The sequence below is a fragment of the Scomber japonicus genome, chromosome 16 (genome assembly GCF_027409825.1).
Source record: "Scomber japonicus isolate fScoJap1 chromosome 16, fScoJap1.pri, whole genome shotgun sequence".
Taxonomy (NCBI): Eukaryota; Metazoa; Chordata; class Actinopteri; order Scombriformes; family Scombridae; genus Scomber; species Scomber japonicus.
In genome coordinates this window covers 10771227-10981803 of record NC_070593.1, presented here as the reverse complement: position 1 = coordinate 10981803, position 210577 = coordinate 10771227, and the positions used below count along the sequence as shown (strand labels likewise).

Below are 210577 nucleotides of genomic sequence, written 5' to 3'. Positions count from 1 at the left end.
TGTGGTTTTCCTCTTATATCAAAGGATTTCTGTGCTCTTCATTTTATCTGAGCTAGTGGAGTTGTCATCTGTTACACAGATTTGATGGTATATCAAAAGATGCTGTCTTCTTTTATCATTATCCTTGTTAAAATGTTCGCTGATAACAATTTTATCCACTCTAAATGACAGAATATTTTAATAACTGTCGCCCCATGTCTCCTGCTTATATACCAAAGCTCTTCTTGTCACAGACTCTGTTTCTCCTCTTCTTCTCCATTCCTTTCATCTACACATTGCGGAGGAGGTTGCTGTGTGTGTGTTTTAACTTCCAGATAAGTTGACTGATCAGCTACCTTGTCTGTCGCTTCCCAGCTAGCATGGATGGTTTGTGGGTGGTTTTAGAAATATATTAATGTGAGCCACGGTTTTTTTCGCAGTCCCTCACAGATGTGCGTCTTTTCACAGGTGCTTGTTGTTCCCAAGCTTTGTGTGTACAACTTTCGTTAGATGTGCTGTGTGTGTCTATGGGTGTGCGTTCATGTGTGATATTAATCTGGGTTTTTTATTCATTTCTCACATAGGTGAGAAAGAACAGAAAGTGCCTAGCAACAAAATCCCATTGGGATACATTGGGAGTGTCCTGATGTAATGGAGTAATGACTGGTTGTGGTGGTTTAGTGCAGACAGATGTAGGCTGGATCAGCGGGCTGAGTCACAGACTGCATACTCACAACGTCCTGTTTCATTCCTGTTCATGTCAGTTCTATTCATATCTGTGTTTGGCATTAAATACATACGCTCTTGTTACCAAAGTGAAAGCAACAAATAACACATTATTTTTAGATTTAAATCCATCAGGGCACTGTGACAAAGACAAGGAAATAAGAAAATGTTCAGCTATGTGATGTTTGATTATAAAATTAGGTCAGGATCTAGCAAAATAACCTATGATGTCTATGTTTATTTATGTGATTACATAATGTAATGTAGTAACGTCATTGGTATGGCATCTAAACGCAAAGAAAGATTATTGTTATTGCGAAAAGGTGCACTCCATAATTTATGTACTTCCCTCAGATCCCCAACCGTATCCAAGCTCGCTGTTTATTTTTTAAAACTCCAGTTTCTAATTATGAGAGTTGAACACAGTAAGGTGTAGACTGGAGTGAGTGAACACAGAGTCGATGAAAATTGAAAGGGCACTTTTTTTCTACTAACCTACGACACTACTTTTATAGGACCACAACTTTCCTGTGTATCTCCGGAGGCGGCTTTTGATAGTCTGAGAAAATAAACCTTGATGATGTTATTCGGGATTATCTCAGTTTGGGCTTGGAGAGTGGAAATTTTCATCTCACAAACTGGGAGTGTGGAGTCTGAAAGACCTGGGCGTTTACCAGGTGAGATGAGTCTAACAAAAGATACGTTTGAGCTGCATTCATACAACTAATGTGAAGCACTTTGTAACTTCTAGTTTTGAGAGGTGCTATATAAATAAAAGAGTTTTTCTGAGCTTGACCTACAGGGACTATAATTTAGGATATCTCAGACACTGTGCTCTAATTAAAGAATAAAAAGTCTCTCACAAGTTCCCTGACTTTGAAGAACAGCAACACTGAAAATGTGGAGAGCCCATTTAAAATATATGTTTAATTTCACTGATTTAGAATAATCAGGACAATGTGGTTCTGTTGTTGTAGTACATATAACCAAATCTTTGGGTTGCTTTAAATATCTATATCTCTATTGATAGAAAGATAGAAAAACACCTATAGTAAACAACATATTTTCTCAGTTTCCTAAATGAGGAATTAGAAATGCAACAAAAATGATCTCAAATAATATCTCAAGTTCACCATAATTGAATATTTATGAATGCTACACCAGCACAGACATGCAGGACAGTTGCAATAGTTGCTACCAGCAGTGCCCTCAATAACAGAGTTATGTAACAGCAAAGTAACAGAGATGGGAACCTTGAACTTAAATGGACTCACACACACCTTTGGGAAGTCAAGACAACTCCCAGATATTGTGTTCAACTCTGTCTGACAGCTACTGTGTGCAAGTGTGTGCATGAGTAAGTCTTTTGTTTTGTTGCTTGAGTTTGAGGTGAGGATGTAATAAAAGGCAAGCAGAGATGCACAAAAAGAGAAGCCAAAATACAATTTGAAATGCTTATGTTTTATTTTTGGCTTACTATCATATGTAATTATGAATTTCATCAGACCCACACCATAACTCTGTTTGTGTGTGTCTGGCTATTTGTCTGGATGTGTGTGTGTGTGTGTGTGTGTGTTGGTGTATGGGTGTGTCTGTAAGCTGTGTATCAGGCCACCAACTGCTTTAGGACTTCTCACATTTATGCTTTCTAATTGATTCATAGTGTGATTTATGTAGCTCTCTGCACCCACATGTGCTTGCTCGCCCTTAGTTGTGCAATACACAAGCAAGCACAAACTCCTGCACTTGCACACACACACACACTCACAAGCTCAGTGTTACTGGATTACTCATCGCTGCAACACAAAGCACTATTGTATTTTGTATATGGCACTTTTAGTGACAGAGTCATTCACATTTCCCAGCAGCATATGTGTGACTGTGTGTGTGTGTGTGTGTGTGTGTGTGTGGGTGGTCGTCTCATATTCCATGTAACACTGCCGGCTGCTAAAAATGAAGACGTGACAGGGAAAGTGTGAGTGTGATACTCACGATCAGTGGGTGTGTGTGTGTTTGGGGAAGTAAGGGGGAGGGCACACATTCCTCATACATACATTCCTCGCTTGGCTTTACCATTAAGTGAACTTGTCCAGTGAACATAGTTTTTTTCAACTTTTGATATATACACTTGTATTGTATCATAAATTCCATTGTGCAACAGAGAGAGGTATGTGAGTTCATACAGCATCAGCACAGGGCACAGTGAGCTGCTTTTGACTGTATTTTGTTATTGGGTGTTTTCTCTGCATCCAGAGAGAGAAATAGAGAGAGTGTGAATCTGAGGAGTCATGAAAGGGAAATTCAAGATAAAGACTGGGAGTGCGGAGATACTTCAAAGTTCTTTTGAAAGCAGTTCACCTGTTTTTGTATATTGTGGTTTGTGGCAAACCAAAAAGTTGGCTACCATTAAAGGGGAACGATTAGATTTGGTTGACTACTAGACAGTTTTTACTAAAGCTGATGTGAAGCATAGGTGGGAAATATGGACTAAATGGAACATGCCAGAAAGTTCATATCATGTCCTCATTGCGGGAAGTGTTTTTTTTTTTGTGTTTCTTAGAACAACATTCAAAGTTTACTCACAGTTAAAGGAGAATTCCAGTTATTTTTGTAACTGTTTTCATCATTTCATCATCAGTTATGTCGTTTAGTCATCAGTTATGAGAACAGTTTCCACACTAACATCAGAGGTCTGGGAACATGGCGACATCACAACAACGCTGGCTTTTTATTATCACACTGTCACAGGTTTAGATACCATTTAAGTTATTGTTTCCTGTTCTTTCCTGGATAGATACAGTAATATGGAGTGATGAACAATAATACTGAAATATCTTTTAGCCCTACTGACTCCCCTCCTCTTTTATAGCATGCACCCACTCTAACATGACCTGAAAATTAAAAACAACTCACACGGTAGTTGGATGTGTTTCTCTAAATAAAACCCATGCGCAGAAGAGAGCTAAAATCAAAAGCACCAGTGTTGGGAATCGAACCCAACCCACAATGGTGTGATTCATACATGAGTGTGTGGGAGGTGGACTGTGCCCGGTGGCCTCTTCTAACCACCTTTAACCACTCCGAGATCCACCCTGGGAAAGAGCCGGACGGAGAGAATTGAAAGGAGGGAGGAAAAAAGAGAGAAGATTAGTGAGACAGGGATGAGGAGCTGGATACTTTGATTCACAGATCTCCCATCGTCCTCTGCTGCTCATTGACTGGCTCCATTGTGGCTGTGGTAAAGCGTGCTGATTGGTCGGTCGGGGCTGAATGTCACTGCTTCTCGTCCGTGAACTCTGGAATTTGTGTGTGTTTGTGTGCATTTGTGTGCGATGAGTTAATAGCTATCCATTGAGTGGTTGATTGTGTTCTGTTGTCCACACTGGCTCTCTTTGTGCGGACTCTACAGACACACACACACACACACACACACACACACACACACACACACACACACACACACACACACTGAATCTGAATTTGAACCAGGCATTTCTCCAGTGGAAGGGCACTTGCCAAGTGAGGGAGATAAATAGAAAGAAAGAAAGAAGGAAATAAAGAAAGAAAGAAAGAAAGTAGTAACTAACTAGCTAACAGTACCATTCATAGTCATGGTGGCGTGGTTTCTCCTGGCCCTGGTTCGAGACATGAATGGGTCTAAAGCTAAAAATATTTTATTGCGTCTTTTTATGCTTCTTTTAGTCTCCTGCTTTTTTCATTACTTCTCTCCTCTGTTGTGTTCTCTCACACTAGAAGCAGATGAAGCCTGCGTTGCATTAACACGCATTTAATAGTATTTCTGGGTTTATTGAGTCAGACTTGTGGTAGCAGTTTTTCAAGGTGTAAATGTGTGTGAGTAACCCTTTGGATAAATAAAGATTGGAAAACAGAGGATAGCAGGCAACTTTCAAAAAAGGTCATGAGACAAATCCAAATCTGTGACATCATACTGTATGTAGACAGTCTGTGCCTTTGAGGCAGTGGGATGCCCTGGCCTGCAACATCCTGAGCTGTATAACAGACAGGCTGCCTAAATGACAGAGGCAAAGGACTGCTTTTATTGGTCAGTGTGGGTAGACCATGCGTCTCACTCCCCACCACAGATGGAGAGAGACCGAGGGAGGAAGAAGCACAAAAATATGAAGAAATAGAGTGATATAGAGCAAAAGGGAGGAGTGAAGGGACATGAAAGAAAGGCGTCAGAGTGATAGACTGACAGTAATTCAGCAAAACTCACAGAGAGAGGGAAGTGGAAAGACAGACGTGGGTAAATTATTTGATCCAACCTTGGGAATTTGCTTTACCACGGAAATACCTCCAGTGCAGCATGGGAAACAGGGGAAGAGACTATTTCAGGCTCTGCTCCTGTTTGTTATGCCAGCCAGCATCTCGGGACAGAATGAGAAGGCGAAGGTTTTTCTAGAGCTGTAAGTACATTAACATCTGAGGTGGGAGGAGATGACGAGGAGGAGGTGGAGGGGGCTCTCGTGGGGAGGGGAGGAGGACGACCCGACTTGCACTAGTGTGCCTTCTCTTGTGTGTTTTTTTTCTCTTCCTCTCTCAGTTTAATTTAAATCCATTCAAGAAGCTTTATTGGAAAGATAAGATCGTTCTGACATTGCCAAGGCTTAAGTGCATCTCTGTCTCTCTCTCTCTCTCTCTCTCTCTCTCTCTGGTTGGACGGAGGAGGAAGTAGGCTGGCGGTGAGAGAGGAATGACAGCCTTTATCTCGGTCAGTAAACACAAGCCTAGGGAGTCCCTACATTGTTTATACCGTGTCTTTAACTCCCCACTCCCATGCATACACACTTAGAGGACACTGTAACACAATCGCTCTGATTTGCTCAAACACAAATACACACACTCACACACACACACACACACACACACACACACACACACACACACTAACACGGCATATGTGGATACGCAGGCCCGCACACACAAAACCTTAAACTGAAACACTTGTACTCATGATGGATGTATGCATGTATGTAAAATCACACTGAGAAGCTGTGGTTGGACAAAGCTGTGGTGTGTGTTTGTGTCTAAATATGTGTGTGTGTGTGTGTGTGTGTGGTGGATTCTTGGCAGCCAGTATACGGTGAACTGGTCAGATCCCAGCACACTCAAGCTTCCCTCCTGCCTGCCAGTCTGACCACTAGTGGCTGTGTGTGTGTGTGTGTGTGTGTGTGTTTAACTGCTCTGCAACACAGTGAAGATCAGTACAACTTAATCTTCCCTGAAACCAGAGATAATTTCATCCAAATCCTTCCTCACCAACAAGATCAGCTCTGTGTTTTTCTGTCATAGTTGCTCATTTGGTTATTTAATGACAGTAATGGAATATAACTTATATGGCATGCATGCATTTCTTTGCATAAATGCATTTCCAGACCTGCTTGAAGAGGCCAATGCTAAAGCTTTAGCAATCCCTCACTTGTAGAGCTGCTGCTGTTGCTTTGTCTTTATTACCTTCCGTACCTTATTTTCATAGTGCTTCTGTTTTATGAAGCAGTCCGCAGTTTTGTGTCAGGAGGGAAAGATTAGTGATGAAAGAGTGAACTGAAGGATGCCCTTACAATGGCTGTAACCTTAAACCTATGCAGCATACATGTCATGATTGATAATTCACAAAGAAGACCTCAGTGTTTTTTTTTTGTTTTTGTGGCCATTGAGTTCCTGCAAGGAGGTTTTATTATTGGGTAGCTGGAGCTGATGCTATGAACTTGTAACCAAAAGATTTTGACTTTGACTCTGGTTTGAGAAAGGCAGGCAGAGGAAGTCTGGGAGAGAAAAAAGAAGTAAGCATAGAGTAAACAGGTCATGTTTCCTTTACAACAACACATTGAATATGAGTAACTCTAGTGGAGTTGCTCTTTTGCCAACAACAGAATTCAGCTGTTTCTTTTTATAACAACAAAGCAAAGTAGCAAAAAAACCCAGCAGACACCAAGTAGATTCCCAATTGTGTAACTTTTCCTTTGCTTTGATCAGCGCGTGTGTGTATGGCATTCGGTTTGCTTGCCATCACTTTCCCCCGATTGTGAGCGCTACACCTTTGTGGTTACCATGGTTACAGACACTGCTGGATCCCCACTGCGAGACAGAAACGCACAGACACCAGACGGATGAGAGTAACTTCGGGCTGGTAGTTCGATTGAGCCGTGCTGATCGGTGAGCACAAAGAAACCCTGAGACAAACTGACTTCTTCTCCTCTTTTGATGTGTTGGAGAGACTTCAGAGATATTTTCCCCCTGTCTCTAGTTAGTTAAAACAAGGCTATAATTTAGATAAAATCTTACCAATCATGCAAAACATTTTTCCGACTATAAGTGGATTCAGTTTAAAAATTATACGGCTTTGGCATGACCAGTCGCATGATTCAGTTACATTACACCAGAGCCCAGAAAAGTCTTCGGACATCCTGAAATACTGTCTTTAAAAAAAAAAAAAACCTTCCAGAAATGTCGTACCTGTTGCTGTTCATGTACTTAAGCTTTCTGTTCTGCCGCTATGGATACCAATTTAAACCTAAGTGAATTTCTTTAATTCCCCTTTTCAGATGAAAGGATGAAATATGAGCAACATTTGTTGACAGTTAAAAACAATAACAGCTTGTCTTTTTTTCCCCCCCTCATGGATGTGTGTTTTTTTTTACATTGAGGAAGCCTGTTTATTCACTTAGGTCCAGCTGTTGGGAAGGAGGCATTTCAGCATTTTGTTTTTCTTTGTGACCTTTTACTTAAAGTTCCCTTGACAGTTGGAGGGAAACGTAGCTTCTCTCTCCCATCCTCCCAGCTATTTTGCTTTTTCTGTAAGCAGCCCTGTAAGCAAGTGGAAGGACAAAGGATAGGTACAATTCACAGATTTTTACTTGTTTTACAAAAAAAAAACCCAAGACAAAACAGTTTCATCTCAGTCTTTTTAGTATCCTTTTGCTTTCTCTTGTTCATGACTGTATTCTGTATCTCCTTCATCTGTCTTCTGATCTGATCAGTCAACCCTGAAATCATTCTCTTTCTTCACCCCCCCCCCCCCTCCCCACCCCCCCACGTATCTTTTTCCTCTCACTCCTCATCTGTCCAGGGTCCAGGTACGTACAGGTCCCGCAGGGGGTAAACAGCAGACACATTACAGTCACTGTCTTTGATCAAAAGTGAATGGCTGGATTTGTGTGTGTGTGTGTGTGTGTGTGTGTGTGTGTGTGTTTGTGTGTGTTTGTGTGTGTGTTAAATATTTGTTCATATACAATAGGGAATGAACATGCTGCAGTACATTTCTGCATCCATAGATAGATAAGCTATAAATACCATGCTCTCGCTGTTACTCTGGAGATTTTTCTCCTTTGTATATTATTAGTATATATTGTGAAAGATTACGTGTGTGTGTGTGTGTGTGTGTGTGTGTGTGTGTGTGTGTGTGTGTGTGTGTGTGTGTGTGTGTGTGTGTGTGTGTGTGTGTGTGTGTGTGTGTGTGTGTGTGTGTGTGTGTGTGTGTGTGTGTGTGTGTCAGTGCCCCATGCCTGGGAGAGCTGAGATGTGGTAGTTTGATATCATTGGCGCTCTTTCATCAGTGAGGTGATTCTCCTGCTATGTGTTTGAACTGCAGTGAATCAAAGACAGCTTGTTGTACAGCTGCAGCTGTGACCACCTCACCTGCACACTGATGGGCCTTTCTTTCTTTCTTTCTTTCTTTCTTTCTTTCTTTCTTTCTTTCTCTCTCTCTCTACCTTCCTTCCTTCCTACTTCCCCCGTCTTTCTTTCTTTCTTTCTTTCTTTCTCTCTCTTTCTACCTTCCTTCCTTTCTACTGCCCCGTCTTTCTTTCTTTCTTTCTTTCTTTCTTTCTTTCTTTCTTTCTTTCTTTCTTTCTTTCTTTCTTTCTTTCTTTCTTTCTTTCTTTCTTTCTTCTTTTCTTTTTTTCTGTCTGTCTCTCTTTCCTTGTGTCTTTCTGCCTGTCTGTCTGCCTGTCTGTCCGTCGGCTTTTGTTCATGTGTTTAGTCTTTTTTCCCTTATGGTGCAAGATTTTGGGCTTCAAGTCCAGCTAAAGTAAAAATAGAACAATTTCATCTGTTACCAGCCAGTGTCTAACTCTCTACTCTTAATAGTTACTACAGCTGTTATTAAACAAATGAGAGTTTTGTACATCCCTGAATGGAAATTGTTAAAGGAATGCATAGCCACAAATGTTGTATGTTACCCAAGCCAACAGCATGACTGTAGGGTTATTGGTCTTTTGGTCAGTCCACCACTTGTGGTTCAGACTGAAATGTCTCAGCTATTGAATTGCTGTGGATGTCATGGAATTTGATATAGAGGATGAAGCCTACTGACATTGGTGATCACCTTTCCTCGCAACACCAACAAGCCAAAGTTTTCATTTATTCTGTGAAGGATATAAAACATTTATCAGGTAAATTTGCACAAAAAGAGTACAGACATTCATGGTTTCCAGACAATGTATCCTAATGACCTAATTACTTATCCCCTGACTTTTCCTCTTGCACCCCCGCAAGGTTTGAATTTGTGATTTTTAGTGAAATAACTATTTGATGGATTGCCATGAAACTTGTTACAGACATTCATATTTCCCTTAGGATGAATCGTAATAACTTTGGTGAGACATTAACTTTTCCTCTAGCGCAGTCATCTTTCAAATTTTTGTACAATACTATGGTTTTATGACCAAGTACCACCAAAACTAATAACTCGTAACCTCAAGTGCTCAGTAGCAAATGTTAGCATGCTAAAAGGCTAAACTAAGATGATGAACATAGTAAAAGTTGTTGTTAATTACTAGATTGTTGTTGGAATGCAAAAACGAATCTATTTTCTTGAGTATACTTGAAGAATTTATTTTAACAGAAAGTCATGCATCTTGATTTCTAAAGATGATTTATGTCTTCCTGTTATTCCTCCCCAATGTGCCAAACCTTTCCTGCCACACACAGAGCGTCAACAATACATTTCATAGACACAAAAGATACAAAAGCAAAACATCTTTCTGTTGGGATTTTATATTCTACTTATGACTCTGCTCATTCATGAATGAGAAGACAGTAAAGATAGATTGTAAAGTTATGTTTAGATGTCACCGTGAGGGCAGAACGACAACATACTATAAAGTAAAATTAGAATACTAATACAATCCCACGCTCTAGCTTCCCCAGTCTGTCCTCTTTGATTGCATCCTGATTAAAGACTGACTTTTTAAAGTGTTCATCTCATAAACACAGTGACAGGACCAACATCATGTTGACTACGTTGATGTGGCCCGTGTGTGCAATTACACTGTAATTTCATCATAGTAACGTTGTGATTAAACAGTGATTTACTGGTTTATTTGTGGCAACATTGTATTGAGTTTCACAATAGAAAAGCAACACAATCCCAGTGACAGGCTGCGTGGGCCAGGAGCTCATGGGAACCAGAGTGGCTTTTAGTGTTTGGGTCCTCAGGGTCGCCTGGGACTGTGTTGTTGTTGTTGATAAATGCAGTCCCACAGTTCTCGGGCCAAAACATACACACACACACACACACACACACACACACACACACACACACACACACACACACACACACACACTGATAAACAATTCTGGTTGTGCTCACAAATAAACACACACATAGGAAAGTCACATACCGTTATTCGCTGATGAAAATCTAATATCATCATAATGTAAACTTTGAGAAAAAAAATAGAAGAAACACACAGACGTTAAAGTTCAGAGACATGGATCAAAGCCAAGAAACACAAAACAAATAGAGTCCATTACATATTTCCTTGATTCTAATCTTCTCTTATTTTTTTTCTCGCTGGCAGTACTGTACTTTGACAATCAGCTTGCAACACGGCATAAATCCAGAAAACCCCTCATCACCGGTTGCATACGTCTACCAGTTATGACCAGTAGAAGTATAATAAATGATTACAATATTCCTCCTTTCCTATCATTTAAATCATCTTGCAACCCCCTAGGTTTGTGCTTCTTATCCTGATTTTAAAAAAAAATGTAATTATGAAAACAATCATCCGTCACATGATACAATAGTTCAGTTAAGTGTCCACTTGTTTCTGTTGTACCCTGAAAGTATATGGAGATCATATAACACATTTTCTGGCATGGGTTCATGGAAAGGGGCAAAGGAGGTGAAGATAGGGGTTGAGTGCTATAAGATTCACCCTCTGGCAAGGCAGGCTTTTCAGAGCAAGAGATCGGGTCTGTGACAGTGGAGGAAGGCATCTAAGGTATCCTTCATTTAGGCTCAATGAGGGGAGTGTGGGCTACTTTACCCCCAGGCGTCAGGGCTTATAATACAGGCAGTACACCTCAGAACACCACCAGCATTGCCCTCAAGATGCCCTCCTCCCCTTCCTCCTCCTCCTCCTATGGATGCAACATACACCTACAGCATATTAATCACACACTAAAGCACTGTCAAAAGGTTTTCTCATAAGTCATGTTGTAATGGGTTGCCCTCAAAGTCTCCTGTCTTTGTTTTCGCTGGTCTTCAGGAATCCAAAATCCACCGTTTTGTCATGATGAAAAGGGGATAATGATGGATTGCAAATTAGAAGGGGTAAAAAAAGAAGCCCATTCTCTAAACTGAATTCTAGAGACAACCATTTGAGGTGAAGAGATAAAAGAGACTAATGTTTACTTTCTTCTGGCTATTTCTGTCACACTCTGACACACTGTCTCTCTCTCTCTCTCTCTCTCTCTCTCTCTCTCTCTCTCTCTCTCTCCCTCTCTCTCCCTCTCTCTCTCTCTCCCTCTCTCTCTCTGGCTTGGTCTTTCGTCCACGTGGATGTGTGGCCGGCATCTTTGACTGTGAGAATTGTACATGTTTCTAAGGAAAGGTGTTTCCAAAGTGGAGTTTTTTTCTCTCCTCTCAAAATGTCAAAGTCTCTCTCCCTTCCTCTCTGTCTCTCTAAGCATAATGGACTTCTTCAATCCCACTCTTTTAAGTCAGAATATCTCCTCTGCTAAAACCCAGAGCCTTAATCCCAAACAGTACAGCGTGTCATTGGGAAAAGACGTTTGAGGGGATGGGAGGCTTTTAAATACGCGTATGAATGACTGATGCTTTTGAAATGAGCAAGTTTTTCCCAAAAGTGGATACAATCTCTGGACTTAACTTGACACAAAGGCTTAAGGCTTTTTGAATAGATCATTATAACAAGAAGCTCTTCTCTTGACTTTATAATGAGGCTTTTCGGGAAGCTGCTCTTTTCTTGCAGACCGAGGGGTGGAGACAGGGCGAGGATCGAAGCCAATTTCCCAGAGGTTTACTGACTCCTGACTTCAAAGGCCAAAACAGTCACACTGTCACTAATGCTGCAGCAGCCAAAATCCTTCAGGATCAAACGTGTGTGTTTGTGTATGTGCATTCTCAGTGGTGGGGGAATTACACCTCTAGGCTATTGATGTGAAAGTGCTACTTAAGTCAAAATGGCCCGTATACAATTGAATCAGTAACTATTGCTTGTGTATCCTTGTTCTCTGAGAAGTTAAATTGTAGAGATGAGTGTACAGAATGATTATTTAGCATATTTGGGTACAATTGGTTATGTAAGACCAGTTTCATCTGCCTCAAATGCAGATTGGATGGTTAAATAGAGGAAACACTCTTTTATTTGTCTTCTTCTGGAAATAAAAATTCCATTTGAATCTGAGTTGACTTCAAAGCATTGAAATATGGTGTAGTTTTTAAACTTTTTATCCATGAATAGTTTGCAAAGCATGCCCACTCTGCTTGGCAATTCCCTGCCTGAAATTGTGTTAATATTGACAGTTTGGTACTTGAACTTTTGCTGTTGTGTGGGTGGTTTGTGTGGGTGTATTAGAAGCTTTCTTGCACTGAGGCTGTGCTTGTGTAGGTGTCAGTGTGTGCATTTTGTTTGTGACATAATGTATTGTGCCGTACATAATGTGTCTGTGTGTGTGTGTGAGTCTGCAAACATGTGTGTGTGTGTAACAGCAAACAGATGTGAGACACGTACATGGAAGACTTGGCAGTGTAATGGCAAGATGACTGTGTGTCTGCCTTCCCTGTCTGCTTGGAGCTCGCTAACTCTGACTGGAAAATCTGGCATCATAGCGCTCACTGCCTCACTCACATTTACATTCATAGTATTTACTGGCAGCTAATGGTAAAAAGAAAGACACCTGACCGCCTACTTGACATATAGCATTTACTGCCTTCTCAACTTTTATGGGAATATCCACACACACACATGCATGCTGGAGTTCTGAGATATGAGCCAATGACACATCCCAGCAGTACACGGCATGCCGTCATACCAAATGCACGAGGGATCAGAGACAGACCAAGACTTGTGTCGGGATTTGTTGGAGAGATGTGTGTATGTGTGTGTGAGCTACTACTTACAGTACGTGTGTGTGTGTGTGTGTGTGTGTATTACACTCCAGATAAGGGAGCGAACAAGGGTTTAACTCTTGGCCTTCATCTGACCTACCTTGCACAGCCACACACTGCACAACAATTCATTCTTTATATTCATCGCGGACTGAAGAAGCCAGAAAATATTAGGTTTATGAAACTGGAACCAGATAATTTGAGTGTTTTCTTCTTAAAAATGAGTCATAGCGATTCATTGATTATCAAAATAGATGGTGATTCATTTTCAGTTCAATTAACTAATGTATTAATCCACCAATTGTTGCGGTGCTATTAGATAAGAATAGATTTATCACCATCATTTACATGTGATGAACAGGGCTTGTTGGTTGTATCGCTCGAGATGGTTGGTGAGTTGTAGAGGTCTAGAACTCACTCCCATTGGAGCTTTTTAAAAAGCAACAAGTTTTTCCCTTGTCTGCACGATACTGCAGTTCCTCCTAGTCTTTGTGTTGTTTTTTTCTTTTTTATGGGTCTTCTTGCAACACTACGTCTGCCTTGAAAAGATGCTACATGGATAAACTATTTCAAGACTTTGAGTTCTCGACACGGTCTCTTTTTAGTCTGTAATTGACATCACCATTGGCAGTGTGTGTGCGTGCATGTGACTTGCCAGGCAATTGGTCAGTGTGTTAGCATGATCAAATATGACAGTAGTCAGTGTGATGGTCCAGGCTTGCAGCCAGTTAGAGCCACAGTGACAGCACAGCTTTCCTACTCGGTCTTTGAACTGCTTCTATGCTGCTATAATGAGGGAATGTTCTTTTCTAAGCCTAACCTAAGGGAAGTGTGTGTGTGTGTGTGTGTGTGTGTGTGTGTGTGTGTGTGTGTGTGTGTGTGTGTGTGTGTGTGTGTGTGTGTGTGTGTGTGTGTGCATGTGTGCATGTGTGCATGTGTACAATGGTGAGTCATACATGTTATGGCCATTGTCTTTGTACTCTTGACATGCTGGCCTATAACCAAAGGTCTTGTTGTTTTCCTCAGCCGCCAGGTGACAAAAACAAGCCAGGAGGAAAGTGTGTCTGTTTGTGTGCGTGCGTGCGCATGCTTGTGCACACACACACACACACACACACACACACACACACACACACACACACACACACACAATCCTCATGCACAGAGCTCATATGAGATCACCATGTTCATTCTACTTTGTAAGCTTTGGCCTACAAGACAGTCTTGATTGTCAAGAAACTCAGTGTGTGTACTTGTGCATGTGTCTGTGTGTGTGTGTGTGTGATGACAGCAGAGACAGGTAGCCCCCCTCCTCAGCTCTCTGTTAAGTCCTAGTTTGACATTATTGGAGTCTAATAAGCCATACTAGAGTCAGCTCATGTAGTAAATCTTTGCCATTGTGTTGCCATATTACAAACAGATGTGCGCACACATACAGTAGGTACACGTAAATACAGCCTGCAGATGTATTTAGAGGCCAGAAAAAACACGTGGTCTCTTTCTGTCTTCATGTGTTTACTTTGAATCTTTTGGTGAAACCAAACCTAGTTTTATAACTTGGTTGGACAAACAAACTCTTTCTGCTATGTTTTATTATATTATATTCAGGTCTTTTTGGCTGCTGCTCATTCACATACTTTTTTTTCATAGTCTTTTTTTATTCCCTTTTGTTCAGACTAACTTTACTTTCACTGCCCTCCTTTTCTCTTCTTGTATTTTACCTGTTGCTGCTTGCTTTAAACCACTGTTTCCCCCACCTGTTTTACTGGGGAACCAGCTAATATTCAACTCTTGTGTCCTTTTGTCATCTTTCATGTCTTCCTTTTACTAATCTGTAGTGGGTGGCCAGGAGCGCTTTCCACAAAGTTGGCAAAGTCTGCATAAGTCCTTAGTAATAACTTGCTTGATTCAAACAAGTGATTCACTAAATCAAATGTGTGCTTGTGCTAGTCACACTGCGGGATGAACAATGTCAAGTAAGGCAAATGAACTTCAACACGTTATGCTGCAACTTCCGAAAGTGCTCTGGTGAAGGGGGCACTTCATCAATTTATCAGAAAACCAAAGCAGACCCCTCTAGTCACCTACCACAGCCTTACAATGTGCACTGCCTGTTTTGGTTGTGTGATAAACTGATCAAGTGCACCCCTTCACCAGAGCACATAGTGAACCGGTTACTGTCTGCGTATCACCTGCCTGCGACGTGGCTATCACAGATTACATGGCCTGGATACTACAGGCAGGAATTCAGTAATGCGAGGTGGCCTTTGAGTATTCCCGTTATCAGCAGCACCTTGTCCCAGTGCTGGTTAAAATTTAAACAGTTACTGTCATCATGCTGGACCATGCCCTAATGGTACAGCTCATCAAGACTTAAGCCAAGTTCCTGTGTCTTACTTGCCACATGCTGATTAAAGTGAAGGGGGTCAGCCCTGAAGGAAGCCCCTCCAATCTAACTAATTAAGCTAGTTTGTGTGGAGCAACCCATTCTGGTATTGTGATGAGTAAATTTCCACTAAGTAAAAAATCATATTGTAACTAGGCCATGTCTGAACTTACAAAGACCTGGTGAAAAGCCCTCCTGGCCACATGATGCACGGTGACTCACCTCAGTTTTAATAATTATCCAATTACAGCACAGCTCTGAGCTCTGATTAAAAAATCTCTGTTGCTATGCATGTTTTTTTGCATTCTTTCATAGATACAAATATTTGCGTTCACGTATGCGTTATTCCAGATGTTGACTCCATGTACAGTGAAAGAGAGCTGCTTCTCATTAGGAAAGTCTAGAACTAAACCTCGGGCTCAGCAGCAGCGCCACAGTCATATGCTCGACTAAACCCACATCCGAGCCGGAGTATGTATACTGTTGGCATACACTGAGGGTTTATGGATAAGTGAATGAAAACCCTGGTTTGTGCACTGATGTCTCAGACACATGAGATGAAATGTCAAGGATGCAAAAGAGAGTGCACAAAGGCCAAGAGGAGAGAAACAGGAGGATATATAGATAAGTATTTCTCTTGTAAAGTCCCTAAGGGGATGTGATTTGCAGAGTGGATAAAACTAAAGAAGTGTTGATTAAGAGATGAAAGATGAAGAATGAGGTGGACTGAGTGTGCTTATGGGGAGGAAGATTATTATTAGAGGTGATAGGCAGATCCTGGAGGGCTAAAGGGAAAGAACAAGAGCGAGACTTTTGGGGGTGCCAGCTCATGGTGATGCAGAGTGGAAGGTGTGAACATGGCCCTGTTTCTCTTGATAAGGTTGTCTGTGACGCATTGAGAGACACACACATACACACACATACACACCCTGAGATGAAAAGGCAGCCGGACATTTGACCGTGAGCAGTGACTGGGGTCACATGCACAAACACAACTCCAAGAATAGACTCTAAACACAAGGGAAGAAAATAACCCAGTAACAGAGGATGTGGCAGCATGTGAGAGAGAGAGTACGTAAAAGAAAGATCGATCTACATGTTTTTTCTGAGTATTTATGCAAGTGTTTGTTAATATATCCACTTGTATCTTTAATTGGGCTCATAAATGAGCTGTTACTTTTTTCAAGTCTTTTATCCGTCGCTTGAATAAATCCCATAAGTTAGTTAAAATCCATTAAATCTTCTAGTAATCTCTTCACTGTTGTTCCTACTGCATACACTAATTTTCCGTCTGTTGAGTTTGTGTGCTACCACAAGTTTAATAGACGAGAGGGGGGAGAGTTGAGGGAGAGGTGAGGGGAGTCCAGTTTTATAGTCTTGTTTGTATGTTGGGTTGTAAATACCCCCCTAACAGGCTTAAAGTGACAGCTGATTCCTCAGACTGTCATGGCTGGTCATACTGAAACTAGTGTACAGTAAAACATATAGATATAGAACAAATATGTTTTAGTTTTGGTCATCAATAAAGAGTTGAGACTCACAGTGGTTCTCTGGCTAGTTTATGAATGGCTCTAACATAGAGAAATGCAACAAGAGCCTTAATATTACATGGCACAGAGTTACTGTAGGATCCTATAGGTACACAGAATCCACTAACAGTAGGGATAAATTAGAGGACTGCTGGAATGATTTATTCCAAATTTGCCGTCCCCAGTGGACATCATGGAAATCCTGATTATAGGGTTGGTTGGGGCCAATAGTGAGTAAAAATTGGTAGTGTGAGGGACTTAGAAATTCATTTCAACCACTGCTCAACTCATGCACTAATCTGAACTGCAGTTTTTGAGTTTTGATCTTCAGCTTTTTATCAAAAGAAAAGTCATTATTTGGACAAGAGCTGATACACTAATTAATTGGTATCCATTTTGATAATGCATTTGATAATGTAATACAGTTTTCAATCAACAATGCTTAACATTCCCCTTTTCCAGCTTTTCAAATAGGATGTGCTGCTTTTTGTGGTTTTATTACAAATTATATATCTTTTAGTCTCGAATTGTTGGTTGAACGAAACGAAAAAAAGTTTGTTCATCATTGTGATATTTATTTTCAATATTTTCCGATTTTCTAAATAGTATTCATGATAAATTGAGCAAAGAAAACAGTTGCGACCCTAATAGATGATGATATTAGTCTGCTTTAGCTCAAATTGATATGAGATGTTGAGGTTGGAGAAGAGATGGAGAACATCTGAGATAGGCTGCACCTCAAGGTCCTGATTTAGATGTGGTTTTGTGTGTGTGTCCATGTTCAAAGCGGCAAGATAAGGAGGGGTGAGTCAGTGGTGGTTCGGAACACGATGACTCTCCTCGCAGTCTCCGTGACGATGGGCCATGGCGACAGGGGTTTGCGGTTAGAAACCCTAATCTGCTCCTCATATGACCCTCTGATGGACAGGGACAGCAGTCAACACACACACACACCCACACACACACACCCACACACACACACACACACCCACACCCACACACACACACACACACACACACACACACACACACACACACACATGCACACACAGATGGCCCTCAGACTAGTTAGTCTGGTTTCACCTCTCCAGTCTAAACATGCTCTTATATGGATTTCTGTTAAAATCTGCAGACTTCTGCTCTTTCATAAACACGTAGTCCCGCTGTCTACATGTAACTGCCCAGTGAGCACAAACATGTCTAGAAGATGTCTTTAGGGAAGCACGATGAATGTTTTTTATACGTCATCTCTAGACATTGTATATGTTGTATGTCAGAGATGAGACGTGTTTAAGAGGCTACTTTTACATGTCTCCGGGAAAGCCACAATGAAAGGTTTTTGTGGACGTTAAATATATGACTAGTTAGAGATGCTTGAAATGTGAACTCTGGACTAGAGCCCGACCAATCCTGGATTTTTGAGGTCAATGCCAAAAAGAAAAAAAAAAAATCCAATATTGACATATCAGCCGATATTCTGTATAACATACGTTTTGCAATAATCCCTCAAATATCAAATACTTGTGACAAAGATATGAAATGAAGGCAGGATATTTTACAGTTTAATAATAAACTTTATTGACCAAAATGACATCAGTGCACTGAAACAGTAAACTTAACTGGGAATGTAATTATTATAAATACCATAATTAACCCCCCCACCCCTCCCCACACACAAAATAGAACAAATTCAATTCAAGAATTTAAAAATACATAAAATGTTGCCTATATAGCTTTAAAAAATAAGAAATATTGGCATACATGGGACAACATCTGGGATAGGCCAATACTGGCTGACAGATATGTTGGTCAGGCTCTACTCTGTACATCTGTAAGACTTTTTAAGACTATTTTTATACACCATACTTTTTTTCCTGATGTCTCTGCTCAATGTATGACCTCCTAAATCTAAAACCCCTCCCCCCAAATCTGATTCATTTAAAAAAATAGAAATGTCCTGGTTTTACTATTACACCAAAATATTAGTTGGTGTGGGTTTTTGATGTCTGATCAAAAGTCAGAAACCCTTTTAAAGATGTAGGCACTCAAGTCCTCTCACCATTAATATGTAATATGTCTGCAGAAATGCTGATACCTAAATCATTCACTGAAGAAAAATACATTCCAAGCTCTCCATCATTAAAAACACTGAATTTATTGGAAAGCTGCTTGATTTTGTTTTATTGAACCACTGCAGGAGAAATATACAGTTGCATCCATACAATTTTTATAAACATAACGAAAGCTGCTTGAGAGCATGTAATAATAATAAAACAGAAATGTTTGATATTAATAATAACTTATTGGTGCATGAAATCAGACAGAAACAAATGCAAGGAAAGAAAACCAACTTTTTACCTCCTGCCTCTGAAGGCTTATTTATGTGGTTTGCATCATTGATTTGGGCCTTTATTACTATGCTGCTTCAGTAATTAATGATACATAAGTAGATAAAATGACTGTAAATCATCTGACAGAAAAAAAACAGAAAATCTTAGTATGACATGTACCACTTGTGATTCTCCCTCTTTGTCTCCTCTTCTATGTCTCATTCAGCCACGCTTTGGTCTGTGTTTGTGGACAAACACTATGCTTTCATTTCACAGCCTGTCAACTAGCACCTGCCTACTAGACAACTACCACTGTGCATCTAGACTTGTGGCACCACAGATGCCTCCCACAATCAACTGTTTGTGGGCCAATTCATCATCTTGTCAGTTTACTGCTGACTCCCGTGGTTGCATTGTGGTTTTCGGGTGTATGTTGGGTTTTGTTGTTGTTTTGCTTCACAATGTAATACATGTTATCCCCGAAGCAGGTGTGTGTGTGTGTGTGGCTGTTTGAGAAGACTTGCTGTTTGCACTTCTCAATGAGTAATGTCTGTTAAGAGTAAAAGCACTTTGGTATTTGAGGAATGTTTGTGACCAGGATTTTCCGGAACAAGTCATTCAGTTCTGACCAGCAGTGGGTCTGAGACTTGGTCTGGTTCTGGCTCCATGTCGTCTAGTTTTGGTCTACTTCTTTTTTCCTTTTTGGGCTTTAAGTGTGCCTGAATACTCACCACCTCATAATGAATTCTTTTACCCCTTATATTAGTCATATTGATTTTAGCTATTTTTGCAGTACTTGAGCCAAAATAAATCTTTACTACTAAAATTATCTTGACAGTTACTGGTACACGTCATTCCTACTATACCCTATTTATAAGATAGCAAATTGCAGTGGCGAACCGAGGCTCTGGACCCAGGGCTTTCAATAGGACCGCATGTCGCAATAAAAAAACCAAACATAGCAATAAATATAATAGCCAAAGCCCTTTCACATGGATATTTAGCATATTAAAGATTTCTCTGCCCTTACTGGCTTCACAACACACAAAGGTTAGTCTGTAAAACCAGTCATACAAAGCTGACTATTGCAACATCACTAAATTTAAATGTGACATGTAAACGACTGTAGGCCTGTACTGTTTCATATATTTGTTTAGCTGGAGTGAAAGTAAAATATCTAGAATAATCATTATCTACTGTCCAACAACTAATCCATTGTCTTTGTGTTTGTTGACATATTTGAATATCAATGCCAGAAGCAAAGACTGATATGCCATACAGACAAAGTGAATGTAGATATCAGATGACTCATACTGACCAGCCAACACCTCCTGAGGTGAAATGGGGAAAAAAAAGATACACGCTCCGGATAAGCCATGCTCAACTATTTTTCACTGGCCTTAATTATGACATTTATTGTTATTTTATGTCCATGGCAATACAACTAGAGATACAAATTGTAGGTTTACAGTATACTCATTACAACTTGCACAGAACACTGTGATTATAAATTTTAAAAAATGATGAATTGAGTGAATTTCTTATTGAAATGTCTATTTTTGAACACAGCAATATCCAACATAAATTCCAACATAGCAAAAATTAAGACACAAAGCTGAACAACTGTCTACCTAAAATCAGAGGTTTGGTTTTAACTACACAAATGCTTAATGTTTGGAGTTTATATAGAGTATATATTTTCCAAATCCTATTAAATTAAATATACTGCAGTGTTAATTTTGCCCAGATTAAGGCAGAAAGTAAATTCATGTTTCTCATTAAGTAGATAAATGGAACTGGGAGTTACTGGGTTTGAGAGTTACTGTTTGTTGTTGTGCTGTCATTTCTGTTTTTTCTCTTGCTCACTTGCTGACTGGGTCGATTATCCACTAAGTATTTGTGAATGCTGCCTTAACAGTCATACATTCTTATATGATTATGTATCCATCATGAGCAAACAATGTGTGGATGTTTTTCTACTTTACAATAGCAAAGCACTGATTTCTACATTGAGGAACCAGCTGATTTGTCACCTCGGCAGGGTCAGTCATATGTCAGATGCCATAAATATATTTAAACTGAGTCTTATAAATTCCAGTAGCAATATTCTTAGTGCATCCCTAGTTTATTTAATCAATTTGGTTTACTGATTTTGACCCCTGCTTTTCTAAACACTCAACCTGCTCCTCTCCACTTGATTTCCTAAGGCGAGTGTGCGATTTTGGATGTGCGTGTGTTCATCTGTCTGGTTGGTGTAAGCTGGTTGCCTTTGGGTCTTGGTTGTAGGTGGGAGCAGGAATAAACAGTTGACTGGCTGAATCCAGGTCAGCTGTCTTTGCACATTACATTTGATTCATTTGTGTGTCCTTTGTCCTCTGTGGCTGTGTGAGCATGTGTGTATCCGATTTGTGCATCCTCATGTGTGTTAGCAGAACGCAACCAAAAGCATGACATCACCCAAAATGTGCTTTTTAAATTAGTGGCAATGCAGAGACCAGGTCATTGTGAGCTTCAGGCAAGGCAGAGAGGACAGTGTGTGTAGGTGTATGTTTGTGTGTGTGTGTGTGTAGGTGCATGTGTGCTTGCACATGTATTCACGTGTGTGTGTTTGTTTGTGCATGTGTTAGAGAGGTGTATTTGACTTTGTATGTTCGCAGCTGCAACTCTGTGTGTGTATTATTGTGTGTATGTGTAGTGCATGTTTGGATGTTTTGAAGCTGATGCCAACTTTCATCATCATCGTTTCATTGCCTACAGTGATACTGTGTATTCACAGCATGTTTTTTTCTGCTCTCTGCAGTGGAACAGCGGGATCTCTCTCTCTCTCTCTCTCTCTCTCTCTCTCTCTCTCTCTCTCTCTCTCTCTTTCTCTTTCTCTTTCTCTTTCTCTTTCTCTTTCTCTCTCTCTCTCTCTCTCTCTCTCTCTTTCTCTCTCTCTCTTTCTCTCTCTGTGTCTCTGTCTGTCTGTCTGTGTGTGCGCGTGTGTGTGTGCGTGTGTGTTTGTGTGTGTGTTCTGTTCTTTCGTCTCGTGCGTGTGTATGTGATCAAGACTGTGTGTTAACCTTATAAGGCCAAGCTGTTTAACCAGGAAACATTTAAAGATAAGAAAAGATATGAGTCACCCTTTTCCCTCATCCACTCAGGAGTGCAAAAACATCCTCTTCTCTGCCCTCAACACCTTTCCTAAGGGGATATATATATATACATATATTGTGTGTGTATGTGTGTTACTGTCTTGTTTCTGATGAGGTGCTCAACTATTCACACAGCCTCTTTCCCAAGAGATGTGAGGAGCATTGGGGGAACAATTGGTACAGCAGAGAAAGTGTAGCTCTGTGGAGGTACGCTTGTGCCATCTCAGTCTTAACAGCAGGAGGATGTTATAGAAAAGAGGAGAAAAGTATAAAGTTAAGGAGGGATGGATATACTGGGGGATAAAAAGAAAGTTAAAGGCAGAAATAATGGACCAGGTGAAAATGAGAATAAGAGGGTCTTTGCTGCTTTGGGAGTGTTACTGTAAGGTACTTAAAAGTTGGCAAACAGCCTCAACTTTATCCACAATTTTTCCATCTATGAAACCCAAAACACATTACTCTTCTATTTTTCTTCTTTTTTTTTGTTATGATTATCCCTTTAGCCCAGTTTGCTCCGTTTTCCATTAACAAAGAGAACAACAGTTGCAGAGTTTAGTGACAGGGCGAAAGGGCATGCAATAGATCAATAGCCTTATGCACTTACACTTTTTACAATTCAAATATTTTATGTTTTTCAATGCTTGAATGCTAGTTAGAATATCACAGTGACAACCCTAGTGTGCAATATGAAGGTATGTTGACACTAAAGCTTAGCCTAGCTTTGCTCAAGTATCAAGTCTGTTGCCTCTAATGGTTTTTCCTCATGGTGTAGTATATAGCTGATCATGCTCAGCACTTGTAACACTAAGAGTACTTTACAGTTTGGTCTGTCACTAAAACATTTGTAACACCCTGGTTTTCAGAGTTCAGCCATTTTATTTGACTTTTGTTGCCTGGTAGGGAACAGTAATAGTAAACAGATTAATCACCTTCTGTCATAATGTCACAATGAATACCAGGCATGTAAATATAAATGAATACTCTCTTTGTCCAATGTTTCCTGTCTGTATTTACAGTAAAAATGCCTCCACTTTTATAGAACTGTCCCTATAGGCCTGGACCTGCCCGCATGCAGCTTAGTCCTATTCAGCCCTGACTGCTCCTGGCCCATAAAGACCAGTGTCATTAATCTGGGCTTATCAAGCCTGCAGACGTGGTTTAGTTTCATCAATTACAGCTGTATGTGTGTATATGTGTATGTGTGACTCCACAGTGCACAGATTTGAGCTAAGCAGCCTGGGTCTCATCCAGACAATAAGTTTGGCAGACATAACGAGAGAGACCCTCTCTGCCAGATGCGCGCACACACACACACACACACACACACACACACACACACACACACACACGCACACACACACACACAGTCAAGTCTTACAGTTTGGATAATGAACATATGCTCTTCACATATTTGTCTGCTTCTCTCTTATGACAGCCCTAACTTTATTATGCTAAATGTGTGTGTGTGCGTGTGTGTGTGTGTGTGTGTGTGTGTGTGTGTGTGTGTGTGTGTGTGTGTGTGTGTGTCTTGGGCTATTTAATTTTTACTATGGATTATGAATGGAATGTGAGGCAATTGATTTCTAAGGATCTGTGTACAGAGCTATTTGGTCAAAAAGCCCATGAGTAAATATGTAAAAAAGAAAAAGTATTTGATCGAAACTAGAGGATGAATCTATGTGCATGTGTGGTCTGTGTCCTTGTCTATACATGTTTGTACATGCATATATGCCTGTGTATCTGTGTGCTTTATGCTATTATCTCAGGGATATTCCATAAATGTATAAAAATGGTTATTTTGCATTCTATTGTTTGTAAAATCTGAAAAACAGATGAGGGCATAAACAGATAACTTAGCCATTCCTAAATCCTTAATTGTTAGATATCTCCTCTGATTCTTCTCCTGCTTTAGTTTTGGCTTCTGCACAGATGTCTGGTTTTCAGAGCAGCTCCCTACTTGTCTCTGCAATCCAGACCCCCAAAAACTCCAGCTCTCCTCCTAAAGAAAGACTTATTGCCTTACATGTTTGGCTTGGGCAGTAGAAACCCGCCCGCTGTCTTTTTAACTATCATATATTTAACTTGTTGCATTTTAAGGTATTCTTGCTTAAGCAGACTACAGAGAGAGGGGAAAGTGGAAGAAAGATGGAAGAGAGGGAGGGGATAGGATGCAACCAAAAAAAAAAGTAGGATTCAAAGCCAGAGTTTAGTTTTTTTGGATGGTCTGATCACTAGCCAGGCCACCCTTTTCCCTTTTCTTTCTCATACGGACTTTATTGAAGCTGTAGCTGATGCAGAAAATGATGATTATTGAAGTATGGCCTGGACTTGACAGAGACAGAGCTCTCTGCCAAAGTATCTTTCTATCTGTCCTCTCGTCTGTCTGTCTGCCAGAAAATGACAGAAAGAGAGTTGATTGATGCACATCTGATGGAGAAATAGAATAAGTTTATCTCTGTTGTCAAGATAATATAAGTGTGTAGTGTGTGTGTGTGTGTGTGTGCGTGCGTGTGTGCATGCAAACAGGAATTTCGAAGTCAGAGTAAATAATTCATGTGGGGATTACAGGGAGAAGCTGAGAATTGGGTCAGAACTGCAGTTAGTTCGACATTTGTAAAGATTGGAGGGAGAGGGGAAAAGTGAGAGAAAAACTGAATAAAACAGTGAAAGATGAATACAAGAATGAAAAGAACAACAAAATGGTCATTTTAAACAATTGCTTTGTAAAATGCTTATATATAGAAATTGCATATTTATTATCCAGAGCATGGTCTCACTGCATTTGTGTGTGTTTCATTGTTTTTGTGTGTGTGTGTGTGTGTGTCAGTGTGTCTCTGTGTGTGTGTGTGTGCGTGCGTGCGTGCTTCTCAGTTGTGTGTTGCAGAGAAATGTTGTGTGAAGCCTAGTAATCCCTCTTTTGTAGCTACTGTGGCCTCCCTATTGTAGGGTAGAAGTCAATACCCAGTATGTATGTGCATGGCATAGCAACACAGAAGCTCTCTCTCTCTCTCTCTCTCTCTCTCTCTCCCTCTCTTCCTCCTGTGTGTGTGTGTGTGTGTGTGTGTGTGTGTGTGTGTGTGTGTGTGTGTTTGTGTACAGTAGTGGGAAGGCTAGTGTAGACCTGCCCTCCTTTCCTGAGGGTATGTTAAGGGTTCCTATTTGTGCCTTCTCCTTCAAAAAGAGCCACTTCCCCTTGGAGGCCCCTTGGCCCCTTGCTGTGTACCCACTGACACATACACACACATGCACAGCAATACAACATGCATGTATTAGCGAAGGCAAAGTCTTTCTGTGCACGTTTGCTGATGCTCACACACACACACACGCACATACACACACATGCACACATGCACAAACATACTTTTGGGGGCTGGATTGGAGGTTGTGACAGAAGTGGCCTCCAGTGATTTAGTGCTTCCTGGCGAAGGTCAGGTTGAAGGAAAGACTTCTTCAGGGAGAGGACAAGTGTGTCAATTTGTAGTTTTGCTATTGAAATAGAACATAGATCTAAATGTCAGTTGGAAAAATACATGAATTACGTGCTATCTAAAGTTTATTTTTGTTTGTTTTCATTGGCTTGTCGTAACTGAAAGCGGATACAGTATCTCCACGCATTCTCAGCTAACTTGCGCAAAAATTGTGTCAGCAGAGAATAAAAAAAACTTCACTTGGCTGGCACTAAGTCAGGGCAAGGCTTGAAAACACTGCGTGTGTGTGTGATTACCCTACAATAATAGTCTATTTCTATAACTGTCTGTCCAGATTTAAAGTGTAGCTTGCCAGGAAGTGTAATTTCCTGCTCAAGAGACTGATTCAGCAGCATCCAGCTGTTGCCTGTGTGTTTGTGTGTGTTTGTGTAGAGAGAAAGGAGAGAGAAAGCGAGACAGAAAGACGAGGTGACCGCCTGTTTTTTCCATACAACTTCTTAATAGTTGTTTTTCCAGGTGCCACAAATCCCCCTCCCCACCTTGCCAGCCACTCTCCCCCACCCACAAACCGACCAATCATTCCTCCCCCTCTCCCCAGTTGCTCTTTTTCGCACTTTTAAGTAGGAAACTCCGGCTCCATAACTCCCCCAAGAACACACCACATATCATATGTCCTCAGTCTAAGTCTTAAGTTGTTTAAATCTTTTAATGTTGGTCTTTCTTCCCGTGGTCTTTCTGAAAATCCTGCATCCCACAGGTATGCAGTCTGTCTGTGTGTCTGTGTTGAAATTAATTATTTGAGCACAAAACCTTGGCTGGCTTGGTTTTATGGATTCAAATTTACATAGATCAGATAAATATTACATTTGTATTTTTGAACTTTAGATATCCTCTTAAATTTATGTAAGATAGGTTTCTGTATTAGGATTAGGCTAGGGGTTAGTTTGCATGCATTCGGTTGTGGCTGTAGCAGTGCCATCTCACAGCGGTATTACAGTTAGTCAGTATATATGTATGTATATACAGTGCATATGGGCATGTATGTGTGGGAAGACACAGCTCTGAGGAATGTTTTGGCCCTCTAGAGCAGGAGGGAAAACAGTGAGAAAGAGAAAAAGAAATATAGGTCATCTGAAGACTGAAACTGAGGCACGAAGGCATCTAAAACTAATTGATAGAAAGGGTGAGACTGACATGAAGGCATCTAAAACTAATTGATAGAGGTTGAAAGTCTTAGATAAAGACAGACGAAGATAAAAGAGAGAGCACGGGCGATGCGAAGAAAGACTGAAAGTACTTCACCCCCACATGTTGAATTATTTTCACTCTTTTACATGGCCTTTAAATAATTCTACCAATCGGTCTTGCTTGCAATTTTACTGTGCACTGTGTACCCGGTCAGGCTCTGTTAATCTGTGGTATGTGGCATACTACTGCTATTTCCATATTGCTTGAGTTATTTCAGTGTGCAGAACCGGCTCTTTAATACAAACAAAACAAACCTCTCACAAATGGAGGTCGGTCTGCACTCAAATTTTTTTTGTTTCGAAAAAGGTTAAATCCAAATGTTTTTAAGTAAGAGAGTCTGCCAGCTTTCACTTGTGCAAGTGTAACATTTTAGGGGGGTGAGTAAATCCAATAGCCAGATGTTACCCCCTGTATTGAGTACTTTGTTTGCTTAACCTAATAATTAAGTTAAAGAGAGCATCTCACATACTGTACAAAGTTTAGGACTCTTAATGTTCTTTGCAGTACATTTTATATATATAGTACCAGTCAAAAGTTTGGACACACTTTCTCATTCATTGGAATAGGAAGTTGTGTCCAAACTTTTGACTAGAAAAAGCAGGAATGGAAATGTGAAAGCAACAGGTGTTTTTTAATTCTGACATACATGCCTCTATTTTACTGAGTTTTGATTTCTCAGCAGGCTCAGAGAAAACTCTTTGTAGCTCTGCTGTGACGAAAGAGGCAGTTGTCTTTTTTCTGCTTAGCTGTTTCAACCCTACATGCTTCCATGTCTCCTTTTCTTCCCTCCTTTTGATCTGTGTGTGTGCCTGTGTGTGTGTGTATTTGAGGTTGATGGTGCAAGGAGTGAGATGTGGTTTTACAAGTTTTTTTGATGACAAAGTGGATACATTTTCAAATCAGCTGTTGATCTGCACAATAACTGGAATGTGTCTTGCACTCATATCTATGAAAACATGCACAATTATCCACTTCTTCAAAACTGGTTAATGATTGTTAATGATTTACTTTCTCTTCCTCTGTTTTCCCTTTCCCTCTTTCTCACCCTGTCCCCTCCCTCTTGCCCCCCTATGCAGACTTGCAGGTGGTGTCCTCCTGCCAGGAACCAACTCTCCCTCTGACACATGGATGACAGCGGGAGACGGAAGGGGTGACAGAGAATACGGCAGTGACAGAGATCCAGACACACACACAGACAGAGAAACAGGCAGCCGGCCATCTGTGGATGATCCCCTGCTATTCCGCAGCTGTGTTGGAGTCAGTGAATGGTTCTAAGTACCGTTCAGGACTTAAAAAACCGCAGAGGAAGATAAGTGTGTTCATCCTACATCTGATTGCCCGGGGGATGAGCCCTGGCTGGAGCAATGTTAAGGCCTCACTGGCCTTGGATTAGGCCCCTGGGGCTGCTTCTGTGGAGGGATGGGTGATACCCCAGCTGGATCTTCCGCTGTCACCATTGACCAAGGCTGTCATTAGTGGCTAATGAGCTGCTGCTAGAAAGGAAGCAGAGAAGGTGCCTGTGGAGAGAGAAGGAACCTTACAGCTGTTATTTAGAGGCCCACAGATTTCAGACAGAATTATTTGCCTCTGCAAGCGAGTTGAATCTTTTAAAGCTGTTTTCGGTGCAGGAATGAAAGGACATCGACATTCGAAGTTATTGTTATAGGAATATCTTTTCAGGTGCTGATTGCCAGTTTTTTATAGAATTGAAAATTGGCACCATTCAGTTTCTTTATGGGCCAAGAAATACTTTTTCTCAGCAAGATGATTCGTTACTTGGATGTAAACAGTTTTTCTCTTTCAACTGGTGGATTTTCAACAAAACATTAAAACCCATGAGATTTTTTTTGTTGAAGCTACATTGTCTCTTTGATACTTTAATATTTTTTGACCTTCATATGCCCTGACGGACTTTTTTTGAACATTGGTCACCATGGCAGCAGCCTATCGTGTAGTGGTGAGCAGTGTGAGCTGCTACAACAGTGTAGTAGTGGACCGGCGCACTCACTCCCATGCTGTGCACTACTGCTCGGGGCCATGTGGGGCACTGTCCCAGGGACTAGACTGTACTGTTGCACATCATGGAACCTGCTCCGAGCTGCTTGTTTCACCTGACCCTGCATACATTGACTCCAACAACTCACCCATACACACCAGGAACATTATCTCCCAGCAGCTTCCCAACCATGGTAAAATGAGTGTAACCATGGATACTAGTTATAATGGTGGTATTGCTCTTGAGAGGGCAGGCAGCAGTGGTAATTTGTCTTTAGGGGAGGACAGCCCCACGTGGAAAGGTAAAAAGGCCCCTACTTGGGGAGGATCAACTGGAAACCTGAGCTGCTCTAGCAGTCTGAAGGACATAACTGAAGAGGCCATCAACCTAGCCAGCGGTAAGCTCAAAGAGTTTTCTTTTGATAAGCTCCGCCTGTCCTCCTCCAGCCATGTCACCTTCCGGAAAGGTCGTAAGGTCCGTCCTGACTCTTTCAGTCGTCGCTCCACTGATCTGGAGATCATCTATGGCCACTTCAGCTCCAACATCACCACTAATGGAACAGCTAATGGCATGACAAATGGCACAGCTACTTCTAATGATGAGAACCTGCCACCTTTTGTGCTAGGAAAAGGGGCAGGGACGGAGGAGACAAAGCTAAAAGGCAATTCAGGCACATTATCATCCATCACAAAAGTGGGTGGTGGTTCAACCAACAGCCTGGCCAGCATCAGCAGTGGGTCACTGGACCAAAGTCTGAGCACAATGGCCTCCTTGTACCGCAACACCCTGGGAGATGAAAACCTGATTGCCCGTCTGCTGGAGAAGACGTGTGCAGAGGTGGGCTCTGGGGGTGCAGGTGGGGAGGACATCCGTGCCTGCCTTGATATCTTACTTAAATGCTCTGAAGACCTAAAAAAATGCACTGACATCATCAAGCAGTGTATCAGACGCAAAGCTGGTGGAGGGCCTGAGGATGGAGGGGCCAGTCCTGACAGTGTATACCGGGCCATGATGGCCCGACTCAGCTCGTATCTGAAGAGACTTCCTCTGGAGCTGGAGGGGATTGGAAGCTTGGGAGGTGGTGGGCAAGGTGCACCTGGAAGTGGGCATAGTGATCTGGCTGAGCTGCTAAACAGTCTTCATGCCCTCCAGCAGGGTCCATTCTCTCCAATATTTGGCAATGAGCAACCTCCTCGCTATGAGGATGTGGTGCATTCACCTCCCATCCCAAAGACTGTTACTCACTCTGCATCTTCTGCTCCCTCCTCTGTTTCATCTTCCTCATCTTCTTTGAAGTCAGACTCCAACCATACAAAACCAGTCCTAAACTCCTCTTCCAGAGCCACCCCCCTCACCAATGGACTACAGCATCCACATCCTTCTATCACACAACACACACTCTCTCCTCCATCTGTCATCTGCTCTCAATCCAGCCCCTCTCCAACACACTCTCCGTCCCCTCACCATACATCCCCGACCCCTCCATACACACACACTCCACCAGCATCCCCTATGGAGGCTCTCTATATTGAGGAGGAGGAGACAGATGTGGGAAAGACACCAGAGCAAATAACACATCATACAAACACTCAAACCATAGGGGTGACCACCTCCCAGAACAAAAATGGGACTGTGTTAAGTCAACACATGCACCTATCCCAACCACACACACTCCATAACTCTTCAAATAGTTTGTCAACCAGCACTGGCCACAGCCCCTCTTGGCTTCCCTCCGCCCCATTAGCAGTCTCAGCACCCAAAGTTGTCACACAGAGGAATGATGACATTGACAAGCTTCTGTTGGATTTGGAGAATCTTTCTCAGAGTATGAGCCACCCCAGAAACACTGATCCTCCACTTCCAGCCAAGACCAGGAAGAGAGAGGGTCAGGGGATCACCTCCAGTGAATCTCTTACTCAGTCCAAAATGGCTCAGTTCCAAATCCAAAAGCCAGCCAGCCACCTAGCCATGAATGGTCCTACCACCAGGGCTGCCCAGGGTCTCACTACATCCCAGGGAGAGAGCAATGATGCTGTGGTGGGAGAGGAGGAGGATGGGGCTCTGCTGCTGAGAATCCTGGAGAGCATTGAGAGTTTTGCGCAGGAGCTGGTGGATTCTGGGGCAGGGAGCACAGGTAGTGCTGAGAGGAACAGTGGGAAGGAGCGGGAGGTGATGAGGCTGTTGCAGGACACGCTGGCCTCCACTGGCAGGCCTGACACCCCTGTTGAGAGCATGAACACACCAGCTGCGCCCACTGCTCCATCAATTCACATAACCACAGCCCCAGCTGTACCACCAAAACACTCTCTTGCACATACACCTGCAGCTTCACCTGTTCCAACATCTGTATCTACAGTAACTGAAAATGTGGCCATGGCTACATCTGAACCTGCACCTAAACCTACACTCGATACTGCCCCCAAACCTCTGCCTACACCTATACCTGAACTGACAACTGAGGTTACAGATAAAGTTACAGAAGAAGACTCTACAGGTGAGGCTGAACCAGAATCCATCCCTGCACCTGTAACACCTGTACCTGCAAGCTTGCATTCCTCCACACACTCAGCTGAACCTACACCTGTGGCTGCACCTGAGGCTCCAACTCCTGTTGCCATCTCAACCACAAACGCCATAAGGGATGCTGCTGTTACTGTTGCTGACCCTGCTGCTGTGAGAGACATGGGTTCAACGCTCCTCATCCAGCAGACTCCAGAGGTGATCAGGGTAAGTGACAGACAGACCTTACAATTAAAAATGCTGTCAAATGGACAAACTAATGTGACAGAGGCAGAGATGGACATTTACTAACCCTTTTTCTGTAGTCAGTTGTTGCATTTAAAGCTCATAGACATTCTAAGGACTTACTGTAAAGTACATCTGAGACTTTAGTGAATATAGTTATTTGTTGTGTCTGGTGGGAAAAAAACAGTAATTGCTACATCCAACTTTCTCTGGCTAAAATAGTAGTTTATTGCTCTGACATGTCACTTCTGTTTTGTGGCGTATGGCACGATACATATCCATTGCAAATCAGTAGTCTAAGGTAAAGTGGGAATCTATTCTCTATTAGTGGCTCAGTTTTGGAAGAAATTACATGCAGCTTTGATTTAATTAACTGTTTTCACTGCAGAATTGTAAGGATGTTTAGAATTAGGATCATTATAATGTATTGTAATATATGGCATCATCTAAATATATTTTGATGCCATAATTCTGTATGTGTAATATTTAGAGGCATAGAAAAATGACTTACTGACACACAGAGACAAAGAGAAAGACTGATTGAGCATTAGCATTAGACTGAGAATAGATGATTTGAAAGACTGCCTCTATTTCCTTTGATACGTGTCATTTTGAATGCCGGGCGAGGATTTTATCACTTTGACACAACTGGGTTGATGCCACTGTAACTGATGGGCCGTGATAAATAGTGTTCATTAACCGCAATGAATACCCTGATACAATCTCCCTATCTGGGCTTGAATAAGAAGGCTGGCGCTCTGAATCATGGAACAGAGCGGTTCATTGTGTTAGGAGTGGCTCTTTGATTACTTTTTGTAGTTTATAACTTGTGTTTTGTACTGCAAATGTGTTTATGTCTGCACGTGTGTGTGTTGGCTCTCCTTTCTTCCCTGGGAAATATTTAAAGGTAATTGAGGGTTGTGCCACAAAAGGAGAGAGAGGGTAAGGGAATTGGAGCGTGTGCCTCTCTCTCAGTGTGTGTGTGTGTTTGTGTGAGTTGGTGTACAAAAGGTACTGATACTGCAGTGAATAAACTCAGAACTTATCTCTTATCTCTGATGTGGGTGTTCAACACCACATTGTGGATTCAATATCGACACAGAGTATTGAATCAGTGTCGTCTGTTTTTCCTTTCTTTCTGCCTCACTGCCTCACTGCCTTCTGATCTTTTTCTTTTTTGGCTCTTATTAATTTGCTTATTTTTCCTGCTCTTCCTCCATCCTTCCTTCTCCTCACCACTCTCCCGCCACTGTTGGTGTGTGTTTATTTACTGAGCTGTGTAACCTTATGCCCTGCTGATATGTAGGGCACCTATTTATGAGGTTACCATGGTAGCTGCCACAGTCAGAACAGAACAGCCAGCACCCGAACACATCATTAGACGATCTCATTTCTCCTCCATCCTCTGTCTGACTATCTATCCGTATTTCTTCTCCTTTTTTGTTCTGCTTCTCTGCCTCCACATCCCTTGTAGTCTTCTGTCATCCTTGCATTTGTCACTCTTTCTTTCCCATCGTTTCCTTCTTTCCTGTATGTGGGTGCTTTTTTTTCCTTTTCAGAATCAGGATCATCTTTATTGGCCAAGAACGTTTACACATATAAGTAATTTGACTCCAGTTTAGTGGCTCTCAATGGACAATTAAAGAATAACAAAAACCTTCAGAAATATATACATGAAATGACCAGCTGTTCCTGTGAACTGTAAATTCAATAGAAATAGTGAAAAGAAGTAAAAAGTGCAAGGAGTGATTAAATAAATATTAAATGGTTAAAAAAAATGATGTTGCTTTAAATACATATTTTTTGTTTTAATGTCTTTCACCCATGGTCAAGGAGTTGGTCTACGTTGACCACCACTTCTGGTCCTGTCCTTTGATTGGCCGCTGTGTTATTTTGGGAGCACTGAATAACAGTTGTTGCTGTGTAGAGGGCAAAGTAGCCCAATGAGAGGTGCTGATTGGAGCTCAGCAGGAGGGGGTGTGGGGAGGTGGGGTTGGAGGTGAAGGGGGGTGGGGTGGGGGGTGCGAGGTGGGGTAGGATGTGTGAAGCGTCTGCTGGCACACTGAGTGTTAACGGTATCGTTACCCTCCAAACCTCTCCACCCATGGCAGAACTAGGTGTGAGGGAGACCTAAATCTGTCCACCCCTCTGTACTATGGCATCCCGCTAACAGACTCACTGTCGCCACAGTGTAAATGGACCTGCATAAGTGCATATATGTGATTGTGTGGGTTTGTGCACGTGGGTTGTGTGTGTATCCAGGATTTCATGTACTGTATGTGTGTGCATTTATGTGTTCGCTTATGCATACAGATGTATTCATATGAATCCCATTTGGTAATTTATGCATGTTTAATGGAGCATGTGTGTATGAGTGTATTTGTTGGCCCGAGGTAAGTTGACCTAGTGCTACTGTGGGTCACAGCTCAGTTTGGGAATAGCTCCCTGACACCCAATACTGGCTCTGGCACTCTGGGAATTATGCTAATATTCCTCAGCACCAACCCCGCCCCCTGCCTCAGTTGCACATTAAACTGCCAATCAAACTGTAAACAAGGCAAGCCCTTTCAAACACAAGTGAGAAAACGACCCTGCGCTCTTATACAGCACCACTTAGACACTCCACCTTGGAGATTTGTAGCTGTGTTTCGCTTGGCACTGCTTTGGCTTTGATGGGAAGTTTTGCTAAGCCCTCTGGGATGATATTGGTCCCAGGCAGTAGCATCCTCAACTGTGTGTGCGTGTGTCCACGTGTTTATTGTTGATTCTGCTGCTGACAGAGTAATACAGGGCTTTCTGCACCTGTCAGAGCAGACCCATTAATCTCCATGGAGACAAGGAAGCCAGCTGATATAAATCAGAGGCAAGGCCATAGCAGTGAAACTCAGCAGGGGGACATGGTAGCAGTGATGCTGAGAGTGGAAATCTGTTACACGGTGCAATATTTGTGGTACTTCAGGTCAATGGCCTTCCAGTGGCGGATACTCTTTCTTCCTCATCCTTCTCTTTTTTTGGGAAATATAAGAAGAGATATCTGAGAGCATGTTTTGGGGTGGGGGTGGGTAGGGGTTCAATACAGCCAATGGTGACATGATTTACAGACACACAAACACTCCTGGCTGTATCCAGAGCTGCCATTCTGATGGCTTAATTAACCCACTGCTGATTTGAGTGTTTTGCCAACTGCTATAGATGTTTGGCCATGGTAGAGTTGCACTGGTCAGTTTAACCTTATTCAAGGGTGGAAGGTTTCCCCCAGGAAATAGGTGGGGAGGTGACAGAGCTTTACTCTTTGGTATTTTATATTAGGTTGTATTATCGTAATAGTGACATCCGCTGCTGTAATATTTATAATGGCTAACTTGTAACTGGTAAAAAGTCTGTTAATGAATGACGCTTTACACTGAAATTAGGGAATTGCATGACAAAGACCCTTGCTAAAGTGTGTGTTAATTGACTTGTTTTGCCAGAAAACATACAAGCCAATATACAGGGTGTGTTACAAAAGCAAGTGAATAGACAAATCTGTGGAAATTTAATGATTGAATACACCTCAGTGATCTATATGATCAGTGATCTTTTGCTCAGGTTGTTGATGTCCCGTATCTTTGTTCGATACACAATACACAGATGCAATGTGATTAAAATCTTTGATAACCACTGAGTACGTAGAACAAACCTGATTAATATATCTCATCGATTGCTTTTATAATGATTTTTTTTTAATTGTAAAGAGACCTTGTGGACACCCTGTACTTTGCTTTCTCCAAGCAATAAATGCAACAAATAAAGCGGCAGACACAAACTTACATTTTTCATTGGCAGCGTCAAGTCTAATTAAAACTTGCATTTGCCAGCAACCTGTCCAAAGAAAATCATATCTTAAAGCATACCTAATGGCATACCTAATAAAAGTAAGATTAGCTTGTGGATGTACGTGTGTTTCACAGTCACACATCTAAACACATTCAATCTGAAAATAACAGTCATCTTCTGTTAGTCACAAGCTTCATTAAGGCATTCAGGATTTAAGTGCCACTCAAGGGCAATTCAGTATATTTCAATGTGTTGCTAAGAGAGGGATGAGTGTTCTTCTTTCTGGCTTTTCCTGTCCATATTTTTTAACCAGATGAGGGAAGTGAACTGTTGATCTTTAAGACAGAATCCTGCTACTTCTTGGCACGGGGAACCTTGACAAAAGACAAACGGATAAAGAAAAGCATGGAGATAGGAGGCAAATAACAGGAAGACAGGAAAACAGAATGTCTGTTGGAGACAGCAGGGAAGAAGAAGTTTTTTTTGTTGCTTGAGAAGCTGATGAAGAAAAAAGAGGAATTCATGCAGAGCTAGAGAAGAAGAGGAACGGTTGTTTAAAAAAAGAAAAGAAGAACGGAGAGTGACAAAGAGAGAAAAAGAGAATCATGGTGCTGGGGGAGGGTGATTGGGAAAGCTGGGCGGGGGGTTGCAGTGTACAGTTGTTGACTCTGGGTCGGTGGAGGATGACATCATTTCTCGGCTGCTTCCACAGGAAATAAGGTCACAGCAGGAACCTCGGCCAACCGGGGAAAGACGCCCGTTTCAAGCTAGGTGCACAAGCACACAGATGAATGCATTCATTTATAAGTGCACGCACACAAGCATGCACGGACGCACGCACACACACACACACACACACACACACACACACAAACACACATACAATGCAGCAATGCAGACAGGGACCTGTGTTGCTATGTGTGAGATGAGTTTTCCAATACAGCTCATACCATCCAAGGTTAGTTTGAACAATGGAATATTCACCTCCCAGCCCTTTAAAACACACAAACACACACACACACACACACACACACACACACACACACACACACACACACACATAGACATAGACACACTCACAAACTCACACACTCTCTCTCTAACACACACACACACACACACAGAGAGAGAGAGAGAGTGGAGATCATTAAGTTTACACATTTGGCTGGGTCATATTCGCACACACACACACACACACACACACACACACACACACACACACACACACACACACGAACACAGTGCTTTTAAGCAAGTGACATCATGATTCACCACTCCCAGTGCAAGCTGGGATAGCATCCAACTGCTGTTCCCAGTTCAGTGCACTCTCCTGGTGTGTGTACGCTTGCACAGATGCACACACATATGCAAGTCTGACTTTTATCCAAGTCACTTTTTCATCAGAAAATCAGTTTTAACTTAGTGGGAGGCTTTGCTGCGTAACTGTGTTGGCCTCCCTCTGTGTCGCCATGGAAACCACCACAACATGTTTACAAGCAGTAGGAAGATGGTGGGACTCCCCTTCCCCAGAATACCCCAGTTATGCAGTCTGATTGGCTGAGGGGGGCTTCCTCAGAGAATCATGGCATCAGGGGAGATCAAACGGAGACAATTTTTTTCTGTTAAGTTTTATTTCAGTTTAGTGTGTTGTTGTGGGTGTAGCTGGTTGTGCTATGCTTATGTGCATGTTTCCGTGTGAGAGAGTTGTCTTAACTTGGTGGTTTGCCAATGTTCCAGAACATAATGACTCAGGAGAAGCTTGGGTGTCACCCAGACCCCCACCTAACACCCTCCATTCTCCCTGTCTGACCCTGCCCTCCCTCTCCCTTTGAACTCGCCCTTCAGCCAGCTCCACCCAACCTGGCCGGGTGGTTTCCTCCAGATTATTGCCTTGAAGCTAAGAAACTCTCATCAGTTTATCATGAGAAGTGTGTCAAGATTTTTTTTTTCTCTCAAAATGTATGCCAGTGTGAATTCCAGATGAAGGTCCAGATGCTTTTTATATTGGCTTACATCAGTTTGTTTTTCTTACATTATAATCTCTATAATACCTCACTAGTGACAAATTTGTACTTTTGTTCTAGTTGTTGGTATGTTAATGATACATTGAGCTGCGGTTTCCTCTTTGGTGATCCATAAGCATGTGGTTTTCATCATACAAACCCCACACTCTATCAGCTAAGGTGATGTCAGGAGACTAAGCCTTGAATAAGATGAGATGCCGGAGCTGACTACAGCACAGGACATCAAAGGCAGCAGAAGCCAACATCCTCCGTCAGATCCAGAATCACCTGCCAGGCTTGACAGTTAGATAGTTCAGACATGGTAACAAGCAGGGAGCTGCTACCCTCTAGTGACTGTCAGTCCCTACTGTATTATGGGGTTACTGTGTCAGCTTGCAGGCTAACCTCACTCCTGTTGTTTGATATGAAGAGGATCTATAGCTCCATCTGCAGGAGGATCTGTGAACTAACAGCAGTGTTTCAGGTTTTAAATCAGTTTTCTTGCCAAAGTAGATTTCCACATGCTTGTGTGTTTTATGCTCTACTTTAATTGCTTTTTTCAAGAAAGTACATGACTGAAAACTGCCCTGTTTTGCAACAGTGACACAACCTGCCATGATTGTGACATTATGATGAAATGACCCCTTGTAGGATGGTAGGAAAGGGTGATGAAAAAAATGGTTCTTTGATTGAGGAAATAAGAAGTATTGTATATAGGTAGTTGTTGTATATCGTTCATCTTGACTTGTGTTTGATAAAATGCGGCATTTCTCTCTCCTAACATTCCTGTCTATCTTTACTCTTCTATTTGAAAAATGAGAGGACACAGGTGCTGATCTGCTCTGCCATTGGCTGCGTGGAGTCTCTTACTGCACTTTAGTGACAGCTCTCTCACTGCAGTTCCGGTTTGAGGGCCATCACTATTGCTGATGTGGGATTAGCTCACTTACTCTAAATCCTATGATAGCCATGGGAAGGTAATGCAAAACTTGCCCTCATAGCAATGTGTATAAATATAAAACAGCAGGCTGGCCTATGAAGGCTTGGACTTTGTTGTTATTTAACATTGCTTGTTGACACGCTGCTGTTCCTGCCGAGGGAAGTGATTCAGCAGGCAGTTTTTTGTATGATGTAGTTGGGCAGTCCTTCTTTAAATAAGCAGGGACGTGACACCATAAGTGAAAAATTCCATAAATCTTGTCATGGCAGTCGGCCATTGATCCTGTGATTATGTTGGCAGTGCCAGTGCTTTAAATTTCAGGTCTATTTTATGTGTTTTTATGTGATGCATTTGTTCAGAATGACATACTGTGGCAGTGCATGTAGACTAGAGACTGGCAGGCTGGTATTGGGTTAGCGGTGTTGGTGTTTGTGTTGGAAAATATGCAACAACAAATTGCAAAGCAGTGAACTACAAAAATGTTTTGGTTGATTTTACTTTTAAGTTAAATTTCAATTCAGATATCCATATCAATTCAAATATATAGTGGATGGATATAGTTGTATTTTCAAGTTTGACCAAAACATTGGACTGATAGCTGCTTTGTATTTAAATTTGTGATGTTTTTTATTACGGGACAGCTTCTGCTTCCCTTCAGACCTCCACAGCAGCTGTATCTTTAACTGTTCCCAGGTTGTACTCCTCTGTTTCGGATGTGAGGTAGACCGTGGCCTGCACTGATTCACTTCATCTATCACGGAAGCAGCACTTGAACTCTGTTCTTTCCCTGCAGTTAAGAAAGGGAGGGAGGTTCCCAAGGCAACTTAGTGTTCGTGTGTGTCCATATGTGTGCGTGTCCTTCTTGAGAGGAAGTGAGACTGGGAATAATGAATAGAGCAGTGATGTGAACTGCGTTTCCTGCTGTTGGCACGGTAACCCTGGGAGCATTCCACCCGCCACTCAATCCAGGGAAAGGGTTATCACCATGGAGATGGCATTTGGCATGCCTGGTCTAAAGTGAGTGTGAGTCTATAATCACAGAGTTGGGGAGGAGGAGTCGCTTATTTCATGTGTTATCAGGTTTATATCAAGTTGAAACTTTATTTGTCTCAGTGGGCAGTTGGTTTTACTGCAAGCAATAAAAATAACATTAAATAAAAATATGAGGTTGACATTCATAACAATGCACACTTGCCAATGTAGTAATTATTACGGTAATCCTCTCACAAAAAAATCTGATTTGTGAACTTCTTTGACTTGAACTGGAAATTACATAATTCTACTTGTTTTAAAGGTCAGAAAGCTTTGATTGTGAATGTAGCAATATAAACACAAATTTAACTCGTCCCTCAACCTCTTTTCTGTCCATAATCTGATCAGCAGTTATGGTAAGGCTACTCTATATTGACTAATTCAAGTCTAAGAGTATGTCTCTAACCAACCCCAAGTGCTGTCGTTGGGATTTCACCTGGTAAGCATCAAACCAAATCCATTTAATATCTAGGATTCAATATCTAGGACATCAAAAACATCAAAATTTAATTTAGCCCCTTACAACAAAACGTTACATATGACTTAGAATGAACAAACTGTTTTTAAGGCTTGGTCGACTAGGTGCATGAAACCTTTTTAATTACTTTCTTTCTCACCAAATGTTTGTTTGTTTGGAAATGGACCAGAAAAGAAAAGAACAATAATGCTTTGGTAGAACAAACCATAGCTGTAGACACTCAAGTTCAAGACCTTCCATATATCAACAAACACCACTCATATGTGCACAATGGTGTTAAAACCATCACCATCAAAACTTGTAGCTTATTTCTTCCTGATGGAAGGCAGCCACATCCTTCATTTTAAATCCTCACCCTCTCTCACCGCAATCTGAAATAATCAGCTGTTAAAAGAATAAACCATTTACAATATGTTTTTTACTTTCAGTTTACTATTTGTTTTGCATTTTATTTAGTACTGTCATTGTGATTTATTCTTTGCGTCATTCACTTTCTCTTGATATTGGTCTTGTGAAGTGAAAAAAAGTGAAAAAACATAGAAATACAAAACCTTTTTTTCAACATGGTTATAGATCTACATATCTATATATAATCTGATGAAACTTGATAATTCAAACATAATTAATAGTAACAGATGTGGTTAATGTGACTGAGCAGTCCAATTAAATCACTGGTAATATCTCTTCAAGGTTATCCACAAAATCTACCAAATTGTATTTTAGTATCCTTCCTGACATTATGCATGCGTGCGTGTTGTCAGTGTGCATGCATGTATATGTTTGTGAAGTCTGCCCAGTGCCTGAAGCAGAAATAAACATGAAATCAGTTGCTATATTTACACAGATAAATTTACACACAGCAGACAGCCAATTTCATAGGGCAGTTGTGTGTGAGTGTGTGTGTATGTGTGTTTAGGAAGTTGTTATGTTCACACTATTCAACTTTCCCCGAAAGACTGGAAGAAGCAGTTCCTGTTAACTAGATCCATTGAGACATACACAAACACACGCCCACAAACACTCACACAAATGATATACCATGACAAATTAGACACATGTATCATTGCTCATGTGCTAATTAAACCCTTTAGGAGTGCATGTGTGTATGTCCACTGTGTATTTAACAGTTGGATAAAAGCAGCAGTTGTTGTTGGACAGCTGATCCTCCTCTTTGCTCCCCCTGGTCTTCCCTTCATGCATATTTTTGATTAACGCCGTTGAGGCTGCTGACTCACCTGCTGCTGTAGCAGTGGGGTTGGATCAGGTCTTTACGGTGGGCGGAGGAAATCACACAACACTCCACACACATACACACACCTGTTGCTCAGCTCGCCCTTCAACTTCCATCAGCCCTTCTGTTCTCCCTTTACTATTTCTCTCAGCCTCTCTCACTTCCTCCTCTCTCTTGAACGCAGCATCTTAAATGAATGCTAATGCTAATTTTGAGGGAGATAAGCATGTTGTTTAAATGATGTGATCACTGACATCAGAATCATCCATCTGTCGTTATTGGATAACATGCTGTGTCCAATCAGCATTTACGTTATTATTATTATTATTATTATTATTATTATTATTATTCATTAATATACACATATTCACACTTAATTTAACTATATGAATTTTAGATGACAATAAGATGAATAAAAATGTATAACAGTAGGTTTTTGTTTTTATCAAATGTTAGTCCGTGTAATCAAAGACCCTTTGTCTACATTTGGATCATGTCTTGCTTAACAATGCACCTAAGTGATTTAGTACTGCACTTTTATAAAGTTTGGAAGAAAAAAGGAATCGTCAAAATTGAAGCAGCATAGGCCAAGATTTCCTGACTTTTAGCCACGAGTATAGATTAGTCTTAAAAGTGTTGCATACTACATTTCTCATAATGCAATTCAGCAGCATTTTCCATTAGACTTTCACTGCCTTGTAAATGCCCACATCGTTCAAGCTCCACATCCCCACTTGGTAATGTAAACTCTAAATTTGCAGTCTCCAAGCCCAAGTTCGACATAACTTACCCATATGACATCACTATGACATCATCAGGGTCATTTCAGATTTGACAGGGGTCACTCCAGGGCAACAGTAAGAGTTATACAACTGTTTTCATAGACTTAGTAGCACTAAGTAGTGAGAAGTAATGTGATCTTCATGCATTACATATAATCTGTCAAATAACTGTAGGGGACTAAGTGAAAGGGCTTCACATTTGGCAGTAAAACGTTTTGTATTTTTTCTAATATGTCACCTACAGTTGAATTGATTTTCATCAAGAATAACACAACACAGCTATTATAGTCAGCCACCTGGCATTTAAAAGCATCTATATACTACATTATTGTTTTCATACTGTAGATAATTTAACATTTGAATTCCAGGTAATTATAATCATATTGATGTCTCATGTAGCAAAAATAAACAAATAAATGAAGCCATCATGCAGAATTGACCCACACGTTACTACTGACCTTATATATCCCGCCCAGTGTCCAACTTTCATGTGACCTGAGCAGACTGCAGCTACATTCTCACACATTTTAGTGGAACATCTCAGAATCTTTTAAGAGCTGCCTCCAGCTTGTCTCTGGCAATTGACCCTTCTCACACTTTTCACAGCTTGGTAAATTACTAGTTTTATTCATTTTGGTGCAATGTCAGCTTAGGTGGCACATGTTTGAAATGGTGGCGTGAAGTTTAACACTGGTTTAAGTGGCAGGTTTTAGGACCAAGCGGAGAAACTTCAAGAGGGCAGGGTTACACTGACTGTCAGTCAGACAGGAAAAGAGCACACAGCTGCCCAATGGCATCTGTTCTGGCTCCCTTTACACACACAAACACTCACACTTACATGCACATACACACACACACACATACACACACATGTATCTCTTTATACAGAGATTTATGATATCACATGTGCATCGCTGCAGTTGATGAGATGCTGCAGAGGAAGTTGAAAAGTGGTGGAAGGAACCTAAAAGGAGGGAGAGGGAGGAGTGGGGTGCTCAATATAAAATGAGGGGCTGATGAGAAGACAGTTGTGCACTCCACAGATTTGTTGATAGACACTAGATACTGATTGTATAATGTTTCCCTCTGCAGCATCGGAGGTGAGAAGTGTCCAGAAAGATGACAATGTGTGAGAGAGAGAGTGTGTGGGAGATTGGTATGTGACCTTGGCTTCAGTACAAAGTCCAGTTGTTCCAAAGAATGCAGTAGGGCGTACAGGGAGCTGAGAGGAGTTACCCTAAAAACGCAAGGGGACTCATTTATTTGTGTGGAAAGTCACTCACATACACACAGGCACATTCTGAACTTTTCTCCATGTCCAGTGTGCAAGATCGCTCTGTTCGTCATCTGTTACTCACACACCATGTTGGCATGGAGGAAGAGACATTACATAGTGATGAAATACACACTGATACATGGGTCACAAGGACAGAATGAGCAAGGAATGCAAATGATGAGACATCCTGGAAACATGTTAGAAAGATAAGAGTAGTAACATTTTTTATACAGCAACAAAAAAACCCAAGAAAAGACTGTATGAATTGCTGAGTTGCTTTTGTGGAAAAAACAAACAATTCCAGTTTTAGTATTTTTATGTTTTTGTGTTTCAAACGTAAGATTTCCATGGCACCTTAAGCACTTAGATTTATGACTCCAGGAATTAGAAAATCACTTTCCTCTGTTACTGAAAAGGTTTCACCCAAGATCAATCATGTCTTTCTTCTTAAATGGACCAAACACAGTATATCCTCCTGTTTAAGGAGTTATCATAGTCATAGAGCCCAGTATAGCACTAGAGGGCACTATACTCTCCTTGTCCACTGCTTTGAAACACACGCATCTGTGTGTACTGTGCCAATAGATTCTGAGAAAGTGACGGTTTTCTTTTCTTTGACAGTCAGCGGCAAGCATTGATATATATGGTACAGAATGTGTAAACGGTTACAGGAAGACATTTGTTGTAGTGTCCTAGTGTTGGAGGGATATTAGCTGAACAAGTTTAAAATAGGTTATGCCTGTCTGTCCTGAGGGGATGCCCTGTTGCTCTCTCAGTGCTTTATCAGGCTTCAGATTGGTGTTGCTTGGCACTGAAGAAATGCTGGCCTGACCTGGCATAGCTGGGATAGAGGGCGGACTTTGGGCGCCTGGCAGATAGGGGATGTTGTTTTGGCAATTTATACACTAATCTATTTATAGTCACTATTAATCAGCCATCACCACCTAGGCTAATTTAACAGGGGTGTATTCATCTTTATGTTTTTACTTCCAAGCATGGTTTAAGAATTCAACCACCACTACTGTATTTATTTTGCATTTACTTATCACAATACTGAGTGTGTTCTGTTTGTTCTTCAGTATTAGACACTTACTTGATTAATTGATGAGAAGTTATTTTGATATCTGATTTATCATTTAGTAATTGTTTTAAGGAAAAGGCTAAACATTTCTTCTTTTAAGTTTCTCAAATGTTTAAAAAAAAAGATTTGCTATAATTTAGGGTTTCTGGGCTTTAACTCATAAAACAAGCTATTTGGAGGCATCTCCTTGGGCTTCAGGAAACTGGGATTGGCATGATTAATTATTTAACTCTGTAATCATATTAAAGGTCATCATTTGCTGCAGCTATATTGGACTGTTGTTATTAGCATTTTTCATTTTGCTTTCTGATATTTTATAGACTAATTGCTTATATGATTCCTCATTAAAAATGATCAGTAATGATACTAATCATTTTTTTCAGCCTTTAATAAAGAGTGAGTCTTGATAAGTGAGTCTTGATTAGTGAGTCTTGATTAGGGCTGTGAGCTAATGAAGTCTGTGAGCTAGTCTAGTGGGATTACTGTATGTCAACAGATATAACAGCAGGTGCTATGCCCGCTGATTCATTTCTCCATCCCGAATTATCTCCATGAAAATATTTCAGCTTACATCTCCCATCCACTCACATGGAAGCACTGACCTAAGCTTCCTGTCTGCAGTAAAATTATTTTAATCAGAGTCACTTTCTGTTGTAACTTCCCACAAGCTAACTTTAGTCAAAGGCAGGGGCTGAGGAGGGTTCAGGTCCTGCAAAACACTACACACAGATATGCAACATGGCAGCAGCCCTCCCCTCCCCACCTCCCACCCTAATGCTCAGGACAGCCGGTTTGCTGTGCATGTGTGCGTGTGTGTGTTGCCAGACTCTGGCATGGGTCATGTTTCTCAGTGCAGTTTGTCAGAGCCCAGCTTGGAGCAGCAGGCACCAGTGAGACTACATCAAACACATGGAGACAGGGGGGACACCGCAGGTTTTCTACCCCAGAAGCTGCTGTTTGGTTCTGCCATAAAAACTGCTGGGTGCCATGGTTATACCTCCCGGTCTGCACATTAGCACGGAAGTCTTAAGGAACATCTCTTTGCATAGACATACTGCTGGATTACTGTGGTACGGGACACAGCTTTGGGAGCCTGTGAATACAAGTGGAGTCTGGAGGAGAGAGATTTTGTGAGATTTTTGTGTGATTGCCAAAGAACATTTTGCGTGAAATCACACTCATGCGGGATATTCCTCCACTTTCCTGAGGTGTTTGACCTTTTTTTGGTGACTGGATATCTGAGTTGTTAAGTGGACTTCTTTATTGCAGTCCAGTCTTTTTCTTTTCACTGGTTATTTGGTTGCTGGACGGTGCTGGTCCATCTGTAGCCACCGTGTCAGTGGCCGTGTCTGGTGGGGGGTTGCATGTCTCGGCCCCCACCATGATGATCAAGGAGACGTCATTACGCCGGGACCCTGACTTGAGGGGAGAGCTGGCCTTTTTGGCCAGGGGGTGTGACTTTGTCCTCCCATCACGCTTCAAGAAGAGACTCAAGTCCTTCCAGCAGCAACAGGTCAGTCAGTGCAACGAGCAGGATGGACTGGGTTCAAGTTTGAACGTGAACACAAAATGCAAACTCATGAGAAATATGACAAAGTTAACACAGATGCAAAACACAGTCAATATATGTAATTGTCTCTTAATGATTATCTCTTTCCTTGTTTCTCTCTGTTACACACATGAACAAGCATGGATGCATCATATATGAAATGCACACACATGCAGTAAATGCATCCTGTTGCCCTCATACACACAGAGTGACATGCCAGGGACGACAAACTATTCTGAAGCAGATACCAGCAGGGTATTAATAGGGCAGGAGGTGCAGGAATAGAGTGATAGAATGAACGCTGTGAAGGAGAGTGGGAGGGGGAGAACCGCTACAGCTGTCCAGCTCAATACACACAGTATGGAGGCCTCACACACCAAACACAGCCGGCACCAGGGAGTTCCTGCTGGACCACACTGAAGAGTTTTGATTTAAGCTGTGCTAATTGAATGGTGGTTTTTATTGTCATGACATCTCGCTTTGTTGTTGTTACTACTGTAAGTTATTGTCTTGTGAAATAGATAATAGAATAGATTGATAGTAACATGAGGAAAAAGATGTGCTGGAACTGTCTGAAGCATTTTTCCTTTTCATCTGTCCTGCTTTCCTTTGGTTTACTAAAAGAAAGCAATAAAAAATTCTTTGAAATAAAATAAAACAATCAACAGATATTTTAAAGCTCTACAATGTCCAACCAATTCCACCTAAACTAGGACAACTGATGTTTTCTCATACATTTCCAGCATATAATGCAGCATGTCACTTTTTTGCAATTAAGAGTGCTGTCAAATTTGGTTTATTTTCTTTTATTAATGGGCATATATACAAAGAATAAGGTTTTTGAACGCTGGAAGGGCTTCAAACCATCATAAATACAGTTACATAAATACAGTGTTTATTTAATTTAATGTGGCTGAGATGAGGATAAATTAAGCTTGACTGCAGAACTGCATAGGCTTGATTGCTACAGGCTTGTGTCACCTGAGGCAGTACTCTTTCCAGTAGTTTAAAGCAGCCTTCAGCACTGACTGCTTTGTACCTGCCTGCCTGACTTACTAACCCATTGTAAAACAAGTCCCTTGTTGTTTGCACTGTATGTATGACTCACAGGGAGTTTCCACCACATCCCTTACACAGGTCCTTTATCCTTATAAAGTCAAGTTTGGTCTTTTCTGCACCGCTAGTTACTTAATTAGTATCCTACCCTTAAACTGAGTATGGAGTTAGGGGAAAAAAGTTTTACATTTTGATTAAGTCAAAAATCATGTAGTAATGTAAGTGTGCTGCCATTTTTACAATGTATTGCAATAGTGTATCTCTGATTTGTAACAGTAGGTTAGTTGTAGTGGTTGACATCAAATATAGCTTGACTTTGGTATTTCAGTCATCAGCATGTTGTCTGTGTGAGATGTTGCAGGATTTTCTTTATCTTTCTTTTTAAATGATGGTTGAAAAGAATTGCAAATATGATGTGTAAAGTAATCACCCTCAAGCCTGCCTGTCCATTCCCATACATGATCTCTCTTCTCTATTTTCAGGTCCAGTCCAAATCAGAGAAGAAACCAGGCACACCCCCACCAGCCCCTGCCCCGATCACAGCTACGCCTGCCCCCACACCACGCTCACCCAGCCCTCCTCCGGCTCCGGTGATAGTCACCCCTCCTCCCCCTGCCATCAACATTCCCAGGTTCTACTACCCCCATGGGCTCCCTGCCCTGGGCCTGCCCACCAACCACGATGCAGCAATTGCTGCCATCGAGACGGCCTTCACTGAGTTTGAGGAGGAGAAGGCTGACATATATGAAATGGGCAAGATCGCAAAGGTCAGCAGTTTAACAAGTGACATTTTTATTCTTCTTTAAAAGGTTTTAAATGAAGGAATTGTCAGTAAAAAGACAAATTAAAAGGTCAGCATCAACATTCACTTTCAGGAATATGTGAGATCAACATAAATATTATAAGTCTCAAGTTGATATGACTACACTGCTTAATTCCTAAAGGTTTTTTGAATCCAGAGATCATTGCACAAACAATGACCTGCTTGATACAGTGTTGTTTTATGCTGCCACTCCCTTCTAAGCAGTGTGATCACTGATTCCAGGAAAACATGCAGTGTAGTACAGTAGTTTTTCAGAGTAATGTAATGGTATTGTTAATTATGTTTCAGGCATGCAGTTGTCCACTTTACTGGAAGGCCCCAATGTTCTACGCAGCAGGTGGTGAGAGGACTGGCTTCGTCTCTGTTCACTCCTTCATCGCAACATGGAGGAAGTAAGACAGAAGTCGTGTTGATGCAATTCTTTTTCATAAAATAACTGATCAGGTTATGATATTAACCATTTCCCACCAAAACCCTCTTCTCTCCTCTCCTCCAGGTTGTTGCACAGTTGCCACGATGACGCGTCAAGATTTATTTCCTTGCTAGCCAAACCTGGTTGTAAATTCTTGGAGCAGGAGGACTTCATTCCTCTACTGCAGGTACATGGCATATTAAGACCAGTCAACACCACAGGCCATTTGTGGTTGGTCGCATGTATAACTTAATCTGGTGAAAAGCTTAGACATGGAGGAAGGGCTGTATAGGAAGGTGGCACGCAGAATCAAATGTGATTACAAACATTTATGCAAACATCTCCATGCACCCTCTGTATATTTTCCTACCAATGTGCCTAAATTATGTTTTTTCTGTTTTTTCCTGTTTTGTATATGTGTGTTTAGGACATAGTGGATACACACCCTGGGCTCACATTTCTGAAGGATGCACCTGAATTCCATTCCCGCTACATCACAACGGTAAATAGCAAAAAAGAAATAAATAAATATAGAAACATGAAATCTAAACCAACAGCAGCTCAAAGTTTTTGCTTGGTATTTTTTCAGGAGAACTTCTTTTGTGACTTTAAAGTCCTGTGTGTGACAGGTTGCCATGGTAGGCCGTTGTTAGTATCATGGTAATATCAATACCACTTAGTCCCAACACACCGCTTCATGCAAAATCATATGAGAGTAAAGCATGAAAAACAATCAGCAGCCTAGATTAAACATTAGTCAGTGTTGCACATTATTAATGTTGTTATGCACACTTGATGTATTATACGACACATGCACACAAGAACTAATTAAACTAATAATAAAATGGTTAACAAAGTATGATTTACTGTATTTATCGTATTGCAAAATGACATAACATTATACACAGTGCATTAAAGCATTAAATTAATAAAAGCAAGAATTCACAGGAGTTTGCCATGAACACAACTAATATTTGTAGGGAAATGCATTGTGGCAATGCTAATAAGGTTGTGCAAAACGACAAGTGTGACAAATAAGGATTAGAATCAAGATGTTCAGTATTTAATATCACCTCTCAATCAACTCCTCCTACGTTGTCAGCAAAACTGCTTCCTTGCACATCTAGTAACCTTAGCAGACTCTCGGTGCATGCGTGCGTGTGTGTGTGTGCGTGTGTGTGTGAGAATATGTGGACCGGGACAGCTGCAACACATGTCTCAGAAGTTAAGGGTTTGCAGCATAGAAGTACAGAGATGCAGAGAAAGGCCAGCGTCCAGTGACATCACGGAAACACTGATGCCCCCTATAGCTGGCTGCAGCAGAAGCCCTGGCCCTCGGCATGCCCTTATTAAGACACTTCCTTCAGTTTAGGCCAGCTGACCCGCTACTGTATGAGACATTAGTAGCCCTGGGAGGTCCATGTACCAGGAAGTAAGTGCTAATCCGCTCTTTACTAAGCCGCAGGGTTGTGTTTCAGGGACAGAGAGCCTGGACCCTTATGTTTCCATTGTCCTGTCTCACTAAAGTTATGAATGGGGACAAAAATATCAGTTGTGGATGTACTGTTGGTCTCTTATTGCAAGGTGAGGAATATGTTTAAGTCAGGATGACAGGGCTTGTATGGATTTCATTAGAGTTTCAGCTGAAAGTCCATCTAGTCTGACAACTCCCAGTGGCTACATTCAGTTTCAGATGTTGACTTCCATTTCCCTCTGCCATCTTTCACCTAACTCTGCAAAAGTCATATGTTAATCAAATCTTAATTACCTTAAGATTTTATATTTTTTACCCATGATTAAACTTTTACCTTTATTACAAATTTTTCTCGAATTTGTCTTTTTTTCTTTTCTTCTTTTTTGTATTTATTTTACTTGATCATGTGGTTTGCGTTTTGGTCTTGTGTTTTGCGTTTCACTGCTGTGCAATCAATTGCCCTTTGGGGACAAATAAAGTAACAGATTGATTGAAAATAGTAGAGACACATGCAGTAGAGACAAATATTAACATAATTCTCTGCTGCATTATCAGTGGAGACCTGCCATGCAATTCTCTACATGTATAACTTGCATTTAGACTTCATGCTTGACTCCAAGTGTCTACTGTGATCATCATTGGCTCTCTCTCTCTGCTAATTAAAACCATTGAATACTGTTTCTATGCCAGGTGATCCAACGGATATTCTACGTGGTGAACCGCTCATGGACGGGCCGTATCTCCATGATCGAGCTGCGCAGGAGCAACTTCCTGCAGACGCTGGCCCTGCTGGAAGAGGAGGACGATATCAACCAGATCACAGATTACTTCTCCTACGAACACTTCTATGTCATCTACTGCAAGTTCTGGGAGCTGGACACCGACCATGACCTCTACATTGACCCCAAAGACCTGTCGAGATATAATGACCATGGTAACTTGAATTAATAGGGGTTATCACAAAGTAAATCACGCCTGAAGACAAGAATTGTCATTTCAGAGTGAAAATAAAAAATATTAAATTTATGGTTGATGACATTAAGATGGTCATTTTCCTGGTACTATTTATTAAATATGGTTTGGATGCCAGTGAAGACCCAGAATCAGAAGCAGACTGTCTTTGGATTTGGCACATTTAATTGCTTAGTTTCCATTTTGTTTGGACCCCACTAGCTAGTGCAAAAAACAGCTGTTTGTCCCAGGCTCAACACATTCATGCTGCCTGATGTGAAATGCATTACACTGCTAACTGTGTTATATTCCCATGTAGCCAAAATTTAATTCCCTGACTCAGTACTTACGCAAATCACTGTATGCACAAAGGTTTAAAACAGTATCCATTTGTTTCTGTGTGTTTGAACAAAATCACATTTGCTTATTTTTCTTATTCTCTCCTCTGACAGCATCTTCAAACAGAATCATCGAGAGATTGTTTTCAGGGGCCGTTACTCGGTAAGTGGAAACACACATGTAAACAAACACAGAACAGCTGATTATTTCACTGTAATAACAGTACTGAATGTCTCTGCCTCTCTTGTTTCCAGGGGTAACGCTGTGCAGAGGGAAGGCAGGATGAGTTATGCTGAGTTTGTGTGGTTCCTCATATCAGAGGAAGACAAGAAAAATCCCACCAGGTAATAGACTATATAGTCTCTTGGGACTATGTGATTGCATTTTTAGCCTATGTTTCTGTCTGTGTGCAGTGTGTGACTCTGTTGTCATTTCTCTCTCCAGTATAGAGTACTGGTTCCGCTGCATGGATGTTGATGGTGATGGCGTCCTGTCCATGTTTGAGTTGGAGTATTTCTATGAAGAACAGTGTGAGAGAATGGAGCGGATGGGCATCGAACCTCTGCCTTTTCAGGATCTGCTCTGCCAGATGCTTGACCTGGTAAAACCTGATAACTCAGGTTAGCTCACTCTCCCTTCTTATTATCATGTTATCTTTCATTTATCTTCCTTTTAAAGCCACACGCTGCCATTTTCCATTAATCTCACTTCCTTTATTTTACACATGGATGTGCTTGTGTTGTTTTCTCCAGGTAAGATAACACTGGGTGATTTGAAGCGCTGCCGGATGGCTCACATATTCTTTGACACTTTCTTCAACCTGGAGAAATACCTGGACCATGAACAAAGAGATCCATTTGCTGTGCAAAAGGTGTGAATCTGCATTTCTTCTATGCAATACTAAGCTACTGTGCGGGAGCTGGAAGTTTGAAAGGGTGTCAATACTTGTAAAATACTGATGTTTGTGGTATGCATATGGTGTTCCAGGACATTGACAGTGAAGGTCCAGAGCCATCTGACTGGGATAAATATGCCTCAGAGGAGTATGAGATACTGGTGGCAGAGGAGACTGCAAATGAGCAGCTACACGAGGGGTATGTCACAGACTTCCTGCACATATGTGCATTTTCTAGTATAGAAATCCTGGCATTCCATTATTTAAATTGGTTTCCTTGCAGTTTAACATTCATTAAGAAGCTTCCAAAATTACCAAAGGCACTTCTCTTGGTACCTAAAAATTTGTTTGACTGGTAATTATAATGTAATAGTATAGTATTATACATACTGTGTGCGGCAGTAGTTAACCTGTCTCTTTTGTTCCCAGGTCATTTGATGACGACTATGAATCTGAGGAGCTTCAAGTCTCTGGAGAGATTGGGAATAAAATGGAAAAACTGGTCATATCAGACCTGTCAGCATAAAATTGCTTTCCTGAATTTCCTGGGCCTCTCTTTCTGGAAAACAGACTAAGTGATAAAGGGGCTTTTGGGATGGATGCATTGAAAAAACAAATGGATATAAAGACAGACAGAGAAAAGGACTCTGGCATCTGTCTTAGGATGACTCTTGAGTCTCCTCTGAATGGACTCATGAGTTTTTGTGTGTGTGTGACCGTAAACCAGCACTGTTCTATGTCTGGTGCAATAAGGTATCTGTATTCATGCAGAAAGCAATGTCACTGCCTCCCACTCTTCACTTCATCTGAGACAACGAAAGCAACAATGGAAGGAGAATGGTTCAATAAGCTCTAAAAGGAATCAAGAAAAAAAGTCACTATGAAATGAATGTAATTGCCATTGTGAAATCTCTGCTGACAATCCTGCCAGAAGACAATCATCTGAATATGCAGCAACAAGTGTTGCTGTGCTGAAGGTAGATAGTCAGGTAGACTGTCGGTGACACGAACAGACTCCTAATTGGAGAGATAGAAACATTATTATAGTTATAGGCACTGCCATTGAAAACTCACAACAGTCAGCTGCTCAGTTATGAGACACATAGACACTGCCATCAGAAATCTGTTGCTTGTGCAGCTTATCACTGTGTTCCTTGTAAAGGAAGTTGTTAAACCTCTTATCCCCTTCAGTGAAGAACAGTTTGGATGATGGTAACAGCACCTCACTGTGGTCAGTCTGTGCTACTTCATGCCATTACTGTCATGAAGCAGAGCCACTGTGCATAATGGCTGGCTAACCTTTCCATAAAGCAGTGCAGTTCACAGCACAGCCTGAGCTGCTCTATTCTTAGTGTGGCATTATCAGTGCTCCACCTTTGGAGTCCCTCTGCAATCATCTCTAAACCCTGTAAAAAGTCTACATGGACTGTAATGTTCCAGCCATTCACCTCAGTGAGTTAATTCCCCATCAGGTCACAGTGAGAGATGTGCACATAAAATTATTCATGGTCACAGACATATCAAACTCTCTGGTAGAGTTGCCCACACATTTCCATCTCATCTGATGTAACATTTGTAATAACACATTAGTTGTGCGTAAGAAACCGACAACTCACTGTATGTTTTTCACATCTTTTTTGGTAATATTACTTTGCTCTGTTGTTGTCGTTTATGATAAAAATTGCAATTTTTCTGCTTAGAAATCTCATTGTCACATAGCATTTGTCTATGAAGCGTTCTAATTTCCATTCGCCCTGTAACACACATACAGTATAAAAAAGCCACCACTAAAGATGCATCATAAAGGATCTGTTCACCCAAATTATGCAAAAACACATTTTTTTCACACCAGAAGTAGTATTTAGCCTTGAAGATAGTTGTGATTATAACAATATCAGGTTCAGTGATAGTGATGCTACCTACATTGAATGATTACATTTTAAAATGTAACCACAACCTCTACTAAACCTGTTAGTCAGAATAATCCACCCACTGTGAATAGCTTTCATTAGAACCACTTTCTACTGAAGAAAGTATCCCTCACAAATCTCTTGAAGTCTGTTGTTCTTGGTTTTAGAAATGCAATAGTATTGAGTACAACAAATGAAATTGCATTTGCCTTCATTGTGTGTGTGGAGCATTAGTGTGGATGCAGAAATCCCAAAGATGGCTGTTTTAAAACCTGAGTATAAAGTATTTGCATGGATAGATACCACTAAAGGTGAGTGAGAGCTTTTTTTTCTTTTTAATTTTGGGTGAACTGACCCTTTAACTCCATTATTGACTGTGTTTTACTCACAGTGACAGGTGCATGTGTTTACATTGCCCTTACTGTAATAAGTAGAGCTGTGTGTTTGCTTATAAATCACTGATAGAGGAGTGTGTTTTTGGAGTGGAGCTCTCAGTTTGAGGCTGTTTATACGTCATAGTTGACCCCATGGGGATGGTGTTCTTGGGGTCAGTGTGTGTGTGTGTGTGTGCGCGCGCGCTTATATAACCCTTGAATTAGGAATGGGACAGCTCTTGTCCTCAATGGGTTCAAATTCACTGGCATATACCTCCTGTACTGGCACCTACTGTACACAGACACATAAAAACACCCATACAAACACCACTTGCTATTGAAAGGGAGAACAAGAGCTAGTGGATGGGATAAGGCCATAATGACTTTGAGTTTTCCCTTTTTTGCTTCATAGCCATTGTAAATGTGCCTGACTGTATATTAAACTATATTATTATAATAATAACGTAATGATAAGCCATTATAGATATAACGGCTCTCATTTTCAATGTATTTTGATGGTTTGTATTGCTGTGCCACTGTGTGGCTCGGGATAGGGGGGTAAATTATGTTAGACGTGTGTATGTTTGTGTGTAAAATGCGTGGTGGCTTTCGTCAGAAGCGGGTGAAATCCTCTGGAGGACTGACCTGAAGCTCCGCCAACCTGACAATCACAAAATTATGTGTCATACACAGTAGAAACTCCTGATGTTTCACTGCTGTGGTCACACACACACACTCTCAAGGAGACTGGTTCATCCAGACAGTATTTAAGAAGAATTGATGAAGGCTTTTCGATGTCTCCGATTGAGAAACTTTCTGGCTCTATGCAAAGTGTCCTGGTGCTCATACATGCAGCATCAGGCAAGGAGAGAAGCCATGCAGAACTTTTACCCTAAAATTATGCCTCTACTGTGAGTGGTAGAGGAAAAACTTTTACTTTGATGTACTCTCTCTGTGCAGAGTAGGCTGACGTGTTAAAATACTGATGGTTATTGTATTGGCATGATTTTCTTTCTTTTTTCTTTTCTTTCCTCTCCTCTTTATTCTTTCTCTCATCCTCTGTTATTTGTTGCTTTTGTCTGAAGTTCAAATAAAGATGTTTCAGAATATTAATCCTCCTTGAAATGTATTTACCGTTATCCACTATTACCTCAGACGCACACATGTACGTCATCATTCCCTCCTTATGTACACACTGTACTATAAGTGTGTTTGTCTGCACTCATTAGAGTGTACTTTAATGACTTGGGAACTGCTGTGTCCTGCCTTCTAACATGTTTACTTTTTCAGTGCATGTATTAAAAATATGAATTTGTATCAGCTTCAAGTAAAACTTCAATCATAAAAACCACCCCCCACCCTCCACTGTTCTTAAAACAAGTTCACTTTGGAAATTTACACTGGACACTGTGATGTAATTGGGGTTTTGGGAGTTTGTTTTCTCTTTTAAGTGGAGGAAAGCATTTGATGGCAGTTCATTTCATTGAGGGTTCTCAGACCCACATGGCTGGGACTGTGCCTGGCACACATGACGTGAGCAACTGTGTACTGAGTCAGTGTTCACTGGCGTCACTGTTGTCATGGGAAACGGAGACCAAAACAGGAAGTATCTGGTGAGTGTGTTGGTTGTTCTTTTGGCATGAAACACTTTCACTAGATTCCCACAGCCAACAATGCCAAGGACTATGGCATCTATTACCATGTCTAATAGATGCCATAGTTTATTGCATGCATGTTTTACAATTCATAACTTGAGACTTTCCAAGTGGACCCTCCCTGGTGCTTTAGTTGAAGGGCATTCTGGTACTGCCTATTACATCAGTCAGTTAATGAGCTATGTATGAGTACCTCATCCTTCATCTCTCATTTCTTCATCCAGCTTGCCACACACTATCTCTCCCACGCTTTCTACCAATAAACCCAACGGGCAGTGGTCTGGATGTGGCACAAGAAGGTCATTATCACTAATATTATGTTAAAACTAGGAGCTAAAACCTCGGCCTTCTAAAATTATCAATTGCTTCTCCAGCAGTACTAAATACCATTAAAGTTCTGAGTCATTTTATTCACGCTGTAGTTCTACATTTGAGAGTCTGATTGATGACATTTGGATTGCTTAATGATAAATTAATAGTTTTGGAGCGAGGGCATTAAATGTCCTGGTTCCTACACTTGCTGCCAGTGCAGATTCATACATCATACATCATACATGTTCATTTGTTTATGAGTATAAGGTCACTGTTTTTCAAATCTGTCTTAAAACAATAGTCAGGTGTGGCTATGGTTCAGTAAGTAGAGCGGCCGTCCTCCAATTGGAAGATTGGCAGTTCGACTCCTCTAGTCCACGTGTCCTTGGGCAAGACACTTAACCCCAAATTGCTCCCGTTGCTGTGCCAACGGTGTGTGTGAATGTGAATGAATGGTTAAAATTCCCCATGACGAGCAGGTTACCCTCCGTGGTAGCTCCTGCCATCAATGTATGAATGTATGAATGTGTGAATGGGTGAATGAGTTGTAATGTAAAGCACTTTGAGTGGTTGTAAAGACTAGAAAGGCTATGTAAGTGCAGTCCATTTACCAGTCTATACCAAATGAACATTGACACGTTTTCCTTGCCATAATAATTTTTCTTGTTCATACTGGTCATTAAGAGATGCCTGCATAATGCACTGTCAAAGTCACGACCCTCCTTCTGTACAAACATTTATTTAAAGTTTATTTAATGCTAATCTGAAGCTTCAGCCATCCAAATTTGTTAAATCAAGTGGATTTTTTTAACAGTTTAGTGACAAATTCCCTCTGTTTGTTATGATCCTTCTACTACAGCTGGCCAGGAAAACACAGTCCGTCGAGACTCAGAGGGAATGTTTTACTAAAATAACTGCAACTCTGCAAGATATCAACTTTATTTGACTAACTCAGATAAACTTTAAGTGCAGTTTTTCTCAAAATGGATGGGCCGTGGTTTTTATCCACCATCACTTACATTGTAAGCATATTTGGAGGGGCTCTCCTAATGTTCAGTGAAAAGTGAGCAAAAGTGTCCATACGGTCACCTGACTGTTGTTTTAAGAAAGAATTGTTAACCTATCCTTTAAAACATAACAATGTTTCTTTGGAATGTAATTCTTGGAAAACCCAGGGTGACTGTAGGCTGCAGTTTCTACAGGGGGGTTATTGTTCTGAGTACAAGGATTGTCCTGAGAATGGTGTAATAGTTGGCAAGTCACCATGTTGTGATTTGTACATGAGAAGTTTGCCTCCCATCTAAGGTCAGATTTGACTGATCATTGTTTGAAATGTCACTTTGCTTGTTTTCCACAAATGTCAGGGACAAAGCAATTAGGCTAACCGATCGCAGTCCCACTTCCTTGAGTCACCAACATTCCACTGCCATTATTGCCAGCACCCACCACCCTATGGTGGTGTGACCTGGCCAGCGCGACGTCACCGGCTCTGATGTCATGACTGGAAGGTGCTCTTTAAGTAGGAACACATGACATGACTGGTAGAGCTGGAACAAACACAGATCTCTTCTGAACATGGAGCTTTAGATAAAGCTGACTTGAAAAGAGCGAAGAAGCAACTGGAACCAATTCATCTCATCAAAGGGAGGCAGAGGGAGACAGAGAGATGTGTTTGGGCAGCCTTGAATCAGGCGGAGTGTCGTGCTTGTTCCAGACATACCAGTGATACCAGAGGCATGAGCTTTGGTTAAAGCTGCCTGGAAAAATCCTGAAAAGAGCGAGGAAACAACTGGAAATAATTCATCTTATCAAAGAGAGACACAGAGATGTCCGTGGGCACAAAAGTATTTGGAATCAGGTTTCCTGCTTGTTCCAGACATACCAGAGATACCACATACTGAATATGCCAAATGAAATACAAAATACCATTACCAAACATTTAAAGCCACTGTGCGTAACATTTTTATGAGCATTCCTCAAATTTATTCTGATGGCATATGTTTTTGTTTGTAGAAAAATGAAGCAATCCTAAAAGACAGTGGTGCATTCACAGTTTTTCTTTGCCCCTTAATCTCACTGTCTGCACTATCTTTGATATGATACTGCCACCAGATGGCCCCAAAGTCAGAAGATTTCAAATCCTGTACATTTTAATCAAAAATAACATTATACAAACATATTTATCACCATTTTTGTTTAGCAGATTTTACAGAAAGTGTCTATATGTGACCCCTTTATTCATATGAGGGTGTACCTTGCAACTATCTGTCACTAATTGGCATACAGTGACACAACAGTAATTGAATTTGTGTAAACGCATGTGTGTATGTAAGCTTTTAAATTTGCTGTGTGAGGTAAGTATTACCTCAAAGATCCTCTGCTGTGCCAAAATGAGTCTGAAACTTTCCATGGAAAGGGATGACTACATTGGCCAGGTTGTATTGCCAGCTGATATCAGGGAAATGCAGTAAAAAAAACATATGGGTTATACAAAAAGTATCAGGCATGTCTTGGATTGCCAGTTTAGAGTCATGCAAATGTAATAAATCTTTTTGTTTGAATTCTAACATTATGTGTTTGCACAGAGGCACAAAAAAGGAAAAAAGATTTTGTTTATGCGACTCATTTAGTTATTAATACTGAAGTGATCATTTGTAATTATGTGTTTTTATGGCTTTACTTTGTAAGAAACACAACAGCTGCTGTTATCCAGCTTCTTTAGTTGTATTTAGGGTTTCCATACACATGTGCGGACACATATAAGTGCCCATCCCTCCATATGACGTGCACACACACACACACACACACACACACACACACACACACAGATTACAGAAATAGGTGAAGTGTTTGATGGTCCAGGCAGCTGCTTTACAGAACTCAAGAAAAAGAGAGAAAGAAGTGGGTGAAGGGGTAGAGAGATTGACAAAGAGACAAAGACAGAGAGAGAGACAGCGAGAGAGAGAGGGAGACAGAAAGAGAGGCATGTCTGCTCTTGTTGGTTAGCAAAGCTTTGGGCTGACTCCTTTGAACTCATGATGAGCCAAATTCCATCCTCACAGCTATGGGAGGAAGTACCTCACATGCACAAATGCACATACACATCATCCAGCTCCTCTCAGCTGCCAGACGCCCGTTATCATCTGTCACCTGGCATCTTAGACCTGCATGTCAGCGAACATACTGTGTGCACACGCATGCACATGTAGACAAAACATACACACATAAATGCATACACAAAGACACATGCATGCATATGAGAGCAGACCAAGGGCATAATTAACAACTAAAAAACCACAATGAAGAGATGGCAGTCATCCAACAATCTCCCGCTTTCACTCCTTCGCTTTCTCCCTGTTATAAGAATATACAGTACATACTATCATATGGCTGGACACATTCCACTTACTTCAAAGACCTCGAGTGAACTGAGTGTGCATGATTACAGGGAGGGCTTATTTTAAAGAGCCTCAGAAAGAGAAAAAAATCAGAGAGGGAGAGACATGAAGAAAAAAGGGGGGAGAGCGAGAAAGCAGCTGGGTTGGTGGTAAACATCTGGTGGTTGTGGAGGCCTGGCCCTGACATACAGGGCCAAATCTGCTCCCTTTAGTCTTTCCTCATTCACTCTCTTCCACTGATCTAATCTACTGTAATGCGACTGGTTGTCTTGAAAGGTCCAATACGTCACTCAAGGTTGCCCGACATTGGCTTTGAGGCAGATTTATTTGGCTCAATATATTTGTTCATTTGTTTTAATTGATAGACAGTTGGTACATTACTCCCAAATGTACACTGTAAAAAACGTGGGAACATCAGTCCTTGTTGCACAATTTACATCTCACTTGTTTAAACGTTTCGAAGCCCTTCCCAAACTCATCTGCTTCTGTTTATCTACATTTTTCCTTTGTGTTTTTATACAGATTCAATAGGGGACAATAATGTTGACAGCAATGACTTTAATAAAGATTCACCTTATTGATGTATTATGTAAAACATTTCCATAAAAACTGTGCATCTGGTGATGTGATGTAATAGAGAGCATCAGAACAGGTACTAAATGGACCATGAGGCGAAATAGTTTTGTCAGCTATAAATAATGTGTGGCATTCTCTTAATGGCTTGCACATAAAAAGGCAAACTTTTCATAGGTAAATAGACTCTGATTTAAGATTAAATGGCAGAAAGTTGCTGCAATCAATCATTTTCCAGCAAGGTATAGGTGGTCTTCTTGATACATCAACAAAAGCAGGAATTCCCAAAATGTGTACGACATCGTCTATATACAAATATTCTCCCATTGGTTATAAAACCCGAATTTTGGACCTTGAATGGGTATGAAAGGGTTATGACAATTAAGTAATTTTTAAAATAGGAACATATGATATACAGTGTGTTTCCAATTTTGTGCGCTGTTTTTGAAAACTGAGTGAAATTCAGTAATCTTTCATCTCAACAAACTTTAAACATAATTGAAACAGTTTTTCAACAGATGCATGTCAAGACTTCACATGAGTATTCATTTAAACAACAGCAGCAAACAACCCTCAAACAGTTTAAATGTGATCGTGGTAATATTCAGTCATAGCTAAACAAGTATCTCATTGGCATTGGATGGTTGGGAGAACAATGCTGTGAATTTTGTCTAGTGACGATGCCAAAATGCTGTCACACATGATGGAGATCTGTCCATTAAAGCAATCGAGATGTCTCAACTGATACAGATCTTGTTTTGCGATTTCTATGGCCGTAATTATCGCCTTAATATCTCTGGTGTTCTTGACTAGAGCTGCCGATGACGAAAATCAATCATCAGTGAGCAGGACAGGATTACATTGACTGGATTTTTGGATCAATGTGATCAAGTACCTATCTTTCTTGTAAAGTTGAACCTAAGGATTCTAGCCACCTCATACACCTGCAGGTCATTTATTGATATCTACTGAGTCATTGTTGGTGAAGTGAAATTACTATTACACACCGAATAAAGCATAGCACAAACTATTTTATTGAAAATAATAGCTGATTAAAAAAATTAATTAAAAGAGAATTTTGAGAAATAAAAGTACACATACTGAGATACAATACTTTATCACCTGCCCCAGATTATATCACAAATGTGTGTATAGCTTTCAGATACAACCACCTGTACTATGTCTAATTATGAACAAAGGACAAAAAATAATTAGACAATTAAACCTGATACAGTTTCTATATTTTGGAAGTAAATGTTTGTTTCAAAGGTACCAAAATGCATTTGATTTTCTGCAGTTAGGGAGGCTCCACAGTCTGTCTGTGCCCACTGTACAGCCTATAACAATATATAACATAGCTGTCTCTTTGGTGGGAGAGCATGGTATTTATGCTTACTGTATCAATTGAGGATGATTAGTGTTTATTGAATTGAACTGTTGAACTGAATTCCTCACAGGCACAGTGTTGTAGTCCAGGACCTTTTTTTTACTGGCTTAGAATTACACCAGTGGCTGTTTTCTTAGTGCAGTTGCTGGAATGTGTGTGTGTGTGTGTGTGTGTGTGTGTGTGTGTGTGTGTGTTTGCCAGCAGAGAGAAATCTAGAACTCAGGGGCAATGAGTGTATTTGGCTGAGTCTACTTGCTTGAAAATACAGCAAAGAAGGTTGATTACTGTCTGAGACAAACACATGCACGAGCAACAGAACCCTGTTGTTAATTTAACAGCTTGTTTTGCAGTCGGTGCAGTTATGCTAATGTAAAACAAAACAATCATCTGAAAAAGAGCGACAACAGAATGCAAGGATTCACTGTTATGCTGCTAACTTCTGGATGAAGTTCCCTTTAACAACTCTACACAGTTAGAGTCCAGTATGAATTTAATCTTTTATAAGAGGAAAGAAAATGCTTGATGTTGAGTTTTTCTTAATCATATAACATCAGATCTGTAATTTAACTCCCATTTTGTTTTAAAGCTTGATGAAGGAAGAATAGTAGCCGCATTCATCAAATGGTGGCTGTGGGGGGGTTGTAATGAAACCATTCAAATTATGTGTTTGGCACTGAGACACTTGGCAAGTTAATGCTCTGATCCTGACATTAACTTGTCAGTGTTAATGCCTTAATTTCAAGCATCAGCACGCCCAAACATTCTCCTCCACAGATAACAGTACTCTGTGTATACATACAACTGGGCTGTAATGCATGCGATTAAAATACAGTCTCTTTAGTATATCTTGCTCTGTGCTGCAGTATAAGTGATACCTTTTAATCACACTTTAAACACATATCTGTACCAAATTAACAACAGATTTGTCTCGATTCTCTCTCTCTGTGTTTTTTGGATTTTTGTTTTGTTTTTGTTTTTGCTATAAATCAGGTCACTTTTATATATTGGACCTGATGTAACCCTTGGACCAGTCAGCTGAGGGATGCCAGGTTTCATTGCAGCCACCAGAGGGACTTTGGCCTGTTGTCTAAGTTGTTTTGGAGACAAAGGTACAGAGCTTTGACCCACTTGACTTTTTTTTTGTGCATGGATTGTTTATGCAAGAATCAATTATATACCATAATTAGTCTCTGCTGCCTTTATTCACCATATATGAATGTTAATTTCGCATTTTTTTTTGTAAGAGTGTATAAAATGGGTTTATTTGGCTTTAAGTTGCTAAGTGACCGATGGGAGTGGGGTGAAACAGAGTAATTACCTTTTAGATTCAGGTTTGAAAATATTCCATGTGAAGACAAATGTCAACCAAACTCATCTGTATTGAACTTTTCTTTTATTACAGAGCAGGTCACACACCTTTTCAGCCTGACATAACCCTTGAAATCCTTAAAACACCACTGATCATAAACGGGATCATAAATAGTTTAGAAATGGGGGAACCACCTTTATCAATTGGTCGTCTTTACTGCTTGCAAAAAAAAAAACTCCTCTGCTTTAAAAGACAAAGTTCTTCAGGAATGAATAGCATCTGTCACAAAGGTGAGGGCTGAATAAGCTCTCCCCTCTGTTTTGGCTTTTGTAATGCGCAGCGTCTATTACGGTAAAAGGAGGCGGGCTCTGACCTCCATGTGCGTCGCATTTTGATTGACATGGCGGAGTCTCCCAGTACGCGTCGAGCCGCGCCAGCAGACAGGCAAGACCCGACCCTGGGAATAAAAAAACGCGCAGTCCCGTCTGTTTGAAGATTATTTTATTGCAGCGAGGTGAGTTGTTTTTAAGCCTTCTTTAATCCACCCTGTAAAGAACGAGAATGGAGGACGATGGAGTCGATGTTGAAAAAGTTTTATAAGTGCGTGTCTGTATCTCCCTGTTTGTGTATGTGTGTGTGTGTGAGAGAGAGATACAGAGAGAGTTTGGAGAGCTGAGCGCTGACGCCGGCAGTCTGGGCCACTTGGCCAGCGCAAAGGAAAAAGGAAAACTGCTCGACTGCTGTGTAGAGGGGGTGAATCGAAACTTTTGGGCATTTTCCTCCCCGTATATTTTTTGAAACAACAAGGGAAAAAAGCAAAACAGCTGCGATTGTCACGGTTAGCTCTCACAGTTTTAGTCAATGTGTCGGGGCTGAGTCTGCTCTTTTTTTTTTGTGGTCCCCGATTTCACCAGTTTTCACGAAAGAATGTGTTTTTGTCTCCGAGGACTTCAGATGGAGTGAGTGCGCAACAGGAGAAAACCTTTTCTCTTGTGCTTATTTCTACAACAAATCGCAGCTGTTGCGTCGCGACTTGGTTTCTGGAAATAGTCGGATGCGCTGTAACTGCCCCAAATCAGGAAATGAGCACTTTTATAGTTGGAAAATAACTTGGAATGGAAGATGCTGAGGCAGTCAGATTTGACAGAGGGAGTTGCGAAATCATTGAATTGGCTCCATAGGGGGTTTTAATGCATTGGATAACTGTTTTAGTAAATGGTGAAGGGTTTGCGTTATAACCACTTTTCATAGAGTTTTGCGCCCTTGCAGAATGCAGGAAAAAAAAGGCTTTGGAGCAGAAAAAAATCTCAACTCCAGCATATCCTAGCATTCCTTCCAGCCAGTCTCTCTCTCTCTCTCTCTCTCTCTCTCTCTCTCTCTCTCTCTCTCTCTCTCTCTCTCTCTCTCTCTCTCTCTCTCTCTCCCTCAGAAACGACTACGTGTCTGTTTGTGCAGAGAAGACAGATCTCTCTCTCAGCCTCTCTGAAGCAGACGTGGAAATCAAACATTGGTCTCCTCCTGGTTGAAACGATCGATTATATGACTTCCACGTACTGAGTACACCGAATAAAAAAAAAAACATAGCCCTTTCACTCATCAGAGAAGGGATGTGGCATCAGCAAGAAGTTGGAAAATCTTAAGATGCAGAAGATGACTTGTGATCCTCATTTTTTTGGTTCTTGTGAGTCAGTTGGAAATAAATAAATACCAGGACTCAGTGGTTAATTGTCATGTTGTCATGATAAGCGGTGGGGGTTATAATTGGGATGTGATGTCCCCCTGCTGTGGGCTCTGGATCCAGTGGGCACGTTGGAGAATACAGGCTAGGGGGAAAAAATAACACATCACACACACGCTTACTTTTTTCAGGGGAGAGAGAAAGAGAAGGAGAAATCCGATCCTAAATACATGACGTCAGATGACATTCCTTTGGTGAAAGGCTGATGTGGCCATGCTTTTTTTTCTGCGAAAAACTGATATCCAACTTTTTTTTTGGTGTGTGTGTGTGTGTGTGTGTGTGTGTGTGTGTGTGTGTGTGTGTGTGTGTGTGTGTGTGTGTGTGTGTGTGTGTGTGTGTGTGGTGGGGATGAAGGGGGGAAAGGTGTGTTTAGGTTTAGGTGGTCTGCTCAGGAATTCTCCCTGTGGTGCATGAATGGGCAATTTATTTTTGCTTTCACAAGTCAGAGGCATCAAAAAGCCTGAACATCCAAAATTTAGTATATGGACAGTTAGGAAAGTGTGTACACCAGGAAGTGATGCTTTAATTAGGCTGGAGCCCTGTTACTGATTTGATGCTTTTTACAAAAACAGTTTTTAGTGAATTAATCTTTGAAAGTTTATAGATCAATTTTGTGTAGTTGTTCTAAAATGTCCAAAATCTGACCCTAAATCAGATTTGGGAATGCTCTGCACTGCGGCCCCAGAATGTGTCTTTGTGTTTCTTTTATCTCCAAGTGCTCAGCCAATCACCAACCTGAGTCAAACAGTCCATATTTTCAAAGCAGTAAGTGTGTTTTTGCATGGGTTTAGTGCTACACCCATATCCTTTATTAACAAGATGAATAAGGTTTGTATCACAGTGTAGTGTTCTCTGAAAGTTAAGCCTCTTTGGCTTCAACATTTATACACAATAAGAATGTAAACATAGCTCGTAGGCCGGTTTGAAAAGTTATGAAAGCGCTCCCTTGTTGTATGCTGAACTCGCTGAATAAATAGGAATAGTTCAATTTCATTTCAATGGTTTTAAATTAAAGGGTTTTTTTTATTTCTTTTTGTATATTCTGTCTCTTGTGTGGTTGGTTTTTGTGGAGAGCTGGAAATGTGTTTCTAGAGGATGTACAACAGCATAATGCAAGCAGGGATTTGTGCTCACTCTGATGCAATTGCAAGCAAGTGATCTTTCCCCCCGGTTTTAGTATGTCATTTGAAAAAATCCCCTTTTCTGCCTGTAATAAAAAAGAAAAAAAGAATTGTGACTTAAAAATCGAGTACACTGTCATTATATAACAGAGCTGAAAGGACAGTGTTTAGACTGGAGTCTGGTTGAAGGAGAGTAGCCATTGTCGCTTTGGTCTTACTCTGCTTTTCACATGTAAAAGTAAAGGGGTTAAATAATGCTTTATATAAGTTAACAACCTGTGTAGTGTAACCACATAGCTTTGACCACACAGGTGATAGTGTGTGATTGCCCACATGTGGGCTAGATGATACTTTCCAGGTACATGCATGTTTCAGGGCAGCTTAATGAGTGCCAGCAAGTCAAAACTCATCATTTGAAGGTTCATTTTACTGGGATTTGTGCCAAATTGAGACTTACCTGTTTTTTCTTTTTCCAGAAAAGAAACCATATGAATGACTTACAGTAACCTAGGTTTGATTGACTGTGTGTGTGTCTGTGTGTGTGTATGTGTGTTTTAGTGGCAAGTGTAAGACAGTTTGCCTTTAATATTCTAAGACTGGTTATTCTAAGCTCAATGAGGAAGTTGTTCCCATGTTTCATGAAGACTCGTGATGCCAAGAGCATCTGTCTTTGTCTAACCTCAGGCAAAATCTGGGTTCTCTTCTCTCCACCTGCACCAGTATGTGGTTCGCTGTTGGCCCAATAAAATCTTCAGGTAGGTTGAAATGGGGTCACGAAAAGGGCAGGATGATGCTAGCCATTGTGTGTGTGTGTGTGTGTGCATGTGTCTGACTGGTAACCTAGAACATGTTATCCAAGGAGTAGTGTTACTGAACAGTACTTGTGTGTCAGGAACAGAAACTGTAGTGGCTATAGAGTTACGCATACAAGACAATGCAAGCCTGGGAAGTGTGTGTGAGCATGTGAAAGAGAGGCGAAGAACAAGAGAGGAGCTTCATATAGACCTCCTCACTATTTGCTTCCTGTTAGGTTGCTTTTCCAGAGATTAGCCTATTTATGTGTTGATGTGATGTCTTGCAAATTGTAAATGCCACTGCCACTCCTTTTGTGCTTTTGATTGTAGATGTTTGATTGCAGTAGATGTTTGATTGCAGTAGCTGTTATGCCATTAATTGGTTGTTTTCTATCATTTAAAGTGATGATCTAGCTAATAAAACACGTGCACGTGCCCTTGAAGCTTTAGAAGTAAATAAGGAGATGAAGCAGGCTATGCAGATGGAAGTTTACCTCTCATTTATCATCTGCAATGTTCACCATGTCTGCAAATATTCAGCCATAATTGCCATTTACACAGGCTACATACTCATTATGACCTTTAAAATGTTACAATTGGGCCTAATCAGCAGTCCATATTTGAAATATTTCCTCCTATAAATCTGTGTTCCTCTGCTATGCACAGTGCTACACAGTGTCAGCAGTTTGTTAAAAAAAAAAAGAAGAAAAAAGCCTGCTATCAGTTGTGCCATCTGTTTCTCCAAATGCAACAGGTGTACTTCCCAGAAAGAAGTTACTGTTACTGTAGTGAACAATCCGCTTCCTGCTACCTGTGAAGGGTATTTAGCTTACTGGTTTAGCTTACTGGTGGGTTGGATGCGTGGAGGCGTTCCTGTTCTGTGAGGTCAAGGGGTTGACACCTGGAGTACAAGAGGAGAGTTTCTGCACTTTTCTTGTCTCAGTGATGTAAAGCACATACGTGGGCTCTCCCTGTGGTGAAGAAGCCTTGAAATGTGCCTATGCTGTGGCTGCTGGGACAGATGTTTGAGTGCAGAGAAGCTTCAGAGAGTCTAAACTTATATTTCCCAATGTAATATTCTTCTATTAATAACACATACGCTTTTTCAACCTCATAGAAATCTTCATGCTATATATGAATTATTATAGTTTTCTTTTGGCGCTGATTTGGAGCTGCACTTCCTTTTACTCACAGTAAACTTTTTTTCTACTTAAAACCACACACATTGTAGTGTTGACCCGGCCACACATGGTTTACAGTAACAACACACTTGGATAATATAGTAGATTGTGTTTTGTTCGTTCCAGGTCATTTTTATACACATGAGTGAATGAGCTATCTTGCATTAAGAGTTACAGTTGTGTCCAGTTTCATTTTAATTAAAATGTATTCACCCATGACGTGACATTTTAGTAAAACAAAACCCAGTGCCATGTAAGCATAGGGCTGCTTGTAGGTGTAAGTCCACCCTCCCCCACCCTCCCCCACCCCCCAAAACAAATGTCGTCCTTTCTCATGACAGCTGTTGCTTGATGCTTTCACTTTCCATTTCCCAGCTTTTCTTTCTGTCTGTCTTACTGGTGTGGTTATCTCTCTCACATTCTCTCTCTCTGTCTCACTGTTTCTTGGTGTCTTTCTCTCCCATATGAACGCTGGCTTTTTGTTGAAGTATCCCAGCATCTCATGTTTGCTTGGCACAGAGCTGTAATGTTTACCCTCCTCCTCCCTTTCTTTTTGCCTCCCTTCCTCTCTCCCTCCCTTCCTCCCTCCTTCTCTGCCTCTCTCATTCTCCAGAGCCCTGTCTCCCTTTTTTTTGTCTCCCTTGATAATTTCCTGCATTGTTGACAGTTGATTTAGAAGAAGATAAAAGAAGCCTTTCAACTTCTCTACTCCTCGCCTCCCTCCTCCCCTCCTCTTTCCTATTGCCCTCTTCTCTTCTCTTCTCTCCTCTCCTCTCCTCTCCTCTCCTTCTTGTGTTGTGGGTTTCAGTCCAAAAAAGATGAAAAAATGATCCATAAAAGCACAGACAGTTCAAGAAATGTGATGCCAACTGTGACAGACTGTAAAATGCAAAACTCTGTAAGGAATGTCATTGAAAGTCATTGAAGTTTTCTGCTGTTCTAAACCTTTTAGGGTTTCACAACAAGCAATTCAGAAAGTCATCTTTAAGGAAACTGTTGGTATGACAGAAGACTAAAATTGCTAGTTTTTTGAACAAATTAATATATATTACGATGTGATTTATAATATTAATCATGGTAATGTGGTATGCATAGCATTTTGGAATTAAACCCTTCATTTTGGCATTAATAATGCAAGGTGAGGCAATTCTTAAAGATTTGCCGCTTTTCCTTATTTTACATCATATTAAACTGAATAAATTTGTGTTTTGGACTGTTGGATGGACAAAAAAGCAATATGAAGAATGGGCATTTTCTTTTAAGCCCAGTTATAAAAAAAACATTTCAGAGAATAAATAATTGATGAATTAAGAATAGTCTTAACGGGAATCAATAACAAAATAATTGCTAATTGCAGCCCCACAGCAACTAACACAGACAAAATACCAGCCATAGACAACAGTGAACAAGTTTAGACTTAACATAGGTTAGACAGTGCCAAATATCATTCAGGAGCATTTGTGATTTGCAGTACTTCTTCTTAAGTTTCATTTTGAGACAGCAAAACAAATACTCATCAAGAGGGCAACATATGAAAAAATAAATAAAAAAATTAAAACGTGTGTGTGTGTGTGTGTGTGTGTGTGTGTGTGTGTGTGTGTGTGTGGGGAGGGGGGGGGTTCATAATATAAGATCTGCAGTACTAGTAATAGTAGTATTGTATGAGACAGTATAACTGTGAGGGGATACAGTAGACCCTTGGCACAAATATCAGGAATATTTGGGTGGCTTTGTTGCATTTCAGCACACAATATTGCTGGCATATGATGCAACGTGCGGCTCTACCAAAAGTTTTCACTTCTGTAGTTGATGGTTTGAGTCATTTCATCTTTGCTGTCATTTCAAAGGTCGTGACAGCAGTTGTATGGCTGCTGCGGAGACATTGGAGAGAGAAAAACAGAGAGAGAGAGAGAGAGAGAGAGAGAGAGGCAGTGGCATTGCAGGAAGCATGCAGATGATGAAATACAACAATTATGACAAAGAGCTAAAATGTTTGGAATCCAGAAATTTTGGCTGTCAAGTTTCTGATCACTCAGTGAAGTTTTGTGGATACATGCATGCAGAAAAAGCTTAAGTTATCCAAATGAGTTACGTAGCGCTCGGCTGCCCTGCTCCGCTCATGCCCCTGCACAGTTCCTCGGGGGTATCAACCATAAAAATAGCATGTTGAAAAGCTGTCGATTTGCTGTGTGTCTGTGTATGTGTCTGTGTGCGTGCGTGGTCAGCTGGCCAAAGGGATCAAGCGTGCACCTGTACACACACAGGGCACTGACTTAACACACATGCATGAAACATACACACACAGAGTTAACTTTACGTGCCTACATTAGCATGCCAGGCGTGTTGGTGTTGCTAGTTGGCAGGCCCATGGAAAGTTCCGCCAGTCGTTAATGGCTGTTTTTATGCCTGACTGTGAGCGTTTTGAGTGTGTATCTCAAGTGTCTAGAGTCTGCTGTGGACTGGGGTTTGTGTGTGTGCATGTGTGTGTGTGTGTGTATGTGTGTGTTGGAGTGTGGGGACTGGAACTCTAACTAGTTATTTCTGGCATTATTATATAGCTAGAATTGGAACTGGAGCTTGTCACATGCACACATTTTGAAGAATGCTTGTTTTTGGCTTGTGGATGTAAAGTGTGTGTGTGTGTGTGTGCGTGTGTGCATGTGTGCATGTGCATGTTTTACACATTGTCATATGTTGGCGGGTATGCAGTACCAGAGTTGTGGGTTCTGCTCGAGGAGGAAGTAGGTGTTTTTTAATGCAAAGCCACATGTTTTATTGCTTTCCCTTGTTAAACCACCCACCACCCTCCTCCTCCTTCCTCCAGGGCATGCAGACACACTTCGACCCCTCCCTCGCCTCCTCTCAGTATGTCTTTCCCCACCCACTGCCACATACCTGTCATTTCTCGTTCTTCTCCTTCTGCCACTTCCACAATACTCCCAATAAATTTGATGTACTTCATACCCTCTAGCATGATTAGGTAGCTTTCAATAACGTTCTTCATCCTCAAAAATGGATAGAAATGGATGCTTCCTTAAGAATTTGCGTTAGACACAGCTATGCAAACCTCAGCATTTTCACCTCCTGCTTTTCACCACCGCTTATTGTGTTTCAAGTTAGCCAAACACAACATATTTTTCTGTTGACTATAATATAATGAGTAATTCTTGTGCTGCTTGGCTAAGACTTCAATCAAATTCCCACTTTATGCTCAGTACAGATTGATGACATCACCTGTACAGTGAGAAAAGCTGAGAAAGTTGTTCTCTTAACATTACTGCAGCACAGCATCTGCCTGTCATTGCAGATCTCATCAATTTGGATAAACATCATTCACTTTTGAGAAAAGTGTGGACAGAAGACCAAAAAAAGAGTAAAAGATGTATTTTAAAATGTAGTTGGCTTAGTGTGCCTACAGTCCCCTATTTTCCTTAACTTCTCCCCTCCCTGCCCTCAAGCCGGACCCCCCACAAATCACTAAAACATCCTACACACACACACACACACACACACACACACACACACACACACACACACACATACATACATACATACGCATGCATGCGGGCAGAAACACACAACCACATCCCTGAACTAGTGTGTGAAATCCTGAGGCTGATTGAGAAAGAGGAATGTGACCTTGTGACCTCAGGCTGTGGGGAGGGGTGTTATAAGTGTGTGTGTGTGTGTTTGAGTGTGTGTGTTTGATGTTAGGGAACAAGTGATTGTATGTACACTTTCTATTGGTTTGCATTTCCCAAGAAGTGTCATCTCTTAACTTTTCATCCCATTTCATTTTTCTTGTGATGGATTAAAAACATCGCTGCCTATTCTGTCGACATGCAAACACTCACATGCACATTCATAAACACAACTATGAGTTAGTCATAGAATTAAGACATTGTAAAAAACAATTATTCAGGCTTTACTTGCATGTTTGTGCATTTAAAGGATGAGTGTGTGTGTGTGTGTGTGTGTGTGTGTGTGCGCATATCTCTCAGACTCAGATGTTGTCTTGTCTGCGGGAGAGGAGACAGGTTTATCATGTAGGTGTGACTAAATAGTCTTTTTCTCAGCAACACACACACACACACACACACACGCACACGCACACACACACCACCCACTGAGCAAGCTTTTTCATGGCCCATAAAACTGCTGATCTGAATGTCTCTTGGTGGTTTGTCTGCGTCTACATGTTCGACCATCCGAGAATGTGTGTTTGTGCATCCGTCTGTATCTGTGTGTGTGTGTGTCCGTGAGAGAGCGAGAGAGAGAGAGAGAGAGAGAAGGGGGGAGTAGAATTCACTTCTTGACTTGGCATAGCTGTCTTAATTAAGACTCATGGCATGCAGCCCTGATGGAGCGCAGCATTAGTGGCAGAGACATGCTGTGTGTTCAGGCCTGGACGGCAGCAGGTCCACTGGCAGTGAATGTGGGCTTATTGTCTGGACACTGTGGTTGTCCTCCTTCACTCCACTTTGCTATAGCTGCTTGTAATGTAGAGCTGATTATGATGATTGCAGGTCATTGCATTGAAATATGTGGTGATGCGGAGGGTGTCAAGCCAGAGAGATGTTAAGCTGGCCTTGACGGAAAACTTGGAGCAGAGGAAAAATAATAAAAGTCGACTTTGAACAAATATCTCTCCGTAACAATGATGTTACTTTCTCTGAATTGAAGTGTCACCTATAGTAGATGCTTGTAATGTAACTGTAAAATGAAGGAGGAAGGAATGTGAGCATGTTTTAGGAGTAAATTATTGCCTAAATAAAACTCTCCTTGTTACTTTGACCCCACTTACATTATAAAAAACAACAACATTACAACATTTCTGATTTGTTTTTGGCTGGCACACAAATACAAGTCTTTATTTGTCCTGTAAAAAGCATTTTCAGAAATACTACCCAAATTTCTGTGCACTTTGCAATGGATATGCAGTACCTGTGTGGTATTTTATGTTTTCCTGTCACTGTCAGGCTGCTGCTAAATATAACAATGCTCAAGACAACTTTTTTTTTGCTGTAATCCATCAAAATGGTCTCAATGGCCACATCCTCCATATTTCTATATATTCTGTCCGCTTTCTAAACAAACTGAAATGTACATGCACAATACACATTTAAACATAGATTATGTCCAGTGTTTGCCCCCTGAGTCACTTTCTGTGGTATCAGTTTGGGTTTTGGGGTTTGACTCCAGGGACCCATTATCTGAGATGTTTATTGTGGATTGTATAGTTAAAGCCCCACAAAAGTTTTACTTTTTTAAACTCTGTGTAACCAAAAGCCAAATCATACAGTAGATATGCTGAATATGCATATGAAATTGTTCTTCACGGCAAACTATACAATGAGTAATCTTCAGAGCTGTGGTGTTTTGGTGTGGAGTCCAGACTCAGCTGTGAGTTTACTGGCTGGAGTGCAAGACTGTAAAGTATTGACTGCTGCCTGCCAGGCCATACAATGCATTGTGTGCATGTGTGTTTATATATGTGCGTGCATGCTTGTTTTTGTGTATTGGAGTTCAAGCCTGCCTGTGCACCCAATTGGTGTGTGTTTATGTGGGTGCGTGCACGCGCCTTAGTCTGTGTGCCGATGTGCGCAGTGAGGAGGAAGTGGCTGTGTTTGTTTAAACTAAGCACGCTCAGCCATGTGGGACAATTTAGCGGGAATGAGAACCCTGAACCCCCCCCCCCCACCCCTCAGTCTTCCCTTCACCAAGCCTATACTGCTCTCCTCCCCCACCCGACCCCAAAACCTTCTGAATGGGCGGCTGTCTTTTGATGGCTGAGGGGTTGTTTGGGAAGTAAGGCTAGTCGTGGTGGGGGTGAGGGTAGAAGAAGAAGAAGGAGGGAGACAGGTTAAAGCTGGAAGTGGAACAGAAGGGGAGTAGAGGAAGAGGAGGAAGGCAGGGAGAGGTCGGGTAAATAGAATTCAAAGTGTAACTAATGTTCATTGGCCACTGGTCCTTTCTCATGAAAACCATGCAACCACGTAAGTCATACGCAACACACTCACTGCCTTATCTGAGCCGCCACTTGAAAAGGATCCAGTTCTGCGGGCAAAGCATCATATTTACGCTAAAGGGCTGCATTACATGGAACAAAGTACATTACACAGTAATAAAGGCAAGACTGAGAGGAGATGGTGGATGAGGACATATAGATGAGAGATGAATAAGCATGAGTTGAGGATGGAGAGCTAATGCAGAGCTGGTACTCTATAATGTCATGCTAACATAATATTGTCATGTCTGGGATGTAAATGAATGTAGGGCTTGCTGAACGCCCACAGTGTGCACCATTTTGCACTCGTGTATGTGTGTGAGAAAGAGAGAGAACAAGATGAAGAGAGACTATTTGAACCTGAGTTGAGTTCATATCTCCATGGTGACAAGAGGAAAAAGGACTTTGAAATAACGTATTTCTGAAATGGACACATCAGTGTGTGTGTGTGTGTGTGTATATATATAAAATCAATGGCTCCATAACTGTCAAGCTTTTCTCCATATCTCCAGCATATGTTTTCTGCTTTCTATCTTTCTTTCTACCTGTCTGATCAATAGTGTGTGTGCATATTTGTCTGCCTGACAGTTTTAGTTTACATTTGTTTGACATCTTAAATAATACACATAAGTTGTCCAGCACAACCTTGATTTTTGAATTTTTATTATAAATTTAATTACATTAGCTTGCACAACACACATACACCTGGAGGTATATACATCTATATGACAATTGGAGTCAATACGTTAAAGTATCAACAATGGAATTGATGGTCCTGTACATGTATGTATGTATGTATGTATGTATGCATGCCTGCATGCATACATACATATATACAAAAAACTGGGCTTGGGGCTGAAGATATTCAAGGCTTTCTGAATGCTAAACAATGACTTTAATGTTTTAAGAATGTAGACTTCAAACTGGATGACCCTATGTTACATAATTAGTAAGTTCACTGTGCCAAGCCGCCTGTCATACTACCTACTCACCAGTCAGCCCATTTCAGCTTTTAGTCTGCCTGCTTGTGGACTAGCCTCCTTGTGTGTGGCCAGGCTGAGCCTTGGAGATCCAAGGTGTTAGGGAGGGGTTTGCTGTGAGCCCTCCTCAGGCTCTGTGCTCCTTTCTGGGCTGCAGTGCGCTCAGCACTCAGCCTCTATGGATCTGATGGAGAAAAGTCTGAACTGTGGTGGGGAGAGTGAGAGAGACAGAGAGAGGGACTGGGAGGAGGGGAGAAAAGGACAAAAGGAGAAGAAAAAAAAAAATCTGGAAGCACTGCCATGAAGAAGAGTGAGTCATGTTCATGTGCCTGTGGGAGAATAACCACTTCCTCTGTATTAAACACACACAAACACCAAACAAAATACAGAATTTTCTTAAGGCAGTATGGAGGGGATAATGAAGATGAAGGTGTTGCCAGTACCAGCCTTTAACATTTAAGAGACTTTGATGAGGCTGATAGAAGTAATTAAGACAATGACTCAGTTATAATGATGATGATTAGGGCAGACTGGCTGGGTTTGTGTTTGTGCCGGTCTGCAAACTATTTTGTTGTGTGTGTGTGTGTGGTCACCAGTTTGTGAAACTAGGCCTTGAACATCTGTAAGTCAAAGGAGCTCTCATTTAGGGAAAAGGGGTCTGGAAGTCCTGGCTGATGTAATTGGTGGAAACATAAGTGTTCTGACTGGGATAAACTGTATCACAAAATCACTTTGTCTCCCTGTGTTTGACTCTTTGCGTTGCCTCTGTTTATTCGCTGAATCCCACACAATGACCTACCTATTATTTCACTCCAATATTTTCTCTCTTACGCTTGCCTTTTTTTCTCATAGAGAGAGTATAGATCTCCTCTCCTCTCCTCTGGAGTTACGTCGCTGCTACATGGCTACGTGGCAAGCATTGGACTGTCAGGGCCTCTACTGTGGGTTTACTGCCTGCTGGCCCCTTGCCCAACCACACACACACACACACACACACACACACACAAACACACACATGGCCAGCCCACAGCTGTACAGCGGCAGGAGGGAGGGCTTGCTGGCAGATGCACACATCTGCTGGAGCTAGCCGTGCTAATGTGAAGCTAACGGCTAACACAGAGCTGATTGTAAATGCTCTGCCTTCATGAATAGCCAGGGAAAAAAAGTGGAGAGCATGTTTTAAACTTGCTTCGCTTGACTCTTAATTTGCTGGACTCATTCAATTTTCCCTCTGTCTCTCTCACTCACACACACACACACTCGCTCGCTGCCTGCTGTCTGTGGTATGACAGGCAGGACTAATGTTTGTTCTGGAGCAATAACACAATTAGGATTCCATACATTTCTCTCTTCACACACATTCAACCTCCGGCCCTTTCCCCTCCCCTCCCCATTTCTCCCTTCTCCCCTTTCCTCCTGCATTCTCTCCTTCCCCTCGTTCTCCTTCCTCTCCTCCTGTTTCCATCCTGCCCTCCCTGCTCTCTCCGTTAACAGATTGCCATCATTTCCACCCTGCGCAGACAGGCAACAGATAATATTAATTTGATAACGGCAGATTGCTTTGTTTTTCATAAAGGCTACAGGCTTGTGTCAGTCACATGTGTGTTGGGTGTATGAAAGTGTACTTTATTTTTGGCACAGTTCTCCTTTATGGTCAACTTCCGCTTAGGGTTTGATGCAGGTGATCTTCCACCATATACCAATTAACCTTTCTCTCTGTGTCTCTCACACACACATATACACACACACACACTGGAAGTACTCTCCCACAGCTCCTGACCTGAGTGTAAAATAGCCATTTCCTCTTCATTTTGTTCACAAGGAAAACTGATGCCTCACCTACCCCTCCCTCTCTTCCTCACCCATTCTCAACTTCTCTCCTCTCTCGCCTTTCTTTCTCCTTTTTTTTCTCTGCACTCCCTCTACTGTCTCCTCACCTTTCTTTCTCCCTGACCCTATTTTGTGTTCCGCTGTGTGTTGAGGGTGTTGTCCTGATCCTGTGTGTATGTATGTATGTCTGTGTGTGTGTGTGTGTATGTGTGTGTGCGCAGTTATGTAACTTTTGTCTCTCCCTGGGAATGGGCCGCTGTTTCTTTGAGCTCCGCTTTTACTTCCTCCCGCCCACTGCCCCGGCAACAGCCTATAAGGCCGCCGATGGTTTTCCTGTCAGCCAGTTGGAGAGGGTAGCTGTGTTTTGACAGGGCAGTGGAATGTGAGGAAGGCGGGGTCTTTCCAGGAAGTGGATGGCAATAGAGTCAGATCCTGGAGTCTTTGGCTGAGCTGCTTGGCTCCCTGGAAAAGACTGAATGTTGATATACTTGTGTTTTTTTTATTTTTTTTGTGCATGGAAACAAGCTGATCGAAGTTGTTTGAATTCTTTTTGTATGTGTTTGTTAGAACCTTATGTTATTTTTCAGCAAAAGTAAAGAGGAGTTTAGGAACTAGGTCTTTCTTATTTAAAGCTATCTACAGTTGGACATTGTGGATGTTGACGAAGAAAAAGATGGATGGACAACTAAGTATGACTTGCATCTTTAAAAGGCTCAGTAGGAGAGAGGAGGAGGGTGGAAGGAGAAGGAAGAAAGGGAGTCACTGGGTCATCTGTTTTTGGCCTGTGTTCCTGGAAACCAGGCATGATGAGAGGATTGGATGGGTGGGTAGATGGATGGATGGGAGGATGATGGGAGAAAGGCTTTGCACAGGGTGCTCATTTTGTGTGTGCAGGGAGAGGGATGAAGGTGGGGGGTAGAGAGTAGTGCTGAGCCTGTCGTTTAGCAGGGCTGAGTCCTGACTTGTCGGTGCTCCGGCTGCACACAACGATCTGCAGAATGCCTGGTATTTAAAGGGAAACAGGAAAAAATAGACAAGAGGAAAAGAAGAGAGGAAAAATTCAAGAGAAGAATAGTTCTGAAAGGAGTAATTCAGGGAAAAAGTTAATACACAAAGTTCTTGGATTAATTAAATGCAGCATGACAGTTTCATCAGACACTGACATAAAGATAAAGGGTGTTCCTGCATTTCGGAGGACTAACTGCAGACTGTTAATAGCTCCTCATCTGCCTCGAGTTATGTGCAAGATGCAGGCAACCGACCGCAGTATAACCTTGGAGACACATTTGCATTCTGTAAAAGTGGAGAAATGTTCATTCATGCAGGGAATGTGGGACGTGGCAATGATAAAACTTCCAAAAGTGTTAAATTGTTGCGATATGGATAGCTGTCGCCAGAGTTTGAAGAAAAGATTTGCTGGAAAAGAAGTGCTGCTAGTTCAAATCTCAGACTGTTTTGGGGGAAATTGTCACCTGGGTTCAATTTGCATTAATCCCAGGTATTGGACATGTATATTCCTGGTATGGCGGATTTGCCAAGTGATGCAACTGATCATCCTGCACCCAGACATTCACTTTGTGTCTTGCAGAAATGTCCTTAAGCAAAACAATGAACATGTAATTGATAGTTCCTTGTAGGTTTCCCATGACAAGAGTGCCAACTAAATGTGCACTAAACTTTCACAATAACAGGTGTTGCGCAAATATAAGCAGTGTTACCTGGGACAGAGCAAATTTTACTTTCATTTATTCTACCTTGTCGGATTGAGTTGTTAAGGAGACCAGTGTGTTTATGCTGAAATTATGATATGATTTATTAATACTGCTGGGAAAAAAAACAATGCTGATTCAGGCTCACACCTGGCAGGGGTATTTGTGTTGTGGCACCAAGATAATATGGCATTTAAAATTTTAAAGGAGACTTTGTTTAAAATGAAATGAAAAAGCAGCTGGTTGGTTGAAGCTTTTGTTCACCATCAGATGTGGTTCCTTGAGGTACTTAATCTCTTCTGTTTGGAGGTAAAAAGGTGCCCTAAAGGTCTCAGTTCACGGAGTTTGTAGAAGAGCTTGTTCATACATGGTTTGCAAGTGGAACGTGTGTGTGTGCTTGCATGTGTCGATTGCATTCCACTCCACCCGTTCAGAGTTCTTCTTTCGTGGATGACATATCATTACTGCAATTATAGGGCAAGAGGACCATACACATACACACAGAGGCGTGCACACATAAAGGCAGCCCACAAATGTATGTGCAAGCATTTGCGAGCCAAATGTATACAGGTAAATTGAAGAACAAGCTGAAACTTGGATTTTTATTTAAGACACTTTGCCTCTGTTCCCCTCTTTCAGCCTCTCCTGCATCTCTCTCAATGCATACCCTCTCTCTGTCTCTGTCTTGCACACACTGCCTGCATATGTGCAGAAAGCCGCTGGCCGACGTGGGAACCTCAAGAGGTTCCATCTTTTATAAATCCCCTCTCTGTCTTTCCCAAATGTGTGTGTGTGTGTGTACGTGTGTGTGTACGTGTGTGTGTTCACACTCTCTTCAGAGTAAGCACAAGCACAGCATTCCTCTTTGCCCCTCTCTCCACCCTTATTCCCTCCCTCCTTCTTTTCTGCATCTCCCCCTCTCCATCACCCCCCCTTCTGGTATAAAGCTACTCAGTCAATTTCTCTCTGTTTGTGTGTGTGTGTGTGTGTGTGTGTGTGTGTGTGTGTGTGTGGATTAGAAAGGGGGTGAGTGTGAGAGAGATAGAGAGAGAGCAGGTCTCTCCTAAACTGAATACCTTTTGTAAAAGGAGCTGGGGTTGAATGGGAGTGGTGTTGGTGGCAGTTTCCCACCATATTTAGAAGCCACCCCCTCCCTCTTTCTCCAAACACACACACATACAATACCAACGTGTGTGTGTGTGTGTGTGTGTGTGTGTGTGTGTGTGTGTGTGTGTGTGTGTCAATATAATGATATATTAAATAACATATCATATAATATATATTAAAGATGTCTGCTGATTAGATGGGTTTGAAAGGTCTTGAATCCATCTCAGTTATGTTTGGCACATACTGTGTGTGTGTGTGTGTACTGCAGTGAATAGATAGTCATTCAGTTCTAAACCCTGACACCTGAGAACATTCCTCACTGCTTAACACACCCAGTATGAGGAGGAGGATACCTATACCTTTTTAACTCTTATTATCTCTCTCTCCCACTCTGACCCTGCATTTACATGGATATTACAATTCAGGTACACTGATGGCTTTTTAAGGTTTCTACCAGTGTATTTTGATACATGAAATGAAAGTATGGTCTGTGTCTATTGAACTAACTGAGATCCAGTCTGCAAGAATTAAATTCAATACTCGTGACTGTTATATAACAGAATTTCAGAGAACACTACCTAAGTTCCAATTAAGTTCAGTTTCACTTTCAATTCTCCCTCTTGCTCGCACTTGTTTCGTTTTTTTTATTAGATCAGCCACAGGTACAATAAGATTCCTATTCCTGATTGAGACATTGACGTCAGGCAGTTACAGATCTGCATTCAGCCTACATCTCAGAGTAGGGTTAAATGATGATAACATGATAGGTGTTAGTATGTAGCTGCTGACTAGGACAGGAAACACTAGTTTCATTTCTTCACCACAGTTGACTAAAAGGACAGTCATGTCATCTGCACTGACATAATATGTCCTTCCTGCATATCACTCTGTGTGTGTTTGTGTAATTAGTGAGCACCACTATCTTTTCCAAGTCAGTCTAACACATTCCTCACATGAAGTGGCTGTTACTGGCCATCTTGAAGATTAGGCCTGTATAGCTGTTTTCTCACATGAACTCTGGAAAATGTTTGGAGAGTCAGGTTGCCCTTTCAGACATGTGGCACACATCAGAATACTGTCTGTTTCAGACGTATTCTCACATACTGGAAATACTTTGTTTGGTTTAGGCAAGGGTTTGTCATGATACCAAAATTGACTTTGATACAGTACCTGCCTGAATATCTTGATACTGCTACTGAACTAATATCACGGCAAAAACCTGAAACAACTGGAAAAGAAGTAAAATAATGTATTAGTACAATGAACTTAAAATTCTTAGTTTTTTTATTAATTAAAAAAATTCTTGGAAGTGCCAATACTAATAAAATGGGGTATAGTACCAATTTTAACAGCAGGGTTATTGCAATACCTTTCTAGTATTGGTACCGTTCAATACTTGCAAAGATTAGCACCGAGGTTAAGCATGAAGGAGGGAAGACATTATGTAAAAAATATGCAATGTCACATAGCCGGTCGGTAATTTGGTCATAAACAACCTAGTCTCATTCAGCATTGACCCTTACCAACAGAAGTACCTGAATCTTGTCATCTTTTCAGTTGGACATTTTTGTTGCGTCTTTGTGTAAATTACCCTTCTTCTTCACCCGCAGATGTTTGTATTCTCCAAAAAAATTACATGGGATCAGTCGTACATTGCAGGGACTTTGCACCAGGGAAATGGCAGCATAGAGTCTGTTAAATGTGCAGTCCAACTGATTTGGACATTTACGTTCTCTGATGCACCTCCTCCGGGTAATGTCCATATAACTTCAGGGTTGCAGTGCATGAGCGACAGAGGCTTAAGGCTCTCAAAGTTCAACCTGAGTTTTATAGATTTCCATCATCTTCACTGCCTGTCCCTTGATAACAGCACTCTGAGAACAGAAGGATCACATCTGAAATCAATGATTATCTTTTTTGTGACACATTCACTTTAGTCAGCCTGAGTCATGTATTACCCCCTCTAAAAAGACTGGCCAAAAGCAAAGCCAGTAACGAATGTCCAGTGTATTGTGGACACAGGATGCAAAATGCCAAAGATATCGATCAAGTTCAGCCAGATAACTGGGGTTGCATTGTGTGGAAGGCTTATATTAAAGTCAACAAAAATTAATCCGTATTATTCTTACTCATATCTAAGTGAACAGAAGGTCAAAGGGAGTTAGAATAATGTCATCTTAAAGGCAGAAAAATTGAAAGGCTTCAAGAGAAAAATGGCTATGATTAGTCAAAATATTAATTCCTGAAGTGGTATTGCATTTATTTCTGCTGAAGTTAATCAAGTTTTATGTTGTTTTTTTTAACTCAAACCTTTCTTGCAACAGTAGAGCTGACAAATCCTCTTGCAACAGAGGAAAAATACTAAGAGTCATTCTGATGTATTGAATCAGCATTGCTCTGCCCTAAATGACATGACGCCGGACATGACTGACTTTAATCTCCCCCAGTAGGCATTAACAAGCAAAGCAGATGGTAGGAAATAAATCTATGTCTAATTAGCTAATATTAGCCATATATTAGCCTTATAGTGTTCTATATTGTCCGTTTTATTTTTCTTTAAATCAGGGTAAGGTTTAGAGTTTACAACAAAATGTTCTGTGTTTCGAGCTTAGATTCGAATCAGTTCTCATCGTTCTCGTAGACTTTTCGTTTTTATAAATAAAATGCTGAAAAGAAGAAGTGCAAGTCGGAGTAGTCTGCTGTCTGCACATAGGATCATTTGAATTTTTATGTACGCATTGGTTATATTTCTGCTAAATATGAAAAACTCCAAGAGCGTCCAAAACTGCATGTATGTGTGTGTTTGTATTTATATGGCAGTGTGAATGATGAGAGGGAGAGGTATGAAGGAGTCAACTGGAAGTAAGTCAGACAGTCTGTTAGGTGGTTGTGAATATCCATTATGCTCCATCACGATGGACAAACAGGAGTCATTGGGCGTGTGTGTGTATCTGAATGACTGTATGAGTAATGACTGTCGTGTTATGAGGTCAGTGCTGCCACGGAATATCTGGGGCTTCTGTGTGTGTGTACGTTACATCTTGGTGTGTGTTTTTTGCTCTATGCATCTTTTATGTTTGGGAGGCAGTTTCCATGCTTACACAGGGCTTCCTGTCTAATGACACAGACACGTGTGCATGCATGTGCACACACACACACACACACACACACACACACACACACACACACACACACACACACACACACACACACACACATACACATACACCCAGACAAGTGGGTGATTGTTTTCTGGATTCAACATGGAATTTCTCAATTTAACATTTTATCCCTGCTGGGAATCGACACCTTATTCCTCCCACATTCCACTGGGGAACGGAAACCAATCCGTGTGTGTGGATGTGCGCGTGTGTGTGCATGTGGATGCGAGTGTGTGTGCCTGTGCGTGTGTGCATGGTGTTGTTTGAAGCTGTCAACAGCAGCATCCATCTTCTAATGATTCCACTGAAGAACAAAGGCTATTATTCATTCATTACATTAAATTTCCAGATATATGCATTAGACCCTGTTGGGAATGTGTACAACACTCCACAGAAAACAGCTGCATAACAAAAAAGTGAATTTACATTTTGCCTGGGTTTTATTTCCCTTACCAGGAAATAGTCACAAAATCAGCAAAATCAGATGTCAGTAGACAAATGGTTGCTTTTTCCCCCTTAAAGTCGCTTCTGCACTATGCAATTTCACACATCACTTGCTCCAAATTGCAGTGAAAGGTTAGGCAGTTAAATTTAGAGGTTGTCAGGGCCAAGAAATTATATAACAAGACATCAGTAAGCTGAACACAACACATTTGTGTTCCTCCACTAGGGTCTTTTATTATTGCTTTAAAGGAATATTGACTTTTTTTTGGTTTATGCTACAGCCAAGAGATGGTTAATCTAGCTTAATTTGAAGATTAACGATAGCCTAGATGTGACAGAAAATAAAAAAATATTCCTTAACATAAATTCCTGTTAAACAGCAACTTTGCGTTTTCATCCTTTGTTTTATTTTTGTATGAATTCAAAAAATTATATGTATTATGTAGCAAGTTAAGTGAGCTTTAAAGGTGCTTTATGTTTGAACAGTGCTAGGCCAGCTTTATGCTAAGGTAAGCTAACCATCCCCTGGCTCCAGATGTGATGTTGATCTTGTCATCTAAATCATGGCATGATGCCTAACAAGCAAATTTCTAAAACTGTCCAACAATTCTTTTTAAATGGTATTTAATTATAAAATGTGGATTATTGAGTTCAGAATCCTTACTTCCTTTAAGAACATTTCCTTCCTATAAGCAAGGAAACTATAAAATAATAAAGGGTTATTATGTCACTGTGTAGCACATGAACGCATATTGGTGCAACACTTTAAATCTCTCAGTGCAGTTAGCATCATGGTCAATGGGCAGATCACTCCTTAATCTCTCCCCTCTCAGTTTCAATCTGGGTGATGGATGCACCACTATGTTGGTTTGTTTAGCTAATGGTTCATGTGTTTTCTAGGTGCATTTCATTTGATATGTATGCTAATTGTATGCTTATGTGACTGAGGTTAGTAAAAGACTTATCTTAGTATTTTAGCTAAGCAGTGGTATTACCTTAACTAACTTAACTCGGAGCCTGTTAACTAATGTAATATAATATACAGTTTTTGATGTGGTGACCAGGCAGACAGCAGGGCACCAGACAAATTGGACTAACTTGCAGCCTAGGTGATTTTATTACAGCAGAGATTGCTTCTATATAGGTAGGGGTTAGTTATCTAGCAGCTTATCAATGCATACTTAATAATCAATAACGAATGCACATAAATCAGTCAGTATCCCCTGAAGTGTGTGTTTCATTTGGTAGAGGCATTTCTTTGTCAAAGGTCATATAACATATAGTATGTTGGGTTTTAGTGTGCTTCTCCAAGCATCTATTATAGGCTTCAATAGCACTGGCACCAAGAAGAGTATTAACCTTCGTGTCGTCCTCCCGGGTCAAATTGACCCCGTCTGTTTTGACTGTTCCTTCCTTTCCTTCTTCCCTTCCTCCCTCCCTCCCTCCTTCCTTCTCTCTTTCTTTCCTCCCCCTACCTTCCTTCCTTCCTTCTTTCCTCTATCCTTCTTTCCTTCATTCCTCCCTTCCTCTTTTCCTTTTTCCCTCCCTCCCTCCCTCCCTCCCTCCCTCCTACCTTCCTTCCGTCTTTCCTCCCTCTGTCCTACCTTCCTTCCTTTCCTCCCTTCCTTCCTCCTGTCCCTCCTTCCTTCCTCCCTCCTTTCCTTCCTTCTTCCTTCCTTCTGCCCTCCTTCCTTTCCTCCCTCCTTTTCTTCCTCCTTTCCTTCCTTCTTCCTCCCTTCCATCCTTGACTCGAGGACAACAGGAGGGTTAAATTGATGGTATTGTGACATAATGACCCTTCCTTCTTTTATAGTTTCCTTGTCCATACCATACCCAACATCAGAATTCATTAAACATCATTACTTTTTTGGCTTACCGTTGGAATCTCATTTCTTCTTATGATTCAGATTCATGTGAACTCAAGGATATTTTATCACAAATTTCTTCCGAAGATGAGGGGAGTGGTTATTTTGAGAACACAGTGTTATTGGAAGAGATCTCTTGGTCTGTTCCCCTTGTTCACTTTCTATTCATCATGAAAGCCGATCCTTCATTTACTTATTCCCTCCTCTGTTCCTCCTTCCTTTCTCCTCTGTCTCGCCTCTTCTCTTTTTCCTGGCAGTACTGAGAGTGGTGTTACCATCTGTCTGTGATGTGTCCGGGACTCAGTTCATGTGTGTGTGCTCAAGTCAGGATGGCCAGGCAGAGCTGGAAACGGGGCTAAGTTGGAGAAAGGGGCAGAGTTTTGAGAAACAAAATGTATAATTGAATGGATAGATAGAGTGAAAAAAGCCATGCGGACAGGGTGGCGTGATTGTGTGTGTTTATGTTGCAACAGTATGAGCCACAGCTGTGCAATCTACTAACCCTTTCAAAGACCTTGTCAGTGCAAGAAGACGACCAGCTGAAAGAAAAGACACACAATGACGCACAGCTGTTTTCAGAGGAACGCTGTGTGTGTGTGTGTGTGTGTGTGTGTATGTCAGAGACATATATCATATTTCTTTTATTTACTTGCATGAAAAGAAAATCCCTTATGGATAATGTATGTGTGTTGTGTGTATGCTAATAGCACCTTATAGGCATTCATCATTGACTCCTAAGCAATGATTTCACTTACCAGCATTGAATTGAAACACCTACAGCACACACACACACACACACACACACACACACACACACACACACACACACACACACACATAGTAGAACCCCATCCAGTGTATGTATTGCTTCCGACATATGGGAGCCTCAGTGGTTGAGTTGTGTGTTTATCTATGTGGTTTACACTGTGTGTGTATGTAAGCATATACATTTTCACTGTTAAAGTTCGGGTGAGCAGCTTGGTTAAAACCCTGATGAGGACCACGTGCAGAGGCGACACATGCTGTTTTAATTTTTTAATGTTTTTTTATTTCCCTAATTATTATACTTTTTGGTTCTACTGCAAGCAAATAATTAGTATGCAAGCATATTACACCTGATTTAGTTATCTGTGTCACTTTCTAAAGAGCAAACACAAGACCTCAAAAGGCTTCCTATTCTTGCTGTGTGATTGTATGATTTTATGGAGTACTATTCTGCTGTGTGCTGTATTTACAAAGCCAACAGCAGGTGCAGTTATCCCCATTCATGTGTCAAACTAAGGAACATTCATCCAATATTTCTTTTTTTATTAATCCTGCAAACAGGATATTCACTATAATCCCTCGTGTATTTTAAGATTATTGTTGATGATGAAGCTTTGAATTAACCTATCACTCTGTTCTCCTCTGCCTCTTTAATCCTTTCCCTTTTTTTTGTTAACATGATATGACTTGCATTTTTTTCCGAAGCTGATATGCATTTACAAAGTCAGTAAAAGGTGTAATTGTCATGAGAGGGAAAAGGCAAAACATTTGCAAAGGTCTGATGTTAATCTGTTAAAAAACACAGGAATAATGTAATGTCTGTGTCTTTGCATCTGTCTATTTGTCCTCTTCCTGTGCTGAAGTTTATCTTTTCTTACCTTTGCAAGAAAGGTAAGAAAAGATAAACCTTTGTTTGCAGGTCCAATCATCTATCTCGCCATCTCTCTCTTGTTTCTTCTCATGCTTGTGTGCACCTTTGTTAGAATAAACCCTTCTTCTTCTCTCTCTCTGGCTCATTCTAGTATGTGTTATTCCAGTATATGTACGGCTCTGTTATGTTTCATGTACACCTATGTTATTGGGAAATATATATGGTCTAAATCATGATTAAAACAACATGACTGCAGTAAACCCGATGGAAATAGTAAAATTTAATAAAAGCGCCTCACCAATTTTTAAAAGGTTTTCACGCTCACTTGAAGTGGAAAATTGTTTTGTGGATGAGGAAATTGCACGATAAACAGTGGAAACTAGGGCTGAATGATATGCAAGAAAAAAAAAATCATATTGCGATTATTTTTCACAGATATTGCCATTGTGATATGAGTCACCATTTTAGTGGAAACAGTAATTTTTGCGTTTAATTTTCACACAAATCATTTAAAAATGATGATGTGATTTTTGCTGGGATCTGTTACCAAACAAGAATGTTCCCATATGTCTGAAAATATGATTTGTAGACTGGAGCATCTCTGTAGCACCACACAATGTGTTCTTGCTGTGACGCATTTTACTTTTATCAAAAAATTGCAGCTCCTGCCATTTTGCAGTTTTGATAATATGTTGATTAATTGTTCAGCCCTGGTGGAAACACATCAGTAGGCTGGCATAATACAGATTTGACACAATGTAGCCTTATAATTTACTGTTAAGGGAATGGTTTGAAAATTTGGGGAATACACTTAGGCTTCAGTTCGCGTTCTTGTGTAGCGTTAGAGAGAGCTAATAATACCACTCTCATACCTATCCATCAGCAGCTTGTTAGCTTATGTTTGACTAGCTTATTTTATTAAACTGAAAACTGGGGGAAACAGTTAACCTTTTAGTTTTTGTACCGATTAAACAGATGAAGTTGTTGGTTTGTACCAGGCTAGTGGTTTTTCCCTTGTTTCCAGTGTTCATGCTAAGGCTAAGCTAACCAGCTGCTGGCTCCAGCTTCATATTTACAGCACTAGTATTAGAATTTCATCAATCTTCTCATCTGACTTGTGGCAATGAAGTGAATAAGTGTTTTACCCAAAAGGTAGAAAAAAAATGTTTTCATGGGTGATGTTAAAAATCTGTCACATATTAGCAAATGTTGTTACCTTTGTCTTTTATACATAAAAGAAGTTGAAATAGGACAGTCAACAGCTGACAGTGAAGATCAACAGAATGTTCCGCTGGTGTTTTTTTTTCTTTTAAATATTTAGGAATCGTGTTGGATTGCTTCAAACCAGTAAAGGAAAATACACCTGTGTATGTGTGTATGTGTGTGTGTGTGTGTGTGTGTGTGTGTGTGTGTGTGTATGCGTGTGCGTCATAGGCTACTTTCAGAGACAAATAACTTAAGATCAGTTATTTGGGAACAGCTTTTTGGGGACAAAGGTTGTGTCCTCAATTGGAAGAAAGCTGATTTTTGGGTCAGCAGTAAAGGGGTTAGGCTTAGGCAAGTGGCTATTGTTAGGGTTAGAGTAAGTCTCCAGGAAATGAATGTAAGTCAATGTAAAATCCCCAAAATGACTGAAGACTGTGTGTTTGTGTGTAACTTATGTGTAACAATACTCATGCCATTTGTTTCTCATTCATTCTCTCTCTGTATTTTTCCAGGTAGGGCAGTTCAGTGAATTTCTCCATGAATGTACGTCACAATGATGATGACAGACCAGATTCCACTGGACTTGGCTCCGCCCCCCCTCCTGAACGGAGAGGTCCCGCTCATGCCTCACATGGTTAACGGTGACGCAGCACAGCAGGTAAACAGTCACCAACACAAACTCACACACACACACAGACGTACATGTATTCAATTAAACTTGCAGAATGACCACGCAAATACAGTCACCTCTATTGCATCAAGTTTCAACATTCCTATGGTACCTCACACACACACACACACACACACACACACATACATCATCTAACCAGAGACACGCAAACATACCCATCAGTCATCCAGCCACTTCTCTTTGTTGTCATTTGTTACACAGTTCATGGGTTCTTGCCACATGTAATGGACAACTGCCAAGTTGCTACAGTAAAGCACTTGTCATTTAGCAGGAAAAAGGATACACACAGATTTATACACATGCATCATTCAGAGCTGTGGACTTTTTTTAAGCAGTGAGTAACCGGCTGACTGGTTCCATTGATGGATCCCAGGCCTTAGCTTGAATTACTTTGGAGAAGGATGCAACAGCTCCTCTATAAGTGACGTACTGATCTTATCAGATGCTGAAGAGCCAACTGGATCGCCTTCAAAGTGCAAAACCCCACCCGAGCTCAGCACATTCAAAAGGAAGCGATCAACATAGTTAAAAGCATCACAGTTAATTGACCTGAGTCTAATCCCACTGTCACAGATACATTTTTAACACCGTGTGCTTTTGGTAGATTGGGGATGATGATGTTTATGTATGGTCCCCTGCCCATGCCCTCACAGCCCAGAGGAAGCGTGGTGGGAGTGTTTTGGCTGCAACACATAACAGTTAGGAAGGGTTTTGGCTGTAACACACAGCAGTTATGGAGCTCTTTTTATTGTAACACCCTACAGTTTAAACTCGGTTCCCAGTGTGGAATCAGCGATCTAGACCGATGATTATATAGATTTGACTCTGCGTATGTGTGTTCATGTTTGTGTCTTTGTTTGTTTCTTGGTCTGTTTTACACTGTGTGTGTGTGTGTGTGTGTGTGTGTGTGTGTCTGCTTTCTTTTACCCTTTCAGTGTCTGTGTTGAGTCTGTGTACATACTTCTGTGTTTGTGTTTGTCTGCTTGCTTGTCTATCAGCTTTCCTGTCTATCTGTCTCTACCTGCCTACACCTGTTTATGTGTGTTTATCTGTGTGTCTGTGTTCCTTTGGTGCATGCAAGCAAAAATATTAGATACGGGTGCAACAATATATCAGTCAATGATATTTTGCGTTAAATAAATGGTATAACAGAGCTAATAGATGGTTCAAAATCTGATATGCCAGTGTCACACCTTGCCAGATGACATTGTGTTGTGTTCCAGCAAAAGTTGAGACAGGTTTTTATTCTTGTTAGATGATCTAGTTGGGACCCTGCTGTGTCAGTGCAGTGGTTCCATTCAAATAAATAAGTGGCCTCCTTTGTTATGCAGCTGTGTTGTCTGTCTGAAGCAGGTGATGACTTGGGATGCTAAAAACAACTGAAATATGAAATAAACAGTTATGTTAAATTGTTTTGTAAAAATTCTCAATGTCCCTGTAGACAAATGGAGTGAACATAATGCCAAATACTGTTGTGCAATGTCATATTGTGAAATAGAAACCCCAGAGGTTCAGTTCAAAAGTTGACTCTCTGGAAACTATGCCTCCCAAAATGTATTCATTGTTTTTGTTTACGCTCTGTCCATTAAATGTCAGGGAGCAAAATTAAACTACATTAACTTTGTGAACTGTTACAATAGTCAAAGACTTTCTGCAAATATTGACATTTAGAGTTTATGAAATGAAAAAGATGTCCTTTGTCCTCTGCTAGATTAAAATCTATTTTTCAGAAGATGCTAGAACAACTGTTTGTAGTCTGGCCAACTAAGATGTTGATCCTGCCAAAATCAGACTTTTGCACTTTATTTGACTTGACAAAACATTTTTGTTCATACATGAGTGAGGAAATTCTCATCTATGAATAGTTATGCTTAAATTCATTTTTATGTATATACAAATCTTATATAACCTACATTTAAAAACACACTGTTTGCAGATTGTTTGGGTAAGATGATGCCATATGCCATGGTTTATTTTAATGTAATTAAAGCTTCAGTGATCATGCCATCAAAGGTAACAAATATGCTACATTACTATTTTAATACTATGATCTGGTCTTGTATAGATTAATACATAAGACATACATACACGCACACATTTCACACACACCCACCACATGGTCTGATATGGGGGTTTTCTCAGTCCTTGGGAAACATGGGTCGCCCTGTACTATGCTGGGGTTCCCATAGCAACAGCAGCCGCTGCAGCAGACAGGAAGTGTGAGTGTGTATGTGTGTGTGTGTGTGTGAGTGAGTGTCTGAGGCAGAGGAGCGGGTTAGTGCTGAGATGGGAGAGCATGCAGACACTACAGGAGGAAAGCAGGATATGAGGATTTTACGACAGCACACCTGTAGAGCATAGACAGGGCTGTGCTTGTGTCTGCATGCATGTGTGTGTGAATTCATGCGTATGTGTGCAATGGAGGGTCACCTGTTTCATGTCTACAGCCACGTGTACACTCTCAACAATCTGTATGCGGAGAATATGACGGTAAGGAGCACACACACTCTCTTCAGACACATGCAGTTGAAACACTGCAAATAAAACATTGTGATATGTTTTGGCTTGATGTGTATGTGCTCACCTGTCTTCTTATTTTATTGTGATATGTGAATCACTCCAGTGTATTGATGTGTGCATATTGTGCTGGTTTCAGTGGTTTTCTGCCAGTCATTGTGGTGAAAACAGAAAGGCTTTTCTCTAATCAGGGTGTGTGAGACAGCAGCAAAGTCTCACCAATAGCTGAACACCTCATTTATATGTGTGAACTCTCTGTGTCCGCCCTACTCTTGGATCCTATGGTTATTGTGTGTTATGTCACATCTGCAAGTCTATTAGCTGCCCAGTAGGTTTGTCTTGTTCTGCGATTGTTGGAAGATGGATGTATGATTATGGTATTATATGTGACTTTTTCCCATTAATACCATCTGATCTTCATCAATCTGATCTGTGCTTGCTAATATGTGATTGTTTTGTATTTGTGTATACACAGGTGATCCTGGTGCAGGTGAACCCGGGGGAGACGTTTACCATCCGGGCAGAGGACGGCTCACTGCAATGCATCCAGGGTCAGTCCCTTCATATATTATTATATTATTATATTATTATATTAATATTGGCTGGTCTACTCTGATGTGAGCCAATGTATTTCCAGAGTATCCCATCATATTGATTAAATGCTGGCTTTCATGGTTACATGACATGGACTAATAATGCAGTCACATAATGAAAAGACAAGAACCAAAGAATTTTTATTTGAATAAAGTTTGTGCAAAAATATTTGAAATTTGACAAGGAAATGGCAAACATATTAACCACGGCCATCTTCCTGAATACATCTATTGGCAGAGGGTCTGACTCTTTCACTCTACCCATTAAAGGAGTATACCAATGTTTCTTGATGTTCAAATTTTGAACAGGAACACTCACTGCACTTGACATTGCTAAAGGGAATATCAAAGCTAGCTTTGATTTTTCTTTAAAGTCATAACATGCTTGTGTGGTGATGCAAGTGACAGAAAAGATCTTTGGAAGTGTATTTCCAAGTTTGCACAATGGTGCATGTGTGCTATTGCCGGAAGACTGCAAAATAAATAGTAAAATAGTATTTGGATGCAAGCCAGACAAGTTTTCCGCTTTTTGTTAAAAGCAAGAAACTACCAAATTATCCTTTTAATGACATCCATTATCACTACTGTTTTTCGGGTTTTTCCGACAATATAGCCTGGGAATGCAAACTGTGTCTCAAATCAAGGATTTTGAATCTTTCCACCAACAAACAAATATACAAAATTGTCAGTGCATTCTTTCAGCCCCATTATCACACAATAGTAATGTGACATTTTAACATCAGACATTATGGTAGCTGTGATTAATTATTCAATTAATTTTGAATTATTACTGTTTTTACTGTATTTATACTAAGATTTGCATGTGCCGTATAAACTTCTTTTACTTGCATAAACCTTGTGTGAGAAAGTTCCGGGATGTTATTAAAAGTGAAACGGTGTGGTCCGACCTTCAACTTTTAGTTATGCCGTGCAATTCCCATCCTCCCGCGTAGATTGATGGGCAGACAAAACTCCTCCAGGAAGAGACAGTGATAAGGGATGCACAAAGAGCCAACTGTTGTACAGTGGTCACAGAGTGTTCTTTAACATTCAGTGATGGGCGTAGCTGTAAAATCTGAATTTTTGACTTCACTCTGTCTCACTGCCTAACTCAGACATTGATTCCTATATGCATATGAAGTTGCAATCAAACTCTGAAAGACATTCCCTCTTTGCAAAATCAATATTTACTAAATTTCCATAACAAGCCTCTAAACAAATGTTTGCCTTTCAAAAATAGCAAAAAAAGAACAAACTACAGTTTTGAAAATTATCAGAAGTAATGTTGACGCTTGATTTACATGCAAAAACTCCAGAATAGTTCTTTATTGTAGTCTTTTAATGCAGCAGTAAGGGTGAGGAAAAGGAAGTGGAAGGGAAATGCTTGCATCTAAGCGTGTTATCTCCAAATTAAAAAACCCTAGTTGAAAGCACAGTCCACTCAGTGACAGATTGGGACAGAGCGGGCAGCCATGCTCTCACCCTCTGGCCGCATCTGATATCAGTACATGAAAAGACTGGAAATGTAAGCCACTTAGGGGCTCTCAAAGACGGAAGGAGGTGGCAGCAACACGGGAATTCCCCCAACTCTTGTGGAATAGCGTCTCACTTTGATGATGTCAGCAGAGTAAGCTGTTACTCAGAAACTTTGAAAGGGCGTCTTTGTTTTTCTCTCAGTCTCTCTCTCACTCTGTCTCTCTTTTCCTCTGTCACTCTTTCTTTGCCTGTGTGAAGGTTTTCTTTGAGAGAGTGCAGTTTTGGCCCAGACACTGATCCCTCCCCCCACTGGAAAAAACCCCACCACCACCCCGTATTCTATGTTCTAACTAATTACAGCCCGCCTCTTTTTCTCCGCCCGCCGTGTAATTCAATTTTTCCCTGAAATCAGACGGCTCACCCTGGGCAGACCTCTGAGGCACAGATAATGCCAGATAGATATAGTACACGATAGGATGATAGGGTGGATGGATGCAAATGTGCAGATACAGTTGACGGAGAAATTTCTAGATATGGATGAGTGACTGGCTGATTAGATGAATGGAAAGATGGTAAAGGACAGATGAAAGGATGGTTTAATGTGTACAGTGAAAAGATGAATGAGTAACCAGGCACTGATTTGCAAAAACACACAGTACTGATGTAGTTGGGGTCTAATGGTTGTGTGTTTGTTTGTGTGGGTGCACTTGTGCACTTGCATGCAAAATTCAGCATCAAAGGCATAGTTTGTATCTGAGTGTGCTGTTTTGGTGCCTTTACTGCCGTCAACGAGAGTTAATTGGATGGGGGGCTAGGGGTTTGGGGTCATGTTTGAATGCACATATTAATGTCGAGGGCCACACGCACACACACATACAAACTCTTGCTCTTTCTTTCTGTCTGTTTCTGGAGAAGGTCACTGGGTTTAATGAGAGGTGGAGTGTGGCAGTCTTTTTTGAAGGCAAACTGAGTCGCTCTTTAGACAGAGACTTGGTGTGATTACTGAGACCTCAGAGATGCGTGTTTGCGCATGCTTGTGTGTGTGTGTGTGTGTGTGTGTGTTTGTGTGTGTGTGTGTGTGTGTGTGTGTGTGTGTGTTTGCACTCCGGCGTACTTATGTGCAAGTGTGTTTGACAGAGAGCGAGATTACAGAGACCTCAGGGCACAACCAGGAACCAGCTTTTATATAAAGTAACCTCTGTTTAGCTGGTGCACTGCGGTGCATGCATGCAAACATGCACACACGTGCACACTCAGACACAGATGCTCCGCCAAGGCAGAACCAGCCGAGAGACGTCGACACAGCAGCCAAAAGAGATTCTTTCATATGAACCTTCAGCCTCCCTTCTGCTCTTCTCTTTCTTCCCCTTTTCCTCCCACTTGTGCTTTCGTCCTACTGTCTCCCTCTTCTTTCCTTTTTTCCTCTCTTCCTCATCTGCCTGTTTGTATCTTTAAAGCAAAACTTGAGCAGAAGAGAAGCTATTGTATTTGCTGGATTAATGTTAAATACTGCTCATTAGCCACGCCACCGCTAAATGCTATTGGCTGAATTATGCTCTTTTGTTTGGACTAAAACTTAACGTGAATTTTATTAAGCTCAACAAATTCCATAACCTCAGGGCCCGTAAAATGCTTTCAGTTCTGTGCTGTGCACAATCTAATAATTCATGTTTGCTCTTAAATAGAAAACCTTTTGGGGGTAATTTCAGATTGGTGCTACTTCAGTGATGTGCTTTATCTGCTTGTCTTAATTGCTGCTTTCTTCCTCTGTTAGTCTCTGTGTTTGCATCTATGTCTCTCTCTGTGTGTTTCTTTATGCCATCTAAAATCTTTTCCTGTATCTGTCTGTTTATTAGCGCGTGTATGCGTGTGTGTGTGCATGTGTGCATGTGTTTGTCTGCATGTCTCCATCCACTGTTTAAACAGACTGACCCCTCAGTGCTCCAGGGGTCAGCTTCAACTGACCCCCCCACCACCACCCCCACTGCCACTCACCCACTCCCACCCAGTCTCTCACCGTCTCATTGTGCTGGTCTCATGTATACACTCTTCTCCCTCCTTTCCCCTCCCCCACTCCCCTTTCTCTCTCCCTCCCCCACTAAGACCATTCCCCTGAGCTTTCCCACACTCACATCAAAGGACAAGACTCTAGAGGGTGTGTTAGAGCACCCTGCTCTGGAATGTGAGTGTGTTAATATGTGTGTGTGTGTGTGTGCGTGTATTTGTGTGTGTGTGTGTGTTTTACAAGGCTGTGTTGGTTTACTGTGTTGTTTGCTCTTTGTTGGACTTTTATGAGGAATGATGAGGCCAGGGGGTGAAGAGCAAGACTTTCTGCCCAGCCAGGGACGATGTGACATCATGAGGCCTGGGTGGCAGCAGCTACACCTCTCCTGCAGTGTACATACTTTCCGGCCTTTGTTGGGTTTAAGCATAGTCAACAGCTGATTGGTTTGGTTATTAAAAGATAATGCATCCTCTTGTGGACATCCCGGAGGTGCTCAGTTCATTGGCCACAACGTATGTCATCAGTTAGTCTTATCTCATGGCATTAAGATCTTTACCTGTAGATAACGTTGGCCGTTATTTACATACTCGCTGCATTTATGATAATCACATCTTGTTTGACATATGTGTCTGCTAGAATCAAGTCTTTTCATTGCCATTCAAAACACAAGACTACAAAGTAAGTCCAGTTGTGTTTGATGTGTTACGACCAGTTGTTTTAAAATCTCCCTTGTGACCAAATTTCTTTTCCCTCTTGTTCCTTCACATGGATTGAACTTGAATGCAGAGTTGGACACTCAAAGTCTGTTTTCACATTCATCTACTGAAGGGGGAAAGTTTCTCTGTGGCCACTTTCAATCTCAGTTTAAGATGAGTGACTTGGAAACAGTGAATGATATTTGCATTTGCATCGATTCTGAATATTTCAGTGAGGGAGAACTGGTCGATAATTGACCTGTTTTAGTGGAAAAACCAAATTAGACATGAGTGATTTTTCTAAGCAGATTGTTTTATATGACCAAGATTCTGGCTTTATATCTGAAGCTGGCTGTAGTGCAGAAAGGTTACAGATTTGACCTGGGTAATATGCAGAATGTAACTTGTTTTTGAAGATAAAATTCTAATAGCAGAATCACGACGTATGCTGCCGTTGTCATAACCTTGTCTTCTTATTATTCGTGTGTTTATTTCTCCTTGTTAATATATACCTATGTGCGCGTGTGCGTGAGCAGTCCTGTGGAGATTAGAGGGAAATTTAATTGGCTGCAGATGAGTAATATCAAACCAAACAACTCCTTTATCAAATCAAAATTAAACAGACAAAATAGTTTATTGAGGCTGTTTTCTTATAGATAATTAACCTAATTACAAATTTTAAAAAATTCAATTATTGAATTTAATTAATTACCAAAGGGTGTTTGAACTATCTGCTTTTCCTGCGCAGCCTCGTCTCTGTCTATGAATGTAGAGTCTATGAATGGAAAAGTCTGTACAGCTGCATTACTGCAGTGACATAATGGGAAATGGTCAGCTGCAGTACAAGTTGCCCAGGCCATTTTTCTGACAAACAACAGTTATGGTGGACACTGTCAGTGTAACCTCTGTGATGTGGTCTCTGCACCAGCTGTGTGCACATGCTTCTTTGCGTGTATGTGTCATCTGGACAGAGCAGAGTGTGAATCATGTCAAGGTCTGTGTTGCATTTAACCAGCAGATGTGAGCTGTTTGTTTGCCCTCCCTCTTTGTGTCTCCCTCATTTTTTACTATCTGTCCCTCTGTGGGTGCACCCTGATTCTGATTCATATCTTTTGCTCCTCAAATAAATCAATCCAGTCCACTATCATTAAGGATGTGTCCGTTACCTTATTTATGCTTGACTAGGAAGTCTTTTATTGGACCAATGAAAATGCGTTAGTGCTCGGATGCTGCAGCTGATCTGATATAGCAGGCATCATTGAGACCACATCACCACAACACTGCAGTTCTGTCAAATTACTGATATACTGATGACAGACTAGACAGAATAGCAATACCCTTTCAATATAATTCTATTTTTTTAGATTTTGATTGAATGATTTTAGATTTCTTTTTTGACTGATGATGCTGACTTATGGAATATATGTTTGTTTTTGTAGCGTACCACAAAAATATCGTTTTTTGTTGTTGTCATTACTAACTGTGTTCTTACAGCAAAAACACATTTTAATAGTCTATTGCCAGTATTTCTGTTCTGTGACCATGGTGCTATCAGTCACAGTCAGCCAGACATTATAGTTCAAATGTCCTGTTTTTTCCAAAATGGACAATAAATTGTTTTTGCACATTATGAAACATCATCATAATCTGTAGTACTAAATAATTAAATTACAAGTGGGAAAAAAGGCAAATAATTAATGGGAAATTCTTGTCAGTTAGCTGTATTGTAGTCACTTTAGATAATGCATTACTGGATAGGATGTCTCATTTCACTAATGTGTGTTTCCAGTTCTTTCTCCCTTGCATATCTGTCTTGAAATGTTCAATATAGAAAAATGCTTGACTCATGGAGGAAAGGACAGGAATAGTTGAATTGGGTTGTAACCTGTGTTTTCCTCCCTCTTAAGTGTTTTCTACCAGGAGGGGGGCCTCTATATCTCTATCATTTAGTCTCTGTCTCCATATCTCTATTTTTGTCTCACTCTGTTTGTCTCCGCTGGGTGGACGATGCTGATATTCCTCTTGCAGGCTTCACTCCATCACTACAGAAGCATGCTGAGGTTCTCTTTCTCCAGCCTTCTGCCTGAGTGTGCACTTCTACACTCCAAATCTTTTGATGTAAATGGAAATAGCTGGTTGAGAGAAATATGGTGGAAAGTCTCGCAGCCTGTGTTTATACCAAGCCAGATGGCTCTAAACAAGCTGAGGGAGAAGACACAAATACACTTTTCTCAGAAAGGCTTAATTTAGAGCAGTGTTTCGGATGGTCCCATAGTTGCTTGTAACCAGAGGTGGTTGTTTTATGACATTTTTCAAAGCTGTGATGGAATTGAAATCCTACCCGTATTCCACAGTGTGACAATCAATCAGAGCAGGGTTGAAAATGACAAGACAGTGTCTGATGTCTGTATTCCAGTTGACCTGTCAGCTGAATGATTTACGGTGTATGTATTGAATTTGAAAGTTAGTCTTTTTTTGGTAAAATTGATTTATATTCTTCAGCCTAAAATTGTTGAAAAGTTAATGCAAAATATATCTGTATATGGCAGTTGGTTTTAGCCCCAGGCATAATGAATCCCATGACCAATTTAATATGCATTGCATATTAATGTGATGCTTTATTTGTTTGCAGAGTTTGTGTCTGTGTGGCCTTTTCAGACATCTTTATGTTTACCTTTGCATTGCTAATGTTATACTTAAACTGGTCAATCATATCAAAAATATCATACTAGTTGTATAATAGTTATAATAGATTTTATTTACATCTACAAACCAGCTCCTGACAAGCCAACCTTTACATTAAGGTTGTCTTTCAGACTGGGAAACTATATCCAAAAAATTGGCTGTAGTGAGTGTTAAAGGACAGGTTCACAGTTTTTAAGTCTGTCCTAACACAAAAAATTAATGCCTAAATGAAGATACACACACACACTTTTTCTCACCGTCATCATTTATTTTGTTCATACTGACCATTTAGAAATCCCTTCATAAGTAAGTGATGGGGAACAAAATCCACAGCACTCCGTCTGTGCAAAAAAGTATCTTAAAGTTTACTTGAAGCTAATTATATGACTTCAGCCATCCAAATTAGTAAAAAAAATCAAAATCAACATCTTCCAAAGTAACTGTGATTTTAGTGCCAAATTCCTTCTTTTTGTTACTTCCATTGCAGCTGAAGAGGAAAACACTGTCTATCTTGACACTAAGAGGGCCCTTTTCTCTGATATTAGCCTAATATTATCTTCAGAAAAACTTTTAAATTATTTTATTGAATTTTTAAGATAAAGACTGTGGATATTGCCCCCCTGTCACTTACATTGTAAGCGCATTGAAGGGGATCTTATAATGCTTGTATATGCTTTGTATTGCGCTGGAAAAAAGGGAATGGGATGGAGGGACACATGCAGAGAGTGAGTGCATAATAGAGACATCCTCTGCACGTGTGTAGTGTGTGTTTGGGTGCACGCATGCGTCTGTATGTATGTGGGTGTATGAAGTTTCAGGTTGACAGCGAGGAAAGGAAATATTCATTTATTTATTTATTTATATGTGCAGAAGATTTAACTACAAGATTTTATGTCCTCAGGCCAGATGTAAAACTGATTCTGTGTGTGTGTGTGTGTGTGTGTGTGTGTGTGTGTGTGTGTGTGGGTGTGTGTGTGTGTGTGTGTTAATTTTGTGTTATGTCCCACTGAATTCGGGAAACTGGTCACCATGGGAACGGACTCTCACTCCAGGTGGTGTATAATGGAATGTGGTCCCTCTGGGCACAGTTTGTGTGTGCATGTGTATTTGACTGTGGCATACCTGCTGATTTCTTTTTTTTTTTTTTAGTATTTTCCACTCAAATGTACTTAGTTTGAAACAAAAGGACAGAGAGGATTGGTTTGGTTCATTTGGCACAAGGTAGTTGAGAGCTTGACTTCAGTGTGTGTGTGTGTGTGTGTGTGTGTGTGTGTGTGTGTGTGTGGAAAGAGAGAGTTGATTGTTGTTGTATGCCCTGCCCAGTACTCACTTATAAACTCAATGCCCTCACACAGTAGGGCATGAAGAGGCAGAAGGAGGAAGGGAGGGAGGAAGAAATGGAGTGGAAATAAAATGATAGAATGAGGGAAGGTAAATAGAGGAAGAGAGACAGAAAGAAAGAAAAAAGAGGGATGGAGTGAGAGAATCAGACACTACATGTCTGGTCGTGTCTGCTGCCATGCATTCCGGGCGAGGCCACTTCCTCTATGCAATGACCCCAGCCACCCCTGTGCTGCTGACTTGGTTTGGTCTGCCAGCTCAGGGGAAGATTGAATTCACTGTTGGGACTGGCCCACTCAGGGGCAACATGGGGGTGGGAGGGGGTTTGAGGGGTGAAGAGAAGAGTTGGCAAAACTCTGGAGAATACAGTGTCTGTCTTCGTATGTAAGACTGTGTGAAAGTGGATGCGTGTGTGAACAGCAGCTGTGTAGAGGAGTGCTTACAGAATTTTCCAGAGAGCGAGCGACAGAGAGAAAAAGGAGAGCTTTTCCAGGGATGAAATTCTTGGCTCCCTTGAAGCTCAGGGTACAGCTGGAGCACTTTTCCCCTCCCTCTGCCCTCATTCCCTCCTCCTCACTCCCTCTCTTTTTTCTGACCTCCTTCACTTCCTCCCTAGCTTCCCTGTCTCTCCTTCTCTCTGCCTGTCACGTTTCTATCTTGTAGTATTTTCTTATTTCGTTTTTTTAACTTCCTTTTTGTACCGCAGCTTCACACCCATAAATACAGTTTTGGTGATTTGCATGCTGTTTGCTAAATGCAATGTTACTTCACTGTCACTCTTGGAGGCTTTTTAAAAATGTTGACCTCTCTCCACATGTTGCTTATTGTGCTTTTCAGATTAGAGTCAGTTAGATTGGATGAAACTTTATTGATCACATGGGGCTGTAGTAGCAACGAGTGGCAATGGGATACATCCATGGTTCTCAACCTTTTTGGTGTCAAGGAGCCCTAAATTGACCTGTATTGGATAAGATGTAGTCTTAAGGATCCTCATCTGACAATATGTAGTTAATCCATAAGTGTCTATACTATAGATTGGCAGATTAACAGTAAAGAGTGGGAAACCTATGAACAGAATATACATCATCTCATTTGGCTAATGTCAATGAAATAATGGAATTAAAATATTCCCATTTCTTCTGGGAACCCCATGCAACCCTCTCAAGGACCCCTGGGGGTACCTGGACCCCAGGTTGAGAACCACTGGGATACATCGAAGAAGAGTAAGATTTAAAACGGGGTGAAGGAAATGTTTCTGGATTTTTGTGAGACCTCCTTTACAGCTGCATAGGTTACACTTCTGATTGTTTACATCATGGGTGTTTGAATTTCACAGGGAAGCCCCCCTTTTTCTTCTGCCCTGATCTGATTGGATAGACGGAAGTGTGTGTCGGTCAAAGGGAGGGCCTAGTCAGTGAGGCTGAGGGATGATCAGAGGGACTGGTACAGAAAAGATGTTGATATTGATCTAAAAGAGAATTTTTACTAATTTCTCTCATATACACTCAGTCTCCACTGTATTTCTTGACTGATCATCCTACAGCATCAGACATGAACAAACAGACACACACACACACACACACACACACACACACACACACACACACACACACACTCTTATACAAACAAATATACACAAACAGTTGAATTCAGAGTTGGGGACTGGGGGAAAGTCCCTGCTAATCTAGGACTTCCAGTCTTGCCTTCTTCCTTTCCACTGACATTCACATAACTTCACTTCTCTTCTCTTCTCTTCTCTTCTCTTCTCTTCTCTTCTCTTCTCTTCTCTTCTCTTCTCTTCTCTTCTCTTCTCTTCTCTTCTCTTCTCTTCTCTTCTCTTCTCTTCTCTTCTCTTCTCTTCTCTTCTCTTCTCTTCTCTTCTCTCCTCTTCTCTCCTCTCCTCTTCCTCCTTCACACACTTTCTCTGCTCTTTGTGTTGGACACAAACTCAGTGCTGTTCAGACTGTGACTCATACATTAGGAATGCCCCACATTAACATGTGGAGAGATAGAAGGAAGAGAGTGAAGGGAGGAATGGAGAGGAGTACAGCTGGGTACAAAAGTAGAAACTCGGGGGAAAATGAGTAAAAATGAGTAAAAGCATTTCTGTTTTTTTTAGTGGGTCAAGGTTTGAGAATTTGTTGCATCCTGAGGATTCAAGGGAGTGAGAGAAAGAGATGTGAACGAGGGAGGGAGCAGGAAATGATTATTAGACTCTGACTCTGTTTACACACCAACAGCTGTTGCACTTCTTTGCTCTCTCTCTTGTTCTCTCACTCTTTCTTTCCCTCTAGACATGTAGAGTTGATTAGGGAATGGATACAATGAGTCATCAGTGTCTGGATTGTGTATATTTGCGTGTGCATGTGCATGCTTGCACATGCATGTCAGGAGTCTCATACACGTCTGCATGCATGTGCGTGTATGCGTGTACATGAGTGGCAAGAGTGATAACTGAAGTATGTCTCTCTATGCAGTATGTTGCATGGTTACCAAACTCAAAACAATTATATCTGCAGACCTGAGAATAGCCTCATGTGATAATACTGGAAAAGAGTAAGTTAGGATAGTGTGTGTACTGGCGTATTCAGAGTAGTGTCATTGCTTGTGTGTGTGTGTGTGTGTGTGTGTGTGTGTGTCCCATTTAGTTGTATGTTGTTTGTGCCAAGGTGACCGCAATTTCTGTCAGTGTAAACTATTCATATGTCATTGTGTTCCAAAAATCAAGTGTGTGTGCATGTCAGCATGACATCTGACGTGTATGAAGGCCTTTCATACACGTTGTGCGATTGTGTGTGTGTGCATCTTTGTACATCTGGAAAGGTGTGTTTGTGTATGTTAAGAGATCTTGAGAACAAAGCATGGCTGGGCTCAGTGTCCCTCCAGACGTTACGTTGCTCTCTTCTGGAGTAGACCCAGCACAAGAAGTAGGTCGGCTGGCTACACCCCTCCTCTGGGTGGGGGAGAGCTGGAGAGAGAGAGGGGTCTGGGCTGGGTGGAGGTATGGGCTATCACCCTAGCTAAATGCTGAACACTGAACAGATCAAGGCTTGTATGCTTAAAGACCATTCACACAGTGATTGGAACATGATAAGAGTAATGTTAAAATCACATTTCAAGAAATGTAACCATTGGAACAAGTTGAGTTTTTTCCCTTAATGAGACATAACACTATAAGCTTTGTGGCCATTTAGAGTAAATAATTTGTAGCATACTGTTCTAAAATGATTGAAAGTATTCAAATTAAACAACAGCATGGGTGTAGTAAGTGGCACTTATGATAATCCTAATATGTTACATTTCTTCCATAAATTGGGTGTATCACATTTAGGGAGCAAACCTCCCCATCTGGAATTAAATCATTCCCAAAAAAAAAGACCAAAAAGAAAAAGATTCATAATAACTTCCACATATTTTGCACTGCTCTGGGGCTATTGAGTATTAAACACTTCAAGTGCTGCTGCTGTCTTGGCTGGTTTTCCCTTGTAAAAAAAAAACAAAAAAAAACAAACCACACACTTGAGCTCACTGGGACTAACCTGGATAAATAAAGATCATACAATAAATACGTTTCAAAAATGCCAAAGATTCTCAATGTCTTTAGGAACACCTGGAGACCGGCCCAGACCTGGAGAGACTGGCTACTTCGTATGAGAGGAAACATTATTGACTTAGAATATAAATCAAGCACCACACGAGGGTTTTAAATATTTGAGAAAACAATTTAGATTTATGAAGTGTTTATGTCAAAAAGTACTGTATGTGTTTACCTAACATAAGACATTTTGAAATGATTGATAACACTTGCATCCATGGCTGACAGAATATCACTTTTATTGACTGTATATCAAGATGTTAGCGACAGTAAATTGAATAACAAACCTTGTGTTTATTTGGTTTTAGTACTTTCTTCACAAAAAGCATTTAGATTTACATTTTTACCCTAAATCCGACCCCAAATATGTCTTCAGAATCACAGAATATAACATGGACAGACCACTTCGATTGGAATTGTATCTACAGAGACAATATAAAAGTTGGAAAAACAGAAGCAGGTTACTGTGGGATTTAATCCACTAGCCAAATAGGAATGGGCATCACAACCACAGCTACTACCTCTGGGCAAACAACCAGAGACGGACTTTGGTGCACGTTCTGTCTGGCAGCAAACCTCTCGACCATCAGACCCACATACAGCATTTGGCTTGGAAGGGCGATTTTTACACAAGCAGGGATGGAAAGCTTTCTTCACTGTTGTTGCAAAAGGCTTATTACTTTTTGTTTTGTGTTTTTCCTAATCTTTATGAAGCAGAGCATGCTTAATTTGAAATATGAGTGTGAGCCAGTGGGCTAATAAAATACAACCCTGGTTTTACAGCCCTCGTAGTCATTGTTTCTTCTTCAGTTCTTTTAATATGCTGATGTCAGACGTTGATGAAGTAATGACAGCATTGATAGCTTCATCAGCTTCATCAGCACAACTGAGAATGAATGTTTTCTTATGACTCGGTTATGCAACTTTGAGCTAGGAGGCTATAAGTTGAGGGGCACACTTCCTGAGGAATTCGCTTACACATACCTGTACGTACGCACACACACACACACACACACACACACACACACACACTACGTACATAGAGTAAGACCCAGTGTGCAAACGAAGCAACTCTCCAGCTTATGATTTACATTCCACAGCAAATCAGCAGCTCACTCAAATTACAGACTGTCGCACAAAACACAGAGTCAGGATCAGAGGTGTGGCTGTGTGTTTTCTTTCTGCACATGTGTATAGTTGTTTATTACATCCATACCCAGCCCATCAGCTGTGTGTGCGTGGGCTTATACATGTGTTAGGTTCTGTGTCATTTTGCAGTGTGTCTGTGTCGTTACTGAGGGTAGGGCAGTGCAGGAAGACCCGACTTCCTCCTCCATCACTGAACCTCACCCTGCCCACAGCAGAGATGTCCGCCGGACTTGACTCACCGGAGATGGACCTGACTGCTCTCTAGTGTGTGTTTGTGCGTGTTTGTGTGCATGTAGCATCACATGTTAAACACTAATCTGGGATGAGAATATATATCCTGTGCTATTTTAAAGTTGTCTCCCACATTTACTGCAACTGTAGGATCTTGCTCTTTCTGCTCTCTTTCTTATCCTCTCTATGTCTTTTTTCACTGCTCTTAGCATTATGCTTCACACTCTGTTTCTCTGTTTCTCTTTCTCTCTTTTTCTCTTGCTGTTGCTGCTTGTAGTTATATTAGTTGTCTAGATCTGTGTCTAAGATCTATGAGGATTTGTTTCATTTTTCTAAATGACAATAGACTGTGATCCTCAGTGTGTGCTGTGCTCTTCTGTGTGTGTGTGTGTGTGTGTGTGTGTGTGTGTGTGTGCGCATGTATGTATGTGTGTATTGGCCAGGCAGTAGAGGAAGCTGTCGTGGGAGTGTCTCGCTCTTGGAGCTCCGAGGACAGATAACATTACCCTACTGATGCTTACATAACTTCCAGGCAACGCCACGTCACAGCTGACCCAGACACACACAAAAACACACACACACAACACACAACCATACACACAGATGCACACACACATGCAAACACACACTCATACAGGAATACAAATATCCATCTAGATTGGACAGCTGCCTCGATGGGGTTCTTTTAGGGTGTACAAAATAGTGTGTGTGTTTGTGTGTGTGTGCTTGTATGTGTGTGCGTGTTGTACTTTTGAGATAAGGACTTTTTTTTTTTAAGCTTGTCTATTTAGTAATACTATTTTTTTTATGTCTGTGTGTTTTTGGGAAATCCATCTGAGTCTTGTTGTTTTGTATGTAGGTCAGCTCACAAACAGGCTCCTTTGGTCTGATACCAACACCGCACACACATGCTTTCCCAAGAGGGTCTGTGTTTCCTTTCAATGTGGTGACCACATGTGCAGGGCTGATGAAGGAAAAAAGAGAAAGTGTCTTTTTAGAAGAACGCTGCTCCCGTCTCACAGACAGAACACAAGCTGATACAGACATTTGGTACTGTCAGCACCGTTGATCAATAGGTGTGCATGGGTGTGTGTGTTTATGCAGTGTGTATAAGCTAGGGCATGATTACGGGTATAAGTGATTGGATGCGTTTGAGCCCAGGACTCTTTTACTGTTTGAGTGTGTGTGTGTTGTGCTTTGGGGGCCCAGTCACAGCTGTCTTTGACAGCTGTATCATGGGAAACATCTGATGAAATGTTGCATCATCTCCTCTGTTTGTGTATGTGTGTGAATGTATGTATGGGCAGCTGGACAAAATCCTATGGATGTGTTGTTTTTTTTTGTGAATGAGTCAGTATAGAAGAGTTGAGTGTGTGAGATTATCTGCTTGTCTGGGATTTTGTGTGTGTGTGTGTGTGTGTGTGGGGGGGGGGGGGGGGGATAAAAAGCGAGACAGGATGTTTACCATGAACATGTGTGTATATAGCTTGTGTAAATCTTTGGCGACAAAAGTCAAACTTTCTGAGGTGAGGCTTAAAAATTGTGTGTTTGTGTGGGTGTTAGATTACCATTAAGACCTTTTTCTTTGCCAGTAAGCCTAGGTTGATTATCAGCCTATATTTCGACTTTTAATTAACTTTAATTATGTGTTTTGTGCTTTTTTCCACATTATCTTAATTTGTTCTGTTTACTGGTTTTAACTTATTGCTCTTTTTCTTTTAAGGAAACCATATTTTTCCAATCAACACCTGTCTGTCTTTCTGTTCTTCCCACTGTGTGCCAGTCTTGTGCTTCATCTGTCTTTGTTACATGCATTACAAAATGCAATTTGTCATCATTCCTGTGGTCTTCTTGGTTGCTTTAGACAGTGGCTCCTGAACAAATATGTGCACACGTCACAGACCGCAAAGTGAATGCACATTTGACCACAGACCTCACGTTTATTACAATAACCTTCGCAATAGGATGGTTTAGTCGTAGATGTGGTATTGAATAATTCTTGTGGGCGGTACAAATAACAAAGGAAAAAACACATCATTGAAATAGTTTCAGAAGCTGTACTTTAAGTAGAATTTTTGGTGATACATGCTACATATTTATCACTCCATAACATTGATCCCTGCCTTTGTATATTGTACATAGCATTTTACACATTGAGCCATCTGATTAGATTTCTCAGGAACTATTCTCGTTCAGGATGCTGATTCACGGTTTCCTTTTGAAACAGAGCAATCAGTATTCATATGTATTGCAAAAGGATATAGCAAAATCACACTTAAAATAATCAAGTTGATGTTGGCTCAGGAGGTGGCTCAGGAGATAGAGCGGTCGTCATCCAATTGGAAGATTGGCGGTTTGTTTCCGGCTCCTCCAGTCCTTGGGCAAGACACTTAACTCCACATTTCTCGCCATCGGTGTGTGAATGGGAATGAATGGTTAAATTCCCCTGATGCCATCAGTGTATTAATGTGTGTGAATGGGTGAATGAGTTGTAATGTAAAGCGCTTTGAGTGGTCGACTAGAAAGGTGCTATATAAGTACAGTCCATTTACCATTTACAGTTGTTTCTCATTACACTGCCAGAAATCATTCATTTTGATTGATGAAATGATAACACAATTATGACATAATACCAGTGAAATTCAAGTAATGATAATGTTCAGGCCAAGTTTTTATCCATTACCTTCCTTTTTTTAGGAATACTTGCATGCAGGTTTTTGAATGGGATGAGCAATAAGTAACATCCACTTTGGGACACAATTGTCAGGGTTTATGGGATATGTGGTCCGACCATAATTATGAGAATCACTGGCTTTTGCACAAGCTGAAACTGCTTATCATCTTGACACAACCTTATTTTGTTGTTGGCAACTACAGTAAATCATTTTTAAATACGAGTGTAGTTAAAATGAACTATTACTCATTTAGTCAGATACCCCCTGGATGCCTCTCAAAGGGCCAGATTACTCATGCCTAATGCTTCGTAGTGGCTCAGGTATACAGTGATGTCATACCACATGGAGGATATGACCTCATAAGTGATCTCTGACCTGACCTCTCTGGTAGTCGGAAGTTGAAGGAGCAACAGATGCAAGATGAGAAGGGGGGCAAGCGGATTGGACTTGGTTAGCTGTGTTGTCTGGGATTCCAGCAGGATTAGGCAGAGGAAGTCGTGACTCTATTTGTGGTGCTTAAAGGGCAAAGCTGGAGGCTGAAGAGAAAGTGATGTTACCATAATGTGGATTGTGCACCACTCATTTCACTAATATATGCACGTGTGTGCATACATACACACACACACAGACACACTTACAACCACTCAAACACACAACTACTGTGGTTTGTCATCAGCTTTTCTAAATGGCAGTCAGTCTAACGCTATATGACTTACAGCCGTATGTGTCTGTGTGTGTGTGTGTGTGTGTGTGTGTGAATGTGTGTGTGAAGGGTAGCAGGACAAAGAGTGTCTTGTGTTTTGGGTAGGGGTTGGGGGGTAGTTGGGCCTGCTGGGTCCAGTCCTGGGGGCCAGAGATGGGAATGTTCACTGTGTGTGTGTGCGTGTGTGTGTGTGTGTGTGTGTGTGTGTGTGAGCAGAGGAATGTTGCTGTTTGCTGAGTGAAGAGCACAGAAGCAGCAGAGACTGTCCAAACACACGTCTGTTTGCCAAGAGTGTGTGTGTGTGTGTGTGTGTGTGTGTGTGTGTGTGTGTGAGTGTGAGGGAGAGAGAGGGTGACTGAAACACAGAGAGAGTGTGTATTTGGGATAGTGTGTGAGCAAGAAGGAAAATGTGCTATGAGCAGTGATGGAAAGAGCTTTAGAGGAGCACTGTATATCTGCGGTGTGTGTGTGTGTTCTCCTCATGCTATGACCTTCCACTCAATGAGGACTTTCATATCCCTCTAGTCTCCATGGTAGGGGAGCAGACAGGACTGAAAGGGGTCTGTCTCTCCATACCTGTGACCTACTCACACACACGGCACTGTAGTCCACACTGCAGACTTTGCTCAGGTTGTTTTTGTGTATGCGTAGGTGTGTGTGTCTGTGTGTTTGCTGTACTGTTACCTGTTTGTTTGGCTGATGAGTGGTGGGTGAGAGATGGAGGGATGGGTGTAAAGAGGGAATGAGTTGGGTAGGAAAGAAGTAGTGAATGACTGATGGGAAATAGGGAAGTATAAAATGAGTAATATTTCAAATGAAAGGAGGGAGTGAAGTGAGTAATGCCTGGAGGAAGGGAAAGAGGGAGGTTAATGCTGTAAGAATTTCTGAAAATGGATGAAGGAAGGAGAGGAAAAAGATGGAAAGTAAAGCAGGATCAAGTGAGCAAGTGAATAAACGTAAAGGTAGAGAGGAAGATGGAGGGATGAAAAGTGGGACACAAGGATGGACTGAGGGAAGGAAGAAAGGAAAGGGAGGAGAAGGAGAAAGGGCTAAAGGGAGGAAGGATGGAGGGAGACAGGAAATGAGACAAAGTAAGGGAGGATGCAAGGGAGGGATGAAAGCGGGAGTTAAAGGGTTGGTTCACCTAAATTCCTAACCATTACAAAGACATATTTCCTCAGCGAGAAGTAAGTGAGAAAATACACCATACTTTTTGTAATTTGGGTGAAATGACCCCTTAAAGGATATTATTATTCTGACATTCTAACATTTGACTGGTGACAACATGGGCAGATAATATTAGTGTGTGATTGTGTGTGTTTGTAGGTGATGAGGCCTGTGTGTGTGTGTGCTTGTGCATGTGTGTGTGATTTATTCTGAGGCCAGGTCTGCCTCCAGCTGTCCCAATGGGTTCCCAATGACTTTACCAGCCGCAGACCTCCATCACAGAAAGAGACGGCGGAAGAGAGGTTTTTTGGAGGGACTGGGGGGATATGGATAGTGGAAAAGTCAACATCAATTCAATCTGCTAATTCTATTTTTCTTGCTTCTCCTTCAGAGCAGGGATTTCTTTTTCAGTCAGTGGTTGTGTGCACTCACGTGTTACACATACATCTATCATGACTAGGTGATATGAAAATTTTATGTCAAGATAATTGCAATTTATGATATTATCCCGATGATCCTTTTTATTGAAAAACACAGAATCAAACAATGACTAGACGGATGCGGACTTTCCCTTGTGGCAATTCAAATGAATCAGGATGTCAATGTAGGACTGGTCATTAGTGAGCTGTACAGTTTTTTCAAGTCACTTGCAAGGATATTAACAATTCATCATTAATACTTTTTATCGTGATCCATGATAAGGTTTTTTAATGTCCCATCCCTAATTATGATGCTACTGCTGAGTGCAGACATCGGCATCTCCTGAAACTCTGAAAAGATTGACTTAAGCTGACTTTAAGCTTTAGCAAAGATTGACTAACTTTAAGATTCAGCTCATACATGTTAGAATAATATAAATAATATTGGTTGATTGAGTTTATTTCATGACATATGTACAATAGGACTCTCAAAACTAAACTAAGGAAGGATAAATTCTTCTCATCTTCATAACTTTGTCTGATTTTTGAAACTTTGTATGATCTTCATATATTAATTAACCTTTGTTACTGGTTAATACACTGGAGTAAATGGCATTATAAAATAATATGTTAAACATGTCACACTGGCGTGCTCCTCACTGTGTGTGACACAGTGTGTGTTTGTGCATGTGCACTGTTGATTGACGAGTGTAACGGATAATTTACTCCACGGTGAGCTGCCTGGTTAAATAAATATATCTTCTCCTCTTTTGCAGGTCCTGCTGAGGTTCCCATGATGTCCCCAAATGGGTCAATCCCCCCTATCCATGTACCTCCAGGATACATCTCACAGGTTTGTTTGTGTTTGTGTGTCCCATTCTTTCCTCAGCCATAGACATATGACTTTATGTTCGTTGTTAGTTTCTGTTGTGTTTGTGTGGTAGAGTTTCAATTACAATTCCAGTCAGAGAAACACAGGGGCTTCTTAAGCCATCTTGTGATCTTGTAATGACTCTTAGAATAATATTTTCTCCCTAACATAGACATAAAAACTTGCTAATGAGTTGAGTTCATTTAAAATGTTTCTAATGCAAATATATTAATTATTTTTTGTTAATCAGGTCATCTGTGCTAGTTGAGTAGCCTGCCTGGTTTGTTTTGACATACTGATGCTTGTGTCCTGAGAGCATTAAGAGATTTGAAGTAAACACAAGGTATAGCATTTGGAAATTACACATTTCTGTGGAGCACCAGCTGAAGAGATTTTAACTGTTAGACTGAGTTTATTTTTGATGAACGCCTACCAGAAGTCTGTCAAGTGGTCATCATTAAAAGGTGGCAAGCATGAATATGATGGAAGACAGACTATTTGTGGAACGCCTTGTGCGTGTCAACCGCACTGAAAGCATGCTCCGGGCATTACACTTATCCTGGCTGTTGTACATCAGGAGAGAAGTAACCAAGGCGACCTCCTCCCCCAACCGAGCACCAAGTAGGAATGTGCTGAACTTTCGGTCTCAGGGGGGCATTTGTTTTACTGACTCTCTAATATATGTATGAGGTCGTTCTCTATCTGCTGTCCTCATAAAGGTAGGAAGATGAGTAAAAAGAGTTTGACAAGGTTAATGGATCAACACAAGTTCAATGGACTGTCCTCTCAAGTATAGTTTAACAAATACTTCTGCGGTCTGCATGTGGTGGGATTGTGTTCTTATGCCAATGGAAGTCAGGTCATTGGCTCACCGTGGGTGTGTGTTTGCCTGTGTGTGGGTATGTGTGTTAGTAGGGACTCGGCCAAGTGTGAGCGGGAAACACTGTCACTCTTACATAAACAAGCCTGATAGGGGAGACAGGCAGTGGGTGGGTAGGTTTTTGAGGGGGTGAGGGGTGGAAGAAGGGATGGATGGAGAAAGAGCACTGCGGTGGTGGAAAATAGTGCATTGACAGATGGGTTTTGCACATGCGTGTGTCTCTCTGAGTTTGTGTGTGTCCTTGATTTGTGCTAATGGTTGCATTGTGATGGTGTTTATGTCCCTTCCAGCATTATTTGAAATATGTGTGTGTAAAACATTGCCAGGAAGTGTTGCGTGGGCATGTTGGTCGGGTCCACATGTACTCATGCAGGGACTTTGCCCTTGTTTCTCTGTAAACACTCTGTTTTTCTGCGGATGAGGGACTGATTGGGGGGGCCTCCTCTTCCTCCACCTCCTCCACCTCCTCCTCCTCCTCTTCTTCTCCCCCGCTCTCAGTTTTTCTCACTCGGATTACCCTCTTCCTCCCCTCCTGACCCTCTTTAATTCTCTCTCTTCTTTCTTTCTGTCTGTCGTATTCTGGCACTGAGTCTGTTGATCTCCGTCTTGCCTGTTAGTGCGTGTGGGGGTTTTGGGGTAGTGTTATTTGGTGTGTGTGTGTGTGTGTGTGTGTGTGAAAGAGAGAGAGACTGGCGGTTTGTTGTTGTTAGGGACCAGCAGATGACTTCCCCTCACTGCAGGGAGTGTGTGTTTGCTCTCTGCTTGGAATGCAGGCCTGTGAGTGTCTGAATAGTTGGAATGTGCGTGTGTGTGTGTGTGTGTGTGTGTGTGTGTTTGTCCTAGTCTGTGAATGTGAATACATGTATGGAATCTATGTTAATTCGAGGCAGTTCTTTGAAACTTGATGTTATTGAAATCTGCAGACCATCTGATGACAGCATTGCAGAGCTTGTTTTCATCACTCAAGGGGCCAAGGCATCCTGTTTGCGTGGTGTCTCAGTTGTTCAATAAATTATGCATTTTTATTCCTTTAACTCTTAGCTACAATTCAAGAGAAAGAACACCTGCTGTTATGAAATGATTGACAGCAAAATAGTCTTTAGGTGATAGCCATTAAAATAGATTTGAAATTTTAACCCTTATTCACATCCCTCTTCTGAACTGAATTGCTCACAAAATATTTATTGTGGTGAGGTGGGGTGCATAATAAATCAAATAGTATGACTTGAGCTTTGCAAAAATGCTAGTTGCTTATCTATGCGATAAAGTGTTGGCCAGGAAAATAATTTTGAATTTACATCAAACTTAATCATAGTTCAAATCTGCATACATATCTGTGTCCATCTCCACACCCATTAGTCTCGTTTGAATTATTCATTAATCACTGATCATTTGTGATTGCATTGATATGCAATGCATATCATAATGAAGAGCAGAACCGGAGCTTTGTAATGATGCTTGTCATGGTACATGCTGAATGGTACATACTGATCTAATTCCGTTATGAAGACAGATCAAACTTCTGCAAAGTAAAATCTTTACTAATTTCTTCACCAATTTCCACACTCCTGCCTCTCAGTTGAATAAGTCATGAAGTCTTTATTGCATCACAACATGCCGCATATCAATATAAACAGCAGATCTTATCCTTTCTGATGAGACCCGTTGTTTATTGCGACAAAGCATTGTTGAGTAATCCGGTTTTGACATTTCTGCATTTTGTCCAGTATCGGCCTGACATTACATTCTGAATTGTACGTAAAATAAACACAAAATGAATGTATTTGCTTTTCATTGCAAGGATTCAAAGGTTGTGGTCAAAAGACCTGTGCAGGGCACCTGTTTGCAAATAGGTTCATGTCCAAATGCGTGAATACATTTACGTTAGGCAATAAGCACATCTTTTTTTCAAAGTCATAGTAGTATCCCATCATCATCATCATGATTCTGATATTACCAGATTCCAGACAATCCTATATAATTGTAAAAAGATATTTCTACTGCTAGCACTTTTTTCCTAGCATTTTATGATGAAACACACGCCAAAACATAACAATTTCACTAGACGCAATTATTTCCCTCCTTGATATAAAGGATAATATTAAAAAAAGAATCTTGTGAAATGGGAGATCTGGATAGCAGAGACTGTTTTGAAAAAAAAAAAAGATATAGTATAGTGACTACCCTTTTAATCTATAATTTCTAAGTGTTTTGTTTACTGTGAAATTCCAGGAGCATATCTTATATTCCTCTCACAGTCCTCCCTTTCTTTTCTCTTCTCTCCTGCAGGTTCTGGAGGATACCACAGGGGTCCGTCGGGTGGTGGTGACCCCACAGTCTCCAGAGTGCTACCCTCCCTCCTACTCTCCAGCCCTCTCCCCCACACACCACCTGCCCCCCTATCTGACTCACCCTCACTTTATCCCAAACTCTCACTCTTTCTACCCCCCTGTCAGCCCCGGGGATCTGCCCCATCACCAGTACTACCAGCACCACCTTCCCCCCATGTACGGCGATCCAGGTACTGACATGCTGACTGGACACAATTATTAATCCAATTGTTAAAAAGTGTTTTTCACAGATTTGAATTGTAATTTATTCTCTCTTTTCCTCTCCAGAAATCATCCCAGTTTATGGGATGTCTAACTACATAGGCAGAGAAGAGACATACAGTAAGCCACAGCCAAAAAAGATAAAGGAACAGAGACTAGAGAGACAGAATCGGCTTAATTCCCCTCCCTCCACTCTCTATAAGGGCAGCCTGGGGCAAGCACACAACGGATACAGGTGACCATACTGTTTCTGTGATATACCTCCTGGTTGACTTTTGTCTTTCTGACTGATAAATTGATGTTTTTTTCTGAGGTTGGCCATTTGATCACAACAACTCATCTGTATATGATATCTCTGTAAAACACTATAGAGGAATTTAGTGGAATCAACTAATCTTCAAGTTGTATTCGTTTTAAGTTAATTTAATTTTCAAGTTTTAATTTCCAGACCACATCAGAGTTGTTGAGAGTGACAATAACTCAATCAATTAAGTTTTTAAAGACACATGATCAGCATATTAGCAGACCTCTCAGGATGCATTGTTTGATAGTTAAGGCCATTCAGAGGCTCCTACTTGTTGAAGAAAATAAACTTTCTGTGTGACTTTAATACATGTTAAGATAAGTCATGGTCAGTTTGTGCTCCTGTAATTTACCAAGATCATTGAGAGCAGTATGACATGCTGTTTTTCTTCTGAGTCTGGTAATAAAAAGCCATCTCTGTTAGCTGAGAAAATGTAAATAGAAGTCAAGTTTGACCATAACAGTTGTCAAAGTGAATTAACAGATGTTGAGTCAACTTAATATCTCAAGTTTATTGAGCTTATCTCTAGTAGAGTTAACTTGACTCAGGGAGCTTTACATTTTCTCAAATGTTATGTTCACTTAAGTCATGTTTAAGGCAGCAGAGGAACTTATGTTTCTAAGTTGAACCAACATTTCAGTTTTATATGATTCTAGGTGACATTTTGTGACAAATACCAGAACATTTTCTGCTAAAGACTTTTTTGATTGTCTGTCTCTCCAAAGCATGGTGTATTCCTTCATAGCTGTTATATATTTTTTTCTCAGTCTGCTTCTTATTGTAACCCTGCAATCCTCTGTGCATTTTTTTCTGTTCTCCTCACTAATTTGAAGAAGCCAGGGCCCAGTTGGTAAAAGTGAATGTCACATACTTTCATAATCAACATTAAACACTGTTGCAATTTTTTTTTCTGGTTTAGCAACAAGTCACACACCCCATCGCTTGGGTCAGTGGGGTCGGGGGGCGGAGTCAGCAGTACTGGAGGAAAGAAACCAGAGAGAAGACTCCGCAGTCCACGAAACAGTGAACCAGAGACACACACACAAGGTAGGGGACACACACAAAAACATAGAGCATTGAGAGAAACTGGCACACACTGTTAATGTACAGCAACACCTTTTCACAGTGTGTTTGAATGTTTTCCTGAGAAAGCATTGATTTTGTTATTCAGGCTTTTTTTTTTTTTGCTTTTATACATCAAACAACACCTACAGTCAATAAGTTTCATAGAAGTCAGACACAAACCTGAACACCAGACAGAAATACAGGGACAGATGAAAGGTGCAAAAGAGCATCATTAAAATAGCCAAGTGCAATGTGCATGTATAATTCTAATGCATGAATACACACATACATGCAGAACATCTGACATTAACATTTAAAAAGTTACACTAAAATCGACAGCAAGGAGACAAATGTCAATGTCTGCAAAATGCTGTACTTTGACATGGCTTCCTGTCAGAAAACATCACTGTAAGATGGTTTTATCCTCCAAATAGAGGATATCTCGACAAGGAACAAACCCTTTCTCTTTTTGGATGAATATCCTCTCTGACCCCTCTCTGTCTGTCTCCATATTACCGGCTTTGTCCTGTTCAACCTCCGAGTGCCCCTTTGCATTCAAGCGGGCCAGATAAAACACACCTTTCTCTCTTTTTCTCACTCTCTTTTTTTTTCCTCTCACAGAAAGTCACCCAAAAAATGAATGGATGAATACAGCCTCACTGAGGTGAAGGGATCCGGGAGGGGGGGTTGGAGGTGGGACGATGGGGAAGTGGGTAAGAGGGGTTGTCTGGGTAACCACATAGCTGAACCTGTCCCTGAGCGCTATCGCTTTACCCTCGCTACAATACCGGCCTTGTTGGTGAAGGCTGAGCCACAGAAGGGGGGGGTGAGAGAGGGGGGAGGGGGAAGGGGGGAGGGTGGGCACATACCTGTAGAGTCTTGCTTGAGATGAAGGAAACCTTTGAGCTCGAAGATTGAAACACCGTAGCTCAGCCTTATCACACACACGCACACACACACACACACACACACACACACACACACACACACACACACACACACATACATACACACACACAAAGTAATACACGTGCAAAGACATGAAGGTGCTTACTTGTGGTAGTGTTCCTGTTTAGTGACATGTCTTGATGGGTCAGATGTATGTCTGAGTTATTAAAAAAGTATCTTATTTTGCACATACACACATAACACACATGGCTGTCTGTGGAGGTTATGACTGATAAAACATAAAGAGGCACATAAATGAATCTACTCCCTCACTGTAACTATCAAAGTTTTCTTTAAAATTACCCACCCCATAAAATTTAAGTTCAGTCTGTCACAGCATGGCGTCACATCAGAGGAATAGCCCTTCGGCAGTGTGTGTGTATGCGTCCCCAAATCCATGCGATTCGAATAAAGTTGAAGTGCAACTCAAATGGCCATGTTGTTAAGCAATTCTATCTTGACAGAGCTGTTTTGAATATTGTCAGGATCTTGATGGAAAAGTTGTTGGAAGTCCGTAAACACAAATGGGTAGTTTGGTTGAGGTGGATGAAAACTCATTGGAAAGGTAAACCAAAAAAACCTGTTTCCTCACTTACTACAAGCAATATCTATCCCTGCAGATTGTTTTCAGTTTTATATTGCCATCAATCTGTCTCCACCTCAATAAAATAGTGAATGACATTTTTTTTGCTATCAGCATCAAAAAAATGACATGAGAAATAATAGTAACAGAAAACACAGTCAACAGTTTTGTTACAGCAGAGCATGGTCCCTATGAAATCTAGTGACTAGATCTGACATTAATTGGCTAATTTAATCAAACGTTTTTGATAAGCAGTTTTTTAATTCAATTGTAAAGCAAAAAAGAACACTCTCTGTTTTCTAGTTTCTTAAAGAGTATTTCTTTCTATTTTTCCCATTTTTTATATCGCTGTAAAATTGATACAGTGATACATTGATTGCAGTCCTATACTTCACAGCAGCATCCATGTATTTTTAATATTTTGGGCACCACATGTAAAATAACATTCACCACCATTGTTTTGTGGTTGGAGGGTGTTTGTTTTGAGTGAGCTGCCCCTTTAAACATTGCACATTAACATTTGATTAAATTTGCGTTTCCTCTCAAACACTTAAATGCTTTCAAACCTGCAGAAATACAAGTATGAACAACTGCAAATGAAAAACATACACATACAGAAGAGGCAGTGTTTAGAGAGTGGGGGAGACTCCACAGGTTCTTACAGTACACATACACACACACACACACACACGCAGACACACGTAAGCAAACTCCAAGCTAATCTAGCACACATAAACAGAGAATCATCTTAGAGGAATGCCAAAGGAGGAAAAGGAAAGCAGAGTTGACAGATCAGCTTATACGCTTCACAGTTTCATGTGGCACAGACTGAAGTCGAACAGAGTACTCAAACAACAAGAACATACATGACAGACAGGAGCATGTCAGCATGTCGTCAGTTGTCTGTTCTGGTCTACCAGGGTCTCAGTAGTGGACTGGAGATCAGGCTGAGTCAGCTAGATGTACCACACAACACACACATGCACAAACACCTCGTGACTGGGCTTCCTGTAAAACAATCGGAGCATGAGGGTCTAGAGGGTTGGCGGGAGGTAGGGGGGCAAACAGAGAGGAGAGAGGAATGTAGGATTTGAATGACAAACGAGAGGAGGGAGATACATGGAAGGTTTGTAAAGAGAGAGGAAAAAAAAAACTGAACCAGAACTCCTACATCACAGGGAACAGAGAGATGGAAAGACGGAGAGTTAAAGAGCAGAGTACAAACATTCCGACAAAGTTGCTGCTTGGCCCAGCGCATCCAAGTATGGTCCAACCCAGAATACCACACACACACACACACACACACACACACACACACACACGCACACAGCCGCCTACGCTTTGCCCTTGATGCCCTTGCTCTGTGTGCGTATACTGTATGTGTGTGTGTGTGTGTGTGTGTGTGTGTGTGGCTATTGCCCCAGTGCCAGTAAGGCAGCAGGCTTACTTGGCGAGTGCAGTGTCCATTCCCCAGTAAAGCCAGCTCTACAGGCCCTTTTCCTCAGAACTGAGCTGCTTGCTGAGCAGAAACAGATGTGGGCCCCGTCCCCTCTGTTCCTCCATCTTGGCTCTGCATCATCACCACCGCAGATCCTGTCTCTCACTCAGAAAAACTGGGATTTCAGCAGAAACAGATGGACCAGCTCCCCCAGCTCCTCCATCTTTAGTTCTACGTCATCGCCGTGTGTTGTGAATTCAGGAGAAACCAGATGTGCGCACTGACTGCTGTGTCCACCATGTTGGCTCTGTTGGATGAGATATGAGGGAAATAAGAGGAGGGGTCATAGACGTTACAGTGGTCTGACAACTGTAAAAGCACATTTTATATCCACGTAATATGTAGAGGGAAAATGTAACTCGAGTTAAAAATGTGTATGACTAGGTTTCCTTTCCTTGGAGTGTACATTGAATCTTTTAGAATTCAATTTCAGTTGCTGTTACCGTCTTAACCAAAATAAGGGAAACTTTTCAGGCATCTTCAGAAACCAAATAAATGACTTAAAAGTTTTCTTCATTGACATACACAATGACAAAGTGCCAAGAAGGATATTTTGAAACAAGGAACATTTCATTTTCTATTAGCTCTTGCCACATTCTTTGCTTCAGACTTTGCAACAACATTCTGGTTATATATTTTTTATTTATTTATATATTTTCTGGTAGATTCATATAAAAATACAAGTTTCTCCTCCCTAGTTTGGTTTGGCCTACCTTTTTTTAATAGCCAACAACAACATTTGTGAAGATTTGGTTAGTCTGAGCAGTAATAGCATTGCCATGGACATTATTGCAATGTCTGAAAGACTGTGAGGTGTTCAGTATTTTATTTTTCCTTACCTTTACATAATTCTTGCCAACATTAAAACAAGGCTGACTTTTGCTAAACAGCGGCCACAAGTGACAACTACAGAGTAATTATACATGTTAAAATATATTAGGTATTACAGGAAGGTCAGTAAGTCAGTGAACTGATAAGAGTAGTATCAGTTACTAGACCAGATGTTTGGCTGGAACGGTACACAGATGTGTATTAGATTAAGCAAGGGTGTGTTTATACCTTTATGAATTTAACCATACATTTTTAAGAAAAAGAAAGTGTTACTTAAATTTGTAAGGAAAGTTTCAATTTCTTATTTCAAACTCACTCTGTTTTTTAACTTAGAAAACGTTAGACAAGCCTCAATTAAATCTCAGATCTCTTTTGCCTTCATGATTCAACTGATGTACTATAGTTTTTAGTCATGTAGATGGTGGCTGTTATTGAAAGTTACTTAGAATGAACCTAAGCTAAAACCACATTACCTAAACTGCAGGTAAAGAGTACATCAGGATTTAAAACATCAGGTGACTAATAATATTTAATACAAGAAGTTATGACAGATGCAGATATCACCAGTAAATGCATTCTCTCTTACGTCAGTGGCATGGGTTTTGCTCGAGTGCTTGTAGTGCTATTTTTTGACCCTGACAAAGTTTCCAAAGAACCACTGAACTGACACTTTTAGAACAATGACAATGGTAATAGGAGGCTTTTATAAAAATAAAGAAATAAAACACTGTCTTGTAATGTTTTGGTGACGTTATCCTCATTAGTGCTAGTGGCCTTTGACCAAACCATGACTCAGCTCCTATATTAACATCAAACTCTTCCAGCTCCTCCTGTTATAACTGTAGTAACAGGCCTGTCAATGTGTGAGCACACTCCCACCCTTCCCTTTCTGGCCTGTTTTGATGTGGATCACCATGGTGATAATCTCAGCCCCCTCCGAACTCCAACCCCTTCCCACAAACCCAAATACGGCCATGTTTGTAGGGCAAGATGGAGGGCAGTGGCATGGAAGAGAGAGGCTAGAAGAGGGAAATGACAGAGATAAGGCAAGAATAAAAAAGGAGAGAAATGAAGGGCAACAATGAAGAAAGACAGTAATTGCAGAATGAAAGAGTGAAAAAAAAAGGGGGGATGCTCAAAAAACAGAGCGAGAACAAGGGATGGCTTTACCAGCAGAGGAATGTCTTACCCGCTGATATCATGTAACAGGACTAGCGGGATTAGAAGGGGAGGTTGTTCTCGCCAATCACAATGAGAACACCAGACATTTCCCCATCCAGCTGAATGAACCTTGTGATACAAGCGATAAACTCGCTATGCTATCAAGCTACAGCACCCGACCGCTCTGTATTAAGCAGAACTGGGTTACATAATATTTTAAGTCCTTTCAACTGCTTCAGCATGGTAATATTGAACTTGACCTAAACAAATTAAGTAACTGAATAGATAAAATACACAAACCTCAGACATCTGGGGCTCAAGCGATTTGTGTACACTTAAGAGATTTGAAGTGGATATTAAAGTTCTGCATGCAACAGTTGAAGACCAATATTGGACTAATTCTGTAAAGTCTGTGTGACTGCTATAAACAAACATGAGCACTATTGAGAGGAATAAAAACCACTATATCCTTTTACTTTTTATTCGTCATTGAGCCGGACTTTGAATTGTTTCATGGAACAAAACGGGAAGAGAGGAGTCAAGAGGAGAGATGCACGCGGTCACAAATGCTTAGAGGAATCATTTCCAACATTTTAGTAAAGGCCAATGAGAGATTTGGCGAGAGAAAAGAGGTTTAATGGGAAAAACTGTGTTCATATTGTGAAAAACATGCAAAAATGTGAGATATTGTAGAGACATCTAATTATTTTTGCGCAATTGTATTTATTTATGGTAATATCACCATATAACCTCCCCTTTTGGTTTAAAATTCTACATATAGGATATTTAGATTCAAACTGCTATCAAGTTATAGTCGATCTGGCTTTGGCCATGAATATTTTATTTTCAAGTTTTCAATGTACAGTTAATAATGAATACCTATGAGATTGGTGCTACAAATGAAAGTTTCACATAGGCACTACTGCTTTAAAAAATGGTAACAATGAAACATCAAAATATTTAAATGTGTTCATTGTTGGTAATTGGTATGCACAGGTCACCCAGCAGACTACATGACAATCTATTTTCATTCCCACCGTCCACCATGTAGTTCACAATTGGAACTTAAAATATATGCATGTCTAGTGAATGAAGATCTATTTTATGTGGTAGAAAAAAGTTGACAGGCATGAATGTAAGGAAAAACAGAGAAAATAATGTTTAAAAGTTTTCACGGCCATGGTCAATTTAAATCTCTGTTCCCATCATTCAATCTGCATGCTTTTCTGTCTTTTCTGTTTTCTGCCTCTGTCACACGCTACATCTGCCTGTGCTGTTTATATATCTGACAGTGAATTGGTCTTCCACTCTGTCTGCCAGTCTGCAGTCTCTCTGTCTCAAGACCTTTTGGGCTGAGCAGGGTCAGATGGGGTCAGGGTTCTGAGAAACTCATCTCCCATAATCCCTGACAGCCTGGCCAGGTCGCAGTGCTGCATACTTACATAAACAGACATGCATACATGAGCACACTTTCATGCTTTTCCTGGTAAAGCAGAGTGTTTGTGCCGCTTGGCAGTTGAGATGCTCATCTCTCTGTTGTTAGAGGGCTGCTGTTGACAAGGTCTCTTTCTCCCTCTCTGAACATTTACATACACCAAAAAACCTGATTAAGGCATGGAAACCAGACTGTAATTACATGCTTTTATATTAAGACTAATTATTTTAGTTTCAGTTTAAATTGAGTATCATATATCATTATTTTGGACACAAGTAATGATCTTTCTTTTGATAACCTCTGTTACACTTTGTCTGCTATGCACATGCACACTTTTGTAAGTTATTCATGGCAAGAAATCAGTTTTCTCCTGCAGAAATCCAGCTGTGTTAACCAGATTCTCTCAAATCCTTACCCCAATTAAAGAAATTGGGTTTCTCATTTACATGATGTCCATGAAATCAGGTTATAGCATAACGACTGTAATAACCAGGTTGCATGTCTGCCTCAGTTATTGTGTCTCTTTCAGTCCTTCTCTTTGCTGGGGCTTTGAGTTTTTTTTTCATTTGAATATTATTATTTTTTTCTCTTCTCTGCCCTCATTTGCTCTCGTTCTGTACTCGTCTTCTCCATTTCTCTGTGCCAGTCTCTCTGTGTGCTCTCCCTCTGTAATCCTCTTTATAAACGATCAGGGCTCTGGCCATGAGAACCAAACCTTCACCATGACAACTACAATTTCAGGCATGTCCCAACGACTTCTCTGCCTTGTGTGTGTGTAGCCCAGCTGTTGAACAGATGGAATGCTCACTATGCAGCAGATGATAATAGTGTGGAATCCAAGGCTTGTGCCCTCTCTACCTCCATTTTCCTCTTCCCTCTCCTCCCTCCTTCCCCTTTCTGTCCCTGCTCCTTCCGTCCTCTCTGTCCTCTACAGTCTGTCCTCCCTCTCATCTCGATATCTCTCTCTCTATCTCACTCTCTTTCCTTCCAGCTGAGTGTCCGTCTCTTTGCTTTGTTCTCCCTGATTAGAGGCTTCTAAAGATGGGTATCATATCTCACTTTGTTCCTTTTTAGAGTGACACACACACACATACACACACACACACACACACACCCCTTGGCCCTGTATGTGTGTGGAGCGGGGGCTGAGTGAGCGGCCGTTGCCACATTTTTCACATTTTTTTCCTCTAGGCCTTAAAGGTCTTTTTCTGTCCCAGTGCAGACAGACTGGGACTCAGAGCCATAGGTCGTCATGCAGGAGGAATGCAACCTCCTTACTGTCTAAGTGACTCATTTTTACTGCAGTTCTATTTGCAATTGACGCCATTAATTTTAAAACGTGTTTGTCTGCAACATTAAAAATGAGTGTTGTAATCATGTCCATGTATTTAAAGAGGGCAGAGTGAGTGAGGAGGCATGGGAGGAAGGTATGAGACAGACGGAGACAGAAGTGTTTCCCTACTTCTTTCCATTAAAAAGAGTTGCAGTGGGAGAAGTTATTTTGGGTGTCCAGGATGAGGAGGGGGCAAAAGTTACGTTTATTTTCTGCGAAGGCAATATTTGGTGACAGGGGGTTGGAGCCTTTCCAAGGCTTGGACCGACATGAAAGACTCACATTGAATTATCAGTACAAAAAATATGAGCTGCTTCATTAGAAAATATCCGGTTCTTCGATTAAAAAGTCAAAGGTAAAGCTTGTGTACATTTTAGGGATGAAGAAGAAGACTACAACTCCCAAAGTGCATTTCAGAAAGAAGCATCCAATCACAATCACAGCTGGAAATCTTGCCATATGCACCACTAACTTTGAGGTGAAGCTAAACATTATGCTTCATAAAAACCCAATAAGACGTTCAAGCAGTTAAAGGGATAGTTAGACATTTTGGGAGATACACTTATTTGATGAGAAGATTGACACTACTGGCTGCAATGAGATATCAATCTTCTCATATGACTCATGAATAAGCATATTACCTTAAGTATCATTTTTAATTTGCTACAGCCTTTGATTCCCTTTGGGTGTCGTAGTATTTGGTCATTAAAATAAATAATAAGACTTCCATATCTTATTGTGGAGGACAATATCAAATGAAATGTTGAGATTTGGATTTACAGTACGGAAAATAACTTACAAACCTTCGGCTCTACTTCTCAGCTCCAGACTTCAGACTTGTCTAGAATATTTTGTTGTCTTTTAGGAAGGTCGACCTAGATTTGTGAGCAGTGACTAGTACTATAACTACTACTAAACTGAGATCACTGGTACTCATCTGCTTTGCACCTCCGTATGATGTCACATAAGGTTGTACAATCCTCTCCTCACATCCTCGTAAGCCCTTTTCTCCCTCTCTCCTTTCATCCCTCTCTTTCTCCTCCTCTCTGCTGATCCCTGGCTCGCTCTTTGTCTCTCAATTTCCTTGTGTTTTTGTACCTAATCTCTTACCCAGACTCCCCTCGCCTGTCCTCTCTCTCTCTCTCACTCTGCAGTCTGTCCCTCAGTGTCTCTCTTTCTTCCTCTAAATCCCCTTCTCGCCTGGTTTTGGCCCGGCCTGCCGCTCGCCCCCCTCCCCAATTCCTCATTCCTCTCCTTTTTCCTGCTGTCCGTTGCGCTCCCTCACTCCGTCTGGCTGTCCTCAGTAATCAAACACAGGCGGTCAGACACAGACAGGATGTGAGGTCAGACGAGAAGAGGAAGTGAGGGTGCGTGGGCAGCACATAAACAGAAAAGAGAAGAGGTGAGGGACAGTGAGGACAGAGAGAGGTGTGTGTGTGTGTGTGTGTGTGTGTGTGTGTGGAGTTATACTGGGAAGAGATTCAGTTTCTGTTTCAGCCGTCAGCAGCAACTCTTTGTGGTTGTTCTCTATATTAAACACTTAAGCAGCTGGACTCAGCAACCACAACGAGTCATAACACTCAGTGGTGAGGTAAAGCAGTAGTGTTTTTCAAACTTTATTACTGGTCTCCTGAAATATTAAATAAATCTCTCTCTTTTGTCACAAACTGAACTTGTAGGTCAGCCAACTTTTTTTCATGGTACTGAAATAATGTCTGTGTACAATTGTTGAGGCTGTAACTTGATACATATTGTGTTTTGGGTTATTCAAGTTAAGAATTTTAACCTGAAAGTAGAGTTTTTTAAGGTCCTGCTGGAATGCAGCTGTAAAATAAAACCTAAGTACTAATTTAGGCTTGATAATGAACCAAATGTGTCAAATTAATGACAATGTGAATCTCTCACTCACCTAAATTTACTTTCTTTACAGTTTTCAGGTGGAAAAAAAGAAAAGAAAAGCCAAAGAAAACCAGCAGCAGAGTTTTTAACTTGAAATAGGCCTAATGCAATGTACATATCAAGAGTAAACCAGTGTAAGGAAGAGAGTGTCATTTGTTGATGCATGAAATATATATCATTATATTCATTATCATTGAGAAAGATATGACAATATACATTCTTTTTTGTAGTCAGTAATCTTTTACAACCTTCAATAGATGGTGGTGCACATCTTGGTAGTAAACTGGCTTTATTAATAGTTTTGTCATTATATAAGTAACAAAATTGCACAATCCTCATTAAGACATTTTCTACATTTCCAAACTATCACTTTTTGAAGGGAAAAAAAACATATGTTGTACCAGCCTCTGCTTCTTGACAAAACAAAATGTGATTCTTATCATTGCATTTCATTTCCAATAACGTCCACAAAAAGTGTTTGTCAGCCATGACTGTTGTTTGATTATTAACATCTGTTGTTTGCTAAATTTCATAGCTGATATGATGCTGTAATGGAATTCCACCTCTCCCTGTCTTAGCAGTGTTAGCTGCATCAGACAAGTAGCTACAGGACTGCGGCAGTAAACAGGCCATATTCTCTTTTTTCACTCAGCTGTGATGAATGGGTGGAATAAGCTGGGTCAGCCTGTTAGCTGACAGAACTGTTCATGTCTGGAGCTGTGAGTCTGTCTTTATTCCATAAAAGAGAAAAGCTCAGTTTTGTCCAAATGGATGAAAAGGGATATGTGTGTGTGTGTGTGTGTGTATGAAAAAAGTGCACTAATGAGCCAGTGTGTCTAGCAGTGATGCAGAATGTGTACTTCACCTGTTGAACTCTATCCACATTACTGGCCCCAGCACACACGCACACAGTAGCTTAACTCCTCTCCTCCTATCACCCATCACCAATCTCCTGTAACCTGATACTGGGACTTTGGAGACCAACACACACACACACACACACACACACACACTGCTCTTACTTTTTTTTATTCTGTCTAACACATGTACACGTACGCATACACACACACACACTGAGGTCAAGTTGAGGTTGTGCTTCCATGACATCACTGTTGCCATGACTCATAAGCGTACCCCCAGGCACAGTAAGGCCCTCTCCTCCACAGAACCTGTCAGAGGGACTTAGCCAGTAATACACACGCACACACACACACACGCACACAAATGCGCACACTTCCTCACGCACTCACACACACACAATTGCTCATTCATCTCTTAATCTGAGCATACAATGATCTTTCAAACGCAGACACAGGTGTGTATTAGTCTGTGTTTTGTTTGTTTGTGTTCATGCATGTGTGAATGCCTATTTGATGAAAATGTTTGTGTGTGCCCCACAGTCTCCTCAGTCCTGTGCCACAGTACCACACTAATTAAACAGACTGGGTTTCATACAGGTCCTGTATGACTGACCCTCCTTCACACACACACACACACACACACACACACACACACACACACACACACACACACACAGAGAGAGACCCACACACAAGCACGTACACATCCTGTGTGATTTACAGTGGTCAGACTCAGATGGAGAAAGCAGGCCTCCTCTGGTCTGAAAAACCTCAACTTAGGGGATCACACAGGGGGGAAATACTTCCATTACCCACACATGTGCACACACACAAACTTGCACTCGCCCTCCTAGCAACCCCTAGTGTCCACTAAATCACCCTCAGACACGTCATATCTCTGGACCAGGCCTGTGTGTGGGTGTGTGTTTTTATGCATTTGTTTATGCAACATATAAGTGTGTGTGTGTGTGTGTGTGTGTGTGTATCCCTTAGAAAGGAGCACCAAAGCACCCCAACACAGTCAGCTGGTAGAGTAGAAAGAACAATCACATTACGTGACAGTATTTAAATTATTTTTATTTTATAGAGTATAAGTTACTTCAGGACTGGTTATTGTTTGTCTGCATTTTTGAATAAATTGAATAATGTTTTACTCAGAAAATAGTTCAGTCCCCCAGAGTTCAATGTAACCTCTTAAAATTGCTTGTCTTGTGTGATCCAGAGTCCAAAACCTCAAGATCACTCCCTTCTATTATTCAATTTAAAGGGTTAATAAAAGTAAAACACTTGAACAGATCCAATAGTTGCTGATTGATTTAGTTTATGTTTCAATGATCAACTAATTGATTCGTCAATTAATCTTTTCAGAACTAATGGCCTTGTTAACATTTAAATCCATATTATATAAGACATATTTTCATATGAATTAATGCTGACACCAAGGCTTAGTGTTTTGTGTTTTGTGTTTTGTGTATTTAAAAAGTACTATATAAAAAAGTTTCTATGAGAAGTTAAGGTTATCTACGTAGGTTTGGGCAGATTTTATAATGGTACATTCAGTATGTCCATGGCTCTGTAATGTCATGCATAATAAGCTGTATTGCTGGGCCACAAAAACACTGCTGACGTCAGTTCATTCTGCGGGTAATTATTCACAGGTGTAGGGACAACTGATTGAAAATTATACATAATAATAATTATGATAATGGTTTTCTATGCACCAAAGACTCCAAAGGTTAGTTAGATCAGTTTCTATACACAGAACTGAATAGTCATGTGAAATATGGACTATGAGTCATTTTTTTTATTTTTGGTAATCCCCGTTTTATTGCTCTAGGTCAGGAATTCGTGACTAATGCTTTTCTGTGGAACGCTGGATAATTTAGTGCTTTTTTCCAAGGGCTGTACTCATCATCACTTGATGAGATGAAATAGGTGGTTGCAGAAGAAAACAACTGTTGCATCACACACCATGAGACAAAACACTTTTTTTACATTTAGGTCTGCTTTAACTCTATTTTAGGCTATTTCTTTTTTTTTTCTCCAGATGTTTGAATTACTATTTGGACAGATAATATCGGTGGTGATTAGGGAGTCAAAACTTATTTTTTTGACTCTCTGACCCTGCAGTTACCCAATCTAGATGCAAACCATGGCTGACCTTGAACAATAATGAGCCGTAGATTTTTAGATATTACAATAACAGGGGTTGTGGGAATTGAAAAACATCTCCTTGTCAATCATTCCTATTCTCAACAGTTCTGCCAAAATTTCTATTGTGCATCTGTTTTGAAACTTGGGATCGTCAAATTTTTCTTTTCTTTTTTTATTCAAATTAAAAAGCCACAAGTCAGAATCAAATTGAGCAATGTAGAACTTGTATGCGCAGCTCAGCATGTATCAAATAATATTTGGCACAAATGCCCTCATGATCTCTCTTCATGTGTCACGTATCAGTCTCTCTTCTTTCCTGATTTTTACAAAAAAACTCCTGCTGGTGATTTTTTAAATTAATGACTCTTTTTCTTCCTGTCTCTGTCTCCTCAGATCATGATACAGAGGGGAAGCGTGTTCAAGATATGCTGTCTGCAATCGACAAACCACAGGTTGGTATGCATACCTCTTCCCACAGCTGCACACACACAGACACACATACAGATATAACCACTTTAATTATTAATCACCTCTCTGTCTGATGCAGTCATAGCTTTCACATGAATTTTTATGTCTTTTCCTTATTTCTATCCTGTCACTGTGATTAACATAAAAATCAGATGCTTAGACTGAAAACAAAACTGAAGTGACTTGTGTATGCAGGGCTATAGTTGCAGTTGCAGGGAGGGCAGCTGTTCATTTAAGCTCTGCTCACCCTGGCCACAGGAGGGCAGCATCTGCTCATCCATTCCCACTATGTCTCTTTCACCCAAAAAATCACTGTAGGAGCTTTTTATTTTTTACTTCGCCAAGGGGGATGTGAATGAATGGACATGCGGACAGGGTTTGGTAGAGAGGAATTGCTCTCTCACAGTTAAAGCAGTTTGGTCAGCAGACTGTGCAATTGGACCATTTGATATCGGTGAGTTTATAACAGCAGTTGAAATAGACATAACAAATGGAGTGATGAGAGATAGAGAAAATTGAGTCTAAAAAGAGAGCATGACAGAGAGGGAAAGACAGAGATAAAAAAAAAGTAGTTTTAGCCCTGCATGAAATCTGAAGTCGATGTGAAATATATATTTATCTGCTGTCATTCCCTCAAATGACATCGACACTGTTAAAGCAAGTTTATTATAGTTGGCACTGAGAAGAGAAGGGTAGAGGACTATTCTGAGATCTGCTTTTATCAGTGATTGGAATTCCATGTCATGAACTGTAGATGTGATGTTCCTTCACTTTTGACTTTCCCTTAACATAATGCATTTATAAAGGAGGTAGTAGTTGGAATATAGGGGGAAAAAAGCAGCAAAAGTGCTACTTGATGGATTCAGTTGTGTACCATGCAGACACAGTAGCAGGTGTTTCAAAGGCAGACGAGAAAATTTAAGTGTTTACAATATTACCTTGCTCCGTTGGTACTATTGTTTACTCCCATGGCAAGCAGGTGTGCCTACTTCAGCTGAATTGAAATGTAGGAAGCAGTGCTGCAGAAAGAGAGAAGTTAACAGGGAGAAGGAATCATTTTCTCTTGAGTACTATTTGTCCTTTAAAGAAGATGTATCGAAAACTTATATAAACAAAACCAATAATTACAGTAAGGTAAGATGTTTATCCAGGTTGTTTAGACCCTGTTATTAACGTTCTTATTTCACACCACTATTCATAGACTGATTAATGGCTAAAGACGCCCACTCCAACATTCAAAAGCCATCTCCATATCCACTGGTCCTTCACTAATTGGACCAAAATCACACCAACAGCTGTGGATAGCACTCTGCATTTAGCAAAGAGAATTAAAATAACAATTAAACTATAAAATGGACTCATCATTGACATTAGCAGGAAACGTCCCTCACCATTGATACCGATAGACATGTATGGACGTGTGCAAATCAAATCAGTTTATCCTGGGAAAAAAGAATGGTTCTTTTTCATTTTTACTTCATAGCACATTCTATGATTTTGAAATGTAGCAAAGGAGATGTTATTTTCAATGTTTTCTCCATTATCTAGGGTTAAGAGGGAATGACAAGATAGCACCAGTGCAGACACACTGCCAGGAGATTTTCTTGTCCACTACCACTCTGGGCTGACTAGTGTTGGACAGCCCCTATTAAAGCAAGTGGATTGACTCAGGAGCAGGGGCTGATTAGGTTTTGAGCCAGTTTTCAACCTTAAAACATATTTTTCTGTCATAATGCTGGTGTATGCCCTTACACCTATGCTGTTTAAATCACATTGCAATTGGATAAATGGTGTGAATAGACATAAATTCAGTTATTGTATGGATATGTGAGGATGTAAGAGATGGAGTGAATGGTCAAATCAGTCATTAAGTCTCTCATCCACTGATGGTGGATATACAGTATGTTCTCACTGATTCTCTTTCAGTGGTAACAGCCAGCATAATCATTATTAGATGATGGACAGACTGTCTCTCAGGGTCATAGGTCAAAAGAAGCGCAGACCTTTAAATGGTGGCTTTCATTCTTCATCTCGGTTTTTATCTTCTTTATCCCTTCATTTCTTAGTTCTTTGTGCTATTTTCTTTTCTGTTTTGTATGCATGTGTCTTGTCCTCAAAGCCTTTCTCTATCTTTCCCAATTTGTCTTCGACCATTTGCCCTTTGTTTGCATATATATCTAGTCTTATCTTCCATGGATGAATCACAAAGTCACAGTGGAAATACTGTACTGTTTAAGTCAAGTGATTGATAGACTGAATGTAAGAAAGTAGAGTTATCTGTGAATAAATTACATCAAAGATAAAGGCATGTGGACACAGTGATGTGATCTCATAAAAGTTAATCTTTACGATCAAAATTCTCAATAAAATGACATGTCTGTCTCTCTGTCTTTTCCTTTCCGTCTGTCTCGCTTCCTCATAAACTGTCTAGGCATGGTTGTGGTTAGAAATGCCCTCAAGGCACATTCATCGCCTGTTCAGTGGATGTGGAGTCTGGAATGGCAGCAGACTGTGCTAAATCACACTAAATTGGCTCGCCCACCATGTGCTGCAACTAAAACTCCCATAAACATGCACACACTTGCAGACATATGCATACACACACACACGCAAACACACAAACACCCAAACACACAAACACACAGGCTTCTTTCTTGTGTTTCTTCTTTTGATTTTCTTGTTGTTTCTGGGAAGAATGTGCATGAGCTGGGAAGAGTAGGAATGTGGACTACAATATGGAGAAATAGTTTAAATTACACATTGTGTTACCGTGATACTCATCCGTATTCAAAATTGTAGTAAAATACACACCTCCATAGAGCGATTTTACCTATTCATGCAGGTGGAACTACTATAGCCTTGTATGGAATAGAATTACTTACAAATAAAACTATATTAAATGAATTGTCCTGTGAAAAAATGTGCACTTGGTTTCGTTGTGTGGGTGTATAAAACATATACAGAATATTATATTTGTGTTCTTCTTACAGGTGTCCAATGTGCAGGCGCGGGCTGCACGATTGTCCTGGGTCCCCCCGGCAGGCCTGGTGAACAGGCATAGTAACGGGATGCCTGTGTCCTGCTCCTATGAGGTGTCTCTCTCAGATAAGGGACGTGACGGAAAGTACCGCCTTGTATACAGGTATGAAATACAATCCACGACAAAATACATTATCAACTGCAAATACACCTCAAATACAGTACGTTAAGTACACTAATGTTGTTGTTTTTGTGTGTGTGTGTGTGTGTGTGTGTGTGTGTGTGTGTGTTACAGTGGCGAAGAACTGGAGTTTCATCTGAAAGACCTAAGGCCAGTAACAGAATACTACGTACGGTAAGGACTTTTTTCCAACTTGTCCTTTTGGGTGTTAGGTGATGTTATTTTATTTTATATATGTAGTGTCTTCAAAGTATTCTCAGACTAAGAATCATCTGAATGTTGCCTACACAAGAACCTTTCGTGTTCTTAAATGTTTGGTGTCTTTTCTTTGTTTTCAGGGTGCTTGCAATGTACAACTCGGTTCGAGGCTCGTGTTCAGAGGCCAGCTCGTTCAAAACACCCAACAGCGTCCCTGATGTCCCACTACCCCCGAAACTCTCCCACCGCAACAAGAGTTCCCTCACCGTACAGTGGAAGGTACGGGCACAGACATCTTAACATCCACAGATCCTCCTCTTCATTTCAAAGACTGCTCATATAGCATCTTAATAAACATCACAGTGATTTAATATTTTTATGTCTAACATGAGTCAAAACCATACATGGAATTCTTTATGTCTAATCCTGTGTATCTACCAAACTTTGTTCATTTACTGATATACCTGGCAAAAACCCCTTTATCATTTGATGAAAGTAAACAGTATGTTTTGCTTCATCTGGTTTATCTTGTAGCTTGACTTTATCAGGCCCACAGCACCTAATGCAGGCACATTTTTCAGGGTGCGTCCCTCCATCCTCTCTGACCTTTTCTTCACAAGTAATTCATCCAATCACACTGTCACTGATAAAGAGTGGCATCAGTCACCCAGACAGGATATGAGGCCAATAATAAAAGCACAGCAGGTATTTTGTCTGTCTCAGTGTCAGTTTTTTATCCTTGGCTAATCTCTTCGCCTCTCTCTTGTCTTTCCTACTTGGGCCATTTCCACCACCACAGCCCCCACTGGAAAACGGATCCAAAATCACAAACTACCTGCTCGAGTGGGATGAGGTAAGTCTCTCTTTCTCTTATACTTGATCCATCGTCTGCCTTTATTTCAAAAAATCACTTACACCTGTCACAGATGTCATTAAACAGGTGTTAACATTCAACTCCTCAGAAAAGATGTAATATACTTGTGAATGATGCCTTCCTAATCAATGTCTGTCCCTGCTCTCCTTCGCCCATTAATACTTTTTCACTCTGTCATGCTAATTATGCTTCATCTGTATTACTCCTTCCTTTAACCTTTTGTTGGGATTAATCACATCCCCTGGATCTCATCTTGTCTTCCTTTTTTTTCTCTCTCTCTCCATCCATCTTCCTCTCCTCTTCTTCTCCTCCACAGGGAAAGAAGAACAGTGTTTTCAGAGAATGTTTCTTTGGGAACCTGAGACACTGTAAGCTGACACGATTGTTCCCCGCCTGTGGCTACACCTTCAGAGTGGCTGCACACAACGAAATAGGCACAAGGTACTGTTGCCTGTTAATGATTACACAAGAACATATGTTACACAAAGACAAATGAAAAATGAATTTATGTATTCAGAAGGCATAGCGCTTTCTTGGTCATTGATTGTATTCTGTAGGAGCACAGATGTATTAAAATACATGACCACCCTTAATATGATGTGAGATGTCAAAACAGCTTTTTAATAACCATGGACATGCATGTATGATAGCATAATGTATTTTGATGTTAAAGTCTATATAAATTCATACAACACTATGATGATAGACACAGAAACATGCACCAGCCTATCTGTGTCTGTTATTCTGCATGTGACATTAGTCCTCTTCCTCTTTTGTTATTTTCTCTCCATTTCCCCTTTCCACTCATCCCCTTTTTATCATTATGGTGGGGACCATCTAGCCTGCAGTCATTTGGGTGACAGGAGGTGATAGAGGGGAGCGAGAGCGAGGGGGGCGATATTAGCTCGCCGCCTAGACTCAAAGCAGCCTTAATGCATCCTTCAGCTTGATTCCCTTTGAAGCCGTGGACACACATGTGACCAAACATATTCGCTACATGGAAAAAGTGTTATAACCTCTCAGACCTCTGCTGTGTGTTATGTGTTCAAATTATTTCTCTCCTGCAAATCACACATTTACAAAGCCCCCCATCTTGTCTTTTCCATCTGACGTCTGATGTGTGTGTCTGTATGTGCGTGTATCTCGTGAATAAGGAAAGGACACTGGCATCCGTGCTCATTCGAGATTTCTCCTCTATCTCTGTTGAATTTGTAATTCATACAGCACAGCCTACCTTCCCCCTTGCACTGCTCTCCCTCATCCCTCAAAAGTAATGATCCAACAAGCCAATACATCTTTTGAATAGAAACATAACAATGTGAACAATGTGTTTGGTGCAGTGGCTTCAGCACAGAGGTGGTGTTTTACACCATGGGCACCCTGCCTGCTCTCCCTCTGGCACCGCGGCTGGTCAGGGCAGGGGTGTCCTGGGTGACTCTGGAGTGGGGACGTCCTGAGGGCAGTTCAAGCGAGGAGCAGCTCAAATACACACTTGAGATCCAGGAGGACAACAGCGTGAGTACTGCAAACTCACAAATCTGCACTCATAGTAGCAAGTGCTGAGTACTGTAATCCATTATAGTAAATATAAAAAATTGGTTTAGTTTTTTTGTGTGTATGGATTATATCACAGCTGTATTATGTTATACTCTGCTGCTATCATTCTCTAGTATCTAGAGCCCCACAGATACTTGATTTGTGGGGCAGATACCAATATTAGGAAGTAAAGAAAAAAACTCTGATATCAATATATCGGCAGATAATTTTATAAATACAAATTATTTTGTGATGATCCCTCATTCCATCCCTCAACACTTGTGACAAAGATATATAATGGAGGTATGATATTTTACAGTTTAAGAATATTTTATTATCATTTATTGTCATTATATTAGTTTCTTAAGGTTTCTAAATAACTTATTTTCTCTAACTTAGGGATAGATGTCAAATACAGACTCACAACTTAGGTCAATTATTAACCTAACTTATATAAAACAATGTTGCATGGACACGGTTATATATTGAATGAAGAACAAGGATCAAATATACGTAGAATGCTGAATATATATCTTCAAAAATTAGACACATATTGGATGACATAAAAAACTAATAGCTGTATCTCTACTAGTATCCCACAAGAAGAGAAAAATGAAAATGAAAATCCTCCACCAGAAAATAGTTTATTTAAGAAAAAAAAACCCCAACAAAAAGCATTATGAGCAAATATTAAAAATGAATTGTATAATGGAATGCAAACTGGTTTTGGAAAATAGAAGCACAGAGCAGTAAATCCCATAGTACAGAAACACACACCATATGCTAATGATTGAGCATATGCAGTATACAATAAGGAAAATGCACCAGATGCTCCCACACACTTTTTCACTCCCACACACACACACACAAATACTACACAAACGTCAGTATTTATTGCATCCATATGCTCAAAAATGTACAATGATGACAGTACATGCTGAAAGAAAAACATACTGACAGCATATCTCTCACAGGGAACCGACTTTCATCCAAAGTACACTGGAGAAAACTTGACCTGTACTGTACAAGGCCTGAAGAGGAGTACACAGTATAAATTCAGGGTAAGTGATGGATGTGAATGCTGTTTTGTGTTTGTTTAACCACATAGGTGTTCCTCCTCTAATAAGATAAGTGGTCTTTATATTGCTATGTTTTCTCAAGCTTTTGTTTTCCTTTTCCTTTTAGAGTTAGCTAGATGAGAAGATTGATGTACATTAGAATAATGAGAGTGGTATCAGTCTTCTCATCTTACTCTCCGCAAGAAAGCAAATAAGTGTAATTACCATAATGTCAAACTATTCCTTTAAAGATGTATGTGTGTTTGAGTGTGTTGTGAATTTACAGAGTTTGACATAATTAGCATTTTAAGCGCCTTTGCCACATTGGATGGTAAAAACTAAAATTATTTATTTGAAAAAAGACCCTACTAAGCATTTAAAATACCTACATCTATGTATTGAACAAAAAACTGTTTACAAGTATATGAACATTTCTTTCAGCAGTAATACAACATCCATTTGCATGAACGTGTTCAGAAATTATTCATGGAAATTATTGTGATTTTTTTTTGTGTAAATGATCAGAAAAATAAACCTTACCTAACCTAACCACCAGAGAATTGGCTGAAATTGAACTAACAGTGAAAATGGCAATTAACCAGCCATTTAGCAGGACGAAAACACCGGACAACTCTACTAAAAGCTGTGATAGCTGTTTATACGTAATGGACATTGCAAAAACAAAATGTACCGAGAGGAGATCTTTTGTAAGTGTAAATGTGCACGTGTATATGTGTGGGTCTGTTATCAACAGTTTATTATGGTGCAGTCATCACAAACAATACCTTACATATACTCTTACAACACGTGTACATGTCCAAAGAGACACTTCTGTGCTCTTTGTGATGTTCCTTCGGCATGAACATCTGTGGGCAAATTAAATTGATTATCCATATGATGGGGTAATGGAGGGAATAAACTGAAAAGAAGTCTAGGCTTAAAAGCTATGAACATCACAGGTGAAAGAGCGGAGAGTAATAGGTTCTATTAATCAGTAGTGTTTCTTTACAACTTGATAGATTTCTCTGTACGTTCCCTTCTCTCATCTTATCACACTCCGTTCTATCCACCATTCCTCTCCCTCCTACCATCCTTTCTGTGTATCCTCATCTTCTGTCACCGTCTTCCTTTCCTGTTTCTCCCTTTCCACTTTTCTTTCCTTCATCTTACACTCCATTCCATTAATCCCCCATTCTGTCCATTTCCCTCTCTATCCAGCTGATTGCATCGAACATGGAGGGGAAGAGCAATCCCAGTGAAGTGTTGGTGTGTACCACCAATCCAGACAAACCAGGCCCTCCATCTACACCTTGTGTCACCGCATCAACGCCCTACGGATTTACTGTCACATGGGGTAACTAGACACAAATGCATGTTCAAATGTAATATGCACACACACACTTGATAATACTGTATAAACACACAAGATTTAAGTGGAAATGTGCACATCTGTTACATCTAAAACAGTCTTTAAAAAAAAAGCACTATATTGGGATCCATCAGTCAAACCTTGCCATTTTTTTATTCAAATACGTGTAATACTTTCAGAATGATGAAGATGTTTAATAATTTTCAGAAACAGCTCAACACCTGACCCTCAATGGGCCTTATTCACCAAATTACAACAATTTTGTAACCTGCTAGGAGATACACAAACAAACAGGAAATGAAAACCCTTTAGTATCAGAGTGCATCATGTTGAGGTAGCAGCACAGGTAGCTGCCATAAAAAGCCATCATGTCTGCCGTCATCCATCTGTTCTAAGCTCATACTGCAGGAGTTAGAACAGTCTGTTCTTTCTCAAATGGTGTAAACATGACACAGATTTTATTGTATGTCTCTCAGTCAGCATTCCGATCATTGGCCAGATTCTGATAGTCATAAACACGTTAGCTTCAACTTGAACATTTTAAAGAGAGAAACTGTAATACCTCATGTGTAACTACTGGGTGCTCTTTCTTTTTTTCTTCTTTTTTTGGTTTTTGGCCGTTGGCAGCCAGTCCCAAGGGTGCTAATGAATTATTTGGCACCATTGTTATACTGGTGCTTTTGGGAAATTACCAGTTCTGCTCGAAAGCAAACAGTCTACTAGATTCCCTGGCAGGCCAAATGACAAGTTTCTGATAACATACAGATGCATAAGAGAAAATTATTCATTTGACATATTTTCTTGACACAATAACAATATGGATAAATGAAATGTTTCTACGTTTAGACTTCTGAGTTCTTCTGCAGCATATATGTGATGTTTACCCAAAGTAAAATCTGTCCATTCATTCCTCCAACAGATCCTCCACAGGATAACGGGGGCTCAGAGGCTCTTACATATCTGCTAGAGATCTCAGAGGGATGCTCTGAAGGTACGACTTATATGTATCTATTTTTTCTACCTTTCTATGCCACATTTTCATCTCAGTTGAATGCTTGTTCAAGGTCTATCATTTTATAAAATGAAGCTCAAAATGTGCTGTCCGTCCTTTCTCCCCCTGCCCTTATTCTGTCTATGCATCCATTTCCCTCACTTACTCTACCGAGAAGGACATCAGCCACAATTCAGTCCTTGTTAACCGCAATTTTAAAAAAGCAGTGTTGTTTGGATTCCCTAAGATCTGCACCCCAGGAAACCAAATGTTCTCTTCTACCTTTCAGTCCATATAGAAGGGAAATGATAAAAGGTGTAATTTCATTGAGTCTGTACTCATTCAATAACATCAAACACAAAGGAGTTTGTTGTTTATTGGAGACTAGTGTTGAATATCAAAGAGCAGAAGAATAGAATAGCAAAAGCTCATGTTCTTCTTTAGTCATTGTTTGTGAAAGGGTTTTTGTCATGGTTGGTACTAGGGGTGTGACGAGATCTCGTGCCACAGACTAAAACTTTACGATATTTCTCGTCGAAGTGAATTTTGTCTTGCGAAGCTATAATTAAGGGGCGCACCAAAAAACAAAACAAAAAAAATATGTTTTTTTATCGCTCATTTGCGCGTCAGGTCTTTTTTTTTTATAATGTCACGTGTGGATCATTAACCAGCTGCAGCTTCTACCTGCTGAGAAAATCTCACAGAAGTATGAGATGAGGAGAGGAGCAGGAGCATAATTTGTGATAATTGGATTCTTTATTTAATTTATATTTATATATTAGAATTGTTTCTACTCTTTATAATTTACTTTTTGGTATTTGTGATTGTATCTAACTTTTGTATTTATGGTTGTTATTTCTATAAATACCAAAACGATCCATCTATAAAATGTGTATATGAGGAAACCTTTTACAGTGCTGCCTACTACATATGATAATTATATATTTAGAAAGTAGAACTAAAGTGATTCATTACAAGATGATTAGTTAAAACATTTCAAAATGCACCTGCATTATTTCCATTTTGTGAATTTCAAATAAAAGAACAGTCATATTTCCTCATTGAAGTTTTCTTAAAAATATAGTTAAAATCTCGTCTCGTCTCGATCTCATGTACCCAATATCGTGTCTCGTCTCGTCTCGTGAGCAAAGGTTCCGTTTTGTATTCATTAGCCGATGCTGAAGAAAGACATTATGGTATTTTAGGCACAGCAGAGACTCTTAATTCTGTCACTGCTCTTTTCACCTTCTCACCTCTGTCAAGCTGTACTACCAGGCGCTGTATTGGATTCATCTAATTGATTTAGCTGTGATTCATCATAGTACAAGTGTGGTTTCTGAGAGTTTTACTGCTCTGAAACAGATGTTTGGGTTAACTTAAAAAAATGAGTTCCATTCCACAGAGTTTCTTTGATGTATAGCATTAGGAAGTTTACTTGAACTTCACTTTATGTTTTACCAGTAAGTTATCATACGTAAGTTACATTACAGTTGCATTACATAATCAAAATACATGCCTCTTCTGATAACATTGTTTCCTTTCTGTGAACAGGACATACATTTGCATAACATGAGTGGTGCTTCATAGGTGGAATAATGGATTTCACAGTCCTATATAATCCATTGATAGAACAAAAACAGCATTGTAAATGTATTATTTAGGCCAATGGGATTCTGTTTCAAGGGAAATCATTTGGTCGACTGCAAAATACATACAAAACAGCTGGAGATCATGTGTGTGTGCGCTTATGCTGATTTGTTGGCTGGTGTATATGATCAGTTGTGTAATTGTGTTTTGGGCTTTTTGTGTGTGTGTGTGTGTGTGTGTGCAGCGAGCCAGTGGGAGGTAGCGTACAGTGGTCCAGCAACAGAATGTGTTTGTGAGCGCCTGACCCCTGGGACCATCTACCGCCTACGTGTGTGTAGCATCACCACGGGAGGACACAGCCAGGTAAGACATACAAACACACATACACACACGCAAACGCACAAAAACTGCAAAATTTTGAACAAACAGTTCTTGAGTAAGGAGGGGGGGCAGCAGTGACACATTAGTGTTGCTCATGTGGAAAACTGTGGGAAAATGTACAGTCTACACACACATAATCACCAATGTATCATAATTAACATTTCTAGCAGATTTCATTTGTTTTGATTTCTTGCATTTATCTCTCCTCCTGTTAGTGCACTGTTAGTGTTCCAGTCCGTACATTAAGCGTCCCACCAGGGCCCTGCCAGCAACCAAGGATTGTGGGTAAAGCCAAACACAAGGAAGTGCAGTTAGAGTGGGGTGAGTGCAGACATACACGTACACTGTGTTGAGTTTTATTCACTATTATATTTGATTTTTTGTTAATGTAAGGTGGCTAAATCACCCTCTGGCTGCTTAATAAGTTTCCCTGGCCAACTCTAATGTAACCGTAGTCAACCATGTTTCAACCTGATTGAGCTCTAATTTAGCCCATTAAATGCCTAACCTAGCCTCAGCCTGACTTAACTCTCCTAATGTCCACCCATTATTGCAGAATAGTACTGTTATCTGTTGGCAGGCATAGTTTCCCAGCCTGGAACGATGATGAAGTTCTTGTTTTAACCAGTTTAATACAGCTGGCCACAGCTCTAATCAGTTTACATTCAGGCAGCACTGCTACAATTACTGGCTCGAGCTGAAGGTCACACATAATGTATTGGAGGGTTTTCCCTAGTGTCTCCTTCATTTATTACTTTAAACACACTGCAACCAAAGTGAAGCAGCTGGTGGAAGAAAGAATGCCTCTCAAATGAAAGAGATATGTACCTGATGAACTGAGCGGAAATCATTTATATAGCCATCTGAAACCTCCAGAAGTCTTTGTATAAAACATACATCTTTATATTTGATGTGTCTTTCCATCCCAGATGATTTTCAATACATGTCATTGGATCACAGCTTGATTGTAAATGGTGCCTTTATCTTTGTCTCCACAGACTCCCCTATCTCTGAGGGAGTGTGTGAGGAGTGTGTGTTCAGTCTGGAGATGAGCGAGGGGGACACCAAGCCAGCAGAGGTGTATCATGGGTCGGAGCTGCAATGCACTGTTAGCAGTCTGTTACCTGGTGCCACGTACAGCTTCCGACTGCGGGCTGCCAACGAGGCTGGGGTGAGAAAAACACTTGGCAACACCACAACATGTGATCGGCAACACAATAAAAAAAAAAGAAAACTTACCAACTGGTAATTCACCAGGCAACACCAATGAAATTAGTAAATTTTATGGTCTCTGGGGGGAAAAAATCACTTGTCAGATGAAACCCTTACATATGAATCATGCCCTTCAACGAGTCAGCCTTACAAAATCTATAAAAATAATTCTTATTTTCTGCTTGACTAGCATAAAATTATCTAATTAAAGCGACTCTTACCTTTCTTGCATTTCATACAGCACTTTGAAAAAACTTGAACAGCAACAACTCCTCCTCCCTCATATGTCCCACCCCCGCACTCCCCCTCCACGAACGAGCACTACAATAAAATGTTCTGATATAATTTTTTTTCCCCCCGTGGAGCGGCTGGAGTCATATCATTCAGACCGAATGATATGATTGGTCAGAGTTTTCTCAGAATATTATGAGAATGGAATAATGTTTTGTTTCTGTGCCTGGTGGGTCCCAACATTTTAAAGTGCCATTATGTTATTAATATCATTTTAACCTAAACAAAAAAATTTGTAAAAATGTAACAAAGGTAAGGATAGCTTTAATGGCTCTCATGACCATGAAATATACTGTGCATAAACTGTGGAACCTTTTAATTGGACCAAAATATGAATAAAAACACTAAATCCAAATGAAAATGTTTTTTATCATAGCTGCACACACTACAGAGAAACAGAGGGGCTGTTAGGTCAGAGTGTCCCAGACAGACTAATAATGGCTATGTTTGGACAGAGAAATGTTCCAGTCTGAAGCTAACATCTGATTGGTTTGATCATCCAGACACTCAAGAGAGAACTAGCACTCAGACTTAATAATCAAAAGCTGGTACAAACAAAGCACACACACACACTTGAAAACACAACGAAAAGTGCATATGTGTACATGACATATAAAAACAGCCCTTATACGCATACTAAGGCACAGCAACCTTTTTTTTTTTTAAGGTCAATCACACCTCTCATTGTTTGTCTTTGTGTGTGTTGTCTCTTTGTTTCTTATAGTTTGGAGTGTACTCAGAGCCAACAGAGGTTACGACTGCAGCAGGTCCTCCTGGCCAATGCGGGGCACCACTCATAACTCTTACCAATAACACCTGCGTAACACTTAACTGGGAGGTGAGAAACACAAAGATGTAAAAACAATTTCTATGAGCAAAGCGGACAAGAGACAGAGAGACCACATTTTGTTCAAGTGTTCTTCAGAGCTGTCAAAAGAAATTGAACCTCTCCTTTTCTATGTTTCTAGTGATGTACAAAATTGCCATTTTCAATTGGTTTGCTTGAGCTGTTGTTGACAAGTAGACCAAGGAGACTGGGTTGTTCATAGCAATCTAGCTTGCCTGGATGATGTATTGAAAATGATATGAAGCCTCTGGTGTTGTATCATCATTTGTATACAGCACCTTTTTAGTCTATCCCTCATGTCCAGTTGGCTTGCTTTAACATGGCATGCTCCTTTTTATAGTTTTTATTTGAAAGACTGTCCCTCAGGTTTTATTGAATTTGCAATCCATTCATGGCAGGATTTGTTTTTACCTCCATGTTCCCATTGATTTCTCTCAGTTGAGTGTGTATTTGTGTGTGCTGCAGAGTCCTGAGGGTTCAGGTACAGACATCTCTGAGTATCGTTTGGAGTGGGCGAGGGAAGACGAACCTATGGAGCTCATCTACTGTGGATCCGCTACACAGTGTGAACTATCAGACCTGACGCCTGCCACAGATTACTGCTGCAGGCTACAGGTACTGTAACACACACACCTGCACTAGACTAAGCACACAGGCACATTGACAAGAAAATGCAAATATTCAAATCTGGTTTTGGACATGGACATCATGAATACTTACTCATGCCAACACACACATGCTGCAAGAAAGAAAAAAGTCACATAAAAATACCTGAACACAGATGTGCAGAAACACAAAGGTAGAAAAAAGGCATAAAGAATAGCACGACATACAAATTGCAGCCAATCATAGCATCATAAGCAAGAACACAAACACACAGAGAGCAGTGAAAATTACACACACTACTTACTTTTGTGCTCCGGCTATTAATCTGGTGCATAAATAAGTTCTCTCTCTCTCTGTATTTGTCTAACACACTCACTTTCTCTATCTCTCTGTCCCCTTCTCTTGTTCTCTTTTCTGATGTACACTCTGAAGCTATGAATCCAATAAAAGCCTGTTTTATGGCTTTCCTCTTTATGGGCTCATTTATAAAGTTTGTAGGGCAGCACAAGGTCATCCTAATATCCTAATCAATGCTTGAGTGTGTGCACATGATTTGTCTTTTTTGTGTTTATGTGTGTCATAGCATGCACATCTTAGTCCACGTGTGGTCCCAGGACAAATGTCCCTCATAAGAGAGCCACAAGAAAAAGATCACACAAGATGCTTCGCCTTGGTTGAACTCTCTGTGACTCCATATGTCCTGCACCTGAAAATGAAATTGTACTGGTTCATCTACTGTAGCAGTGTTTTAAATCTGCACAGCTTGACATACACTTGTTTTATGAGAGCACTTTAAATAGCCAGACAGTAACACAGGATAATGTAAATCACAAGTTGCTCACATTTCTTTATGTTTTCAAGTCTTGCCAAAATATATTTGATGGCCGAAGATAAATCAGAAATATGACTGGAGTATAATTTTCAGACCCTCAAAGTATGTCGATAGTTTATTGCTGAGATAAAGCACCAAGTCTAGAGATCCTGTATTTTTCTTTAAAGCAAACAGAAGACTTTTCTGTAAGTGTGCACTGTAGTCTGCAAATCCTGCCCTCTTCTCCTTGTTGTGCACTCATGTTAATAATGTTGGACTATCCAGAAAGTGGATGAGGCAAATTTTCTAATAAAAAGTAAGTACTCCTCATGTTTTTCTAAGTATTGCTGCTTTATCTTGTCTGGTACATTAAGTCGCTACAAAGTGCACATTGAACAATTTAAACAACTGTTTAAAAAAAAATCAAGGTTTTAAAATGTAGCAGATGTTTGTTTGGTTTTTTGGTGGTACATTTTTTTTTAACATATTTTGATCGAGGTTCTGCCTCACTGAGTTTGTGTGAGGCACTTAAGTAGGCTACTACAAATCATAAGCAATTGAATGGTGTTTAATAGAGGATACTTGAGGGGAATACAAATGTGTTTTTACACAGCATGATAATAAACTAATGTTCTTTCACAAATAATACTTACTGATTTAAATTCATCTCCCACTGCTGGTTTTCATCTTTTATTCCATTCCCGATGTCTTATTTCCTACTCTATTTGACTTTCTCTTGCTCTTAGTCTGTTACTCTAGCTCTTGCCAATTCATTTCACTTTTGCCTCCATCGCTTTTCTATCTATCTGTCTTGGTGTCTGTCTAGTCTCTGCTCTTGTTATCATTCCTCTTCTCTCCTCTCCTCTTGTATCTCCTCAAATGCCTTCATCCCTTCACCTTCTCTGTGTTTTTGTGTCCCTCTCAGGCAGTGAATCAGGCAGGTGCTGGTCCTTACAGCGAGCAAGTGAGTTTCCGAACCCCGGCAACAAATCCTGACCCGGTCTCCTCCCTCAACCTCCTGGACCTCCCGGTCTCATCAGAGTCAGGTCACTCCCCATCAACCTGCCTCTTCCTGAAGTGGGAGGAGCCAAACAGCAATGGGGCGGAAATCACCTCTTATGTCATCACCTTGGATGACCAGACCATCACTGTGGAATCAGGGACAAGTCACCTTGTCTCAGGCCTGCAGCCAGACAGCGAATACAGGTACTGACATAAATTATAAAGCAGCAGAGCTGATGTGAGGAGCATATAAAATTGATATTTTCCTACAAAGTGTGATTTATGTTTGATGATGATCCCCAAATCTTGGGGTTGGCATTTTGATTAACCATTGTGTCACTCTATGTGCACGAGGTAGCAATAAAACCCAAATATACTACCACAGACTTTAATATTTTGATTGGTGGGCCAGTGACCATTAACACCAGATGTCAGACCAACTGAAACATAATTCCAGTCAATACTTTAACTTAAATCAACATGAAACACTGGATTAATAAACCTTCATTAACTGATACTTTGACCACTTGGGGTCAACGATAACAAACTGTAAACCAAACACTGATGTATTATCACTTTTTAAATTTGAAATAGTGAACGTGTTCGCAAACAGTTGACTTTGTACACCTCCAGCAGACCAATGGAAACATTAACATTAATTTTGAGTTGTCAGTAGTCACTAAAGTTGCAGGCCTTAAAATGCAAACAACGACACTGAAATGCTCTATAGAGCGAGGGGAACTGTCGTGTAGGGTGAGTTGGGGACACCCTCTCATCCGCCCCGCTGCCTGACCGAGGTTTAAACAAAAAAACGTATAATAAAATTAGCATTTGGAGAAACATTAGTGTGATATGAACTACCTTAAATGACAGAAACCATCTTTGGGAAAAATTCATTTGATGTGAATATTTTAGTTTGGCTATTTTGCCATCTGCCAAAATGGAGGGGGTGTGACTTATAACTTATTTTTCAGCTAGCCACCAGGGGGAGATTGAGATATTTTGGCTTCACTTTTAAGGAGCTGTCATGAGGTCCATCTTTATGAGTAGTCAATGGTCAAGCTCCATAAACACTAGATACTTTATTTCCCATAATGCAATGAATAGCATCTCTAGAACTAACTAATAGGATAGGATCATTTGATGACATCATCAGGGGGTCAATTATATTATGTCATTGATTATGTCTTTTTCCCTGCTGTAAGGGCTCTGCATTAACAGATTTCAAAATGTTCAACTCAAATTTAATGTGGAGTGGTCCTAATGCATAAAACGTTTAAAACAAGGGACCACAGCAGGTAGCTAAGAGTTGATTGATTACTGGAAAAAATGATCAATTATTATTGTAAAATCGTTCTGCTTGTTTTAAGAATTTCTGTTGAAATTATGGGTATAAACTATTGTACTATATTATACAGAGCATTTTGATCTAAAAAAATGTATTACACATGGATAAAAGTCTTACATTACAAGTACACAGGTAGTAGTATATAATAGCTTGGGATAACCTGTGTGATGTTTTCATGCACAGCCATTTAAGACCCCCTATGCTCACACAGCTGTAAACAACTGCTCAGTAACATGAATCACCAGCTACTGTTGTTATGTCTCTGTAAGTGTTTCTGTAATTGTGTGTGTGTGCGCGCACGTGTGTGTGTGTAGTGAGTTCTTTGAATTGGGGGTGGGAAAGAGGACGACCAAGCCATGGGGACGTGTGAAGAGGCAGAGTGATCACACATCATTGTTTTCATTCTGAGGTTGTTTTTGTCCCGATGTCACTCTGCTCTCTTGCATAAAGGCTGCCAGGCAGAACACTGTGCGTATATGTGTGTGTGTGTGTGTGTGTGTGTGTGTGTGCTTGTAGGAGTTGTTGTGTGTGCCAATGACAGTAAATCTGCTTGTTATTTACAGCGGTTGGGTACTTCAAATAATATTATTCATACTTTATTTATGTGTATGGCTTTGTGATGGACTGCAATAAATGTTGTTTGCTCTGTGAGGAGTGGGGCTGTGTGTGCAGGTTTAAAATGTCTATGTTGTGAGATTATTGTTGAAACCTTATGTTTATACTAGAGGTGTTATTCCTCTCCTCTGCCTTCTCCCCAGTCCATGCTGGGGATTAACTGGCTGATCCTGTACTGAACTACAATAGTTGTTTGTTTAAGAGAAAAACAGTTATTATAATTTAAAAAAAAAACTAAATCCAAATAATAATACTGATTTGTTTTTTTAGATTTCATGTATTTTTAATGACATTACCTGTTATCATTGAAATCTGCATGACTTTTAGGTCTTCAAACATCATGCAGAATGTATTCAGCTTTAGTTGGAATCAGATCTTTCTTTATCTGTCTTTTTCCAGACACAAGGTTTTCCAGCAACCTTTTACATCTTTGCTTAATACTGTCCCGGTTCATTTATAATATTAAAGCGTATTTTAGTCTGCAGAGACAACTTTAGAGGATGATTGTACATGGGCACACATTATAGAATAAAGATTTAATAAAGTTGCAGTGCTGAAAGGTGCACTCTAAAACTGACAAGAAAATCACTGCTACAATTATGCACCTTGTTTATCATTTTCAAAACTGAGTATATTTATCAAGCAGTCACTAAACTTAGCACAAGTGGCCAGGTAGGGGTTCAGTGGTTTGCTCAGCTGAAGACATGGTTACCTCATGCCTGATGGCTGTACAGAGACCACTGAAATGCCACCTTTTGTATAGAAAATGTTTAATTTTTTATCTTCATTTCAAGATAAAACAGTAAGCTTTGAAAGACAAATGTCATTTGATATGTAAATCCAAACACAGCTAAATGTAATCCCTTATCATCAAGTTTATTTATATTCTTTCTCTTCTTTATTTTAATCATCTTTTAGCTAAATGTTTAATTACCCAGTGGATGGGTCAATGATGCCCTTTTTCTTCCATCTTCACTCAGCCACGTGAATTATAATGAAAGGTTACAGTTACAGAGTATCAGCGATTAAATGTCAGAAATCTTGCCAAGGACCTCTGATGTGGATGCTAACCAGCTGATCAGACATGGCAGAAAGAGGGGGAGAAAGGGAGGGGGATTCTTAGAAGAAAGGCAGCAGGGGAGTTTGAAAAACACAAATCCATTTTTTTAAATTAGCAGTAGATAGCCGTGTCTTGGTGTGTGTGCAGAACACTGTGCTGTGTTTTTTTTTACTCTATTTAAAAAAAAAATCTTGGCCATTTTTACCTTAATTGGATAATGGATTGTGACGTTGCAGACAGGAAACAAGTAGAGAGATGGATATGGCATCATGCAACAGACGTCATTGGTTTGAACTGAACTATGGATATTGCGATATTGCTGCGATATTGAGAGTGAACTGTTGTGTTTATGCCATAATATGGTTTCCAAAAACTTGGGATCATCAAAGGCAGAGCTTACATTTTCCCAATTGTAACAATCTCGTAAACATGTAAGAACCTAAACCAACATGTTCTCTCTTCTTTTATGGCTTGCAGTGTACAGATCCAGGCCGTGAATGCCATTGGCTCCAGCCCCTCGAGTCCACCTCTGCTGGTGAGGACACGCCCCCTGCCTCCAGCCCCGCCCCCTCTCGAATGTTCGGCGGCCGGCCCTCAAAGCCTGAAGCTGAAGTGGGGTGAAAATGCCAGCAACACACATACGCGTGCCCTGCTCGCCGACGACATGGTCTACACACTACAAATGGAGGACAAAAACCACAGGTGGCGTAAATACACAACATTCTATACCCTTCTTACGTGACTGCTTAGCTGGTTTATAGTGAATACAATTCAATGAGTTTACTTTATTTCTGATCATGTGTATGTGACAAGAGGAAGATAACATTTCAAAGATCAAAATATGCACTATATCACAGTTAAAACTTACTAAAAATTTTAAAACTAGCATTTAAGATAGAGACGAATCACACATTTTGTTCAAACTGTATATTACATGATATATAATATGCAGTGGTGGAAAGTAACTAAGCACTTGTACTCATGTACTGTACTTAAGTAGAATTTTGAGGCTTATTAGTAGTATTTCCATTTGATGCTATTTTATACTTCCACCCCCAAAATATTGTACTGGGAAATATTGTACTTTCTTATATTAATGATCTATTATATTATATTATATTATATTATATTATATATCAGAGGAACATGAGTAGTACTTTTAATTTAATACTTCATTCACTGCATCTTCTCAGTCCTTTAGATACACTTCATCATATACTTACTACTGCACAGTAGGCTTATGCTAACATTGGACATGGCTGCATTGTGGATGATGAAAGGTACACAGTTTACTTTGTAAGGTGTCATTATCAGGAGTGCCTTTCTTTGTGCTGTTGCTCAGCACTGTGGTAAAATGTGCACAACATGGAAAAAACAATACTCTATACAATACATGAGAACAAGCTGTACTTGCAGCACATTTGCCCTGACCGATAAGGTTGAAAGCAGTATCATGATTTTAATTAGACTGCTGAGATAATAATATATATAACAATATAGCAGATGCCTCGAAAAATCACATATAGAATAATAATTGAATGTTTAATGCAGCTAAACTGCATTAAACGTTAGACATTGTGCCACTCTTATGTATCATATTAGATGAAACTCTTCATATGTCTAAAACAAAGACTTAAAATAACTCATGTTGTTTAATTGCGGCTCTCTTGGGACCTTTAATTACATTTTTTTCTCCATAAATGTCAATATTTAATTGAGACAACTTACATTGTCTACTATCAACAGAAGTTACCACATCCAACCCTGATCTGTTAATGTTGCTTTGTAGAAACACACTGTATGTAGGTGAAAAGAACCACTACAAATGCACCATACACATTTTTTTTACATGAATCTTGCTCTATATGGACTTCTGTAAAGTCAAAATTGATGGGTATTTTATATATAGAACCTCAGCTATGGCGTGATATTGAAAAACTGTGATGTTCCCCTCAGAAGGTGTCTCTCAACCTCTAGGCCTCAAGACGCATCACTTTTCTTAGACTTCCCATCCTGCAGGTGGTCAGTATTGCAAATCAGGACCCAGAAGGTCAATACTGAATACAAACCAGACACACTCAAACACAAGAGGGACAGAACACAAGCAGCTTGAGAGAGGCATTCATGCGTAGTTAGAAGAATGTGTGTAGATCTGTGTGCTCCCGTGTGTGTGTGTGTGTGTAGGGTTTTTTTTGTATGTGTGCTGTAACCAGATGTACCATGGAGTAGTCACGTTGAGGGCATCTGGAGCCAGCCTGGATACAGCCTCCAACAATCAACCGTCCATTTAACTGACTGCTCAGGCAGGAGCGACAAATAGAGAAACAGGGAGACAAAGAATTAGCAGACAGAAGAGGAGGGGAAGGGGCAGAAACCGACCACTGACAGGAATTAGCCACACAGTTGGAAAGAGAGGAAGAGGAGGAAAATATATTAATAGCAGAGCTAAGAGAATTTTTCATAAGCTGTGGTTTAAATAGCAAAGAGAGTGATGCACAAAGAGGCAGGAAGCAGACTGAACTGAATGGCCACTTTTATCAGCTTGCCAGTCTGCCCACCTGTCAGATTGTCTCGCTTCCTCCCTCAGTGCATCCCTGTTCCATTCTGGTTGGCTGGCTATCCGTGTTTGAATTAAGGCTTGGCTGGCATCAAGTTGGCACCAGTGTACCTTGGCGCCCCTGGAATGGGCCGGAGGGCATCAGGCAACAGATGGGGTCCTATCCTGCAGGCTATGATCTGTTAACCTCCCCAACACACACACACACACACACACACACACACACAAACAAACACAGATGTATGCACGTGAGCACAAACATGCTCCCTGCCAGCCAAATGAAAGCAGCTTTCACAGTTTAGAAAATTTTGTTTATTCTTTTTCTAATTGACACCATGATTAGTGGGGGCAGTGTGCTAGTCTGTGTGTTTTTGTGGCTTCATGACTCATCATTCTAATACTTTTGTGCATATATGCATAGTTTGTCTGCAAACACCTGTTTGTTTCAGATGGTATTTTTGTAATCCTGCTATGTGTTGATAACACGACAAGTGCTAGAACTTGCTTAATATTACAGAACATACTGCAGTTATTTGAGTTTTTCTTTCTTTCCTCTGATTATGGCATATTTTATTGGATAATCCCAGGTCTTAACATACATTAATTAAAACAGACACTAATTGTCAGTACCACTCATTCCTCGTTTATCATCAAGGAAACAATAGGATGTACACTGCATGCTTATTGATTGTATTTAGCAGGAAGTAAATAATACATATACATGTACTAGATAGAATGTGTTACACTTTCAACTATTTAGTGGCTTTTGTCATTGAACTCAGAGAAGAAGGGGCCAGGGATTGTTTGTCAGTGGCTTTTTGTGTGGCCCAAGAACAGACTGAAATTGGCCTCTAATTTATCAATAGTCTGGCTAGTTCTACTTTCTTTTTTTCTTGTTCACTTGTCCACCCAAACTCTAATAATAGACTTTTAGGAGTGGTTGATTCACCTGAAAGTGGTGCTTTTTCACATTGCAGTACACTCAATCTTACAACATTGAAAACTTGGAGTACGATTCTTCCACAGCACAGTATCTTTTCCTGTCAAGGACACATTTTTCATTTTGATCTGTACCAGAATATATTCCAAAAAGCTGACATTTTGCTATCTAAGTTCACATATGGTCATGGGGTTGGAATTTAGTTATATTGAAGTTATATTTGGGGAATTCAGTTAATAATGTATGTCTCCATTGCTCATACAGTATAGTCATTAAGGTCAAGGTAGGGTTTCACACAGACAACATATATCTATGGCTGGAGTGGAGTCTCCCCCAGCCCCACCTGGAGATTCCCAACTTTCACCCACCAGCCTTTCATTCTCTCCACTCAGTCAGGACTCCCCACTTCTGGATTTCACCGACAGGATGAATGACCTTGTCAATGTTGGAATCCAACTCACACCACGCACAAATCCCATTTTTTCTCCCCTCAACTTCCCCCATCGTCAAGCCCCTCCCATTCCACCACGCTGGAAACAACCATCACCCAAGAGTCACAGAGCCCCCCCACCTCCTTTGACTCAGATCATCTGTGAGTCTGACTGATATGTGCCGGGTCCAGGCTGCAATACTGATACCAATTATGTTCTCCCCCAGGAAAAGTCAGGGCCCTATGGAGTTCAGGTAGTTTTCTCAATCCCTGTGATGACAGGTAACAGAAGAATGGTTAAACTGGTGAGAAATAACAAGAGTTCAATTAAATCTGCTAATTTACTAAGTATAGCATGTCAACCTCAAAATATACCAGTGTCTCCTGTTATCTCCACAAGGTTAGCTCTACTCAATATCAGATCGCTAGCAAACAAATCACTGCTTGTTAATGACGTCATTATGACCTATGATCTTGATTTTTTACTTCTTAGTGAAACATGGCTGACTGAATGTAGCTGTTGTGCTATTCTCAATGAGGCAGCACCAACAAATTTTAGTTTTATGAACAAGTGTCGAACTGGTAAGAAAGGCGGAGGAGTTGCTGCCATCTTTAAATCTGTATTTCAGTGCAAGGAAATTACATTAGGTGATTTTAGCTCTTTTGAACATCTCTGTTTTTTATTAAAAGGTGATCCAAAAGTTATTTTTTTAATCATTTATAGACCTCCAAGATACTCAGGAAAATTCATTGATGAGTTTGCTGAACTGCTGTCAGTTATCTGCACTGACTACAACTTTTTTATCATAACAGGGGATTTTAACATTCATGTAGACAATAACATGGACAGTAACGCCAAAGAACTCTCTGCTCTACTTGACACTTTTGGCCTCTTGCAACATGTGAAAGGGCCCACACACACTCGAGGCCACACTCTGGATCTGGTTATCTCTAAAGGTGTTGATATTTCTTCTGTTGATGTTAAGGACTTGGCTCTTTCTGATCATTTCTGTGTGTTCTTTGACTTACAGATCATTCCAAATGTTCAGTTAACCTCTGTGTCTGTTAGGAGAAGGTACATAAATGAGAATACCAGTGCAAAGTTTATGGAGGCTATAGCTATGTCACCAACTGTGAGTGCAGAGTCAGTTGATGAACTCCTGGATAAATTTAACTGGAAAATCTCAAATGTCATGGATGCTGTTGCACCTATTAAAACTAAGACAACCTTGAGCAGAAAGAAAACACCATGGAGGAACACTATGATGATAAAGGCTTTAAAAACAGCATGCAGGAAGGCAGAGCGTAAGTGGAGAAAAACTAAACTTCAAATTCACCTTGACCTCTACAAACAAAGTCTTTGTAATTTTAAATATGAGTTACTCAAAGCTAGACAGCAACATTTTTCTGAAATAATTAATAAGAACATCAACAACACTCGTACTCTGTTTGCTACGGTTGATAAGCTTACAAACCCCCCTCAACAGATAGCTCCAGAACTCCTTTCCACAGAAAAATGCAATGAATTTGCTTGCTTTTTCAGTGAAAAAATCCAGTCCATAAGGCTAAATATCAACACAAATCAACAAAACAATAAAATGATGCAATCCCTCAGACCTCCCAGGAATAACTCAACTGCAATGTCAGAATTTAAAACAGTTGACCAAAAAACCATAGAGGAAACAGTGCAGCATCTAAAACCATCAACATGCTGTCTTGACACAATGCCATCAGATTTCTTTAAAACTATTGTGAACTCTGTCCAAACAGATTTGCGACAAGTAATAAATAGCTCACTTAAATCAGGTGTGTTTCCTAAACTCCTAAAAGTAGCTGCCATTAAGCCACTCTTAAAAAAGAGAACGCTGGATGCTTCCATGTTAACCAACTACAGACCTATCTCAAATCCTCCTTTTATAGCCAAGATCGTTGAGAAAGTGGTTTTTAATCAACTCAGTAATTTCTTGAACTCCAGTGGCCTTTTTGACAAATTTCAATCAGGCTTCCGACCTAACCACAGTACAGAAACAGCTCTTATTAGAGTGTTAAATGACATAAGGTTGAACACTGACTCAGGCAAGGTGTCAGTTCTGGTCCTGTTGGATCTCAGTGCTGCATTTGACACTGTGGATCACAGTATACTGTTGAACAGGTTGGAAACTTGGGCAGGACTCAGCGGAACAGTCCTAGACTGGTTCAGGTCCTACTTGGAAGAGCGGAGTTATTTTGTGACCATTGGAAGTTATGAATCTGATCGAGTGGCTATGACATGTGGAGTTCCTCAGGGGTCAGTTCTTGGACCCCTACTGTTCAGTCTATATATGCTGCCCTTGGGTCAAATTCTGCAGAACTCTAATGTAGACTATCACAGTTATGCAGATGACACACAGATATACCTAGCACTGTCTCCAGATGACTACAGTCCAATACAGTCATTGTGTCACTGTTTAGAGCAAGTAACTAATTGGATGAACCAAAATTTCCTTCAATTAAATCAGGACAAAACTGAGGTCATTGTTTTTGGCAATAAAGAGAAGAGGATTGCTGTCAGTAAACATCTGGAGTCACTCTCTCTAAAAACTACGGACCAAGTCCGAAACCTTGGCGTGCTGATAGACTCAGATCTGACTTTCAGCAGTCATATCAAATCAATCACCAAAACAGCCTTCTATCAGCTTAAGAACATATCCAGAGTGAAGGGTTTTATGTCTCAAACAGACCAGGAGAAGTTGATTCATGCTTTCATCTCAAGTAGACTCGACTACTGTAACGGTCTTCTGACTGGACTCTCACAAAAAAGCATTAAACAGCTGCAGCTCATTCAGAACGCTGCAGCTCGAGTTTTAACCAGAACAAAGAGATCAGAGCACATTACTCCAGTTCTAAAGTCTTTACACTGGCTCCCAGTCAGCTATAGAATAGATTTTAAAGTTCTGCTACTGGTCTACAAATCACTGAATGGTTTAGGTCCAGAATACATGAATGACATGTTAGTAGAATATAAACCCAGTAGAGCTCTGAGATCTACTGACTCAGGTCAGATAGTTGAGCCCAGAGTTCAAACTAAACATGGTGAAGCAGCTTTTAGCTGTTATGCTGCACACAACTGGAACAAACTACCAGCAGAACTGAAATCAGCCCCAACAGTGAACATTTTTAAATCCAGGTTAAAAACACTTCTCTTCTCCTATGCTTACGATTGAGCTCTTTTAAAGCACTTTACATTTTAATCTTTCATTTGCACTCTATGTCCTTTTAATGATTTTAAAGCTAATTTATTATTTTATGCTGCAATCATTTTATTTATGTCTTTCTATTTTTCTGTACTTTGTTTTTATTATGGGGGGGGGTGGGGGGGGGGGGGGTTTAATTGTATGTTTTAAGTTTCTCAAATTACATGTTTTTCTGTTTTATGTAAAGCACATTGAATTGCCATTGTGTATGAAATGCGCTATATAAATAAAACTGCCTTGCCTTGCCTTGCCTATGGCTATTGTATTATGTAGTTATTATACTTAGTTGTTATACATTCAGGTATAGCAATGACAGATTTCCCGACTTATTCAGATAGAAATACATATAAATTGGTTGGTATAAATAAAATACATACAAACATAAATAGCAACATCTCCACACAAACACTTCCCATTCTTCTCTCCATCATTTCATCCACAGCAAAACCATCCATGCACTATAAATGACTCAATGGTTCCAAAATGAATGTGTGATTCCTGACTGTTTCAACGTAATTACCTTTGCTTAGGATTCATTACTTGCGGCCACTGGTGGTTATGATGGAACGTTTAGGTGTGTTAGTGGCTGCATTAATGGCTGCATTAATGGTGCACCACAGTTTGTGTGTGAGAAGGGTTATTAAGAGATGAATGACTCGTGCTCTTCCATGGTACTTACTCCCAGGACGCTTCCTCCTATGCTCCTCCTTTTGCTGTCTCATCACACTGTATTAAAAAGAATTAGCAATAATTTATATTATTGGTCAAATCACCTTGGCAACCAAATGCTTCATTACTAATCAAAATGTATCAAGGGAGCTTGAAAGGGCACTTTGAAATAAGGAAGTCTTGAAAATATATTGCTTTGTAAACAAACATATCAAATAGCTGACTGCAATTTTGCAAATGTGATTTCCGATTTTGCCAATAAATTTAATCAGTGTCATTTTTAACCACATACCCTTACCATCTATTTATGTTTTTGTCTTTGACTGTCGCCATCTCTCTCTGTCCACATCTCCCGCTGCCTCACTTTCTTTGTCTCTGGCCAATGTAATTCATGTTTATTCATCTAATTTTATTGTAAGAGAGGTGACTTCACCTCTAGAAGACCTCCAGAGAAATGAACGCCCCCTTTTATAAATTTCTCCTCCCCCGACCTCATCTTTTACCTTCTTTGTTGTCCTCTATCCGCCTTTCCATGTCTCCATTTTGTGGGTGTATTAGATAATAAAGGGAGCTGTTTTCTCCAGTTCAAAATATTGAATGCCCATTTTTTACTTTCTACCCTTCTCTGTCCCTTTTTCGCCCACAGCTTATTTTTTCACCCTTATCTCCCTGTATGCAGACTTGTTGCTCATGTTCTGTCCTCCCTCACTCGCAGCTTTTTCACTTTCACTTGTTATCCTCGCTCTGTTGTTGCCCTTAAAACGGTTGCCGAGTTTGTTTGATTTTTCTCATTTCACTCTCTCCTCATCCGTATTACCCAGAATGCATTCGGGTAGGGGTATTTGGAGTATAAGGGCACCATGGCAACACAGGGAATGCAGGTTAAGAAGGCTCCAACCTTCTGATGCACAGCATTTTTAAGATTCATTTCTTCCCTTCCACCCTTTCTGCCATCTTCCATCTCTTTTTGTGATGTTCAGCCCCTTTGAAGTTCAGTTCCTCCATCTTTTTATCCCCCTACATATTTTTCTATCCGTATGTATCTTCCTAGTCAACCCACTCATTTGTTCATATATCCATGTTCCTCATTTCTCTATTTTGCCATCCTTGCTGTGTCTTTCTTTATGCACACCAATCCATTTTTCCAGTCAGCTAGGCAGCATTAAATGAAGTACCCATACATGGTACATACTGTAAATATCATTGCTTAAAATTATATTTATTATTGGAACCAATAATGAAATGATTTATATTGATCAATTTGATTATGATTTCCTGATTAGAGTCAATTATTATTAATAATAATGTGAATGTGTTCATTTATTTTTGGTCATCATCATATGCTCTTTCTGCCAAATACCAATCAGTGTTGTAGGGATAAAGTTATTTGTTTCTGTGGATTTCTAAAAACTTTTGAAACATTTAACAAGCACAGATTTTTTCTTTGTATATTTACTGACATTTGTTATATAAAGACAACAATCTGATAATCATGCTTTCCTCTGGGAAAGCTTTTAAGGTTCCAGCTACTACTGAAAAAAATGTTAGAACATAGATGTTTGATAATGTAATGCCAAGACAAATGTTAGTTTTTCTATGTGAGTTGAATCACTGCAGGCTTTTAGAAACAGCATGTTACAGAGCAGGGTTTTAAAATGCCAGCTTCTATAAAAAGGGTCACAGTTACAGGACAAAAGGCAAACTTAAGAATCAAATAAAATAAGTAAAATTATATTTTATTATATCTGTAAAAAAAATTGAACATTTGCATTCCCCCAAAAAAGAACAGAAATCTCCCTATCTGTGTCTAACCTCTCTTCCTCTGCCCTCTTCTGCTCCTTGTTGCGGTTAATTGGTTGGCTGTTTGGCTGTGGACCAAGGCTGCAGTTCATCTCATTAACTATGTCCTGGTGACAGTGCTGAGTATTAATTGTTTTTATACTCTGCCATTCAACTCTGCCCAAATGAGAAGGGGTCATAACTCATGATGATGAAAAAGTTAATGTGTTTACTGTAGACATGCAGATATGAAAATTGCTTGTTTTTGGCTTTGTGTTTGTTAGCTGAGAGCTAATGTAGTGTAAACTAAGGAAGACTTAATACTGGGTGTTTGTGTGTGTTACCCATGAGGTCCAGCAGCAAGGCAAACAATTAACAACACAATATATCAGTCTGAGGAACACATCACTTCTCTGTAGTGCAGCTACATAAAGAGCTCATCAGGAGTTATAGCCTTCTACTAAACCATGACCTCTCTCATCTCTTCATTCTCTTTTCTACGTCCTCTCACAACAGATCTTCCATCATCGTCTCCATGCCTGTAATTACCAGTCAACTCTTTACTTCTCTTATTTCTCCTCTCCTTCTTATCCTCTTTTGACTTCCTTCATCACTGCCTCCTATCTTTTTACTTGCCTCATCACCTTTGTCTATCTCTTCCTTCCCAGCTCAGACTTTTACTTCATTGTGCTGGAACTCTCACAGATAAACAACCCCCCCCTTTTTTTTTAGCTCAAATTCCTATTTTTCCCTGACTCACTCATTTACTCACTTATCATCTCTCCTTCAGTCCATCAATCAGTCCATCCAGCCAGCCAGTCAGCCAGCCAGAAAGTTTTTTGGTGCTCGTTTCCATCAGATTTGTGACTATGGCCTGTCAGTATACGTCCTGTCTATTCATAAATCCAACCGTTATCTTTTTTCAAGATGCACTCTTTCTTCCTGTCAGCATTCCTGTCTCTTTTCAAGGTCTACTACTTATTTCTCAAATCAAGCCTACCTCAAGGTGGCATGTGCCAAGCCTATATTGATGCAGCAAAGTATTTCTGGCTGGTAAGAAATAAATGCACACATCAGTGATCAAACGCAGACCAATATGTGAAGTTTTGTTTTTTAAAATAAAAACTGTAATTTATTATATCCATGGTGAGGCCAGCAATTTCAGACAACACTAAGAAGTGTATATATACTGTTAATACTCTTAGTTTATAAGCATAGTTAACTGATATTGATTCCTTTAATGAGTCATTAAAAGTCAAGGAATGGAGATTAGTGCAATCCAAGTATCCTCAATCTTCACTGCTCTTTCTATCAAAAATATGAACTGTGAGTTCTATCACCGTATCTATCCCTTCCTCTAACCTATTCATAGCACCGCCACTCCTTTCTCTCACCTTCACCTCACTCTTCACCCGCTCCTTTAGCTCTGATTCACTATTTCTTCCTTTTACACAGCTTGTTCAAGGCAGGAATGTTGCGCCATTATTCTCCTCTGCCGTTTCATATAAAAGGTATGAACATGGAATTGGGGGGCATTGGGGGAAAGCTGTGGGTCAGGAGGTAGAACAGTCAAGGTAAAGCGGTCATCCTCCAATCGGACAATTGACAGTTTTGATTCCAGGCTCCTCCAGTCTGCATGTAGATCCAAGATACTTAACCCCAAATTGCTCCCAATGGTGTGTGAATGTGTGTGAATGGTTAGTCTCCCTCCTGATGAGCAGGTTGGCACCCTGCATGGTAGCCCCTGTCATTAGTGTATGAATGTGTGAATGTGACATGCAGTGTAAAAGCGCTCTGAGTGGTCAAAAAGACTAGAAAAGCACTATATAAGTACACTCCATTTACCATTTACCATTGTTGTTGCACCATTAAGCTGGCAGTGGAAGCAGTCAGACTACTGCATCAATAGCTGTGTAAAAGGGACAGCTGGCATGTTGGGACTACACATACTAGACGATGATGCTGTTCTATTACACATCACGCTTCTGATTCCATAACACCGTCATGCAATCTAAAAACACAGACGGGGTGGCATCATGTCCAATATGTTTGATTCAATGTGAAAAAGCAAAGAACATATAATGAAAGGTCTTCTTTTCAGCAACATTGTGGGGTCTCTGTATAAAAGGGGCTTCTGGTTTTTTCATGCAGTCAATTCCAATTTGCCTCCCTCCTTTCCCCCGCCATCCCTCATTCTCATTTTCATATTCTATCTAGATTTGTGACTCATTGTCTCTCTACACCCTCCAGGTTTGTGACGATCTACCGCGGTCCCAGCCATACCTACAAGGTGCAGCGATTGACTGAGTCCAGCAGCTACAGTTTCAGAATACAGGCTATCAGTGATGCTGGGGAGGGTCCATTCTCTGACACACACACCTTCTGCACCACCAAGTCTGTACCCCCTGCCCTCAAAGGTAAATTAAACTGAGCAAAGTGCGTGTTTTGGTACATGATAAAACGTAGAGGGCTGACGTCACTCCTTCAATCCTGTATTGGGTCACACTTGCTGTTCGGAAATCTGTCTTTTGCCCATATTGTCATTCTTTAGCTAGTTTCAATTTATTAAATTATGTTGTACTATTAAAACTTGAGAAAATGTCTTAGCTCGAGAGGATTTTGGCTACGTGGTTGGTTTTAATATAGCGATGCATACATTTCCACATATAACTAAGTTTGCAGTCAGCTCCAGCATTTTAGGGGTTACACCAAATGGCTCCAAACAAGTGCCATACACTTACAGGCTAAAATAAGGCAATATATGTGTTTCTGTTTTGCTGTTAGAGATGACAGTTTTACTGTAGCCTTGATTATTGCCCCTAGTATTTGGTCTTTGCTGTAAACCGAGAGGCGGTTGCTTATATAGCTACCATAATCACAGTAAATAGTATCCTCTCAGGTGATATAACCAGGGAGGACCCTGACTTACCATGACTGTGAAGCTGTAAATGTTCTGCACAGCACTAAAGTATTAATAAACAGATAGATAACAGCCTCAAGGGTCTATGCATGTGTGCTGTCCGATATGTTCTGCGAATCACCATTCATTCAGAACAATAAAACACAGGAGATGAGGCAAAACAATGAATAGGTCCCTGGTTACCATAACTGTTCAGGAAAACCCTTGCTGTTCATGGTACAGTAATTAATGCAACGTTTGGATTATTGTTGCTATGTTGTTATTTCCGGTGAAAAATGATCCAATACCCCCAGGATATTATTGCTTGCAAAACAATTATCAACACTGAAAAACAAAATTATTGCACATGAATAATCTAATTTCTTTGTTATGGCTTACATCCTGGATAATGTGCAATAGCTATGCCGTTTAAACAGCCTGACACTAACAGCCATTAACACGACAGCAACCATTAGTGTTGAAATGAAGCATTAGATTCTAGCAGGGAGATGGATGTTCATACTAATTCATTAATAAGTGGTTGAGTGTAGTTGGACTTCAATCTTGGACTTTGATCTATTCCTGCACTTTTATCTGTTGTGAGAGAGGTTGAATTTATTTTTAATGAGCTCAAAATATTTGCTTGATTTCAATTTTGTATTAATGAAATCCTGTCATGTGATCTGTATCATGATATGACTCTTTTTTTTTTTAAATTCCACCTGACAGCTCCCAGAGTACACCAACTGGAGGGAAACATGTGTGAGGTCACATGGGAGACAATCCCACCAATGAGAGGGGATCCTGTGAGCTATGTGCTACAGGTATTGGTGGGGCGTGAGTCAGAGTACAAACAGGTTGGTTTCACAAAGACACACACACACACACAGTTTATATAAGGATAGTATTAAGAGTTCCGGTGTGTCTCTGGTCCAAAGCCCAGCTTGAATTATTTTGTTCGTTCTTATTTTTGTGGACGTGTGTATGACGACTGGGAGGATATTTTCTAATCTCCCTGCATTGATGGAGAAGGTATTACAGAGCCCCCAGCCACTCACATACACACACACACATACATAGACACAAATTTGTACATGGAAACATTAAACACACACAATCCTTCTCTCACAGACATGCTCTCACAGGCACTCTGTTATCCCTGCCTTGAAGGTATTATAACAGAATTCTGAAATTGGAGGTAATCTGCAGCGCCAGTAGAATTTATTAAATAATATTGAAGGATTTTTAATGAGAAATACAGCACAGCACCTGAAAAAAGATACTGGTTGCACTTGGAAATATTGGATTGGGTGGCTGGCAGTTGGAGCAATGAGCTGACTTGTAGACTGCAGACAAACGGACATTTGTCTTCTGGGCTCTTTTACTCCTGGTTATTGGATTACTGAAGAACTGCTGACACTCACCAGCAGACAAGACGGCAGCTGTGTGTATATGTGCGCGTGTGTGGGTATTTGTGATACGTGTTTGCTTATTTGATTATTGGCACACACATTGCTTGTCAATACAAATCTGTGCTACTGCTTTTCAAATATTTATAGGCTTAAACTCACAATGAGAATAGTGAGTGTATTCATTCACAGTTGTATATTTGTCTTCTCTGTCTGCTGTTTTTTTTTTTTACCAAATGCATCAAGACAAAAGAAATTGGTCAGTCTGAAAACTACAACTTAATACATCTTCCCTGCACAACTGCTGCCTTGAAATACTTTTGATGGGTGATAAGATTTTTTTTGCTGCTCTCAGAGAAAAGTAATTTCGCCGTTCTTGATCAGCTACAAACCTATTCCAAAAAAGATTAGTTTGGTGGCTGTTACAGGATACATGTCTTAACTTTAACTTTTGTTTCACCTTGCAACTGTTTCACCACTTTTTCTATTCAAGTTTATTTGTATAGCTTTATTTGTGTATTTATAAGTTTAGCCTGGAGCTTGAGGTTATCTCCCCCTTCCTAAATGTAACTTACACTTGATGCCAGAACCGTAGGTGTACTGAATGATATCATGACATTACAAGAGGTGGTCGATTTTCAGATATAGTATGCTTTATCAAATGTCATGTCTATTTTGGTTCAGGAGAGCTTTCTCTGTTTCTTCTGTTTCTTCACGCACAAACACACATTTGCCCTTTTGCTAACTGGGTAAAATGTGGGATGGGAATTTATTTTAATAAAGAGCAAGAGGAAAAAATTGATGCATGAGAGAGAGTGAGGGGCCAATCGAAGAATAAATTGTATTACTTCGTTAAAAATTGCAACAGATAAAACCCTGAGCAGCACTGAGCAGGTAATTGGTGAAGGTTGTTAAAGTCTTGCAAATGTTAAGCATTTTTGTTAAGAACAGGATTTACTCAAGTTAGTCAAACAGTGGGTGCTGATCTTTTCACACTAGGATGACACCCTGCTAAATGTGTATACCGAAAATTGAATTTGACCCTGTTCGTTGTGTAAATGAGCACCTGCTAAAAGCGTCACTATGCCCCCACAGTATAAGAACAAGCAATCATATGGTTCTGTGACCCAAACGAGTATGCAGGTCTCTGCGTTAACATTTTACACATGAACACACCTTCAGTCAAATCATGTGGCATTGTGTTGTTGAATGAAAACTTTCAAACCTTATGAAACAATGGCACAGTATTACATTTAAGTGTGCTCGTTAATGAAAATGATTTTTTCCCCTTGTTACTGGCTGTAAAACTTTATTCTGTCTGTATTCCTTTCCCCTTACAGGTTTTTAAGGGAGAGGAGGGCGTGTTCCAAATCTCTGGTCTCCAGGGCAACACAGATTATCGTTTCCGTGTGGGCGCCTGCCGCCGTTGCCAGGATACGTGCCAGGAACTGTGCGGACCACTGAGCCCCTCCTCCTTGTTCACGCTGCGTCGCCAGGAGACGGCATCGTCAGGAGAGATGTGCGCCGTGGAAACCGGCAAAGGGGCAGGCCTGATCTCCAGCGATGAGCGCTTTGCAGCGCTGATTGTTTGCGTGTTCGCGGGCTTCTCCATCCTCATCGCCTGCTTGCTACAGTACTTCTTCATGAAGTGAGGGAATTTTAACTATAGGATAGAAAGAGAAAGCAAAATCACAGAGAAACTATAAAAAAACGTCTATGAAAGAACAGAATTAATGAAATGAAAACAAACACTTGAGATGTACTTCTAAGGCTATATATATGTTGTTTTTTTGTTTTTTAATCAAACTATCGAATCAGGCTTTCCTTGCCTTGTTCCTGTTGTCTTCTGCCTTCACTCGGTTTGGTCTCATTTCTCTCTATGTCTCTGTTGTCTATGTATCATTGTCTGTCTCATTTGTTAAGGATTTCTGTCGAGGGAAGCCTTTTCTTAGCTGTACCTCGGTTGGGAAAGAAAAACTGTTAATCAAGCCTTAAAATAGCTGTGAGCAAAGCAGTTGCTCCTCAGACTGACTTGCATGTTTTTATTTTGTATCTTTTTAAAACATATACAGTTAGAGAACATGTATATTTCTTGACAGTCATTGCCTTACTTTTTTTGTTTGTTTCTTTTTGTTTTTCAATGTTTAATTTGCATTTTTTGCTGCAGTCTTTATTCATTCAGCCATATTCCAATGTAGGCCTTCAAAGCTTTAGCCGTTCATACTGTTATTATTCAATTTGTTTCTACTCTACAGGCTGTCAGTCAATTCATGCAATCTGCACCTGCTCTCACACACACAAACACAGGCTGACACAATACACACACACACACACACACACACACTTACATATATATATGCATACACACATAAAATTACACTCATGCAAAGACAATGAGAAACAACCATTTCCTCCTAAGACGTCAATCACATATCTGCTCAGCTTTTAACATTCAATCACTCACTCATTCAGCTACCAAAGTGATGCAATCCATGTGTGGTGTAAGATGCTGCTATCCTGTGATTTTATTATAACTAAGAAAGAATGGAAAAACCAGTAATCTAATATATATATATACACACAAGATATATATATATATATATATATATATATATATATATATTTGTATGTGTGTATACTGTTATACATATACATATACATAAACAATAACAAATATATATGATGTTAAGTGATGTAATATAAGTGATGGCAATGTAAGGTCTGAAGTTAATTGTGAAAGGGGAGGAGTTGATGACTCTAGGTGCTCACAGACAGCAGCTCTGAGGTCAGTTCAGCAGCTTGTGCTTACAGTTGAAGGAGCCCTCACACGCTGGCCTCAATTCAAAATCTGAACCATTTACAGGTATTTGAATGTTAACAGTATGGGGCATAAACTGGCTTTAGGAAGCAGGGCTTGGACTGTGATTGGCTGCAACTTGCCAGGATAGCTCTGGCCTGAGCATTTGACTGGCTCTCACTTCCATGTTTTACCATCTCAAGTACCATTGCTCCAGCCTATTTATCTTTAGCTTTAGTAGCGATGTGCCCACAGCATCGCAGACCCAGAGGTGCTAACAGTCTGCCAGCTAGCCGCCCTTCTCAGAGCTGTGTATGTGTTTGTGTGTGTGTGTGTGTGTATGTGTGTTAACCAGGAAAGCCATTAGGAGTTAGCTTAAGCTTTACCCCTCTGCAATTTAGCCAGCCATCAGCCAGAGCAGTGCTGAAGCTGTAGTTTTATCTTCCAGCTAGTCTGTGAATCGATACATCTGAAGACTCTTCTCTTCTTATCTCCTCTCCTGCCTATAATTACATGTAATTACCTTTTGCTCTGGCTGCTTCTCTCTTTCTTTCGATCCATCCCATCTCTCTGCCCATGCACTAATCTCACTCCCTCCCTCTTTTCTCTCTCTCTATTAAAAGGTGCTTTATTGACATGTAATCAGAGCAGTAGCAAGTCTGTGGTGGTCTCTCCTCAGACGGACATGTTCTCTGGGGACTTGAACTAATGTTCACTAAACAAACAAGCCTTTGACAGAACACAACTCAACAGAACAGGGCATTCTGACACACGTTACACCCCCTGACCTTCCCCCCCGTGACTCCCGAACCCCTTTACCCCAGCCCGAAAAACTAAGCCAAGGTACAGCCCAATACATACCCTGATGATCCAAAGAAGTCACCCTGACCCGCATTATTAACGAGTGACATGTCCACTTTTTGTCGGGTGGGGTGTGGGGAAGTAGGGATTGGGTGGGAAAACGGGGTTAGTACGGGGGGCGGGGTAGTAGTGTAGCTCCGCCGCTCAGCTCTGATTGGCAGCCTGTAACGTACCTCAGGGATAAGGCCTTACAGAGGGGAGATCTAATCCTGTCATCCCCATTGCTGTCATCACAGTCATTATATTAGCCTCTCTTCCTCTGTTTCTTGCTGTCTTCCTCCCTTCTCCTCTTCTTCTTTTGTTTTTTGATGCTGTATCTTGTCCTCTGTATCTGTCTATGCTGTGCCTTGCTCCTGTATGTGTCAGTAAGCAAAGTGGTTTACTAGCTCAAAATACCTTTGCCAAAGTCGATGGGAAAGTTAAGGTAGAGTTCTTTTGTAGGTTTTATTTATACTATATATTTGCATACAGTACTTTACATGCCAATTACAGTGCAATCTTCATTTATTTATTGTTTAAAGATTAAGAGACAAGTGTAGTTATATACTAATTTTTTTTCCTTGTAGCATGTTTTTTTTTTCTTTTTAAATTTTTTTTTTAAATGGACGTATGTTAGATTGTATGATTAAGGCCAGCATTCCTTATCTCAGTAACCCTTTAAGTATTTCTCTTACAGCTGTTGGGAACCTGTAGCTCATCAGTCCATGCCTTGCAGTTATCATGCCGTTTCAAACATGTAACCAAATGCCTATGTATTGTTTTTTTTTTGTTTTTTTTTGTTTTTTTTGTTTTCTCATCTCCTGTTTCGGCCATGCACAGCTGAGCAGTTCTTTTAATGTTTAGAGAGAGACATGTAGCAAAGCCAGGCCTTAGTTTCAGTTCAAGTCATCTGTATTGGGATAAACGTCGTTGCCTTTGGCTTTTTTTTTTCAGATTAGTGTTATAATGAAGCTTCTGATATGTTTTTACTGTTTTATTGCCAAAGTGCAGGCTTCTCGTGTCCACTAGATGTTGCGTTTCCAGTTATCTAAAGGGTTCTGTGATGTTCTTCTGTAATGACACAGCATTACAATTATTATTATTGTTATTATTCTCTGAAAAGGAAAAAAAAACATTAACTTGATCTGTGATTACGCTTCTTTTCATATTATCTTTTATTATTTTTGTCTTGTAAAGCAAAATGTGCCATTTTGAAAATGTGTAGCCCCTTTCGCAGGAAAGTTTTTAACACAACCTGATTTCACACTGAAAAAAAGGCAAAACAATCATACAATAATTTCAGGCAGATGATAATAATAATATTGTCGATTCCTTGTTAAGGCTAGTGCTGGTATAGCAGTAGTGAGTATTTTTTATCCAGTATTTTGCTAAGAGATGATATACAGAGATATCTATAGAGCTATAGAATGAGATGGTAAATACATTATGACTAACAGAGTTGAAGCACTTTTTTTATGCCGAGCATTAGTCTTGATGAGGTTAATATGAGTGAGAGGAGACATGCAGTCCTTCGTTCTGTTCCAAACACTACTGCCAACGCCGTCTGTTACATTCATTGGCATTATTCTGTCGTTGGCGTCACTGTGACATTGGCATTACTGGAGCACAGTTCTGTGCTTCTCAAATGGCACCCCGCTCTCTGCAGAATACAAACTACAGCAAACAAAGGAAGTACAGTTCATAGGGAGCGAGGTGCCTTTCTCAGACGTGCTCATGGTGTGTCTACCAAGCCTGTTGCATTTTAGTCGACAGGTTATGTGTGAGGTGTCCTGTCCTTATACCCCCCCCCGAAGTTATGTTGCCCACCCTTATTCCCCTTTTCAAGCCTTAATGCCCCAATGGGAGAGCAGGTCAGGCCAAGGTCAGACCAGTCATGTTAGTGTTGAATAGTCTGAGGTTAACTTGGGGTTAACTGAAAGGCTGTATGTTTGTGGGATTAGTACTCCCTTTATGTGCTTTGGTTTTTTTTTGTTTTGTTTTTTTTTTAAATGCTGGTGATTTTATAGACCTCCCCCTAACTACCCACCCTGCAGGTCCTGCACATTTGGTGGGTATGTTACGAATGATAAACTTCTTTTTTTTTTTTGCCCAGCAACCCCACGTCTGTGCCTTCTGATTATGATTTTTTTTTTCTTATGTTTTGTACGTTTTACAGCAAGTAGAGATTTTGACTGAGAGATTGGCGATTTGACAAATGAGACTCACAGGTATTTAACTATTTTTTAAGCAAGACAAAAACAAGAAACATATTTTTACCTCACAATTTAAAAACAAACATTCCAATGTTGTCATGGTCTACGAATTGAAAAAAAAAAAAAGAAATTCATGCATTTCTTCTTGTATTGTAAATGTTAGACAATTTCATATGCATTATATAAAAGAAACTGCCATATCAATTTTAATGTATAGATTTTTGCAAATACTACCCTATGTATGTAAGACGTAACTGTATCGGTAGCGTATATATAATATATTTATGCCCAATAAATGTTTTAATTTTTTTCTGACTTTGATTACAAGAGTAAGTTTCATTGATTGTGTCATTACTCGTCAGCATTTCCATGAACTGTATGCATACACTGTTCTACACTAAGTTCACAACATGTGTATGTATGGTATAAACCCAGTTGTTATGGATCAGTTTTCTACAGATCATCACATTGGACACTGTCATCTGATAGCTTAATGGATAGATACTGTACTGATATTGGTAGAGCAAAATAGCAGCCTAGCCACTGACCGTGTCAAGCTGCCATGCGTGAGTTTGTGCGAGACTATAAAAACAGTTTCTTGACATTTACTGTTGAGAAGCATTATTGATTTTTATCTTCAAGAAATAAAGAGGGAATAATGATTCTCACCTCATCAGAGCCACCTTTGTGTAGTGTTGTAAACAAAGTGAGTAATTATCAGTGGTTGTAATATTGATTAATAATGTGATATAGAGCTCAAAACAGTGATTCTTCAGGGTGACATTTTAAATGGTGCAGAGACTTATGTATGAATGTATCAGTTAATTTAGAACATATCAATTTTTCCAGTTTATATTGAAATATATGTAGTCCATTGTCTCAATACTACGAAATTCTAGCATAGCCCAAATTCTGTGAAAATTTAGAGTCTACTGCCTTGTTCTGCATACTCTGCAAGTATGTTTTGGGCTATTATCTTGCTGCAGGATGAGCTCTGAGATCTGCCCCTGACCCATTAGATGTAGAGCACAGGGCATTGCATGGTTCTTATGCTGTGGTAGCCCTTTTAGTTCAGGGTGTCAGGTACTCTGTGCAAGCTGCCCACTCTGGTTCTAGACAATCATGTTTCTTCATCCTTGCTTTTATGCAGAATGTTGGCACCTGTTGGCATTGCTTGCATCAACTTTCAAGATTTCATTTACTTAAATTGCTGCAGAAAAGTTATTAACCCATTTCTTGGTTAAAAAAAAAAGAAGAAAAAAGGCGATTTTTGTAACTTTGAAGTTTACATTACTTTTCAATTTTTGGTAACCTAAACTTTTTATTTGTACCTCAGGCAGGCTGCTGCTTAGTTTTGTAGCATTTAGGGTTATTTGCTGGACTTCGAACTGCTTAAATTTCAATCAAAACTGAAAAAAAAATACTGTGTTAAACTTTTCACCAGTCGTCATAATAACTAAAGAGACAAGAAAGTACATTTACCACATTAAAATCCTTAACATGACATCTACTCCTTTTCCCTCATTAAAATTCCAGAGTCTATAAATATGCAAAATTTCAGTGTCAAAAGCAATTTAATTGTTGGACACGAGATGTTTCCTACTCCACTGAACAGTCTGTTCTCAGTGTATGTGCATTGGAGGCGTCGAGTTTTCACATCACACTTTTGTAAGTTGCATACCTGACTTTTATTGGCTTCCAAACTATTTGTGATGTCACAAATCATGCTTGTAAGCCCACTTCTTAAAATCTGATTTTCATTGAGCAGAAAGAAACTTTTCTTCTTCAGCAAATCAATGAGAAACAGCCTTCTAGTGTCAGACTCTGCAAGTACATCATTGTGCAAAGTTAAGCTCAAACATTGAACTGTAGGTGTAAAAAGAAAATCACATTTGTGGCTGGAGGGGGACTCAGTGTTTTGTCAAAAGGTTTTAAGAATCTAGGGGTAAAACATGTGTCTATTTAAGCTGGGCTATTAGTGTTAAAGTGTATCCACTATGTATCCAGTGTGGCAGCTGTAGATATACTCACAAGTGGCCTCGATAGTGTTTAGCCAGGTACCTGATGGGAGTAAATCACACACGCTATTATCCCCTGCTGTCCCTGAGGGCAACCAGTGAAAAATTGCTTCACTGTACGCTCATTTCCTTTCAATCTGCAGCGACCAGAGGACCCCAGGGGAATATTAGTCTCTTGACCTTTTGTGTTATCCTTGGTTGTTTTGTGGTGCATACATACAGCAGGTGTGTTAGAGGTGGAAAGAAACTAAGTGATGAAAGAGGTGAGAGCAAAACAACATCCTTCCACTGTCTCGTCCTTATCTTTTTTTTTAATTAAACTTTAGTTCAGGAGTAATATAACAAACCCCTGTTGTTGAGGAAATGTACTTTAGGCAGTGGCTACTCAATAACTTGCTGTTCCAGATAGGGTGTTCAATGAATAAAGCTGAAAGATAAAACACTCAGACAGCATTGAGTGGTTTTGTCACTGTGTGAATCACTGGACAAAAAAAATTTGAATGTTGTATGATGATTGGGTGTCAGATGCACCAATTCTGGCATCTTTCAGCTGACTTCACATAACTTTCATTAACAGAATTGCAGTGTACACAATGTAAGCAGCAGTGAATTGGAAAAAGAAGAAATGCAGTGTAAGTGCAATAGTGCTCAAGTCTGCAAGTTAATAGCTCAATATTGTGCAGAACACCGCACACACAGCACGCCAAACTTGGAACTTGGACCCTGATCTACTCGGTTGTTTTAATCATACTAGAGGCAGCTGTAGGGATGACTATGATATATATACATATGACTACCTCGCCCCTGTATTAGGAACACCTGTGCAATCTTTTGCACTCCAGTACAACAGCTCTGCCATACATTCTAATTTTATGATGCTTTTTCAGTTTTTGTTGACACCATTACGACCTCAATAATATACATAAAATAGAATTATCACCTTTCTGACAATGTCAACAAAAACTTTAAAACAAAATGTTGTGTTAGATTGCATTAGAGGTTGACATTTGTGCTTTTGAAATGTCCCTCTTTCCATGAAATTTGGTACAGACATTCAGCTTCCCCTCAGGACGAATTGTTATAACTTCTGTGATTTTTCACATACTGTAGGTGAAATATTTGATTTATGACTAAATACCTTAAAAACTACTGACATTCCCATCAGCCTCAGCTGTAGCTACTTACTGTATGTTAGTACTAATGGGCATGCTAACATGCTAAACAAATAAGATGAACATGGTAAACATACCTGCTAAACATTGTGTGTTTGAATACTCACATTAATATTAAGCTTAAAGCATCACTGTTCACAAAGCTGTGTCTAAATACAGCCCTGAACTGCACCTAGTAGAGCTCTTTGGGGATTTACTGCCACCACTGAGACAGCAGGACTGAGACCCCTGTGGTACATTTTCAACACTTTTCTGAATTCATGCATCAAATAAAGCTCTAAGCTGCTGTCTATGATTTCTCACCACACAGCCAGAACAAGTTAGCCTCAGCTTGTCCTTAACTGACACCAGCTGGTAAATGAAGGCATGAGGCATATAATGTTACAGATGAATATAGATGTAAATTCCTGTTCTACCCCACCCTGCTCCGCTTTGTCTGATGATAATTCACTGTTTTCACAGCCCACATCTAAATAAACTCTCATGATGTCTGACTCATTGATTACACCTCTCTCTTCTTTCACCCTTTGTCTATTTTCATTGCACGTTTTTGTTAATAGGGACCTCTCTCCTCATCCCTGCAGTTCGTTCACACCTCTTCTCATCTAACAGTATCATCCACCCACTACCTTCTATGAGATACCAACCCAGGTTTTACTTCATTAATTTACTTTGTCTCCTTCATGTCTTGTGGATTTTTTATCACCTCTTCAATATTCTTAGCAGGGTGGGGTCACATTAGCACATTATACACCACTGCTGAACATTTTGTAATCAGAGGATTTTGCAGGCGTTCTATCAGATGAGGTGTTTTGATTAGTTAATCGTGTTGACCTTGGCGACTGAGGGGTCCTTTGAGTCATATGTGTCATGTAAGAGCAGAGCGTGTTAGCTTTGAAGCTGTCCAAGGTGACAGAGCGGTGCTGTGCCTTGTGGTCATAAAAATATGACACCAGCTGAGATGACAGAGAACACACTGCTGTGTTTCTGTGCTTAAGATTACAATCTACTGACTGGTGTTACACCCTGCTGAGACAGAACATGATATAACAAGGTAAAACAGGGTCATATGAGAGAAAATGACAGGCCGTATCAAGGTGTGGTTATTTATCTCTCAGTCCACCAAGTCCGCAGTGTACTTGATGATGTTTGACGGGGGTGAGTGAAATGGGAGTGTCTGATTACAATTTGCATCTCATACCTGCCTGACACAAACAGCTGCCTGGCTGTCAAGTGTGTGCCATCTTGCAAGAATACAATTACTGTTCACAAAAAGGAATGAAAAGAGGGGCTTAAGTTTTTCCTGTTTTTGTTTTGTTTTACTTTTACAAGACTTTATCATTAACAGATACATTATCCAACAGAAGATATTCACAGACAAAACAACCACAAAAAAAGTAATTCATTTTTACTATTTTAATCAGTATATATCCTTTGGATTAATAAATAGTATGCCATGACATCAGTATGTGCAGTGAGGAACATTCATTAACAGAGATACATTCTTCAGAGCCTGGAGGCTATGTTTTGAAATCCAGTGCAGATTAGTGGAGGCTGCTACGGTGATAAGGACTGCTGAAACCATCTGAGTATAAAGCATTCAGTGTGTAGCATTACAAAGCATCTATTTACAGTTATAGCAAGCATAACATCAATTGCAGACAGCTTGCTGATCCTCTTTTTGTCCAAAATGCTGCATAATGCACTTTACAAAACTCAATATTTTTTCCACCAGTTGTATTATCTTATAGATATCTAAAGGAAAGACAACTTTAAAAAAAACTTTTGTCGAACATTGTTGTGATATTTTGACAAGGGTGTCACCTTTGGCACATTTAAAACATTTCTATTTTATTGAACACATCATCATACTATAGTCACTTGTGAAAAATATTTGCAAATGTGTACCCATGCAGTCAATTGAAAAAGCAAACATTTAGGAAATCAATAAACTCGATAAGTAAAACATACATTATATCATTTACATTGTGACCCTAACCCTAACCCTAACCACTTTTGGGAGTGGGGAGCAATGTGCGCCAAAGGAGACCATGATTCCACATGGCAGCTAATTGTTCAGGTTGACTGCTGAGGATGTGTGAAAGATGAAAAGTTAGCTTTCCAAATGTTTTTTTTTTTATTATTTACCAGAATCTTGTCAAATCTGGCAAATTACTAAATGACAAAAGACAAATTTGTGTGATTTTTAAGTGTGATTGGATCCACAGACAGGCACATTTCCCCATACAGTTGTTGAAAAGGCCCTGTATGTTGTTTCAAGGTAACTGGCCCCTGAGGTGGCTGAAACATGCCATGATGAAAATGAACAATGCTGATCTCAGAAAGCCAAGGCATTTATGACAATTGAAATGAGTTTTACTGCAACACCAATCAGCCTTCTTTTTCTTGTGCACCAAATTGATGCTGCTTGAATGCACTGTATGGTTTAAATGAGCACTGAAAACAGAAAAAGGTTGGATGTTTTTTTCCAGATGATTTCTTTTCACCTAGTGCTTGAATAATTTACACAATTTAACCAGAACATAATCTAACAACAAATCCTAAAGGCATCATGATATACATAATATCTCAGAAGTGTTTGCATTCTGTAAAATATCCATAGAAATCAAATTGCTTTGTGGCTCCCATGTCCCCAAAAAACCTTGATTATTTGGCTACACAGTGAAGACGTGTAATCTCCCATCCCTCTCCTTCTATGATGTAAAGGACTATACTGCTCTATTTCCTCATTCCATTTCTGCCACAATAGGAATATAAATTAGTTTCATTTCAGGGACTTTCCACCAACTCAAATGGCCCTTTTTAGCAGCATCAATACAGCATGGACATGAATTTCCAAGGTACAGGGCTTTCAGCGTGAGAGAAAAAAATGTGTAGTAACAGTATTTTTACATTTTCACACTCTCCAAATAAAAATCATAAATCACGCCCAAAAGCATGTCACTTAGAACAAAATAATAATACACACATGCAAATACCCCCCCAACCCACACATACACCCACACACCCACTCACACCCCCCCCCACCCCCCCCCACCCCACACACACACATACACACATACACACACACTGCACCTCTTCCCCTTCTCTAAAGGAGTACAGACCAGTGCCACAAGTTCTACAGTGCTTTCTTTGTCATCCAGAATATGAGTACAATATAAGGCAATTGTAGCTGTCAATAATAGTAATATGTAGCCTGTGTGTGCGTGCATGAGGGTTGTATGTTGTTCACATTTGAATCAATGAAAGCACTTCTGGCCAATCTATATTTTGCACTCAACCAGATGTGCTTTTCAATGCGGAGTGTGGTGTATGAATAGTTGGTGAAATGTGCTGAAATAATCCCACAAAAAACTGAAAGGCTCTTTTGATGCATGTTGAAAAACTGATTAGGAGCTTGCAGCTTTTTTCATCTTCTGGTCCCAGTCAAGTGAAGACAAATGCTGAGCTCACATATACTACAAAGCAAATGTTTTCATCAGCCTGATTTGAAATAATGGCGTTTAGGTCAGCTTGTGTCTCAACTTGTGCCTAATACTTAAATAGTCATATCCAGACACTTTTACAGTCAAAGTTAAAAGCTGACTGTGGATTCGGTCCAGCCGTTGGAGCAGTCTCCTTTCACTGTGCTTGCAGTGCGGCTCCGTGGCAGATGGTTGTCTGTCAGGCCGAAGAGGCGAGCTGCTGCGCCGCGATATTTCCAGGACATGGTGTTATAGAGGATGGGGTTGATGGCGGCACTCAGGTAGAAAAGAACTACGGACACCAAGTTGCAGTACTCTGACAACAAGGACAGCAGCGGAGACGGAGCATCTAGAGAACGGAACTGCACGAAGCGACAAACGTTGAACGGCAACCAGCACAGGACGAAGGCCAACACCACTACCACTGGAGGGAGAGAAGAAGGAAGAAAGTTTAGGAGAAAATTAAAAGGGGGTAAAACCTTGAAATTCATTTATTCATAGGTTGATGTCCACAGTTTAATGTGTTGAGTTAGTTAGTGAGTCACCTAGTGCACTGTGCGTAATTTGCACCTTTTCCAAACTTACCCAGCATCTTTATGGTCTGTCTGTTGCTCTTGTCCCGGTGAGCCACACGGGAGCTGACGTTTGTCTCCCTATGTCTCTGCCAAAGACGGCGGCCTATGAGACTGTAGAGCACTGTGAGACAGAACACCGGCATGAAGAAGAAAACAGAGCTCAGCCACACCATGGCTCCCATCAGACCTGACTCCACGGCGTAATGCCTCATCTTACACTCCCGGGTGTCCCCGGCCTCCAGAAAGTAGTCAGTCTCATTCATTTCTGAACTGAAATTTGACGGTCCCATGCCGTCTCGCTCCACTCCAACCATTACAAAGATAGGTCCAGCGCTCAGTAGGGACACTGTCCATAATAGAAGAATGAGGGCGCGCACCCGCCTCTTGGTAACGAGGGCCTTGGCGCGCAGCGGAAAGCAGATTGCCAAGTAGCGCTCCACTGACAGTGCAGTGATGCTCAGGATGGTGGAGTAGGTGCATGACTCGGACACAAACTGAAAGAGCTTACAGAGGGCGTCCCCAAAGCGCCAAGGTCTGTACCTCCACATGCGGTAGAGGTCCAGGGGCATACAGAGAAAGATGAGAAGGTCAGATACCGCCATGCTACACAGGTATAGGTTGGTGGTGGTGCGCATGTCCCGGTACTTACTGACCACCAAAATGGTCATGACGTTCCCGACCACCCCGACCAGAAACAGCAGCGTACAGGCGATAGTGGTGGCCGTGAGGAGAGGGATTGAATAGTAATTTAGAGGAGGGAGGTCAACGTCACTGTTCCTTGTGGCGTTGTGGGTCTCCTCCCAGCTGCAGTTATGGGAGAGGCACTCCGAGAGATTGGGCCAAGAGGGCATGCTGTCGCCGCGCGGTTATTCACGGGGCCGTGCCTGACTGTTAAAGGCACCCCGAGTCAGGGACTTCTTAAGCCCCTTGGAGCTGCCCTCTCCTCCCATCATCACCGTTTGAGTAGCGGAGGTTATGTTACAGGTTGGCAGCCGTGCGTAAAACCAAGATCCTTGCGCGCGTTAGCAACCAATCTGAACCCCAGTTTTCAGTGAAGATGAAGAAGTCGAAGTCACATTCTTGTCTGAGAAAAAAACAAACATCTATATTTCTCCAGTGAACAGATAATTGTCTTCAGACTCTGATACCATCACAAGGAAATTTTAGGGTCGATCCGGATTCCCTACTTCATTTGGAAAACGCATGCTGAAATGGTCCATCAATGCTTGGTACTACTGGTTCATAAGAACAGTAGGTGTGTCAGTTACAAAAAAAATTACATGTTTAACAACTTAAAGGCAGTGCATCTCCTGCATTCTCATTTCCTGGGACCCCGCAGCTGCAGAGTACTTTGAGGAAAAAATAAAACATGAGGAGTCTTCATGCGCAAAGTCCTAAAGTTCCCATCTCCAGCAGGGCGTCCTTACATTTGCTCGTCAGACAAAAACAAAATAGTGGAACAGGAGACGAATTGCTCCAGACAGAATGTGACGGTGAGTCAGAGGCAAGGTCGTAGTGATGCGGCAGAAGCAGTGAACATCTGTCCTCTGGGAACAGCCGGGTCTTAAACTCAGCCAAACACAAACGGATAAACAACAACCAACGTGAAAACAAATACTCTATAACGGAACGGAGACACTTTTATAAAAGTCACAAGCACCAAGTAGGAACGACGCATTGTCAACATAATCATGGAAATAGGAGTTCATCAAATTTAGGAAAAATAAAGTCGTTGAGAATACAAAGAAATTCGCCCAGGCTGTCCAAATATGCTCCTTTAGTTGTGGTGCATATCCAGTTGTGTGGATCCAGACTCCCAGTGCGCAAAACAACATATACAGGTGAAGTGATGCTTATGTAGGGAGGGTGATATACGGGGGTCTACAGTGAGTCCAATGCTGCAACGCCACCTACAGGTGCTCTTAAGACAGTGACGACTGCCCTTTATGCTCACCAATTTTAGAAAAAGAAAGATACTTCTGTTTACCACTTTTCTTTCAGAGAGCACAAATGACCTTACATAAATTCATTGAAATGGCCAAGAATCTGCTGAAGTTTCCTTGACTCAGAATTCCTTCTTAATCTAAACATGTGACTTTACAGCATATGTTTTGAGTAAGTACCTGCAGATGCTTCAAGGGGGTAAGTGAAAAAGATAAGAGACTCCATAGGAATCAGTTTAGTCATGAGTCTGGCTATTGCACCTTAAAACATTTTTGTAGAGCTATTTGGTGCTAAGTTCAGTACAATAAATGGACAGTGTATAGTTTTTGCCTGGTGCTATGTCAAATCTATTATATTTATATATCAGAACCATCTGCTCTGGTGGAATTGTATAATCCCACGGCCGTGAAGCAACAAACAATCTGTCTGAGGCACAATTCACCCTGTGCATAGAGGCTCATGACGTGTCACTTTGAAATATCCACTGCTGCTGTTGTAGAGAAAGGTATGAAGAAGACCATCTGACCCAGGTTTAGATATATACAGTACAGTATGCATACACATACAGCAAACTCTCACTCACTATCACTATCACCACATTGTTGTCATCCCGCTGTCTTTACAAACTCACCTCTAAAAGAATTATGCCACATAATAAGACTGACAAACAGCAGCTTATTTTTTCCTTTCTGCTGCTTACTGGAGGCATCACTAGTTCACAAAATGGAAAACTATTTCATTTATAAGAGTAAATCCCATCGCAATCAAATGTTGCAATATATTTCCATTTTTACTGCTCTAATATGATCCACATGCTTTAAATATTGTTATCTTTGCCCTTTGTGCTGTTTTTACCAGGAGGGACTGGTTTGTTTATGACCACTGAATCATGTGTGTGTGTGTATGTATGTGTGTGTGTGTGTGTGTAGGTGTGTGTGTAGGTGTGTGTGTGAGAGAGAGAGAGAGAGTGAGAGAGAGAGAGAGAGAGAGAGAGAGAGAGAGAGAGAGAGAGAGAGAGAGAGAGAGAAAAATAGGGAATCCGATCAAGATAGAGATCAGTGGAAAGTACAGGAGCAGAACACCTGTCAAGACAGTTGTGTCTTTCAAAGTCTGTGTGAGATCTTTTCATCAAATCTGGTATGTAGCTGACTGTGTCCAGACCGTATGTATGTGTGTTTGTGTAAGTGAGTGTCTATTTGTCTATTTACCTTAAGTTAAAAAACTTCTGATCTGATTAAATTTCAGATCAGAAACCATTAATTGGCTGAGCTCACAAATATGTTAATGATTTCCAAACAACAAGCTGAAATCACTACTATTCACACGAACAAAACGTCCTAATTGGGCAGTTTGTGAAACAAAAAGAGGTAATAACAGCAATGACACTCAGTATCTTCACTGAAATGTCACATCTGTATTTTAGTCTTATGAGAAATTTCTCTGTTTGGTCTTTTTAGGGCTGTGAATTGTTGTGTTTCATATATGTAACACAGATCACATCAAGTTTTCTGCTGTTCACCTCTCTGTTTGAACTTTGTATTTTCTATTGCTGTGTATTTTGTACATGCAATACTCCTTTCTTGTTTTAGTCCTATATTTCTCTATGGTTCATGAACACTACAGGATGTAAACGTGGCAAAGCTGGGTGTGTGCCATTTTGACCGGGTGTAGCTTCAAGGGAATGGTTGATTACAGGTTAAAGTCCCTGTCATAAGACTATATACATAGATTAGACTGTTGAGAGTCAGCAAGCAGCACAGTACATCTCTGTATCCACAAGATGGAGGAAGAGACCCTTTTAATGTGGAAGCTTGTGAGGCTACCAGATGAATGAATGGTTTTTGCTTCAGATTTGCTATGTGGAACCATTTCATTAGATGAGAGTCCATTCAGTAGGGTCACATGCACAAGCTCAGGCTCAAAATCTAGTTGTCATTGTTTAATTTCTTATATTTTCTGTTTCATAAGTATATATGCATTTTTTGTTGTTTTATTAGTGCAAAATAGCTAAATAAAAAACAAACAAAAAAGGCAGATAGTCTTACATATTCATTAAAGCATAGGTGTAAAGGGACAGACACACACACCCTGACAGACAGATACAAACACATAAACACACAACCACAGAGAATGTGGGCTAAACAAATGCAAAACTGAGAGAGAAAGTGACTTAGTGTGAAATGATGAGATAATGGGCAGGATCACTGACAGTGTTTTCTCCCCAGAGGACTCCTCCTACTTCACCAAAGGGCCTGCACTTTTTTTTAATCCAATAAAAACTGCTTGTGGGATGACCCTCCTTCTGTGATTGGTCTAGAGTTTTAGAGACCCCTCCCTGCCTGAGGAGTTGGAGAGAGTTCACTGTGAGTTTTGCTCAGCCACACTAACTGACTCACATTACAAGGAAAGCAGAGCTGGGCGTCTGCAGCCACTGTAGCCTACACGTCTTTGTCTTCTTAGGTGAAGAGTGTGTGTCTTAGCAAAACCATCCATTGATTGAAGCTGAGTGGATTGATCATTTAGCCAACATGTGGACTGCATGTCCACAAAAAGAGCAGGTTGGTAATGTCTCCCTCTCTCTCACTGTTTGAGTCTGTGTCTGCTCTGGTCTATTTGTGTCCATGGGCTGGGGGGGGGTATATGTCTCTTTGACACTCCTCGGTTTGAGTTTTCAGTGGGATCATATAGGGGAATGTATAATATGTTTGGTGCCATTTCATGTCTGCATTATATGGAGACAAAGCTGCAGAGCAAATATGTACTTAACATGACAAGGTGTTGCTGAGTCTATTTAACCTTGTGTCCTGTTATGGAGGAAAGATGTGTGTGATAATCCTTGACTGAGTGGTAGTGAAGACAGTTGTGTTGGCTCTTAAGTTAAGAGTATTTACTTTTATTAATTGCAACAAGTGTTGTTCTACTTGTTGTTTTAGACTCTACAGGTTTGTGTGTTTGCTTGCTGCCCATTTTCTCACACCCTGTTGTGAGAGTTGGTTGCTACAGCTGGAATGTCATGGAGAGACTGGAGATATTTAGCTTCTCTTTCCCTGCTGCTCGTCCTAACCCCTCCTCCTCTTCTGTTGTCTCAACAACTGGTACACTTGATACCGACCTTTGATATTCAGTACTCTTCCTTTTGCACAGGCAGTAGACTTTAATAAGATGTGTAGTGGTGCCAACACAAACATAAACTTTATTGTTATTCCTACCTCAGGCTCTATGTACGTGCATGTGTGTTTCGGTGTATTGACCCTTTCCATGTGGTGCTATCTTACTCAATTTGGGATCAATCATTAATCAGGACAGTGGGAGACTATTTCGAGACCACAACTGACATAATGTTATGTAATGAGAATTTGACTTTATTGCAGTGTTCTTCGTCTTCTTAAGAGGGATTTGAAATGTTTCTAGCTTTGAAGACAGATTTAATAAATGTATTCCAGATGTGGACTACAGTCTCATACTCCTGCTGTATACTAGCCTGCTTTGAGCTTTCAACCACAGCCTAAAAAATAATAATCTGCAGGTAGTTGAAACGTTATGTTTGGGATTGTACAGCAGACAGTGTTCGTGCAGCTTTTTTCTGCTTCACAAGACTCACAGGAAAATACTGGGTGGAAGTCCAGAATTTTCCTGTATGATAACACCACTGATAAGAGGTTTAAATCTAAAAGTTACGCAGCAGACTTTTCTTCATTACTTTTTTGCTTCTGTGGAGAGAACAAATGAAAAGGTTCAAGGTTGCAAAAATGATTTATTAAAATACTATAAAATATCTCTTTGGCACTGAACATTCATCATTAGTACCTTCTTTGTGTGTGTTTTTTAATCAGTTTAGCTATTTTTTGGTTTGTATATACCTGCTTCATGTCCTGCCTCTGTGGTTTCTCAAGTATTGGGGATCAGGATTATTTTCTTACAAACTTTTCACTTTGGGTCACCACATTCTTTCACTCAGTAGTTTTTTCCAGACACCATTGTAAATGAGGATTCCTCCTCAATGGTCTTTCGGGGTAAAATAAAGGTTAATAATAATAGTCATGCAAATATTTTGATTAGATTTTTACAGATTTTGATGGTATCTGTCTAAGAGATTTCTACCTTTATCCCTGAAAGTATTTGCCCAAAGCAATGAAATGCCATTTTTAAAGAATTTAGCAGCATCTTTTTTCAGAAACAATTTGCCCATTACTCAGGATTGTCCACAAATCCACAATTTCCTTACAAATAATTTCTTCTGTAGAAAGAATTTCCTTTAAAATCTGTTCACAATAAGTTCTGTTGATTAACCGGGACATCTGGAAACACACACAACTTTGTTTATAGGTTGTGAGCACCACTGGCACTTTTCCATTGAACTCAATGTACTAGGTGGTAAAAATCTCAGAGGCAAGTATTTGAACACCTGGGCAGATAACCCTTAAACTATCTCCTTAACACCACCGGAGCTGGTAATTCGGACAAGCTGACCATTTTAAAGTGAGGAGCACAAACACTTTCTATACTTTCTGCTCTGCTACTTTAATCATGGTGAGTCACTTTAGTGGTCTGGACACAAGTTACAGTTTGGTTGTTTCCAGGCTCAAACTTGGCTGGCTTGGTTGGGCTGAGTCGGGCTTGGTTGGAGAAGAGTGAGAGAGAGAGAGAGCAGTACAATGATGCCTTGTGTTTGTGCCCGCAGAACACCACTCTGGTGATGATGACGATTGCTCTCTCTTTTTTTCTGGGATCTACTGTACTGTATGTCGTGCTTTCTCTGTCTTTCTGACAATCCCTATCTCCGTATCCATGGTGTGAAGGATTAGATAATATGCAGTTTTAGTGTGGGCAGAGAAATAGAGGTGTCACAGACCTCTTGTTGCTTCTCTCTCCCTTCCTCCCTCCATCTTCTCTCCCTCTCTCTATTTGTACCATCTGTGCCATGAGGAGCTTGGCACCACACGATCTGTAAATGCCAAGCTATGTTTCTATGGGATCTTGTATGTATGTGTTTATGTGTGTTAATGTCTGTGTGTGTCTCTCTGTGTGTGTGTAAATGTGTGATTGTACTCAAAGAGGGTGTTTGTTTATGTACTGGAAGTATGGTATCTTTAGAGACATTTAGATCATTCACTGTGCTTTGTAAATATCAAGTTTGTTATCACATATCCAGGAATAGATGATACATTTCACAAGTTATCTATTTTTCCTAACACTCGATGGGTAATCAGTGACAGCACCTCAGCTGATGTTGACATAGATATTCAGTCCGCCTCCAGTGTTCTTTCTAATAATTTAACACTTTTCAAATGAGTATTGCAAGCAAACCTGGTGTAGAGGGATAGAAGTGAACATCAGCTGACATTTAAAGTAGGCAATTTAATACAGTCAGAAACTGATACATATAATTATCTGTGGACTTTTGGTTAAAACTTGGTGGGAGAGAAGAGAGGAGTAACTTTCTCTCAGTACACAAATGCTGATGTGGTGATGAAGAGTGATTTGGTAGAACTTAAAATAAGTGGTGATACTGATAGTGATACTTAATCACTGATGATGATCATTGTGTTTCACTCATTTCTAATCGTCAGTGCATTCCACATCTTTGTTATGTAATGTTGTAATTTACAATGTATCTAATACACTGATTTTCTTCTGATTTGTTCATTTACTTTGCTCATCCTGTTTTATCTCCTTCTTCTTGAGCCATTGCTTTTCCAGAGGGAAAGGTCAAGCATAAACATGCACTAAAATAATCAAACTGATGCTCAGAGCAGTGACCCACCACTTTGTAAATTCATGGGACCAAAACACTTTAAATTTGTGTCACAAAGAGGTCAATGACATTTTGTTCATTTTTAATTACAGCTGACTCACTCACTGAACGAGAGAACCTTTGTAGAATGATAAAATGATAGATATCAGTCCACAATACCTGCAACCCCATGGCATATCTGCTCCTTGTGTGATTATTAAATGTCTGTTTGAATTGGTATACTCTGTGTTTATGATGCTAAAACATCCACTAAATTCAAACAAATGTGAGCTGTATAACCACTAGCTGTCTGTTGGGTTTTCAGATAGTGTATTAAAACATGTTGAACATATTGTAAGAGGGGGACATTCTGCATTACTAGATGTTAAGCAGTAGAGAGTGGTGTGAAAGCTTGGTGTGAAAAAGGAAATGACGTGCATAGTCTAGTGTATAGTGTTACGTACATCTCTACACCACCAGCATGCCTAAAAGCAGCAGAGGAAGGTTATTTTATTCAGCACATTTTAAATGTAAATAGAAAATTGCCGCCATTTCCCTGTTCAGAGCTTCCAGAGTTTGGTCTCATGCAGTGAGTGTAACTGAAGTCCCAACAGTAGCAGGAGCATGGCCATTTTTCACATTGAAGGAGAACCTTGTTTTCAGACTAGACTAGACTACTCATGCTTCATTAGCATGCTGATTTTGTCTAAGAGATCATTTATGTACAGACCACAAAGAAGATCTGGTCATCACTACAAGCAATCTAAAGAAGAGGCACTCAAAGCAAATGAGATGCTACGAACCCAAATTCACCCATCTATCTAGGCCTTAATAAACAGTGGTTTCATATTTAGTTATACAAGGGATACAAGAGTACAGTAAAGATAAAGGGTAGAATTTCAATTTCAGTTCCTTCCCACGGAGATCACAAAAACTTGGCAGTGAATCAAATTTTTTAGGTCTGTGTCACACAAAACTATTGGCTGCTCTTTAATAATGGATAACTAAGGTAAGAAACTGATACAGGACAAATATCTTTGTATTGTTTGCCAGTAGATAGCAGGGTGACCTTGTCTTCCTTCTCATTGTGTCTTTCTCGGTCTTTGCACTGTTGGAGAAACAAGGTTACAAGGAAGAAACTGCTGCATAACACAGAAAAACAAGTGTGTCTCTTCTTTTCTTATTCCCTCAGACACAATACAGCATGAGGGTCTACTAAAAAGGCTTTTTCTTCTTTTAAAAAAGTTGAACACATATTGACTAAATGTTAATAAATCATTTTCTAATGCTTCATAAAGAAGTTGTAAACTTTTTGTTTGATCAATGCTTGGTTTTCCAGGTTGGTCAACCATTAACTTCCTAATAAGAAATGATAATCAGATGATGTGGTTGTTATAAAAATAGGATTCTCAATTTCTTATGAGCCACGAACAAAACTAAGCACGTCATTTGTAATTATGAATATTAATTGGACAAATAAAGTCTTTAAATGTAATTCTTAATAGGTTGTTAATTTGTGTCTTGCTGGAGGACGATAAACACCACACACACTTTGCAACTCAAAATTATTTTTCATTAGTAGCTATAAATATTAGTAAATTATTATTAAACTTTACCTTATAAGTCCTTTTTATAACTTGTGCTTCATTAAAAAGTGGCACCAAACCTTCTCTGTTCATCAGTAGCATACAGCACAGAGTTAAATGAGACAATTCCACTAATGGTTTTGGCTATATGAGAAATCATGAGTTTTAGTCCCTGGATGATGTATTGTTAATGGCTCTATAGTGCAGGGTGAGAGACAAAATTTCCCATGTGTCAAATATTAAAAACCCTGATGAGTACACATGCACTTTACTTTTCTAATGGCCAATTTTTCTCTCTTTGCCACACTCCATACTGAAACTCCTAAACTGCAATTTTTCTCCCACTCAACAGTCTTTCATGTCTTCATCTATGATTTAACAGTGTGTCAATTCCAACTAATTGACATTTAAGAGGGATGCAAGCACATGAAGGGAGAGGCGGATGCTCTTAGCTGTTTCTGAGTATATTTATATTTATGCTGCTTGCTGGCTGTTAAAACTATCTCCATGGCAACAGGACAGGAAGCAGGAAGTAGGCAGTGTACAATAGGAATGGAATAGAGAGATAACCCCTGCAGCTTCATCATATTCTCATCCTCTTTCTGCTCTATCGTCAGGTTGCATGGATAGAGGTACCATGACCACAGCTCTGTGTGTGTGTGTGTGTGCGTGTGTGTGTGTGTGTGTGTGTGTGTGTGTGTGCGCACATATATGTTTGACATCTGAATCTACACATGCACACATTCAAACCACATTCCAGGTCCTTCTGCGGTCAAGCCTGTGGGTGGTCATGGGTATTCTTAGACAGGGGAAATAACTGTACTGTCATAAATGTTTCTTCTGGAGCTTCTGCACGAACTCCATGCACACTTGGAAAAGTTCTTAGTTAATCGGTGGGCCTTGTTGAATTTAATGACATTGATGCATCCTATATGTCAACAAAGACTAAAATTCTGTTAAAAAACACAAAAAGGTTATCTTATTGTTCTACATTTTGTTGCTTTCCTTTTGCTGTAGGACTTAATGTTGGAGGTATATGGTATGAAACAACACAGCTGCAGAACTACGTGACCTTTTTTTAATGTTGAAGACTAAAAACAATTAAAAATGCATTACCAGCAAATAGATTTTGATGGCTTTATGTGAATTGCACATCAAAACAGTTACTTGTTTGATCATCTCGAAAGGTCAGTGGGAAATTATGCACACTATCCATACACATGGACTAAATTAGATGTCAAACCAATGTCTTTTCCCACACTGCTGTCCTTCTGTGCAAAATGTGGATATACACAAAATGTTCTTTGGTGAATTTGAACTTATTGATTTAAAAAAGGTCTTAAAGAATGTCTTGGAATCAGTCATGTACGATACCGTTGTTTCAGTTTCCACAAAACAAGTAAAATGGTGGAAGGTAAACACTATTGGAACATTGGAAAGAAAGGAGTTTAAATGATTTGGTACTCAAATGACTGATGCCAATAATCAATCAAACATTAAGAATGTTTAAACACATTACAAAAGTGTTCTTGTTTCAGACAAAAAAAATAAACACAGAAAGAAAAAAAAGACTGGATGAATGAAAAGACTCAATGGCCTAGAAAACTGGAAATAGGCAGACATGGAGTCACTGTAGGCAACTAGCGACTGCTGGTGACTCTTCTGACTGTGTGAGCATGTTGGATCTTGTTCAGTAGTGACAATGTTGACTGTCAAGCTGCTATCTGATGGTGTTGTTTTTACTTGTCAGGGACATTTTTAGCTCCAAACACAATAATTTGCACTTTGCAATAAAATAATTGCAGTTTACCAGTTTTTTTTTTTCAGATTACAGTTTATAGTCAAATTAGTGTTAAATTTAGGCATTACCGGCAGCTGGTCCAAGGAAAAAGTAAACCTATGTGAATCTCAGGTGTGGTTTCTTTTGCCTTTAGTGACTTTAAAGAAACAATTGACTTCATTCTTTTTCATTGTGTGAATATACAGTATAGCTATGTGTGTGTTTGTGTGTTGATCCTGTCCAAACCTGCCTCAGTGGGAACAGCATAGACATCTGATGCATCACCAGAAACATCATCCTTTGGTGTTACTCCCTCCTGTTGAACTTAAGCCAAGAATAAGAAACTACTTATCTTTCTCTGTATGTAGGTGACAATGAGGTTTAACTTGCTACATCAATATATGTCATAATAACCACAGTTAATCTTCCTCCTTCAAGTAATTGTAGCTGTTGTCTCTGACACTGTACACCACATTTCCTGTCAACCCCAGCTGTATGTGTCTCCACCAAACAATGGGTGTTTATTAATTTAACAGCTGCTTTGCCTTTTATCAGTTGCTTTATGTGTTTAATGATGTTCTGCTTTTTATATTTATGTGAAAAGTTTGGACCACTGTGAGCTGGGATAAGATAGCAAGGGGACATCTGCACTGCTTTTAAACACACTAATCACGTTGCATATTCCCAAAATGACTCTTACAGATCTTGTTAACATCCTCTGGAGTAACTTTTTTATCACATCCCAGTCAAGCCAATATTCGTACTAGCCATACTTGTGAACTATGCTACTATATTACTACAGTTGAGTCTAACTTTTAATACAGAAGGCAGAAAAAAATCATTCTCAGTGACTTACAGCAGTAAGTAAAAAATATACTAAAACTTTAATGGCATGTCTATTCAGAACCTTTCTGCTGAGTCAGCTCCTCGCTTTCTCTTTTCTTCCTCTCCTCTCTCCTCTCTTGACTCTTTATTCTTTTCTACTCAGTCCTGTCTTGGATGGAGGGAGGTTTTGTTAATGGACCATGTAAGTATGGTTTAGTCCTGGATGACTAAGCATATTTTGTGAAGTGGAACTGTGGGTCTTTCATTTTTTCCCCCCACATTTTCACAGTGAAGGGTGAAAGATTGAAAATGAAGTTGTGGTTGTTGTAACTGTGCTGGACTGTTATTTCCCACGCCCTGTCTGTGTCCTGCTTGTGTCAGTAATACTGGATTTTACAGATGACTGCTCTTGGGGCTGAAATGAAGTTGGAGTAGCTGTGAGATGTCTAATTTATCGAACAGGTTTATCAGGTTTATGGCATTTCAAGGATGGTTTTAAAACAAAAATGACCTCATATTCTCAGCGGTGTTGGTGTGGCAACAGTGAAACAAAAAACAAGGAACTGAGTAACGTTTCACATCTTTTTGCTCATCGTATACACCCAGTTAACATGAAAACAAAAAATAGCCTGCTGCGTGTCTATGCTAAGTAGTTTCCAGGATGTATTTTGGCTGTGCACAGTGTTCAGTATACTGTGTTTAGTGTCTGTATTAATGTAGGGTGTGTGTGTGTGTGTGTGTGTGTGTGTCATATGCATGTGGGTCTTAAAGGCCTCATTCTGCACAGTTCATCACATCACCAGTAGTTTTTTATCGGTGGCTCACACTCCCATGGGTGCAGTTGGTGAAGTCATTAACCAATACAGCATTGACAAAATGCCACAAACTATGAAGTAATATTTCCTATGACTGTCACAATATTCATTAATTAAAAGAGAATTTATGTGTGTGGGCACGTCTGTGTGTGTGTGTGTGTGTGCAACCTGTGTGTAGAAAAGGTTTAGTAATACAGCAGCTCTTTTCTCTTATTTGGAATATGTCTAATAAACTGACACTTCCTCTTACATGTACAGCCTGTATGTGTGATTAGTGAGATAATATAGTCGATTTATGGCTGATTCTACCTTGAAAATACACTTAGAACTTAAATAATGTAGAGCTGGTGCTTACCATCAGTAAAAATAATATAAAAAGGGGGACATTGATCAAAAATCAGATTAAAATGTAAATAGTAGTTCTATAGTTGTTTAGCTACTGTAATGTTATTCCACTGTATAAGACATTGACCCATACTGTAGGTCAACTCTGGCAATCAGACAATAAATGGGAAACAGAAAATAATAATTAGATATAAGAAAGTCAGAATTGGTATTGATTTGACTTTTGATCATTTTATATTATAACCTGTGAACTATATTTATGGCTGTTTGTATGAAGACAATTTTAATCTCTTTTTTGTAGAGGTATAGATACAAAACTTGTATTGGTGTATGTAGTGAAACATAACAGGTGAAAGAAAGTGTTCTCTGTTTGTCTAATGACCTCAAAGACAATGATTAAGTGGATGATATTGGGCGGCAGCAACGCATGTAACGAAAGTGTTCATCTGCACGTAAGTGATTAAACTCAAGATGACATGTCTGGCTTGGGTCATCTGACTCCTCAATGTCATTCATCGTGTGTGTCAGTTATGAAACACTGATTTCCAGTCAGGCAAGTAATTTGTCATTAGCTGGATTTTAGAAGGTTAGCTGTCAGGGATCTGTACATATGGGTGGATGTGTGCTAATAAATATTCCTCTGATGTCACAAGCAGCAAGAGAGAGCAGTTTTTGCCATGCACATTTCTTTGGATCTGTGACTCATAGTATTTGTTATACAGTCACCAGGTCACAACCCAGCTACGGTAACTAATGAGATGAAGTTACTCCTACATCATTTCACTGTAAACTTGTTCCATTGCTGATGCTTAGCTGTAATTGTAAAAAGTAATCCATAGATATTCATAGAGCTACAATGAATAGTCAATGAATCCATCCGTCAATCAATGGAAAATTCATTGGCAATTAACTGTGGCATTTGCTGGCTGCAGCTTCTTATTGGTAAAAACTTTCTGTCATACTTTTAGACAGTCAATCTGACAAATAAGACATTTTAAGACGCTACCATGAGTTCTATAAAATTATAATGGGCGTTTTTTCACTATTTTATGATATGATAATGAAAAGTATTGTTTATTGCAGCCCTAGATATTTACTATCTTTTCAAAAAGGTGACAGATCATATGTTAAACATCTCCTTTCTGTCACTTGATAGACCGATTTTCAGCACTGAACTGTTTAATTTGATATATTCCCATACTGGTGCTTCTGTGTCTATAACGCTGTCGACATGTGACCTTCTTAACCTTTTACAGCTGGGTCTGTTTTGGGTATGTCGTTCAAAGAGCATGCATTCTTGTGGGTCCTCATGGGACTCTTGAAACAGTACAGTTTGTAACCAGTCATGATTAGTACTTACTGTATGTCCTCAGGAAATAGTCATATACTTATAACATGAACAAGAACATGAACTCAGGTTTCCATTTATTATGCAACACATGACTACAATGTCAATGTTGTTTTTTTTTTTTTTATTGGAATTAATAATCTCTCCTCTCCTCTCCTCTCCTCTCCTCTCCTCTAGGCTAGCCCTGCTCAGGGGGTTAACTGCTAAGCATGCTGGGTAAGGCTCAGCCCACTACCAGTAACCTCAACCTGGTGAAGTCAGAAGTTTCTGACCTCTCGGTGGTCTCGGACGTACACGACGGCATCAACATGGCCGATCTTGTGGAGAGCTTGGACACCAGAGAGCTGGACATGGGGGAAGGAGAGGAGGTTGATGATGGAAGCTGCTTAGGTGTGTTTGTGTTTGCCTGTTGTCTTTCTCTATTAAATTTTATGATCTCACTTTAATTTCTCTCAAAACAAGATAATACTTAAAATAAACTATACCAATAAAGAAAGCAAACAACCCTTGATAATACCAACATACGGTACAGTAGGTGTGAATTTTGAAAACAATAGATTTGAACAATATAAATTCAAAAGACAGTTAACCTCTTAACGCACGCTGTTCCGTCTACGGGACGGGACGGATGTTAGGAGGTAGCCACAAGTTCTTCTGAATGTTTTAAACACCAACCCTTAAACATATATATTCATGCCGTACATCGTTGGAAAGCTTAGATTGTCCTGATTCATTCAAGACCACTCACGACTTATATGGTTGCTCACAGCCGTAATAGTATTATCGATTAGCTCGGCTAGCCCCTGAGCTAAGTAAGAAAAGCTATAATGCCTACATACCTTCAAAGTCTTCCCTTTATCCACAACGATCATCTTATGACTCAGCGCTTTCTGTACAGCTCGCCAGGTATCCATTCTTGTGAAATATGAAATCCGTTTCCATAAAACCGAAATACTTTCCTCAATATGTCCATGTATTTAGTCCAACACGTAACGTAATAACACAAATAACAAACCATATACGGTCCGTTTACGTCATTTCCTGACCTGCGCGTCCATCTCAGAGTACACGTGACTAGATGTTTACGACCGTGAGCCTCTCCTGCTTCTGACGACACCACACACAAGCCAATCGGTGTTTAGGATTAGGCAGTACATGTCTCCAAAGCCAATGAGGACATGTGACCGACAACAATGACGACATGGCTTTGATTGACTGCTGTTCTAGCCAATGGAAATATTCGGTGAAATTAAGTTGATAACCTTTTAGCCAATAGTCTGAGGTTTCCAACGGTGTATGACACTAAGCTATCAGGTTTGGCTGTCCATAAACAAACTCGTAATCGGCGTGCGCCCTGTGCGTAAAAGAGTTGAACCATATATCATTACGCACTCGGCATTTTGGTACACGGTTGGTTCTTCTTCGACTTAACATATGACATATACCAAAATAAACAGATAGATAGATAGATAGATATGGCCAAACAAAAAAATATGCTTTCCAATGATACCAGACACATCTCTGAGTCTCAAACTGTGTGGGATCTGTGCTGCTCACAACTTGGGCATGTTGTTTAGGCTAACAGCATAAAAACAGGGGCGTGTGTTAAGTGGTTAAAAGTGAACAAAGAAGATATTTATGTAAACTCTGCAAGAACTGTAACTTATTGGAACTACAATACATGTCCCTGTAGTTCAAAGCAATAAATTCATGCTGTATTCTTGAGGTTGTATTCAGGGTGTCTGGGAAATGTAGGAAATCCAGGAGTAAGAACATGCAGGCTAAGAGTGAGAGTGAGCCTCCAAACTGGTGTCGAACAGTGCAAGAGTGTGAGGGTGGATTTTTTTTCCTTTACATAATTTTGACCTCACAAACTTCACCACAGAATAAACAGGAACATTTGACCTAACACTGCAACTAGCAAAGCATTAAAAAAAAAATCTTGAACAAAGTCTGATCTTTCAGCAATGCAGCCTACTTGCCTTCAATCCAGCCTGGTCAACTCCTACATGCACAAACTGAACAACAACCACCTCTCTCTCTCTCTCTTTCTCTCTCTTTCTCTCTCAAAGGGGACAGTCGTATCCCATTTTCAGCGGTTTATGCCACAGTGGGGTTTAAGGAGGCCACTGCTAAGGTCTACCTTGCCACTGTGCCCATCACTGCCCGGATCCTTGAGGTGGAGAGATTCACCACTGCACAGGACCGCTTCAATCTGTCTCACCACAGGAGTGTCAACAAGGTAGTGCACAGTTTACACAACCATAAAAACAAAATATTTCATACTTTCTCTCTTTCTTGTTGCTCAATTACTGATTTCCAGAATAAATGGACATTTAGTTTTGAATATTTATGTTTATTTTTGTGAATTTATGGCACTAGTTTAATTTAAAATGTATGAATTTTTAAAGTCAAAATTGTTATTAGAAAATCCCTAGAATAAGTTCTAGTTGCAATTCTTAGACACTTTTTATTTAAATATTTTCTCTTGAAGTAACCATTTTTAAAGCAATCAAAATTATTCTTAATAATTACCCTGGTACATACTCATCATTTACATTTATTTTAAACACACAAACATTCATTTTTGTCTTTCCACCTGTGTCTTGTGTGCGTGTGCGTGTGCATGTGTGTGTGTGTGTGTAGTCTCTGCCTGCAGTGTTTAAGATTGAGCTGAAGCACGGTGAGTTTACCTGGATGGTAAAGAGAAAGGAGAAACATTTCATGGAGCTGCACAGAGAGCTGAGGACATACAAGACCTTCATGAGGATACCGCTGCCATCACGCAGGTTGGCACCTTCAAACACACACGTGGATTAACACTTCCACGCGGATTTGCATATGTACAAAAACTACCAACACAAATTGTGACATATACACAAACACACAAAGCCCTTAATGCCCTCGAATACACATTTCTATCTCTTCCTTTTCCACACCCCCTCTCTGTCTCTGTCTGTAGTTCTCTATTTCTGTGGTGGTGATGTGGCCACTTCAAACAAATGAAATGTTGCCCTTGGGATTTCAATAGTATTTACTTTGGCGCGACTCTCTTCTCTCTCTTTATCTTTGACTTTATTCTATTGTGTCTCTCATAAAAGGGTGGATTTTCAGATTTTTTGGTGGTTGTCCATTTTATTAAAGTATAAAGTATCACTTTTTTCATATGATTTTTGTAAATTTTGGCACTCTTCATTCTTGGTTCATGTAACACAACACAGAGGCAGTCTGCTGTCATCTAATTCAAACTTTTATATTTGCCTATCCAAATATCACATTGCTACAGGGAATTGTGTTTTTTCCCCACAAGCATCAGTGTCAGATCCAGTAGGCTCAGAGACACACACACACACACACACACACACACACACTCACACGCACAATATTTTATACTGTATACTCTAAATGGAATTCGAGCTCAAAGAGGCCAAATTTCACTACCTCCAATGTTGCCAATTGCTATGTGGCTGTGCATGCGCAAATAAACACACTTGAATCTAGTAATTTTTAAGCAGCATCAAAACAGTAGGTAGTTAGTAATGAAAAAAGCAAAAGAACATTTTTTTTAATTTTGAGAAGTGATAAGTAACATAAACTGAAACTTCAAGGAAAAAGATGTTGTAATTGAACCAGTTCTCTTGAAAAACATTTTGAAATGACTCAACCTTTTTATATATATATATATATATATATATATATCTTTGTTTCCCCTTTTCTCTTTCTTAGCCACACAGTGAGGAGGAAGACAGTGAGGAAGAGTGAAGTGAGGGAGATGCCCTCGCTGCCCAGGGGAGGAGGAGATGAACTGGCGCGAGACGAACAGGTCTCTAGCAGGAGGGTAGGTCACGGCACAGTGTTTGCAGCCTTTGTTTCCCTGGCTGGAAAATTCACTTCTCTCATGTTTTAATTTTATGGCAAGGAGCTCTCTTGGCACTCACTCACTTGTTGCCATGGCACTTAACTCCTTGTCAGCACATGTATCCTGTAAAACACTTTCTCGCTGTGTGTGTGTGTGTGTGTGTGTGTGTGTGTGTGTGTGTGTGTGCATGAATGGAAGTGTTTATATGCATGTATTTGTCATTAAAATACTCACAGTGGCCAAAATATAGTGTATGTGTTTCTACAGAGACAATTAGAAGACTATTTGAACAAGCTGCTGAAGATGGCCATGTACCGCAAATATCACCATACTGTGAGTAATCCTACTAGGCATTGCAATGTCACACCTAAACATAACCCTCAAATGACTGCTTGCTAATCTCAAAGTTAACACGCATACTAATTTTGTGTGTATTTGTAATTTCTCTGTATATATAAGCCAAATGGCCTGAGATACACTTTTAAAGTAAACATAATTAACAATGTTTTTCTACCTTATTCTCTGCGCTACCCTTATGGTGGAACATTTAGTGTTGACACAGACGCCTAATCTGTGTTTACCCATAGCACTGTGTCTGCTTTATGTTGACACAGTGAAGGCATTTAAGAAAATTATTTGTGCTTATTGTATGTTACTCATATAAGCTGAGTCCAGATGGCTATTGAATGCATGGAATGAAAAACAGTATGTCAGCCTGTTAATACGACTAGCATTTTTCAGGAAAGTACATATAAAAAGGTATATTCTATATCTTGTGTTACATATAGATACAGCTGTTATGTTGATTTCCTTGTCATTCATTTACTGTGTATTTATTTAAACATAACACCATCCAAATACTTTTTATTTTTCAAAATCAGGAGTTGTCTTATATTTTGGCCAATAAAGACATTTGTTATACCTTTTATGGTGGATGCAGCCTTGGAACAGGTAAACACTATGTTTAGCCACTACACTCTGCCTGTTCTATACTGACATAATAAATGAATCAATCTGACAAATTAAAGTTAATACTGGAGGTGACAGTACATGTTAAGGTAATTTAAGAGAAGGTGAATTCTCTCCGGATGGATAGTGTGTGTAGATGTAATAGTTGCCTGCTCACAGAGTCACATGTCTCACATGTTTAGAAATCAAATCTCTTCCTGTCTATTCTCAGATGGAGTTCATTGACGTCAGCCAACTGTCTTTCATTCATGACTTGGGGCCCAAAGGACTGTGAGTATTTTCTCCTCTGTGAATCTCTTTTCAGAGTGAAGTGTTTGAGCTGAAATCTAGAGGATCAAGATGAAAATCTAATATCAAGGTTGTTCTGTGATGCTTTGTTTCAGTACGCTTATTTACAAAAGTGACAGCATATAATTTCCTTATTTCCCTGTCTTGAAGAATTTACTTCAAGTATATTATCAAGTATAATATACTATTGTATATTTTTTTTATTGTCAACAAGATGTAGGAAAATGTGTTAGCTCATATTTCCCTGTCTTTTTGTGTGTGTTCCAGGGAAGGGATGATTTATAAGCGCTCAGGGGGGCATCGTATCCCTGGCATGAATTGCTGTGGCCACAGCCAGGCCTGCTACCGCTGGTCCAAACGGTGTGTGGTTACCTCTGTCCTTGTCTTGTTACTCTCTTTGTGTCTCTTTAACACTACTATATTTATGTACTATAACACACAGGAAGAAAGATTTGCATTTTTCTGCCTCTTCTTTTTTTTTTTTTTTTTGAACAAATAACTGGCAAACATGTCTAAAAATGTGGGTGTGATAAATGCTACGTACAAAAGAAATTACACATTCCCAGACTGGCATGTAGCTGTCAGTGTGGGTGTTAAAAACAGTGGGGAGAAAAAAAGTGTTAAAAAAGAGTCACTATTCATAGCAAATTCAAAAACATAATGATAGCATTTTAATAGGTAATAAGTATTTTTTGCTTCTCTTGTGTGTTTATTTATTTTTGTACCTTGCAAACCTTATCTTAGTGTGTTAGTATCTTCAAATCAGCTGCATTGGCACACACCGCCTCAACTCTCTTCAGCTGTTCGTCTGTTTGTCTCTTTATCACTGCCAAATTATTATGTGAGCGGTGTTTATTGTTATTTCCTAATGACAATACAAAAAAAATCCCACACGTTTGAAATGTTCAGCCCTGCCACCTACCTTCCTGTGATGATTTTCTTCCTACACTCTACAGAAATGGTCCACAGAAATCAAGAGATCAACAGAAGTTTGCATAAAGTAGACACATAAATCATAAATCTGCATGATGATGACGACGGTGATGATGAAGATACTGATGACAGATGTTTGTTTGCTTTGTGTAGCTGGCTGGTGGTGAAGGATTCATTCCTGCTGTATATGAAGCCGGACACAGGGGCCATCTCCTTTGTCCTGCTGGTGGATAAAGAGTTCAGCATCAAGATGGACTCCAAAGAGACAGAGACCAAACATGGAGTCAGGATCGATAGCTTATCCAGGTTATATTTTTGTTTGTGTTTGTGAGAGAATTTATCTAATAATAATTCTAATAATTTATCTATGGTTCAACGAATACATTTTGCAGCAGAGTAAGATGATACTCTATATATTTGGTGTTACTACAAGTTAAATAGGAATTTCTCTGTAAGACTGGCTTATGCTGTTATGATAAAATAATTTTAAAATGTTAAAATGTATTCCAGAAAGTTATTTTGTGATGGGGTGGTATATTTTTTTCCTTGCTGCCTCATTCAGATATTTTTCCATAAAAGAAACTCAGAAACTCTGTTAAGAAGAGTGAGACTAAAAATCACAAAATTGTCTCAATCTTAAGAACCAGTGTTGTTCAGGCCTGTAGCCATAAGGACTATATTTGTCTGAAAGTTGAAGCACAGGCATTTAAGTTTATTTGATTGTGTTTGTGTCTGTGCACACCTTTCTTGCAGGGCTTTGGTGTTTAAGTGCATCAGCTACAGACACGCCCGCTGGTGGGGTCAGAGCATCGAAAGCTTTGTAAGGAGTCATGGAAAGGCTTTCCTTCGAGATCACCGCTTTGGATCATTTGCACAGGAAGAGGAAAACATACCTGCCAAATGGTAACTACACTGAGAGAGAAGTTTTGCAGTCTCTTCCCCTCAGCGGGCAGATTCTGTGATATTGAATTATCTGTGTGGTAGCACCATTATACGTTGTCTTTGTACTCAGCACAGAGCGTGAGAAAAGATGTGTTATAGTCTTGTGAGCTAATGGAAAAAGAGAGTTTTTAAAGAACAGTTATATCATGATGACAGCTATGGATGTAGCCTGCAAGGTTAAGAAAGTCAGGGAACTAAACAGACAAATGCACTGTCACTGTCATCTTAATGTCTGTGTTGACAAGACAGTATGCTCTAAAATGAAAGTTATCCATAGACAGTGCAAAGTGACACACCACATGTGCTTGTTGTGCATGATTGTGCATGATTGATTTCAAAGTGTATATAGTATAACCGTATTTTCTGTTTGCAGGTATGTGAATGGAAAGACTTACATGGAGGATGTGGCTGATGCTTTGGAGGAGGCTAAAGAGGAAATATTCATCACAGACTGGTGGTGAGTTGCTGTGTGTAAATATGTATTATGTCTTGGTTGAGGTGTGATTGTAGTCAAACTGAAGTGTGAGAAAAACAAAAAAAAAACCCTAGTGTCTTTCATTATCATTGCAACATCTGTAGCCATCTCCCGCCAAAAGGTCAGGGGGCAGCCAAAGGAAGGAAACCCCTTGCCTTACTCAGCATGAGTAATAAGACAACCATTTGTAAAAATAGAAAAGGCAAAAACATAAAATGGCTGAAGAAGTTGGACGTGAGATGACACTAGTTATCACTCTACACTACCCATTCACACTTAACCCCACCCCCCACCACCACACACACACACACACACACACACACACACACACACACACACACACACACACACGTAACCTTGAAAATACACAAGCCCCACATCAGCACAAGATATACAGTAGCTTCACTTTCAATTCACACTCAAGCATAACCTTATTTATTTTCCCATTGTTGAATTTGCATGTATTCAATACGTGTATCTTTGTATCCTTTCAACCTCATCAAATCCTTTTGTATTATATTAACATTAAATAACATTGCAACATCCAATCCAGCCCTGAATTTCTCCTGACCTGACAGAATAGTAATCCTTTAAGCTAAACAGTATTTAAACACATGGTGTGGGAACAGTAATAACATACCGCTACTGTACCTGCCTCCAATACCCCACCACTGTAGCTGGTTGCTGACTGACTGTGTAAACTCTACAGTATGAAGTGCACAGAACATAGTGGCCTCTTTTTGATAGATTATTTTGGTTAAGAGTATGGTATGGTTGTTGTCATGCTTACAAGATATGTGTCATGTCTGATTTAGTGCTTCAAAATTCACCATTACATGTCTATCTTTTATATATTCCGTCCTTGTCCTGTAGTAGTTCTACAGTCCTTTTTCAAACGGTAAGATGGATAAACTATTCAGCAGTATGTTACTGTAGTATGGTAGATGATGCTCTAAAAAAATTGTGCTAAGCACCAGCTGAACATAATATAGTTATATAGGCTTATCTCAGTAGTTTGCGAACCACAAAGACCATCCACAGGTCTTGTTGCCAAAGAATGAGCGGACAACAATGACACTGACACCCAGTTAGTGTAGTACACACTGCTACACATTTCATTATGCATCACCCACAAGTCTGGCTTTCGGGAAGGCCATGCAATGGTTCAGGATTTAATTACAGCCTCACACACCCAAAATAGAAATATACTGACAGAAAGATACAGTTGTTGTATCTGTTTACATTCCACTACGCTCCCCTTTGTCTCTCTGTGTCTCTTCTTATTTTACCCTACTTTTCTTTTTACATGTGATCCTCATGTGATAACTAATTACCTGAACTACTGTATCAGATGGTCTGAAAGAGCACCTTCACTGTCTTCTAATATGTGTGTTGTTTCAAACAGGTCCCACAATGATATTATGTAATTTAAATAGAAAACAAAATCTAATTTCTCTCACAGTCACTCTTGTGCTCTAAACTTTATTGCACTATTGCACTCTGAGGTTACAGTAGCAAGCCAAACAGTACTGCAAAGATGCAAATCTAATCTAATCAACAACCGGCTCAACTGCTTTGCAAAGTTAGGAAACTTTTCCTTGTCTGTATTTCATCTGAAGTTCCATTTAATCACTGTTCTGCCTTTCAGATCTTGTGATATGATTTGTATGAAGTTTTCTTATGGAGAACACACATTGTATTTGTCCTACGTGGTACAGTTATAATATTTGTGTTGGTATATTTTCACAATACAATAGTTTATGGTCCCTCAGAGCCAAATGTGGGACTGTTTGACGTGGCTGAAATCCCTTTGTTCCAAGGCAGTAATCACTGGGCTTATGGTCTGTGGCAGTCCAATGAAGTGTCAGCTTGTGTAATGTGAGGCAATGGCATTTTAGACTTGTAAGCTCAGGATGCCAAAGTGAGTGACTCATGAGAGTTTATCATTATGTCATTTCTGTCATACGGAGAGTATATAAAATATGTTGGTTGCTCTGATGGGTGAATATAAACATTTATTTGCTTCTGCTTTTAATGTTTTTTTATTGTTTGTGTCTGAATGTATTATTTATTTTTCTCTTTTTCATTAACTTTTGTTTCTCTGTGTCTGTTCCTGTCTCCCTTGGTCAGGTTGAGTCCAGAGATCTTCCTGAAGAGACCTGTGGTGGAGGGTAACAGATGGAGGCTGGACTGTATCCTCAAACGCAAAGCAGTAAGTCTGCCTCTAAAGTGCCAAAATGAGCCACAGCAATAGACTGAGGACTGTAGACTGTACTCATGAGAAGACATTATCTAAATGAATGTGTCACAGTCATAGTCACTGTCATAGAGATGTTACTCAAAGTGTTCTGTAAATTGGGCAGTGTTGGCATGAAAGTTAGAGAAGTGAGCTTGTGACCAGAAGTTTGTTGGTTTAATCCACAGACTGGCAGGATAATTCTGGGCTGGGGAAAAAGCAGTGCATGCCCCTCCCTTATTACCACCACTTGTGCAAGGCCCTTAACCCCAAGTGCTCCAGTGGAGCTGCTCAGTGGTGGGCAGATCAGACTGCGATTGTACTGGGTAGCTTCCAGGTGTGAATGTGATCAGGGTGTTCCCTCCTCTCAATGAAAGTTCACTCAATAAATGAACAAAAAAATAATGTACAACTGATATTATTTTATTGATATTATCAAAATGAGAGAAGTGTTAATATTTTTAGGTGGCTAAGACAACGTGTATCTTCCACTACTCCCATGTGTTTTGGGTTTACAAACTCCTTATAACTAGTTTAACATGTTATAACTTGAGGACTAGTGGGATTTTGTTCTTTTAAAATCAAATAAAATCAACTGTATGGTGTTCATCATGAAGTAAGCTAGGTTTGCAACTTGGGATGTAGAGGAGGATAAATGTTCTTTACATGAGTATATGGTAAATCCACTTTTTGAAGGTTAGATTCATTAGTTCTTTGACTTTAAATACTTTAATGTCAAAGCACTTTAATGGTTTTAAGTACAACTTTTATTGTTTCCTCCTCAGGAATAATTTACACTGTTAAAGAACTATGACAGTCAAGACTGTAATTTGGCAAGAAGTATGGTGTTTTTATATATGCCTTTCTGTCCATTCACAGCAACAAGGAGTGCGGATATTTGTGATGTTGTACAAAGAGGTGGAGCTCGCCCTGGGCATTAACTCAGGTTACAGTAAGAGGACCCTCCTGCACCTGCACCCCAACATCAAGGTAACTGAAGGATTATGGGTAGAAAGAGGCTGCAGCATGCTCATTGCAAAAAACAATATAAAAGGACATGTTACAAGTCAGAAAATATCAATACATCTGTGTCTTTTCCATTTAATGTCTGAATTACATATTGTTCATATGTTGTATTTGTGAATGCATGTACGCTGTGTTTCATGTGTTTGTGGTCCAGGTGATGCGTCATCCAGATCACGTCTCCTCCTCCGTCTATCTGTGGGCACATCATGAAAAGATCGTTGTCATTGACCAATCAGTGGCCTTTGTTGGTGGGATTGACCTCGCGTATGGTCGCTGGGACGACAAAGAGCATCGGCTGACGGATGTTGGCAGTGTGACACGTTCTGTGGCCCTGGAGCAGGTCAGACACAACGCACACAAAAAGTCCTGTACACAATTTGTTATAGGCAATAACTGTGGTTCTTACCACCTGACAAATGGTTCAAACAGAAAAAAGGAAGAGCGAGAGGAGAAGGAGAAAATGATTGCATTCACACTTACACAAGGGCACAGGAAGGAATGAAGAAGTAGCACTGCATGTACCATCAGTGGCAGCCTGTGGTGATTGTTTATGTGCATAAATACAGAATATTAAGTGCTGACTCTGACTTGTTAGATCGGCCTCTTCATTTTAATGACACATACAAACTCACACTCGCACATCACCAGCAAGGAAAATCAATATATGTATCCACTAATCCAATAAAAGTTCAATCTATCTTCTAAATGTACAAGTTTAGTAGGTACATTTCCCACCAAGGCCTAAAGATGTATTGAAGGTTGTATTATTTCATGCTCTTGACTTAACTCAAGACAAGATTTTTTTTTATCATAGTCCAAGATTGCATATAAAAAATTGCTGCTCATGATTTGTTAGGCTAAGAGCTGACCCTGATCAGTTCCTGGAATCAAAACTCAAACAAAGTCTGATGAGGATAGAATAACAAGCTTCGCATGCACACAGGAAAAAAAAATACACTTCATTGTCTTTTTAACCTGTCCTTATTAGCCTGTCCTGTGTTATTTTTATCAGTGTGCATCAAAGTAATATTAGAAAACAATTCTCAGTATAATGCAGTACAATTCAAATTACACCCTGCAAAATGAGGATACGGTTGAATCATAACACTTGAACTGCTGAACTGAAGGTTGAATTTCTTGCAGGACTGTTGTAATAGATTGCATTAGTTTTAGCTGCTGTTGGTGTACCTAAGCCTTTCCGATACTTTGGAACCAGAGATTCCAGGGACTGAACTTCGAACGTAAAGCCTCTGTTGTGCAGTGCTGTTGGCATTTCCACTGCATCTGAGGAACTGAGTAGATCATGCAAATTAGTCCCATGAGCAGTTTAAAAATGATAGGCAACCTTTGAGATGTAGTATTAACACCAACTGCACTTCTGTTGAGTGTTAATGGGTTTGTGCTTTAGAATTTAACTGCTATGAAACAATCAGACAATATTAAAATAAAATTATTTCTCATTCACTCGTTTGTTCTTGTTACAGCTGCTCTCTTTGTCCATTTACCCCCCACCTTCATCACTGGTGATTTCAACTCACTAAAGCTCTCTCTCATTTCTCTTTCATTAAAACAAGTTGGGAAGCTGAGAACAATAACTTACATTTAATGTTAACAAATGGTAACAAATGTCCTCCCTTCACACTAAACTGCACCGAAATCAATAGTAGACTACTCACATACTTGAGATGAAGATGAAGCAGCCTCTCTGTTTGTGTTTGACCAATCAGCAGTAGTCATCCCTGCAAACCATGCCCCCGAATTTCCTGTATTGTGTTCAAAACGTGTGAACATGGCTAATAAACTCACAATTCACAGTGTGTCCTCTTTTGTTGTCATGACCCCAGGCCAGCTCCAACACTCCATCCAGTAAGGGCGTGTCTTCTGTTGATGGCATCTCCCACAGCAACGGACGAGGCACCCCGCCCAGTGATCCAGTGGACTTGCCCAAACTGAAGGGACTAGGTCGCAGTAGGAAGGCTCGCTTCAGTCTCTACAAACACCTGCATAAGCACACCATGCAGCCAGCAGACAGTGTCAGCAGTGTCGACAGCGCAGGTGTGAAGAAATAGAGAGAATATGAGAGAATAAGACAGAATGTTGAAAGATGAGGCTGATGTTGCTATATTTCTGTGTGGGAAGCATTCAGTAGTACACACAAAGTTTAATTGAATAAAAACATACATTTTCTAAGTCATAATTCTCTGTGCGTTGTTGTGCGTGCAGGCAGTGGTTCAGTGCGAAGCCTAAAGACCGGTGTTGGAGAGTTACAGGGGAACACTCGCTTTTGGCATGGAAAGGACTATTGCAACTTTGTCTACAGGGACTGGATTCAGCTCGAAAAACCTTTTGATGGTCAGTGACACACAATCACACACAAGCTTCTATTAAAAATGACCCGCTACTGCTAGGTCCAAAGTTCTTTTCAGCATACAAACCCCTACTTTATATGAATCCTGGAGTCATGATTTTTCCTGTGATGGAAACAAATAGTCATCTGGAAAACTAACAGGGACTGGAACTGTTTTTTTTTCCCTCCTCCCCTCTTTACCAAACTCTTCCATCTTCTCTCCTTCACTGTCTTTTTGTGCCTTCTTTATCCTGTTCCACTGGATGTTTTTATTCTTCTGTGTCTTCTCCGTCTCTTTGCTGCCACACTTTTTTTAAAATGTCCACCCTTTTCTTATTCTCACTGGCTTCCTTCTGCTCTGTATAGACTTTATCGACAGGTACACCACTCCCAGAATGCCTTGGCATGACATCGCCTCAGTGGTTCATGGCAGAGCTGCCCGGGATGTGGCGAGACACTTCATTCAGCGCTGGAACTTCACAAAGGCACTGTGACATATTGTGTTGAATTTAATTTGTGATGTTGGTAGATTTTAACCACCTTTTTAAACTGATATTATCTTGATGTTTTAATATCACTATACTATCAAAGTACTATAAAAGTCTAATAAATGTTACTGACAATATGCTGGAGTGTATTGTCATTAGATAATTGACTGGAGGTTACTACAACCTCTCTACACACATTCACATACACATATATAAACAAGACAATAAACACTAACCTGGTTAAATCATAGTCTGAATTGAGCAATGGAAAAATCACTTTAATCCTCACACTCATGCTTTCCATGGCACCAGCTCTTTCCCTCTCGTTCTCCTGTTTTTACTCTTTTCCATTCCTCTGCACCCTGATTCCATATTTACCCTCTCATTCTCCACTTTCTTCAACTACCTCTCCCACAGATCATGAAGCCAAAGTATCGGTCTCTGTCTTATCCATTCCTGCTGCCCAAGTCTCACTCCAGTGCCAGTGAGCTCAGATACCAAGTCCCTGACAGTGTTAATGCCAAAGTGCAGGTAAGAGAGCACAACAAGTGCCATTTTTACTTACTTGCACCTGCAGAACAACAAAATTGGGGGGGTTATATCTGTAATTATACAGAATAAGAAACTGGGAGAAAAGCCAACCATGAAGCCAACCTAAAAGGAACCACTGGTAGAGAATTACAGATAATACACAAGAACATAAACAGTATAAACTCCCACTTTCCTACAGTCCAAGTCTGCAGGCACTGCTGGAAAGAAATAAAAGAGAATGAGCATTGAAAGACTCCCTGTGAGCCGAAAAGTTATATAACTACAAAAGTTGCACTGGCTATTGGGGTCTTTAGCTGAAAGGAACTGACCCTTGAGTGAAATGCTTGACTAAAATAAGAAGCGAAGGAGGATCCCACCATAAGTCCATTGTGTTTTTGAACACCATTCATTATTTCTAGCCTTTTTTGCAGCAAAGTTAATAAGAACAGAATTATGTATACTAATCATTCCTCATAGTAAGCTGAATTAAACAGATTCATAGCACTTTTTGTTGTGTTTGGTATTGTCTTAAGATGGTTATTGTCTAGTCAATAGTTATTGTGTTGTATTGTATTGGTACATTTAATCAAGCCTTAAATTTGCTAAAAAATTATTCACACAATGCTGATAATTCACATAATACACAGCCAACCTTGCGTCACTGTGTTTATGGAGACATAGTTTTGAACACCTTACTTGAACAAGAACAGACATGTAGCAAAAACTAAAAATAATTGGGAAAGATGAGTCTTAAAAACGTACATAAAAATGCCTTTGGAATCACTTTGTCAACTATTTTCTCCTACATTTAGCTTTTATTTATGAAGACTGCATTGATGAAGACTAATGACACACATCATGAGGATACAGTGTAATAATCTTGTGTCTTTATTTTTAAGGTGTTACGGTCAGCAGCTGACTGGTCGGCAGGCATAAAGTACCATGAGGAGTCCATCCATAATGCCTACATCCAAGTCATCGCCAAGAGCAAACACTACATCTACATAGAGGTAAACCTGCAGTGAGGCCAGGATGTGACAATAAAAGACCAATACAGTCTTTATGAAATTGTTCGGAGAGGTTTATTTCATAGCACCATTCAATTTGGGGGAAAATAGCTCATGTATATTTTTGCTTCAAGAATACTAATAATTACTTCAAAGATTTGTTAATAATTAAAACGATAACAAGATACCTCCATTGAGATTGGCTTTGATGGGTGTAATTATTTTGTCAGTGAGAGTGTACTTACTTACTTAAGCTTAATGACTCTGTAACATAAAAACTTTAAATTGTAGTTTAAAAAACAAGTTCTCAGACTGATAAGCATTCTTGTTTTGTGTTCTCCTTTCTGCTCTGTTCAGAACCAGTTCTTCATCAGCTGTGCCGACAATAGGACAGTCTATAACAAGATTGGAGATGCTATCATCGAAAGGATCATCAGAGCACACAAGTAAATAGCACTTGTTTTAATTAAAAGAAGGAAGTTTTATGCATAGTAAATACATTTGCAAGATTAAATGACTCTTTCGTCCTCCTCTGCTTTTCACAGTTTAACACTGGTAGTCTTCATGTGTTTCATTGAAACTAATGTTGTTTGTTCACAGGGAGGGTAAAAAGTACCGTGTGTATGTGGTCACCCCTCTGCTTCCTGGTTTTGAGGGGGACATCACCACAGGAGGAGGGAATGCCATCCAGGCTGTCATGCACTTCAACTACAGGTACTTGAGGTTTACATTGAAAGAGGAATAGTGAAGGGAAATGAGAAAGCAGATGTGGAAGTGTAATTAGAATTCATATCTGTGTGGTTCATTTTCTCAAGTTTATTCACATAAGTATAATATTGATATGCGTTTTGGTGATTTTAATATCCTCTTTTTGTAGAACCATGATCAGAGGAGAATACTCCATCATCTCCCAGCTGAAAAAAGAGAGTAAGTATAAGAATAAATGCGCATTGATTGTTTTGGTACCTGATATTAAGGTTGGAGTTAGAAAAATGCTAAAGTTCCCATCTCCTCTGTTTCCCAGTGGATGATCAGTGGATGAACTATATCTCCTTCGCTGGTCTGCGGACTCACTGTGAGCTGGAGGGACGCCTGGTAACAGAGCTCATCTACGTCCACAGCAAGATGCTCATCGCTGACGACAACACAGTCATCATCGGTTAGTCTGTCTCTGATCTGCTCTGTCAACTTCTGTCTCTCTCTACTTATGTTGCCTTCACCAACTGCTATTTGAGGCAACAAACAACTCCAACCAAATCATCAAAATGTGATAAATCAAAAAATCTGTCTTTCTTTTTCTTTCACCATGTGTGTAGCTACAACAAACGCATAGATACTTTTGTGCCACAACATAGCTCTGTAGTGCCACCTTGTGGCTCATAAATGGCAGCTCACACTCTCACAGCACCTCAACAATTAATCAACATACAGACAACGGCCTAGTCTTTCCAGATCTTGTTACTAATTATTTTTAACATGACTAAGAGGTCCTGCCCACACCAGCGAGTCAGATGAATGCAGAGATTTAGTTTCCATCCGTTGTTTTTGTGTGTTTGTTTCAGGTTCTGCTAACATCAATGACAGAAGCATGCTGGGTAAACGTGACAGTGAGGTTGCAGTGATTATTGAGGACTCTGAGAAGGTTGCCTCTGTGATGGATGGACAGGAATTTGAAGCTGGACCCTATGCGCTTCAGCTGCGCCTGGAATGCTTTAGGTGTGAGAGGGAAAAAAAATCAAGACATTTTAGAGAAGTGGCTCCATATGATGGAAACATTTCTTGTCAAATTCTGCCAGCAAAGCAATGTGTGTCTCTTTTTCTCTCCCTCTCTCTGAACAGGACTATTCTTGGAGGTCACACTGACACCAGCATTGACCTGTCTGACCCCATCAGTGATCGCTTCTATAAGGAGGTGTGGATGACCACGGCTGGCCGCAATGCCAGCATTTATGAGAAGGTAGTGTGAACATGATGGTTAACCTTTACATGGGGACAATTACTATAGGTTGAGAAATGAACATGTGTGTTAGATGGAGGTAAAAGATTTTGGCAGGTAACTTCATTTATAGATTTATTTTTGTAAATGTATAAGCTGCATAAGCCTCAGCTATACTTAGGTTCAGCTATGCTTTGAAGATCAAAGTTTGAGCTAAACCTTACCACACACTGCTGGACAGCATGGCAAAATAGCTCATGAGATATTTCAGACTAAATCTAAGTAATGGACAGACCAATTGGCTGACTCACACTTTCCTTCCAAGAATTAGGCCCCTAGAGTGGTTAAACACTTTCAGTTAAAGATAGCCAAATGTTTACAGCACAAATGTCTGTTTTTTTTGCAGGTCTTTCGCTGCCTTCCTTCATCCACCGTGAGGAACACGTCTGAGCTTGAGGAGTTCCTATCCAAACCGGGTTTGGCCCAAAGTGATCTGGCCCGTGCTCAGGAGGAGCTGCGCAGAATCAGAGGCTTCCTGGTCCAATTTCCTCTGGATTTCCTGTCTGAGCACAACCTCATGCCCTCTGTTGGAACAAAGGAGGCCATGGTCCCAACTGAGATCTGGACATAAATGATGTGAAACCAACTGCCTACTACTTACACATCTGAATTTGACTGTTTGTTGAGTGAACACTCTGGATTGTGATCGTCAGCGGATGTGTGATATTGGATTTGCAAGAGATCTCCTTTGATTTACATAATCCAGAGATGAGAGGTAGGTTTACAGCTGTCCTCAGGGGTTATGACTGCTAGGCATTGACAAATCCGATCAGATCTGTTGCTACTGAACAACACTAAACAGTAGTTACAGCTTGTCAGGATAAGCACTACATTTTTATATGTATGAAGAACTCATAGACATTGCACTTGAGGACAACAACAATGACTGCATTCTAACTGTAGAGATGAACAGGCACATGGATGTGGGGGTTTTGGGACTCAAACTCAGCTCTGGATGCTTATGCTGTTGGACAGTGGGAAGAGCTCAAAAGACAGTGGAGATTTCTATGGGACCAGGGTAAGGCAGAAGTAAGTTTTTGACAACAATATTAAACTCCAGGTTAAAGATATAACAAAATCCACAGAGATCTTGATACATGTAATTTATTGAGATTGTGATGTACTCTTGTAAGATGCATTAATGCTGTGTAGGCTGTTTATGAGTTGTTTAGCCTGCATTTGTGCTGCTTAGGAGAAATTCTCTGAGTTTAAAAGCTAGTTATCTGAGATGTATCTTTGAATTGTTTCTGTACAACAACTCTACAACATGTGCTTGCTCTTCACTGTGGTAGAACATGCACACAGACAATATACTTTAACTGGTTCAACAGTGGTGCACGATTTACTAACTATGCTCAAATTTTGTTAACATGATTGCCATGATGCATGTACTGTACCAATTACACCTTTGCTCTGCGAAGTTGTCGAAAGTGTTTTGTGATAATTAGACATGAGATGTAACCCTTACACATTGCTGAAATCATGCTGAATCAAAGTGAGCATAATTGAGAGGTACAAAAGCTAATTCAATTCCATTTGTCCTGTGTGTTCAGAAAGTATGAGCTGAAAATAATTATGGTGACTGCGATCAAAAGCTGCAGTGTAAAAACGGTTGTGCTGGTGGCCAATAGTAGAGGCTGGATGAGACAATCTGCCTGTAAATTCTGGAAAGTAATTTCCTCTTTGCTCAACAGATGGTGCTAGTTCCTTTTAAAGTACAATGTGTACAACCTGAGATTGGACTTTAAGTTTTCCCAATGGTCTCTCTCGGTTCATTTGTGGAAACAATGATTACATGCAACAAATGCTAATGGAAAAGCTTTTATAAAAAAAAATCCAGTTTGAAATAGCTTATGTGTTTTGTTTCCTGCAAACATTTCATTAAAAAAGATATGTAATTCAGTGTAATCCTTAGAAGAGGCTGCTCTCTTCTATGAAATTAAATGTTTCAAGGGATTCTTGTGGAAGGTGACCTATCAGTCAATTGATATATTTTGTATGTGTGAATGTATGGACTCTATGTTGATTTAGTTTTCATTTTTAATATCTGTCACAGTACCTTATTATCACCGAGTCCCTTTAATGTGAAGTCAAAGAACCACTCCTTACCATAATTATGCTCAGTAATTGTTGATGAACACATAACTGATCCGCAAAAAACGGGTTAAAGATCTTCATGAACGTTATGAAACAGTAACGTTCAGGTGTAGGTGATCCGTAAATGGAATCCTGAAAATCGACAACGTAAGTTTCATTTGGCAGAAAGCCTGGGCCTCATAAAAGTGCGATGTTTTTTTATTTCCACGTCCTACACTCAACATGGGAATCATTTACTAAATATTGTACAGGATCTGATCATGTAATATTGATTTATTGAATGGGACCAGATCATTTAAAAAAGTTTGCTGAAGAGATGTTTGGAAGCATCGTGGTCTTTGTTTCTACAATGATGAACATATCCTGCTTTTCGATACTTTTTACAACACAGCCTTTATTGTTTACCCTTGTTGTATTTGTCAATACATTATTTATGGAATAGAAATCATTTAACATTGTTTAAACATGTATTTTAAATGTATGGCATGGTTATATGGATGGTTTTGGATCTCTAATTAAGCCACTATTTCTTCTGCATAACCATCAAGCTCCTTTTCTTCACCTGTCACCTGTCACCTGTATTTATCCCTGGACCTTCTATTTAGCTGCTTTTGCTCCCACTGTTTATGTACAATATCTCTTTGTACAGTTGAAAGTATATTTCTCATTTCTATCTGTTCATTTAACACAATGTAACTCTTAATTTAAATGTCTTCAAATAAAATTATCTATGGAATTTCAGGGTTTTTTTTCTCCATTGAAGTCATGTCATAATGTGTTATCAGATTAAGCTTAAAGAGAACCAGGAAGTTTCAGGAGAGATTTCCAAGTAAAAAAATCCCCTGCTGAAATCAGAAATGCCATTCACTTGCTTTCATTGTTGATCCCGCCTATAACTTGGCTACCCTCTTTAGACAAGAGATGGCATGTTTGTTTTTATTAAAAGTCAAATTACTTTAATTACCATGCTTAAGTGGAGGGGTGAAAAGGATTTTAAAGAAGAAGAATTATGGCAGTTACTTGGTATGACTTTGGCAAGCAGGTTTGCAAAACAGCAGTATTTCCTGCTGTCAGGTGCCAAATTATACTCAGCACTGGATGGATCCACTTAGTGAAGATCTCAGCACTCACTGGTGATGATATGTTAATGGTTTCTCATATTATATTGCATTCTCCTTCAGTTAGTGAGTGTGTCATGCACATACAAGTGCCCAGTCTACATGGACTTACAAGACACCAACTACAAACGGACAAATTTTTCCCTTTCTGAAACACAGCTCAAACTTCTTGCAGTTATCCAGAAATAATCATCAGAAATTTATGACACCGTACTAAATTGTGTAAGATGTATATTTTTAAGGAACAGTAAATCATAAAATGGACTCCAGTCTCACCAAAATCACATATCAAATAGAGTCTTTTCTCTTCAGGAAGACCAGTTAACTTGTACTACCACATTGTAGTTGTTTTTCATCAGACCACATGCCCTTAATTAGCAGTTGAGAGTTTGTGCTTCATGGACACTACAATGTAATCTGTTTGTGGAAAATAAAAAGAGCATAATTGATTTGAAACAAGGATTTCACGTCACTAATCGAGAGGTATCCTTTCAAAATGTAAAAGGTTATGAATCTTCAAGTGGCCCCCTGTTCAGTCATATTCACGAGTCTGTTCCAAAAGTGAAATCATCTCACATTTATGTTTGATATTTGGAAGTTTCCATTCAGTACTTCCAAATGACAGACGCATAATCTGAAGCAGGACACTCATAATTTATGTATGTTGATTGCCTGCGTTCAGGCAACGTTAGTGGTTTCTCAAAGGCTTCCTCTCATGATCTGCAGAATAAGAATATTTTCAATCACAGTTATTCACTCTTAACTGTCATTTCCTCATCCACAGTGAAGACAGAAACATTACTCTGTAGCCTACTACTTGATGTCAATCTGACATGTCTGATTGTGAGCCTGTGACACCATCATTTTACTTGTGAACTTCAATTAACTCATCATAGGATTTCTTACTCAGCTTGTGAAAATGGTTCCAAAGCCACCATGGTTATCTTGAGTTAGGCTCCAGTTCAAATATTTGACAGAAAATCTGCATTATATACACTGTGAGTGCAGAGATGGAAGATGAGGGCATTTAACATGCAGGGAAGGTTTACTAAAAGAATCTATGGAGTTGCAGTACAGGAAATGTAGGATCCGGTGTCTTTTAGTTCTTCATATGGGTCTAAAAGTCAGTATATTTCAGGCTCTGCTGCTTCAATTTTGAACATTATTTTATAAAATATACAATGTCTCTTATAAGTCCCCAAACTGTATGGAAATGCATTAGGCTACTAAATTATTGGAGCACCCCTTTAAGACATTTTACATAATACAACATAACCTTTGATAAAACTTAATGTTTCATTTTTATTTTGACTTTGTCAATGAGATTTTGCTTCCGCTTAACTATATATATATTTTTTTTAATTTCAAAATGTAATTTGTTTTTGTACTTATTTAGTCTATTTATTTTAATTTTAGTTTTATTA

The 210577-nt window shown here is 40.2% G+C and overlaps 4 protein-coding genes across 5 annotated transcripts; 3 read left to right on the top strand and 1 right to left on the bottom strand.

Moving 5' to 3' along the window:
- The first annotated feature begins 28773 nt into the window (after nucleotides 1-28773).
- On the top strand, nucleotides 28774-55091 carry ppp2r3a (protein phosphatase 2, regulatory subunit B'', alpha). 2 transcript variants are annotated; one of them, XM_053335050.1, is made up of 12 exons: nucleotides 28774-31865; nucleotides 47610-47894; nucleotides 48239-48342; nucleotides 48447-48549; nucleotides 48790-48864; nucleotides 50527-50770; nucleotides 51240-51288; nucleotides 51381-51470; nucleotides 51571-51746; nucleotides 51879-51997; nucleotides 52114-52220; nucleotides 52451-55091. In XM_053335050.1, exons 1-12 carry the CDS (start codon nucleotides 29076-29078, stop codon nucleotides 52545-52547), a joined length of 4239 nt encoding a protein of 1412 aa, XP_053191025.1. In that variant the 5' UTR covers nucleotides 28774-29075; the 3' UTR covers nucleotides 52548-55091. The 2 variants fall into 2 exon arrangements, with proteins under 2 accessions (XP_053191025.1, XP_053191026.1); XM_053335051.1 differs by lacking the exon at nucleotides 28774-31865 and adding an exon at nucleotides 45859-46035.
- An 8253-nt stretch (nucleotides 55092-63344) lies between these two features.
- fndc3ba (fibronectin type III domain containing 3Ba) lies at nucleotides 63345-167535 on the top strand. The gene is made up of 27 exons (XM_053335054.1): nucleotides 63345-63453; nucleotides 88231-88376; nucleotides 91402-91477; nucleotides 110437-110513; nucleotides 113701-113932; nucleotides 114030-114198; nucleotides 115187-115314; nucleotides 128428-128486; nucleotides 131493-131644; nucleotides 131777-131836; nucleotides 132001-132139; nucleotides 132660-132713; nucleotides 133051-133175; nucleotides 134075-134249; nucleotides 135245-135331; nucleotides 136547-136682; nucleotides 137617-137688; nucleotides 139520-139638; nucleotides 139872-139977; nucleotides 140655-140827; nucleotides 141884-141997; nucleotides 142472-142621; nucleotides 144349-144629; nucleotides 147926-148150; nucleotides 159307-159473; nucleotides 160685-160812; nucleotides 162705-167535. Exons 2-27 carry the CDS (start codon nucleotides 88260-88262, stop codon nucleotides 163014-163016), a joined length of 3633 nt encoding a protein of 1210 aa, XP_053191029.1. The 5' UTR covers nucleotides 63345-63453; nucleotides 88231-88259; the 3' UTR covers nucleotides 163017-167535.
- A 6464-nt stretch (nucleotides 167536-173999) lies between these two features.
- Nucleotides 174000-175315, bottom strand: ghsra (growth hormone secretagogue receptor a). Its single transcript, XM_053335062.1, has 2 exons — nucleotides 174475-175315; nucleotides 174000-174313 (listed from the first exon to the last, which is right to left on the bottom strand). Exons 1-2 carry the CDS (start codon nucleotides 175313-175315, stop codon nucleotides 174000-174002), a joined length of 1155 nt encoding a protein of 384 aa, XP_053191037.1.
- A 3500-nt stretch (nucleotides 175316-178815) lies between these two features.
- On the top strand, nucleotides 178816-208125 carry pld1a (phospholipase D1a). The gene is made up of 26 exons (XM_053335055.1): nucleotides 178816-178966; nucleotides 189019-189231; nucleotides 190914-191083; nucleotides 191488-191630; nucleotides 192568-192679; nucleotides 192968-193033; nucleotides 193881-193939; nucleotides 194225-194317; nucleotides 195044-195196; nucleotides 195644-195793; nucleotides 196206-196289; nucleotides 198438-198519; nucleotides 199423-199533; nucleotides 199724-199909; nucleotides 201414-201624; nucleotides 201793-201921; nucleotides 202283-202401; nucleotides 202822-202935; nucleotides 203835-203945; nucleotides 204300-204388; nucleotides 204543-204656; nucleotides 204820-204869; nucleotides 204967-205101; nucleotides 205505-205658; nucleotides 205782-205899; nucleotides 206285-208125. The coding sequence occupies exons 2-26, from the start codon at nucleotides 189051-189053 to the stop codon at nucleotides 206507-206509; spliced, it is 3159 nt and encodes a 1052-aa protein (XP_053191030.1). The 5' UTR covers nucleotides 178816-178966; nucleotides 189019-189050; the 3' UTR covers nucleotides 206510-208125.
- Nucleotides 208126-210577: the final 2452 nt, after the last annotated feature.

Bases quoted from the DNA above. Each gene is read 5' to 3' on its own strand.
- fndc3ba (XM_053335054.1), top strand. From the start codon at position 88,260: ATGTACGTCACAATGATGATGACAGACCAGATTCCACTGGACTTGGCT. The intron at 110,514-113,700 runs GTTTGTTTGTGT...TCTCTCCTGCAG, and splicing joins CTCCAGGATACATCTCACAG to GTTCTGGAGGATACCACAGG. The intron at 160,813-162,704 runs GTTGGTTTCACA...TTCCCCTTACAG, and splicing joins GTGAGTCAGAGTACAAACAG to GTTTTTAAGGGAGAGGAGGG.
- ppp2r3a (XM_053335050.1), top strand. From the start codon at position 29,076: ATGGCAGCAGCCTATCGTGTAGTGGTGAGCAGTGTGAGCTGCTACAAC. The intron at 48,343-48,446 runs GTAAGACAGAAG...CCTCTCCTCCAG, and splicing joins TTCATCGCAACATGGAGGAA to GTTGTTGCACAGTTGCCACG. The intron at 51,289-51,380 runs GTAAGTGGAAAC...TCTTGTTTCCAG, and splicing joins TTTTCAGGGGCCGTTACTCG to GGGTAACGCTGTGCAGAGGG.
- pld1a (XM_053335055.1), top strand. From the start codon at position 189,051: ATGCTGGGTAAGGCTCAGCCCACTACCAGTAACCTCAACCTGGTGAAG. The intron at 202,936-203,834 runs GTAAGAGAGCAC...TTTATTTTTAAG, and splicing joins GTGTTAATGCCAAAGTGCAG to GTGTTACGGTCAGCAGCTGA. The intron at 204,389-204,542 runs GTAAATAGCACT...GTTTGTTCACAG, and splicing joins AGGATCATCAGAGCACACAA to GGAGGGTAAAAAGTACCGTG.
- ghsra (XM_053335062.1), bottom strand. From the start codon at position 175,315: ATGCCCTCTTGGCCCAATCTCTCGGAGTGCCTCTCCCATAACTGCAGC. The intron at 174,314-174,474 runs GTAAGTTTGGAA...CTCTCCCTCCAG, and splicing joins ACAGACCATAAAGATGCTGG to TGGTAGTGGTGTTGGCCTTC.